The sequence below is a fragment of the Marmota flaviventris genome, chromosome 3 (genome assembly GCF_047511675.1).
Source record: "Marmota flaviventris isolate mMarFla1 chromosome 3, mMarFla1.hap1, whole genome shotgun sequence".
NCBI classification, from domain to species: domain Eukaryota; kingdom Metazoa; phylum Chordata; class Mammalia; order Rodentia; family Sciuridae; genus Marmota; species Marmota flaviventris.
Window position 1 is genome coordinate 159,198,851 of NC_092500.1, and position 288,358 is coordinate 159,487,208.

Consider the following 288,358-nt stretch of genomic DNA (forward strand, 5'->3'; position numbering starts at 1 on the left):
TAGATGAACTAAATTAATTTACTTAGTGCTTAAAATTTTGAAACAACTATAAATCACTTACAACTGAAATCTGTCATAACCTCATGTTGCAGAATGAGACCCGCTGTGGATTAAAACCAGGTTTCTAACCACTTGAGAAAAGATATATACCAAACTCATTTGAAAAACACATGGAAATATAATGTTGAGCTGCATGTATAATAACTTTTCATGTAGATTTATGAGCCAGCTAGCAGATGGGAATAATAACATTTCAAGTATCATCCTTGAGAGTATTCAGTTGTCCCACCCATTGATACAGTAGCAAATAATATATATGTACAATGTAGTCTATATTGTAAAACAACTCCAAACTAATTATTTAAAACTTTGAACACTCAACAAAATTAATTTTAACATGTAAGCATTTAAAACCATGTGTAACTTTATGCCAATTTAATATTCTCCAGCAATGTCAGAGAGAAATCCTTATGACTCTGGCCCTGCCTGTCATCCGCTGCTTCAGAGAAGTCTTCCAACCCACTCAATTTCCCTATTTTCCTTAATATCTTTCTTTACTGCCTCTTCTTGAATAATAGCCTAGTACCTAACCTCAGCTCTTGAACCGCAATGTTCTGTCTTTTTGGAATGCCTCACTTGCTTCTACTTAGGAAGCTATTCAGGTCCTTTTTAAAATATAAAACTTACTCAAAATTCCATGACCACCCAAGGCTGAGAAAATCATTTCTTTCTCTTCAGTCCCATCTCATTTATTATCCTTGTACCAGATAGGAAGAGCAGACCTACACTACCTGTTGTTTATTCCCCATTTTTGTATAGAATAAATTCATTCCTCATCTTTTATTTTTAAGTTCCTTGAGCATAAGCTTCATGTCTTTAACTTCACTCAGTTCTCTGTGTTACATTGCTGTTTCATATTAAATATATTGGTTTTATATGAGTAACAATACATCTCTAATAAAATTTGGAACCTGGTGCTTTTGTACAGAAATTGAAGCAAAACTACATTTTTGACAAAAATGTCAATAAATCTGTTTTGTTAGTACATCATTGCTTCTGTGAGACCAGCAAAATAATGTGACATAAGGCTCTATTTGTTTGATATACTATGTCTTTGAAGAAAGTATCAAATAGGTGTGCCTCATGTTGGGACAATCTTTTGGAAAATGACACTAAGAAAACCTCTAAATGAATTGGAGAAGGATTGTAGTACAATGTTAGACCTCACACACTGCTGGGCACACAACTAAAGAGAAAAGTCTTTTAAAAGAAAAGGAAAATTCATTTCTCTACTTGTTTATTTTCCCATTCCCCTCACAACCTCTTATATGTAATTTTGTATAACAATGAGGGTCTCCCTCCATTACCATGCAATTTCCCTTTTCTCTCCCTTTCCATCCCAGTTACTAATATGGCATTATGTAAAAATGTGGATGTGTAACGGATGTGACTCTGCAATCTGTATTTGGGGTAAAATTGGGAGTTCATAACCAACTTGAATCTAATGTATGAAATATGATATGTCAAGAGCTTTATAATGTTTTTAACAACCAATAAAAAAAAATAAATAAATAAATAAAAAAGAAAAAAAAAAAAAAAAGAAAAGGAAAAATCTCAAAAAATAATTAATGCCAAATTTCATTATAGTACAAGAAAAGTATTTTTAATTTCTTAGAAGACTGAAAGTAACAAAAATTAGTAACCAAGATATATCTATGGAAGACAGTAAAATATACAATTTACACAATTTTAAATCTGAAAATTGTTCTTGATGGACAAGAAAAAGCAAGTACACAATTCTACTACAAGACAATTTTGAGGCAACATTGTACAGGAAAGGGGAAATCTACTATCTGTATTGGTAACCAATATGGTTTATATTTATATATAAATAAGAAGAAAGGAACTAATGTAGCTATTTTCCTCGTCTTTATTAATGTGAATACTTATATTACTGAAGTTGTAGTATATCCAAAATACTTTGCCTCAGATTTCATGCAGATTATCTCATTTTGTTTTTCCTAAAATTTGTGGGAAATATTACAATCATTTGTCCTATTTATACATAGCAAAACCAAAACCCAAATAGTGGAGCTGGATTAAATTGCACTTTGCACTACAACACTCATGTCCAACCACCAAGCTTTAGGCAAGAATGACATTTTTTTTAACTAAGAGTTAAAAATGGATGATTCTGATTATAAAACAACATTATTCAGGAGCTGAGATTATCATTGAATGTATCAGTATCATAATGCACTTTTTATCAATTTAACTGCTTAGTATATTTTCATCCAAATAAAACAGTTCTATATTTACTTTCAGCAGCTTACGGAATGAGATAGCGTGTAACAGTAATGGAGTGTTTCATTTATAAAATTAATACTTAGTGGAGTCATTTGGGTTTTGATTTGGCCAAGAAACATTTTATTTTATTGATGATGCATGATCAGTAACCACCTGTTCTCAGAGGAGTTTTATATTAATAGCTGCTTACAGACAGGAAAAGTGGGGGAAAGGAACTTAGTGCTACATCCTAAGAGTGGAAAAGATGAGCTACAAGCTTCAAGCTGTTGTTGAGATGGTAGAAAGATAGAGGCTCTGAAAGGGAGATGGAAACACAAATCCATATAGAGACCACATTAGATTTTTTCCTGTATAAAAATCCACAGGAATTGATTCCTCAATTAAAAAAAAAACTAGATAAATGCAATGACAAGTTTTATTATTCCTTTAACTTTCAGGAATTCACTGTCATAGAAAAGAAAATATATTGAAATATTTTGAAGTAAACATCATTGACAAACATCAATTTTTTAACAATGCTGATCATTACATTGTGTCAGACTTCTCTTGCTCACAGGAGAGACCTTAACAAACTTTAGCCCAATAAGTGAAAAGTTGTAATAAATTTCTTTAAACTCCATCAAAATGATAGCTTTGTCTGACATTTCCTAAGTTACATATTTCCTTATCAGCATCTTAGTCTATTACTTCTCGTTACATATTAATGGGCCAAGAAGCTTATGTTTTGTAAAATGTCAAGGAGATGCTCTCATCACAATGTTAACATCAGCCAAAATTTTGTAAATGGAACACATATCTTCTTTTCTTTCCTGTTAGCCACAATACATTTTAAGTGAGTGGTACAGGAAATGCGAGTACCAAATTAAGGCCAATTTCAGGAAAAGGAATTGTGTAAACAGGGTCATGATGATAACTCCTAAAATTTGGCAGAGTGTTCAGAAGACTTTGAACAGTTCACACTTTGTTTTTCATTCAAGGGTACTTAATTATGATTCGCACACCCAGACTCCTAGAAAGTTGAAGTCACTGTATATTTTGATATTGAAAATAAACAAATTGACTTGCCTCACTTGAAAATACTTTGAAAAGACTGAAATATTATATGCTGCAAAACTTTAATTTTTAAGAAGAAAAATAAAGCAAAGACCTGAAATAGCAGAATAGGAAGAATTTTATATTGAAAGCTGTGGGACTTCCAGGACTTGCTTAGAGATGTGTATTATCTCACTCTTTCTCTAAAATGTGTATTGTGTACACTCTTTCTGGGTGTAGTGGCACATACCTGTAATCCCAGCAATTTGCAGGGCTGAGGCAGGAGAATATCAAGTTCAAGGCCAGCCTCAGCAACTTAGTGAGACCCTAAGCAATTTAAGTGATACTATCTCAAAATACAAAATAAAATTTGATAAAAGGATTGGGGATGTAGCTCAGAGGTAAAGCACCCCTGGTTTCAATCCTCAGTACCTAAATAAATGAATATTAAAAAAAGTTGAATGAAATTAAATGATTGAACTGTTATCTGTGAATTACCTTCAACATCTAAAATGACATAATTATAAGAAAATGATTTTTGATATAAGTACCTTTGCAGAAAGAGGATTTATCTTATAAATTTGAGAGGTGACAGATAGAAATAGTAGGGAAATTACATTCTAGATAGGGGAAATATTCATTTAAATATGAACACAGTAGATAGAAACAACCAAATAAATATTGAAATTTTTAAAATGATCCTTAACACCATTTTAGTAATTATCTTTTCCAATAAAAATATTTTGTTGCATATTACTAAAGTAACTACAACAAAATATTATTTGTTCAACAAATATTTAACAAACTCCTACTTTGCTGCAAAGTTGGTGCTAGGCTATTATTGTAGCTCCTGGAGACATAGTCGTAAAATCATGAACGTCCCTGTCATCATGAACCTCAGATTCTAACCCACATACACATTCCAGCTACAGCATGGTTAACTTTCAGAAAGATAAGTGCATTCAACCAAAGAATTAACTAATACTGAGCAATACTTCTAGATTCACATAATCCTTCATGAAAAATCCCTTTTCCTCTTCTTTCCAATTTCTTGAACATCAAGACTCTTCTTCTTATTCTATAAACATTTCATTCTTAATTCTATATTTCAACTCATCCCATTTTCCAGAACAGATGAATTTTTATTTGTTCCTTCCCTTTGTCCTATTTTCAGATCTTCTTTTGGAATAATGAATGTATTATTTTTGTCAAAGTGATGCAATATCACATCTTCCATCTCAAGCTTCTTATTTTGATTCAACTATTGCATAACTGGACTTTTCCCAAAATTATTTATTAGAGATATATTTCTTGAGTTGTTTCACATTTCAGAATGTGCCTTGATATTTGAGCCAGAAGCTAATTGCCTCCAATATTCCATAGTGATACATTTTTCCCACGATATTTTATTGTCATTCATTTAACAAGTATTTATGGAGCATGTTTTATGTGTTATGAACTACTGCGGGTGCTGTATATACAGCAGTGAAGAAGTCAGATTTGAGGTTAAACTTATCTAATTCCTCCTCTCATGGATCTGACCTTACTGATCTGTATACACCTTCTCTTTTGGCATTGATGGTTATTTTGAAGATATCTGAGATAAAGTAAAATTTTCCTTTTTCAAGGCTCTTGCCTTATTCAAACTGATTGCCTGAATAATTACATTTTCATTCTTCAACAATTACATAGCTTTACTGAGATAATTTCAGTGTGTTCCCCTTCAATTTGCAGAATGTGTCATCTCTTCTTTTTCAGGGAAATTTTTCTGTGCTGTATCATTTTGTATTTTCCCCCTTTATGTGGGTTATCTATTTCAGAAACGCTAATTCTTTTTATGTCAGATTATCTCATCTGTCTTCCCTATTATAGTCTCCTTGGGTTTTAATCTTTTTATGTTTTCCCTCTCCTTTTGCTCTGATTATTTCACTCTTTTCTTCCATTTCAACAATTTAATGTTCAGCTTGACCTCCTCTCTTCTTTGCAATTTCATAATATCTGTAGGCTGCTGTTTTGGCAGTGTGATATTTTGTCTGATCATTTCTTGTTACATTGCTACTTTCTAACTTGGGAAGTTTTGTCTAAAAACTTTAATTGTTGTTATAGGCTGAGGCAGAATTTTATATCTTATGAGACTCCATTTCCAGATACTCTAACAACTGTTAGTCTCCTCTAGCTGCAACAGTTTTAAGAAAAAGTATCAGGTTATATGTATTGGAAGACAAAAGGGAGAGTCAAAGTAAAGCTCTTTAATAACTGTTAGCATTTGGGGACTCAGCTCCCCAGCTCTCCTACTAAACAATACATCCAGGAGAGATGCATTCTATTCCCAGGATGGAATATATCCTTGCAATTTGTGGGGCTCCTCTCTTGCATCTCTGAAGCAAGCATTTCTATATAAAAGTAATCTCTACTTCTATATAAAAAGACAGTCCCACTTTTACATATTTTCATATCCCCTACCACTACAAACTAATATTTTTACTAACAGATGAGGTATTAGATAAGTACAAATCTCAAAACTGCTTCTGTCTGAGTGAGAACAGTTATTGACAATGCTTTTATCAAGTTATCACAACTGCCTGGCTCAGAAGTGATAATGAGGTGAGAAAATATTCAAATTTCCTGCAACTATCTATCTTGCTTTGTCAATGCTATAGATCATGGATTAACGCCTTTATCTAAATTGGGACCCTTAGCAATGAGACCAGGAATGTTCAAACAGAATAAAAAAAAATGTAGAACATAAATTAAAACTTACCTACAATGTATTTCTTCCTACCTACCAAGTTATGATTTGAAGATGCATAGGATAGCAACTTCACGGAGTATGAAACGTGATTCTGAGCTGCAAATCAGTACATCTGGCATCTGTGTTGTATTTCAAGTGTCAACCACAACAATGACAAAAAAAAAAAAACCTCTAGAAGATATACAGATGCAGTACATAGGGTTTTGTTTGAATGCCACCTGGAAGCCCACCATACTTTTACCATATTCTGTGAGTTACTTAAAGACAAAGAAACTGCTAATGAATGTGAGACACACAAGACCAACTCAAGGGAAAGCAGCTACTGGGAATTATCATAACTGATAGTAAGGAAAGTCATTGAGAGTTGCTGGCTTTCTTCAGTAGACTTTGGAGCTGGAGGAAAAGCAACAGCCAATATTTGAAACAGTACACATTGCTGACTTAAAACAAAAATACTTCTTATTCCAAAGAGACAAAAAAAAAAAAAAGAAAGAAAGAAAGGGAAAAAAAAAAAAAAACTTATTCTAAAGAGCTTCTAGGACCGCTGGTATTTTCAGGACTTTGGAACTCTGGGTCTGGTCTCAGCCCAACTGTAGAGATTTTGATTTTTAACTCATCCACTATATCTATATTATGGAACATCCACTAGAAAAATAAAGCGACTTTGAAATAAAGGACCCCATGAACTAAATTTGCAAACAGTCCATCTTGTGTCAATGTGAGATAGACATTGGAAGCAAATGCACCTCAATCCCCTTGGTTTTCAAAACAAGACGTCATGTCTGTCTCAAGTTCATCTAGAATTTAAATCCTGTGGGTACTTCCCCAATCTCCAGGGGTAGAAGAGCTGCACTGCAGGCTCTTGAAAGAACATTCAACCACCATGAGTAAATGGAGATGCAGGACTTGCCCCAGGCTTACTTAAGAAGGCTGATATATGACAGGTGCAATCTAAGAACATGTTAACTCTTTACTCCTCAAACTTCTCCAAACTCCTCCTCCGTGTTAAGTAAAATGTCAGGTTATAGAAGGAAAGAAGATCTGGATCAGATTCCCTGTAATTCTTATAGAAACAATAGAGTGAGCTCTCTTACTCAGAACATAATTTAAGGAACCTCAATATGAAGAAGAATTAATCTTTATTTCATAAGGCTGAATTGAAGATGCAAGATCACTTTCATTAAAATAGTTACATTATTCTTACAATCCAAGGTCAACAAAATATTTGTTGCTCTAGATTAGGTTCAATATTGCTGAGTGTAATATTCAGTGGCTCCACAGACCAGATTCAAATTTCAGGTCTTCTACTTAGTGGTTGTGTGATATTAACCATGTGACCTTACAAGTGAGACCAGGAAAATCATTGTACTAGCTTACTAGAGGAAGGGTTAAATAAGGTAATCTTCATAAATATCTCAGATAATGGTCACATTATTGAGTTTTTGCAAATTATCAAATAAGAGATGACTGTAGCAAAAGACGTAGGGATAAGTGGACAGATTCGAAAAACTTAGAAGGTGATAGTGATAGAACTTGGTAATGAGTTGTGCATGGAATGTAAAGAGGAAGAGGATTTCTCATATGGTACTTAGATTCAGCTTACACATGTAGAAGAGAGGTGACATACATAATTGGTGAAGACAACATACTTTAAAGGAGAACCACATTTACAGGGCAAGATACTGATTTCCATTTAGACTGATTGAATTGGATATGACTTTGAAATAGCTACTTAGTTGCTTGATATCAGATCTGGAACATCATAAGGTAATCTGAGCTGGCTGTGTTAATGTGGAAGTTGACTGTTCCAGTTAAGGATGGAAAACTAGCGAGGTGGTCTCAGATGAAAATGAATTTAGGACTGAGAACCAAGGAATTCCCAAGAGCATTATAACATTATCATACTAATTCATATTTTAATGAAAATGAATATACCCGTCTAATATTTAAGTCAATTCAAAAATTCATGTTAATAGAAACTAAGAATGATGAACATAGATAACCAAAACTAAAAGAAACAAGGAAAACTGTTTCAAAAGCTGTTATCAAATAGCTTTAACATAACATTTTAAAATAATTTCATACTCTATTGAGAAATTAAATTTACTTGATGGTTAACTTTTGTAATATTAAGGATATTACTGACATTCTCCCATATTCTAAGTGATTTCACAATTTGACGTGTCTGTAATGACAGAATAATCTACCTATTCCAGTTGATCTAGACTTTGTTAATTATATCCAAATACAAAATTTTAATATAAATTTGACTTTATTAATACTTTTCTCAAGCTTACTTTATATACACATGTTCACTAATCTTTAATTGGCTAATGACCATTATATTCACACAGATATGGCTCTTCAGTGCATGAAAGTCCTCAACAACAACAACAAAATGATTCTATATTAAATGAACATCATAGGTAGAAAAGCTACATTATATTCTGTGAAAGGTTGTTGAATACAGAATGATAGTGGTGGACTGTACTTTTTTTTTCAGATGTACCAGTTTTTCATTTTCATAAATGCAGAATAGAATAGTATTTATCTTTTGGTATTATTCTGAGGATTAAAAGACTTAGTGTAACTGAAGATCTTAAAATAGTCTGGAACATGGGAAAAGTTTAATCAATATTGTATGAAATTATATAATGGAGGATTTTGGTTCACTTTTCACTAAACTAATGAGTACTTTTAAGGAAATAATATTTTAAAAAATTTTATTCACTTAGAAATTAATTTTAAAAAGAAGAAATAGTCAAGAAAAAAATCGATTCCAATACACTATTAGTTAGACATAGACCTGATCTTTTCTAAATTATTAAATTAAAAGTAAATTATCATGAGAAATTTACACAAAATTTAAAATGTTTGGACAATTCAAAGTAATGCGTGATCATTATTTACATGATAATTGCTTGATAAAGAAAATAGCTGTAACAGCTGCTTTGTAGGGATAACTTATCTTTTATATATACATCAATGATTGATTGATAGAAACATACATAGATAGATATAGTGAGATTTCCCTAAAGACAACCAGCTATTGTTTGTATATACCACAGTTTCTTTATCCATTCATCTATTGAAGGGCATTGAGGTTGCTTCCACAGTTTAGCTATTGTGAATTGAGCTGCAATAAATCCACTAATTTGCAGTCCCACCAGCAATGAATGAGTGTGCCTTTCCCCTACATCCTCACCAACACTTCTTGTTGTTTGTATTCTTGATAATTGCCATTCTGACCAGTGTAAGATGAATCCTTAGAGTAGGGGTACAGGGGCAGGAAAGATGGTGGAATGAGATGGACATCATTACCCTAGGTACCTGTATGACTGCATATATGGTGTGATGCTATGTCGTGTATAATCAGAGAAGTGAAAAGTTGTGCTGCAATTGTGTACAATGAATCAAAATGCATTCTGCTGTCATATAAACCTAATTAAAATAATTTTTTAAGAAAAGATAACAGCTATTTTCCTAAGGATGACTGGAGAAACTTGAACAATGACTATATAAGATCATTGTATCAATATTAGATTTTCTGAATGATATAATTGTGCTTGATCTTTGTGTTAGAAGGCCTTTTCTATCAGGAGATAAATGCTAAGTTAATAAGAAATAAAGTACCATAATAGGTGTAACTCACTAGGGAATTCCTCATACACATGTGCAAAGACAGAGAAATTGAATGTGGTAAAATATTAATATTAAATGAATCTAAAAATAAAGCAAAATAAGACTTAATACAAAGAATAGCACAATTAAGTTCCCAAAACTATATCAACATTACTTATTATGCCCATTACTTATTTGTATTAAAACTTCTAAAATATTTTTTCCATGACCATATCTTAGTGTTTAGAATGTAAAATTTTTCTGTGCATACATTACAATACAAACAATACATCTTAAGAAATAATAGTTTTTGTTATTTACCATTTACTGTATCAGTAACTATTTGAAAGAGATTGGTTTAGGATTTCATCAGTGACACAAAAATCTAGATTATGTCAATGTACACAGCTGATGTTTTGCCCAAATACCCTTGAATTTATTTTAACCACTTTGTTAGCCCTTCTTATTGCTTCTGTGAGCCTTTATTTCCAGAATCCCAGACCTGCAACTGTCTTCTAAGGACTGGCCTGGGGCTGTGGACCTGTTTTTCTCACAAGTAATTTAGAAAATCCAGAACCAGAGTGCTTAGAGTAAACCCTCAACACTACCACCCTCAGATGGCTCCTCAGTTAATGACTAAGCAATGAACCTGAGAACATCCAAATCCCTTGACTCAGCGCAAACCACTGTGAAATATAATTTATTTTCCACATTTTGCCTGAAAACTTACCTACTGACTGATTTCTACCCATTTCTTGTTCAACCTCTCCTGCTGTTTCCCAGGCTTTTCCTGGGGACACTTTGTTAATACCACACTTGTATCCAAACATTTCTCTAAAGTTCTGCTTTAATCTAAGATAAATATTTCCTTTCAGAATTTAACTTTTGGTACTTTAGTACTAAAACGATCATTTTACCTATTCCCTAAATTGACTGTAAGTTAGTATTTTTCCCAAGATGACAATTTTTTCAAAAGAGAGTGTATGTGTGCATATGTATGTATGTGTGTATATATATATATATATATATATATATATATATATACATACATACATATACATATAGATACATATGTATATGTTTATAAATAAAAGAATTTGTATATGTATTATATATGCATCTATATAGATGCATATATTCACACAAACATATATATATATATATATATATATATATATATATATATATACTTGGACCTCTATTCTTCCATCTTAAATTACATTTAACAAAATATTGCTTTCTAAGGAAACATATTTCATTCAATTCAAAATCCTTAGGTTCAAAAAAGTTCCTGAAAGGGCAGATAGCCTACTATGGTGGTGCATTCCTGTAATCCCAACAACTCTGGAGCTGAGGTGGGAAGATCACAACTTCAAGGCTCAGCAACTTAGTGAGAAACTGTCTCAAAATAAAAAAAATAAAAGAAAAGGTCTGGGGACATAGCACATGGTAGAGCACCCCTGTATCCCCAGTATCATAGAAACAAGCAACAACAAAGATGGAAATTAATGAACTTACAATAAAACATATAGTAAAAGTTTAAGTAGGTTTTATTTACCTACAAATTTTACAGATTTCATATCTCAGAGAAATACTTTTGCTCTCAATACTCTATTCTATCCTTGCCACAACAAGACCATTATCCCCTGGCTACACTGTATTAACTCTCCCCTCAACCCACTCCTCCTCTCTTCCCAGCTTAGATATTTTGTATTACTGCATATACATGTACCCACATGCACCCAGATACTTTATACACATTTATATGTTATATATTCATATTCCTTTTATTATAATTTATTTGTACTGATTTTAATGAAGCATTTGCTTAGCTTTAATAGCATACTACATATTTATAGTCTAGCATTATATTTTTGTCCCAAAAATTTGAAGCCACTTATACTAAGAAAAGATATAACTATTTTTCTGTCTCTAAGATATTGATTTTTATTATACTTAATTCAAAAAATAGCTGCTTACAGATATAGAATAAAGAAAAATAAAAGAGCAATTGAGCAAAAGAAAATGGAATAAAGAGGAAGAAATATAAAATGGAGAGGAAATAATTTTATTATAGAGAAAGAACAAATGCATCTTGAGCACCAGGGTGAAAACTATTGTGAAACACATAATTTCTCCTGTGACATAAGTTTTAAAAGATTGTTTATCTAATAATAAATATGTATGTACTAATACCTATTAATAAATAATATTATCATTTTCTATTAATTAAATTGGCATGACTCAAGAAAAGAGACTGTGGCAGTTATCAAGAATACAGACAACAATAAATGTTGGTGAGAATGTGGGGGGAAAGGCACACTCATTTATTGCTGGTGGGACTGCAAATTGGTATAACCAATCTGGAAAGCAGTATGGAGATTCCTCAGAAAACTTTGAGTGGAACCAACAGTTGACCCAGCTATGCCACTCCTTGATCTATATCCAAAGGACTTAAAATCAGCATACTATAGTAATTCAGCCACATCAATGTTTATTGCAACTCAATTCACAATAGCTAAACTGTGGAAGCAACCTAGATGCCCTTCAATAGATGAATGGATAAAGAAACTGTGGTATACATACACAATGGAATACTATTCAGCACTAAAAGAGAATAAAATTATGATATTTGCAGGTAAATGGATGGAGTTGGAGAATAACATGGTAAGTGAAGTAAGCCAATCCCCAAAACACAAAGGCCAAATGTTCTGATAAGTGGACGCTGATCCGTAATTGGGGGGGGACAAGGGAAAAATGGAGGAACTTTGATGGGACAAAGGGGAGGGAGGGTGGGGATGGGGAATGAGGGCAGGAAAGATGGTGGGATGAGATGGACATCATTACCCTAGGTACATGTGTGAGTGCACATATGGTGTGGTGCTACATCATGTACAACCAGAGAAGTAAAAATTTGTACTGCATTTGTGTATAATGAATAAAATGCATTCTGCTGTCATATATACCTAATTAAAATAAAATTTAAAAAACAAAGAAAGAAAAGAGACTGTGGAATGGAATAAGAGCTTTTAGAAATCATACTGATAAGCAAGTTGCCATCTCACACCTAAGACTGAAAAACATCTGTCTCTTAACCCAGCGAGGTAAAAGTTGTAGATTGTCTAAAATGAATTTAACCACTTTTAAGTAAACACGAGGCCATAATATCCTACCGTAAAAGAACATAGTATTTGAACAAAAGTATTTGTCACAATAATTTTATAAATTATTCTAAATATTTTTAAATTATTTGAAAAAGAAAATTTGACTTAAAGTTGATTTAAACAGATTTTCCTATTTACTCCATTTCAAGAATTAAATGGAGTAAAAAAAAAAAAATCATCAGTAGAAGATTGCAGAAATGTGAGGCAACTGGGAAGTGGAGAAGAAGAAATCTCCTGAAAAGGGATCCCAGTCTGTGTCCTCTCTTCTCTTCCTCTTGCCCTCAGCTGTTTTAGTCTTGGCTCTGATACTTTTCAAGGTTAAGTTGCTTCCTTGCTATAGTAATTTCCAGGTTTTTTTAAAAAGCTTTTTGCAATATTAAAAACAGCTGGACTGAAATTGTCTTATAACCAGAAACAGCACATCGCTGCAAATTGTGTGATAACAAATGCAGTGTTTCTCTTTCTTTGGCTCAGAAACATTATAAGAAGCATAAGAAAAGGTGGAAGGAAGCTAGAAAACACAAAAAACTTGGCCTTAGCCCTATTCTAGATGGCAACAACATGTGTTTACTACAAGAAACTCTCTTTTTTTTATGAACTCTGAGACTCAAATAGAAGGGAAATTAAAACCCTTTCTTTTGACATTTTCCAGGTTCAATATGTCGTAAACATCTATAATCAGTAGACTGGCTAAAGCTATGCTTTCGAATCTTTTAAAAACTTTCTTTCCATGATTTTTGTTTTTCCTGAAATTGTATCAGAAAATGTGCTACCATCAGGTAAATTTCAGTTGAAATACAATTAATGCCCCAGTTGAAATTGAAAGACATATGTCAATTACTGAAAGTAAACCATTTTAAATTTAAGTTTTTTTTAATTTTGAAGGTACTTTTAAAAATTCAAGGTGAAATTGAATTATGCAAAGTCACAATTTAAAAACAAATATTTTACTAATTTTACAAAACATGTAACAAACACTTTAATTTATGCATGTTGTTTGCAAATTCTTTGAAAATCTTTTCTTAAACGATTTTAAAAAGAAAAAATGAGGCTAAATTGAAAAGGAGGATAAGAGCAATATTTAGTAAGAGAAATACAGTTAAAGTAGAGGGTTATATAATGTTTATAAATATCATTTTTCCTTTAATATATTATTACATGTATATAAATATATATTTAAAATAGGTAAATCATTATTGACAAGTTTTTTCATAGAGGAGAAAATAATTTGGGGGAACATACTATTTATGTCCTAAGTGCTTTTGATTAATGTGTAAAATGGTTAGCATAGCAAATTGAAAATAATAACAGAAAACCACTAATTTCATGTTGTTCTTTCCTATGAAAATAAAAAACACATGACAAAGAAAATTAAGTGGAGAACAGGACCACATGAATTCAAGATGTTAGATGCTATGGTAGGCAGCATCCAAGGTAACTTAAATGATTCCTGTTTGGTGCAAAACTTTCCTGACTGTGGGCTGGACCTAGCAATTAAACTTCTAGAGAACAGAATATGGCAAGTGATAAAAGGTTGCTTCTGAGGTTAGGTTATTAAAAGGCTCTATTACATACCTTGATGGTACTCTCAGTCTCTTCGGACGCTGGCCAATAGACGGCCAACAACACCAGAATGCTGCCAAAGCCCATAAATAAATGAGTCTGGAAGTGATCTCTCTCACAGTCAAGCTTTCAGGTGAGATCACAACCCCAGTGGACATCTTGATTGAAGCTTTGCGAGAGACCTTGAGGCAGAGGCATGCAGATGGTTTTGCCTGACTTCTGATCCATGTCAATTATTAGAAAATTAATATTTGTCGTTTCAAGCTGATTCACTTTAAGGTAGCTTGTTACATGGCAATCGATAACTAATACTTGCCAACTACAAATGTCCTGAATATGGTGCATAATAATTGGTGATCATCTATTCCCATTTATCTTCACAAACTTGTATACTGCTGGGAATGCAAAATTAAAAACTACATTTCCTAAGATGCTTTGCAAGTTTTTTTTTTTTTTTAAATTACATACTGCTAATTAGAAACAATTGTGTGAATTGGGGAGTGCAAAAAGGAGGTAGAAGCCACTTTCCTGCTACTGTTTTACACCAGTAGCTTGGTCATGATTGTATCATGACTTTTTGCAACAGTACATCATTGGCTCTCCAGGTTCAAAAGGGTCAAGTGGCACTAATGGCCATGGGAGTCCCTTTGTATCTGCAATGGTCAAGTGTTTTTGAACTGGAACATCAATGGGTAGACTTCTGGTTTCCCAAATTGCAGACTATGGCACAGGTAGTGGTTTTCTTATGAGGTCAAGTTTTTTTTTTTTTTTTTTTTTTTTTTTTATCCCAGGGAAATTATACCAACAGAACAGTTAGGAGCCAAGCCTTCTTTCCTCTCAAAATCACATCAATTAGTGCTCTTTCTGCTTAACATATGCAACATGTTTCCAGTTCCTGAACTGAATGCAGATGAATGCTTAATCACACTAGCTGCTTTACTTCTTCTTCTTTTTGTTCAACAGCTATGTGTTGCTTCACAGTTTATTTGAGTTTATCAGAATGATACACGAATCAGGCAGCATTCAGAACCAGAAGAGGCTCAGAGAGTCCTGTCCAGCAAAATGAACAGTGAGCTTTCAAAAGTGATATGAGAAAAAAGTAGAGAAATCATCGTATTGGTGACATCAGTTTGAACCATTTTTAGATTTTTAATTATAAATTGACAAATTATAGTCATATTCATTTAGGGAATATTATGGTTTGTGTCTGCAATGTTTACCAAAATCTTATATGTTAGCTAATGTAGCAATGTTCAGAGGCGAAATGATTGGATTCTGAGAGCTCTGACATGTTAGTAGATTAATCATTTGATGGATGAATAATTTGAATGGACTTAGAGGGAGGTGATGAAAATTATAAACAGCTTGGGTGTAGCTGAAAAAAGCAGGGCACTGGGAGCATGACCTTGCGTACAATGTCTGTCCCTGGCCTCTTACTCACTCTGCTTCCTCACTGGCAGAAGGTGAGCTGCTTTTCGTGACCCTGCCCTTCTACCATGAGGTCTCTGCCTTTGAGGCATGCTAACCATGAATTTAAGACCAAAGACCAAACCTCTGAAGCTGTGAGCAAAATAAATCTTTCATCTTCAAAGTTGTTCTTATCAGATATTTTGGTCACAGTGACAAAAAGCTGACTAATACATGGGGTAAAATATGATGTTATGATTTATGAATACAATGTGAAATAATCAAATTGAACTAATTAACATACTCTAAGACATTATTGTCTAAGCTCTAAGTCATCATTTTTGTGATTGGAACATTTGAAATTTACTCTCTTAGCAATTGTAAAATGTAAATTAGTAATTACATGCACAGTATGCAATGTATCTCAAAAAGAAACCATATTTTTCCTGGATAATTGAGTCTTAAGCCATTTAATCATGATCTCCCATTTGGCCCACATCCTAGCTTCCAATAGTTAAATTGTTTTAGATTCCGTGTAAAAGTGAGAACATATAGTATTTGTCTCCCTGTGTCTGCCTTATTTCACTTAGCATAATGGTCTCCCATTCCACTTATGTTGTCACAAATAACACTTTTTTCTTTTTAAAATCTGAATAATATTCCATTGTATATATGGTAGTTTCTATTTCTATTCATCTGTTGATAGATACTTGGAGGTTGATTCTACAGCACGGTTCTTATAAATAATGTTGCAATGAATGTGGACATACAGACATCTCTTCAGCATACTATCTTCAAATATTTGGGGTAAATACTCAGTAATGGGATTGCTGAATTATATGGCAGCTCTATTTTTAATTTTGAGGACCTTGAAATATTTTTTCCCATAATGCCTAATTTACATTCCCACTAATGGTGCACAAACGTTCCCTTTTCTCCACATCTTTTATCAATTGTTATCTATTCTCTTTGTCATAATTTTCATTCTGACAGGAAAGAGGTAATATCTCATTGTGGTTTTAAATTGTATTTCTCTAATCATGTATCTCAAATTAGGCATAAAAGTAATATATCTCAACATAGTGAAATTTACATATAAAAAGCCACAGTTAACAATATACTCATATGTGAAAAATAGAAGCCCTTTCCTCTGAGATTTGGAATAAGACAAGGATGTCCACTCTCACCACTTTTATTCAACATGAATGTTCTTGCCAGTGCAATTGTCAAGAAAAAGAAACAAAAGGCATTCAAGTAGAGAAGGAGGAAGTAAAGTAGTTGCTATTTGCTGATGACATGATCTTATATAGAGAAAACTTTAAAGATTCCCCCAAAGAATCTGTTAGAACTAATAAATATAGTAAAGTTTCAGGATACAAAATTAGCATACAACAATCAGTATCATTTCTATAGCAACAAAAACTTTCAAAAAAAATTGAAAATAGTCATATTTACAGTCACAAAACAGTAAAGCACGTGGAAATAAATATAACCAAGGAGATGAAAACCTGCACACTGAAAACTATAAAACATTAATAAAAGAAATTGAAGAAGACACAATAAATGGAAAGATATCACATATTCATGAGTTAGAAAAAATATTATTGTTAAAATATCATATATTTGAGATAATCTATGGATTCAATGAAACTTGAATGTATGAAAATCCAATGTTACTTTTTGGAGAGACAGAAAAAAATCCTAAAATTCACATGAAGCACACAAAAAAACTCAAATATTGAAATCAATCATGAATAAAAGGAACAAAACTGGAAGCATCACACACAAGTTGTCATGGTACTGATAGAAAAATAGAGTCATTGATCAATGGAATAGAAATAAAAGCTCAGAAATGAGCTCATACATACATAATCAATTGACTTTTAACAAAGTGGCCAATAATATACAATGGGAAAAGGAGTCTCTGACAAACGATGCTGGGAAAATTTCCTAAGGAAAAACATGAAATTGGACCCCTTTTTGACACCATACACACAAATCAACACAAAATGGATTAAAAACTTAAGCATAAGACCTGAAACTATAAAACTACTAAAATAAACAACAAGGTGAAGTCTATATGAGATTGTTCTGGTAATCAATGATGTTTTAGATTTGACTCCAAAAATGCAGGCAACAGAAGTACAAATAGACAAATAGGATTACATCAAAATAAAAGGCACCTACCTGTAAAAAAAGGAAAAAAAAATGTCGGATATGTGAGAATATGTAGACTGTGAGAAAATATTTCGGCATCCTATATCTGATAGGGAAAGATCAATATATGAAATATATAAAGAAAGCAAACAACATTATATAAAGAAAAATAATCTTATTTAAAACTGGGCAAGAGATCTGAATGGACACATCTTAGAAGAAGACATATGGAACTATTTAATTGTTTTGTGGTAGATTTATGCATAGTCACCTCAGTAGGATATCCTAAAATGATTAATTTGGCTAAATAAATGATATTTGTTTGCTGCCAAAGTTGTATCAATTGCTTCTTTTTATCACTGAGATGTTTTGGTCCTAGTTTTCTATCACCGGACAATATTTTAATTCTTAGTCTTCCCTTCATTTTAGGAAAAAAACTGATAATTTTGCTATGATTCAGTGCAGATAAACAGATGTTCTAAAATCTATGACAAATTAACTTCAGGCTTGCTGAAAGTTAAGTTAAAGTAATAATGAGTTTTCTCTTTGATTCAGACTTCCTATCACTTCACATTTACATTGAGATCCTGATCTATTTCCTCCAGGAGGTTTAAAAGAACAAAACAGATCTTATTTGGGGAAAAAATAAGTATTAAATGAAGCAAAATGTGAATAAATTTAACATCTTTATTAAAAAATATTCTTGCATTCAATTATAGGTTCCTAATTTAGATATTTTTTAAGGAATTAAAAATACTACCTTTTCATACATACAGTTTAAGACAGTTAAGAAGAATGCTTGCTTAAAATTAAAATATAGATTTTTTGTTATCAATGAAAACCAAATTTATTAGATCTTCTACAGAATTATCTTAGGTTCTTATCCCAATTTTGTTCTTTTTTGACTTAAATATTGGCAAACAGAAAAGACGAGAGCTAAGATTTTTCCATTTTATTTATTTATTTATTTACTTCTTTATTTATTCATTAATTTGTTTTTTGTAGTATTGGGGATTGAAATCAAGAGCTCTCCATCCAATCTCCTCCTCCTCTTCCTCCTGTCTTCCTCCTTGTCCTCCTCCTTCTTCTGTCAGGGTCTTGCTAAGTTGCTCAGGCTGAACTTAAAAATTTATAATCTCTCTGCCTTAATATACGGAATTGCCGGGATAACAGGCATGTACTATCAGGCCCTGTCAAAACTCCCTTTATTATTTTCAAAACAGTTATTTCACAATTCTGTAATGGATCTAAGCTAAACATGATTGTGAGGATAAAAGGACAATGCATTCCATCTTGATTATCATAAATGCCAAGTCCTTTTCTGTATTAGTTATAATGATTGTTAATTTCATGTCACTGTTACCCAGAAAATATTCCAGATCTCCAGGTGACAAGTACTAAATAGATGGCAGTTTCTGAAAAGACAATTTTTAGTTCAAGGAATACTTTAATTTAGTATGATTTAACCTCATTGCAATTCAATTTAATATAGCCAGTATATGTTGGAGGGATTTTATTGTACAGTTCCTTATAAGTACAAGGCAAAATGAATGAAATCCCTGCTTCTAAGAATCTCAAAACTTTTTACAGGAAAAAGTCAGTATAATAATAAATACAATCATCATTTCATTTGGTGGCATGCAGAGAAGTAAACTCAGTATAATTTTCAAAATCTCAACTATAGTGCTTTTAAAAGGATATTATCTTATAATAAAATCTATATGTTTGAAACATAATACAGTTCTAAATTGATTCATTTTGCCTGCACAAAGTTACTTGAAGGAAACTGTAGCACAAAATGTTCATTATCTTTATATACTTCACAGATAATATTCTAACAGAAATCATTCATAATTTGGGATACTTGAAACATCTTTTACATAATTTTCTAAAGTATAACTATATTTTATTAAAAACATACAGGCAGAAAAATACATTGAGGAAAATATGATCAATAAAATTACCAATTTTATAATGCTATTTCCTTGAAGCCAGGTCAATCCTTTGTGAAGAGCTAAAACTAGAATAATTGAGGATTTCTATGTGGATTTTCAGCATCTGGGATATAATGCTACTAAAACAGAGTTGTTAACTCTATTTATTCTCAATCATCTTACACTGGCAATCAGGTTTTTTCTAAAATTTATTCATATTTTGTTTCTGAATGACTACACTGTTATCAGTTTTTCTTGAATATGTGATATTCCCTTTTAGGGTTTTCTAATATTTTTCTCCAAAAAATGATTGCTTTTTCAAAAATTTTTATTTCCCCATACTCACTGTTATATGTTATAAAATTAGGCATTTAAATGAGTTCTTGATTCAACATTTTCACTCAAGTACAGTTCAGCAAAGATTAAAAGTTAAGCTCTGCACATAGCTTCTTGCCCGGTATCAAGGACAAGTTAATAGCTAGAAAGAAAGAGTGGGGCATAGAATGTTGTTTTAAATTTGAAAGTTTTTTTTCTATAAGTGCATTTGACTCCTCAAGTCCTGGCTCCTCTGAAAGTTTTCAGACACTTTCAAAATTCAATTATTTTAATGCCATTCTACTTCTCTGTTTGATTTTGATGAAGTATACTAGTTTTTAGCAAGGTAGTCAATCATAACTCCAAAGAGAAATTAACAAAACATAATCACAGACTACAGAACTCCATACTTCATAGGAAAGTCAGTGGCTTTTTCTTGTTTTTAAAGGAGACTTGGTTTGACTATATTATCATTCAAAATTACAATATAAACAGCAAAATGTAAATCCAAATTAATTTTTTCTTTGTAAATTTAAAAATGAAGCTATGTATACACTCTTCTTTAGACAGAATCTCTTTATCAAAACAAATTTTGTGTTTTAAATTTTCTGGATGTGGCCTTGGAAAAGTTACTTATATTCAACATCCCCATAATGATACTTGTCTCATAGACTATTGCACATATAAATACTGGATCTGAATTTTAAAAATATATATATAATTTATGATATCCAATTTAAGAATCTCTTCAAGCTGTAATCAGTGCACACTTATACCTAGCTGCTGGGAGCCATTAGCCAAGTAGGTATGACAATTTCCTTGCCAGCTTACCCCATGTTGCTGACATGTTGCAGTGACATTGAATGTAGGTGACCTTGCTCAAGGACCAGGGCGGATCCGGGATTAGGGTGTTCCTGGTTTAAGATAATCGTGTTTAGGGCGTTCCCAGTTTAGGTTCCAGGTTTAAGGTTTAAGATTATTCCTCCTGGGAATAGGGCGTATCCTGCTGCCTGAGTTCCCCTTGAGTTCTCACGGGATTCAGACAGTATATTTTGGGAGACAGAAGCCCAGTGGGCGTGAATTTGGGCAGAGAACGTGGATTTCCCCAGAACATGTTTGTAGACGGCTGGTGTGAGTTCGGGAATAAAGAGTTGCTGTTTGAATCTACAAGCTGTGTGGTGGCTCGTGATTGTGTGCCCAGCCAGACTGCGGCATTTGTGCCCAGCCAGACTGTGGCATTTGGCGTCCCGTGCGGGGAACTTCTGAAGCTTGGAGGTAAGTGAAATTTCTCGCTCTTGAGGAAGAGAGAAAAAATGGGTGAACATTTCAAAAAACAATGTGTTACTGTTTTGATTTATTTTGTTTTTATTTCAAGTTGCCTGTTCCTAGAACTTTCTCAGGCAAACGGGGGAAAATGGTTGACTCAAGGTTTGAAGTTGTTCGCCTCCGAGCAAGAGAAATTGTTAGAGGAAGGAGGCACCCCAGTGAGACCAAGAACAATTAGGGCATATGTTGATACAATACAAAAATGTAGCCCATGGCTTTTTAAAGACGAGTTATTAAGTATATCAATGGGACCATCATGGTATCCTGTAGAAGGATTTTTCTTCAAGAAAGAGATGGCTAGTTCTGTTTACTACATTTGTCTAAGATCTTGGTTTTTACAGACATCTAATTAATTTACAAAGCTAAAGTGTTAAAATATCAACCACTAAATATAAGATCAAGTACTCTTTACTTATTAAGTTCCATAAGGTAATATATTTAAACATTATGTGTGTTTTCATAAATTGGTAAATGGAAAAAGGTTTAATATTGCTTTGGTCTGTGTCTTTGCTGAAACAAGGTTACTAAGAGTTAAGATTCTATCATGTGTAATTTATATACAAAGAGTAGAAAAAATTTCATTTGGGTTTCAATTATAGTATTATAGTATCATAAAAAACATGAAAGTCTTTCATCTTATTAAAGTGGAGTAATTTGTCTAAATCAGAAATTTTATAAGAGTTGTCTCAAAATGTGAATTTATAAAAAGGGTTAACGGTTAAAAAAGAGATAGAAAAAGATTCAAGATGTGGAAATATATTTTAATATAAAAGGTTAAAGGAGAAAGAAATGTTTCTAGATGAGATAATCTCTGTGTGGTAAAGTAAAAAGTTGTAAAATGTCATTTAAAAAGATTTTGAGGAAACTAGACTTACTTTAAAAGCTTGAGAAAGGAAGAAAGAAGAAAAAGGTATTTGTACATGGCAGATTGAGACAAAGCTTCTCAATGGAGTTAAAAAAAAAAAAGCCTTTGGTTGAAGGGCAGCCATGTAAACTAACATTGAAGCGATTTAAACAGAATCTAAGCCTCGTTTAAAAGAGTGAAGTTGTAGGTGGTGAAAAAGTACATTTAAAAGTACAGTATAGATGATAATTAAAAGGCTTTAAAAGGTTAAATTGAAGGTGGTCGAGATACCTTCATGGCGGTAAAAAGATTGCTTTATTGCGTCATTCGAAGCCTAGTTAATCTTAAAAGCATTACTTAAAAAAAATAAACATGAAAATGGGAAGATAATAGGATAAAAGATATTTAGATAAAAAAGATTAAAAATTTGAAGTGAAAAACTTTAAAAACAGAAGTACAGAAAGGTAAAAAAAAAAAAAAGAGAGAAGATGTAGAAAGATAAAAAAGATAGGAAGATAAAAAAAAATGTAGGAAGACAACAATTTTAAACCCACAAAATAGGAAAAAAAAAACTAGGAGGAAAATAAGCAACTAAGGGTAAATATAAAAACCTTAGGGAAAAAAAAAACTAGAAGATAGAAATAAGATAGAAAATGGTTGAAAATGTCAAGTAAAGGTATTTCAGATAGAAAATACAAAAGGCTAAGACAACTATTAGATACAGACATATACTTATTAAAACAAAAAGAGGGAATTGGAAAGGGGTATATATCCCCCAAAGATAAACTTAAAATAACCCTTTTTACCCTAAACTTTTAAAATTTGGATTCATAAGGACTTAGTGCTGCGGAAAGACACATGTATCCAAAAAATGTACATAAGCCTAAAGTACTTTGGAAAGATATTCTAACAGGACAATGAAAAGGTCCTGACCCAGTGATTGTCTGGAGTCGGGGGTCTGTTTGTGTTTTTCCACAGGGAGAACAGCAGCCGATTTGGATTCCAGAAAGATTAACTAAAACAATTTCTACAGATGGAAAAGAAGATGTTTTGACTCAAATCCATAACAGCTGATATCCAGAGCTCCAGCTTGGCCATTCTTACATCTGCGACAGTGATTAACCAGTGATGCAATTTTTATTTCCTTGCCAGCGCACCCCATGTTAATTGTGGTAGTGCTGACATATCTTTGCTGATGGTGTCACCAGTGATGCAATTTTTCCCAAGGAGCCGTCAATTGGCTTGGTGTCGTTGCATTTCTGTATCCTCCTCCCTTCTGCTAGTGATGGTCTAAAATTTGGGGGCCAATGGCTTATGCTGGACCGGTAGTCAGTGACGGGTATGATCCAATTGCAGTGGTATCAACCTAAGACAGGAGGCTGACGCCTAAAGGTCAGTTTTCCGATGACGGGTAAGAACCATATGTTGAATTGGACAACCTACCAGGCACGGTCCTTAAGCCACATTAACCTCACTCCCCGACTGGCACCAAGGCCAAATTTGGGGGCCAACAGAGGTGAGGCAAAGAACCTCACCCCCCCCACTGGTGCATAGACCTATCCACAAGTATGGCTGTATGCTGGACCGGTAGTCAGTGACGGGTATGATTCAATTGCAGTGGTATCAACCTAAGACAGGAGGCTGACGCCTAAAGGTCAGTTTTCCGATGACGGGTAAGAACCATATGTTGAATTGGACAACCTACCAGGCACGGTCCTTAAGCCACATTGCTTGTTGTTTAATTAATCAGAAAGGGGGAGATGCTGGGAGCCATTAGCCAAGTAGGTATGACAATTTCCTTGCCAGCGTACCCCATGTTGCTGACATGTTGCAGTGACATTGAATGTAGGTGACCTTGCTCAAGGACCAGGGCGGATCCGGGATTAGGGTGTTCCTGGTTTAAGATAATCGTGTTTAGGGCGTTCCCAGTTTAGGTTCCAGGTTTAAGGTTTAAGATTATTCCTCCTGGGAATAGGGCGTATCCTGCTGCCTGAGTTCCCCTTGAGTTCTCACAGGATTCAGACAGTATATTTTGGGAGACAGAAGCCCAGTGGGTGTGAATTTGGGCAGAGAACGTGGATTTGGGCAGAGCACGTGGATTTCCCCAGAACGTGTTTGTAGACGGCTGGTGTGAGTTCGGGAATAAAGAGTTGCTGTTTGAATCTACAAGCTGTGTGGTGGCTCGTGATTGTGTGCCCAGCCAGACTGCGGCATTTGTGCCCAGCCAGACTGTGGCACCTAGCTATTTCGGAGGCCAAAGCAGGAGGATCATGAGTTCAAGTCCAGCCTGAGAAACTTAGTGAGACCCTGTCTCCAAAAAACAAACATTAGAAAAAAATCTATTGAAAGCCTGTTTGTTTGTTTGATTGTTTGTATTTTAAATAATTAGTTGAGAATAAACTACAGGGGAAAAGAAAACAAAAAAAAAAGGTGAAGAAGATTATCTCTTTAGCTGAGAGTTTTAGCTTTTCATAATTCATGGTATATATAGAGTTTCATTTTTATAAGTGGTCCAATATTTAATTCTTGATTGTGGATTTATTGAGATGGAAATTTAAAGGTCATAAAACATGTTATACAAATACAAATTTCTAGTTCTCATACTATTTATAATATGTACCAGTTATCTATTTATTGTCTCTTAAGTTCCATTGTTTTTCATTGCCTGCTGTTGCTAACGGAGCTGGTCCTTCTATAGATTTGCTCTTCACCCTCCTGATGTGAAGCTCCATTAATGCAGAGCACTGGAGGCTGCTGTTTGAGGAAAAGATCCTCCTTTCAGATTCTATTGTGCTGCTTGACAGGCTCCTGCAGCCTGCACAACTTCATGGAGCCCACAGCAGGCAGTTCAGGTGGTTTCTTTAAAAATAAGTAAGTGTGCAAAAGTTTTATCATACCAAGGAATGACATTTACAGTCAGTGGAAAAGAACATCATTAAGTACTACATATGATCAAGCAGTCACCCATAGTATCTGCAGTGTAACATTCTTGACAGCAGTATGCAAGCGTTCCTAATGCTATCCATCCTTGCCAACATTTGATAAAGGCTAATTTTTATAGATTAATGAATATGGAGTTTTTTAGTTTTTTAAATTTAAATTTTCTAAATGCCAGCAATATCAAGCGTGGTTTTTACCTGTTCATTGACCATTCTGATCCCCTTCTTTCTACCTGGACATATTCTTTTCTGCCTAGACATATTCTGTGCACATTTATCTATTATTTGGGTTAGTTTTCTTCTTCTGTAAAGGGTCATATAGTTATTTTAGGATTTATGTGCCGCCAGGCAATGTCTTTAACTCTTGAACTCTTTGTACCAAAAGACCAATAAACCTTTTTTTATATATCATTTTTGGCTCTGGACTATACAGGAAGAGACTGTGAATTGAATTTGGCTCACTGGGTGTAATTTTTGAACTCTAGATCTATTGGGTAATCTGTATCTTATTGGATTTGAAGCTTCCTTGATATAATCTGGGTTCTGGCCCTTTGACAGATATATATATATATATATATATTTCAATACATTAAAACTTATTATCTGCTACTATCTTTGCTTATTATCATGGGTTGCTTTTATGATTTTATAATCTTATATATTTCAAGGCTTTGTTTTTTACATTCATTCAAATTTTGTGTTTTAAATTTTCTGGATGTATTATTTCTTTTATCATTGTAGGTCACTTATTTATCTCAAGTGATCTTTTACAAGTTAAAATTTTCTTTAATATTAACATAGAAAACCCAGCTCTATTTACCTTTCAAATTTGACACACATGATTTGATTCACTTTCAGCTTTTCTGGTATGGCATTTTATAACCATCTCTTCTAAAATGTTTTGAATAAATTTGTAATTGAACTTGAATATATCTTTCCTTAAATTAGACATTCTAGAGGACTTTCATTTATTGAGATTACCAGTATATCTGATTTATTTCCTTGCTCATAAGATGGAGACAATAAAATCTAATTCATGTATCTGTGCGAATTTAATAAATTAGTATGTTAGGCATTTAGAAAAATGCCCAACAAGTATGTTTCAAATTCAAAATATTACACATTACTGCTTATCTCATCGTATTATAGGGTTTCCATTTCCCTTGCTTTTTCTACTATTTTTTCTCTTTATGCGATCTTTAATATTTATTTTTTTAATCTTTATTCTGTATTCTAAACTCTACTAGTTTAGAAGCTATAAATCCTACTTCTATTTTTGTGATACCCATATGATTTTCCCCTGTATGTTTAAAATAAAAAAGTTAATCCTCTTAAAAACTATGAGTACCTTAGAACTATTCGTCTTCTATTAACCATCTAGTTGTACATGTAATTATTATTTTATGTTTTGTCTCACATTCTTTACAAATTAGTCATTAATATTATTCTATAGTAGTAATATCTTCTACATTGACGCATAATCACTAATTCTTTGATTACTAGCCCCTCTTGTAGGTTATTTATTCTTATTTCAATTTTTCTTTCAGAAAAAAATTCCTTCGTTGTTTTTCCAGTGATGAGGTGTTAGTAGTAAACTCTTAGTTTATAGTTATCTGAAATTGGTATTACTTAGTTCCTATTTGTAAGCAGTAGTTTCATAGGGTGTAAATTTTGTGTTGACAATTATTTCACATTAGTATCTTGAATACTTAGTTTTTAGTTTCACTATTTTCTGTCTTCTAATGTTAGAAAATCTGATATCTTTCTAAAAATTTTTCCTCCTAAGCAATCATTTCCTGATTAAGATTTTTCTTAACTTTGTGTTAATTTTCTTAACTTTGTGTTAATTTTTCTTAACTTTGTGTTAATTTTTCTTAACTGTGTGTTAAGCAATTTTAGTATTGTATGTCTGGGTTTGTCTTTACTTTTATTTACTTTGGGGAAACACTTATTGTGTTTCCTTAATGTAAGGATACATGTCTTTCAAAAGTTCCAGGACATATCAGATATTTATATTGAATATTTTATTTTCCTCCATTCTCTACATTCTCCTATAACTACTAATAACATATATTGAACATTCACATTCTCTTCCTCATCTCTTCAAATATCTATTTTATCTTTTTGACATTTTCTCTGCTGTGTTTTGTGATTCTTACAGTTCATAAATTATATCACCAACTGTATCTAATCTGAATTTTTATTTCAATTTCTGCTTTTTTCATTTTATTAATTCAATTTATTTTTTCAAATACTCTTCTCAGGATTTAGAGAGTGTCTATACCTTTTCTGCATATTTTCTCTTCCCTCTTGTTAATCACTTCAATATGCTTTCTTTTTACTCAACATGATTATTATATTATTCAAAGTTTTAAAAATCTAATGCTGTTACTTTTTTGGATTTCTCTTATCTGAATGTTTTGTAATTTTTTAGTGTAATATCATAGTCTCTAAAATATTACCTACGGATGTAATGCTACCTAGATTGCAGGTATGTTGTGCTTCCAGAGGGCTATTTCATGCTTCTGAGAGAGCTGGGCATCCCAGGGTCTTTACTAACACTTAAAAATTATTCAAGACTTGGGATATAGCTCAGTGGTAAAGGCTTGGGTTTGATCTCCAGCACTGCAAAAATTAAATAAAAAATAAAAATAAATTTTATTTTTTTCTTGAAAGATAAGCAAATGGTGAGATAAGAAAGAATTTCATCATCTTGCTATTAAAAATTTCACTTTCCTCCATCTGAATTGATTAGACAAATGAGTCTTGAGTGTTTCAACTTGCATCTTAAGAGGATATTAAGAAGAACTGCATATTATCAAGAACTACTGGAGCTGGTATTAGGTGTGTTATTGAAAAATTATCTTATTTGCAAAAGCCCCTTTTGCCCATCATGAGAAGGATTTATAGGTTAAAAGTGCAAGTAATGAATGCAAAATAAAGTTAATTTTACATGACAACTGAATTATTAAAGATGCAAAGTTAAGATTATGGAAAGAAGACCTAGTTTAATGCTTATCTCAAAATACAAACCACAATATATATTTAAGTCCCAAACATGATAATAAAATACATATATAGTTTTATTATTTCAGTTTTGACTTTTGGAGATGTTTTTCAATGCTTATCTGTCCAACTAGAATTTAAGATCTATAAAAGCAAAGATCGTGACTTTTCTTTTTTATCTTAACTCATACAGTACTTCATATATTAATATTAGTAGGCATTATGCAAATATATTTTCAATGAATAAACAGATTAAAATAAATGAGTAAACAAAATACGTTGGGTGTACTATTCCTTTTGTTTTGAAAATAACAAAACTTATGGGAACTTTTGAATACTAAGAAATTAAAACAATAGATACACAATGCTATGAAATGACTTTTGATACATGCATTAGATCCCTGTGGAAAGCTTTTCTGCAATTTACTTTGAGTTTTAGTCATCTAGGGTACACCACTAAATTTTTTGGGGTAGTTTTATATACTTAAGCTTATTATCTATGATCCTCTCACTTTATTTGTACTTTCTGGATGATCTTCCTATTTAAATAATCTTAATGGCATTCTTTGAAATAAACCCCTTACATACCTTAAATTTTTCAACACTTACTGTTGTTTGTATTCATAATAGCTGCCATTCTGACTGGAATGAGATGAAATCTTACAGTAGTTTTGATTGGAAATGCAAATCAAAACTAATCTAAGATTTCATCTCACTCCAATCAGAATGGCAGCTATTATGAATACAAACAACAATAAGTGTTGTTGAGGATGTGGGGAAAAAGGTACACTCATACTGCTGGTGGGACTGCAAATTGGTGCAGCCAATACGGGAAGCAATATGGAGATTTCTTGGAAAATTGGGAATGGAACCACCATTTGACCCAGCTATCCCTCTCCTGGGTCTATACCCAAAGGATTTAAAAAGAGCATACTACAGGGACACTGCCACATCAATGTTTATAGCAGCACAATTCACAATAGCTAAACTGTGGAACCAACCTAGGTGCCCTTCAATAGATTAATGGATTAAAAAATGTGGCATATTTACACAATGGAATATTACTCAGCAATCAAAGAGAGTAAAATCATGACATTCGCAGGTAAATGGATGGAGTTAGAGAAGATAATGCTAAGTTAAGTTAGCCAATCCCAAAAATCCAAATGCCGAATGTTTTCTCTGATATAAGGAGGCTGATGATTCATAGTGGGGTAGGCAGTGGGAGCATGGGAGGAATAGACAAACTCTAGATAGGGCAGAGGGGTGGAAGGGGAAGGGAGAGGACATGGGTTAGAAATGATGGTGGGATGTGATGGACATTATTATCCAAAGTATATGTATGAAGACACTTATTGTTGTGAATATGCTTTGTATACAACCAGATATATGAAAAATTGTGCTCTATATGTGTAATAAGAATTGTAATGCATTCTGTCGTATTATACAAAAATTTTAAAAAAATTTCAACACTATTTTGTCAGTGTCACTAATATTTTTGAGATGAACTGATTCTACCATAAAAATGTCATGAGGGAATAGAGTTTCATTTTTATATTTTGATTGAAATTATTGTCATTAACTAAATTTCAACACTTGCTTTTCAGGAAAATACACTAACAGAGCTTTGGACACATATGGAAAGCATATTTGTATGGGAATACACATATGGAAAGACTATTTGTAATAGTCATTTATCTATTATAATCATCCTACAAGGTTTATATATTTCCAATTATATTTTCACTTGCAAGTCTTTAAAAGTGATGCTTTTTGTATTCATTTTTTTTTAAATTGAATGAGAGAGAGGTTATATATAGTGAGATGTGCTTAGGGCTCTACAGCTGCTTAGAATTCTTCCTGTGTTGGTCCCTGAAGTATGATGTCAAGGTTGCACCTAAGTCAGACAATCAGCATGAATTCAGGCTCAGTAAGTAAGAGACTGGCAAGTTAAAAGATGGACAATGAGAAAAGTATATGTCAAAAGAACTTTTGGAAACAAGAATGCTACTTCATACTGTATTAAAGTTGGCTTTGCCATCACTTGCTTCCTAAGCTAATGACAACATTTCTAAATTTTATAACAATATCACTAAAAGACCAAAAGGTAAATAGTCATTGGAAACCATTTGCTTTGAATTAAAGCATTAAAAAGTTTCATTTACAGATTGCATTTTTCTTGTTGATATGTTCATGTTACATGTCTGTTCTTGTAAAATGGAAAGCATTAAAATTCAAATTTTATAAAGCTTTTGAATGTAATTATTATCCCTGTTTTCAACCTCCCATGATAGATTTAACAAGTGATATCAAAGATTTTCCAAAAGTCAAATCTTATTCCCATAACACTAAATAAGTCTCCAAATATTTTGGTAATTGCTTTAAAAGTAAGTTACTTTTAATGTCACACATGGTTGTTGTACTAAATATAAATATGGATGAAATTTAATGATTTTTTAAAAAAATACCTTTTAACCCATTAAAAAATAAAATTACTTTTGATGCTTTGGGGGATTTTCCTTATACTGAACAAAATTTGATATTTGAAGTTTACCATCAAAAATGTAGCAATAATAGAAACCAAGTAAGAGAGTCTAGGATATTCAACAACAAAATTGAACAAGCTTTAAATTTGATATTGTGACACATTAAAATTAGCTCAAGATAGCAAAAAGTCAACCAAGGAAGACATGGGATATTTGGGGACTTTGGAAATACAACTACTATTTCTCATCCATTGCCTTTCAAAAGTTGTTTTGTGCAATTGTTTTATTATGATCACCTTAAAAGTAATATTTATTTTTGAAATTAACTTTTAAAAATAACTTAATAAAATCATATTGAGCAGAATTTTTGTTGTTTTTGTTCTGTGTATAGTCCTGAGGATTGCACAGGAGTTAGAACTTTTGCAAATATAAAGCAAAACCAATATGCTGATTAGAGATTCATAATAATTTACAATATTAATTTAATAAAATGCCTAGAACAATGTCTAACAATTATTAACAATGAAGCTGTCTGCACTTAACAACACACGTAAGGCAAATGTTGAATTAAGGTAAAAATTATATGCAGTAAACTCATATCTGACATAATATACAATAAAATTAATATCCACACTGAAGGTCTAAAGTTATGACAATATGCTTCCTACAAACCTTCTATAATTTCCCAATTGGGTTGAGCACAGCTCATTGTGGCCTAATGTCAATTGGAATATTCAGACTATTTCTTAAAATAGAATGCTATAATTTCCCTACCATGCCATGTAAAATAATTTAATATATTCATTTTAACAAAAGGTTCAAACTACAGTGTGTTTGTTTTAAATTTTTAGTATCAACTCTGGTTCTTAACGATATCTACAGTTAACATTCTACTTTTCATGCTGTTCCTAAAAGGAACAATATCTTTACCCTGAAAGTGTTACTCTAATTCACCCCTAAAATTTACTTTATGTGAAAAAGTTTCACCATTCAAAAACCCTACTATTTGTATATATTGAGATTGATTCAACTACATTGGGTACAGATGTTGATATCAGACAAGCTGGGTTTCTACATCTAACTTTACACTGTGACCCTGGGAAGTGGCATAATGTATTGGTGCCTCAGGTCCTGACTACAAAATGAGAATGTTTCCAGAGTCCTCAACAGGAAGCATGAAGTTTAGAAGGAGCTAGTGTATGTGCCTAGCACAGGCTCAGAGTAGTGCAGAACTCTCCTGCTGTGAATGCCTTCTTCTCTCTTCTCCATTCCTGGCGTATCTTAGCTAATTGGAGATCAGTGAAAAAACAGTGGAAGTTACTGGAATAAATCAGCTCCACGCAGAGGCGCATCTACATTGCAGGCAATAGTTACACATTTCTAAAGTAACAGTCATTGAGATCAAAACGACGTTTAAAAAAAAAATGTATTTACACTTTACAATTTCTGTGTAGGGGAACGTCTTTTCAGGACAACAATGAGAGAAAGAACAAATTAGCTACGTCTGTGTGTATAGTTTAATTCTGTAAAAATAAAGAAATATACCCAATTTTATTAAACACTGAACATTCATGGACAGGTAACAGAAACAAAGTTATTTCATAGAGCAATCTACATCAACATCCCAAAACATCAAAATAGAGTTCTCTAAAGGAAAGAGTCTTTCTTTAATGGGGTTGATAATAATTAGAAGTTCCCATTATTTGTCCATGAATCCTAAGAACGGTGCTACTTCAAACAGGATTCTAGCAGAACTTGGCACAATAAATTTAACTTTTCAACCATCCCATTACTTTTTCACCATCTTGTGGCTTCACTCACTCAGACAGTCTCACATATACGTACATTAATATTAAAAACACACATGGCTGTAAAGCAGAAAACTCATTCTAAAATTACATTTTCTACAACAAAAGCAGGTCACCATATTTATGTCCGATGTCTCAATCACAGAAATGGATTTTCCTCACGGAGCTACTGATTCACATACACTATCAGGTTCAACATTTCAGAGTTGTGTTTCTAGGAGGATCTGTTTGATCATGTGCAAGAATTCTAAGGCATTATAAGAAGTTGTTCCACAGGACAAGGGCTGCCCAGGCAATGATATACTCTTGGTATATTTAACAAGTCTTTAGTCTTCAAATGCTAACAGCCAGACACAGGGAGACATTCATAGTCTACAGGTGGTTGGCTCAAAGGTCAAAATGTGTTTTAAAAAAATGTTTATGCAATAGCACCATAGGAAATCTTTCAGTAATGAATTCATTTTTTTCCCCAACATTGCATTTTTAAACTGAATTTCAGGAAGAGAGAGGGAGAGAGACAGAGAGAAAAAAAATAGAGTTTTCAATTCTCACAAGGCCTATTTCCACTTCATCTATTTTTTTTAAATACACTAACCATGACAATATCAACAATAATAACTACAACAATAATAGGTCAACAATGAAAAACAGACAATAGCAGCAGTAGTAACTTGAGTGTGGTCCATCCAGGCAGGCATCTAGAGGAATCCTGTGCACACCCCGGGGGAAGTTTTCTCATAAGGTTCGTAAGACATCACAGGCTTCTTGGATTTGGTGTGAAAAGGCAGCACTTACACAGAAGGAACTGAATTCACCAATTAACTGGGCATTTCCAGTAATTAAATAAATGATGATCAGCATTGGCTTTAATTGACACTACTTGACCTCTTACACTAGTCAAAATGTAAGAAAATGAAGTGGTCTCAAGATCATTTGTGTTTCAAAGAGGTTAAGCTGGCCTGCAAGTGAAAATAATGAAGCTGAAATATTCCAGTTTCCAAACATCAGACAGACGCACACACATACACACACACACATACACACTTAAAGTACAAACCACCCTCAAAGACTCCCATTTCACATCAGCTCATATGGATCTGGTTTACATTGTATCCGTGATACAAAGTCAAAGCAATTATGCTAAGAAGAGGTTTTTCCAGTTTATGACCTGCAAGATCAGTCCCAAATCTTGAAAAATGGTCAAAAAGAACATTTGCACAGTCACAGCCCCTGAATTGAACTGTCTGAATTGCGAGGCATCTGTTTCAAGCTGTGAACAGAAGCTTGTAGAGTCTCCCTTGAAGCACAAGATGCCCCTCAACCAGCTTTAACAGCACATCAAGCACGGAGTTCAAATATCCTCCTGTTGCTAAACAGGATTGGCTGGAAGCTTGTCTTCTAGTACAGAGATCATTCTGACCTTATAGTTTTCTTTTGTTCAAACTCATTATATAAAAACATTTGTGCTAATATCATCAGTTTTTTTAAAAAATATATGTCTATGTCTTCTCTCCATCGTGCACAATCCTTTATGTTCTGACAGAGGTTTTGGTGTTATTTTTTGGTATGTGTGGTTTCTGGATATCTTATGCTTTTGTATCTTACATAAAATCCTTTCTTGTTGATTGTGTCATCCGTGTGAAAATGAATTAAAATGGCATCCCCAATTGAATAGATTTCTTCTGGTGGCTGAAAGAAAACAAAACAACAACAGAATGAGTTGCTTTTTCTTCATGGCAGTGCATGTTTGAGCATGTTTTTCTTTGGCATATAATTCCACCCTCCCAACAACCTTGACAAATCAATATGATTGACTGCTTCCTTTTACAGATGAGGAAACTTGAGACTGAGAAAAGACAATGTTATGCTAGACATCAAAAGGCTAGTCAATGCTATAGCTGGGCTTCAAACCTGCATGAGCCTGTTTCTACTTTCCTTTCTAGATTTGTATTTCTCCCCCAAACCCTTAAGGCAAGTTTTTTTTAAAATTTATATATATAAAAGAGAGGTCAGAAAAGGTAAAGGGATGTTAAATTTGTTTCACAAATTACTGAGGCAAAGCCACTCTACAATTGAAATCTTCAATTAATTTTTGCTTTAATAATTTAAGTAGCAAGAAATTTCTTTTTTCTTTATTTCAGTTGTTATTTGGGCAAAAGTTCAACAGTATTATTTAGGCAATACATACTGGCAGACATTCAAAAAATTGGGACTAATATCTTCACAACAGAATATGTATTCAGAAGACTATTCAATATTAATTCAGTGCATCCCAGGAAAGAAGCATTGAGAAAACCTTAATCTTTATTTTTTTGGTTCTCATTTCTCATGGTGACCTTTTCTAGCCTGTTTCTGGCACTCTGCACTTGTACATGAGACACTGTGAAAAGAACAATATTCCTATAGCATAGACTGAGCCAACATACCAGCAGCTGACCCTGCCACTCCCACCAAGAATATCAGCTGAAAAGGGAATGTCAATTAGAATGATGTGCATATTCTTTCTGTTAATGCTTTAATTGAGGAAGGTGATGAAATCAAGTTTATGTATTTAAGCTTACTGCATTTAGATTATTATTTAAATGCTTATTGTCCAATAAAAAGCTAGAACATGCTTTGAGATTATTGAGTATTTAAATACTTATTGTACAATAAAAAGTTAGAACATGGAAGTAACCAGAAAGTATAACTACTAAATTCATCTGCTTGGCTAATATAATCAGGCAAATTCATCAGGAGTGGAAAAGTGGGAGGGTGGAAGAGGCACATTCATTATATTTCTTCAAGCCATTAATAATATAAAATTTTGCACAAATATTGCAAATTGTAAATATTACACACAGCAATCATCAATTAATAGGCTTTTTTAGTTTTGTCTACAGTATCCCCTTGGTGGTGTACTTACCCCAGATCCACAGAATCGACCAAGTCCCACTGCTGTGGAATCGAGACCATCAAAGAGCTCAACATAGTCATAGCCACAGTCAGCTTCTTCTTCCACTTCAAAGGTCTGGAAGGACAATTCAAGTCGAGAGCCTCGTTCTGACACTAACAACCACTCACAGTCCACCTGTCCTGGGTAGTTGTTATCTCCAAACTGTGCGTGTGAGTATAGCTCTCTGGGTTTGGGTTCTGCTTTCAATCGTCCACCACACTCTACCAGGAAAGAAAAAGGGATTAGAAAAATGAGCTTCAACAGGTCCAATTTCAACTTCAGTGTATTCTGACATTCTCCAACTTCTGTTTCCATTTCCAGGATCAGATGTAATTTCCACAACCCAAGAGCCTAAGTACAAAGACGGGGGCACAGGCTGCCTAAGTTGGAATGTCAGCTCCAACACCTACAAAGTCTGTGACCTGGTCAGTTTTGTCCCTTCTCTGAGACACTGTTTTCTCAAGGGTAAAATACAGATGATAATAAAGGCACCAATGTTAATGTGTTTTTAGGATTTATACATAAAATCTTTTCAAAGACTACCTGTCACATAATAACTCTCAATAATTCTGTTGTTGTTATTACACCTAATAGTTTTTAGTCTCAAGTAACTCTTTTTATGGTTAAAACAAACAAACAAACAAACAGGGTCTTAACCTGAATTTAACCTTAATAATGTCAGAACCCAGAATCTAAAATAAGAAATAACCTAAAATTCAACAGAATATATAAAATTCGTGTGTGTGTGCGCGCATTAATAAAAATTCTACACAACATATATAGCACCATATTATTTTACTGTTAGAAATATTTATCTAACTTGATCCAGAAAAACACAGGCATAATTAATTATACTTATCTTTGAAATTCCAGAACCAATTCAGTTACAGTTGGTTTGCTTGCTATAATGAAATATTTTAAATGCTCCTTTTGGCTTCTTTTTTAGAGAGATATTAATAAGCATATGATTTTCCAGTTATTAACTTTGACACAAGAGGAAAATACATCAAAGAAATAAGTCAGTGAACATACAAACTTTTAGCTTGTTTTAGAAGGTAAGAGGTTTATAAAAATGTTCTCAGTAATCTTTAGTAGTTAGAAGCCCAAACTTTATAACTAGAGATTAAGCAGAGGCCATGGGAGGCCACAGTGCCCACCGACACATACCAACCTGAAAGGGAAGGGAGGAAAAAAACGGGCTCAGAAAAATGTCAGAAGAAAGACCTTCTGTCTGTTCCTGTTTCCAAAGACTAAAAGGGTTGTTCCTGGGAAGTAGGAATTTCAGTAATAAAACTAGGGAAGACCCAGGAAATATCCCATATGGGAGGATCTGGAGAAGCTAAACCACAGGGTACCAGAACACATAGTTGGGCCAGATAGTCCTTAGTGAAGATGGATCGGGCAGATGAATTCTTACTTGGATTTTCCATTTTTATATATGTATGGTTACCTATATAGTGCTTTGGTGATTTTAAATAACAATATATTTTTGAATTCTAAGGCATGAATACCCAGTCAGCCAGGTTTACATGCACTGAAGGGCATTGTCACAGACAACTGCTCCTTCAGGGACCTTCTTGTGAATAAATTCTGAAACAACTTCCAACTGGGTTTCTAATCACAAGCATGCCTGTCGGGGAAGGTGGCTACAGTCAGTCTAACTGTGCCTCTGTCTTGCAAATGATAAGTGGCCCATCTTGCACTATCTATTGACATAGTGCTATTGTTACAAATGTATACACTCGAAGAAAGGCATCTTTGAAACTACTCCTGAAGGTTGGAATTCTGATCACTTTGGGGATTTCATGTCCCCTGTCTCGCAAACTGGAAGCCAAGAATCCTCCCTTTTCCAACACAATGTTTTTCTTATCCCAGGAACTCCATAAATAATTATTCTCTTCCTGTGACAGACTTCCACAGTCAAACTGCCCAGATACAAATCCACACTTGGCCTACTTTGTCCCACAACTTCATTTGTAATTTTATTCTTTGTTTTGAAATATGGTTAGCACTGGGATTCAAATCCAGGGCCTTGCACATGCTAAGCGTGTGTCCTACTATTGAGCTAGCTCTATCCTCTCACAACTTCACTTTTAAAATGGAGATCATACATAGTACACACATGTATGCGTGGATTTATATTTGTAAATGCTTGGATGGTGTCTGGCACACAGTTAAAAGTAATTGATATTTTAAGCTATCATCATCATCATTATTTTTTTTTTGGTAAGAACATTTAAATGCTATCATCTGTAAACTGAGATCGATTCAGGTATGAAATGAAAAGTCACAAATATTGACCAACAATTCAAAACACGATTAATCTGCTATCAGAAAAGAAAAATTATATTTTTGCAGGCCAGTAAAACCATTTGTGAAAAATATTTCTGAATTCAATACGAAAATACGTCAACCCGCTTGTAATCTCATTTGTAGGTTTTCAAAAAATTTTCTACCTATTCTCCAAGTTCAGTATAATTGACAGGTCTCTTTTGTCTTGCAGGGTTAGCATTTGCACTGCTTTCACTAAACTGCCCAGGAAGAACTGAAGGGAGCACCAGGAGATGTGGAGGAGGCCCTTGCTTGTGTGTGCCTGCTTCCTAGAAACAAGGTAGGGAAACAAAAGCATCCAAAAGAGGCAGTCCTCTGCCAGCCCCAGCCTGGAACAGAACTCAAGAAGGAAGCAAGCAGTGGAGCAAAACGGGGAAAGAGGTTTCCCCAAGTCTTCATGAACCTAAAAATCACAGGAAGGTGTCATTACTCCATTTGACTGAAAACTGGCCTGCCTTGGGGGAAATAAAAAAATAAAAATGCTTTAAACTACACTTAAGGATATTTTTAAATGCTGCACTAAGTTCCCTTTTCATCTGTTTCAGTGCTCAATACCACAGATCACTGCTATACTAATAAATCTGAAAATAATGTTCTTACCATAAAAAGAGAGAGAGAATTTAGCCTAGATGATGAACATTTGAAGGATGAATATGTGAACATTATGTGCGCAAGATGTGTGATTTTAATACGTCCTGAGAGAAAGTCTATGATAGGCAGCCTGAGGGCAACTGCTTGAGTGTTTTATTTATTATTTTTTTAAGAGTCCCCATGGCTATTCAAACTCTGGTCAACAGCATTTAACAGGTCCCTTGAAAAGATGATTTTTAAATAGAGTCAACAAATTTTTGGCGAATTTCCCTATTCATTTATCAAGTCAGAAAAACCTAAAACCAGTTGTTCAGTATGTCAGCAATATTTTTTTTTTAATCAATACTTTGAAAGTACTTTACGAGCTGCCAGAGAGAGAGTCTTTCACAAAGTTCTGGGAAATGGAATTGGAGCTGAATAAGAAAGATAACTGGAAGAGAAGCCAAGGGGTGGGCTTCGTTTTAATTTGGAAAGATGTGTTTATTTCCTGGTAAAGTATTACATTAAAGAAGAGGTGCTGTAATTTGACCTACAAATGCTTTTAGTGAGCATTCTAATTGAATTGATTTTGATCAAAATAACTTCCAAGGAGCATAATCATACATTATTGGATTTTTAAATGTCATTGACAAATAATATGATGCTTTATACTACAAAAACTACATTTTCTCTCCAAGTTTCTCCCCTCTGAGAGAAGAGTATTTCTTACTTCAAAATTTGTTTCTTTCAGTTAGTTTGATTTAGGCTGGAATAATACCAGTCGTTACCTGATTAAAACAAACTTGGACTGAAAATCTGAACCAACTGTCAGAGGAAACAACAACTCTCACCAATAAAGTTCATTTTTCATGGACTTGGGTAGTATAACTTATGAAAAAGTAGCCACAAAGCTATGTTAGAGCAATATTTCTAATCGCCTGGTTTTAAAAGTTACAGTATTAGAAGTTTTTATTGCAGATCAAATTGAAATTGTACACAGAAGTTTAAGTAAATTAAAGTGTATACTTGAGGACTTGTCTATAGCAGTTACATGTATTCTAGAAGGCAGGACATAATGCAAAAATGCTTTACACATGAAGCAAAAGTTGACAGATATGGTACTGGACTGGGCTGTCTTGTCAGCAAAAACTTAAACAGAAACCCAGAAACTCAATTTAGACTACAAGCTGTCCACAGAAAGGAATTTCTTATATTGTCCTTACCACAGATTTCTGATTTTTTCCTATAAAATATGAACATGGCACATTGTCTAGTCAAAGCAAAGGCCAAAAAAAAATAAAAAAACATTGTTGAAAGATTACAAAATAAGTAAACTTGGAAGATGTAAGCATCAGACAGTATAATCAGAATATTTGGCATGTATACAGCACCCAGAAAATTCTAAGATAGCTAGCTAAATGAGAAGAAAACTTAAAAAATAACAAAATATAATTAATCATGCAACTTTTGAGTTTCTTCATAGAAAAATAATAATAGTCATGGAATTTTACAGCTGTAAAAAATCTTTAGATTATTATTTCACAGATGATGAAACTGAGATTCAAAGAAATGACCTTTTCCAAAGTTCCCTGCCAGGTAAGTCATACTTTGACCAGGACCCAAAGGTATCAACACACTGGAACATAATTTAAGGTCAATCCTCCCAATTTATAAAGGATAAAAGGAAAAACTGTAAAAGTAAGATTTTATAAAATTGAAAAAAGAAATGTTTATAAACAGGCAATTTTGAATTTCTTTATCATTAGTTATTTCAATAATTTTTGACAGCATATTTTATACTATATTCATAGAAACTGATGGGCAGGATTTTTTTTAAAATGGCATGAACTTTATGTTTTCAAAAATACTGATGAGCCAAGCACAGAGGCACATGCCTTTAATCCCAGCTACTCAGATAGTGAGTTCAAAGCCAGCCTCATTAAAAGCCAAAAGCGAGGTATTAAGCCACTCAGTGAGATCCTGTCTCTAAATAAAATATAAAATAGGGTTGGGGATGTGGCTCAGTGGTCGAGTGCCCCTGAGTTCAATCCCCAGTACGCCCCCTCCAATATTGATAAAATAATAGGATTCAAACCTTTTAAAAACTATGCTTGTTAACGAGTATTAAATAAGTCATCAGAAATATGTTTAAACAAAAATGTCAAATAGATGGAAAATCCTTAATATGAAATTGCCACAGTTCATAAGAGATTTTTCTCAAACCATATTTATATTAATACATGAGAAATAATTAATTTGTATTATTTGTAGAGGTCCAATAATATCAGCATAAATGATATTTACTTTCTCATAGACTTCAACATAAATGTAGTGCTCACAATAAAATAGACTAAAACAGACAATAATATCAGACAATGAAAACAAATCTCTAAATCAAAGAGAAACAAAGAAAATAGAAAATAATTTCATTGAAATTATTTCACAGCATATTATTATTTTATATTATTAATATTTGTATATTATTAATTGTTTTATACAAAGTCTCTTCTGGAAATGTGTCAATTGTTTGTGCATTGTCAATGCCACTAGGTGTCACTATAAGCTAAATGACTTCAGGAAATAGCTACAATTTTTAAAAAAATCTTTTTGTCAAACTGAATGAAAATAAAGGATATTCCCTAGACAACTTCTGAAACATATAATTAAATTGTATTCATACCACAAGCAATTTTATTATAAACTTTTGCCTCAAATTTCTATTTTTCTCTTAAGAAAAATATAGTTGAAATTCAATCTCTGAAACTCAAATTATGAGTTTAGAATTAGGGAGGAAATCATGTTGTGTAACAAATAAAAGAAAAAAATGGACTTCATTAAACATAGATAATCCCATACTTATTTACAAAAACATATTAATACAAAAGTAGCTAAACTGGTGTGTTATTAGACACTGTATGAGTTTTCAATACCAAGCTACAGATTTCTGTTAGCAGTAACACATAAGTCAAATTACTAAATTTAACATGAAGTTCATTATACAAATATTTAGAGTTAGTTCTACTTTACTGTACTATATTAATCAAAAATCAAACTAAACATTTTTTTCTTCTAAGATATTTAAGTAGGGTACTGAGTGATTCTTGCAAAAAAATTCACATAGTACTTTGAGATTTTTCTGTGCTCTGCTTGGAGATTCATTTACAGTCCTATTAATGAAATACACATATTCACCAGAAAAGAAACCTGGGTCTTTGTCAGACAAGAGAAGCACAACCCTAATTTGCTGACCTGTAGAATGTGTTGCTTGAAAGCCTTTTCTTTGAACAGATGCATCAGAAATAAACCGAACAAACATTTTATTTCCAGTAGCCACAAGGGGATCTGGTATCTTGTTGCCACATAGTCGTCCAAGAATTGGGGACTTTTCTGTTTCTCCATCAAATACTTCTAAGTGATCATAAGCACATTCTTGATGCTGTTCAATCTCAAACTCACTAAAGGCCTATTTAAAAAAGAAAGAAAAAAAAATTATAAAACCACAAATCACTCAAACTGAGTTCTTGTCTTTGGAACTAAAATACATATGAATAAAATATGTTCAGGGCATACAAATGAGTCAATCCATAAAGCATATTATTCAAAGGACTATGAAATCAATAGAATATGTAATCTCTAGGAAAGAGTATAATGAGTCCAATAATATAACTGTGTATGAGAGTTTGGATCTTGAATGTTCAAAGGAACAACCATGTATTAAAGGTTTAGCCCTTAGTGTAGCACTATTGGGAACTATTGGAACCTTTAGAGACTGGGCCTTGTGGGAGGTGTTAGGTTCACTTGGAGACCTTCCCTAAGAGTAGATTGTAGGAACTTAGCCTCCTCTCACTCTTATTAGTTGGCTATGGGGTGATTGGTTTTACTCTACTGTCTACTGCTGCCCATGGTGTGTCACCTTACCATATGCACAAAAGCAACAGAGACTCTAAAATTGACCAGAGACTCTAAAACTGAGTTTAAATAAGCATTGTTTCTTTACAGGTTGACTCTCTTGATCATTTTTATAGTAATGGAAAGCTGAATAATACAATGTGAAATTCTATTTTGCAAGTATTGCAAATAATTCTACAATTATAAATAAATCTTCATCTACACAGAATTGAAACAGTTTATAATAACAAAGTGGTATTTTATGCTAAATTTAATCCAAAGGATACATCAGAAAATTTTATGCAATTGTGTTAAAACATTGATCACTTCTGGTTTTGATGATTGTAAGCTTGTGAACATTATCCTACCTTTGGACATGTAAGCCCATAAGAAAGTCCCATAACTGTTACCTTTTCACAAAATTTTAATGCAATAAATCTTGATAGAATAACTAAAACAAAGGGAATTTTTACTATATATTTCTTATTTAGATCTTACAAACCATAGTATTAAAAAACACTAATGTTTCTATAAGGCTAGAATAAATTTAATTCACTTTTCAGGTAGATGGCATATTTATTTTATTATCTGGTATGCTAGAAAGTTTGGTATGCTTTGCTATTACTTGTATGATTTACAAATTCTTATTTTTCCATGCAGTGATATTTATGTGTGAGTTTTAGCAAATTTAAAATTAAAATTCACTAAATACATATATACAATACATTAGAAATCGTCAAGCAAAGTTTACTTGAGATGGATTAAAAATAAAATTGCCCAAGCTATTCATTTAACTTCAGGAATTACAGGTTATTTACTGATGCCAATTAAGGCTTGTTTCTTTCCCTGGCGAAAAAACATCATATAGTGAATAAGTAAACCATCATTCTTGCTTAAGTCTATAAAGCAAAGCTAAAAAATATGAAGAAAATAAAACAAAGAAATACAAAATATGCTTCTAACTTTATTAATTTTGCTATAATTACCAAATACAATATTCGAACAACAAACTTTTGAAATATGTTTTACTTAATGAAATTTTGTGTAGTGGTCCTATTTTAAGTCTAATGGATGATAGTCAAAACAATTGGCTCTCAGCGTTGATTTATTTCACATCACATCATACCACCTGTCACATCTGACTTTGGAGGAGTAAGGGAAGTAATGAAAGAAGCATTTGGTGTTAACTAGGGAGTAGGAGAAAGTAATGAGGTTGCTTAAAGAAGCGAGCAAAGGAAAGGAAGAGGACTGATCTCTTTTATGAATTCAACTTGAAAAGTATAAATAAACCTGTGGTAGCCAATAAACATTAGAAGTCATTATTAGATGTAATTTATTATGGGCAAAAAGGAATGCTCAGTTCATTTCACCAAAAGGACTGGAGAGAGCAAAAAAAGATTGAATGTAACACAAAGATTCTCACTGGAAACAAAAAACTAACAAGTAAAACAGTAAGTAAGAAAACTGCAGCAGTGTTCATTACCCTGAAGCACAATATGCAAAGCAGGTGATCCCTGAAGGAGTTCATTTTATTAATTTATTAATAATCTTCAATTTCTGTAATCTCCAATTTCTCCAGTCTGTTAGACTGGAGTTTATTAATGAATTAATAATCTCCAATTCCTGTAATCTCCAATTTCTTCAATCTGTTAGACTGGAGTACAGTAGACACTGGACAGGGGCTGCAGAAGATCATGAATGGATGTCTGGATGTCTCGAGCAGTATGTCAGTCAATTACTTCTCCACCCATCTTATGTTTATAGAAAACTTTGTAGGAAAATGTTGTAGACGTGGCCAACCAAACTTTCTGGTTTTCTGTTTCTCATAAGAGGGTACTCAATCAGTTCCAGTTACCACATTTTTAAAAATATACTAAAGAATAAAGCTAGGGGCCATATCCCCAGCTTTTTTTTTTCTTTTTATTCTGAAACAGGGTCTTGTAAAATTGCTGAGAATGGCCTCAAACTTGGGGTCCTCCTGCCTTAGCCTCGTGAATCATTGGGATTACAGGCATGCACTAATACACCTGGCTTACCAGAATGTGGTGTCAATTTAAAAGTAGTAAGAAACCACTTTGAGAAAATTGACTCAACTGCACCCATTTAATTCTTTATTACATATGAAACCAAGTCTCTGAATTAAAAGAATAATGTCATTTAAGAGGATAAAACATTGTTTCAGGAAAACAACAGTATCTGAAAATCATTGCATGTTGAGTAATCATCTCTTTTGATTGTTGTATTGTTTTGATTTATTTAATGAAATTTTGTGTTGTGGTCCTATTTTCAGTCTATTGAAGACAGTCATAACAATTGACTCTCAGTGCTGATTTATGCCACATCACATCATACCACCTACTGTCCCATCTGACTTTAGAGGAGTAGGGGAAGTAATGAAAGAAGCATGTAATATTAACTAGGGAGTAGGAGAAAATAATGAGTCCACAATAATAATGTATGATACATGATTTCTTAACCTTATTTAGTGATAGAAAAGAACATGTTATAGAAAGAACATGGCAACCTACTATACAGACAAGAACATTCTAAGAAGGATGGGGATAATGCTGTTCTAAAGTATAATCCCATAAATAGTTTACTAAATGTGCCTCTGCATTTGCAGACCACACATGTTCAACCCATTCGCTGGGCCATTGGAAACTAAGTGAATGAGATGAATAAGCAACTATTTCACTCTCTAATGAAATGCAGGATGTCTGGAGTAAATAACAACATCTGTTTAAAATAATGGAGCAACACCACACAAGGTGGCATTGAGATGGGCTGTGGGCCATACTGACACCTGGTCTGGAGCCAAATGGCTGCAGCTTCCTATCAAATTACTAATGGAATCAGATTGAGTCTACAAGAGTTAAATTAGCCAAAGATTCCATAGCTGACATATGCTCAAGTGATACAAACAATGCTTATTCATTAACGTATTAGTGAATTTTCCTCTTGGGATAGGTAGCAGCTTGTTCTGTCAAGTGCAAAGATTTGTGTGCTCCTTTTCCAGAAGTCAGCCTGACCTAAAATGCCACCACACACAATCAGAGGCTTGCCTAACTCACATGCTGATGTCTCATAAATCTGGTCCTATGCCACAGAAACACCCACATACAGAGTCCTCCATATATAATGACTTCACCTTAATTAAAAAAATACCTCTAGGCCACAGAAAAGTATTTTCAGGAGCCCTTGGGAAACTGTATTATTTTGGAGTCCACAATGATAATGTTTGACACACAGTTTATTAACCTTATTTTGTGACACATGATGAACTATGAATCTCTAAATGTTATAGAATTTGAAATTTTCCAGCTACCAGGAGGAGACCTAGTTCAGAAGACACTCAGATTCCCAAAAGGTCCTTCAGGTAACAATGGGGACAGTATAGCCCACAAGGTTGAATGTATATAGCTGTAAGGAATTCTGACTTCTGACAAAACATCTCCTCCCTGCCATTATTTACTTAAGTATTCTATTCTTAAGCATTCAAATTAAGACTTCATAAGCATTTTGGCATCAAAATTTTAAAGCACATGCATTCCATCATTATATTTCCATGATTTTAGGGTTACTAATTAGGGTTTCAGGGTTAAACACAGCAGATAATGATGAGCTCTAGTCAGAAATTCTAATGTATTTCCCATAAGGCAAACTAAGAGGTTAAGAGTCCAATTCAAAAATAAAATAAAATCCAACTTTTATTATAGGCTATGGAAATAATAACTCTCTTTCTGGAACACCCATGCATGCCTAATCTACCTGGATGGCCACTGGTCAAGCTTCCATATGCTCTCTGGTCATATGAGCATCTGTAAAGATTCTTTTATTGAAAATCCAGGCATTAGTTAAAGGAAGAGGCCATGAAGAATAATTAATATATTCACAAAGGTAGAGATAATAAAATGATTGCATATAATGCAGAAATAAAATTTACCTAGATTGAACATTTAAACTCAGAGAATTAAAGATATGATGCAATTTGAGCAGTGGCGAGATAAGCTCTAGAGCTCTTAGTACCAGACATCTTTCACCTTTTCCTGTTTTTCGGTAAGAACTGTCATTTGGTTTCCCACAAGATATTTGAAGGATTAGAGGCCACTGGAAAAAACAGCAGACTGGAATATAAACCCCAATCTTCTGATTCAAAAAGCCCCCGTTATTTTCCACAAATCTTCTATAACTATGATTAAATATACTTCTTATGGATTTATAGTAGAGAGTTATATGAGAGTTGTAGATGTCTTGCTTTTTAAATATTCCATATATGAAACTGTACATTGCAAGTGTATGTTACTTAGCAAAACTCTAAGATATGATAAATCACATAAAACTACACAAGCACATTAGTCTATTGCCAGATGATCCTAGCCTAAAACTTTGTTTTTGTTTTCATTTTTAATGAAGATTAGTTTAAAATATTAAAAAAGTTGCCAAAAACTTAAAAGATTGTTTGAATCTCTCAAAAATCAAGATAGGATAAATCCAGGAATATATAGATTGTTGTTCTTATTCATTCAGAACTTTATTTCTTTTATAGTAGGAAGAATTTTTTTCAGCCATCTTTTGATTAACTACTTTTGATCGTACTGAAAAATTATCATGTAGTTATCATTTTATGACTGAATACATAAACACACGCATTACATTCAGGATTATTATATATATTTCCTGTCACTGCTGCAGTCAATTACCACAAACTTAATGACTTAGAATGGCATAGATATATTCTCCTACTATCTTGGAGGTCAGTAGTCTAAAATGGGTAGAAAGGCCTTTCTTTCTAGAAATCCTGGGTGACAATTAGTTTCCCCCAATTTTTCAGCCTTTAGAGAGGTCTGTCTTTCTTAGCTCATACCCCCTTGCTCCAGCTTCAAAATCTGTAATGTAGCATCTTCTCTACTCTCTGATATCCAACCTCCTTCTTATAAAGACCCTGTATCCAGATGACCTCCCCATTTGAGATCCTTAACTTCATCACATCTACAAAGTCCCATTTGCCATGAAAGGTTCTGGGAATTAGAACATGGACATCTTTGGGGAGTCATTATTCTGCCTTCCACAGAGCATAAAGACTAAATGTTTTTATCCTCCCAGTTCATGTAATTTTTTTTTCAGAGAAAGTTAACACAAACACTTATCAGTCTGATTACAAATTCTTTTTCCTGACTTTCTTTAATTCTTAACTCTGGGGAACACAAGCTATATCCCTATGGAACAAATCTGACCTACAGTCTGTTTTAAGATAATCTTTATTGGTAAACAAGAGAATACATTCTTTATATATTTTCCGTGGTTGTTTTCACACTAAAACATCAATATTAAGTTGTTGCAACACAGATTGTATAGTCTACAAATGTTGTTACATTTTTCTACATGACCCTCTAAATAAGAATCTTTCTGAAAAGGGAGCATTAGCAACATTTTCATTTGTTAAGACTGAATTTCATATTCATAAGGCTATGCAAAAGGCTAATAATCCTGATAAACATAGATGTTAAGAATTCTCAATAAAATACTAGTAATATAATTCAACAAATTAAAAAGATCATTGACCATGATCAAGTAGAATTCATCCCCCAATAATGCAGGGATACTGCAATATATGCATATAATAGTTGTCATACATCACATTAACATAATAAAGGACAAAAACCAGATGATTATTTCAATAGATACATAGAAAACATTTAACAAAATTTCACAGTTTTCGTAATGAAACTCAACAAAATATTACAGAAGAAATCTATATCAATAAATAAAAGTCATATATGATAAACCCATAGCCAGCATAATACTCAGGAGAAAAAAATTAGAAACTTTTCCTGTAAGATCTGAGATAAGACGCAGATGCCACTTTTGCCACCTCTTCTCACTATAATACTGGAGGCCCTAGCCAGAGTGATAAAATATGAGAAAGAAATAAAAGGCATACATATAACAAAGAAAGAAGTGAAACTGTCCCTGTTTGCAGATGATGTGGTCTTATATTAAAACAAAACAAAACAAAAATAAACAAAGAAAACTCTAAAGACTCAAACTGTTAGGCTAATTAATTCTCTGGAATTTTAGTGTACAAAAATCAATATATAAGTATCAAGAGCATTTTTATACATACTAACAGGAAATTATCTTATTTACAATAGCTACAAATACAACACTTGGGAATAAATTTAACCAAGAAGGTGAAAGATGTCTATACTGAAAATTATAAAACACTGCTGAAAGAAATTGAAGAAGATACCAATAAATGAAAAGATATCCCATGTTCATGGAATGAAAGTTAATATTGTTAAAATATCCATGTTAGCCAAAGCAATCTACATATTCAAAAAATTCTCTCTATCAAATAACAATCTTCACACAAATTAGAGAAAACAATTCTAAAAATTGTATGGAATCAGAAGAGACCCCAAATACCCAAAGCAATTTGAGTAAGAACAACAAAGTTGGAGACATTGCACTACTTGGCTTCAACACACACCCCAAAGCTGTAGCATTCAGAATAGCATGGTATTGGCACAAAAACAGACACAAGGATCAATGGAACAGAATTGGGAGCTCAGAAATAAATCCACTAATTTACAGCAAACTGAGCTTTGATGCAGGTGCTGCAGACACAAAATGGGGAAAGTATGATCTCGTCAATAAATGTTGTTGGGGAAACCAGATATCCACATGCAGGGGAATGAAAGTGGACCCTTCTCTCATGCCAAATACTAAAATCAACTCAAAATAAAAATGAATTAAAGACAAATGTAAGACCTACAACTGTGAAACTGATAGATAAAAACAAGGGGAAAACTCGATGGCAGATAATCTCTTCTCTGAAATTAAAACAGTGTTCACCAATCATACAAAGAACATTTTGCTAAAATATTTTATTTCTTGGATTGACTGTATTTGTGACTATACATAGAGCTAAGACTTGTAGGGAGGTAATTTAGGTTAAATTAATTTGAAGGAGTAGAGCTTTAATCCTATAGAGCTGGTGTCCTCATAAGAAGAGTAAGAAAAACTACAATCCTTTCCTTACACATGCATAAAGAGAAAAGGGGAACAGGAAAAAAGAAGCGCCCCCCCAAACACCAACCCTATAGGCAATTTCTGATCTCCAGAACTGTGAGAAAATAAGTTTCTGTCATTTAAGCCACTCTGTCTACTGTAGCCCAAATTGACCAACACGGATGGAACCTATAACAGTGAATTAAATGGGAATACCAGAAAGATGAATAAAAACAAGCTAAAAGAGAGTGCTTTTAAAAAGTTTCATAGAGATTCAAGATAGCTGAAGAAACAATCACTGAACTTGAAGAAACATCAATTGGAATTACTGAAACTTAAAACAAGTGACAAAAATTAATACAATATGCAAGTGTTGTTGGAAGATATCAAACATTTACTTTGTATCTGGAAGAAGAGACACAATGGTGCAGAAGAATGCTGTAAAACTTTTGAAAATAATGACAGACACCACAGGAATTTCAAGAATGCAGAAATTGTAGAGAATTTTGAGAAGGTGACTTTTAGAAAATTACTAAACAGACACATATCTACAAACACACCATAAACACACATAGACACATTATATTCAAACTTCTAATAAAAAGAAAAAATTGAAGGTATCCATAGACAAAATTATTCTTTACACAGAATAAAGATAAAATTTACAAATTATTGGAAACTTTGAAAGCCTGAAAATCCCATTGGAGTAAAGTGTTTGAAGTGCAAAAATAAAAATAAAATAGTCATCCTAGAATTCTACACTCAATGAAATATCTTCCAAAAGTGATACTGTATATCTTCTCCATACAACATAAGAGGAAATTCTTCAGAATGCTCTGAAAAAATTATGATCTACATAAATCCATGCGATCAGGAAAATCCATTTTTCCAAACTGAATTAGCTGGCTGCATTGCTGAATACATGCAGCCTCCACATTTCAGCCCATAAGGTTCAGAGAATTGTCCTCTCAATCAGGACCTTGGACAGGACTAGAAAGCAATGGAGTTCCTACAGCGCTATCATCTCAGCATTTAGCTGAGAGGAATGGAGTTCCCTCCATTTGCTGTATTTGTGAGTGATTTTTCAGAGACACTAGTTCATTTCAGTCACAAATACAGCAAATGGATGGATGGAAATCCATACTAGGGATATGAATGTCTTGTTGCTGTCTCTGATTTTATCATAATGCCACATTTGAATAAAGCCTCTTTTATTAGCTAATAAAATAAAATGAAATGAAATAAATTCACTGAATGGGAAGATCCAAACAGGGAAATTACAAATTAACCTTATGGCTCCAATGGTCCAGGGAACTACTTTGGATTGGTAGCCTCTTTCCTAAAATATTTTTTGTTCATTACAATAGTGCTTCCTACATTATGTCCTGATCCTGGCTAGCTAGCACATTCCTTGGCTTCCAAAAACAGCATCTTGTTGGAAATCGTTTAATTTTCTATATTTCCATTATTTTATTTCTTTAAAGTACATAATTTATAGATTCTGTAATCTATAATGAAATATTTAGTATCAGACAACCAGATTAGAATGCAACGTTTAAAAGATGCAGAAGGGAAGACAAATTTTTTGTTCATATTTAAATGACTCACATAGAATAACATGTGAGAAAAATATAAGAATACCAGTGTCTTATTAGAGGACAATAGATTATACAAAAATGATACTTTACACACCATAAGATAATATCCATCCTATTGTAAGAAAACATACTTTTTTGCATAGGAAGCATATAGAATTGACATAATTAGTAGAATATATTAAGTTGTATAACTTGTGTTTAAGTAAATGATTATTCTGTTTTTTTAATGAATTTCCTTTTCTTTATTTCTTTTTTTTGGTTCCTTCATTTATTCTCCCCTTTGAAAACATCATTACCAGTAACATTAGGTAAAGTATAAAGTAAAAGAATCCCTAGAGGAGAACAACATAGCTGTCACCTTGATCTAGGAAACCAAGAAATGGTTAGTGTAAGTAAGCATGAGAAGAAAAATCTTTTCCAGCTATCTACTGATTCAATTCAGTTGAATAAACAACCCCACCACCACCACCACCATGTGCTAGCTGCAAAAGACATGGGTCTACAGCTCAATAGAAAGAAAATGGGTTCACTTACCAATTTGATCCGGTGGCCGGGGGTGGAGCTGATTTCCCATGTGCACTCCTTCCTGCTTGGATACTTGTCTGGCCAGTTGGGACTGGTGATGAGGCCACTTGGGCTGTGGATCTTCTGTTCACACTCAGCTGTGCCAATAATGATAATATCAGTCAGTGTGGAATCTAGCCCAGGATTGGGCCAGAAAACAAGCAACCTATTTGCCCACTGCTCTGTTGAAAGATCTTTCTGAATACTAGCTAATCATCACTCTGGTCTCTGTTATCATATTCATCTGCTTTGGCAAATAAGTTGCTGAGCATAATCATGCAATGTTTGTTGTCTTACTCACTGGAAATTAAGTGTTTGCCACAAATCAGATAAATGCCTAAAATAAAAGTAACTCCTATTTTAAACTGCTGGATCCATAAACTCAGACTTTAATAGAGCAACATATATTGACAATCAAGAATATCAACGCTGGGTTTTGCAAAATATGTAATGCATTGCTACAAACAAAAATCAATGAACTATGCCATTTTAAAATCTTTTTTATTTCCCCATTAACAGAACATCACTTTCATCTAATTAATATCATTAAAGCATTTTAGAAATTATATATTTATATTTTCTATCTCCCTTAGTGAAGTGTACACTTAAAAACCTAAGTCACAGTTTTAGTTGCCAAGTAAATTAACCTCAATTTCATTAAAGCAAAATGAAGCATTAGGGATTAAAAAAATAGCTCCTTAGCCTTGGAGACAGCTTTTAAACTAACTAGAAAGAATATCTCATTCCATTAGCATAAAATTTCTTATGTTTCTATCAGTTCAGACGAGACCATTCCACACTTAGTATCAAGTTTCAAAGTATTTAACGTCATCAGGCTGTGTTCACTGTATATAACTTGTGAAGCTATACCCTTGGGATTCTGGTTTAGGCTGGAATTATTTGTTACATATTGTGTATCCCATTGTAAACTATAAATGATTTTCTAAAATTTTCCAAGGAATCTATTTGGGGAAATTATTTACTATATAAACAATATATCAGCATACTGCAGGGCCACACAACAAGGGTCCATGCTCAATACAAATTCATGCAATTGATGTTATCATTGCTGCCACTATTGCATTCCTTAATCTACACCTTCATCTTAACCACACTAGTTCTCCATAGGAAGATTTGGATTTACAATGTGGAGGAATATCAAGAAGATACAGGTGACATTCAGCTTCTGGCAAACAAATGAGGATTATGTAGCAAGACAAGAGCAGGCTCTGGGTTCCATCCCAACCCTGGGGGTGGGAAAGAAAAATAAAAAGAAAGAAAGAAAAATTCTGGATCCTATCATGAAAAGAGTTTCTTAAATTCCATCATCCCAGTTTTTGCCTTGCCACATGAAATATGGAGTCTACCTGATTTACAATAGCCTGCAACAAAGCAAACAGGCTTACTGCTAAACTATATAAGGTGCATATACTACAGCAAAGGTAAAAGAAAATTCAACCTTTTTCCTGGCAATAAAAAATAATTTTATTAAAGGGTACTTGGACATCATTCTATCTAAATGGAAGTTTTCTATAAAATTACTTCTGGAAATATTAGCTACTTAAAATATTAGGAAGATATTTGTTATCTCTGAGACATGGGTTACATGCACATTCTGCAAAAGCTGCTTCATGCTTTCTCTGAATTACCTTCCATTTCTGAAGGAAAAAAAAAAATTCTGGGCCTGTTGCCCAGACTGTTGATTTAATAGCATATACTACCAAGTTACAAATATGCTCATACAGGAAAGCAGAGAGAAAAAAAAATTCCTGGTTGCATATGATCCTGTACAATGCCATTTTCTTCAAAAAAGAAAAAAAAAAGAAAGAAAGAAAACTTGCCAACTTACAATTCTAAGGTATATACAAGAAGTCCATTATCTAACTGGGATTTTAGTCAGGTCCTTCCAATGTACATACACAGAATGATGAGTAGTTATAAAAAAACTTACTTAATAATTTTCTTTTTGAAATAGGCATAAATCCAATTTAAGTAGAAAATTCCAGAGTAGACTCTCAAAGGAAGAAATAAGACCTGAATAATTATCTCCTGTTTCCATATAACTCACAGTAGCTGAGGGGAATAAAATTATTGTTTTGAAAAATCTTGGAATTTTTTTAAGACTTTGGAAACAAAATCTGGCAGGCTAGTATTGTGCTCCTAGTATGCTTGCTTTTTATTTTCTGGCCAAATCCTGACTTAAAACTTTAAATGGCATGTACCATTTTCAAATGTCTTTCCCTTGGTAGACATTTGAGCTTGATATGTCTGATATTTAAGGCACATCACTCATGAAGCTCATGTATGAGAAATTTGGGGGAGGGCTATAACACCAAATGTAAAACATTTTTCAGAAGTTCAGTTTATATATGGATAGTGTTGTAAGGTCTATTCTATAAAGACCTGAGGATAACATGTTGATTTTTGGCTACCAGATGGCTTCATAACAGCTTATGTATCTCATATACAAGTTACTCTAATGCTGCCCACATGTAACATGTAAAACCTTTTGGTAATATAATGAGGTTTCCAGTTATATTATATGGGATCTATAAACATTTCACAAAAATTTTTTAATTTTTATTTTTCAACTCATTGATATGATTAACTCTCCTTAGAAGCAGAACTTTGTTCAAATCACATGAAATTTGAGATGTTGTCAAGAAGAGGACATTTCTTTCCATACCTTCCTTGCAATCGTGTTTATTCTCATGCAGCACAAATCCGTTACGGCACTGACACATGTAGCTTCCCACTGTGTTGACGCATTCCTGCTGACACCCACCATTATCCTTAGAACATTCATCTTTGTCTAGCAAGGAAATAAACCCCATAGTTTAGTAAGTAGATTTAAAAAAAAAATGCTCTTAAAGGACAGTCACTTATTGAGGCGAGCAATGGCCAAGGGTAAACTAAGTCACAACTTTCCCTGTGTTCAACATGAAAAAAAAAATAGAAATTTAAGGTGTCTTAGTTTTACCCTTTTCTTGTTTAGCTAGGAGCCTTGTACCATGGAATGAGTTTCTGAGAATACTTGTGCTAGGATAACAACTTACAATATTCTTTCACTTCGATACTGGAGTAAAAGTTTTGAGTAGGGAAACAAAAAACAGTCAACATATCTTTTCCCAATTAATCTACACAGTGATTGTGAATTTTTAGAAATGAATTTAAAATCACTAGTAGCTTTAATGAAGGCAAGAAACAGCAGCATTTACGTAGTGGTCAAATCCTTCATTATATTAACCATGGTGTACAGACAGAGGCTAAACAAGTTTCCAAGATTTGTATATAATTGCTTTAAAAAAAAATCACTCAGTATAACTACTGTAGTTGATTTTTTTTCATTAACTTTGCAGATATGCTTGGCATTAATGAATCTGGACATTTCAAAACATTCCAAGACAGAAAAGACATCGTTAGACCATCTTAAAGATGAAAGTTAATTTATATTTTAAACAAATCTACTCTGGCAGACTAGTTTATTAATAAGTCATCCTCTAAAAAGGCTTTTAGTGTGCTAGAAGTAAAGGTTAAGATAGGAAATATGAGCTTTAGGAAATAGTCAATATATTCACTACAGGGAGAAAGCCAAACTAGATTAACAGGCAGTCGATTCAGTGACAGGCATCAGCTGTCACACTACGTTACTCAGCTGTCATCCCATGGCTGGCATGTCCCTTTAAGCCAAACTGGCAGGTTGCTCCTGACACACATATATGGTGGCATATCACTCAGAAGTTCATCACTCCCACACACAGAGAACAAAAAGGACACAGTACAGTCATGTCAGAGGTGAGATGAATTCAAATTTTTCACTGTCAGCTGATTTTGCTGGTGAGAAATAGTGAGTTCACATGCCAAACAGTTTGCTATTTTGGCTTTTATATATTTTTGTTTATTTTTTTTTAAATAATCTGCTAGCAATTTTGAAAGATGCATCTACTTTTTCCACTTTTAAAGATTGACTGCATGACAAGCACACACAGGTTACAGGATATATTCATACACTGGCAGAATATTTCAAATACATACAGGTATTCTCCAGTCTTTAAAGAATATGTAAGAATCAGTAAATTTGTGATTTATGTTTTCTCTGCCTATCCTTGCCATTTTCATGATTCTTTTAATGCTTATTATGGGAACTAAGCAAGAAAAAAATTAAATAAAGATAATTAATCTCTAAAAGAGTAACAAACACCAAACTGCATAAGAAAGCATAAATTAATAGAGAATTAACATCATAAAGTTAATTTTAGATCAATTTATCATATCTTAAACCCCATTCCCTTAACTCTAACACTGAAGATTATTGGTTATGAATTATGAATGATAAAAACAGAACGGATGGGTGGTAAATTATATTTACTATTGCTATCTTGTCACTTGGTTGCATTTCCTAATTCACATAGTTCAGCAGTAAGTTTTTAAAATATATTATTTTATCATAAGAAGCTTTAGAAAAAGCCTTCCTCATGAGTGAATATAGATAAAAATCCTCTTCATTAAATGAAAAAGGACTATTTAAAATTTTTTTTCTGGTGCTACAATTACTCTGAAATAGAAACACACTTCTTATGAAAATGTTTATATAATGATGATTTGTTGTATTTAAAATAAGACCCAATAGAATGAACTTCAGAATGTATTATGGTCAACTAGACTTTCGAGAATGGTATGAAAACCTAACAATTGTAAGCAAAGTAGCTTAGAGAACATTTGTTCCCTTTTGTAACTGACTGGTAAACAAATGGACTGCTCAAGGACCCACCCTATGGGGTGAAGTTGCCTGATTCCTCCTTTCATTGGTACCTGTCTGGATGGCCATGCATGGGAAGCACCAAAATGTTAAAAGAACACATGTATTATTACAGAATAATAATACATGTGTTCTTTTAACACACTCATGGTATAGTCAAAATAATTCCAACACATCAAACTTCATTCTAGTAGAAATATCATCTCACTAGCTAATCTTTTCAAGTGTGATTAGTTTCAGGACCTCATAGGGCATAGCTGAGCTGTAGTAGTGGTAACTGAAAGAATTCCAAGTAAAACCAATCATATTTTAATAGTTTTTTTTCAACCAATTATTCTTATTTCTGTTGTGCTGAAAAAAATAACTTTTCAAATAATATTTGGAAGAGGAGGAGGAGAAGAAAAACAGGATAAATTGAAGAACTAGAAGATGAAGCATTATTATTATATTATTATTTATGTAGTCATTATTTTCTAAGTATCCATTATTTTTTACTTTTCCAGTTTGTCTGTGTTTCCTGCCTCCCTCCATTCCCACATAGCTTGTTTCTTATTTTAGTCAAGGTCCCATGAAAGTTAAAAGTCATCAATTAGGCTGCTAGAATATATTTATGGGTTAATCTATGCTTTAGCCAAGATGCAAAACTGGACTAATCAAAATTGTAACTAAAAGCAGCAGAGGGAAGTTATCATGTCCAGAAAGGTAGCATCTAAAACTGAGCTCCTTGTGTCAAATGGTCATATGAAAAGAAAATTTCATTAAATCATTGGAATACTTAAAATGAGCCAGATGTTTTACATCATGCAGACAAAAAAAAAAAAAAAGCCCATATTTTTTTTAACTTAATAGTTTGTCTAGAAAATAGTGAATACATTGGGGTCGTTTGAAGATATTTTTAATAGAGATAATTAATTAACTATTCTAATTAAAGTAAATTCAGTTTTGGATTTTCTTTGTGAGAAACAGCAATATCATAAAAGAAAAATTCCACCAATATGTTCTGTATTTCTTACTTATGAAAGGCCATCAAACTAGCAGGGTATGGGGGAGAAACCTTAACAAGCATGATTGACTAATGTTGTCCCTTTTTCCCTCTCAGGATCTAACCTCACAGACTTTTCACAGAATGAAGAATTCAAGAAAAAGGGAAAGGGAGGAGGATGCAGAGTATTCAGCATTTCTTAAAATGTCTGCATAATCAATTAAATAATTGAGAATTCAATCAATTATTCATTTGAAATTTTCTGGCATTTTCATAGAGTAGACACACAATGAAGAAAAATTAATAGTTTTTATTAGTAGAAGAAACAAATATTTTATGAAGAGAAAAAAAAAAACACATTTATCTTCTGTAGATGGAAACGAGCCCCAGTCTTGGGAATGGACATGTCTGTTTTCCATTCTGTGTTAGATGAAGAAAAGTTCTATTATTAGGAGAAGGGAGGTGGTATTTTCCCATCAGAGCCTGTAGCATACCTCTGAGACTATCAGAGGTCATCAGTCTATGAATAATACATACTGGTTGGAACTGAAGTGGCAACCTGTAACAAGTTCTTGCAAGATTCAAAAATAAAAATTTTCTCTTTGCAGAAAGCTTCCTTATCTGTAGGAAAAAGAAGTAAACATTCCATGCAACAGAACAGCAACATATAGGAAAGCAAATATTCTCAAACCAAATCCTCAGGACTGAAATTAAGAGATACATACAGTACTCATGCACACACACAAACACAGCACACACAACATAAAACTATTCAATAAATTATCACCTTTAGAGAGCAAAGATAAAATCTGAGAGCTACAACACTGACTATAGCTCTTTCCATAAATATGCAAATATTAAATCTTACTAATATTGAAAACTTAGAAGCAGGATTCAAAACTGTATAGGAATATTGTAGTTACATTATTACTGATAATTAATCACACCAATATTTATACATTTGTTAGGGTGATATTAGATTGAATGTTATCTACAAATATCAACAACCATTCCATGAGAAAAATTGTGTAAAGAAAACAATGTTCATGAAGAAGTATGTGTGAGAGAAGATGAGTGTGTCAGTCAAAATCACTTGTAATTAGAAATATTGAAATAAAATTATTTTATCTTACTCTGCATTTTTATAGACCAAAATGAACTGGGAGAAGGCAAACTTCAGTTTCATTCTATTTTTGTCACTAAGAAAGTCACTAGGTCTATCAATAATAGTTAGATCACATTCCCATTAAATTATCCCTGAGGGAGATTGCTATTGAAAGTTTTCTTTTTCAAATTCGGTGTTCTGATTATCATAGAAGTCATTACTGAGTCTTTTCATTGTACAGGGTTGCCTAACAAAGGTGCACCCCATGCTCAATGCCCATTGCCTAAAGTTATTTCCAAATTGTGAAAGTTATAGAGAATTTTTAAAAATCCTGTCAAGTTCTCCAAATGATGCTGTTTTGCATGCACAAATTTCTACTAATACTTCTTTGGGCTCAACCTATTCTAAGAAAAATAACTTTGTTCTGAGAGGTATATAGCTAACTTTGCCTTATCACTTAAACTAGATAAACTGTATTGTGTATACCTATGCAGGCTTATACCCCTGTGTTCAAAAACGATATCACGTAAAATTGAGTTTCATTTTATCAGCATATAAAAGAAATCATTATTATTAATCTAATAACAAATCTCCTTTAGCAATTCTTGGATTAGATATCTTCTAGAAAATGCCCATGTTACTATATTCTGAATTATCTAAAAAATGAATAGACTTATAATTATAGTTAATATCCCAATAGCCTTATTTTGATATTCCTAATTTCTTTATTTTCCTAAATATCAGTTCCTTCATTTGTTTTGAAATATATATTCTGGAATCATTACAGTGCATCAAACTTTGATTTTTGTAAAGCAGGTTAAAAGCTTTTCTGCTATAAAATCCATTAACTTCCCACATTTCAAGCTATGGCATTTTCATAACTAATTTATGAAGCTTAATTAGAATTGATATATAAGGATTTCTTAGTTTCATGAACATGGAAGTGACAGAAATCATTGATGTTAATTATTCTGCTAATTAGTTCTTGGAAACATCCTTTTGATTCCATTTCTTAAATCTAAAAAATACTTATTTAAAAATCTGGGGTTATGTGTAAAAATAGATACAATCTACATGGTTATTTTATTTGATAATGGTATGTTAGAAACAGCACTATAAGTACTTTATTTCATTGCATACATTAAAATTTAAATATAGCTCTTCCTCTCTTTTGTTATGTATGACTTCAAGGAAGTTTAAATTTATTTTCAAATTGCTTTCCTTTCCAAATACTGTGGGATAACTTATCACCAAATACTGTGTTTTTTATTGTTATTGAATCCCTTTGTAATTGTTATTAGGAAAAGAATAAGAAGAAAATAATTGAACACGTTATGTTATACCCCTTGTTAAGATTATGTAAAGCCATAACTACTTTTGAAATTTTAAAACACTGGCTATAAATGTTACTATTTAAGACTAAGTTCCCATAAAATATCTTTTGATTCTTATTTTATTGTCTGTAATAAGATAATTACAAATTAACTTGTTTTGATTCACTTCTATTGATTTTTTCTTATATTAATATTGAATAACAATAAATATAAAAACTCAAAATTTTCTTCACTTACAAAAGATCAAAGTCCATCAGGCAATGTTTTGCAAATCTAGAAATATTTTTTAAGAAACAGATAGTTGAAAATATTATTTAAGGATTTTTCTTCAAAGTTACTTTATATTTAAATCAGAGAAATGCTCTGAGATAAATTGGAGTTTACTATAAGGCACGGTCTTCCCACTTTAGCAGAAGTATTTTAGTGTTTTTAAATGGTTAACTTTCAGGTTTGTATCCAGTCACATGATTAGTTATAAGCACAGTGCGTAGTTTTATACCTAGATTTCTATTAATATTTTATCATCTACAACTTTTTGCACCGTGAAGTCATTAAACTATATTTATGGTACAAGAGTCTATTTGCTGTAACTTGCTATTTTTTTTAATTGTCACACTATTTTGTCCAAATTTCTATCATTATCTCATTATATTTAAATCTTTCTTGATGTGGGGATATTTATGAGAGTCTCCCAAAAGAATGGGATTTCTTAGACAAACAGGACAGTCATGTTAATGACTCTTGATCTCTATGCCTGATTGTTTTCTAAAGAATCTGTGACAATAAAACTAATAATGCACTTTAAAAATCCCCCAATAATGGATTTTAACATTAAAAAAATCCTTCAATTTTGTTGTGAAGTATAGTATGACCGTGGTTTACATAGTTACTTTCTAATAAATGTAGTTACAATAAAATATATGATTTTTGACAAATTATTTTATGACACTTAAAGCATTATTAGAACTATTAAATAATATTTTCAATGTGAATAAACCTATTTATTAAAATGATGAACTTTTGTAGGTTATAATTTTGTAAGATTATCAGTCTAAGATCATTTAGTTATCTAAATCCTTATTTACATCCATCTCTTTAGGGTACCACAATGGTAATTTACTACAAATAGAATGTTTTTACCTTCTGTTTTCTTGAGCACACACATTCCCCACTGACAGAAACTCCCAGGAAATAAGCTGTGCAATAGGTATCATCCAGAACCATAATATTTTAAATATAAATATGGCAAAATACAAGGTCTTTTCAGTGCATCAAAAGGAACATTGAAAATTTATACTTAATGATGATTATTTCACACTTTACAAAAAAGTAATCTAATAAAGAAATGAAAAGCATATCTATTGTTTTTCAGGTCATAAGGATGTTGAATGGCACACATTCATTATTAATGCCCCTTGCAAAGGTCATAATCTGCTTTTATGGTTAAGAGAATTGTCTGTGAACCAAGACAGAATAGGGTTTAAATGCTTTGTGACCCTGAGCAATGTATTAAATCCTCAGCAGCTCATCTTTCAAATAAACATAGAAATGAACATACCAATATAATATGAATGTCCAGAGTTTAGTTTCCTCCTGAACTTCATTGTTCATTTTATTTAACTACCTTCATTCCATCAGTATAAGCTAGATTCTTCTAAAATAAAATAAATACTGCATGTAGCATGTGTGTGTGTGTTTAAATACTAAAAACAGATAGTTTTTTAAATGATTGTATTAGTGAACATGACTTATAGCAAATAAGTTGCTTAGTATTACTGAGATACTCAGCTAATATTGCAAAGCATCACTACACAGAGAAAACAATAAAACCTATTATCTTCTCAAGTGATAAAAGTACCATCTGCATTCATGTTTGTATTCTAAGAATTTTAAAAGCACATTTATATTGCACTAGTAGTGTTCTAAAGATTCAGATAAATAATCTGGCTTTTTATTTGGAAAATTTTGTCTGACCAAAAATAACAGAAAGTGATTTTAATTGTTGTGAGAATTGTTAAATTTAATCATAATTTGAATTCAGTATGTATAGTATGTATTTTTAAAGAATCTTGAAGTATGTGACCAAGGTAATGTGCAAAGGAATACTTTGAATTTTATGATAAAATTGCATTGCTTCATAATTTCACTTTTAAAAATAACTATTTAGATGGCTTGAGGTAAGTAGCTTTGTCTCTACCATGTCCATGATATTTATACAATAGTGAAGTCTAAGAAAGTCTCTTTTATTAAAATAAGATATTCACATTCTACTTTTAAGAATATAAATCTTAAATAAATGCCTAAGAAGAATTTTTAAAAGGTAATTAAATCTGTGAGAAGGCAAGCGAACAAGAGCAAGTAAGCTGAGACCCATTGTATTTTGAATGCACTTTTATGTCTGAATTGGAACTCAATGGAGCTTGTGAACCATTAACTTCAATTACCCCCCAAATCCAAAACAAACCCTGGACATTGTAAATCTCATTAATTTTAAACTCAGGGGGACTGGAGTAAATGGACTTCGAATTAACTCAATCCAAATTACCTAATATTAAAGCATAATTAGAATTTAGTTGCTTTAAATTATTTGCTAGCTTTGTGCAAAGGCAGAATAGATTCCTATACTGAGGTTTATTACAATATTATCTGTTCTTGAAGTTTTGAAATATTGTTTTTATAATGAATCATTCTGAGATTGAGAAACTAGGGAAATTTCATGTTTCTATATGTTTTTGTAAAATTGGGCAAGTTTTTATTTATTGTATTTTGAATTGGTTGCCAATTTCCAAACACAGAAGTATAAAACATTAAGTATACCCCATCCTATGTTATTTGTAATAAAATTATAGTTCCATATTTCTCAGCTACAATCATGCCTGTAGCAACAAGGCAAATATGATGTTGTTACTGGCCTAAAGATAAGAATGTAAATATAGCAATAACAAGAAGAAATATGCTGCAAAATGAAAGAGTCTAAAAATAAGAACACATTTTCCAAAAAAAAAAAAAAATGTTGAAAAATATTCCACTGTCTATTAGTCTGGTATCATTATTCCCATATATCTGTAACAACTAGTCACTGCTTGGAAGTATTATATCATTATTTTTGTGTTATTTGTACCAGACTTTATTTATACAAAATCTAATCATTTTGGGTCAACCTTTCATCAGTGCTCCTTTTATTAATATCTTATGCAAAAAATGTCAATAGTAGGATAAATCATCATTTATTCTTTGTGCTTCCAAGTTTATCAACAGTAAACTGTGAAGGAAAGATCATAAACTTAAGCCAATCCATGTTGATCAGTAACATACACATACAACATGTTAATACTTATACCTGAGAAAAAATGTGCTTTGAAGCCTTTCTTGGATACGGTATTGTCAGATTTGAACTCAATCCTCATGTTGTTGTACTGGGATGTGATCACTTCCGGCACTTCTGCGCCACAGAATTTACCATGCAGTTTAGAGTCAGAGGAAAGACCACTCCAGATCTCCACATAATCGTATTTGCATACCTTGAAAAAAAAAAAAACACAGTGGTCCTAGTCACTAGACCAATGGTACCAGATGATTGACATTTATTTGAGAAGTATATCATGTTTTTACCTGTTTACTCCCATGGTAGTCAAACTGGAAATGACAGGTTAAAGAAAATCAAGAACATGGTTCAACTCTGAGATAAAAAGTATGAAAGATAGAGAATAATTTTGTTGTGAATGTCTTCTAGATTGTATATACACTGACATGCTTGTTTCTTTCTGGCAAGTGACTATTTTTTCAAAAAAGACAAAATCATAAGGAGAATTCAGATGAATATTTGTTGAGATGATGGTGGTGATGGGCAGAAGAGCAGCAGTTTGTCACTTTTTCATTTTTTTAAAAAACTTTTTATTTATTTATTTATTTAATTTACCAAGGATTCGACTCAGGGACACTTGACCACTGAGCCACATCCCCAGCCCTATTTTGTATTTTATTTAGAGACAGGGTCTCACCGAGTTGCTTAGCCCCTCGCTGTTGCTGAGGCTGGCTTTGAACTTGCAATCCTCCTGCCTCAGCCCCCTGAGCTGCTGGGATTACAGGTGTGCACCACTACTCCTGGCTTCATTCTCTGATTTTTTTTAATTGCTTTAAATTTCAAAAGGAACTGCAAAGGTATTTATATAGTATTCTATTTTCTACAAAACATGGCAGGTCATGTGCATAATATTAGTATAATATTATATAATATAATATTAGATTGAGTCTATCAAACACTAGCAACAGAAATAATCCTTTTTCCATTGTAGAGATGAGAAAACTGAGGTTCAGAATATTTTTTAAATATAACTTGTCCAAAATATAGTTATCAAACATGGAGTATGGGGGTGGACAGAGTCTGGCTTAGTCCTGTTCTGTGTCATGGAAATATGACATTCTGATCATAACAACACCATTACTCACTTTCAAAGGGAAAGACAGACCCCCTTGGTATATAATTTAAAAAGTCAGTTTCCTTTCAAATTTATGAAAATTACTGTTTCTTAATTTTTCCAAGTTTGTAGGTATTTAGTATTTGTAGGTTTGCAGCTGGATCACAAACCAATAGCAATTCTGTTCAGTGGAATGGAGGCAGGAATATATACCAAATTGAGATCTACTCATTCTGATTTATATGTAATACACTAACAATACCCAAATGGAAGAAGGAAAGTGAGTGCCAGGTAGTCTTAAGCAATTTATGGCTCTCAAATGTTCCATGATACACTTTTCCAAAGTTCCAATAGGGCACATTCTAAAGAACACATCTTACATGAATGACCTTATTACATAAATGTGTAATTAGAAAGGTTTAACAGTGCACACGATTGAACCCTGGGGCATGATGTGTTCTTTGAACTATGTCAACTCAAATTACTGGTGATATTAATTAGGTGATAAATAAGCAAAATGATGCTAGGAAAAATGAGATAACTTTTCTACTTACTTTGTTAAAACTGAGGTTTTTGTTTAAAGATGTCTCCAGTATATTATAGGAGGATACTTATAGGGCTAAAGTTCTTTGCCATTGACTTTCCTTTGGTATCTCAGTATAAAGAAGAAAATAATTAAGGTTTAAACTTAACCCAATATTCTGAAATTCAAGTGTTTGCTCAGGCCTCTGATTATAACAGCATAGATATGCAGAAAACATGGAGAATTCTGTGATGGCTTCTCACAGGGTACCACCACTATAAACAGAGTTCTGGGATATGTTTAAATAAAGTTTGTAAAGGGTCCTTATGTGAACTATGACCATTATTATGAGAACAATGCTTTTAGAAGACAGTGCCCCATTTATGTAAATTACTGCCCTCCTTCATCCTGAATATAAATCTCTCACTAGTCTTCTCAGAAACATGTACCAATTAATGAATTCAAAATATCTCACTTGCTGCAACTAATAGCTTTAGGGAAAACTATGAGAGTAGAAGTCATTCAATACTCAGTTCATATCAAATCACAGGAATTGATAGAGAAATTCCATTTTCAAGAATTGTAACTCAATAAAAGCTTTTCCAAAAATACCATAAAAAATTTCTCTTCATTTTAACATTTCCCCAAATTTGAAGTAGTCATAAAAGGAAAAAGATGTTCCATGTGGATAAAATATATTAAAAGGATAAACTGCAGTGTATCCCATCATAAAACTCACACATAATGTTAAAAAATAATCTCAAAAGATACACTGAGTTTTAAGATTCTACAATTATCTAAAGTATATAAATTCAGACTTTAGTCTTCTTTAAAGGGGAACGAAAGTCATCTATCTATTGTCACAAAACCCTAGAAAGAGATTTTTAAAATGCACAGAAGTACTTTGGCTACTATAGACAGAAAACAGATTAAAAAGAAGGAACAAATAGGAGGTTAAAAAAAGAACAGGCAAAGATAAGTATATAAAAGCAAAGTTATATGTAAAGTCCACAAATGTTCCCAACAATGATTGTCCCAGATATATTTCTGTTCTTACACTTTGTGTTTTGACAGAAATATAACAAAGATAAAATAATTTTTATGAATGTTATCATGTTTAGAAGTGTTGAATCATGTTCATTGAAGAGTAAGCAAAACTGAAATGCAGAAAAAAAATAAGAACAGAAAGTAAGAATGATCAAACAAAACAAGTGTTTATCATGTTTTCTCTTGAATTAAATCAGCATTGACCAGGATATTTTTTTGAAATATTCTTATTTCCGAGTTTGGCAGCCCATTTGAATTTAGTGTGTGTTTAGTGTCTATTAGCACAAAGGATTTTTCAAATAAATGATCTCACTTATTTTAATGTGACCACCTGACAGAAAACTGTATCTTTGCAATGTATGCTATATTTTGTAAAGAAAAGATAGTGTCAACTAAGTACAAATGTTACTGAGGCTAAAAAACAAATATTCCTTTTCTTTTCTTTCGCAGTGCTGGGCAGTGAACTCAGCCAGTGAGCACAGTAGGTATGCAGCCTACCACTGAGCCACATCCCCAGCCCGTTCCCTTATCGATGAACCAGGAGCAAAATTCATAATGAAATGCCACACAGAGAAGAGAACAGAACTACAATGTATCACTGTCCCTGGGACAATGATTATTGGGACTATTTGTGGGCTTTATACATAATTTTGTTTATGCATATCAATATTTGCCTCTTCTTGTTTTTAACCTCCAATTTTTCCTTCTTTCTAATTATTATTTCTCTTAATTCTTCATTAATGGAATATATCCATTCCTACAAAATGTTCCACATTCTCCCATACTTATATTTTTGTGTGGATCCTGATGTTATTTTTTTTAAAGAAAGTCTATGTGGCATGAAGTTGACCTTAAATACTCTATAATTATTTAATAAATCAGGAAAATAGTGTGTATTAAATCTGCTGAATAAAAACTCCCTCTGGCTGATTTTCAATCTCCCAGAAATTGTCTAAAATATCATCCAACATCAACAACAATTATAATCAGTTGCAGAAATGAGCAACAGAACAAAGAAACATTACAACACCTACATCATTATGATAGATCCTTTTTTTCTTTTCCTTTTTCTTTTTTTAATCTTTGCCAGTTTGCCTTAGTAATTCCCAAAGTATGATTCAAATGCATGGTATGTATGGTTCACTTACTTCATTTCCTTCTAATTCAAAAAACTCAAACTTCATAGAAATTCTGTATTGAGTTGGTGCAACCACTTGCCACACACAGTTTTTGTTGGGAGGGTACTCTTTAGGCCAGCCGGGGGTAGTGATGGTGCCATTGAGCTTGGATAGAAGTCCTCCACAAGCAGCTAAAAAGAAGGAAAAGGTTTGCTTAATAACATCACCCTCTTATGACCCCCTTTTCCACTGGTATCTCAACATCCCAACGTTAAATTTCAACCATCTTCAGGATTTCAAAATTTAATAACTGCACTCTCTGCTCCTTAGCTTTTAATACAACTATTTTAATCATCAAATCCCATTTATAAATTGCTATCTTATAGCTTTAGAACAAAGTAGATTATGACTGTACTACCACATTTTAAATCACTTGAAAGTTGGTCAAGCAATATAAAATGGGTTTCTTAACTTTTAAATGAGTATAATGACTACCATAGTGTCTTGGCTACTATAGAATTAAGAAAAAAACATATTTTTTCAAGAATTGATAAGGCTGTTGTGGGAATTAAGAAATGTGCATCGATAGATAGATATCATAATACAGTTTCATGGCAATAAGACCAAAATCAATTATTTATTTTCTCAAACTATTTTTTTCCAAAACAAGTAATGCTATTATCTAAGCTAACAAGCAAGATAAATTGCGGTAAACAGAACATACTTGTTCCAAAAAAAAAAATCTACTTAACAACTGGTTTTCTTTCCTTTGGGATGATCTATTTATATTTCTTCTCTTTCCTATTGATACCAAAATTTGCAAAATCATGTTTTCCAAGAGCAAGTTGAGAGAAAAGGACATATATTGTACACAGTATAATTAATTAACTCCTAGGGAGTCCAGAGTTACATAAAGATAACTGGCCTCTTTCTTTGCCTTTGTGCACATATGCATGTGCATACATATTGCCATATTCATAAGTATGCAAAAATACTACCTGAACATTCACTTTTATCAGTTTTTGGCAAATGACCATGAAGTAAAATGTTTGTTTCTAGGACCCACATATAAATAATGGTCATGTTCTTTTATGATTGATATACATTGTTCTCTTCTGAAATAATACTGCATCTACTTTGTAACTATGTCATTTTCATTCTAGGAGAGGAGGATTAGTGGTTTAACAGGTAGGATGGAGACTTTTGAAAGCCAGACAAAGTTCAAACTCACAAGAAGAAATAGGGAGACTGATTTTTTTTTTTTTTTTAAGAAATAGGCCATCAAGGGTGTGACACTTATTCCTTAAGCAAATAGTTTTGCTGCTTTTGCCACTTTCATCCTGTTACAGACACAGTGGAGAACAAGGTGCTCACTTTCCAGAGACTTGCTTCTTGGTGAGCAAAACCAAAAATAAATTAGTACATGAATACAAATAATAGTAAATTGCTACAAGTTCTAGGTAGATAAATTTAACAGAATTTTTAAAGAGAGATAAAATAGAAATTGACCATAGGAAGGAAGAGCAGTCAATTTCTTCCGTCTGTTAATGAAGGTCTGTAAGAGGGTGGAGGAGAGAAGGTGAAAAAGAGGAAGCTTTAAATTCTTAGGAAAGGGATCTTAAGCCATGGGAATAAAACACTGTATGGCAAACCTCACGTTAGAGTGTGAAGGGAAAATGCAGAAAATCATGACAAGTGATGATTTAAGAAATCATATATTCATAAAATGTGCATTTAGCTTTATGCTAAATGCTTTGCTCTGACTGTGCTAGATGTTAAAGATACAAAGATGGTTCAGATTCTGGCTTGTCATCTTAATAAGGGAGACATTCATAGACTATGTTAAAAAAAAGATTAAAACAATGATGAATAGACCAATGGATAGATGCATGGAGGGATGGATACAAAACTAGATCTAGATAGAGATAGAAATCAATATGTATGTATGTATGTATCTATATCTATCCATCCATCCATCCATCCATCCATCTATCCATTATGGGTCTGGTGACCAAAGAAGAAAGGGACTGATCTCTAACAAGAATCCAGGCAAAGATTCACAGCAGCCCTGACTGTGAGTGGAGTGAACATGAAGGAAAGAGAGAGACAAGAGAATGAGAATACATGAAGGAAAGGGATGGGCAGGGGTCTCCAGGCAGGCAGCACTGTGGCAATCCAGCCCTACCCTCACAGCTTCTCCGGTCAGGCCCCAGTTCGTAGCCAGGCTCGCAGGCGCACTGGTAGCTGCCCAGAGTGTTCAGACAGCGCTGCTCACAGCCTCCTTGGTCAGGTTTGGCACACTCGTCCTCCTCTATAAAAATGGTGAGAGATACAGAACAAGTAGAGCGTTTTGTCTTTACATGGTAGGGTGCAAAAATTTTTGTAAATATGATGCTTAATGGCTCTAAATAAAACAAAGACGATTCATTTCTTTAGGAAAGGAGCAGGAACAATGTATAAGCCCTTGATGGATCACACAGAAGGCTCATGTTGCTGTAACCTCCTAAGAATTGTGGAAGAACCAAGAGGAAACTAGGACAGGGTCAATGGAACAGTACCTTCTCCAAGACACAGTGTGTGTGTTTGTGGGTTGTTTTTTTTTTTTCCCCTGAATTTCAGGTCAAATGAGACTGTCAAATCTTAGAGGTTGTTCAGAATGAAACAGAAAAACTTACTGAAAAAGCATAGTTTCCCTATTAATTTCATAGTATAATTTGCTAGATGAATCTCAAAAAATGATTCTAGGGGCTTCTGAAATATAGTTCAGTGATAGAGTACAAGCTTAGCATGTGTGAGACCAGCCGGGAGAAATCTTCAGCATCATACACACACACACATAAAATTATTCCTTCATACTGGAGATTGAACCCAGGGGTGCTCTGACACTGAGTTAAAACTCCATCTCTTTGTATTTTTTATTTTGAGACAGGGTCTCACTAAGTTGCAGAAGGTCTTGCTAAGTTGCTGAGTCTGGCCTCAAACTTGCCATTCTCCTGCTTTAGCCTCCCATTACAGGCATAAAAAGTTTTTTAAAAAAATATCATTATTAAGAAATATAATGTGGCAAATATATTATAAATTAATATTCTTACAAAAAAATAACTTAAAAGTTGACTGGATCTCTTTAAAGTGTTTACTATAAATACTTATATTCACTGTTTCTTATAAGGACATTTTGATGTATAACATAATAATTCAATATTTTCACAAATGCATATGCTACTTAAATTGTATATGAAAATGTCTGAAAAATAGATACTATTTTTAAAAATGTATATGACAGAATACTCCATATCTTGCTTTCCAGAAATAACTTAATGTGAATTAGGCAAATTGTAAATATCCTCTGGTGAAATTATCTGTCAGCAAAACACTAAGTATTTTTTGATAACCAAATACACATAAATATCACAGGAAAAATGTTTGGCAGCCCATTTTTTTTCTGTGAAATATAACACATACAGAAAAATTTTACACTTTGATGGATCCATATAGTTAGAGCATCAAGTTTTTCTGTATTTCAATTCATATGATGAATACTTAAGTAACTCTCAGGGAAAATTCATTTACTGTTGTTCTTGAAATAAGGAAAATATTTAGATGTCTATCAATAAAATTTGACATATACATATTGATTGCTTCATTTATCCTATAAAAAGCAGTGTAGAGATAATTGTTTGCTCCACCCATAGGAAATTTTATTCAACAATGACACACTTAATATAAATGTCTACGAATTTCCCGTAGCATATTTGATGTTTCTATTTACATAAAAGTAGTTTTCATTTTACCTTCATAAAATACATCAAATATGTGAGATAAAAATAAAAATGCAGTTATGCAATTCAAAATTAAAGCTGATCAGCAATAATTCTTTGTCATAAAGACATTTTAGGCATCAGAATAATTCGCTAAAGAAGATGTAAATTCTTTCCATTGTGGAAGAACACCATTCTGGAAGTGATTCTTTAGACATGCTGGCACTTGGAGATAAACTGATGTGTCAACTGATGTGTCAATAAATTCCCTTCTGGTTACGGATTTTTTTTTTATTACATGTACTCATGTACTGTAAATATTTTCTTCCTTTCTGTATATCCCTTTCTGGATTTTGTTATTTTGACTATTTCATAAAGAACATATGGTAGCCATCCTAACAGCGTCTCTGCCCTGTGCTATGAAGTTCCAAACTCCAGTATTTCACTAGTTACCTTTCTCATTAAAATTCACCAAATATCTTTATAAACAGTGCATACTTCAACTTTTAATACAACCACAGGCCAGTTTTCCCCCAACTTTAAGATCAATAATACAATTCTCCCTGAAAAAAAAAAATCTCATGTTTGCACATTACTGCAAATTACCTTTGAAAAAGTTAGCAGCAAACCCTGCCTTATTCACAGTCCCATCAGAAACGAATTTCATCCACAAGGTATTGGAGGTAGATCTTATGTCTTCAGGTTTATCATAACCACAGAAACGACCTATCACAGGGCTATTATCGCTGTTTCCATCTCGAACTTCTAGGTAGTCATAGGCACAGTTGTCATGTCTTTCGATCTACAACAGTAAAAATGTGTGAACATGACCTCATTAATACATAAAACAATTTTATAAGATTATTATGTACTCTCAGTGCCATAGAACTGATTTGTTAATACAAAAGTTACTTAAGTGAATGCAGTAAGTATTTCTCATAAGTGCACATGTTGCATTTGAATAAAGGACTTTTAAAATCATAAAATTGTATGGAAATATAACCATGTGGGTTAGGGTCAGTAGGAAAATCTGAATAAAAAATCTGATAACATGTGATGACAGTTCTTCCTTGTGTATAACATTCTTTATCCATAATCAGCATGGCTAGGTATAGAAAGACTTCTATCTTGTAGAATCAGCAGTGGTTTCTATTTAAAAAAAAAAAAAAAAAAGGTCTTACTAAATTGCTTAGGGCTTCACTTAGTTGCTGAGTCTGGCTTTGAACTTGTGATCCTCTGGCACAGCCTCCCAAATCTCTGGGATTACAGGCATGTGCCACCATATTTGGCTGGCTTTCTTTTTCTCAAGGTAACATGGTCTTGTCTGGATGAGCCCTTTTACATTGACACACTCTTTATAACCCCCATAATTTCCCTTTCCTTAATGACTAAATGCAAATATTAGATCAGAATGTCAGCCTGACTCTTGTTCATGAACCTGACACTTCATAGAGTACACTTGTTCATGAATAATCTGGCCCTTAGCTTCTAAAAACAACAGAACAAAAAATGTACAAATTACTATAAAAATAATAAGACAAATTCTGAATAAAATTTTTACTTTTAACATTTTTTTCATAAAAATCGGGTATTATCCTTGAAGTCTCAACTGTTTATTAGGTATTTGAAGTTGTAAAGGAAAGGCATCCATAATTTAAAAACCATTAACACTATTACATCTTGTCAACTACTATTCAACATATAATTCATTAGTTGATGGATTTCTCCCATTATAAAACTAATATCAGAAATTCTATTTATTCTGGAATTAGATTCATTCATAGAATTACAATCTGAATGCATGAAACTGCTGATATAGTTGGTTGAAAACTCCCTTTCCCAATCCATCAATGCATTACCAGTGATAGTCTTCAAAACAAGTAGCATAAAGACAACCAGGAAATAAATTTATTAGAAGCACAAATTTAGATGTAAGAGTATGTGCTATATTTGCCATTTTCTTTCCTGCAACCACAAAAGAGAATTCATTCATTTTTTCAACAAACATTCAGGACCTACTCTCAGCTAGGTACTCTTCAAAATTTGGTGTATACCATTTAGCAAAATATAAGAACTTTGCCCTTCTGTATCTTACATTCTTCTAGTGGGAAGATGGAAAAGCAATAAGAGTACGTAATCAAAAAATATCAGAATATATTAGAAAGTGCCAAGTTCCATGAAAAAATATGAAACAAGGTAAGGAGTATGAGAATTGGGAATGGGGTAGTGGTAGTAATTCTTAGTGATATTAAAGGGTAGGGGGTCACTGAGCATGTGAATCATAAATGCACACATTTTTCCTAAAAACAAAAGAAAAAAAATCAACACTAAACAGTAACAAGAATGCAGATGAAAAACCAACTATCTATCCTCAGCTGCTTAGAGCAACATAGAATAAACTGCCCCAATTCATAAATCATATTGGAAAAGGGTAGGAAAAGAACAAGACAAAAGAGGAAAGGAATTGAAAATGCACAAGAAAAAAACTCCTTGCAGGAGAAGGTCCTTTAATAAAAATTAAATCATATTCATATTAAAAGGCATGCTAGAATACAAATTAGTAAGCTAATTGCAAAGGTCTTACAATTAGTATTTTAAGACAACAGTTGCATTTAAAATTGTACTACTCACAGGGAAACAAAATAGACACTATTAAAAATGAAAAAAAAATTTTTCAATGATTAAAAAGAAATTGATATTTCCCTGTCCATCATACACTCAGTCCTTTTAATCAATAAACAATAGATCGCTTTAAATTTTAATTTCTAATATATTCACTGCTTAAACCTGAATATTTAAATATGTTATATACAAAGTGTAGATATTCAGATATTCCATGGTTAAATGTATAAAAATGTCTAACTTTAGGACTAATTATACTAGTACCTACTTATGGATTTCATTTTATTTATATACTAAATATTATGTACCTGGTATTAGGAGGTAACACAGGAGAAATATGGACTGCATACTCACATAACAGTGTTTTACTGATCGAGTTGTTTAGAAATGAAATGTGCCTTTTATCTATATGAACTTAACATATTTAGAAATGCATTATGCCTCACACCAACCCTAGATCTCCTCTCAAAGATTGGATGATGGTGTTTGTATACCTTTCCAGTTTAAACCTGTGTGGAAGGCAAGTACAATGAATGTGATTCACTGCTATTAATTATAATTATTCTTCGTCAAGTGCACCTACTTGACGAATGAAAGCATAAGTGAAATTGTGAGTCATTTTTATGTCATTTGTGCAATATTTTCTCCACCTGTGCCATATCACTTCATCAATGGATATATATAATAAATGTGCTGAAGATACAAAGTGAATTAAGTCCACTGATGTCATGCCAATAACACTAAGCTTCTTGAAAAAAGAAACAACAAAGTTGATGATATATAAAAGCAATAAATAAAAAAGAAAAAGCAGTTTCTCCTTGAATTAAAACATGGACACAGTTCAAAGAGCTGAGAGTCAGGTGCAATGTCATGCACAATCACACACATAAGAAATATGTTTTGTAATAATGATGCTGATTTATTACACACTTTAATGTAATCAGAGCATAATCTACAAATGAAAGTGGCAAGTTTATCACAAAGTGAACAGACCCAATATGTCATAAAGAATACAGTGAAAGTGATAGTAAGTTCTGAACATAAACGATACTTGAAATAGGTCCAAATACACAAAAAAGGAATAACACCACCAAAGGCCAGCCAGAGGGGTTAGTGTTACATTTCATTACTCAGTGGGGATCTCTACCTTTAATAGCCAGTTAGAGAACTAAGAAAAAAGTGAGTTTTACTGTTTAGCAAAAAGTAAAATGAATTAAATTGGGCTAAAAGTGGTCAACCTCTCATTTTAAAACCACCAATTTGTACAGAGCTTCTTGAGCTGTTCTTGCAAATGAACTCTAACACTGAAGGAAAGCCAGTCCAAGAGGAAGGGGCCAGACCCAGGCTTTGCATCCAACATACATTATACAAAATAGTGTATATAGAAATAAACATATGTAATTATACCTGTACTCAGAGCAATATGATTCACAGCTAAAAGATGGAAGTCCTTGTACAGGTTAATAAATATACATACAATCAATTGCTATTTAGCTTTATAAAGGAAGGAAATTTTGATATATGTTACATATATTTTGATATATTGTAATATGGATGAAACTTGACATTATGCTTAGTGAAATAAGCCGATTATGAAAATAATAAATTCTATATGTAAGTCTGCTTATATGAGATACCTAGACTCACACATAGAACAGAAATTTACAGAGAAAGAAGAAAATTATTCCTGCCAGGGACTGGGAGAGGAGAGAAGGGAGAAGGAAGATTGAAAGAACTATTGTTTAGTTGGTATAGAATTCAGTTTTGCAAGATGAAAAGAGTCCTAGAGATTGATTGTCCAATGTGAAATGTACTTAAAACTACTGAACATACACTTCAAAATGATTATGGTGGTAAATTTCACGTCACGTATATTTTACTTGTTACATAATGTTATAATGCAGCTTTAAAATCTAATCTAATTACACAATCAAATATAAGTAACATTTTGATCAAAATAATGCAACTTTTATACGTAATATAACTCATAATGATATATACTCAGAACAAAGTTAAGTTTGCTTTTTGGTCTTGAGGAAAACATTAAGGAAACTAATACAAGCAATACAAGTGAGCATTTATCATTAAATATTAAGTTAATTTTAATAGTGAGAAAAATCAAGTAAAATCCAGGAATTAATGCTATCAACAAACAGAATCCTGAACAAAAAGGGGAAAGGCTTAATATAAATAATTGTGTTTAATTTTGTTATTCTATAAAATTAATATTTATCAGTAGTTGCATTTGATATTGAGTTAATATTAATACATGATTATAGCTATAAAAGGGGGAAAATATACTCAAAATGTTAAAAGCAACATTCTGGGTCTTGGTTAAGTTTGTTTTCATGTGAATTCTTTATTTAAATGCCTCGACTTCCTTTTTTGTTTTCCTTCAAGACACAAGCATTTTACATTTACTCATGAATTTAATAGATTTACTAATAACTTCTATGCACAAATAGTATGTACTTGACAGTGTGTAACATCAATGAATGAAGTAGACGTGTCCCACACTGACTGACATGCAATACCATAGGCAATACCAGATACCAATACATATGAAGACATTTGGGAGGGAACAGCATTGGACACAAGGAAAGAATACTGAAGAATACTATGGTGGTTCTTGACTACCAGGACTCAGTGATAAATACACAGACTGGTAACTTTGTTTCAATCACAATGCTACCAATTTTGTGAACTTAGGCAAGTTTATTTAAAGTAACAAATGCAAACCTCTCAGAGTTAAATTGTAGCCTAAATTACAATTTCTGAAGAGCTTCTTAATTCTTCTCTTCTTCAGTCATTAACCAATACATAATCTTAGCTGCACACCCCCCAGAACACTGCATAGCAAGTAGAAGAACGTAACTAAGACATCCTTATCTTGGCTTCTTAGTTCATTTAAAAAGACCACTACTTATTTTAAGCTAATGCAAATATTTAAAGAAATTAAAAGAGTGTTTTTAGTTGGGCAATTTACCAAATAATAAGATAAAACCTGTTGTATGCAGAAACATTGAAGCTTATAGCAACGATGGTTAAGGCTGTTAAACATCTCTGGTTTTCATAAGGAAAGAATCATCAAATCAGAATGTGTAGTAATGTTGACAAGTACCTCAAACTTAATCCCACTTGAATTAATATATGTGAGGATTTCAGTTTAAACAAAAGTAAGCTCCAGGTTTATTTCACTTCTTTTCTATTTTATTGACATTTCTTTGAAGTTGTTCCTGTAAACATTCCCAGTCTCCAGAACTTTTTTCTCTTCTCTATTTCTGCATACTGAAAGTTCTCAAATAAAAGAGTACTTAAGGCTTCTAATTTTATAAGTAACACTTCTGCTGAACAGAGGATGAACTCTTTGAATTAATGTCAGAGATAATCTAAGTTTATATACAAATTTACTTCCATATATTAGTGTTAAAATACTGCATCCAGTAAGAAAAGAGAAAGTCTCCTATCTTACTCCACACTGGGGATGCTATAAGAAACTTCCATAGACAGAGTGGCTTATAAACATCAGAAATTTATTTCTGACAGCTTGGGAGGTGGGAAGTCCAAGATCAAGGCAATAGCAGATCAGTGTCTGGTTAGAGCCCTCTACAAGTTAGCACATTCTCACTATGTCCCCCTGTGGTAGAAGCTCTCTAGGCCTTCTTCACCAGTTCAGTAATCAGATTCATCGGGGCTCCACCCTTATGACCTAATCACATCCTGCTGTGGTTCTTGACTACACAGGAACCTAAGATACTAATCGCATCCTGATTACCCCCTCACCTCCTAATACCTTCACCTTGGGAGTTAGGATCGCAATGTGTAAATCTCGGGACATGCAAATATTCAGGACATGCAAAGCTCTTCTCAAATAGTATAAATATTTGGTCCCTCCCCCAAAAGGTCCTCTTCTCAAATATACCTGATAAGCATTAACAGAAGCACTTAGGCTTACATTCTTTACTTATATTAAAATCCAGGCCATACTGGGAAAGATGAAACTGTGGCATAAATTCCCAGAAAGGAGATCTAATAAGTTTGTTTTTACAGTAGCTCTCAACAGAATGATGAGTTTTATTTTAGTGGCCTTTTTAGAGTAACAGAGAATAAAGGAGAAAAGTAACACAGTTTTTGAAAAAAGTTTATGACTAAGTTAAGTGAATAAAAATTGTTTTGTTAGGCAAAATCAAGAAATATTGAGAATTTGGGATGACACTATCTTTGATTATGTATTTTCAATATAAAATACATAATATGCAAATTTAAAACATGATGTATAAACAAAAATAAGTATGTAAACAGATAACTGACTAAATAAACCATCTAAGGCATGGTACGACAATTAAGAAAATATATTCAACTGATTATTGATAACTACAGTGTGTCGTTAGTGTGTTCTATAAAGTTGCTGAGAACAGTGAATTAGCAGATTGATTCATTGCTCCCAGGAAATTATAGTGTTAGGTTTTTGTAAGATTCTAGTCATAAAATTTTTATCAACCAATCAGTACATAGCCTTGTTTTATGTGTGTTTCTATTTAAGGACACCTTAATATACTGGCAATTCATGAACACTAAACTCACAGCCAACAACGCTATGACTCATTCCTGAGTGAGGCTTATCTAACACACGTTTTACCAGTAAAGCACATCACAGCTGGTAATATCCATGTTAGGTGCTCTATGCGTGACTTAAAATGATCCAAAAAGCATGATGAATATTTATTTTTGGCTTGCACAAATTTTACTGAATAGGCAAATTTGCAAATAAAATCAAGTGTACATGAATTTTAGTGCTAGCTGGTGTGATACTTGGTCAATGGCCTAAGCTCAGTTTCTATATCTAGATTTAGGCAACTCTAAATCCTTATCAGTTTCAGATTTAGGGGGACTCAGGATCTCCAGCCTAAATTCAGTCACACAGCCTACCAGGTCCTCTAAATATAACTTATCTGTCTAGGATTGTATCCTTCTTCATAGAAACTTACATACTTTTGATACTGTAAGGAGATCTTAATTTCCATCCACGAGACTTCATTAATTTTCATTCAAACACCTACATCTATCTATTCATCTGTTCTGTTTCCAAATATTAATCTTGAAGTCATTAGTGCTGGAGATATTGGCATCAGCAACAGGTAAGATCCTTATCCTTTGGTGATCAATCATATTTTAGTGAGACCATCATTAATACCATCACCTTGGGAATTAGGATCTCAAAGTATAAATTTCAGGGCATGCAAACATTCAGGCCAAAGCACTTCTTAAATAGTATAAATATTTGTTCCCTCCAAAAAGGTCCTCTCTTCAAAGATGCCCGATATTTATTAACAGAGATACTTAGGCTTATGTTCTTTACTTATATTAAAATCCAGGTCATACTGGGAAAGATGAAACTGTGGCATAAATTCCCAGAAAGGTATGAATTAAGGAGAAAGATATTCATACCCAGAAAGGTATGAATCTAATGTCACCATTGAGATCCTAACTCCCAAGGTGATAGTATTAGGAGGTAGGGGTAATTTAGTTTTCTATTAAGCCAATATTGAAGTTCAGTTCCTGTAACTAATAATGAACATATAAACAGACATATAAACATGTAAACAAACAGATTCATGGCATAAATGTTGTTGTAAATATAACAAAATAAAATGAAAGAGTGCTGGTTTAAAAATTGTAGGATAAGAAAATATTTTAAAGCATTGTTGGGCAAGTATTTTTAAAGAAGGCAATACACCAGGCACGGTAGTGCAGGCCTGTAATCTCAGCAACTCAGGAGGCTGGAGGCAGAAGGATCCCAACTTCAAGACCAGCCTCAGCAACTCAGTGAGGCCCTAAGCAACTTGGTGAAACTCTCTCAAAAACAACAACAACAACAACAAAAAAAAAAATTAAAAGGGCTGGTTGTGAGGCTCAGTGGTAAAATGCTTCCATGTTCAATCCCTAGTATCAAAAAAAAAAAAAAAGCAATAAACAGAGATCTGAACGATGTGAGGAAGGAATAATAGCAAAGATCTAGAGGCAGGTAAATATCAGTGTCAAATGCCATGACATAGGAAGGTCCTGGATGCTGGCTGACATAGGAAGAGAAAGAAGGATGTTTAAGACTGCATTGCAGAGTATCTTGCTCCATAATTGAGTCTGGATTTTACTTTAGGTTTGATGTAAACCAGGAAGGTGATTGTAAGTAACGTCATCACCATCCACCTTAACTTGCAACAGCATCATTCTGGCCATTCTATAGAGAACAGGACAGGTAGGGAAAGAGTTGAGACCTGAAGTGCTCAGCAAGAGTTCCAAATGAAGAGGTGAGGACAAGGACAGAGTGGCAGCCAGAAATTGCTATGAAGTCATGATGTATGTGCATAATTTGAAGACAAAGCTAATGGAATATGCTCATAGTCTCACTAGGAGGCTTAAGGGGGAAAAAAGTAGAATTAAGGATATTCTGTAGATAAATGGTGACACCAAATGCTGAGGTAGAACTCAGCTGAGCTGAGGAAGAGTGGTTGTAAGGAGGATGATAAAAGAGTTTGGTGTGGTTATTCAGAGATGAGGGATCTATTACACATTGAAATATGCCTAGTATCTAAGTGAAATAGGCAGAAACATAAGGGTTATATGGCAAAATGAAGAAAGGACAGGAAACTGTAGAAAATAAAATGTATTATCAGTCCGACCATTACCTGACTTTTCTCAATCCCAAAGCATAGTAATCATGTATTCATTTAATTGGCCAACAAGTATTAAGTGACATGTCAGGCACAGCCTAGTTGCAAATACTTCCTATTTGTCCATAACCTATCCTGTTTTTGAAAAATATCACTGTTATTGCCTTGACACATAAAAAATAAAATAAAACAACAGACAGCCAAGCCAGTAATTTCATCTTTCCTTGTTCTTAGATGCATGGGATGAATGCCTTATCTGACATCATTTCTATAATGAGAGAATTCCATAATCGAATGAGTTATATTGAAAGACAGCTAATGTCTTAATTCTTGAAATATCCCAAAATATAGGTAATATGACCATTGGGTAGATCATTTTTCAATAATCAGTTCCAGTTTGAATTGCAGGAGAAACTCTTTCATTCAATTTTAGTTCCTTGTTAACTAGTCTATCTAAACAATATTTGCAGTCCTATGTGTCCATGAAATAACAAAATTCAAATGTGAGTCAGATAATTTCAGAACCAAGATTTCCAAAAATGGAAAGTAGTTTCGAGCATAAAATACAACATCCTGATCAAAGCAGAGACATTATTTTTTCATGTTGAGAAATATATCTAGGAAACTAAATGACACATGGAAGGGGAAGAAGATAGAGAAAAGTACAAAAGAAATACAGAACACCAGCTTACAGAGAGTGTGTGGAGATCTCTGGGCTTATGAAAATGTCTAGATTCCCCCGAGGCTCCTGTTATAAATCCAGAGACTGGACCCTGATCATTGCCCTCGGTGGCAAGAACAACCTAGCTGTTGAAGGACGGGGCCCTCTACTGTCTTTTGACAACTTACACTGTAAATCAAGCTTCTGATCAGCATAGAGAGACTCTCCAATCATGGCATATAGATCCAGCACCATCTCATTGTTGGTTTTCACTTCTTCACCTTGGCCTCTCTTTCTCAAGTGACTATTTGATTCAAACATGCTCTAGAGTCCCTGGAAAATTCCCCCATTTCTTATCTTCAAATCACTACTTCAGTTTCTCTTGTTCCACGAAACATTACACTTTAACCAGCTTGGGCCTAGTCATTTGAGACCCTGACTTTGATCCAGAATTCTGATTCACCTTTAGTTTATTCTACCCCTTAGAATCTAATAATAAAATGGTGCCTCTGATCTTCCTACAAATATTTTTTATGAAGTTGAAAACTCCTAAGAACAGTTGAATTTCTATATTTGATATAAACAATGATCTGTGTTAACAGGTAAAAAGCAAAAAAAAAAAAGGATTTTTCTCCCAACAACAACAAAAAAAAGATTGCCTACCTTTTAACCTCTTAGAAGAGAAATAAAAGTTCTATTACTTAATGGACCCTCCAAGTAGTCTTGTGAAATAAGCCCACACATTTGTCAAAAAAAAAAAAAACAAAAAAAACACCCTATTGTCAGCACTTCAAACATCCTAATTCAAATAGCACAGTTAATGTAAACTCGCTTTAATCTTCTTAAAAAAGTCTGTAGCAAGAGGAAAGGGAAAAAAAATTTTAAAAAACCTTTCGCTCTTGATGTTACATTTTATAGCTGATCCTTTGTTTCTTCCCTGATTAAAAGGCCGATTCTCTGTTTCTTTACTGGTTTAATGAGGATTCCCTTAAATGCCACTGTCATTTATGGAGAAGATGCCCCATGAAGGTCACCTAAAAGACTTTACCTCAAAGGCCTGAAAGGTCAGTCCGACATGGTAGCCCTCAGACACCGTGATTTTCCACACACACTCTTTCATCGGACGATAGTCATCAGGGTAATTAGGAGACTGAATCTGCCCTTCATTTCTGCGTATCTCACCTCCACAAATAGCTGAAGAAAGCAAAAATAAGTAAATAAATAGAACTAGACATGGCACTTCATTTTCATTTTCTATTAAGCCAATATTAAAGTTCAGTTCCTGTAACTAAGAACATAAAAACCAGATTATAAAAAAAAAAAAAAAAATCAGAGTTGGCTGGTTAAAGTGTTGTGCAGATTTAGAGGGTAAAACATGTAGTTCTCTTAACTATAAACAGTAGATCACTATCAGTCAAGGAATATATAATTGTTGATCACTCTTATGTCACATTTTCACCCCTGAAAAAATAAATATGTTTTAAACTTATATAAGCCTTTAGGAATTTTATAAATATATTCTATGTGAGTTTGTTCTATGATTCCCTGAACTGCTTTGACCGCAGGTAAAATAGCTCATCAGCAGACAAGCTTCACCCTGAACAGAACTGAATGGGCCTCTGGCAGTGAGCTAGCATCATGTGCTCAACATCTGTGGCTTCATCCAAATAATCCTCTTCACCACTGTGCAGTTAATCTTTAAAACAAAATGCTTCCATTCATTCAAAAGTTTAAGGGAAGCAAAAATCTCTGTCTTGGAAATTACCTAAACTCCTATACAAGCAAGGGTCTCTACTGTCTACCACATGGTGAGTAAGGGGCTGTTTTTAAAGCCAGGAAGCACAATGCTATCTTATTGTTTTAGAGAAGCATAGGACAAAGCATGCAATAAATTCTTCCTCAAATGCTGACTCTCTGATTTAGACAAAGCACGCTTTAGAAATGTGCACAATTACTTTCTGTGCAGTTTCCTATAATAGACTATTTCAGTAGTGCTGGGACCAAATACCTACAAAATCAGTACAAAGGAAAATAATGTCTTCATACTATTTTAACTGTATTGTGAAACAAATTTTAAGCACTTTGTGCCATTTGGGTTTTTTCTCCCACACCTCTCTGAGCACATCTTGTTGTTACTATATCATTGATACAAGAAAATTGGCTGTTTTTAACAGTTTTAATGTCTGGAGAATTTTTTTATAAAAATAATTTGTGAATATTGAAATGCATGTTCAGAAAATATTATAACTTAAAACTTTTAAATATGGTAACAAAATCATTCTAATGAAATTTGGGGGAAAAAGGACACTTAGCTGAGAGATTTAAAATACATTCATTTCTTAACTTCAATGTGACTTGCCTTCATAGACAGCTGCAAACCCCTTTCCTACCCAGTTACTGCTGCTACGGAACTCAATCCACATTCTGCTGTCTGTAGAGGTAAGAACTTCAGGCACCTTGTCCCCACAGAATCTACCTAAAAGAAATGAAAGAATAAAGAGCACCAAATAAATATGATTATGTGTTCTACTTGCTTTCTACATTAGCTACAAACTATACATATAAAACCTAGTTTGGCTAGTATCTCTATCCATAGTGATCAGAGTCAGAATAATGCCTTAATATTTATTTAATAAAGGTTAATAAAACATTCTCTTCATATATATTTATAAACTATCAGACAACTGATGTCAGTGTTATCATCACATGCAGTAAGAAGAGTTAATTCAAAAAGGACATTTACAGATGGACCCATGATACATCAAGGTGAAAAACAGAAAAGACACAAGTCCCTCAAGACACTGGTTCAAGTCTCCATCTGGTCAATAAGCAGGAGAGTGACTTGCTGATAAATGTGCTCCTGGTCCAAACAGAAGTTGGTTCTCTAGCCAGGGTCAATGAGAACCCATCAGGACAATGTCTGGGATATTCCAAGGAACTTATTGCATACACTATCTCATTTATAAAGCTGCAATTGTTGGAATTATAGGCAGAATAACCAACATTACTATAAGACTTCAGTCTGAGATGTGACATTTTCTAATTGCACATCCAGAGGTAAAAAAATAATGAAAAATAGATGCAATACTAACTATTGTTTCTTCCTTTCTTACACAACCCTTCCACAAAAATTCATTGCTTACTGTATGTCTACCTTGGGGTTCTAAGAACTCACATAATGGCAAATGGTTAAATGTGACAAAGCACATGAAATAATTCTATAAACACATGACATTTCTATCTACTTTTGTGTGCCTCTGAAAATGACATCATGCATAATTTTAATATGTGAAAACTGGTAGCCAATTTGAATAAAGCAAATTTATCAACAGTTAAAAGACAGAACAATATCTTCCCAATATTCAAAATGAATTAGAGGTACCTATAGTACATTTTAAGCTATAGTATGCATGAAAATTGCCAGGAAAATCTGTTAAAATGAATCTCTCACTCAGAGGATATGGACTTTTTTATAATTCCTGGGTTTTTATAATTCTTACACCTTTCCAGATGAATATAGGGCAAGCACTCTGAGGGCTAAAGTTTTACAAGAAATGGTGGAGAAATCTTTTCACATCAAGACCATATCACATTGAATTAGTCTGGTGGACATAACTCAAATTTTAGCTTCAGATTTGATGTGAGCTTAATGAAATGTTTCCTTTGGAATACACAAATGTGTATAACATATGGCTTCATCTAGGCTAAGAGACTAAACGTACAAGACAATGTTTTCTTCAACCTGACTGTTCACATTACTTCAATTCTTCATTACTTCCCTATTTTTAAACATTTCCACAGATCTCCAACTTACTCAGGCTGCTGTCACTTTTAATCTAAGAGTGTCCATTCAGCAGGTTTTGGATGTTAAGAAAAAAGAAATATGTCTAGCACTTCAACATGGCTAAACAAAGCTACTTCTAAAAATAAAAGAAGCCACAATCTTAAAAAAAAAAAAAGAAAAGAAAATATCCACATATTAGCACACACGCTCATGACAGCTCTCACCTCTAAGTTAAACAGGGCAACAGTAAACCACCTCATACAAGTTAATAGTGTGGTCTGTGGATAAGCACTGGTGGCAGATTTACATGGGGACCAAATCTGGCTACAGCTAATGACACAAACTACAAGTGTTTTTGTTTTCCCAGCCTCAGAAAAACTCTTGGAAGAAAAACTAGCAACGTCTTGGCACAGGAAGAATCTATCAAATACCTGACAGAACACACACTACTGCTTCAGCAAACACAGAACACCCACAGAATATATTCACACCTGATCTTGTTTTTGTTTCATCAAAATGTTTGATCCTCAGCACCACATAAAAATAAAATAAAAATAGTATTGTGTCCACATACAACTAAAAATAAATGTTTAAAAATTATGAATTAAAAAAATCACAATTATTAAGCTGAAAAAACAGGAACATACTGAAGAATTATCATTATAACCCTAATACATGAAAATCTATGCTCAAGTATTACGTTCAGATCCAAGTATCTACCTGTAGTTAAGTTAGTTTAAGTCAATTAATCAATGTATTCATTTCTCTGAGTATGTTTGGTATGGTTGGAAAAGGGTAGTCGGAATAAAAGCAATGTAGACTACATACATTTACACTCTAAGATGACGCTTGAGAGAACGGATGGTCTCTATACAGGACAGAATACTTGTGTAACCACATAGGAGATAAGCAAGCACTTACCAAGGAGAGGTGACTTCCTCCAGTACCCATCTCTTACTTCAATGTAGTCATACCAACACAAACTACTCTTGTATAGGTCCATTGTGGTAAAATTTAAGACAATCTGTAAGATGGAAGAAAACAACACACAAAGTAAAAATGATCGTAATTTGAATCCTGGAATGAAGGAACCCAAAACTACAGTGAAAAGGAACTTACAGCTATTTCTTTCTTTTTTCTATATTTTAATCACCCTAATATTTTTTTCTTAAATGCCTCCAAACCATGTTTTCTCATTTTCATTAATAATTCCAATAGAAGCACAATATTAATAACTAGAAGGAATTAAACATTTAGCAATTCACCCAACGTTCTGTAAAGTGAATTTGAACAATTGCACAAATAAAACAAATCTTCATTTGAATAGTTTATTATGAATGTTCTATGATAAACATGATTTAAACTATGAAGAATTCCAATTTTTTCATGAATATCTTCTTTTTAATAATTTATTTCAGAGACAGTCAGATATCTATAATTATGTTAAAAATAACCACCGGGTGCCATTTACCCAGAATGTAATGTCATTGTATATGTTGAAATGTTTAAATGCAGTCCTAGCATTTAAATGTATCCTTGAAACTATAATCAAACTCATATGTCACTACTCTTCTTTAGGTCCAAGAATACGTATTCAAAGCCTTTCAAGTTACATTTTGTACATGACCTTTATTCTGTACTTTGTTTTGGAATGATGCTTTTTGTAAAGATAATTCAAGAGCAATTCTAGGAAAGATAATTTTTTCATTGCTTCATAAAAGTTCTTTACTTTTCAAAGAATTAACTCTTTATTTACTTGATTACAACAAAAGTACAATCAATCTAATGTTAGAAATGTGCTCAAATTAAGTAAAATTCATTTGGAAATCATTTTGTGTGTTCAAAACTCATTCTAACTCGGTTCTGCTTAAATTATCTAAGATGCTTATGGCTCATAGTATACTGTTTTTTTTTTCCTGTTGAAATTGAAATGGACTTTGCCCAAATGCAACAAATTATGAATATTTGAAATGTTTTTATTATAATATAATAATTTATAACAATATTCAAAGAGCTGAAAGAAAATGCTGATTATAAAAAATCTAAAGGAATAATGAAAGAGATAAAATATATAATCAATAATTCTGAACCTATATTACAGAAAAATCCTACCAATACTGTGAAGAAAACATACTTCTTCCCTTTCTCAAACACAATATTTGACAAAAATTTAAGTACTAATTATGGCAAATCAATCCTAGCTTGCCAACTCCTTCCTAGTAATAAGACACAATATCACACAAAAAAATTTCTCTTAGCATCTTATATCTAGGTGCACAGCTTCAATTGTTCATATAGATTAACATCTACTTTTTAATTAATGTACTAAGAAACAAAATTCTACCAAGGATGAAAAAATAAGAGATACTTTTTAAAATACAATACAGCATGCATTATTATTTAATTAGTACTTATTCAGTTGTTATTATTAGTGTTTAGTTTTAATAGTTATTTTTATCATTCCATTTTGAAGCTTCTCTATTTTTCCTTCAATTTTTTAGTTTCAAATATTTTCAAAGACTATTTGCAAAAATTTCCCAAATAGGGGCTAGGGCTGTAACTCAGTGGCAGACTGCTTGCCTAGCACATATGAGGCACTGAATTCGATCCTTAGCACCACATAAAAGTAAACAAAATAAAGGCATTCTGTACATTTATAACTACAGGAATTTTTTTTAATTCCCTAAGTATCCAAGGGTAAAGTACTGATCATTTTTTCTTTCTTTTTCAAAATCCTCAACACTTGATTGTCAAAACGCTTTAGTTTCTAAATTATTTTTTTCCAAGTTACCCAAATATTTTCTTCTCCCATGCAACCTCAGATTATTCTCGGGATACAGTGGGAGAATAATTTCTGGCTTTTTCACTTAACTGTGTGTTTACTTTAAGTCTGCTACAAATAGGGAATACCACCACTGCCTGATATTAAGTTTCATTCTGCATTCATATTTTCCCTATAGCAACCACCAGAGTTTCAACTCCATATGATCTCATTTGTTATCATAGCAGAGACAGCAAAAGTAGAATACAGACACAATAAAAAGATAACCATGGATCATTTTGTGGCTCCTCTCTCTGCTTAAAGGGGAGTTTTTACAATGGTGTGGAAATAGTTTCAATTTCCTCCTGCATGAGAAAAAAAAAATCTATGAATTGGATGTATATCATCAAATTTCATCCCAAATTAAAAACGACACGGTTGGATTGCTAATAGTTAATATTCAAATACTTAGAATAAACGCACACAACACAACACACACACACACACACAAACATACACACACACACAGAGGAAAGGGGATAACTGAGCAGAAAAGTTTCCTATCTTGTTTTTAATCTTCTAGTTTAAACTCCAAGCACCGTGGAGGAACAAAACCGGCCTGACACTAATATAAAACACAGAGTCCTTTAGAAGTAGAAAATGTAATAAAGATAGGTTTTCTAAAATCAAATCTCCCAGGCTCTGACTATAGAAGTAAAATTCTGGCCTTTGACTAAAATTGCCAGCAGAATTCATACTTGCATTACAAATCAAAAGCACTTGGAAAATATTTCATTGTTTCATATCATGCTGTTTTATGCAAACATATTGCATCTTTCAAAGAAAGATAAAATGAATACTACATAGCGCAATTATACAAATATTTTATTTCAGATGGTAAATATAAGTATCAAGTTAAAATTAACCATCTTCTCTTGGAACATGAGATGGAGGAGATTCAAAGAACAGTTCTCATGTTTCCTGTGATCTGTTAGGAGTCTAGTTGCAACGTTAAAGTGATACAATTGCTGTTAAATTTGCTTATTAAAGACTTTGCTTCACAAAGCTGCAGAGTGAAGAATCTTGAAGAAAGACAGAGCAACAGCTCAAGAGACTGGATGTCTGCAAGTCTCCAGAGAAAAATGTAATCGACTAACTTTTGTCCGTGCAATTAAGACATTATCGATTACCTAAACAAAGTCCATGGGCACCATAAAATGGCCAATTACAATAACATTTACATCTTTAGAGCTGAGGAGAGGGAAGATGCAGACATTGCCAACCGGATTGATTATTAAATGGCTCTTTAAGAGAGAGAGAGATTAGATTCAAAAGCAACAAGATGAAATAGATTTTTAGGTTCCAGCCCAAAGAAACCTAAACAAGTCTAATAAACTTTCTGGATTGACTACAGCTTTTTCTCTCAGAAATAAGGCTCATGGGGAGTATATCAGAGATTGGAACAGGATCTGCCTGCAACCTACTTTTGTGAATAAAGTATTATTGCAACCATTCCTTTACTATATCAACCATGTCTGCTCTTGCACTACAATGCTAGAAATTAGTATTTGAACAAAGACTATCTACCCTCTAAAGGCAAAAATATTTACTCACCAGAAAAGTCTGTCAATACCTACAATAATTATTTGTTGTAATTAATTAATTAATAATTATCATGTATTAATTATACAATTAATCATAATGTATTATAACGTTTTAATTAATTAATAATTAATACATTAGATTTTTGTTCAGATCTGAAATTGTATTGTAGTAAAGGGAGAAATAATTAACATCTCTTCCTACAATTAAAGCTGTTCTGGAGTAGGAATCAAAAGACCTTGGGTTCAAGTTCGAGCTTTTCAGTTTGCTGATTTACTTAAACTTTATATCAAATGAATCTTCTTACCATCTCAGATATCATCCTATCACGTTTGTCCCACCAAAATTAAATCCAATCACATGTAGAAAAATACACAGAGAATCCTAAAGCATTAAGATGTTCATTTAATGGTAAATATTCAGGCATCCATCACAACATACATTTTGAAAAAAAAATATAAGAAATTTTCATCCAATTTCATGAAGTCAACTATTCTAGGAAACATAAAAATGTTACTTTAAAGTTTCACAGAAAAAAAAAATAGTGATATTAAAATAAGGGAATCTCAAAATTCATAGAATGTACAGAAGAACTTGGGGCTTTCCTTGAAGTTCCTGCCTTAGACAGATTATTTGCATAACCTCAAGTAGACCCTAGCCTAGTTGTGGAACCTTGGGTAGACCCAAATTTCAATCAGGAATTATTTATATCAGAGACAGAAACAAGAGCATGACTACGTTATTAAAACAATTTATTGCTTAAACTCATGTGATAATATTTTGATTTTGATTTTTGTCATTACCTACTAGTCACCAAAATAATTCCTTATACCTTTCCTTAATCCCCACTCCTACCACATATCTAGTTAGTTCCTAAATGCACACCCCTGCCTAGAAGCTTTTACATAGCCAATGATGTAATGGCTTCCAATGGTTTTTAGCTTCACTTGTCTCCAGCATGTTCTACACTTATAGTCACATGAATCTCAGTAAAGTCTAGATCCCATCAACGCCTGGTTATCAAAAACTCCTGAGTCCAAATCCATCTTTTCCACTTTCTCTTTCACAATCTCCAACACATAAGATTTATTCTACTCATTCCTAACTTCTTGCAGATGTGCCCTGAAAAAGCATCCCAGTTTTAACTTATGTTCCCCAAGGTGTGCTGAAGTCTACCTGCATTTCACATTCGCTTTCCCTGTACCTTGAAACTCTTTACAACCCCTCGTCTTCCAACTCTTCAGTCATGCTAGAATCTCCCAATAAGATCTGAGCTCTCTTCAGAACCCAAGTTGCATCTTGCTTTCTTCAGTAATTTTTCATCCTAGCAATTACATGACTATTATTAATTTGTGAGATTCTTGATAGCAAGGATTTATTTGGCACATCAGAAAAATACATCTTTTTAAAAAAAGAATCAAAATTTTTATGCATCAGAAAATATTTATCTATTTTATTAGAATCAAAAATGTATATGGTGATTGTTGGATTTACATGGTGCCTTTGGCAATATAAATTATTGTGAATTGGCCCCATAGATATAAAACATAGATGAGGGATCAAAAAGAAATGTTTGCAAAAAGAAAAGAGTCAAAGGACAGCCTTTAAATGAGTTGGACAGAAAATAGAGAATATATTAGTTCTATTCAAGATATAAGCAATCCGCTTTTGTTCAAAGATCAATCAGATCCAAGGGACAGAAGAATCAATACTGTGTGTTCCCATCAGCAAAATGCAGCTATATTCTTAGCTGTACATTCTTGATTTCAACCAGCATGAACTGTGCAACATCTAGCATAGGCTTAGATCAAACAAGAATCTTTATGCTTGGAGACTCAATCCTAGAAAGACATATATGTGAACTGACAACTTTATTTTTTAATTGTGGTAAAATATACATGACATCAAATATGTAATTTTAACATTTTTAAGTGTACAGTTCTGTAGCATTAAGTACATTCACATTGCTGTAAAAGACAGACCTAAAAAATAAATGCTTCATTGGCAAAATAAAGGAAAAAATAAAAATATCTATTCGTAAACTTACCAAGTAGAAATATGAATTAATCTGGTATATAATCTTCTATAATTTTACCTCTAATGTATGTAATTTATAAATTAAATATTTTCATTCCTATAACTTTGAGCCCATTTTTTAAAAAAATTTCATATTATAAATATTTTTTTCAAATCAATGTTTTCTTTTAGTTTTCAAAGTTGCTTTTGTTTCTGATTTTTCATTAATATAAATAACTATCTTTGAACACACTCAGATCATTGCTCTAGGATAAATTTCTGGGTGAATGCACAGGGTTTTTTTGTTGTTGTATGTTTTTTTTTTTTTTTTGTTAATGTGACACAGATTACCAAATGTTCTTCAGAAAGGTTATTTCAATTTCTACTTCCTGGAGTTTGGACCATCAAGGATCCCTTGGTATTATCACTCTATCTTTGCCAATTTATAACACATCATTGTTTGTTCCATCATTTCCTTGATAAAGAGAGGGTAAACAATTTTATATACTAAATGAGCATCTATTTACAATGATGCATCTGTTCTCTTAGTCATTTTCTACTGTGATGTGAATATTTACTTATTGGCTTATAGCAGAATAAGACCAACAAATAATACTAGTGTTCTCTTATCTTTATATGATATAAGTTCCATTCTGACTTGTGGTTTTTGTTTTTATAGAAAAAAGTTTATGTAAATAAACAAAATAAATTGTTATATATTTTCTTATTTTCAATTCATGAAAGTAAGGTATCTTCCCCAGAATATGAAAAAGTTTCTAATGTTTTGTTCAGAAAGAATTTGAAATATGAGTAAAAGTTTAATTTTTTCAAATCCTTATAAATAACTTTAGTACTATTTATTGAAAAAAATCCATTTTTTCAAATTCACTTGAAAACTGATCTCTTTAAATAAGCAAATAAGTCTTCTATTCTCACAGACATAATTCTGCCATTTTTAGCTTATTCATTGATGCAGAATCCCCTTTGACATTACAGCTGAATATGAATCACTGAAGCTTCATGACATTTTTCTACCATCATATATAGTGCAGACCACTTCACCTCATTAACATTGTTTTCAAATTTGCTTCAGTTATTCCAACTCTTCTATTTTTTAATAAACTCTAGAAAAATTTGGTTCAAGTATGAAACAAAAAGCTAATGGAAATTTGTTGGTATTATATTAAAACTATACATTAATTTGGGAAAAATTGAAAATTTGACTATACCATAACTTTACATCTTGGGACATGATATGTCATTCTGTTTATTTTAGTCCCACAGCAATATCTTCAGTTTTCTAAAATAAATTTCATTTTAATGTATTTCTTCTTGTTCGAACACCTCTAGTCCTGCTTATATTTTTAGCTGATCACTTTGACGTTTTGAGAAAAGAAAATGATTTCTATATAACTAAAAAAAGAAAAAGTTCCAAATGGCTACCCACAGATGATGGTAAAACAAAATGCAGTATATACATACAATGGAATATTATTCAGTCTTTAAAAGGAAAGAAATCCTGTCATTTTCCAACATGGATAGACCTTGAAGAAATAATGCTTCGCAAAATAAATCAGTTGCAAAAGGAGACATATTATATGCTTCTAATTATATGAGATATCTCAAGGTTTCTAAGTAGTCAAGTTTACAAAAACATTGTATAGTGGTGGTTGCCAGGTGCTGGCAGGAGTTGAAAAAAGGGAATTTCTTATTTAATGAGTTCAGAATTTGATCTGCAAGATGAAGACATTTTGGAGATTTATCTCATTATAATGTGAGTACATATACTAAACATTACCGAACTGTAAATTTAAAGAGGATCAAGATGGTTAATCTTATATGCTTTTATACACAATTTAAAAGTTGGTAAAATATTTGCACATTGTAAAAGAAACTGGGGCTGGGGTTGTGGCTCAGTGATAGAGTGCTTGCCTGGCAAGTGTGAATCGCTGGGTTTGACCCTTAGCACCACATAAAAAATAAACAAATAGAATAAAGGTATTGTATCCATTTACAACTAAAAAAATATTTTAAAAAAGAAATATTCACTGCAAAAAGACAATAATGCCTCTTTCATATGAAGAAAAAACAGGCATGAACAAAACATGAACATATTGAAGACAATCTGAATTAAAGGATCCTTTTATGTTTTGAGAAGAAGGTAAATACACTAAATAAATATAACTGTTAAATAAGCAAGCTGGTAGAAAGAGGTATCGTTGTATAATAAAATATATATTTAAAAGTTTCAAACTGATAGAAAGAAAAATTTAACCAGATAAAAATATAATTCAATACATAAGAGAGCATAAAAGAAAGAACGAACAAAAGGGAAGGACATATAATGTGCAAATAAGAAATGATAATACATTATTAATCACTTAAAGGTAACTGTGAATTATCCCTGGAGTTAAGGACACAACTTGTCATCATGTATGAAATAAAAAATAAGACCAGACTGTTTGCTGTCTAAAAGAGACACCTCTGAAACAAGGGTCACAAAGTGAAAAAAAATCTTTAAAGCAGGACAGAGATTCACCAGGCAAATATATTAATCAAAATAAAGTGTAGCTTTATTGATATCAGAAAAAATAGAGTTAAACTAAGCCATGACTAGAGATAAAGAGATTCACCCTGTAATAAAAACAATCTAAGAGGAAGATATAATATTCTAAATAAAGTAATACTCTAAATTTATATATATGTATATGTATAAATATAGATAGATATCGAATAAAATGTATAAAACAGATGTGAAAAACTGTAAACAGCAATTAAGAAATCTACCAAGTAGTGACAAATATTGCCACACCTTTCTAATTATTTGATAGATCAAGCAGACAAAAACAATAATATTGAGACTATTTCACTTATACAATTAGAAAAACTAAACTAAAATATATATAAATATATAAAATTTTGCACCCAACCATTGCACAAAATATATTCTTAAAGCACAGATTATTTCATGGATATTGGTCACTTCCAAGGTCATATCAGCCTGAAGCTATTTCAATGACTGAAGCATATCGACTGTAGTCCCTCATCCAAAGATGAATAAAAGAGAAATTATTAATAAGCAAACTGGAAAAAACATATTTGAAATTTTTAAAAAATGTTACTAAAAATATGTGTGTTGAAGAAAAATAATAGAACACATAAAATATCTAGAATTTTAAAATAACAAAAATACTATAGGTCAAACTGGTGGAATTCCAATTAAGTAGTACTTAGAGGTAAATTATAACTCCTATACTATTTATGCTGGAAAAGAAAAGATGCTTGAAATTAATAATTTAGACTTCCAATTTAAGTTAAAAAAAAGAATAAACTTGGGCTGGGGTTCTGGCTCAGTGGCAGAGTGCTTGTCTCATATGTGTGAGGCACTGGGTTCAATTCTCAGCACTGCATATAAATAAAAAAATAAAGGCCTATTGACAACTAAAAAATATTTTAAAAAGAATAAACTCAAATTTTGGAAAAATAAAACAAAAATACAAGGTATAAATATGAATTACTATTGTTCATTGACCACTTTTAACAACCAATTTATTCAGTATTTGGCATAAATAATATCAAGAAAAATAAGAGAAAGAATGACAGATTTGTTGTTTGTATTCCTATTTACAACATTATGGAAAATATAATTTTCCTGGTAATCATACAAACAAGAAAAAATAAATTACTCTTGAATGCTAATGGTATGGGTATTTCCAATTGCCTAAGAGAAACACTAATTCCCAAATATTAATTTGTTGTTGTGAACTGATTTAATTTGATTAATCTTGATCCCAAATTTTTCAGATTCTACAAGGTTTTTCTTTTAAAAAAATTAGTTTTAAACTTCCTCTCAAAATTTACCATCATTTAAAATTTGCTCTTTAGTTCCTTTTTAAAAATAATTTTCATAATATATTTTCAAGAAATTACTGAAAGAACATATATAGCAACTGGTCCACACTTATAAGTACATTAAAACAGAGACATAATTACAATTCTTAAATTAAAAACAATTAAATAAAGATCTATGCTTGTACTCATGGATTTCAAGTTATATGTAATGTTTTGTGCATAAAATTTATGTTATTGAGGTATTTTATTCAAAGAACTTATATGTGAATAACACAAAACCCTGGAGACATGATATTCTTCAACTATATTCAATTATCACAGGAATATTGAATATTTTTAACTGTAATGAAAATGTAGTTTCATTTCACTGAAACTAATGAATATATTTAAGACTTTCCAGATTAATTAAAGGATCAAAGTCATGTAATAACTAGTAGAAAATAAAGATTAATCTCAATACGCATTTGTTAATATTAAATAAATATGAGTATCAATATAAACCAGAGGTGAGCTTTCAAAATAGAATTCAGAAATTAATGGATTAATTTTTTAAATTAAGGTACATATAAGCACAATGCTACTTCTGGTTGGCAATTTTCAAATTTCTAGCAGTTTCAAATTTTATACCAACAAACTAAATATGATAAAGAAAATTTTGCCTTCCTTTGCAATTCTTGTGTGTTTAACTCCACTTTCTTGTCTTCATGATGTGTTACTTCCAACAAAATATTGAAAAAGAAATGGTGGTAGTAGATATTCTTATTTTTTAACCTACCTCAAAGGAAACAGTTTTCCTAATAAAAATGATTTTGTGATAATTTTTGTTGATTCTGTAAAATTAAGAAAGTATCCTACTCTTTTAGTTTGCTTGGGGTATGCTACTATTGTTATTAAATCATTAGAATTTTTCTCTTGGTTTTAGATAATCATCTAATGTTTATACACACATTTACTTTACTGATACATCATAGACGCATGAACACATATGCATACAAGCATATATATCAACACTTGATTTGGTAGTTTTGATAGAATTATATCCATATTCACATGTGAATCTGGGATATAAATTTCCTTTCTTATACTGTCCCCATCAGGATTGGTATTAAGGTTTTATAACATAAATAAGAGTACATCTTGCTAGATATGTTGAATATTTTTTCATATATTTGTTAATTGATTGTATATCATCTTATGAGAAGTGTCTGTTCCATTTATTGATTGGATTATTTGTTTGTGTGCTTGAGATTTTTGAGTTCTTTATGCATCCTAGCTATTAGTGCTCTATCAGATGTGCATGTAGTAAAAATTTGCTCCCATTCTGTAGGCTCTCTATTCACCTCACTGATTGTTTCTTTTGCTGAGAAGAAGCTTTTTAGTTTGAATCTATCCCACTTTTTGTTTTTAAGAGAAAAAGAGAAAGAGAGAGAGAGAGAAAGAGAGAGAGAGAGAGAGAGAGAGAGAGAGAGAATTTTTTAATATTTATTTTTTAGTTCTCAGCGTACACAACATCTTTGTTTGTATGTGGTGTTGAGGATCGAACCCAGGCCGCACGCATGCCAGGCAAGTGTGCTACCACTTGAACCACATCCCCAGCCCCCACTTATTGATTCTTGATTTTAATTCTTGTGCTATAGGAGTCTTATTAAGGAAGTTGGGGCCTAATCCAACATGATAGAGATTAGGGCCTACTTTTTCTTCTATTAGTTGAAGGGTCTCTGGTTTAATTCCTGGGTCCTTGATCCACTTTGAGTTGAGTTTTGTGCATGGTGAGAGATAGGGGCTTAATTTCATTTTGTTTCATATGGATTTCCAGTCTCTAGCAATTAGAGAAATGCAAATCAAAACTACTCTAAGATTTCATCTCACTCCAATCAGAATGGCAGATATTAAGATTACAAACAACAATAAGTGTTGGTGAGGATGTGGGGGGAAAGGCACACTTATACATTGCTGGTGGGATTGCTAATTGGTGTAACCAATATGGAAAGTAGTATGGAGATTCCTTGGAAAACTTGGAATGGAACCAACATTTGACCCAGCTATCCCTCTCCTTTGTCTATACTCAAAGGATTCAAAAACAGCATACTACAGGGACACAGCCACATCAATGTTTATAGCAGCACAATTCACAATAGCTAAACTGTGGAGCCAACCTAGATGCCCTTCAATGGATGAATGGATTAAAAAATGTGGCATATATACATAATGGAATATTACTCAGCAATAAGAGAGAATAAAATCATGGCATTTCATAGGTAAATGGATGGAGTTGGAGAATAACATGCTAAGTGAAGTAAACCAATCCCAAAGACCAATGCCGAAAGTCTTCTCTGACATAAGGGTGCTGATTTATAATGGGGGTGAGGGGTGGGCGTCGGGGGAATAGACTAACTTTATTTTATTTTATTTTTAATTTTTTTATTGTTGGTTGTTCAAAACATTACATAGTTCTTGATATATCATATTGCACACTTTGATTCAAGTGGGTTATGAACTCCCATTTTTACCCCCTATACAAATTGCAGAATCACATCAGTTACACATCCATTGATTTACATATTGCCATACTAGTGTCTGTTGTATTCTGCTGCCTTTCCTATCCTCTACTATCCCCCCTCCCCTCCCCTCCCCTCCCCTCTTCTCTCTCTACCCCCTCTACTGTCATTCATTTCTCCCCCTTATATTATTTTCCCCTTTCCCCTCACTTCCTCTTGTATGAAATTTTGTATAACCCTGAGGGTCTCCTTCCATTTCCATGCAATTTCCCTTCTCTCTCCCTTTCCCTCCCACCTCTCATCCCAGTTTAATGTTAATCTTCTTCTCATGCTCTTCATCCCTACTCTGTTCTTAGTAATTCTCCTTATATCAAAGAAGACATTTGGCATTTGTTTTTTAGGGATTGGCTAGCTTCACTTAGCATAATCTGCTCTAATGCCATCCATTTCCCTGCAAATTCTATGATTTTGTCATTTTTTAATGCAGAGTAATACTCCATTGTGTATAAATGCCACATTTTTTTTTTATCCATTCGTCTATTGAAGGGCATCTAGGTTGGTTCCACAGTCTTGCTATTGTGAATTGTGCTGCTATGCACATCGATGTAGCAGTGTCCCTGTAGCATGCTCTTTTTAGGTCTTTAGGGAATAGACCGAGAAGGGGAATAGCTGGGTCAAATGGTGGTTCCATTCCCAGCTTTCCAAGAAATCTCCATACTGCTTTCCAAATTGGCTGCACCAATTTGCAGTCCCACCAGCAATGTACAAGTGTACCCTTTTCCCCACATCCTCGCCAGCACTTGTTGTTTGACTTCATAATGGCTGCCAATCTTACTGGAGTGAGATGGTATCTTAGGGTGGTTTTGATTTGCATTTCTCTGACTGCTAGAGATGGTGAGCATTTTTTCATGTACTTGTTGATTGATTGTATGTCCTCCTCTGAGAAGTGTCTGTTCAGGTCCTTGGCCCATTTGTTGATTGGGTTATTTGTTATCTTATTGTCTAATTTTTTGAGTTCTTTGTATACTCTAGATATTAGGGCTCTATCTGAAGTGTGAGGAGTAAAGATTTGTTCCCAGGATGTAGGCTCCCTATTTACCTCTCTTATTGTTTCTTTTGCTGAGAAAAAACTTTTTAGTTTGAGTAAGTCCCATTTGTTGATTCTAGTTATTAACTTTTGTGCTATGGGTGTCCTATTGAGGAATTTGGAGCCCAACCCCACAGTAAGAAGAAAAAGTTGGCTACGATCTACAATCAGATGGCGTGTCTCTGATTTGATATCAAGCTCCTTGATCCATTTTGAGTTAACTTTTGTGCATGGCGAGAGAAAGGGATTCAGTTTCATTTTGTTGCATATGGATTTCCAGTTTTCCCAGCACCATTTGTTGAAGATGCTATCCTTCCTCCATTGCATGCTTTTAGCCCCTTTATCAAATATAAGATAGTTGTAGTTTTGTGGATTGGTTTCTGTGTCCTCTATTCTGTACCATTGGTCCACCCGCCTGTTTTGGTACCAGTACCATGCTGTTTTTGTTACTATTGCTCTGTAGTATAGTTTGAAGTCTGGTATCGCTATACCGCCTGATTCACACTTCCTGCTTAGCATTGTTTTTGCTATTCTGGGTCTTTTATTTTTCCATATGAATTTCATGATTGCTTTCTCTATTTCTACAAGAAATGCCGTTGGGATTTTGATTGGCATTGCATTAAACCTATAGAGAACTTTTGGTAATATCGCCATTTTGATGATGTTAGTTCTGCCTATCCATGAACAGGGTATATTTTTCCATCTTCTAAGATCTTCTTCTATTTCTCTCTGAATAGACTAACTTTAGATAGGGAAAAGTGGTGGAAGGAGAAGGGAGGAGACAAGGGGTAGGAAAGACAGTGGAATGAGACAGACATTATTACCCTAAGTACAAGTTTGAAAACACTAATGAACTTTGTGTTCAACCAAAGACATAAAAAATTGTGCTCCAGTTGTGTAATATGAATTGAATCACATTCTGCTCTCATATATAACAAATTAGAATGAATAAAATTTTAAAAATTTAAAAAAGAGTACATCTTTATCTCCTGGAAGAATTTATATATATATAAGATTATGTTTATTTCTTCCTTCTGTGTTGGGTTTATTTTACTAATGAAGCACTTTGAACATGACTTTTCTTTGCTGAAAAAAAAAAAAAAAACCTAATAATTGAGATAACTAGTAATTCAATTTCTTTAATGGTTACAGAATTATTTGTTGCTTTTAATTCTTTTGAGTAAAATTTTGTAGGAATTTGCCCACATCCAACAACTTTTAAATTATTGGCATAATGTTCAAAATATTTTTATTTTCATTTTGGTGTCTAAAGCATCTATTGTATAATAATCTCTCAAAATATTAAATAATTGTGCTTTCTGTAATTCTTCTTGATCTCTTGCCATTTATTTCCGTTTTCAAAATCAATTCAAACTAGCAACTTTGTTCATATTTTTTACCACTTTATTTTCATAACATTAGTTTATCTTTTATTATTTCCCTCCTTAATAGCTTTCCTTTAATTTTACTGCTCTTTCTTCTAGTCCTTTTATGTAGATATCTTGCTCATTGATTTTGGGTCTTATCCTTTTCTAATGTAAAAATTTAAGCCTATGAATTTTCTTCAAAGTACTGCTTTAGTTGCATGTTACAGGTTTGGTATTCAGTGATTTTTTTTTATAATAGTTGAAAATAGTTTTTAAGTTTTATTATAATTGCCTTAATTGAACATGTAGGTGTTTCTTTCTTAATATTTTCATAGTTATCTCTCTAATGCTGCTTTTGAAATTAATTTCATGTCTGAGAATACAATTTTACTATATCAACCCTTTTATAGCATTTAAAAATTTTTAAATTATATCTTCCAAAAATTCCCAGAGTTTGAGCAATATCCATTATTATTTTTTTGAATACCTGAATGAAAGAAGAACAAAAGATAAAGCAAATTATATTGGAAAATGATGAACCTTTTCAGTATATGAGACTAAATAGAACTACCTTTTCCCCTGGGGTGACAGAAACTCTCCAGATGCAGTGTGTGTAAGAAGGGTAGCCATTTGGAAATCCTGGAGAGGAAAGGTTGCCATTGGATTCTTGGAGGGTTTCTCCACATGCTGAAAGGAAAGAATACATAAGATTATTCTTTAATTTTTATGAAGAATGTAGATATCACTAACAATGTCTTAGATAAGACTATGTATTTTCATTTTATAAAAGACTTTTCCTAAGTTCTTTTAAAATATCTTTTACCAGAATTTTGGTATACTTAATCTCATCACTAGAGTTAACTATAAAATAGAATTATGAAATAAATAACTGACATTTATAAAGTTCTCCCTCATAGGACATTTTCTCATTCTTTCTCAAGAAGCCAGTAGCCAATCTCTACTAGATGAGGCTAGTAGAGACCAAGTTGATGCTGCTCTGGGACCACACGGAACAGTCTATTAGTATATTCTAGTGAATTGAGGTTAACAGTAAATACCATTCAAGGTTGAAAACATTGTAAATGATAACTAATAAATCTTCAGTAAAGGTGATATCAAAATGTCAAGTTCAATGTTCCAAAATAAAAAAAAATTTTGAAAGATTAAAAATATTATGGAAAATTCAAGTTTTCCAAAATATCTAAACATTTTACTTTGTCTTTCTGTGATCATAAGTAGAAAATTGCTATAAAAACAATTTATATTTTCTCCTACTAAGCTCGTCTTGTTATTTGAAAATAATTATCAGTCATTGGAAATAAAAACTGATCAACTATACATAATCAAGACCTGTATTTGGCAAAGTTGGTGATCTGCACCATTTTATTGTGGGTATTGCTAGTGCTTTTTCGAGACATGGTATAAAGCACACGACCTAGGCTGTTTCAAGGATCCCTAATTCAAGAATGATCTCTTTGGTGCAGCCTGTCATCTTTATAACCTTCACTCAACAATCTGAAATAACAGTTCCTTCCTTCTGAAGGAGACTGCAATCAGAACTGAGATATTACCATATTACAGAGTTAGAGCTACCAGCAGGTGAACTCTTGTCTCATCAAATCCTCAATAAATTATAAATGGTCCTGGAAATCTTGTGTTAAATAAAGAAAGATAATGACTCTGAAAACATAAAACAGAGCTGTAAAAATAGGTTGTTACAATATAAATATTCAGAAAAGATATATTATGTTTGCACAACAAAATAAATTTCAAGAAGCAGTACGCAATGTTTATTTCGATGAACAGGCAGATAAAAGTAACTTTAGTACAAAATGAAAATACTCAAGGTCAAAATACATAATTTAACACTGTTCTATGAATCATCTAGGGCACTTGACAATTGCCATAATGTAAGAAGGTTTTGGAAAAACGAAAATGTGTTAAGATTCTATCAGGTGCCACATAATTTGTGAGTAGAATGTTTCAGTGAAAAAACTTAAAGTTCTCAGCAGTTTAAAACTAAATTCTGTAATGATTTAAAGCCCCTTAAGCCACAGAGAATGCTTAGACAGTATTTCCTAAAGTGAAATTAAAACAATTTTATATACATATTTGTATATGTATACACATGCATATATGTTTATAATATGTAAACATACATATAATTAACAAATTTATACAGTAATGTCCTGAATGAAAAGAGACTGTCTTAAAAACAAAACAAATTATAACATTCGATTTAAAAATTAAGTGTTTATGACATAGTGTCTGCTTATAATTCAAGAAGTACGGAGCCAGGCTGAGGAGGCTGAGGCAGGAGAATCACAAGTTCAAAGCCAGCCTCAGCAAAAGCAAGGTGCTAAGTAACTCAGTGAGACCCTGTCTCTAAATAAAATACAAAATAGGGCTGGGATGTGGCTCAGTCCTTAACTGCCTCTGAATTCAATCCCTAGTACAAAGGGAAAAAAAGTACAAACATCTATTATTAAAGTTTCTAAACATTCCTCAATAAATGTGATTGTTCCAAGTTAAAGATCCCCTACTACACATGACATTTTAGCCATTAATTGAGTTATGTTCAGTTATAAAAAAAAATCTTTACTATTCAAGTAATTTTAAAAATTAACAAAGAATAGTTGGCACCATTCAATTCTATCACTCAGTCTACACATTGACAACAAGGTTTGTGGATGAGAAGACAAATGTAAGTACTGACATTGTCACTTCCTAATTACATCATCACACTCAAAGTTCAAAAGCCTTAGATCCAGTTTTCTCTTGCATCTATTTTGTTCACATAGACTTCATAAGGTTGTTTTGTAGGGGTCAAATGTTACTATGCCCTGAATCATCTTAGCACTTCTACCACTGGCAGAAAGACTAGAACTGTATGGTAAAAATGTGTCTTTAAACTACAACTAAGAATTTCTGAGTATATTTGGAAAAATAAAAGCGTTCAAAAATATAAAGAGGTAAATTATTATGATGAGCATTCTAAATCAACATTACTTTAAAACACAATTTGGAAGTTAAATATAAAAGTCTATCATATGACTTACCTTACATTTCAATTAAATAACCTATACATATCTTCCTTCTTCTAACAGAAAATTTTGGTATAAGCACCATTTAGATTGTGCATTATTGATAAATAATTACAGATTCTCATCTTTTAATAACATGATCAAACAAAGGACTGCACATCCATCTACAAATATATTTCCTGTCAAATGTCCATAGCATCCAACAAATACCAAATTTTAAAATCATCTTCTTTTCCATATCCTGTATTTTACTAAAGCTAATGAAAACAGACAACTACAAAATAATTTGAATTAACCAGTCTCTAAAAAATTGATAAATTCTAGCTTAAAAGAAGTAATAAACACATCTGATTAATTTAGTAGTACCTAATGTTTTTAAATCATACATAAATTCTGGGCTCCTTAAAATTTTTAAAACATCATAAATAAAATTTTGGTTCAAAATGATTTTCATAAAAGGAAATAGAAAAAAAAGAATCCTAAGTAATCATCTGAGAAATTATAGTAGGATAAGTTGTTGAAAATTTTTAAAATATATTTTGTAGGAACTGCACAGCCAAGCCTAAAATCACTTCAAGTCAGGGCACAATTATCAGCTCCTGGAAGCCTTTCTCATCCAATACACAGCAGATCAATTACTCCTAACTCTAGCATCCTTTATGGATTAGATTTACTTCTTCACCATGCTCTACTGCCCTCCTCTGAAGTCCCTCCCTTGCTATCTGTATATAAATTCTGTGTTCCCTTCCATGTCTGTAACATCCAGTGCAGTTCCCATCACATATGAAAGCTGTTTCATTCATTCATTCATTCAAGTTTCTTGAGCTCCTAACTTATATTGGATTCCAGATACCAGGAAGAAAAGCCCAACTCTGATGCTTGAAGAGCTTACAGTTGAGTGTGGGAAATAACAAGTAAACTGATAATTATGAGAGTAAGATACAAAGACAAGGATCAAATAACTCATTTACCACTGCAGGAGTCCTGGAAGACCAGGGCATTTTTAAGTAACAGGATTTCAACAGATGGCAGTTATGGGTGGTTCTGTCTGACAGAAGAGATGCAAAGCAAGGGATACCACAGAGGCTAATGGACATAAGGGTGAGAAACTAAATTCTAGTGAAATCAGTACCTAGACATGGAGGAGGAGGGAAGAGATGTGGGACAAACTTTGAAAGAAGCGTGGAGAAGGAATTTAACCTTTAATCCGAAGATGCATGTGAAAAGACTTGCATTTTGAAATGCCACTTGGACAGCAGCATGGCCAGAAAACTGAAAGGATAGATGAGTAAAGGCAAGAGATAAACAGGAGGCATGCCAGCAATCAGACAAGAGGGGATGGTACCCAAAATATTCACTGTAGGAATTTGAGATTCTAGAGAGTGGAAATAAAAGGGTGGAGATTGAGTAGGCATGGGAAGAGAGGCAGACAAAAGAATGGAGTGAGGATGATCCCACTGTCTGACTTGGGCTACTGGGGATCCTGTGCTACCATCCACTGAAAAGGGAAGGTTTGCTGATAGATGAATAGATATATCCACGAATAAATAGAGAAAGATGACTAAGTGAATTTTTTTTAGTGTTGACAGTATATTTTAGCCAAAAATCATACATCTAAAAGCAATTATAGAAGAATTTTTTTATCTGCATTCTTAGAGAATCACAGAATTATAGTACTTAAATAACTATAGTTTAGGTAACTAAAAAAGACACCGATATCAACTTTAGAAATAAATGAAATGAGTGCTAAAACACTTTGAAAGTTCCTCCTAATCAAACCAATGCATGTTGAAACTGACCTTCCATTCCTTCAGCCTGCACATAAATGTACATACATCTATACATATATACATTCTGTATATGTGTTGTTTGCATATCAAAAGTGAATTTGTGGACACGGGTTATTTGTGTTGATGTGTGAATATACATACATGTCTATATTACAAGAGAGATTCTAATCTTCAAAAGCTTATTGTTACATATGAATTTATTTTATCTTTTTTTTCTTAATTTTACTATGCTGCTTGATGCTGCAGTGTGGATCTTTAGTGTTTTTCAAAGGCCCTTGTGGTAAAGGATTGGTCCCCAACATGGTGCTATTTGAGAAGAGAGGGACCTTTAAGATGTGGGGCTTAGTGGAAGGTCTTCAGGTCATTGAAAGTGTGCCCTTGAAAGTGATAGTGGGACTACAGTCCTTTCTTCTTCCTTCTTTTTCACTTCCTGGTCATGAGGTGAGCAGCTTTGTTCCACCACACATCCCTGCCATAATGTGCTACCTCACCACAAGTCCAAAATCTAAGAGGCCAATAAATCGTAGACTGAAACCTCTAAAACTATAAGCCAAAAGTAAACCTTTTCTCTTTATAAAATAATCACCTCAAGCATTTGTTAAAGTAATGGAAAACTGGCTAACATGCTTGACAGACTTAGCTATGAAAGACTATGGAGAAAATATTACCATTTATAGTTGGTCCAAGTACCAAGTAATTACAAGCAAAAAGGTTATGGGATTACAGAAAAAAAAAAACTGAATGAAGAAAAAAATGCTGATTAATACCGGTGATTGTAGGAGAAGAGTAAAACTTTTTAAAGATGAAAAGGAAAGTAATGTAAATATTAGAGCAAAGTAGAGAATACCCCTAGAAAATGAGAATCTCAAGGAAAAATAAGAAAGAGGCCCCAAAAGAGAATAAGAGAACAAATTAATCATTGACAAGAGCAGATATGCTATAACTCATATATCCCAGAAAGGATCACCTTCACAAGCAAACTGCTAATTGATAGGATAAAGGAGAGTTTAACAATGACCTAGTCTCTACCCCCACTGGATGTTTCTTGTTCGAATGGCATACAGTATACAAAGTACTATGATAGCAGGCAAGTAGCTTTGGTGGGTGTCCTTTAAGATGTCTTACTGCTTGAAAGGCTTGGTAGTCATCAGGACACAGGATTGAGCGTCTGGCAGCAGAATCCAGGAATCTATCTTATCCCAATGCTGAGCATCTCCACCTTCCCTTCCCATACCCCTTCTGGGACCATGTGATCCAGCATGTCTCCTACATCAGTACCAGGGCTATAAGGGATCATCTTTTTTCTTTACACAGTAATTCATAAGAAGACTTTCTTGTCTATCTATAGAACTAAGAGAAAGAAATCACAATGAAAACAATTCTAAACTATAATTTACCCCCGGAGCATCGCCTTAAAATTCTAGTTTTAGTCTTATTTTGAGCTTTTTCATGGTAAGTATGTATTGATAATAAAATCAAGGTTTCATACATCCATTTAATTTATACTTTGAGCATATATAAATATAATAATGGATTACAAGGTTTATGTCACCTATATATTCCCATAAATGTAACTGTTACTGTTTTAATTAAAAATATATACTGTTCATTATCTGATAAAAATTTTAAACCATTCTCTATATTATTTAAGAAGGAGCAACAGTATTTGCAGGCAGTCATATCACTTACCACTTATCACAGACCCTAAAAGCCACAACCATGTAAATCTAACTCTATACCAGGTCAGTGTTTCTTTCAAGATTAAACTCTAAGAAATAGCTCTATAAAATGTACTTCTACTAGAGTTTTGAGTATAACCAGATGAGAAGCAATGTTGGCAAGAAAAGTAGTCAAATATATTTTATGAACTCTGCTGACGAGCAATTTCTAACAGAAGAGTAAGAATAAGGCAAACTCCAAAGGAGCATGCAGTGTAACATTTATCTTTTAGTTCTCCCTTGTTCTGTGAAATTCATAAGCTGTAATACAGCAACTTGCTTTGTGTACTGCATTAGAAATACAAATTGTCTTTCTCATAGATTATAGTGCTTTTATGAGTGTGGATATACTATATTAAACAAAAGAGTGTGTATGTTAATTATGGCCCACTGATGCATTTTACACAATTAAAATCTCAAGTGAAAACTGTAATGATAGTTCTGTTAATAACTGAAATATGAAGATCCATAGGCTGAAAATTAAATTATGGTGCCATAATTTATGGTGCCAATTATTTTTGTATTCTCATTGACTTTCTAAGTCAATGTGCAAATGTATCTCACAGAGCTTTTTATATATATGCACATACACAAACACACACACACACACACACACACACACACACACATTTAAAGAGACAACCAAATGAGATTATTTTCAAGGAATTCATTTATGTAGTTATGACTAATCACATCATCTTTCTCTTTTTAAAAGTACAAAAGCATATGTCCAATGTTGCTAGAAATTAGTAAAGAATCACCATATCCTTTTTCCAACTGGTAACTGTCTTATAAATTTATCTTTCCTATCATAAACTGTAGTAAAAAAAAAAAAAAAAATAAAACAGCACCACACAGATGTGTGTATTTTACATATCTACATAAATATTTTAAAAGGCATTATTCAAATATGAATTTAACCTAAACATGAAGTAAATGAATTAATTAACATTAAGTAGAAATATCTGTAGATATGATACAGAAATGTTTATGTGCAATAGAAAAATTTTGAAGTTTTCAATATTGAATCATTAAGATACAAAAGTTTTTATGTACTCACTTAAATTTCAAAGACCTCAACTTTACTCTGAAAATTTAATGGACCTAAATTTTTTTAAACTAATAAAAATAAAATTGGGAAAAAATAGTTTCTCACAATTTTCCTTAGCAAATGTGATTTAAATGGAGAGGAAACTCCTTTTAGCAGAAATATCAGTACAATAATGCCATTGCCCATACTGAAATCATGAACGTCTAGCTATCATTTCATACACTTACTCAGTAATTCACTAGCAACATGCTTAGAAATTATTGTTTTTGGAAAAAGAATAAATTCCTACTGATAAAACTTTAGTTTATACACCATCAATAATGCTCCTGGCAAGGAAAGATCCTCCAGGATCTCATTCTGAAAAGATAATCTTTTTCTGTGAGCAAGAAATAGCACTTAGCTACAAAATCATGATACTACTTAACAGTGATCAGATGATCATTCTATTTGACTCTTACTCATAAAGCTAAAAGAAATAAAACATACCATTTGATTTCAAGCAACCTGTTTCTATTTATATCTGTGAACACTCCAGAGTTCTGTTCTATCTCATTTTGGATCACTTGAACTATATACACCTTTTGCCAGCACAGAGAAGGACAAGAGTTAAATTCTGGCTTATGCATCTGGAAGAGCATAGTGAAGCCCAGGCATGCCTCTGTGTTTGTTTTGTGCAATACCTGGACATCTATACAGCTTTCTTGCCTGTGCAATATCTCCTTTGCTTAATCGGGTTCGCTGACCAATTGCCGGACGTATGCCATTATCATCACGGTTGGGGAGAATGGTATCCAGGAACATCCCCCTGGAAAAAAAAAAAAAAAAACAGAAGCAAACCACACCTACGTCACCAAATTAAAACTCCTAACAAACACCAGGCTGTTTTTCCCCCCCACACTCAATTTTAATCATAGGGGAGATACACCAGTTTGAATTTTATGCAGTGTGAGGCTTTCAAAGTACTTTCATCAAGGTAGGACAAAAAGGTTCATGTTAAATGTGTGTGCCTCACGTTCAATGATGACATCCACTTTTTTCTTAGAAATGTACATCATATGTTTGTAATAATATGAAATACTTTTTAGTCTCCAACTAGACTTTTATTTGGGTCTCCCACACAGATTACCAGGTTGGAAAACAATTCTTCCTCATTAAATAAGAAAAATAGCAACCTCAAAAAAAAAAAATTGAAGCTACTGAAATTGTAAGAGTTAAATGAAAACTTAATTTCCTTTTAGTTAAACTAATTTAACCTAAAGAACTGAGAAGTTCAGTATTATTATAACATATGTTACAAGAACAAGGAAAAACAGAGTGCTGCGATTTAGATAAGACCATGCAAAGCAAAAATATTGTAATTTTGCATATGTAAATATACATATATACACACACACATATATATATATATATAATATAAATTTTTTCACTATGAAATAAATAAGCAAAAATAGCTTGATCAATGTCCTAATAAGGCTAAACTACAGATAATGAGTTATTTTGGATTCAAGGTTGTGGTAGGAGAATTGCTATTTTTCTTAATATGCATCATTTAATATTCTGGCTACACTGCACTAAAGTTGCATTCTAATTTTGCAATATATATCAAACATTTATAACTCAAAAAGAAGTAGTAAGCTTAAAAGTCAAAATAGACTGAGAGATTATTCCAAAGAGTTGAGAAGTATGGAGTCTGTTTATATGGATTAAAAAAAAAAAGTGGAAGAACTGTACATAAATTTAAGAAATAGAATCATAAGATATCTTTCAAATTAGGATAACCAATAGGACGTTCCTTTAACAGAACAACATTTTCAGGTCTATTTAATTCTCCCATTAGGAGATATTTACTAAGCACTGTTTTAGGTCTGGATTTATACATCAAATAAAACAGACAAAAAGTCACACCTTCATGATTCTAACAGACTAATGTCAGGAGAAAGGCATTAAACAAGATATTCATAATTGAGGTAGTGATAGTGCTAGAGAGAAAATATAAAGGTAAAATTTTGGATATTGATTGTGCAGTTATGATAGCTGGCTTTTCAAGAGGATGATTGAAAAAAAAAAACTTACTTGGGATTTGACATTTTAACCAAACATACAAGAAGTGAAGGTCAGAGCTATATGTGTAACTGAGAGTAGAGTGTTCCCCAAGAGAAAGAACAAGAAACACAATAGCTCGGAGATGAGAGGATCTTGAAAGTTTGAGCACCAGCCAGAGAATTTAACTCTTACCTGGAGGACAACTGTTAATCTATAGAAAGTTGTAGAAAGTAGGTAAACAGAAGAGTAATATGATCTCTGAGTATTTTAAGACTAACTTCTCTAGTTTTTAATAAAAGAAAGAGTGATGAACATTAGATTTAACTTGAATAACTCAAATAAGGACAGTGGAACTCTTTAAAACCAGATCCAAGCATCTACAAAATCCGATGTGTATACCACCTGAGATGTGGGTGAAGATTAATGATTTGTGGGAACTGATCATTAAAAGTGAGAGTTTGCACATAGTTGTAAGATTCTCCCCTGGATAGGACACTGCAACGGAAATGAAAGACTAAATTACCAGGTAGTGTTAAGAAAAGCTATTTCTAAATTAATAAAGTGCTACAATTTATGAAATACTTCCATACTAATGTCACTATTTTCTATTTCAAAAATAAATTAATAATATTTGAAAACTTTTAATATTTTCCAGCTTTCAAAAACATGATTCCATTTTAAATGGTCAATGATATTTTGGAGGTGAAAATATTTCATCTCATATCTTTGTAATATTTTTATGAAATCTTTTATTGAAAAATAAGAGTTTTTCAGTGTGAAAACATGTATATTACAAAATATCCATGGACATTAAAGCCTCATTCTGCCTAAAGAAGTAATTATTCAAAAAGAGGTTAAGTGATTTATTCTTGTGTTCTTTCTTTGTCATGATAAAGAAGTTAAAAATTCTCTTCCCTACATCCTGGCCATTGAGCAAGACAGACTTTTAATGGATCTTCTCAGTGAAATCCTATGAACAGGCCTGAGTCACATCCAGTTGGGGGTATACTAACTAGGATCCATTATTCATTCACTTTAGCTACAATTAAAGAGAAAAATAGCCATGTTTTTAAATAAAATTTTGCAAAATATTACAACTCTCTTTTTAGTAAAAAATTAGAATTTTCCAGTGTGCAAACATCTACATTACAAAATATCCATGAACCATTAAAACCTCATGGGTCCAGCCCTGTTTCTCCCAGATCTGCTATTGATCTACACTCTTGAAAACAATTGAAACTTTTATTGACTCTTTTCAGAATCTACAAGCGTTATGAACAGAAGAAATTATAAAACTTTATATGTTTGCATCTGCAGAATGAAGAACAAAAATTCTGTGATCATCTCAGTTGATATAAAAACAAAAAAAGCATTTGTGAAGATTCTACATGACAAAGTATTTCTCATGACGAGATTGTTTTCATGATACTCAATAAACTAAAAATAGAAGGAATTTATCTCAACATAATACAAGTCACATGAGAAAAGCCTAGAGCTAATATCATATTCAATGGTGGAAAACAAGCTCTTCCACTAAGATCAGGAACAAGGCAAGGATACCTATCGTCTGTCACCTCTTCTGTTCAACACAGTACTCGAAGTCTTAGCCAGAGAAAGAAGAAAACGAAAGAGAAAAAAAAAACAAAAAACAGAGAGAGGTAAGGAGGAGGATGAAAGGAAGAAAGGAAGGAAGGAAAGAAAGAGAAAGGGAAGGAGAAAAGAATAAATAGCATGCATGCCAAATTGGAAAGGTAAAAATTATCTGTTTACAGATGCCATGTTCTTATGTGTAAAACCATAAATACTCTACAAAAACTGTTAAAACTAATAATGAAACAAAGATACAAAATCAATATACAAAAGTCATTTCTGTGGAGTAACACAGAAAAATCGCAAAAGAAATTAAGTGGAAAAGTTCTGCTTATGATAGCATAAAAAAATGGCTGAGAAATAAAACTAACCAAAGAAATGAAAGCTAAAAAAAACAATGTGGTAAGAAATTAAAGAAGAGGGGCTGGGGATGTGGCTCAAGTGTTAGAGTGCTCGCCTAACATGCGTGAGGTTCAATTCTCGGTACCACATAAAAATAAAATAAAGATATTGTGTCCACCTAAAAATTAAAAAATAAATATTTTTAAAAAGAAATTAAAGAAGACACATAAAATAGAAATATTCTTTGTTCACATATCATATTACCCAGTCTACAATCCCTATCAAAATCCCAAAGAGATTTTTTTGCAGAATTTAAAAAAAAACACTTTAGAAATTATGTATAACCTCAATAGAAAATGAAAAGCTCAAATAATTTTAAGAAAAGAAATAAACTTGAAGAACTCATACTTTGACTTTTGAGGAATGATTTCAAAACATATTATAAAGCTATAGCAACCGAAATATGTGGTACTGGCATAATTGCAGAGCTACCGACCAATGAAATAACAGGGGCCAGAAATAAACTTCATATATAAAGTCAAATTATCTTTAACATGAGTGCCATAACCATACTCATTTGGGCAAAGATAGTTTTTTTAAACAAATGGTGTCACAAATCTGAATATCCACAAGAATGAAGTTTTGAAACAGAATCATAGGTCAAAGCTAGTTGTCATACCATACAAAGATAGGTTGGTGGTGATTGACAGCAGGCAGCAAGAACATTGTAGTTTTGGGGGGAAAAATGCAATGTAATATCAAAGTAGTACAGACTAAGAGAATATGCTAATATGCTATATATGGTAATCCTTAGTGAAGATTCATCCTATGAAGGACAGAGGAGATAAATTTCTTTCACCTCCTCTTCTCTAAAGCATTAAACCTCAGGTTAATTCTAAATAATCTAATTCAACAGCATGAGAACGGTGTCTTGGATGAACTGGGATGCAACGATCAACTTCTTACATATTTACATGTAAAAATGAATTTCAAGCATTGACCTAAAAATAAAATTTTAGGGTTAATTTCAGGCCAAATTTCTGGGTACATATCTACAAAAACTTAAATTCAAATCCAGGAATGAACAGTTAGTATCTGGATAGTTATCACATTTGCACAAAAATAAATATTATATATCTTCAGAAGGTAATGACTTTTAAATCTATGAATGTTAAATATAGTCAACACTCAAATTTTTGACATTCAGACTTTTTTAAAAGATTTATTTTTTCTTTTTTTGGTACTGAGGATTGAACCCAGGGGCACTTAACTACTGAGTGACATCTCCAGCACTTTTTATATTTTATTTAGAGCATTCAGCATTCAGGGCATCATTAAGTTCCTGAGCTGGCTTTGAACTCATGATCCTCCTGCATCAGTCTTTCAAGTTGCTAGGATTATAGGAATGTGCCACCTTGCCCAGATAAAGATAATTTTAAAATGTTTTCATGTATTAAGGGGTCATTAACATGTATTTTACTTTTTACCAAGAAATTTGTTTTTAGAGCATAGGAATACATTTGAATATTTTTCTCTTTTTCCTAATCTGGTTTTTAAAAATAGATGTTAATGAAATGTGACATGGACATAAGTGGGCAAGAAGAATGAATGGAAATGGGCAGGAAGGTTAGTGTAAAATTGGTGTCAATGGAAAAAAGGGATGAAGGAAGACAGTGCTTAAATTCTTCCAGATCCTTACCTGGGAACTATTTGCTTGATGGCATCATCTTTAGAGTAAAGTAGATCAAAACCCAAATTTATTACCTCTTTAAAAACAGCATTCAGTTACTAATGGAATAAATTTAAGGTTAGCAATAGATGAACTGTAGTTCTCAACTACGTGGAAGTAAAATATCTTCTTAACCTTCTTCTTTGAGAATCCATCTAGTAATATCAATTTTTGACCATAAATGGCACTTGAGTACTAAAACTGAAAATCCACATTACAAAACACTCTTTGTAGAGAATGTAATCCAAACTCAACAATAAAGTAACCTGTTGCTTTAGGAATGCCTGAATTTCATTAAGCAATGCTTTGCCAATTTAATGTGATGACTAGTTTGGTAATGGTTTTAATTGCACTTTCTTTTACAATTTATGAATATAAAATTGTTTAAATCATTTTAAAATGATCACTTTAAATTTATACATTGGATAGGTAATGTAAAATGTCTTTTAAATGAATGCCTGCTATTAGCTATGAATGTTAACCGTTATTTTTCTACTTTCTTTTTGACAGGAGGCAGCAATATTGGAAGATGGTCTGGTTCTAATATCAAACATAGCTTTGTGAGAGGCCACATGGAGAAAGGGATTAAAAGTCAAAAGGTATAACCTGAGACTCCAACCTTGAGAAGGTGTTCCTGGCATAGTGCATGATACTGTCAAAATCGTATCTTTCGCCAAGGGAGTTTACTTCTCCAGGCTCCATCTTCAGAAAATTGTACTCTTGACCTATGAATCAGGGATAAACAAAAGCACAGAAGCCTTTTAACTAAAAGAACATAAGAGCACTTCCTAGACCTGCATCTGCTTTTGACTAAATGACTGATCTTTTTGCTGATTGTATTTACATACCAATTCCCAGGTGTGTGCAAAAATCATTTGCACTCCGATATCATATTAAAAGAGCAAGTTGCAAAAGAATTGAATTTGAACAATGAGTTCAGTTCTGCAGCAAGGAAATTACCAGAAGCATATTTTGGGTTTGTTTTCTGTGTATACTTGTTAACACCACATAATATTTGTTTCTTTAAAATCATACTGCTTCTCTGGGTACAGTAGAAGTGATTGTAAAGTTATGCTTTTATTTAATGCCTTTCCCATCTTTTTCTCATGACTACATTTGCCAGGACCCACAAAAATTATCTATTTGCTTTAGATCCTTTCTAAGAAACGCTGTGGGAAGATACAAAAACAATATTAGTATAAACACAACTCTGAGGTTATAGCTACATGACTTCATCATTGGTGATAAAACAATAGCAAATCTACTTTCATTCAAAAATAAAACAAGGTTCCCCTTGAGAAAAAGAAGTTTCTACTTTGACAGCTTTTGAATCAAGAATAATATGCTTCAGAACTTTTTTTTTTCCTTTGCACATCTGCTATCTTAACTTTAGGACATCTTCAATTTTAAGAGATTTTCGACTGCCTGTGTGTACCTTTTTAGGCAACATTTTTTCCTGAAATTTGGAAAAAAAAAAAAAAAAAAGAGTTAAATACATGGGTCTACATCAATAATTCCCAAACCAAAGAATTTCTTTCAAGAGAGTTACATTTCAATGATTCTCTTTTCACTATTAAATCAGTCGAAGATGATACAAGTCATGTTATTTATGTAATTTACAAAGCTTTGAAACATTTTATTTAAAGGTAAAGTACTGGAATTCCAAATTCATATAGGGCTGGGAATGAAACTATTATACCATTATTATAACTAGGTTTTTAGTCCCATGCCATATTTCTATTAAACATAAAAATATTAAATAAAAAATTTTCCAAAAGGCAGTAAAGAAATCTAGTGATTTCACAATATAACATCTCTCTTACATGATGGTGAAACCAATACTCATTTGAGCATTAGGGATGAAGGAAACAACTTGGATCCATAGAACCCATGTTCTAGGCTAACGTGTTTTAGTCCATCTTTGAATGAATTCACACCATAAATAATTTTAAATTAATTATCTAACCTATATATTGAAATATATATTCCACAAATCTATGATATGTCTATGTGTGTTAGCAAACATTCTTAAAAATTATCCTAAATTTTCATTCAAATTCTTGTTTTCCTAAGGAATTTTCAGCATATTATAGCATATCCCATTCTAGAGGGAATTTTCAAAAAGCTATAGACCAAATTTTGTGACCATCAACACGATTTCAATTTAGAAAACAATATGAGAATAGATTCTCTAGCTAGAGCAGAATTTCATAAATTTTCTGAAAGTGAAACATAACCAACTTCAGAAATGCATTTCCCTGAATATAACTTATCACTTAAACATGTGTAACAGAGGAGTTTGCTAGTTAAAAAGAACATAGCCTCATACAATCCAAACAAAAGAAAATTAGACTTGCTTCTTGCAAGAAGGGGAGAATCGGTGATAGAAACAGAGTGACTCACACTTAACAATTAAAATAAATGGTAGCTTCTTTCTTGAAGGTATCTTCTAATATAAATTTGATCCTCATAACAATTTACCTCTTAATCATAGTCACCAATTTTGCATGTAAATATGAAACCAGCATTTGTTTTTATTACCCATAGCTCTTGAGAAATACCTGATCTTAAGTCTCTGAGTTAGGGAAACTCATAATTTGTTGATAACTAATCTCTAACATGAATGCTTTCAGACTGGTACAGTAGTTCTGATACAGTAGTTCCAATTACTTAAGAAATCTCTGGAAATATCTTTTATTTTCAATTGACCTGAATGTTTAGTCAAAAAAGTATTTGATCAAAATTTTCCTACTACTATGTCAGGTGTTAAGGTATCATAATCTATTTCTTAATAATACCTATACATTTTTCCTTGTTTTAGGTAATATTTATGTTGAATCAGAAACCTTCTTAATGGTAAAATCATTTTTGAAAGTTATGGACTTTATAAGAGTATTTGGAGGAGTCCACATAATATTTGGCAAATAGAAGAAAATAGCTGTGGTTAATAGCAAGCTTCTCATTTATTTGATAGTTGAATGAATTTTCAGAAATATTGTTTCCTCTAAGTTTTTCTCTCAATGATATAAAACATAAAGATGAACTTTGATGGATGGTTCAGGCCAGGGCTTCTATTTGGGGGAGTATAAATTTTCTTTGCTTGTCTTTAGTATCCAGCTCTACAGATCACTTTGTCATTCTTGAATTGATTTCCTCACTTGGCTTCTGGAACATCACATTACACTGATTTTTTTCTTTTACCTCTTAGAGGACACCTTTGGCCTTCTGGTGGACACTCTTCTAAAGGTTGCTCAAATCTTATTGCTTTCCATTTTCTATGCTCCACTTTTCTCCTCTTCTCCCTCAGTTTTTCCCTAGACGGTCAAATCCACTACAAAATGTTTATCTCCAGATACATACTAAAGTCCAAACTCACCTTTCCTTTGTCTAGTAAAGGAGGATCATACAAAGGGTCTTTGAATTGAGGGATGTGTTGAATGGAATCAGTATTTTTTATTTCTTTTTCTCAAAACCAATCCTCTTCACCAGTGTTTCTTTTTTCAGTTGATGATACCACAATTCATCGTGTTGTCTGAAGATAAAGCTTTTGCAGATCTTTCTTTATGTTCCTCTTAAAACATTTTAAGACTCTCTTCTTCCTCTTGCCTGTCCTACCCTAATTGAGAACACAGCCACCTCTCAAAAACTACTATTTTGACTAATAGGTTTCCCTGACTTTAGGCTCATCTTCCCCCACCCCCAATTAATGTTTATTACAGCTTACAGAATTCCTCTTTTAAAAATCTTGGGGTATAATTTCTCATTTTTCTAATTGTACAGATTGCAGAATCACACTGGTCATAGAGTGTGTTTCTACCCCAATGATTCAAATGTATGAATTGCCAAGATCATTGTAATGTCATGTGTAGCTAATAAAAAAAATAAAATAAAATAAAAAAATCTTAACTTTCTCTGTTTATAATCCTTCACTTATTCCCCAGTAGCTACAGGTTACAATCTAAATTTCTTAGATTCACAGAAAAGATTCTCCACCCTCCCCAGGTAGTTGTCAACTAACTCTTACTCATAGTTCAACGTGCCACCACAACAGTTAAGTGAAAAGGATCATGTATTTTCAGCCTAGAAATTTGACCACTTTTCTGGTCCACCTGCAATAAATATTTCTACTTTATTTCTAAATTTCAGTTTTTTGTGTGACATCTCTCTGGATTTGCCAAGGTACGCTTGTTACAACTTTGCTTCTTTTCTGCAGTATTCTCAATGTGACAGGTACTTTTCTTACTCACTTGAACTCATTTGTATAGATAAAAAGTTTTGTGTTTTCCATGACAGTAACTTTCAATGTCTAATAGTGCCTCAGCATTAATTGGTACCAAATATATAATGAGCAAATAAAGAAAGCAACTCTGAATTATAGAAAATGATAAGAATTTCAACATTGATAATTTAAAATTGCCCATGAAAAATAAAGTAAGATCACATTTTTATTTTACTTTTGCTAAAAGTGCATACTACCTTATAAAAAATTCCAAACAACAGATTTTTTTTTGGGGGGGGGGGTAGAGATGGAAATGTACTTACTGATCTTTGCAAATGTGAAAGTTAAGTAAAAAGTTTTATAATGATGCAACTATTATATACCAATTCTTAAAAGAAAATTAAAATTTAATTATAAATTATATTTCAACTACTAAAAATATTCTTAATAGTCTGTCTTTGGTAAAGTCAAGTTTAAGAGAAAAATCTCAAAGAAACTATGTAGACTATCCTGGAAATGACTCATTTCACTGGAATTTTCTTCAGAAATTATACATGATAAATGTAGATTCCTGTGGTTACCGTGCATGTCATGGCAAACCCTGGGCTCTTTCTAAGTCTTAAAAAATAAATTATAGATCTAAAGCACAAAAACAGTTCACATAAAATAATCATTTAATGATATTAGTATATTGTTCATAGCTCACACCCATTCTTGAAAAAGTACAGACGTTTAGAAAGAAAACAGCTAAGACCTTAAGAAACAAACAAAGCCTAGAAAATGCAGGAAATTTCAGTCTCTAAGAAGAAATTAAAAATATAAAACCTCCAAGAGTGATTTTTAATCAAATAACATATTGAATCTGCCACATATTGTACACTGTTTACAAAACATAATAATTTTACACACCCTAAAATCTCTCTCACCTGGCTGAATGTTTTCTCTTATGATGGTTACGTGGTTGTCTCGATCTGGTCGTGTGTGCTCATGCCAAAAGCCGATCACATGGCCCAGTTCATGAACAACGATCCCAAACTTATCACAGTTCTTTCCAATAGAGATTGCCTGGGGTCCATTTCCCCTCCGACCTACGTAGGAGCAGCATCTATAATAAAGTAGAAAGTGGAGATGTTGGTGGAAGAGAAAAATGGATAAATTACAATATGGTGGACTTTTGTGAAGAGTTATGTTGAACCATAGCACAGTGGTACATGCCTGTGATCCCAGTGATTCTGGAGGCTGAGGCAGGAGAATCGCAGGCCAGCCTCAGCAATAACCAGGCTGTTTCTCAAAATAAAAAATAAAAATCATTGGAGATGTGACTCAGCATTTGAGCACCCCTGGGTTCAATCTCCAGTACAAATAAATAAATAAATAACATAAGGAACCAGGACGTGGTCTCTCTTTTGACACTCTATCTGCAGTGCCCAGGCTCAAAACTGAAATTTAAATTTTTGTTCATTATAAGTCACCAAGCCTATAGTGTTCTCTTATAGCATCCTGAATTGTCTGCAAAACCTGATGGAAAAAAAAAAAAAAAAACACTGACAATAGTTAATAGTTCAAAGAAGTATTAGATTTCTGTGATTTCTGTCTATTGTTCAGACTAACATTTGAGTGTGATTTTTTTTAATCTCACCGTCTAAAAGAATCTCCTGGATTATCAGAAAAAAAAATGTGAAACACCCAGGAATACCTTCCTGCAAATCATCACTGAATTATTGATATTTATATATTTATAAATGTATATACATAGAATATTTTTCTATCCAAAATAGAAGTTCTATTTATTCATTTACATGTGTGTGTACACATGTATGTATGAATGCATAACAGTCTGGAAGTCTCTTATCCACACACTCTATAAATAATAAATACATTGGACACTCTTTAAAATGAATTTTAGGTTATTAACAATAGTAGCTATAGTTACAAATGCAAATAAAATCATATCTAAAACTTTGATAATCAGGTTTGAATTGAAATAGCTCGTCTATAGGATGTTCCTCCTAAACAGCATTAGAGAGCACTAAATAATTGGTCTTAAGTAGTTGGGAACTGCAGTGCACTAGACATTGTCAAACATCTCTCTGATTAATTAAATTAAAAGAAAAATTGTCAAAAATTAATTGCTCAAAAGATTAAAAAGAATTTTACAATTTTAATTTCCAGGGTAAGTACATTAGATGGTGCTTTTGATTTTGCACAAATATAAATTCCTGTGTCAGTCTCTTTCTTCCCCAAATTATTTCTGTAGGTTTTTAACTTATTTATTCATTTACTTATTTATTTGTTCATTCATTCTAATTAGGTTTTAAGTGTCTACATATTTTAACTGAGTTAGATGAACTCATTAGTACTCATTATGTGTAAATCTAGTATAGCAGTAAATTAAGCCTAATAAATCAGTAAGTAATAGAAAAGAGAAAATTGGTGGGGAAGGTGAAAATCTGAATTGTCTTTTTGCCTTGAGAATTTTCTTTAATATTTTAATCCATATATACTTATTACATACTCAAATATTTATTACATACCTAATAATAGATATAGAGAAACAATTTTTGTGCAAATATTAGAGAGATTGAAACTGAAATATTTGATACCTTAAGGCAGTAGTATTGAAACTGAAATATCTGATGATTATATAACCACTAAATTACTCACATTGAGTCATTTCTGCTGGTTATAGTCAGAGAAGACAGCACTTTGCAAAACAAATTCTGGGAGACAGTAAAGAAACGTGGTCAATTTATTTAATCCTAAAACACCCTTTTAGCATAATTTTACCAATAGCAATTTCCTATAATAAGATGGGATTTCGTAATGGAAAGGAAAAATAGATTTCACACTGCCTTATTCATGAGTTATTATTTTACAGTGGTCCTGTGAAACAAGAAAAATGTGGTGCTTTGATCCCTGACTAACTAGAGCTCTTAGGGACAAAGAATTCTACATTCAGATTAACTAAATAACTAAATATGTACTTAGACAAATATTAGGCATGGAATGATAGGGTAACATGCAATTTAGAAAAATGTGATTTAATCATACCCAAACATTATCTTAGTTTCTAATGTAATCCAGGTTTGAAGGCATTTTCTTCAATATGGCTCTCAAATTTTTACTTCTAATTTGTGTGCCACTTTTACAACTTGACCATTCTGTGATCTATCTGGTACCTCAAGAAATGCTTTCAACACCCATAGGAAACTCACCTCTCTCTAATCATAGGGAATAATCCAAGTATACTATTCCCTATTTTCACCTTGGTTTGGTAGACCAAAACACTTTCCTTTAAGATAATCCTTTGGGACATTCCAACATTAAAAGGTTGGAATGCCTTCTACCTTTTCATCAGCTATATTTCCAATTATTTTTAGTTTAATCATTACATTTTTTTAATAACTCCTTTCTTCATCCTTCCTTCCTCTCTTTTATTCTTGTTTTCTATGATAAACTCCTATAAAAGGCCACTAAAGTTTAAGTGCCCACCATTAGAATGGGGTAGTCATCAGGACAAGAACCTTCATCTCTTTGCTTCACTGATTTAGCACAAGGATTTAAAGCAGGGCTAGTCCAGAGATAGCACTATTTGTCGAATATCAGGCTCAAATAGTCACCCAACTTTCTTAATGTCTGCATTTGTACAATAATAAATGTTTCAATTTATCGTGTTCCCAGTTTTCCTCTCCAAGAAACCTGATCTACCTTCTCACCTACCCATCTCTGTTAAAGGGAACTCCAACTTTCCAGACTCTCAGGCTGCGTAATGCCAGGATTCCTGAATCCTCCCTTTGTCCTCCAACAGTCAATCCTGTTGGCTCTACCTTCAGCCTATATCCAGAATCAATCATCTTGTCATTGTCTCCCTTGTTAACACCCCAGTCCAACCATGAAATCTCACATGGAGTGTTGAAATCATTTACTAACTGATGATTCTCTCTGTTCTAGCCTTCCTGCAGCAGTTTTCTTAGCACCAAGATGCTTCTAAAACATCAAATCAGATTATACTATTCTGCAATAGCTCTGTGGTAAATTGTGTCAATGGTTTAAAATATCCATTACCCTTCTCTAACAGATGATTATATTTCCCTACCCCACTAATGCTGGGTTTGGTCATGTGGTTTGCTCTGGACAATGTCACAGAAGCCCAAATTGTTTGTGTCATTTCTGGGGGGAGTCTTATAAGAGCCAACACATGGTTGACCATATTGTCTCTATTGCATCTGCTGGAGGGAGAACAATGTGCAGAGAGACTGGATGCAAGAGTAACACCGCTGTAATGCAGCCACAGCTAAGCCATCGTGGGCAAAGAAATAAAAGTCTATTGGTCTAGGCCTCTGAGATTGAGGGATCCTTGTTTACCATAGTATAAATTTGCTAATCTGACTAAAACAGGTTCTTTTAAGTCTTTACAAAATACAAGAAGATCCCAAACAATTTCCACACACAAATCTCTTACCATACAGAGCTCATCTCTTACAACCAGCCTTCCTGTCACTCCATCGACTCCAGTCATGCTTACTTCCTTACTCTGCCTTGAAAATGCAGACAAGCTCTTGCTTGTCTTCCTCAAGAATTCAGTTCTCCCAGATACCCAGTTGCCTCTTTACCCTAAGATTTTCAAGTCTTTTGACAAATGACACCTCCACCCCACTTTTTTTTCTCTTTAACCTGTAGTTAATGGTATGTTTTATATTTCACTTATTTCACTCCTTCATTTCTGCATCTCCACCCTAGAATGTAAGCTCTATGGGCACATAGGACTCTCCGTCTGACACTCCTGTTATCTCCAGCCCCTAGAACACAGCCTGGCATATGGTAGAACACAGTAGATATTTCTTTAAAGAACAGATCTCAGATGTGCAGGAGGGAGCTAAGATTCCAGATTCATCCCACAGCCTCTTTCTCCAATTTTCCATTCATGTGATTCTAATTATTACCTAATAACCTTCTGAGACATTCTTCTTCCTGCTTCAGTTAGCTCATCTCCGGTGTTTGCAAATAAGAATCTTGCTATCACACCCCCCAATCTGCCTATCTACGTCCTCCTCAGAGAGAATGCCTTATGTTCAATGTTAACATCCCAACACATACTATGGAGGTAACACAACATGGGAATTCAATATGTATATCATAAATTAACTTATTCTAATCTGAATAACCAAATACCACAGCATTTGTTTATTTAGTGCCACAGCTTTGACGACATAAAAGACCCAATATGAAATCCAATGAGAGCGTTAAGTGTTTGACATACACATATCTTATTCTCATTGGCCCTAAACACTTTGTACAACACCAACTTCCAAACTCCTTAATAATTGAAATGATTTTTTATGAGATTTAAAGGTAGCAACACCATTTCAAAAGAATGATAAAACCACCAGTCATGGTGGCCCACACTGTAATCCCAGTAGCATGGCTCAGGAGGCTGAGGCGGGAGGATCATGAGTTCAAAGTTAGCCTCAGCAACTTAATGAGCTGGGTGGGTGGCACATGCCTATAATCCTTAGTGGCTCAGGAGGCTGAGGCAGGAGGATCACAAGTTCAAAACCAGCCTTATCAACGTAGGCCCTAAGAAACTCAGAAAGACCTTGTCTCTAAGATTTTATATATATTATAGCTAGGGATGTGGCTCAGTGGTTAAATGCCCCTGGATTCAATCCCTGGTACCAAAATAATAATAATAATAATAAATAATACTGAGGTTCATTGCCACACTGCTGTAAAAATATCTATTAAAATACAGCACAGCATTTTCACAATTTACAGAAGCCTTTTTGAGGTTTGTTTTATTAATGCATTATAGTTATACATGATATTAGAGTTCATTTTAATTAATTATATAAGCATGGGACATATTATTTTTGAGAAAGTAGTTGTTATCCTGCAAGAAGCAAATCTGGAAAACACTACTATGGGAGGGAATATCTAAGACACTCAGAAAATGTAGAACCTTGCTCTGACCAATACGTTTAGAAAATAATTCTAGTTTGGCAGCAAACTGATGAGCAAGACAGAAGAATAGCCCAGGCATGGGATGCTGAAGATGTAAGCAAACCAGAGCACTAACGTGGGACGAGGTGAAAACACAGATTTCAGAGGAAGCACACCAGAAGCACAAATATGCTCAAGTTCTGAACTTGGGTGAGTGGATATCAGCAATGCCACTGTTAGAAAGTGGTGTGGTGGAGGGAGGAAACCACTTGCCCTACAGGCACAAAATTCTGTGGTCCTAGAATATATTCATCTAATATATAATATTTTCTTATGTAAAAACTCAGACTTTCTCATGGCCAAAGTTCTATGCAAATATTAATAAACAAATCCTATTTGTGGAGTTTAATTTTTTTTTTTCCATCTGAACTTCAATCATCTCCGGGTTCTACTTACCCACAAGGCCTATAGGTGAATACAATGTAACTCTCTTCATCACCTCTTTCAATGAATGTCACGCAGGTGTGCTTTTCCCAGTGCCTCATGGCCTGCTTGAACATGGCTCTCTGGCTGCCTGGAAAAAAATGGCACGACTTTAATACAATGGTGTCCACTCCAGGGAGGAGTGCTTTGTGCTGGCTCCCCCATCCTGAGCTAGGCGGGCAATTCAGAATGCCATTGTTATCACTAAACAAAGAGTACTAGCTTATAGCACCCCAGATGAGTCATTATTAAGAATCAACACTCACTTTATAATCAGAAGGTCAAGGCTCTCTATCTCTACAAATATGTGTGTACAAGGCTCTATAGATGGTGTATACATTCTTCCTGTCAGTTGAAGAGAGATCAGCTTCCAGATTTAATAGGCGCATTTGAAGCTCAGTTTAAAAACCACAACATTTCTTAGACTCTTAGGGTAAAGATATTCTTTTCCAAGTTTCAAAGATATTCTAAGCTAGTAACCTAGGTTAAGGGAGTGTTTTTCCAAGTTTGATTGAATACTATGGTTGCTATATTCCTATTCTATAAAAACGCACACTTAATCTGCATGGTAATTGTGTTTCTTTATCAAAACAGACACTCTGGGAATATCTTACCAGTAAAGTTGCCTCCTATAACATAAGGAATAACACCTCCAGGCCATATTCTTTCAGTTCTTGATGTAGCAGCTCTGGGAACTCGATTTTTCTCATTTTGCCCTGAGAATTTTAGAGGTACTTTTCCCTTAACTGTGGTGTTTTGCTCCAAGCCTGCAGTGACATTTAAAACATTCTGTGAAACAGAAGTCCTCTGTCAGGGAATCATTTACCTCTTAAAGGACAAAAGTTGAAATGTCTTATTTACATATTTGAATAAATATGCCTGAAGTCAAAATTCATTTTTAAAAAACTTTAGTTATATTACATAGCTTATAAAAGCACTAAAATATTTAAGTATTTCATATCCAAATACCATTTCTTAATGCTCTATAAATGAATTTTGAAGAATTTTCATACATCAGTACACAGCAGGTAGAATTCACACAGGCATATAAGCCAGAAAAAAAATGGTTTTATATTTTCTATTTTACTAACTCACTACCAATTCTCCCCCGCAAAAATAAAATAGATGTTGTTTAATAAAGTCATGTGGTACTCAAGACTCTTCTTATTCTGGCTAAATCCCTCATACTTTAAATCAAAATTAATATTCTATAATATGGTCTAAAATTATGAATATTACATTATATTGATAATCAACAAAATAACATAAAAACAGATGTGCTCTTGACTCCTGTGGACACTCAGCCATCTCCATTCCAGTTTCCCCTGAATTCTTCACCACGTATCAGCATGACTCAGAGGTAGGTACCTCAAGAGCAGGCTCATATAAAATGCATTCTCTCTGGAGCAGCTTCCAAGTCTAGTCTTTGACTTTTCTTGGTGGTCTTTCATAATAGTTTCAGTTACTGTTTTGTTTTTCATAAATTTACATGATTTTTTTTATATTCATCTATCATTGTTGATACAAATGCTTTTTCACTAGAATATGTTTTGACATAACAAGTATTAAATGCGTGCTCCCTGTACCTATGTCTGTCCTGGGGCAAAGCATCTTTGCTTAGGAAAATTATTACTTGAAAGCACTTCGAAAATTTAATTATTAATCCATCAATTTAAGAGATGTTAGAATATAAGCATGAATAAAGGACTTTAAAAAACTAAAATCCAAAAACAGAATTTAATAACTTCATTAAATATTTACTAATTATAAAACCAGAAAGTAGTTTATTTGAATGTCTTAAATGTATGCTTCATGGTCAAAAACACATTACCTTTTCAATGTAAGAAATTAGTTTGTCAATTTAAGTGACTTATTTAAAAAGAAATAGTTATGATATTTTTCCATTTGATTAAAATTGATATAGCTTCTTGATTTATTAAAATATCTTGCTGTGATACTCAATTGACTGGAAATAAGTATAAACAAAATAAATACCTAATACATTTGAAATAGAAACTTAAAATAAGTTAAAAGAACATTTCAAATTTTTCAAATTAAGTTCTACAATCCTTATATCATATATTGGCTAACAAAACTAAATAAAGAAAGGACTCTTTCTCAGCATATATTCTTTACAAACTTCATATCATAATGGCACACTGATTTTAATTAACCAAACTTCTATGAGTATAATATTTACTGTACATCAAGTCAAGCGTCTGCAACTTTAAACATTGATATACCAGAGCCAATTCTTCTTATCCTGTCTATGAGTTGATAGAGGGCCCCACGTTTCTTTGACATACCATGGTCACCAAGTCCACCTTAAAGAATACAAGAAAACACTTGAGTTACACTCAATGTATTTTCAAGTTCTCACAAATAAACAATAGTAATATGCTATACTGGTTTCCTCTGGACATCCTTTCTTTGATCTTAACGTGTTAGAGTTATGGATATCCATGACTCCTTGTGTAAGGTAAAAAATCTACAGCAACAAATGTTGCTAACTAAAAATAAGGATGTGTGGGGCATTCAGAGAGCAATCTGAATCATGACTTTATTTGGACATCATGGCAATTCATTCATCTATTGATAATTTGAAGAATTTTCTTCACTGTGACCATGACATCACATAATGTTATATGTAATAACAGCAAGTTGTTCTGCTCTACTGATTGTATTTCAGCTATTTCCTCTATGCAAACTGGATATTTTTATATCCCAGTAGCACAAGTTTTGCTCCAAAGTATTGATAATTTTTGAAAACTTTTTAATACATTTTATAATATATTCAATTACATTTTTTAAAAATGTCGTTTTAAAAAAATCAAGTTTCTCCAATTAATTTTATTTTGGAATAAATTTGGAATTAGAAGAAAATCACAAGAACCTAAATGGTGTTCAATTGAAAATGCATCCCATTACATTATGTAATTTATAAAATTTATGAAAACAGATCTAAAGAATATTAAAGTTCAAAAGGAAGAGGAGAGAAGAGAACTAAGAAAATATGTCTTTAATAAAAATTACTGACAAAGACTTTAAAAGATAGGTTTCTGTCCTAAATCAGAAAGCAGAGCTTTTGAGAAAAATCTCATTCCAGGGCTTTTAGAAAATGCAGCTCTCAATTTTGTCCTCTATATCCCCTAATCTCCTTGAATTTTAACAGATAAATAAAAAAGAGGTATCACTGAGCAAACAATCAATACAACAACTATCAACATCAGAACATATTCAGATGAATTTGGACCACTGAGCATCTATGGTTCATAAAGGCTGAAATTGAAAGACAGGCTGAAATTCATGAAGTCAACAAACTATGCTAAGACTTTGGACAATTTCCTTCCAATATCAATTTCCCTTCAAAATTAGTTAATATTAAATATAATAGCCTAGGTTAAAGCTAAAAATACTATAATAAAATTTACTATCGTATAAAAAGGAAAAATCAAATAAGTCCTTATATGGCAAATAAGTTATAGGGCTTGTTCACTGAGAAATAATCTGCCTAATTATTTGCATGACATGGTCACATTTTTGCTGTGCATCTTGAGAAAAATTTTTGAAATTTTTTCACTGAACATTTTAAAAAGATGAGGTCATACTGAAATGTATTCATTCCTAAGCAGTTACGAGAAACATTTTTAAAGTATGTCATCTATGTGTTTAAAATGACCCTTAGGTAGCAACTGTATTTATATTACACAGACCTAAAATACCTGTAAATAAACATAGAAGGGACTTTGTGAGAAAAAAGAAATGTCTTTTTTAATATGAAGATAATTATAATGACTAGAGTTGTTATAAAATTGGAAAAACAGCATTTCAAGACAAAGGCAATAATGTCTTGAATAATATTTTAAGTCATTTTTAATAATTTTATAGCTGTTGAAATAAAATTCTGCAGAGGAAATTTATTGAAATAGAAAAGGGGAAATGGTTATTTCTCCACATATTCAAAAATAATGAAAATATGCAAGTTAAATATTTATGGGAAAAATTCAAAGTTTAAAATTAGGAGAAGAGAAATATAGTTAGCACAAATTATTTAACAAGAAAGAAAAAGAGAATAAAAATAAGATATAGGATATCTCACATTTTTAAAACTTCCTCTAAGTAGTGCAAGCTACCACTAAATTTTCAAATGTGTGTACCTTTCATACATACATTTACAATAAATATTTCCATTATTAACAGAGTAAGTTTTAGTCTGCATATTTAATATAGTGTTATTATCTTTTATAACTATACTACCTCAGAATTTAACTCTAAATTAAATAACAAAATTAAATCATTGTATTAGAAAATTTTAAATCACATAGAATTAATGGCTACAAAATAATGAAGGAAGAGAGTTAAAAAAATGACCTAAATAAATCTTAAAGCAAATGAAAATTTTAATATTAGCCGAAAATACAACTTCCAATAAAACTAGGATTTTGCTATGTGATAATATTTCTCTACTCTTCAGAATAAAATGCCTCCATGGCAATGTTAAATGGGATACAGCAGCTGGAAAATCTGCCAGTGGACACGTTGAACAGGAATGTTCTATCTATGATTCCACTGTAAAGCAAGATTCCATTCCCCCAACATTGGTGCATATTTCAGAAAACATGGTTGCTATATATAAAACAAAGGCCATGCCTACTATTCTTAAATAGTATGTACTATTATTTTCAATAAATTCCTTAGGGTTTATCATATAGATTTCTTGTTTTAAATAATTTTCTTAAATGTGATAATGCTATTTTCACTACATAGGACAAAGTCCTTATTCTTAGAAAATGTATACTAATCACCCTGTATTAAGTGTTTTATATATTCTGCCATTAATTTCAAAATGTTTTGTACACATTTGTACATGTATGTGCACACACAGAGCAAATGTAGTAAACTGTTAACAATTGTTGAATCTAAGACATACCATGCTGATGTTTCTACTTGCACTATCCTATGGACTTTTTCGTGTTTGAAATTTGCCACAATAAAAAAGTTGCAAAAGCAGTAAATTGGGCAAAGTGATATTGATTTACAGTAACATCTTTTTAGGTCTAATATATATATTTGTCTAATAGATATCAGACAGGAACTATGTATTTGATTTCCATGGAAAAGAAAAAATACAAAATTAATAAAGGGGATGGTAATGCAATGACAAATGACATCAAATACATTTTTTAGCTATAACTACAAAAAGATATTCTATTCTTTTAGCCTTAAAATTCTTCTCCAAAATAGAACACATATTAAAAATCATAACATGAAAATATAACTAATTTTTAAATTTTAATAAAAATATTTTAATATGAGTATTTAAATAATATTTAATAGAGTTCAATTCTTATATGGTCATAATTCAAATTTTAAGAACAACTAAAATGAAATCCTCTCTTGGGGTTTTCAAAAAAGTTATATAAAAATTTCACATATCCATACCAGTAGATACATAGATTCTTCTAAATAAGCTCCTATATAATTATTTAAAGAATAATTTACATTTTGAAACTGTATATCAAGTGGAAAGCAATAGAAGACTATGAAATTTGTCCTACAAGAATTGAATTCTGTTCCTGACCTAGCCACTTATTTGTCACAATAAGAAAGCTATACATCCTTCTAAACTTCAGTCTCCTCATCTGTTAATTGTAATCACTTTAGTACCAACCTTCAGAGGTTTGTTATGAGATTCAAGAGTTAATATCTGCAAATCACTTAAACTATGCCTGGTACGTAGTAAAACACTAAAATAAGTTTAATAAAATGAAAACTATAAGTAAAATGTCTAGATATATGAATTTCTGTGCAAGAAATCAAAGTTGTTCCATGGGACATTAAATATGATCAAAAAAATATTCATTGCATGCCAGGAGTATGTATTCTTCAAAATGAACAAAAAATTACTCAAATAGCCATACCTGTGGTATGTCCAAGTTTTCCAAAGGGGTTCTGTGTCAGGTCAATTGTCCTATCTATTTGAAAGATATTTAAGTCTTCATCATCTAAGGCAATATCGCCCCAAAATACAGCTAAAAAAGAAAAGTTGAATTAAAATGTAAAATATTTCATGGTGAAATCAATGTAAACAAAACTAATTAGAAAAACATTGCTGAAGTAATATTAACTGAACATATTGGACTTGTTACAGTATAATATGAGTCACATATTACAAAGAGATGAGCCCATTTTTTTTGTTTGTTTACTTTGCTGTTTGTGATGAGAGAAGGAAAGACTTCCTTGATTAAGATGGTCACTGATTTATGGGGAGTCCTAAGGAAAGCAAAATTAACAATCATGAGCTAATCTGAAAATGTGAAAACTAAGAACATCCACATCTTCTGTGGATATCTGTAGCCAGCTTCAGTTCTTCAATAACAGGTAAAAAGAGTAGTAACAACTAAACCATGTGCTATGAAAATTTCATAAAACAAGGTACGATCGAGACAAAAGAATATTGTGCTTTTATAGCAACTCATTCATCACATTTCATAGATTTATGATGCATTTTTCTAAAGATGGTATTGCCTTTGAGTCTCTGTAAAATGATGCATTACTATCAAAAATAATACTTACGTCAATATTAATTTAGGCAACAAGTAGGTACCAGGGCTTGATTTTTACAGAGAAATATAACATAATTCATATTTTCAGGAGCCTCAAAATCATTACTACAACCTGGAAAAAAAGACTATAAAATGCTTCATTCTACTGTATAAAACAAATCACTATACCATGATAATATAATGGAGAGTTGTTTATAACTAAAATAAAAATTTATCTTTCAAGGTCAGAAATATATACTAAAATAATGAGACAGCCTCCTTTTTAAGTTTAAACTAACCCAACTGATCCCTTAGTACTGCCAGAAGTCACAATAGAATAACTTTAGGGAGCACCACAAACTTAAGAGAAAATATAAATTGAACATGACACAGTAAGGAGATTGAAGATGGCAGATTAGAGGAAGGCTGCATTTCTAGATGCTCTTTGGCTCAGGAATCAAGCACCAGGAGTACTGCTTCTTAGAGACATAGGTGAAAGGGGAAATTCACTAAAAACTTCATATCAGATAGAGTCTGTCTGAGACTCAGAAATCCAGGTACACTGAACAATGAAAAAGAAAAGATACATTGGATCCAAGATAGTTGTGGCAGCAGAAATGGCAAAAGAACTGGTTCTCCCAGAAGGGAGAGAAACACAAAAGACAAATTTGGCATGGCGAAACCTGTAGATCACAGAAGCAGTCTGAGTGTGGCTGAGAGACTTCACAATGAACTGGTGTTTTAAAAGTGCTCTGTGTCTCCACTGGCCAGCAGAAAGCTGAGACAGGGAGCTTCAGGAGATCATAGCAAATGTTGCCATACTGTCCCGGAAAGCATCTACATGTGAACGAGGGTGTACCTGGCAGAATGTGAGTGAAATAGGCACAGAGAAGATTGTACCCAGAAAAATTCAAGTCAGTAATACAGAGGGGAATGCAAATTGCTTTCACTTTGAGTCTGACAGTTCATGTAACTAGCTGAAGATGGTTGGGAAACTAAACAGGTAAGCATGGATACATTCAGAGTCTAAGCCTGGGCAGACAGTGTATTTGGGCACTGGAGTGTGAGATCCATGGAGGCTTGGTTCCTGTGAGTAAGTTCTTGGGAGACTTCTGGAATCTAGACTCAACAGAGATTCACATCTTCCCAGTCTTAGGAGCGTGTTGATCTAATCTCTCCAGAGCAAATACCACCAACAAAGCTCCTAAGGACGTATTAGTGATCATCTCCAGCCAACAGAACATCCCACTTGGAACTCTGCTGTAGTCCCCCACTGGGAGTGCCTGCATCTCGTTTCTCTGCACAAAACTCCAAATGACAATACTTCCCATTCCATACTACCTTTAACTGCTGAAAAGGGAAGCTGAGAACTATTTCAACCAGCTTCAATTTTAGGCCACTCCAACTGGCAGCTTTATGAGCAACACAGAAAGAAGGAGGGGTTATAACAACACCCAGACCTTGGTGTTCTCTCTCTCCCCCTCCTTCTCTCTCCCCCTCTCCATCGCCCCCCTCCTGAAACATAGCCGCCCCCCCCCAAAAAAAAAAATGGAAAGGATAATAGGCCAGAGTCAGTGACCATCCATCCCCATAAACAGATTTGATTACCTCGGTGGAGACAATTCTTTCATTTTTTATTAACACTCTTTCTTTCTTTCTTTCTTTCTTCCCTCCTCCATCTCCCCTCTTGTTGTGCTGCTGGTTGGTTTGTGGATATATATATCATATATACACATATTTGTTTCTTTTTTCTTATTTTTTAGCACTTTTTATGATAGTTATTTTTCCTTGTGTTTTGAGGGTTAGAATTTTTGTTTATTTGTTTTGGCTTTATTTTTACTCTTGTTTCTCTTTCTCTCCTTTCTTCTCCCAGTTAGAAAAATTCTCTTGTTCTCATTCTCTTCCCTTTACTTTTTTTTCTGTTGTTTTTGTCTTTTGTGCTTCTTTAAATCCATTACTTGTTACATCTCTTCTGTGTTCTTTCTGCTCACATTTTGACCGTTATAAACACTGTTAGTTCCCCATCACATTTTTCTTTTGCTTGAATGAATGTACTTTTACAATCCTTTAGAACTATTTGGTTTATATAACACTTACCCCACTATTAATATTACTGCAATTATTAGTACTGTGGATGGCATACTTGACATCTAGTGTTTACTTCAATATCAGATCTAGTTCATGGTTATTCATTATTTTAGCTGTTGGCAATTGCTGACCTTACCATTCCTGATGTTTGTGGTAATTAGTGCTTTAGATGTGATAGTAGTTATTCATTTGCTCAAGTTGTCCCCTTTTCCGTAAGGTGCTGGCACCTGTAAGCACTACATGTTCACAGGGTAGAGACTCTGCTGCTGAACCAAACCCAACCAGGAAAGAGCTCTCCTTGATCCACACAGAAATTAACCACACTCAAACTTCAAGGATATCTCGTTACAAAGTATAAAAGAGACAAAACCCACAAATCAATGACTAGGTCCCAAGCAGGAATGGATAGGTGGTTCTTCAGGCCTCATTCATAGATATCTACTTCTATAGGAAAAAAAAGAAAAAAAAAAACCAGAAAGAATTAACAAAAAAGTTGTGAATACCACACCTATGAGTGGCCTCAATATATATTACTACATCACTTCACAAGAGGACTGAACCTTAAAAGAACCATGTGTAAGAATGGAAGAGAAATCCATACTACCAGATGCAGAAAACCTAAAACACAAACAAAAGAAATATGAAAAAAAAGGTAATACAAAATGCCATAAAGTTTATAATTCACCAGCAACTGACTTCAAAGTTATTAAAGTGGATAAAATATCAGATAAAAAATCTGATAATAAATAAATCAGGATTTATCCAAGATGGTAGAATAGGAGGTGGTCACGTTCCTAGCTGTTCCATGGAGTGAAACCAAGAAAGCAGATAGGCAGCTTCTCCACAAAGTGGGTGAGCAAAAAAAGTAGGAGATAGACTTTACTGGGACTTGAAACTGGACATTCAAACCAGACCAGGGACACATGAGGTTGGATATGATGAAATAAGGAAAAAAATCAGCAGCCCCACAACCACTGCCACAGCTGGGCCAGAAGCACCAGCCCAAACTATCTCTTCTTGAGCATAGTGGAGGGCTGAGGGAATTAAGGAAACCCACATTTTTGGGAAGCCCAAGGCATGTTTCAGTACAGAGTGTTTAGAGACCAAGGACATTGCCAAACAAACCTGAAAGATGCTCTGCAGGTTAATTCATGATATTACCTCTCTCACTCCAGCAATCCAGAGGGTGGAGCATCACTCTCCAGACCCCCTACCTAAAACTGCCGACAAGAGAAGCTGAGCATATTTTTAATGCAAATGGAATAAATTCTTCAACTTTTCATCAAGATTTTTAATTTTTTTAATTTACTTTTTTTCTCTGATTAATTGTGACCTTGATGGTACATGGACATTTATAAAATTTCATTTTTTTTCTAATTTCTAGAATTTCTGGAGACATTTATTTTTCATGGATCAGTTTGTTATGAACTAGGATATTTGATTAGTATATTTTAGTTTTGTTTTGTATTCTTTTATTTTTAACTTTTTAAAATTTTATATATATATTTTGTCCTACCTATGTTTCCCTTGATTCTCTTTTCTTCTGCTAATAGCCAATCTCTATTTTTCTCTTTCACTCTTCCTTTAATATTTTACTTCTGGTTTCTCTCCTCCTCCCTAAAAATCATCACATCCTATGTCACTTCTGTTCTCTCAATGTCCATTATTTGAAAGTGTAAACCCTTTTGCAAACTTGCTGTTTTTATTATAGGCAATAACTGATCATATCACTTCTGTTTATTGTGATAATTAACATTGTAAAAGTCATAGTAGGAACTATTTGGTTTAATGCTGTATATTGCTTGCATTGGTTGTTATTATTTGTCTCCTCCAAAACAGTGAGGTACTGGAAATGTTCAGGGACACTATAAATCTACAGGGTAGAAACTGTACTGCCTCAGATCCATACTGTTTTAGGGGAAAACAAACAACATAAAAAAGCAAGAGAATAAATTGCCCCAAACAAACTAACATACTCTAATAATAGAATCCATCAACACCAACTGGAAAAAATGTAAGAGGAGTATAGAATGTACATTGTTAAACTAATTTGTGAAGTAAAGGATAGTATAATGAATGAAATGGAAGTGAAAGATCATTTTAATAAAGAGTCAGAGATTCTTAAAAAAAGCTGAAATACTCAAAATTAATGAAATGATTTTTAAAAATTCAATAGAAAGCATCACCAACAGATGATATCACTTGGAAGACAGAACCTCAGGCAATGGAGACAAATTATGTAATTTTGAAAATAGAGTCGACCATGGAGAGAAGATGATAACAAACCATGAAAAGAAATATGGGATAACATGAAAAGACCAAATTTAAGATTTATTGGGATATTTTTAATGAAATAATATCAGCCAATTTCCCAAATCAAAAGAATGAAAAGGAAAATCAAACACAAGAAGCTTATAGGATATCCAAATGTACAAAATTAAAACAGACACATACCAATGCACATTATAATGAAAATGTCTAGCATCCAGAATAAGGATAGCATTTTAAAGGCTGTGAGAAAAAAATATATATAAGATTACTTATGGGGGAAACCAATTAAATCTCAGCTGATTTCTCAATCTAGACCCTGAAAGCTGGGAGGTCCTGGAATAACATATACCAAGGTCTGAGAAAATGGAAGCCAATCAAGAATTCTATAAGCAGCAAAATTAAGCTTCAGATTTGCTAAGGAATTAAAAAACTTCCATGATAAGCAAAAGTTAGAATAATTCACAACTAGAAACCCTGCACTAAAGAATATTCTCAAAATATTCCACAAAGATGAAATTTTTAAAAAGTTAAAAACAACAAAGGGAGGAACTACACAAAAGGAATAGTCAATCAAAGGAGAAACTAATTCAAATTAAAAACTATAAATAAACCAAAATTACCAGGAATACAAATCATATATCAACAATAATCATGAACATTAATGGCCTAAACTCATCAAAAGCAAAGAGTGGCAGATTAAATTAAAAAACAATACCCAACCACATGCTATCTCCAAGAGACACCTCATAGACAAAGACATCCACAAACTGAAGGTAAAAGGATGGAAAAAATATATCACTCACATGAACAGGGTTTCAGTCCTCACATCAGATAAATTGGAATTCAAGTCAAAGTTATGCAGAAGGAGAAAAGAAGGATATTTAATACTGCTCAAGGAAATTATACCTCAACAAGACATAACGATAATAGATATTTATTCCCCAAACAATGGAGCACCTATGTACATCAAACAAATTCTTCACAATTTCAAGAATCAATAGACTGGGCTGGGGATGTGGCTCAAGCGGTAGCGCTCTCACCTGGCATGCGTGCGGCCCGGGGTTCGATCCCTAGCACCACATACAAACAAAGATGTTGTGTCCGCTGAAAACTAAAAAATAAATATTGAAAAATTCTCTCTCTCTCTCTCTCTCTCTCTCTCTCTCTCTCTCTCTTAAAAAAAAAAATCAATAGACTACCACACAATAATACTGGGTAACTTTAACACACCTCTCTCACTATTGGATAGATCCTCCAAACAAAAACTAAACAAAGAAACTATAGAACCCAGTAATATAATCAATAATTTAGACTCAACACACATAGAATACTCCTTCCATCAAAGTATGAATACACTTTCTTAGAAGCACACAGATCCTTCTCTAATGTAGACCATATCTTGTGCCACAAAGCAACTCTTAGTAAATATAAAAAATTAGACATAATACCCTATATTCTGTCACTGGAATGAAATATTGGAATGAAGTTAGCAATCAATGATAGAATAAAAAGTAGAAGCTACTCTAACACCTGGAGACTAAATAATACGCTATTGAAGAGCTAATGGATAGCAGAAGAAATCGTGGATGAAATAAAAAAAATACTTAGAGGGAAACATGAAGAGTGATACAACATATCAAAATCTCCTGGACACTATGAAGGCAGTGCTAAGAGGAAAGTTCATTGCATTGAGCTCATTCATTAAGAGAATAGAAAGTCAACAAATAAATGACCTAACATGACATCTCAAAGCCCTAGAAAGAGAAGAACAAATCAACAAAACAAGAAGTAGAAAACAAGATATAATTAAAATCAGAGGTGAGATCAAAGAAATTAAAACAAAACAACCAATTGAAAAAAAATGACAAAACAAAAATTTGGTTCTTTGAAAAAATAAATAAAATTGATAAACCTTTAGCCACACTAGTGAACAGAAAGAGAGAAAGAAAAAACTTAAGTTAAATTTCAGGATGAAAAAGAAAATATTACAATGGACATTACTGAAATACAGAAGACAATCAAACTATTTTGAAAATTTATCCTCCAATTAAATAGAAAATCTTGAAGACACTGACAAATTTCTAGAGACATATGACCTACCAAAACTGAATCAGGAGAACATACACAATTTTAAAAGATCCATCTCAAGCAATAAAATAGAAGATGCCATCAAAAGCCTACCAACTAAGGAAATCCCAGAATTAGATGGATTCTCAGCCAAGTTCTACAAGAATGTCAAAGAAGAATTAAAACCAATACTTCTCAAATTATACCATGAAATTGAAAAGGAGGGAACCCTTTCAAACTCATTCTATGAAACTAGAGTATCATTCTGATACCAAAAGCAAACAAAAACATATCAAGGAAAAAAAGCTTCAGAACAGAGATGAACAGAGATGCAAAAATTCTCAACAAAATTCTGGCAAATTGCATACAAAAACATTAAAAAGATAGTGCACCACGATCAAGTGGGGTTCATGCCAGAGATGTAAAGTTGGTTCAACATACATAAGTATGTAATTAAATGTAATTAATCAGATAAATAGACTTACAGATAAGACTCATATGATCATTTCAATAGATAAGGAAGAGGCATTTGACAAAATACAGCACCCATTCAGAACACTAGGAAAAATAAGAAATAGTAGGAACATACCTCAATATTGTAAAAGCTATATATGATAAACCAAAGCCAACATCATTCTAAATGAAGAAAAATTGAAAGCTTTTCTAAGAACTGGAACAAAACAAGGATACCCTCCTTCACCATTTTTATTCAGCATTGTCCTTGAAAATCTAGCCAGAACAATTATACAGAAGAAAGAAATTGAACGGATACAAATAGGAAAAGAAAAACTCATACTATCATTATTTGCTAATAACAAAATTCTATTTTTAGAAGATCCAAAAAATTCCACGAGAATACTTGTAGAACTAATAAATACATTTAGCAAAGTAACAGAATATAAGATTAAATCAAATGTGTTCCTATACATCAGTGATAAATCCACTAAAAGAGAAATTAGGAAAACTACCCCATCCACAATAGCTACCCCATCCACAAAATAAAATAAAATATTTGAGATTAAATCTAGTAAAAGAGGTAGAAGTCCTCTATAATGAAAAATACAGAACATTAAAGAAAGAAACTGAAGAAGACCTTAGAAGATGGAAAGGTTTCTCATGCCCTTGGAAGTCAAAATGTCAAAATGGCTATACTACCAAAAGCATTATATATATTTAATGCAATTCCTATTAAAATCCCAGTGACATTCTTCATAGAACTAGAAAAAACATTTATGAAATACATTTGGAAAAATAAGAGACCCGAATAGCTAATGAATCCTTAGCAAGAAGAGTAGAGCAGGAGGCATCACAATACCAGACCTGAAATTATACTACAGAGCCATAGTAACAAAAATGGCAGGGTATTGACATCAAAACAGATATGTAGACCAATGGTAGAGAATAGAAGACCCAGAGACAAAACCACATATCTACAGTTTTTATCTCATACTAGACAAAGGTGCCAAAAACATACACTGGAAAAAAGACAGCCTCTTCAACAAGTATTGCTGGGAAAACTGGAAATCCTTACGTAGCAAAATGAAATTAAACCACTATCTCTCACCCTGCATAAAATTCAACTCAGAGTAGATCAAGGACTTAGGAACTAGAACAGAGACTCTATGCCTAATAGAAGAAAAAGTAGGCACAAATCTCCACCATGACAGCTTAGGAAATAACTTCCTTAATAAGACTTCTAAAGCACAAGAAATGAAATCAAGAATCAATAAATGGGATGAGGTGGTGCACGCCTATAATCCTAGCAGCTGAGGAGGCTGAGGCAGGAAAATCGTGAGTTCAAAGCCAACCTCAGCAATTTAGCGAGGTGCTAAGCAACTCAGTGATACCCAGTCTCAAAATAAAATACAAAAAGCCTGGGTATGTGGCTCAGTTATTAAGTGCCCCTGTGTTAAATGCCCAGTACCCGCCCCCCCCAAAAAAAATTGTGATGGAATCAAACTAAAAAGTTTCTTCACAGCAAGGGAAACAATAGCATGAAGAGAGAACTTACAGAATGGGAGGAAATCTTTACCACACACACCTCAGATAGAGCACTAATCTCCAGGATATATATATGACCTCAAAAAACTCAACAACAAAAAATAAATAAATAACCCACTCAATAAATGGGCAAAGGAATAGAACAGGCACTTCACAGAATAAAGATAACCAATCAACAAATATGTGAAAAATGTTCAACATCTCTAGCAATTAGAGAAATACAAGTCAAAACTACACTGAGATTCCATGTCACTCTAGTCAGAATGGCAATTATCAAGAATACAAGCAAAAATAAATGTTGGTGAGGATGTGGGGGGAAAGGTACACTTATATATTGCCAGTTGGACTGAAAATTGGTGTGAATACTATGGAATGCAGTATGGAGATTACTCAGAAAACTAGGAATGGAACCACCATTTGACCTAGTCATCAGTCCACTCTAGGTTTGTACCCAAAGGACTTAAAATTAGCATATTACAGTGCTATAGCCACATCAATGTTTATAGCCATTCAATTCAAAATAGCTAAACTATGAAACCAACCTAGATTCCCTTTAACAGATGAATGTATAAAAAAATTGTGGTGTATATATATACAATGTAATATTACTTAGCCTTAATGAAGAATGAAATTGTGGAATTTGCTGGTAAATGCATTGACTTGGAGAATATTATGCTAAGCAAAATAAGCCAATCTCAAAGAATGAAAGGCTGAATATTTTATCTGATATGTGGATGCTAATTCACAATAAAGGGGGTAGGGGAAATAGAGGTACTATGGGATAGACAGAGGGCAGTGAAGGGAGAGGAGTAGGTGTGGGGTAGGCATGATAATAGAATTCATCAGACATTACCACCCTATGTGCATATATGATTACACGACCTGTATGACTCTACATCATGTACAACCAGAATAATACTCCATATATGTATGATATGTCAAAATGCATTCTACTGTCATGCATAACTAATCAGAACAAATCTTAAAAATGAAAACTTTACCTTATGAATTTTGAAGAACTATTTCTTTACCCTATTGATCTTTATTATATTTTTGTTTCACATTTAATTTGTATTTTCGTTTTTATTATCTCCTCACTTCTACTTGGTTTGTATTTATTCTTATTTTTATTATTCTTTATAATTTTTGGTTTTTATTAATTTTTTATTTGTTTTAATTAGTTATACATGTCAGTAGAATGCATTTATGCACTTTTATATATTATACATAGATGGGATATGATTTCTCATTTTTCTGAGTGTACATGTTTTAGAATCATATTGGTAATGCAGTCACATATATACATGAAGTAATAATGTCTGTTTCATTCTACTATCTTAAATATAATACTTACATAGTGTCAATATTTTTCTTTACCAATATAAGCCCTAATAGCTATATATTTGCCTCTATTGTTTTAGTGCATGTTCCATCAGGCATGTATTATTTCCATTATAATTATTTTTTTCATTAAAGAGAGACAGAGAGAGAGAGAGAGAATTTTAATATTTATTTTTTAGTTTTCGGCGGACACAACATCTTTGTTTGTATGTGGTGCTGAGGATAGAACCCGGGCCGCACGCATGTCAGGCGAGCACGCTACCGCTTGAGCCACATCCCCAGCCCTTATTTCCATTATTACTGATTTCAAATCATTTTATAAATTCAACTAAGAATTTTTTGATTCGTGGACATCTTATAAATGTGTATTTTTAAATTTTCAAACTTAACAGAGTTTTCTAATTATTTCATGGTATTCCTTTTGGCTAAATTTATGTGTAAGAATAAAATCTCATAACCTCTGAAAAAATAAATCAAACAATATATAGTATAAAAAATAAATAAAATAATATATAGTATAAATAAAATAATATATAGTATTGATATAAAAATGAGTTCCAAGAGAACACATAAAAGCAACTGAATAAATTAAGGAAGTCAATACAGGATATGAATGAGAAATTCAATAAAGAGAAAGACACTGAAAAAGAACCAGACAGAAATCTTGAAAATGAAGCAAAAAAATATGATCAGTTGAAAGTTTCTAATAGAGTAGACCATGGTGAAATCAGAATCTCAGAGCTGGAAGACAAAGTGGCTCACCCTTGAACATTTAGATGATATCAAAGAAAAGAAGTAACCATAAACAGAATATAAAAGTATTCTTGGACAACATAATAAATAACAAATTTAAGAATCATTGGAATTAAAGAGTATTGTGTGATAGAGGCTAATGGCAAGGATACCCTCTTTAGGGAAATAATAACAAAACTTTCTAAACCTTGAGAGTGAGATGTCCATCCATATACAGAAGACATCCATAATCCCAAATAGTCAAAATCAAAAAAGAAGCTCCATATATTATAATTAAAACATATCATATGTAAGGATAGAATTTTAAAAGCCTTGTTTGGATTTAGATATGAGCTGTCCCCTCCCTGCCAAAAGCTCATGTGTGAGATAATTCAAAAAGCTTAGAGGTGAGATTACTGTATTATGAGAACCTTAATCTAATCAGTGCAATAATTCCCTAATAGGGATTGACTGAGTGGTGACTGAAGGCATGTAGGGTGTGACTAGAGAAGATGTATCCCTGTGGTTGTGATTTTTAGGGTATATATTTTATCCTTGTTGAGCATAGCTATTTCTCTCCTTCCTGGTGCCATGTCCCCAGCTGCTTTTCTCTGCCACACACTTCCACCATGCTGTTCTACCTCACTTCAGGCCCAGAGATATGGAGTCACCATCTCTGGACTGAGGACCTCTGAAACCATGAACTGCCAAATAAACTTTTCTTTCTGTATGTTGTTCTTGTCAAGTCTTTTGGTCACAGTAGTGAAAAAATCTGACCAAAACAAGCCTCCAGAAAAAAAAAAATGTCAGTTCACATTTAGAGGCAAATCAAATCAGAATTACTCCTGATTTCTTAGCACAAACTTTAAACTCCAGGAGGTCTTAGAATGATGTGTTACAAGACCTAAAAGAAAATGAATGTCAACAAAAATTGCTATAGCCATCAAAGCTATATTTTAGAATTTAATAAGAAGTAAAAACTCTCCAAGATAGGCAGAAAATAAAAGAATCTGTGACTACTAAGCCAGTACTACAGAAAATATTTAAAGAAATACTCATACAGAATTAAAAGAAAATGGACAAATCTTCTTGAAAAAGTAGCTAAGCAAAGGAAAAACAGGACAAAATTGAACCTTACAAACAATTCAATATGGCAGGAATTAATAAATATCTCTCTGTAATAGCATTAAAATATAAATAATCTCAACTTTTCAGTTAAAGGACATAGGCTGGCAGAATGTATTAAAAAACAAGATCCAACAATATATTGTTTGCAAGAGACTCACCTTCAGGCAAAGAAAGCCACAAGCTGTGAAAAGATAAGTAAAAGGATAAAAATTGATATAGCATGCAAATGAAGCCTGAAAACAAGTAGCAGCTAATCTCATATCTGATAAAGCAGACTTCAACTTTAAACAGAAGAGACAAAGGTCACTTAGTACTGGTAAAGTGGACAATCAAAAAGAAGATATAATACTAAATATGTATGGTATACCTGATTAATTTAGGTATTATCTGTTTTATGTAAAGTCTCAAATAGACCCCAGTATAATAACACTGGGTGATTTCAACACACCTCTCTCACCAATAGATAGTTATCTAGAAGTAAGCTCAGGAAAAACTCTTTAGATATAAAAAGGTATTCTAAATCACATGGAATTAACAGACATCTGCACAACGTTTTATTTAACAACAGCAGAATATACTTTCTGTTGAACTACTCATGGAACCTTTTCCAAAATAAGACCATATTTTAGGTGACAAAGCAATTCTTAACAAAATTTTTTAAAAGTTGATATAATTTCTTGTATTTTATTGGATTATAATGGAAAGGATTTATAAATCAATGTCAAAAAACCCTACAGAAACCATATAAACCATGGAAATTGAACAATACACTTTCAAATGATGAATGGGTGATAGGAGAAATCAGGGAAGAAAATAGAAAATTTGTTAGGATCAAATAAGAATAGTGATACAACATACCAGAACATCCGAGACACTATGAAGGTGGTTCTAAGAGGAAAGTTGATAAATACAAGTGCCTACTTAACAAAATGAGGAAGATTCCCCCCCCCCCCCGAAAAAAAACAACCCAATGATGATCTCATGGCCCTTGAAAGATAGGGAAAAACCAATTCCAAAACCAGTAGAAGAGAGTAAATAATTTAAGATCAGAGCCAAAAATCAGTGAAATTAAAAAGAGTTGGTTCTTTGAAAAGATAAAAAAATATTGATAAGCCCTTAGCCAAACTAACTGAAAGAAGAAAGAAAGAGAAGATCCAAATTACTAAAATTAGAGATGAAAAGAAGAAATAACCATAGATTTGACAGGAATCCACAGGATCATTAGGGACTATTTAGAAAACTTTAATAGATCAAAAAACCTAGAAGAAATGGATATGTTTGTAGATACCATATAGGACCTGCCAAAATTGAATCAAGAAGAATTATAAAACCTGAACAGACCAAAAATAACTAGCAATGAGAAGGAGCAATAATAAAAAGTCCTTCAACAAAGAAAACCCCAGTACCAGATGGGTTCTCACTGTATCATTCCAAATCTTTAAAGAGAAAAAAGCCAATGTTCCTTAAATTATAGCATGAAATAGAATGGGATGAGATACTCCCAAATTTATTCTATGAATCCAGTGTCAACCTCATACAAAAACCAAATAAGGACACACCAAAGAAAGGAAAACTACATATCAATATTCCTTATGAACAAAATTATTTCGAAAATCTTATTATATCATATTCAATAACATATTATGAAGATCGTACATCATGATCAAGTTGGTTTTATCCCAGGAATGCATCATGGTACAACATATGCAAATCAATAAATGTAAATCACCACATAAATACAATTAAAGACAAAAATAACATATCCATTTCAGTAGATGCAAAGAAGGTCTTTGATAAAATTTAGACTTCATTCATCTTAAAAACACTGCATAAATGATGGAAAGAAACTACCTCTAAATCATAAAGGCTCTATATGATAAACCCAAAGTGAACATCACAGTGAATATGGAAAAACTGAAAACATTTCCTTTAAAATCTGGAACAAAAGAATGATGTTCACTCGCATTACTCCCATTCAATATGGAACTAGAAATTGTGTCCAGAATAATTAGTAAAAAGAAGGAAATAGATGGGATAAAAATAGGAAAGGAAGAAGTCAAATTATTACTGTTTGAAGATGATATCTTCACTTGGAACATTAAAAAAAAAAAAAGCCTTCACCAGAAGACTTCTAGAGCTAATACACACATTCAGCAAAGTAGCAGTTTATAAAATCGACATATAAAATTCAAAAGCTTTCCTATATGCCCAAAACTAATCTGCTGAGAAAGAAATCAGTAAAACAACTCCATTCACAATAGCCTCAAAAATAAAATAAAATACCTTGGAATAAATCTAACCAAGGAAGTGAAAGACTTCTACAATGAAATCATTGAAGAAAGAAAACTGGAGAAGACCCAAGATGCCAAAGACCTCCCAGTAATATTAACAGTAATATCTCTGAAATGGCTATACCACTCAAAGCAATGCACATATTCAGTGCAATCTTCATCAAAACATCAGTGACATTCTTCACAGAACTAGAAAAAACAATCCTAAACTCCATTTGGAAGAGCAATAAACCCAGAATAGCCAACGTAATTATAAACCAAAAAAGTAATGCTGGAGGCATCACAATACCTGACTTCAAATTATACTACAGAACTGTAGTAACAAAAACTGCATGGTACCAGAAAAATACAGACACATAGACCAATGGTCCAGAATACAAGAAAGAGACAAACCCATACAGCTACAGTCATCTGACAAAGATGACAAAAACATACACTGGAGAAAAGACAGCCTTTTTAACAAATGGTGCTGGTAAATGATGCTGGAGATATAGAAGAATGAGACTAGATCCTCAACTCTCACCTCACACAAAAATCAACTCAAAATGGATCAAAGAACTAGGAATTAGACCAGTAACTATACAACTATTAGAATAAAATTTAGGATCAACAATCAAACATATAGGCACAGGAAATGATTTCTCAATAGGACTCCTGAAGCTCAGGAAATAAATAATGCCAAGAGTTAATAAAATACAATGGCATCATATTCAAAAGCTTCTGCACATCAACGGAAACAATTGACAATGTGAAGACAGACCCAAGGAATGGGAGAAAATCTTTGCTAGCTACTCTTCTGACAGAGAATTAATTTCCAGATTATACAAAGAACTCTAAAAACTTAACACTGAAAATCAAATAGCTCAATTAACAAATGGGCAAATGAACCTTACGGACACTTCTCAAAAGAAATACAAATGGCCAACAAATACACACACACAAAAAATGTTCAACATCATTAGCAATTAGGTAAATGCAAATCAAACCTACACTAAGATTTAATCTCACTCCAGTCAGAATGGCAGTCATCAATAATACAAATAATAATAAATGCTTCAGAGGATGTGGAGAAAAGAAACACTGTTACATCGTGAATTAATACAACACTATGTAAATCAGTATGGGGGTTCTTCAAAAATCTAGGATGACTATATGACCCAGCTATACCATTCCTTGGTATTTATGCTGAGAAATTAAAATCAGCAAACTATAGGTATACATGCATACCTGTGTTTATAGCAGCACATTTAACAATAGCCAAACTGTGGAACCAGCCTAGATGTCTGTCTGTGGAGGAATAGATAAATAACACGTGGTATAGATGCACAGTGAAGTTTTATTCAACTATAAAGAAGAATGAAATTGTGTAATTTGCAGGAAAATTGATGGAACTTCAGAATATTATGTTAAGCAGAATTAACTATCAAAAAGTCAAGAGTCATATGTTTTATATGTTGGAGCTAAGGAGGAAAAAGGAAAAGAAAGGAGTGTGAGAGTGTGTGTGAGTGTGTGTGAGTGTGTGTGTGTGTGTGTGTGTGTGTGTGTAGGAATCTCATGAAAATCAAAGGGAGGTCAGTAAAGTAGGGAAAAGGACCGATGGGAAGGAAGAGGGGAGGGAAAATGGAAACACTGTTGGATGATATTGGCTAAATACAGTGTTACATTATACGCATAGAAGGATATGTAAGAATGAATCCCACCATTATATACAACTATAATGCACCAGTAAAAATATGTGGACAAAGTTAATTTGACACAGTAAAACTTTGAAAAAGCCTAGAAATCCTGGAATAATTCATTTGTTTTGTTTTCTAATCCTGGTCCACAAATTTTCTTTTTAAACCTTAAATTTTTCTCTGAAAAACCAGAAGGGAAAGGAGGACAGTAAACTGAAATTTAGGAAGCGACAAAGTCCATGTTTTTCAAATCAATGGCTTTTACTGAATTCAATATGTACAACAAGTAATTAATATTTACTTATGATTTTTTATCACTGTAAAGAATGAACTAATAAAAGTAGCTAACTTGTGGAATTTAAACTTTAATCTTAAAAGTTATGTAATGTTTTAGGTTTTGATCAAAGGTTTATCATATAAAATGATAAATTAATTGAATTAACCAAACACCCAGTTTAGTTCCCTTACACAGATATGACATGAGATAAGAAGGACTTAGATTTATGTGTAAATTTAGAAAGGAAGAGAATTTGGTTCACTAGCAGGAAAAAAAAATCTTTCTTAAACTTGAACTCTTAATTCTCTCTTCAACCACTCTCTTCTGCCCTATTGCCAATGGTCTGACCTAGTGCCAGTGGAATGACAAGCTATAATTGATATACAAGAGGTGTTTTACTATCTTTTTCTGTCATAGAAACAAAGCCATGAAGAGTCTATAGAACAGTTTATTATACTAAGAGGTTGGTCTCCTTGCCTAAAATTGAATCCAGATTTCAAAATTAAGTTCCACTTTATACACATGCAGCAGAAAAGATCAAGCTTCAATGTTCCTAAAGCCAGACATCCAAAGAAACAGATAACCTACCTAAATTTAAATATTTTTCCAATTATAACATAGGGCTTGTTGACTTGCTTGTTGATTTCATTACTTTTTGGAAATAAAACATATTTACTTCTTTTTTCACTGTTTTAAGGTAAATCCTAGTTTGCTAGTTATTTAGAACTTCCATCCTTTGTATTACTGTGGAAATAGTTGTGGGCACTGACTGGCAGAGACTCAGCCCATCTCTTCCTCTTAATGCTGAAGCAACTAGAGACACTGAAACTATTCTTCTCTAACTTTCTTTGCATAAGAATCACAGCAAATCTGGCTAAAATGAAAACTGATATGGAGTCTGGAGAAGAGCCTCGGATTCTTTACATTTTTAACAAGCTCCCAATCACAACAAATAATTATCCTTGTCATCATCTTTGTTAGCACTATTTTTTTTTTTTACTCATCAGGAATAAACTTCTACTCTTCTCCAAGTCAGCTGGATGGTATGAAAACCAAAGCCCTCAACCAAGTGTAGGTTTTTCCATACTAGAGACATATTTTACATAACAAACGTAGTACCAGTAACATACATTTCAAATGTGTTTTAGATTTTTATTGTTTCCTAGTGACTTTTCATATGCATTCAGATTCACACCCTGATGGATTTTATCAAACACAGATCAGCAATCCAAGGCTAATTCACTTCACAGAAGCATAAACATGACTTCTGGAGCAAGAAAAAGGCACAAGGCCAGATGATAAAAGAAGAAAAAACAGTTCTGGAGTACAGAAACCCATTTTATTTATCGTTACTGTTTCTAAACCAATCGCTTCGGAATAGCTTGGCAGTTCTGATTACACCATAAATTGCTTCAAGAGAAAACCAATTGCCATGATAAAGCCCTTTAAACCTTGATATTATCAACAGAAAAATACACGTTAGAATTTTTCACCTATCCCATTGTTTAAAATGCATATTTTCTTCTTTATGTTACACACATTTGAAGGTTTCCATAATTCACCTCTAATTAAATCTAAGTGTTCTATTTCTATGTGCACCAATATTTTACTTATGCACTAGAATAGCTTGCTGGAACATGGCAATTTATATTATATTGCATTTAGAATTCACATTATAATATAATATAGATTTGATATTTAAATGCAAAGAGATATTTGAAATACACATTCCACTTTGGAATTTTTTCCTTTATATCTGGTATTTTCTATGTATTTTACATCAAAAAAAAATTACAGAGAAAATGTTTTGAAAGTATGAGCCATCATTTATTTGGCCCTTTTAATACAGTGATTTGAGGTTAGTGAGATCAGAACTAAGAGCAATATGGGAAACCAGTTATATGGTACAATACTAGGGAAATATTCAAGAGCAATTAGAATATTTACTATCTGGAATTCTTCTTGGATTCCTATGGTCAAAAGGGGGGTTGGAACTAACCAATAGGCCAAAATTAAATGTCAGGAAGAACAATTTTCAAACTTCATGGAAAACCACAGACTTTCCCCCCCCCCTTTCTCCTAAAGGTCATTTGCCTTCAATGTACTATAAAAATTTCAAGAGTCCAAGACCAAGAGAGAGAGTGTGCTTTTGTTGTAGAATACACTTTATAGAATAATATATGGTGAGAAAAAGCAATCTAAGCTTGTGACTTCCTATACCTCGTTTTAAAAGATGTCTATTGCAACCATTTCCTGATTACCCAGTGATTATTAGCCATTCAATCCTGAAGTTGGGGTCCAGGGATCAGTTTTAAGGAGGTTTCAAGTTTATGGTTTTTGAGAAACTGAATGCCAAAATATGTATAAGTTTGTAAATAGTGGGATCACATGTTTTTCTGGGGAGAGATTTACAGTAGATTGTCCAATAGAATCACATAAAGTAAAGACTATTGTCTTTTAAAAAGGTAAAGTCTTTTAGTACACTGCAGGGAAAATACTTGCAAACTTATATTTTCAAGAGAATTAATATACTTACTTGAATTAACACTAAAATATCTGATAGATAGTTATTACTTGCAAGTATTACATAAAAGACAAGACAGGATCTCCTCAGGTACTACCTACAGAGAACTTCCCAGAAAACCCTCTTCCCCAGTCCACCGAGTTAGGCATCTCCACTGCTCCTGTCCTGATGGTACTTTGGTCAATAACAGGCCAACTCACCAGATTTCATGATTATGTTTTCATTCTATGATTCCTCAATCTTATTTTGAAAATGCTAATCACAGCACAAAGTGTGTATTTCTCACTTTGATTTCTTTTTCTAATAAGCTAAACTTATATTAGCCAATACATAAAAGCATGGTTCATATTAACTGAGTAGCCGTCGATATTTTGATATATGTATACATTGTATAATGTTTAAATCAGACTAAACATCTCTATCTTCCCATTGTGATTCTTTGATGGTAAATACTTTCAAAATCTTTTCTTCTAGCCTTTTCAAATGTACAGTATACTATCATCATCTATAGTCACCCTATTGTGCAATAGCACCTTAAATCCCTCAATGCCAGAGTACCTAAAAATAAATAGATTTTCAATATATATTTTGGGTTAAACAGTGTGGAATGGAAATATACCATGGATCAGGGTACAAGTTGAGACTTGGTGTACTACATATTTGACAAATTTGCCTTAAACCAAAATAATAGACATTTAACCATTTTAAAGAATGGTTACTTCAAAGCTCTTCTATCCAAAATGAATTAATGCTATAGTTTAAAAAAAAAAATTTAAAGCAGCTTTCCTTATTTTTTTTCATTCTAGTAATACGTATTATTAAGTGTAGCAATGAGAAATGTGTTCCTTTTTCTCTAAACACCACACTTCGAAGATCAAGAAATATATAACTGAGCTAGAAAACCAGTTATCTTAAGATTTGTGGGATTTGGAAAGATAGCTCAAAGACTCAACAATCACCCAAAGCACTTGCTCCTCACATGTTCCCATCTTCTGTTTAAACTTTCAGCTTTTATTGATATTGGATTGAGGGAAGAAGACTGGTGTCATGTGAAGGTCTGATAAGATTGCCTTGACTCACAAGGAAAGCATAAAGAAAATTTTCTCAAAGGCAACAGTGAAGGCTCAAAAGCCAACTATTTTTGCATGATTGACAACCACTAAGCAAACTCCCTAGGAAAGTAAGATTTGGCAAAATTTCTAATGTATACATTTTAGAGATGTTACACCAGTTAAAAGAGAAAATAATTTCCTGTTGGCATTTCATATGCACAGAATAAGTTTTCCCCCAAAAATGATCACATGGAAATGAATATAAATTCCAAGTTTGAGAAACAATTATTGAAAATTTTAAAAGCTCTTGATATAATACATAAATATATTAAAATGTATTTTATATAACTCTCAGAAATTCTCCTAAGGATAAGAACATTGTCACGTAGCATATAGGTTTCTTAAATTTATATTAATAAAAAGGAAACTACATTCCTATTATTTTAGTGGTTATTCATGAAACATTCCATGGAATGTTTTATTGAAAATATTTTATAGATTTTTGTTCAAAAATCTACATTTCAACTTTTACTATACACTACCATATACATGCATCAAAATTATCTAATCTACATTTTTTTTAAAAGAGTGCTTATAGTGAAATACTGACACTGAGCTAAATAAAATTGTTTCCCTATGTTTTATAAACTGGATTTTAGAAGGTGCATCTAGGATCATGACTTACCTGGACATTTCAAAACAAGATATTTTTATCTACCAGTTATAGGTATTTTGGAGCATTGTGGAGGTACAATATAAAAGAGCTAGACTGGATCATTGATTATGGAAGAAAAATAAAAGAAACTATCCAAATATACTCCAATTTCAAAAGTGGCTTTAAAGAACACAAAACTGCTGCTCTAGTTAAATGGGATTCTTCAATTATTTATTAACTCAGGATATAATACTACTCAACATAAAATCAGATGTTCAGTCTGAAATGAAAAAAAAAAAAAATATATATATATATATATATATACATATATATATATATATATATACATATATATATATATACATATATATATATATATATATATATATATATATATATATATATATATTATATGCATATGCACACACACCCTGTTAGCAAGGATTATCCTCCAGAATGTGGGGACATTTGACATTAAAGTCATTTTTTAGTCTATTTCTTTGTTTCAAGATAAAGTTAGATTCAGCCTTCTATTCTGGACATAGAACACAAAGCTGCAAGTTGTCTTTTCCAAATTTGCTTCTTCTGTTTTAATATCAGTTTACATTGTACACTATAGATATGATTAAACGCTACATTTTCAAATAAACATATCTTTCCTAAGTCAGAAAACAAAATTTTTTCCCATAACAAAAGATCCATTGAAACATCATATCAATCTGCATTTATTGCCCACAATGCCTGTGGATAGGATTTCTCAGGACATTTTTAAAATATCACCCATACCACAAATATTCATTTGGAACGCTTTGTCTCAAAAGAGAAAACATTAACCAAAAGTACTTTGATCAAGAAACATAAAAATAAATATTGAAACTTCTCTGTGTGTATGGTCTAATATTTTCTCTCATGTACTTTAAGAAAATAAATTATTGTGGTTCACAAGTTTTTAGAAATTGCCATTCTTACATGACTCAAATATTGAGTGTATAACCAACCACTAGGAAGATTTGGTTTATTTAGATTTCCCACCTCAGACATCTTGTAAGGACAGAGCAAACACTTGTTTTTTAAATTCCCTTAGGTCCATAATTGTTTATACATTCGTGGCCAGAGCAGGAGTCAACTCTGATACTTCTTTTTTAATTAAGTTTGTTTATTTTCTAAATATTGACACTGGCTCTTGGAGTAAATCTTGATCTCTTCCTGTAAGTATGACTGTTTATGCAAATTGACTATTTGCTATATTCTAGCTTTGTTTTACCCTCTGGTTGGTCACCTCTTCACACAAGCCAAAGAATCTACTTTCCCACTTTTCTCCCTTTTCAATTAGCCTAGTTTTATGTTATGATAGGTTGAGAGAAACAGTTACATTCCAACCTTTCTGGTTATTATTACCTTGTAAAAGAGTTCCTTTGGGCACAAGTAAAATGCTGGTTTTTCTTTGGTTAATATCTCACATTGCACAGTCAGGAAGCTACATGTGCTCAGGGAAAGAAACTTTCTGAAATTTAAAATCTCATTGACATCCTGAAAACTTGACTCCACACACTAATTTCTATTTGTTTTCTTTGTACTATTAAGACACTTTAAACAATTATAAGGTAACTAAAGGATCTTTTATCTTCATTGAAACAAGCAAAAAACAAAGAAAGAAAGAAAAGATGTCTTTCTAGATATTTTCCCAATAAAGTAAAGCTTTACTTTAAATGTTCCATAAAGGGCTATTAATTCGTTACTATTCAATGTATGGTGTTTCATAAGTACCCTCATCCTGACATTTGTGACCTTTGAATCTTAGAATATTCTATGATGTCCAGTAATTAGATTAATAACTGCTGATAGAATTTACTTTTTAAAACACCCCATTCTCTTATTGCCTATCATATGACTCTGTCTACCCTTTACTTCATATAGAAATTTGTTATCACAAGGGATGGGTCATTTCTTAGGGTTACATGATTCAGACTGGGGTACATCAAGTCAAAGTTTCCATTTGAGGTCATATTGATTATACATCTCAACTAAAACAGAATCTCAGATGAGAAACGAAGAACTGGGCTGCCACTACTTTTTCATAGTTGCAAAATAACCTTACCTGCATTGACATTGGTGATAATATACGTTCTTGAAAAGTACAAATGATGTACAGAGGAAGTGTTTGTTAAAAGAAAACAGAACTCATCATAATTTGCATGCTGGTAGAGATAAAACTATGCAGAACTATGTTCTGGACTTTTAAAGTTGTTAATCTGTTGTGCTATGTCAAGACTTGTCTGAGATAAGATAAGAAAGTAGATATTGAGATCCAAAGATATTCATTCACATTAACTGAATAAAATCTTCATAAATGCCACAAATCATAGCCCTTAATGTGATATTTTAAAATTTAAAAAATAGAATGAGAATTGTACATTTTTTGTAGAAGATGTTAAATTGGAAATCTGGCTCATCCAACTCTCTTATCTCCCTGCAGTATTACTAATTAATTGTTAAATTCACATTTTGACTCTAAGCTTTTCAGCTCTTTGAATCTTTGTATTTGAGGTAGAACTATACTTCTCTTAAATTATTCACAGCAAAAACTTGTCAAAGGAATATTTTTATAATTTTTTTAAAAACAAAACCTTCAGATTTGTATGTATTTTATTTGCTAGTTAAAATATAATATCATAATATTCAAAAAATTTCAAATAATTACTATATTTTGGATAGTGAAAGCCACAAACTATATAAATATCTGGTTAACTGAAAGATAATCGTTTTAATAAAACTAGATGCATAAAAAATTCCTATAGCTAATGAAGGCGACTATCATTTACTTCTGTAATTAACTTCCAGATAATTATAATTATTGCTGTCTCATTTGAAGAATTTTAGACATAGTATTTTTTCTAATCAGGGCTAAAATTTTGTAAAAGTTCCATTTGTATTGATTCCCTTTAACAATTAATGAAATCAATTAATCAGAAAAATTGGAGGGCTTATAAAACAAGTTTTTTTTTTAAAGTATCACAAATAAAAGAGACACCCCCCAAAAATAATAGCTTTAAAAATGCTGAAAATCTGTTTTTCTTATTTTGAAAAATTAAGAGACCTATTATCATAATTTATCAAACTTATATTTTGTGCCTCATATTCTGCTAGCAACTGGGAATTCAAAAGTAAATGAAAAAAAGTCCCTTTCTTTGAGGATTAGTGATTTAGCACATCAAGTAGATTCTATTAAAAGTCATTCAAAGTCAATTTTAAATTGGCCATTTAGTCTTCTCCTTACTATTCAAAAAAATCACAGTAGGCTTAGGTACTTGAATCAATGCAAGGAATATTAAAAATAGATTTCACTGCAAGAATTAGTCATACTGCCTTAGCAACTGCTCCCAGGGTGTCTGGTTTTACCAGTTCTGTACCTTTGGTGCTAATTACACATAATCCTGAATGTCTTTGAATGACAGTCCATCACTACAATCTGCTGCACACTTGAATGACTTTTTCTCTGTGACTGTGGCTGTAACAACCTTTGACTTACGACTTCACAAGAAAGCCCTTATAAAACTCAAAAAGAATGTACCATAGAACAGAAGGATGTTTCCAGGAAGAAGCCTCAAACATAGTATCTAACTTCAATAACTTTGCTCAAATTAAGATTTGGCTATATATAGCCTGGCTGAATCAAAAATTCTATCTCACAAGTCCCCCAGAATCCATTATACTGGGAAATGCAGACATCCCTGAGAAAGTTCACAAGACATTGCTGTCAAAATAATCAAAATGTCTGTTCATATTAAGAAACATAATTATGAAGAGGATTGAACAATCAGGGTGTCTGCCCAATATACTCCCAACATAGATAAATACATGTGAAGAAAAAAAAAAACATACTCATAAGAGTACCTATTGAGTGTGGGATCAAAACAAGGAAGTTTACTTATATTATTTCAATGCTTCCTGGCATCTATACTTACATGATTTCAATGTTTAATGGTTTCAGACCATTAGATCTTTGAACAGAACTCCCTCCTACATGAACAGAGTTTGGACTGGCCCTGTTAACACTGGCCTTTGGAACTATATTTTTTCCTGGCTTTTATGTCTAACATAAACCTTCTGTGATCAGACATCCTTTTATTATCCACATAAATATATTCAACCAACCAGACTGGTCTAACTTCTGTATTTAAAAATCATGCAATATTTCAACTCTAGAGAAAAGCATACTCACCATTTTGCAAAATTTTGAAATTTTTGCCTGAGATCTTATTAGAAAAAATTTACATAATCCATGTACCCCTTCTAGTTCCTAGAATCCCATTTTCTCTCCATAATAATAAGCACCATAAATATAATATTAATCACTCCCATCCATGTTTCTGCTCTCCCCCATCTCTTATATCCATCAGCAGAAATGTATACAGTCTCTTCTCTGTGATTTTAAATTTTAAACTAATATCAGCAAACTCTGTTTTTTTCAATTATTGTACTTTGACAAATATTGAATATACTATGCTTGTTCGTGATATATATTTAACTGTAGACTCTTAAAATTTCTAGGTTATTCTTTTACATGAATATAAAATTTTTGTATTTTTTTTTCTATCATAGAAATTTATATAGTCACAAAATTTTCCCTAATACAATTTCTGGAAAATACAATTTCTGGAAAATACTATGTGTAGTACAAGGATTTATCCAGAAAACATACCTAGGATTTCAGTCGATTGGGTCATAGATATGCATGAATAAACTTTCTGTTAGGCAAACCTAGATTTTGAATATAGGTAGCAAAGGCAACAGCAACATAATAATAGAATATTCTCTAATTGTTGGCTGTGACCCACACACCTGACAAGAATGACCTAGGAGACAAAATATTTATTCTGGCTTATCGTTTCAGAGATTTAAGTCCATGGTCAGCTGGCTTCTTTGCTATAAGTCTCAGGTGACACAACGTCATGGTACAAAGAAGGGTATGGCAGAGGAAAGCTGCCCAGCTCATGACTGCAGGAAAGCGGAGAGGAAGAGAAAGAGATGGAAGGAAGGAGTCAGAGATGAAACATAGTCCCTGTGGGCGTGTCCCCAGTGACTTACTTCCTCCAACTATGTCCACCTGCCTAAGTTTTCCACCGTTTCCCAGTATCCATTCAGCTGCCAATGGATTTATCCAAAGATGAAGTCAGAGCCCTCATGATCCAATTACTTCCCCCAAAGCTCCACTTTTGAAGATGGCTACATTGGTGACCAAACCTTTAACACAGGAGCTTTTAGGGGACATTCCAAATCCAAACCATAACACTAATCCTGACGTAAATCCACCAACACAAAACCAAGACACACAATACACAGCATGTAAATAGATTGTGAGATATTTGCAAAAGGCCCCAAATGAAAATGGATGGGAATAAACCATTTACAACTCTGCTGACCCCATACCAGCTACAAGAACCACACAGTATCAACGCATGAGCAAGTCAACAAAGAAGTAAGGCCACTGGATCCTGATAGGCAAACAAATAAGAAAATGTCAAAAATACTAAGAGATAATCATTGGGAAGCATAGCAGACCAATCTGAGAATAGTTATACTTTGGGGAGAGTTCTGCAGAATTCCATTTACAATCTAACACAAAGAAACAAATGAAACTATCATGTATCTGGCAGCATAACCAAACAGAGAAATTAATTCCAAATTATTTGAGAAAAAAACAATAATTTGACAATATATCTTCCTTGAGATAAACCCTAAAAACAGGAGAATGTTTTTTAAAAATAAACTGTTTCCAATAATCATATTGTTACTGGTGACTGATGATGCTGAAATTGCAATTCTGAGATGGGAATGTATTATAAGATAAAATATAAAGAGAAAATCTATAGTATTTGATAACCTGGATTTTCACTATGAGAAGGGGGAAGTGAAGTAAAATTAGAATGGGAATTACCAGTACAAAGTTTTGAGGCATTTCAGAACTAAAAATTACATATACATGCATTTCCTAGTTCTAACTAATAAAAAAATAAAAGACTAAAAACAATAAATGGCCAATATGATCAATGGTAGTAAACACTACTAGTACCCAGAAAACTTCCCCATAAAGAAGTCAGAGTTCTTGCTGGACCCAGTGGTAGACACCTGTAATCCCAGTGGCTCAGAAGAAGGAGGCAGAAGGAGGCAGAAGGATCATGAGTTCAAAGCCAACCTCAGCAATAGTGACCTAGTAAGCAACTCAGTGAGACCCTGTCTCTAAATAAAACACACAAAAAAGGGTGGGGATGTGTGTGGCTCAGTGATCAAGTGCCCCTGAGTTCAATCCCAGATAGATAGATAAATGTGTGTGTGTGTGTGTGTGTGTGTGTGTATATATATATATAATGTCAGAGTTCTTTTAAAAATAATAATAATAACTGATTCCAGGCCTGTGGCAGAAAATGAGTAAGAGAAGCCTGGGGTACATTATAATACCAGAAAGCTATGAAGCTACCAAAGATCAAAGTGTTATGCTAAAGAATTCAGGGAAAACTGAAGAAGCTCCCACTGGCCAAAATTAGGACAATTTGCATATTAACAAAAATAACAAGTGATTGGATTGAAACATTATCAAATATGTTTAAATCTATGATTTATAATCATAATAATAATGCACCTTTGGAGGATGCTAGGAAATCAGCTCATTTCTTTTGCAAATATATGTATAAAGATAAATAGATTTTAGATATTTCTGATTAAACATTGTCTAGTAATGTGTGATATTTGTATAGGTTTTAGAATTCTTCCTCATTGGGGAATGGTAAGTTTCCATTCTTTAGAATGTTTTTCTTTGGCAAGTTTATCTTATGCTGGACTGTAGGCACTTCTTGTATACTCTGGATATTAATTTTCTCTCATCATGGTAGCCTTCCTCAATGTAGACTCTAGTTTATAATAAAATTTATTAATATATTTAACTTAAATAAATGTATTTAATATTCACACAATAAATTTGTAATCATTTGCTTTCTCGTATTTTGTGCTTTTGAGTCATTTTTTTTAAGTTTTTTTAAAGAGAATTTTTTTTAATATTAATTTTTTAGTTTTCGGCGGACACAACATCTTTGTTTGTATGTGGTGCTGAGGATCGAACCCAGCGCCGCATGCATGCCAGGCGAGCGCGCTACCGCTTGAGCCACATCCCCAGCCCCTTAAGTCATATTTAAGCAGCACGTTTTTCTGAGATAGGTTTTAGAATTTTTAGGAGATATGGGAATCTATCTTTCACATGGGATGTATTATTCCACGTTGTTTTTTTACTTATACAAAATATAAAATAGCTCAAACTTCTCCTCTTCTGCATAGATAACTAAGTCTCCCAGCCTTGCAAAAGAATGTCTAGCCCTTTTCCAAATATTTGCAATACCATCTCTGTCACATACATGTTGTGACATGTTTGCATCATTGTGACAAAAAACTAAGATAAGCAGAAGGAGAAGAGATTTATTTTGGCTCATGGTTTCAGAAGCTTCAGTCCAGGTTGTTTGGCCCCATCGTTCTGTGGCCTAGGGCAGCACCATATATCATGGTGGACACTCATGTCAGAGGAGGCCTGCTCACCTCATGGCAGCCAGGAAGTAAATAGAGGGGAAGGGGCCACGGTCCCAACATCTCCCTCAGGGGCATGACCCCAGTGGCCTAACTTCCTCCCCTTTGGCCCCAATTCCTAAAGGTGTCACCACCTCCCAGTGGAGCCACAGGCTGGCAACCAATCCTTTAGCACATAAGCCTTTGAGAGACAGTTGGATCCAAATTATAGTACATGTCATACATCTAAGCCTTCTATTCTGTTTCTTTGGCACATTAGCCTTTAATTCCATGCTATAAGATAATAATTACTTTTTAGAAATCTTTATATCTAATAGGATTAGCCCCTTACCCCCCCACACACACACCCATGTTTTTAGAATTTTACAGTTACTCTTTGCAATATAATTTTTCCTTTTGAATTTGAAAAGCATATAGTCAAGCTACAAGACAAATCCTTTTGGGGTATTGATTAGAACTGCATTGACTCTGTAAATTAATGTAGAAATAATTATTAATTTAAAGACATTTAGTTTTCATACCTTTGATCATATTCAACTTATTTTGGTTTTATTTACATTTTCTCATAAAGGCTTAACTTTTACTCCCTGCAGATCTTATGTATTGCTAAACCTTCAGATTTTGTTACTGTATTAAATGCTAGCATTTGAGTTAGAAAAAAGCGTTATTCATATATAAAATGCTATGTTTTGGGTTGGGGTTGTGGCTCAGTGATAGAGCATTTGCCTAGTATGTGTGAGGCATTGGATTTGATTCTCAGCACCACATATAAATAAATGAATAAAATAAAAGTTCATCAACATCAAAAAAAGAATTTAAAAAAATGCTATGTTAGGATCTTTTATTCATCAGATATGAATGTTTCCATTAACTCTAATAGACCTCTTACATTTCATATGAAGACAGTTTTATCATCCAAAAGTAGTGTTGTGTTCACCAATTTCAGTTCCAGTATGTGTGAGTATGAGTGTGTGCTTGTGCAAACTAATTTACATAATTCTTAAAACCTTAATACTGAATATAATAGTAGTAATATTTGTCTTACAACTTTTAAAAAGAAAACTTCTAATATTTTATTACTGAGTATGCTTTTAGTTAAAAGTTTAGCAGATCATTCACCAGGTCAAAGAAGCCCCTTATGCTCCTTTTTTTTGCATTATATTTATAAAAGAAATTGACCCATAATATGTTTTCTCTTCATTTCATTGTATAGGCTGGAATCAAAGTTATACTAACCTCATAAAATGATCTGAGAGAATTTTTTTCTGGTCACTCAGATGATTATAAAAGTACAAATTTTTTTTCTTAAAAAGTAGGCAGAAAATGCTTGTAAATGTGTCTCGGCATGATATTATATGGAAGAAAAGATTTCTTTATCTCCCCGTTCACAAACCTACATATTTTCTGTCTCTAGTGCCCTTATAAAGATGGTGAGGAAGAGGGAAGAGTACTACTATTAGTCTTTTCCACGGTGTTTTTTAGAGGATGCTTTGATGGGCTGCCCAGATTTAACCTCAAGAGGGAAAAATTCATACCCCAATACTGGAAAGTTGTTGACTAAAAAATTTCAACTGTCAGCCTCTTGGCTGAAATGCTGCCTCCTCTATAGCCAAAGCCACTTCCTGTAGGTAGCCAGCATCCAATGACTGATCAAGGAGTGTATATAAGAGTATATCTCCCTCTACCCAACTTGGGATATCTCTAATGGATCATCTAGCATTGGAACTCCAAATTTGTCTGAAACCATCACTGAGATTACATTATAGCCAAATATCTCATTCCAATCTTGCTTCCTTCCCCTCCCTTCACATTTATAAATAGTGACCCCAAGAACTCTTCCCTTCATCATAGTCTGCTTTCTGAGCATCCCAACCTGTGACCGTGGTAGCAATATTGGCACACATAAGCAGGCATTATAAGATTTTGACAATGAAGATTTCGAACTGGGCATGAGAACGTCATCTTGGATTATAGGCACAGCACAAACGGCATCCTGCATATAATAACAGTGTAATTGTTAAATATTCATCCTATAATAATGAAAGACTGGAAAAAGCAATGCTTTGGGGAGGTGTTATCAGGTACATGCGCAATAGAGAGGAAATAGTAACTCTAAGGACAATAATAAAAGACAGAGAAGTATGTTTCAATGGAAAGACATCATTCAGTTAGAAAAGACATTGGATGACTATGCTACATAGTAAAGTTCTGAAGATAAACCAGTTACCAATGAGGAATGTACTAGTGAAAGAAGAACTAATATCATCGAGAAGTTCAAAGTCACACCTTTGAAGGTGAAGACTGATAATATAATACGATGTTGCAAAATAATGCAAATGACAGAATCCAGAAAAAATAAAGGTTGTAGAGTAATCTTCAATTATCATAAGCCAGGTGAAGACAATTATCATAAGGCATGGCAAGGTAGGCACACAAGATACCCTCATTCTCACACAGTGATGATATAGTTAATAGAAACCAATATCTAAGGAGCATAACAGATAGATATTCAACCAAGGGTATGTTGCAATGTATATAATCAAAAAAATCTGAAGACAGGATGATCAGAAAATTGAGAATGATTACTCTCCAACCCCACAAAAAATACCTCCTCCAGCTGCAGGATATGAGCCAGGTTTCACACCTGGAACTCATATGCCCAAGGAGGGACAACCCTTTAATACACATGATAATTATTCTTCAGTCCTTCCACAAAGGGAGTAAGAGTCCTTGACAATAATACTTGGAGACCCAAAGAGCCAACTTGGGCCTCCTAGTAGAGTGGACCATATGGGAACCAATAAATAGAGTCTCAGCCCAGATTTAACTCATGGTCTGTCTTCTGGGTTTGTAACCCACCTATTGGTTATTTTTTAGGTAACTAATTATATAAGTGGGATTAACGTAAATAGATGGAACAACTTCCAAATCGGTTCCTTAGCTCGCACAATCTATTACAGAAAGGAAACCTCTTAAATTTAAATCTGCATCTCCCCACAAAATGCAAGATATCAAATCAAAACCAGTTATTTATATAGTTTTACTTTTGTATAGGATGCTAAAAGCTAAAAGAGAATGTTGTTCCCACCCTAACCACAATTTAAAAACACTGATATTTGACAAAAACTATAGTTTTTCTTGAACCCAGATGTTAACTTGGCATCTCAAAGTGAACTGAATTCCATGCAGTGATCCCTACCAAACAGGGATAGGGCAAACACTATCACACCTCTGGTAGAACATGAGGGGAATATGCAGTCCCTTAAAAGTGGGTAAGAAGGAAATACCTACAATCTTAGCAAAGATCTAATGGCTGAGTGTGGGTTAGCATCACATTATAAATCCATGAGGAAGAGACTCACTGGGAAATCTCAGCTTCTCCTCTCCCATTGCTTTGGACTCTTAGCATTCAGAGGTCCTGTAACTCCCCAAAGAGTTTTTCTATTAGAAGTTATGGCAATACCACCGAACTTTAAGCTCTGGTTACTGCCTGGGTACTTTGGGCTCTCTGTACCAAGGAACTAGAGTGAGTCACAATTCTGATAGGATATCTTGACTGGATCATTAGAGGATGATCCAAAGTTTGGCTTCATGTATTTCCCTTGGGTACCTAATGGTAATTGACCAATTTTGATTGTAAATGCAGCCTGAAAAGGGCATGATAAATAGTTGCTTAGACTTCTCAAGGATGTGGGTGTGGATGTCACCACTAGTCAAGCCACCTAGACCAGCCAAAGAAAATCTAATGCCGTCAACCAAAGAGTAAGACCTTAGGGGAACAAAAGTCTCATGAATTCCTTTGGAGCATGATAGATATGAGATCACCATTGAACCAATTTCACATTAGATATACTATGTATTCTTCAAAAGAGAGTAATTATACAATCATTAAAATAATGTGTTGATTACATTATTAGGAGTGTACTCTACAACAGGAAATTTGAATAGCTAAAATGGAAAAGGTAAATATTCTTGGATTGCAGTCATATATGACCATTATAATGTCTACTTTAAATTATAGCATTCTGGTGCCTCCTCTAAAACAAAAAAGATTTAAACTCAACCTCCGCCTGTAGCTTTCACTTGCCAGGAAAGAATAAGTATTGAATATGGAAAGTAATATTCTCTAAAATAGTTTAAATATACTTTAAATATCTCAAAGAATTTCCTGCTCAGGAATATTATATTTGGTCATATTTCAGTTAAATACTGTAGAAGACTCCCCTTGGATCATTTTGAAAACCACTGTGAATATATATCTGTATTCCTTTTAGCACAGTTAGAAATCAAAGAGAGGAAGGTGTCTTAAGGAGACAGCAGTAGTTACAAAATTTTAAATTCTGCTTCTTCTAAAATAGAGCATCTTTAAGCACAAAAATAAATACTGTTACCTGATAACTATCAATATTAGTAGGCAAAAGCAAAGAGTGAAATATTCTAAGATGTTTAATTCAAAATGGTCTGAGAGCACTCATTAAAAGCTCAGTGTGTACTTCTTATAAAGTCACGAGACATCCAGAATCCTTCTTAGTTTGCATATTTAATGTTAGTAAATTCCCCTTATAACGGTTTCACAGGATGAAAATCTGTGCAGAGACTATAGATTTCTGTAAAATTATGTACAACTTCACACAAAGTAACACTCTAGCTGAGAATAACAACTTTTTAACACAATAAGAATGTGTTCTAGTGATAATATAATACACAAATAAGATTCTTCAAAGGATCAGCTAATGTTTTTCAAAATTTCAACATGAACTTTTTATTCTATTCAATTACAGTGCTAAATAATTCTGAAGTTGTTTTCTTGTTTATTTTCAGGACATCAAAACTACCCTCAAAGGGAGACAAAAATTTTCTCAGGCAGACTCTGAGTAAATTCTGTGAGGTCATCCTTTATAATAATAACAACAATGAAAAAAATAACACATACAACTAGTTTATGACACTCTCTGCTGTCATAACTTGTATTCATTTTATGGAAAGACAAACTGTTTCCTATTTTTTTCTCAGAACTTGATTCAGAGCTAGGACTGTTGACCCTGGAGTCTGTTTAAACATATGCAACATGTACGAAGCACTTTTTAAAATGTTTGTGCAAATTAATTCTTCTGATGTTATGCACTCAACTATACCAAATAAAAAATACAGAAAAGCCTGATATTTAACGGATTAGGATCATGGACTTAGGGTCGTTTGTAAGAAAATGTCCACTGAAACATGTTAAGGTTAAACTGCATATATAATGATAAGATAGACTAATTAAGCATTTCAATATAATTAAATACAACTACTAGGAATGACTGAAGCTGCCTGGCTAACCATCAAGGCACATATTCAAAAATTTAAACTGAACCCAGAATTTCTGGACTAGGATACTATTTAACATTGGCAAGAAAAAAAAATTAGGTTCAAAGTAAAAGGTCCATGACTATGAGAACTCTCATAAAATATCAGAATTGAATAAGAAATAACAATAATATGACATAAAATACCCAGAGGTATAAACTTAAGGAAGAAGGCAGTTTTCAAAATATGTTTTGAGTTTTGCTAAATGCAAAATATTGCAATGTGAATTTTTTTTTTCCAAAGCTCAAAACACTTCCAGGGTCTCCAAGGCTTAACACATACACATTTATATTCTCCCTTTTCACCACCCAGGCAGCAATGAAAGTAGCTTTCCAAAACCGCAAAGGGTATTTCTGTGACCCAAAGTATGGAAGTTCTCTATGAAGGTCATTGTTAACTATTGCTACAATCACATGGAGAAAGAAATTCTGACTTTTAATTCAAAAGATGAACTATGATTATGGTTTTGAAATCAAAGATTGACATGACATTTTAGTAGGAAGCATTAGGATTTAAATATTTTTCCTTAAAAGAAATTAAAAAGACAAAACTCTTCATCTTTGAATATGGCTCAATTTACTTCATTTTCTTTGGCAGAGAGCCAATACCTCACGTTCATTTTAATATTTCTATGTCTGATAAAACTATTTTTTTTGCAAAAATGCTCCTTAGTCCAAAAAGTAGGACTGAACCTGAAACGGAAAACCTTTCTCTACAGAGCAGTGAAAAAGCACTTTTTTTTTTTTTTCCGTATATTTTCTCATCAGTCACTAGCTTGGGTTCCCATGTGGACAACTGATGAATTAAGCAATCAAGGGTATGAATTACAAAGCAGAACTGAGCACAGAAAAGTGTACTGTGAAACTCTCTAGTCTAGAAGGAGTTTGTGTACTATGAGAAGAATTCCAGTCCTTTAGGTATAGAGTATGATGGTTACTAACATAGCATTGCCTCAAAAATAGTCAAAACAACCCTCAGAAACTTCGATCTATGCTTAGAGTCTATAAATTCTGTCTTGTGAAAGAAAAATCACGCAAAAACAAACTAAAATCTTTTTTTTTTCTACCAACAGAATTCTGGGACCAAAGACAATGAAAGCATGCATAAAGAGAAAGAGCTTTCGGGTGATGTTCACAATTTCTAGAAGAGATGCCAAAAGTGCTCTCTGTGCCCACAGCCGCTCTATGAGATTGGTCCACCCCATTTACAGATAAGAGAGCTCAAGTTCAGTGACATAAAGAAACTTGTCTAAGTTGGGATGAGGTGTAATTCAAATCCAGGTCTTTATTGACTCCTGAGTAAACGTAAATAGAAATCAATCTAATTACAACCAGATAAAGGATAATCCAAAATAAACTCATTTGTTGCCTTTTAAACTTATGTTCCAGAGATATCTTAGTTTGTTAGCTTTGTCATTTCTTTATCCCTCTCTGCTCTACCATATATAGAGTGAATCTTTCTGTTGACTGCCCTCTCCATACCCCTAGTACCTTCTGTCTCTTTTCTAATGCTCCTGTCAGTGTGTCTTGCCAGGACTCCAACACCTCCTAGATGAATTAATTAGTAGTCTTCATATTGACCTCTGGCATGACACTCCAACAGATTTATCCTTCTGGAATACATCTAATATCACTCTGCACAAAATCCTCAACAAAGATCTCCATTTACCTAGGTGTTCTTTCTCAAAGTATGAACCTGGGATCACATGCATTCGAATTAATTAGAGAGTTAGGGAAAAAAAAATGTCACTACCTGATCCTAGCCTCCAATTTATGAGAACACACTCTGTAAAGAGAGAACTCACAGATCAGCACTTTAACTAGCCTTGCCAAAGTAGAGAGCACCTCCTGCTCCTCAATCTGGATTTATCCTTTGCCTCAGTCTTGTGGGCCTTCTCTTGTCCAGGACCATGGGCTTTGCAGATGCTCTCCTCTCATCCCCAAACTTTCTAAGTTCAAATCCCCATCCTCCCTGCTGCCCCTGTAAAGGCTGAGATTTTACTTAATATTCTGGGTATGTGGACATGCTACATCAAATTCTTAGACAGCGAACAGTGAATTACAACACAGCACTCATACGCCTGTGATCGTGAAGAGTAGACAGTTAACATTCTTCTGCAGTGATTCCTAGTAGGCAATATGAGCACAGATTATTGAAAACCACAAGAACACATATCCCTGTTGACATGAAGGTCACTGTCTCCCGCTGACTATGTGAGTCATTTCTCGAGCTATCAGTACTTACCTACAAACAATTTACTAAGTTCTAAAAAGAACTTAGTAAATTGTTTGTAGGTAAGTACTGATAGCTCAGATTCAATGTGATGTGGGTCAGCAAAGCTAATAAGTAACTTTATTAAAAATAGTATACTAAGAAAGAATCAATAGGGGTCTGGTAGAAATTCCAAAAATAAAGTGCCTAGCTGAGAATGGGGTTTTGTGACATGGATTTGTGTTTGATTTTTGTGTCCCTATTTACTGCAAGATTCAACCCTGCTCTGTTCTATAAGGTTGAAATAGTTCTATAAGGTTGAAATAGTTCTAACTCTGACTTCATGGTAAAGGGATATTGGTAGATATATTTTGTAAACAGTCGACATGTAGGGTTCTTTAAAAAATAAGTAAATGCAATCTCATCAAAAATCATCTGAATATTTCTGTAAAGAAATACATTGTCTTCCTGGAATTACATACAATTCCAAAATGATAGAACTATATTCAGATTTTGATTATTCTAACCTATAGGAACAAAGTCATGGACAGAGTAAAAATAAAATTTTGGAAACCCGAATAACCTGAGTATAACAACCAGATAATATCAAACATAATTTCATATATTAAAAATGAAAAACATACAGGTTGAAAATTATGCAAGGATAATTGAGATGGACGGAATTGTTTATTTTTTATTGCAATTTTAGGGAGTCTCTTTGCTATCCACACCATAACCTCTGAAGGTAAGATTTACAACATTTGAGGTACTGAAAAACAGGAGAAATTTAGTGACTCATTAGAATCACAACTCATAAGCATCTAGGTGGGAACTAGAGCTTTGATCTGTGTGATAATTTAAATCAGAGCTCTTCTGCACATTGTGAATGTGTACACACACAGACACACAGGTTTTGAGGTTTTGATGCACTCTTGCCTGTATATCAAAATGTTGTTCTCATAACATTATCCTCACAACTAATTTACTGTGTGTAACAAGTGCCAAAGTTAGTGTGGTGCAAGGATTTTCACACAACAGTCCAATAAGTCAAGTCATTCCCCCCACATTTTGAAAAAAATGAAGAAATTGAGCCTCACAGAAATTTAACCACTAAACGCAACACAAATTCAAACCCAGATGGTCTGATTCCATAGCCTAAAAGTTTAGCCATAATTTCTTTTCTAATATCTTCACTTTAGAGCACTTAGTTTGTTTTAATGTATATGCTAAGATGTGCCTCCCGCTAGCTGGTAAAACCTTAATGGGGCTCTGCCACTATTAGCTTCAAATCTTGGCTGAATATGGCACATGCAAGATTCTCCGTAGACATACATGACCACACAACCCGGAGCACAGGTAAGTTTTTATATGACGCATTTTTTGCAATGACTGATGATATTTTTAATACTGTGCCGCTGCACTGGTATCTCCATGTCTTCCCCTCAGTTTCTCCCCAGCCACATTTTTGCATGTCATCAGGTTCATTCTAAAACCAAGCACAGCTGCTGGACTCTGTAAACCTGAGGCGTCACCATGGAGACAATGTTCTCCTTCCAAGGCCGGATAGGATGTCTTATCTATTGAGCACTCACCCCTGCTCCTCACAGTTCATGATGAATTATAGTCTCTGGAAGACCTTTCAGTTTTCCGATGATATCGTGCGCTTCTCTGCTTCACGTGGATTATCTTTTCTTGTTAATTTATTATTCTTCAATCCTTACTATAAAATTTTGAAATTACTCTATCCAACTTCAATCTTCCTTGAGTTTGGCAAAGAATACAATTTCCCCCACTTTCCCTGATTAAACTAAGCAAACATGATATACAAACACAAAATAGTGCAAAGGCCATCTTGAGAAGAAACTGTTGGGTTCCTTGCACAATCGTGGTCTAGAATTTTTTATCTTAAGAACAGTCTCAACAGTCTTCTTCCTATTTTGACTGTCACACCTCCAATACTCTGCTTAGTTCGTTGTTTTCTCACTCCCAGATTTATTATTAAACTCATGGTCACAATTGTTTTTCATTTTATCTTTTTATGAATTCATTAATATTTTCCAGAATCTTAGAGTATCTTCTTTTGCTCCATCCAACTGTACTTATCCTTTCTACTCATCTCAAATGTATTCAGAGTATTTCAGCCAAATCATTATGGTGAATCTTACGCATAAATTTACACTTACACATTAACATTCCTAAAGCCCTTCTCTCCCCATATCTTTCAGCATCCCCCATCCTTAGTGGGTAATGTGGTGTGGTTCTCTGCAGCATTATCATACAGACCCAGTAAGTGAATATTGGAAAGAAGTCAACCATTATTTGAAGATTTAAAGATCTCAAATAAGATTTAATAAAAATAAGTATTGAATTTAAAAGTCAAACCAATAAGATGGTGTCCAAATTAAGGTTCTCAGGCACCCAAATAAAGTTTAAAATAGATAAATTAAGTGAACACCAGTGTTTGATAACAAAGATCATTTCAAGGAAAGTAAAAATTCAAGGAAATATTTTAACCCTTTATTCCAAGAGACTTTGCCTTAGGATCTCAGCCTTATCCCTGTGACTTTACAAGAAACCTCCAATGGAATTAATTTCAATCATAAAATTCTAGCATGCATACGAGAATTTCAGAAATAGTTCCTCCTTCATAAAAGTTGAAAAAAAAAAAGATTTAAGGGAAATTATGTTCTGCTGTTAAATATAAAGAAGTGTGTAAGTGGCATTGTGTCCTTGGCTAGATGGAGCGAAATTCACTCTCATTTGTACCAAAAAAAAAAAAAGCATGACAGAGAACAAATAGATGACCTATCTCAAAGGTTCGTTTTTTGTTTTTTGTTTTTTTTCTTAAATGAAGAATAAATACCACTGCAGTTAACATCTTTGCAAAAGGAAAACAAAAACAACATAACCATCTGGGTGCTGCAGCATGAGGCGATATATAAATAGATGCTCCATTGAGAGAGCACAGCCGTGGAGGCAGGTAGAAGTTAGCTCCTGGTGCTGCAGTGTGCTGGCAAAGTTAACCAGACTCCAGATGGAGAAGGGAGGCATGGGGGGAGCCAAACTAAGTGAGAAGCACAGGCTGTCCATCTGGCCGGACCTCATGGTTCCTAAAAACTGCAGGTTGGGTGAGAACCTGAACAATGACAATAAAAATCAGAGGTTGAATCTGATGCACACTCACTTGGACCTGCCTCCCACACTTGACCCTCTAAAGCCTGAAGTCAAGGTTTAGTGTCAGCATGTAGAAGTCACTTATCCTTGACACTGGTAGTACAATATCAAACCTAATACTTTTACAACTATGACTTCACAAAAAGAAAAAAAAAAAAGGATTAACATCTTATTCAGATTTTCATTTTGACTTTACCTCTTTAGACATGTTATACCTGTTTCAAAGATTCTCAAAAAATGCTACCAGTATAATAATTAATATAAATAAGGAAAGTTGAAGTTAAAACAAAAACATAAGCAATGAAAGCTAGATAACATCTCAAATTTTCTTTCAACTCATTCTTGCTCTTTATTGGGGCATGTTCTGTCTATTATAATTTGGAAAAAAAAAAACAGTAACTTTTTCCCTTTCAATTGTTAGCTCTTTTGGCCTTTTAAAAATATCTATTTTCCCCCTAATGATATAAATTCAGAGGCACTAACATAGGTACTTTGGTTGAGTCAACTCTATTTATTGTATCTTCTATTGACTATTAATATATTAAAGTCATGAAAATAGTAACCATATGTTCTCAGTAGGCACAAAGTGCAGGGACTATAACCCTTCATTTCTTGTTTTATTTTCAAACCCTATAATCCACACATTCTCAATGTTTATAAGAAAAATGTGGTTTAACTCCATGTCTCAGGTGATTGGCTCCACAAAAAGGTCAAGGCTGACCAAGCTTCTCTCAGCAACTCAGAATACAAATTTTCCTCCAACATTATTGACTATTCTTCCTCAGTCTATGTGCTGGCTCCACAAAACTGTTTCCTAATCGTAAAATTTCTCAAACTTCTTGCCTGAACTTGAACTTCCCAGACGACTACACTCAATTCTGTGTATTAGAGCATAGATAGCGAAGATTGCCATGTTTCCTCACTTAAATACACTTTTCTGAGTTCCCAACTTACATCTTCTGCCTAATTGACATCTGTTTGGATGTCTCAGACATCCTCCACACAGCATGTCCCAAATCTTTTGATGTCCACCCCAAACACATTAAACCGATGTCAGAATTATACCTCCACAGAAACCACACCATCACCTTCTCTCTCTACCTTCTTTTTATCCCACTGACTGCCACCATTAGAATCCAAATCACTGTCTTCTTCCCAGAGGCTGCACAAATTTCTTAATGAGTTTTTCATAGTTTTACTTTTGCCCACTTCAAATCCAGTCTCCGATTTTTAACTTTAAAATTCAGACCTTGGATTCTCCTGTTTAAAACTCTATAAAGGGGCTGGGGATGTGGCTCAAGTAGTAGCGCATTTGCCTGGCATGCATGAGGCGCTGGGTTCGATCCTCAGCACCACATAAAAATAAAATAAAGATGTTGTGTCCACTGAAAACTAAAAAATAAATATTAAAAAATTCTCTCTCTCTTTAAAAAAAAATTTAAAAAACTATAATGATCTCTCTTATACGTGGAAGGAATCCCATATTTTCTTAAATGTGGCCTTCTATATCTGGCTATTGTCTGTGACCTATCTCATGCCACTATCTTGCTGCTTACGATGCTCCAGCCACACTGGTCTCCTTTCAGTTTCAGGAAGGCATCAAGCTCCTCCTGCCTCAGGAACTTTGCACAAACTATTCTTAATATGTGAAAAGACTCTTCATCATCCATTCTTTTCCTTATATTGTTTATTTATCAGATGCTAATCACTGTGTAAGATGCAAAGGCTGCTATTAAAAAAAAAAAAAAAACAGATAAATTCCAGGTCTTTATGGTCTACCATTTGAAGTAGAAAGTGCAAGCAACTTTAAAAATGATCATAATCAACATATAAATAAATATATTTTCATGTGCCATTTTATATATGTATAATCAAGTAAATAGTCTATGTGCTGGCTCTACAAAATTCTGTTTCCTAATTGGTAAGATTGCTCAAACTTCTTGCCTGGACTTGAACTTCCCAGACGACTACACTCAGTTCTGTGTTTTCAGTCGGGGGAAGGAATTATTTTAGATTGTTGGAGAAGGCCTCTCAGAGAAAGTAATACTTAAATCGAGACCTGAATCATGAGAATGGATTAATTAAGTAAATGAACCAAGATTGATCAAAGCAAGGAGAAGAGCATGTTCAAAGATCCTGGGTTCAGAGAGTGTCCCATGCTACAAGAATTGAAATACATCGTGGAGACTTAAGCATTTTGAGTCACACAAGAAGGGCATGTGGCTTAGAAAGACTATAGGAAACAATTTCCAAATTACCATAGCTAGAAGTCAGATTTACGATGAAGTTAGAATAAGCCCAGTCATCATAAGCCTTGAGAGACCCCATGAGGAGTTGGGATATTATTGTAAGTACATTGGACAGCCTTTAGAGTTTCTAAACAATAGCGTGATAAAATCATGTACAAAAATAACTTTAAGGCAATATATTTTTAAAAATTGCTCTATATTTCATAGCCTAAAATCAACTTCTGAGATCAAATAAAGAGCATCTCCAAAGACTACATATGCCTCCAAATGCTTATTTAATTTTTATTATAAAAATATACCAGAAGACAGGTTAATCCCAAATAGCTGCTGAGTCCATGAAGCCTGAAACAACTTAAGTGAAACTACTAAAAGCACACATGCACAAGCACAAAGGGGCTCAATCCCCAAAGGAAGGTGGAATAGCTACACTCAGTAACATCACAATGGGCAGATGCTGACACACATTGGGCATGCGCAATTCCCAAGAAAATACACAGGAAACAAGTCAGAAATAAAAAATGACTCCAATCGACAATCGCAGCTTTACTTACATGATGTATGCATTTTTTCCATGGCTGTATATGATGACATCAATAATAAGTATTTTGCTTCACATTTTCCGAAAAGTGCATGTGGCTTAGAAAGACGATAGGAAACAATTTCCAAATTACCATAGCTAGAAGTCAGATTTATGGTTTACTTAATACTTCCTGACACAGGTGTTTTCAAGGTTCAATTTTTAAAGAGATAAGCAGTTTCATTTTAAAGAAGCATTCTCTATTACAGGCATTTAATCTATCCTTAAGAAAAGTCATAACAGGAGTATCAAAAATAAACAAAAAAATGGAAAATACTATCAAGAGAGGAGAAATTGGGATCTTATAAAATTTGAAACTCCCAACTTCTCTATGAAGATGCTAAAAGCATAAGAAAACTAACATTACCGTTTATACAACCAATAACACAATTTTTTCTTTTATATCAAGAAGATGACTTCTGAGAGAATTTAACATTTTCATTTTTTTGCATGAAAGCTTAACTCTTCTTGTTTTGAATATAGGTTTTCAAGTTGTTAAATAAACAGGTTGTGAAGAATAAAAACTCAGTTAAGCAATTATTCTATTTGCATGAGCAAGCAGATTCTTTCTTATATGCTGAGTTCACTAAATGAATAATGGAGCCAATCCTGCAGTGCAATTAATTTTGATCTCAGGTACCCAGATAAATATTGCAAATATTTGCAAAGAATGAAGGGATGTTCTATTGGATGTCCCTCCTCACCTTTCTTAATTGGAGACATTTTTCCTACTTTTTCCAACCTTTAAGTAAGATTACTCTCTCAGCAAAAGTATCTTTCTGATATGAAATTAAATGGTGCTCAAGGAGATCCAGTGCCAATAATAAACTACACATCTTGGTTTCCTGATAAAAATATCTATATTTGAATAATCAAAGATACTAGTGAAACACAAAAACACAACTCTCTTATTGAGTAAACTTCCTATGGTATAAACATATATAACTTATATTATTCCAATTCTCACAATTTCTCTATGAGGATGAAAATCACATAGAACCCAGCTTTATAATGGAAGAAGCAATCACATTTAAATTTTCAAGGTATATAGTCCATAATTATACATATATTCCCAGTTACTAGTCTACTATCTTGAACAGGAAGGTATTCAGCTAAGTTATGTTCTGATGAACAAAGAGAGTCTAACTTTTGTCTCAACCCAATAATGGAAACAGACAAGTGATAACTGTAATATCATAAAGTGAGAGATAAATCATAAAGCAAGTCATGGAAGCCCAGCATCATTATCTTTTAATTCAGCCTCAGATGGACAAAGAAGGGAGTCTTTCTGCTGTAAGTGACGATAGTGTTCAAAGGGAGTCTTAGAGAAAGATAAAGAGTTAGCCAGGAAAAGAAGTGAGGAGGATAGAAAAGAAGAATGTGTAATGAAGCCACAAAGAGGTAAAGTGGTCAGATCTCTTTCATAAACTGTAAATGCTAATGTTGTTGGGAGATTAAGGCTTTTGCAAAGTAATGGCCAAAAATGAAGCTGAAAAGGAGGGTATCAGCAGTTGTCTCTGATACAGAAACTGTGACCTACTCTTTCTCTGAGCTCCCATCTCCATCTTAATGAATCAATAATACCTACACAACTTTGAGGGAAAAATGAGTTAAAAAGCAAAAATTGAAAGAAAATAGTGACTAGTCATATTCAGTTATTTGAATTATTTCTATTAGGAACTGACAGAAGAAAAATAACTGGGTCCAGATTATAGCTAGTCAATATCCTAGCCAGGAACTAGATTTAAAATGAAGATCCCTAAAAGCATAAATTCTAATATCATTTAAATAATCATGTTTTGTAATTCAGAAAAATAAAAGCTATTAAACATTTACCTATTTTAATAATATTTACTCCTTGTTTTAGGAGTGGTTTGTTTGGACAATTCCTCTTTTTGGATTACTTCTAAGCACTTTTAAAATCCCAATAATTTGTTAAGGGACAATGCTAAATTAGATTAACTACTAAATCTCAGCAATAATAAATTGTTAAATATGCCTTATCCTTATTGCTCATTAAACAATCTTATGTTTCCTGCTCATAATTTTTAAACCTTGCTACAATTGCTTGCAGTTGTGCTTCATCCATTCATGGTATATGTTCTCTTCATATTTTCAAATGACATTTGCCCTCAGTTTAGCTCTACTCTCCTAAACTGGAATACTTTACTCATCATTAGAACAAACTATTTCTCCTATAGGACATCAGAACACTGACCTCTTCTCAAAGCCTGTCTTGTAGATGGGGAATAATCTGCCTCTGCTTTACAAAATAGCAAAGTCCCATTCAGCACATGTTGTGTGTTCAGAAGTAAGACAGTAGACCAGGAGTCAGAACCAAATTATGTCTTGCAAACTGAAGTGGCAAGAAAGTATCGATTTTAAGTTTGAAATAACCTTGGCTGAATTATAAATAACTGAATATACAGAAAGTACACACAAAATATATATTCTTCTCTGATAGCTAAATGATGTAAAATGATCATGAAACGCTGAGACAGCAAAATCATTAAATGCTGAGTTGTAATCTACATAGAATTAATAAAATGAACAATTCTAAGAAATGGGATTGGATAAATATATGAAATTTTTGGTTAAATGATAGGATGTAAGATACCAGAAGGATAACTCCCCAAATGGTAAATATTCACAGAATACAAGACTGACCCTGTCCAACACAGAACTAGGTAAAGAGATTGACCATGTGCATTCTGCTCTTAATAAAATAGAATGTGTAAGATAACTAAAAGCTCACATATCCACATCATGCCTTTCCTAATAACAACACAGTAGCAGAAAAAAAAAATCACATGGAATTTTGCTTGGAACAATATACTTTTATAAGGGCATATTAACAAGAAATTTTATTTTCTGGAACAAATTAAGAAATTGATTTATCCTATTACAACAAATTCCACCATCATAAATGTATCAATTTCTCTAACAGTTTCTACTTCTAGTGAGTGTATATATGCATGTGTGTATATATACATATATATAAATTCCTAAGACACATACATATGCAATTATCTATAATTACATATCTGTAATTGCATATATTTAATCATATATTTTATTACATAAAGATATTTTATATATTTTTTACATCTTTTTGAATTTCAGACTATTTTATTTTATTTGGTACTGGGGATTGAATCTAGAGGCACTTTACCACCTAGTTATGTCTTCAGTCCTTTCTTATTTTTTTATTTTGAGATAGTGTCTCACTAAGTTGCTGAAGCTGACCTCAAAATTGCAACTCTCCTGCCTCAGTCTCCTGAGTTGCTGGGATTAAAAGCATGGGCAACAGTGCCCAGCTTCAGACTATGTTAGTATACAAATGTTTGTTACATCTATCTTTTTAAAATAAAGAGGGAAAAATTGCTCAAGTTGGATTTAAGCAGCAGTGAGGGAAAGAAAACATTGAGTGCAGTCACATACAATTTTCAAGAAAGAACCAAATGGAATAATGTAATTGCCAATTAAATGTGTAGGCTATAGGTAAAGATACCTCAAGAAATATTAAGCATGATTGCACAGGAAAATTGTGGTGTCATGGAAAGAGTACAGCAAAGAAGAGAAGCTGATCTAGTAAGGAAGATAATTTTGCTTTTATTTTGTGTGTTGTATGTAAATGAGTAGACAAGCAGGTGAAAATGAAAATCCAATAATAAGAGATGAATACACAGACCTGCAGTTTGCTCAGAATTGGATGTTACAGTAAGAATGACCATGGATAGAAAGATGGGAGTCAAATAATGATAAACATCTGAATTACATCCATGTGTATGAAGTAGTATGGATGAGCCAGGTGTAGTGGTGCATTCCTATAATCCCAGTGGATTAGAACACTAAGGCAGGAGGACAATGAGCTCAAAGCCAGCCTCAGAAGCTTAGCAAGGCTCTAAGCACATTAGTGAGACTCCTGTCTCAAATACAAAATTAAAAGAACTGGTGATGTAGCTCTGTGGCAAAATATCCCTAAAATCAATCCCCAGTAGCAATATATATTTTAACCCCATGAGAAAACACAAAAGAAGAAGTAAATTTTAAGAGAATAAGAGCAATGAGGATGATGAAAGTTAAAAGAAAAAAATTCTAGCAAGACTAATACATTAATACATTTACTCTCTCCAATGCTGCAAAAGACTGTGGTCTACAAGTTGAGGCACTATACAAGAAAGTAGAACAAAAAGTCAGAGATTTTAAGGGAGGACTCTTGGAACAGAAATCAGAGTAGTGTTTATCAGGAGCCAAGGGTAGGAAAAGGACAGACTGCAAAGGAGCCCAGGAAGCCTTTGCAAAGATCTCAGGGCAGGTGCGTGATTGTTTACCTTTGTCAGCACATCACACTGTATGCTTCAGAAAGGTGACTTTCATTATATGTAAATTATACCCTCTAAAGACAAAGGTATGGAAAGTAGAAAAATGAAGATAAGCATAATTATAAAATTCATACATAAAGCCATGTATTAAACTAACATCAGGTGTAAAATGAGAGAATTAAGAAAAGGAGGTGAAAATTTGAAGAAATAATGTGAGTAAATTTCTGCAAACTAAAGAAGCATACTCTCTGGATGAAAATGGTTGGTTCATCTAGCCAACTATACGAAGTAAACTTACAATAAGGCACATGTTCAAGAAATTTCAGAACTATGGGTGTAAAATCGAAATCCAAAAAGTTCACTGAAGAGTCACAAAAAAACAAAATAGTAGATTGAATTGAGCATTATTACCCCATGTGCAATATATGACTATACAACAGGTGTAATTTGACATCATGTACAACCAGAAGAATGAAAAATTATACTCCATTTATGTATGATGTGTCAAAATGCATTCTACTGTCATGTATTATTAATTAGAATAAAAATTTTTAATGAACTAAACATACAATAAAACAGGAATTAGAATGACTCTGTATTTTATATAACATTAGCTGCTAAAAAAAAAGTGGGACAATATTTCAAAATGAAGAAAAATATAGCCACTCTTATTAAATCAGTTCATGGAGGTAATACAACAAATACTAAAAATTGTAATACAAAATAAATTTTTCTAAACTAAAATACCTGAAATTAGGCATACAAAGAGTATACACTGTACCTAAAAAGTATCAACCTATAATTCCATTGTCAAAACATTATCTAGTAAAATTCTGGATTTGAAAAAAAAAATACCATGGCATCTAGATAAAAAGAATATATGACATATAAGGGAAAGAAAATAATTTCCCTTGAGAGCAATGCCATATTTTAGAAAAAAAAATGGAAAGTATAATTAAGATACCCCCCAAAATGAAAATGTTAGCTAAATTTTATACCCAGTGAAACTTGCCTTAGATATAAAAGATACAAATTGCAATCAATATTAAAGAACTCATAGAATATAATTACTATTAGCTGTTCTTGAAAAATCTACTAGGGAACAAACTTCAAGCAACCAAAATAATTCGAACATCAACTGAAGAAAGTGTGTGGAACATTTGTAGAACAAAAAGAAATGAGGGTTGGAAGGAAGAAAAGATTATATGTGACGGCTACAAATGTGGGCAGTTAAAAAAGAATTATAGATGTAGCACATACAAAGACATTTCATGTTACTGTTTTCAGTAATCAGAATTAGTAACCTAGCATTATTATTCTGAGGATGTTGTGTGTGAAATATGGGATAGAATAATTACGGAATATTCTGATTCTAACATTCCCTGTGTTCTTGAGAACCAAAGTAAAATAAAGGGATTAAGTAAAAATCCAGTGATCCAAAATTTGAGTTGGAAGGATTAAATGAACACACCAAGAATGTTATCATTAAAAATAAACAGATGTGGGTTGGGATGTAGCTCAGTGGCAGAGCAATTGCCTAGCATGAGCAATGTCCTAGGTTCAATCCACAGTGCCTCAAAAAAAAAAAAATTTTTTTTTAAAGAAAACTATACAAAGCGACAAATCAAACACTATAAATAAAGCAATACAGATTTTTAATCATTTTAACTGCCAGAATCTAAAGCACATCAAATTTTTAAAACTAATTAATTCATAAATGATATTAATAACATTAATTGGTCACTTTTAGAGGATGACAGAGAATGAAATTTGTTGCCTTTAAAAATCAAGTGAAGGGAAAAGATCATTTATCCTGCCTTTGCTACATGAAGTATTTCTCTGGGTAACTAAAGAAGAGAACAGGGGAAATATCTGTTTATGAAATTGTAATACATATTAGAAAGAATGATAGAACATCATCATTTTTCAAAGCTTAATTAATTAATCATTGTAAGCATTAAGTACCAATAGTGATAACAACAACAATAAAAAAGTTAGCTGGGTGTGGTGGCACACTCCTATAATCCCAGTGACTGGAAAGGATGAGGCAGGAGGATTGAAAGTTTAAGGCCAGCCTCAGCAACTTAGTGAGACCCTGTCTCAAAATTAAAAAAAAAAAAAAAAGTTAAAACTAGACACTATATATGTCCTGATAAAAGTATACACATCTCCACCCAAAAGAATAATTTGAGTCTGATTACACACCTACATGCGGTTGTCAACTGCTGGAAATTTAGAAGGCAGAGGAACACATTAAATGCAAATCATCAAAATCTAGATTATGGTAAACTATACCAGTTTATAAAGAGTACTAGTTCTTCCTCAGATGATATAAAGAAAGACATTGAGGAGGAAGCTGCAGACGAAGAGACTTGAAAGACATTGAATTTTAAAATGAGCCAGACTAAACTATAGTGTCTAGGATGCTCTTTTGATGATAAAGCCATAGCAAAACTGGTTATTATAAAAATAAAGTCAGTGGTTATTCTGAAGAATGAGAGAGGCTGATGACCCGGGTGAGACATGTGAACAGCTGCTGGGGCCAGTAGAAATGTTCTATTTCTTGACTTGGGTGGTAGGTACGGGGTATTCAGCTTCTAATTCACTAAGCTGTATGTTTGTTTTGTCTGGTTTTCTGCCTCTGAGCTTTATTATATAATGCTATGGTTTAAAAAGGTTAAGCATAGATCATATGCTAAATTAGTGTGATGTTAAATTTATATACTGCTAGAGCAAGAGAGACTGAGGCCAGACAGGTAATATTTACTCCTTCACTATAACTTCCCTAGTGTGTTCCTAAGGTAACTAAGCATTACACCTTTTTTATTTATTGTAAGGTTTTCTGTCACAGAGAAATTCCTAACATGATCTATTTACTGAAGCTCAGTAAACTGAAAAGGCATGAATGTTGACTCAGACAGACCCAGATTTTTATCCCAACTTTACCTCTTTTTTTGTTTTGTGACTTCAACTTTCTGATTCTCAGTTTCCATATCTGCAAAGTGGAATGACTACTGGATACTATTGTTTTTAAAACTGGAAATATTTTACATAAAGTTCAGGCACTCAAGAAACATTATCTGCTATTTTGATTACGGAAATTCCTTTTTTAATTCCAACATTCACTCTAACAAAATAAACTCCCAGATACTGCCTCTTCCCAGCAGTATTCTATAACAAAGGAAACACGGATCAGATCTTGCGCTGAGATTAATTAATCTTAATAATTTTACTCCGTTTCCCCCACTGTTGGCTTAACAGATATTTGGAACCAATAAGAAGTATTAGGGTTATCTCTTTATTGTGGGATCCTGTGGTCATTGTGCCAAACATGTTAAAATGTGTTAAATTCCTGGAGACCCTAACAAAAGGACGAAGCTACCAGGAACCAGCAAGAGGTGATCCCAGGAAAAAGCTGTTGGATAAAACCCACCAAGGTGTTAAAACGCGTGGTACAGAACAGAGAAAATATCTGTGTCTGTACCTCTGGCTTTTTTCTTTTTAAGTGAAGGTCATCTTCACTGCCTTTAGCTCCCTGGGACATTCTCCAAAGGCCAGATGTAAGGTCTTTGTGTCTGATTAATAAGTACCACTTTCTGGGATTTTTTAAAAGACATTTGAATCTCAACTTGACAAAGGACTCATCCTCTTGCTTCTAGTTGCCAGGATGAATGCACTGAGTTTAAATCACGTATTGGAGGTTACAGAATGATTTTTGAAAACATTGTATTTAAAAAATTTTTTTTCCATGTTTCCCAGCAGGTGTTTGCACTTCAAAAGGGGGAGGATGAATGCCACCTTGAGAAGGAGGTGGCTGAGAGCAAGAGAAATTTCCAGTAAAACATAAAGGAGGAAAAAAAAAAGTTTAGAGCAATTTGAAGGATAAGAAGAACAGCAGGGAAAACCAGGCAGGGCAGCTCCCACACCATGTGTTGAAAAGCAAAGAGATCAGGGCAGGGAGCAACTCACACGTGCTGAACAGAAAAAGCAGAACGCAGAGAGCAATTGTAAGTCTGGGAGGGAAAGACTTGCTTTCAAGTGGGCCTGCTCCAATGGGGCACAGCTGTGTCAGAATAAAATGCCAGTGCCACCATTCTAGGTAGAAAGGAATCCAAGTTGGCACTTCCAAGTATTCCTCAACCCATGAGCCAGGGAAGGCATTCAGAAGACTTCTCCACATCCTGTGCAGGAGACACAAAAGAGCTGAGTGGGCTGCATATGACTTCCAGGTGAGTCTCCAAAACAAGGTCAAAGTAGTTCTGAAATTAAAGCTGAATGACAGACAGTTAGGATAGAATGGACTGCAGACCTCCGGATTTGCAAGGCCAGTGACAGTCCCTGGGATCTGCCTCAGCCAGGCATATCGTTTCTGGTTTCCAAAATAGACCATCAGTACCCAAATCTAAACTCTTATTTTTCATATATACCTTATGCACATAGCCTAAAGGTACTTTCACACAATATTTATTTATTTATAATAAATAAAAAGTCCGTTGTTTCTGATTTCCAAAATGGACATCAGCTAAGGAAACAGCAGTGGCACAAGACCAACATCGTCACCCTTCAGCGGGAGCCCGTGAAAACTGGGAGACAATACCTACACCTGGGGCTACTCCTCCCTACCCTTTGTATCCTGGATAACATCTCAGGAAAAATGTGGTAGTAAAAACTGAACAGACACAAGTGAACTTACTGAACAATTAATGCAAAATGAGCCCAGGAATTACCCAGCACCACAATCAACACTGCTACCAGCATGCAAAAAAAGCTTAAAAATATAAAGACATGCTAGGGTGTTTGTTTTGCACATATAGTTCAGCATAAAGGTGTGATGTCTCATACAAGAATATTTTTGAGCAAATGGAACCTATATTTTGTCATGATTCACAGTTAAAGATTTTAAGCACGTGAGTAATGATTTGTGCTGTATAAAGGTGGTTCTAAAGTGTGGGCAAATGAGTCACTGGATGTAGGCAAGAATAGAATCACAGGGAATGGGTGAGGTTGTACACTATTGTGAGGAGAAATTAAGAGGGACAAACCATGGCACTGGCAGCAGAATGGGGAGAACAGGCTGAATTTGGATGGTATTATCATATTGTAGATTACATTAATAGTCTCAATTTTCCACTTCCACAAAATAGTATTACATGAATAAACTCATCCTGTAGCAGCACAGGATCCCACATTCTGTTGGGCAGCTTGTGTTGCCCTGCCCTTTGATACTAGGCTTGGTCATGTGACTTGTTTGGCTAATAGAATATTAATGCAAGTGCTATGAACAGAGCCTTGGCATGTACATGTGCTGTTTGGCTTGGCTTTCTTGGGTTTCTGTGATTCCATGAGAACTACTTTTCAGGCCATGGCTGTCCCTTTGGTCTTGACCTCAGAATGAACACATGTGCAATAGACCTGGCCCAACCTTCAGATTCACGACCTAAAAGAATTATCCAAAAACATCAGACCCGTGACTATGAGAATAAATGTTTATTGTTGGATGCCAAAAGAGAAAGGAAGAGAGAGAGAAGGAGAGAATTTTCAACAAGATCCTATACTTAAAGCTGCTCTCAAATTCTAATAAGAAATGATAAGCTCTTATGTGTAGGTTAAACATGCCTACTCTGAAAATCCAAAATTCAAGATGCTCCCACAAAACTTTTTATCATTTTAATTCATGCATTAAATGAGCCTAGGAATTATAGGTCTGGAGAGTGATGCTCAGTGGTGGAGAACTTGCCTGGTATGTGTGAAGCCCTGGGATCCATCAATAGTGCTGCAATCATCAATCAATTGATAGATTATAGATAATAAAATATTGTATAAAATTACCTTCAGGCTATGTGCATAAGATATATAAAACATACATGAATTTAGTGTTTAGATTTGGATCCCATTCTATATATCTCATTATAGATAAGCAAATGTTCCAAAATTAAAAAAATAATAATTCAAGATCAGAAACACTGCCACCCAAGCATTTCAGATAAGAGAGATTCAACCTGCATATGTATATTGAATAATGGCATTATATCTGATTAGCATCTACACTGCAGCCTTAATAGCTCTTTTCCATATATCAAAATTTTCAATATTAAAATTTATTCCACATTCAGAAAAGCTTATTTTCTTAGAAAAATTTAAATCATCAAATCAACGCACACAAAGGAAGGTCTTCTTCACAGAATCAAAAGGAACATATAGCACATTACTGGTTTTAAGTGTTTTAAAATTTTTTTTTTCTGACTCGTGATTCTAAATCTCTTCAGTAACAGTAGATTAAAAACAAATTCTAACACAGGAAGTAAATCTGAAGTTTAAGTGCCAGATCAACCTATTCAAAAGTAGTACTAACTTTCTATTCCCATTCTTTATTTCTGGCTTCACGGCTAAATTCTATCTTCAGTGTTAGGAGTGGTTACTGCAGATGTTGATTGGCATCCCCAATAAAGGACTGTAATTCATCTTTATTTATTAACCTTCCCTTTTGCTTTAGTGTAAGCAGTTGCTCAGACAGAACTTTGTAAATTATGGTATTAATCAGGGATGAGCAATTCTTTCTCTTAGGAATACTCACTTTCTACTCACAAAATTTTTATACTGAGAATCTCTCAATATAAAGAATCCATGGTGGTATGAAGAACAGTTAAACAACATTTTCATAGATAAAAGTGTAAGTAACGTGCCAAAGAGCTGAAACAGCAGTGCTATAGGTTCACAAAATAGGGTGGGGAGGATTCCATGGGTGCTAACTGGGGGAATTTCTGACGTCGTCTGTCTGATGATGGGTTTCTTGCCTTTGCTTCTCAGCTCATGTTTTTGTGTATTCCTGAGCTTGCCCGAGAAAGCTTCTGGAGTAGGCAGAGATAAGTGGTGCAACATACTATTCCCATAACACCCAGCCATTATCTATCTGCTTTTCATGCAAAGTCCCCACTGGTGCTTCGACTCACAGCTGAAATCTACCAGTCAACGGAAATTCTTGCTGATCTGCTTGGCAACCCTTCCACTTCACTACTGATGTCATCCAGGTCTGCTTAGCAGACATCTGGGCTGGATGTCTGCTAAGAGCTCATCTTTTCCTCAGGTCACACTCTCACTTCGTGTTAAGTGTGATACTTCAATGAGCTACTGGATAGAGAACCACCCTGGGCAGAATATGAAGTCAAAGATTGCAATACTCAATCACATTCAAATTTTTTAACTTTAAAGGAGGAGGAACGGAAACCCCAAAGAAATCTAACTACATAAAAAATTAAATTAAGTACAGAAGAAGCTTAAGAAAATTAAATTAAATTCAGAACTGAAAACTATTAAATTACTATTCAAAACAACTCTCCTATGGTATTAAAACTGTTCTCTATGTTTTCAAGATTTTAGTCATGGAATAGAGTCAATGTCTTGGCTTTATGATCTCAAGAAAAGTAACTAATACTTTGTAATCCATAACCCATGAAATAAATCAAAAATTACATTTTTAGTTGTTTTTCTTGTAAATTAAATTGTTCAACTGTATTTACAAACAACAGAAAGTCACCTACAAAACAGAGAAAATAATTATCTTACTTCACAGAATTTCTGGGAATGAAATGTAAAAGTACTTAGAATAGTGCCTAAAACCCAATGAACATTTTATAAGAATTTGCTTTTATTATTGTCATTCATTTACTAATATAAGTAACAAATTATTCAAGATCACTTTACAGTTACTATTCTATTATATGCATATTTTTCTCAGATCATAAGAAACATTATTTTTATCTCAACACCTGCATTTTATGAGAATTTCTCAATTATTCCAAAGAAAATAAGATGAAAGGAAAGTATTTGTGATTCTTTTATGCAGAGAACAGCATTTTAGTCAGCCTTCCATCACTGTAACCAAAATACCCAACAAGAATAACTTAGAGGAGAAAAAGGTTACAGTTGAATCACGGTTTCAGAGGTCTCAGTCCACAGTTGGCTGACTCTATTGCTTTGGTCCTTTCAAATTATTAATCCAACAAGTGAATGAATCCACCCATTAGAATACAGCTCTCATAATTTAATCATCTCTCCTCCTCATTAACACAGGAGCTTCTGGGGGGTAACCTCACATTCAAACCATAACAAACAGTAAAACTTTTGTACAAAAAAAGCCTGATTATAAATATTTTATTTTAGTCTTTGTGTATCCATAAATTCTCCTTTGTACTACTGAAGTCTGCCATGGTAGCACAAAAATGAGTCACAGACCATATGTAAATGAATGAGTGTAGATATACTTCAGTAAACTCCTTGTTTTAGTCAGCTTTTTTGCTACTGTGTCTAAAGGATCCAACCAGCTCAACTGTAGAAGAGGAAAAGTTTACCTGAGGGCTCATGGTTTCAGAGGTCTTAGTCCATAGAAGGCCCCGTTCCTCGGGGCTTGAGGTGGGGCCGAACATCATGGCAGAAGAGTGTGGCAGAGGGAAGCAGCTCACATCATGAGGATCAGAGAGCAGAGAGAGAGTCTCCACTCTCCAGTTACAATATACCCCATAGCCACGCCTCCAATGAACCACTTCCACCAGCCACACACCACCTGCCTCCAGTTACCACTCAATGAATCCCATCAGCTATTAATTCACTAATTAAGCTAAGGCTTTAACCCAATCATTTCTCCTCTCAACCTTCTTGCATTATCTCTCATGTGAGCTTTTGGGGGAAACCTCACATCCAAACCATAACACTTCTGCTTTAAAGTATGGAGTAAATGTTTTTTTCCTTTAAAAGGCAAAACCAAATAGACCATGAAAGGATGTAAGTTCATCACCTATTAAGTAAAGAACTGCCTTTAAGAGGTCACTATTTTAAATTCTCATGTGTCATACTGAAGATTGCTTATCTACCTATTCTTCATCATAGTCCCCCTACTACTATACTGCTGGTACAAAGCAAGGGGGAAGGTGTTGGCCTTGAATGCAATTATTTATGCTTCCTCTACCTCTCACCAAGCTGATAGAAGGAGCTGATGTCCAGGGGTTTCTGGGAGAATGCACCCATGCCCTGATTTCTGAACATTCCCCCTTAGCTCAACCCAGATTAAAAAGCATTGACTTATTTTAGTAGCCAAATTAGTAAAGCTGTACCGATTTAACTCTAGCCAAGTCTGCTCTTTTCTGGGATATTTATTAGGTTAAACGAGATTGTGACAAATTCATACTGAATAGTTAATCATGATTTTTTACCTTCTGATGCGGGGGGCAGGAGGAGAAATTGCCAAATGTCAGACTACTTAGAAATAACATAAACAGAGAACAAAGTGATATTAATGGGTGGAAAAAATGCTCTTTCTATGCTATAAAACCTTTTTCTTCTCATACACTCTGCAGACATTACTTCATAAGTCCTAAGCGAGGAACAGCAGGTATCATTAGATTTATTTCTAGAAGGAGTTCAGACATCAAGAAGTAAAATATCACAGAAAGTCATTTGCTTGGCTGGAAAAGACAGATTTCCTGAACTTACATCAAGTCCCTGTGATACCTACTACATAATTTCCCTTTATATCTGGAGATGTCCGAAGGAAAACTAGAGAAAGTTATTCCACTTAAGCTCCCTTCCTTAGGAGAAATGTCAGACACGCTAGGGAAAACTTGTGTAAAATTCTTCCACCTCTTTACAGACAATAGAAAGACCATTTTCCCTCAGTGTCCTGTTTCTGACTTTCTACAAAAGAAAACTGAGTGTAATGGTGGCTAAGGTCATGCAGAGAACCTCTTGTTCAGCAAGCTCAGGCAACATATTTTACCCTAAGCCAAAAACAGGTGCTGCCCATGGTCAGTTTTCTGCTATCACACTCTCTACTTACTTTAGAAGGACTAAATGGGATGGTGCTACACTTGGTTCACCTGAGTTAGTGAATTAAGTCAGCAATTTTAATTACCCAAATCCACTGCATTGAAAGGGGTTATTAAAATTCAGTCACTTCAAGGGAACTTGATGGGGGAAAATATCAGGCTCTCTCTCTTTTTCTTTTAATTGGATCTGTTACACCTGACTTTTCTACAACATGAGTCCTAGTATTAGCTATGAAGCAGCGACTCAAGCTCAAGTTAAGACAAGTTAAGTAGCAGAGACAGAGCCCCAAGGAATCCCCAGCCTGCAATTGAAGCTGTCTGTGCTTGTGATGCACACATTAGAAGTGAATGAATGGCCACAGTGTGAGACCCAGTGTAGGTGGAAACACTGATTTTTCATAGCTTTAAGATTCACTTGGAACACTTTTATAGATGAAGGCAATATAAGAGTATTTTTATTCAGTGACTTTCATGTCCCAGACACGCTGAAACTTTTCAACATTACTCCACATACCAGGGTTTGTTTTGGTTTGCTTTTTTTGTAATCCTAAGCCTTTGTTTCTGCTGTTCCTTCCATGGGGAAATCCCTTTCCCTAGAGTTTCTCCTCCTCTCCAAGAGCCAGGTCAGAGCTTCTCTTGCAGCATTTACTCCACCCTCCTTATCACTGACAGCAGCTCCCCTCCTTACTATGGTCCTGTGATCACACTTTAATAGGACTCTTATCATGGTGCAGGATCCCTTTTGTGGAGCTGCTGAACTCCTCAACTAAGCCACAGGCATTCAAAAGTCAGAACTAGAGCTTTTGTGTTGTTTCATTCTTAGCACATCGTCTGACACAGCGGACGTTCAAGTCAGGTGGAATCAATGACTTGGCAAGTTACTCTGATTTTGCTGGGCTAAAAGAAACCATTAATCTTGTTTAACTCTGAGTTTTAGAGAAAAAGAAATGAGAGACTAACTGACATGTCCAAGGTCATACAACTGCAGCATGCGTCCCTTTGCATTCTGGACAACACTGCACCCTGAGAACTGATACAGCAAAGATCCCATGCAGCACAAAACAGCCATTTATTCTTCGCCACACCAAGTGACACATAGCTAATAAACAGGGATGAAGAAGGAGGAGGAAATGGAAGAAGAAAGAAATAAAAAGTCAAATTGTACATATTCCTACATCAGGGTTTCCCAACTTTAGCACAACTGACATCTGGGATCGGATTATTCTCTTTGTCGTGGAGAGCTTTCCTGGGCATTGTAGGATGTTTAGTACCAACTCTGGTCTCTGCTCACTAGATGCCAGTAGCAACCACTCCGCCCTCAGTTTTGACAATCAAAAATGTCTCCAAACACTGACCTATGTTTCCTGGGAGCAAAATTGCTCCTGCTTGAGAAAGACTGCCCCAGTTGAGCATCTCAGAGGAGGTAATCTTCCATATTACTTCAAAGTACCAATCAATTAGCATGTATAGTATACTGGCTTCAAACCAATATTCTCTGATTAACTATAGAAGCCAGACCTGAAATGCTTAATCCTCTTACATTTTTATTAATCCTTTTGATTAAAAACAATGATGTTGTCACTTGACCTATGGCTGGTAATGCCACAGCCAGAGGGGGGAAAAAAGAAAAGGAAAAAAAAACAGCTAAAACTTTCAGTTCTAAAAGAAATTAAGCACACTTAACAAGTCTTAGAGGTAATCTTTAAAATGTTTACTTGAGCTCTACTTTAAACTTGCTTAAAGTTCCTTGATCAAACATAAGAATAGTAAGTTCAACTTTTCTACGTAATAAGTCTAAAGAAATAAAAATTAGTGAAAGAATAAATATCCTCTGCAGACTTCTTCTATGGCATGCAAAGTTCTAATTGAAATTTTAACATACTTCTCTGTTTTAAGAATTTGAGGTGTTTTTATTTTCCCACACTCCTCAATGCTGATTTCGTTTTTTAGTTCTTTTTAGTTGTTGCTGCTATTATTTTTTTTCTGTTTTCCCCCTTTCTATTATCTTTTTCTTTTGTAATTCTTAAAGTTCCCTCTAGAGTTCTGCTCTAATTTCTAAATATGCAGCTTAATATCAAACTTACTTCGAAACTGTACTAACATGAAAAGTCCATGGCAGAGCTATTGTTTTTTTGTTTGTTTTTGATAAAGGAGTTGTGGTGGATTAAAACAGAGAGAGAGAGAGAGAGAGAGGGAGAGAAATGTGGACCTAGTATGTGCCATTCAGCTAGTGCAATAAAACTTTATCAAGACTTAGTAAGTAGAGTTCAAAATCACAGTTGCTCAATAGCTCAAGCCATGCTGTCCCATTATTGTAAAGTTAATGAAGAACAGAGAAGGCCAGGAAAGCTGGCTGACTGAGAGTTCTTGGAGTCCTGCTTTCAGCTCCTGGCTTTGGGGACACCCTGGGTGGCAGCTGTCCACCCCAGATTAAGTATCAGTGAAGATAATGCATGGCACTAATGCCAGCTACAAGGGCCAGGGCAATGGCAGGGATCCCTGAAACACAGGTAACTTTACCCCAAAGTCGTGCAAATTAGACCCCAAAGATACTAAAGCCTCACACCTCTGCTGTCTGCTTCCTGACAGAGTCGCCTCCCATTTCCTACACTGCATCAGCCTCCCCTGTGGTCTCTCTCCAGAAAATAAAAAACATTAACCATGTTATCAGAGCACATTGCAGGTCGTGTTATATATTCAAGTCCATTTTTCATGGGGATTTTAATTCACTCATGCTTTCCAATGCATTGAAGGTGAATATCACAACTTTAAATGTGAAAATTTTTTAATCAGAAATCTTCCCCCTTCTGTTCCTTACCTCTTCATAAGATCTATAAAACCTAAACTTGTGTATTAAAAAGAGAGACAGAAGGGGGGTGGGGGGGGAGAGAGAGAAAGAGAGACACAGACAGACAAAGGAAGGTAGGCACATAGGTTTGGTATCTTAATTCTACAGCACAGATTCTGAAGTTGTCTGTGAATCAGGGATGGCACCAAGGTTGGCACCAAACTTAATGCCACCATCTCATTGACCCACAATAGCATGCAAAATGTTAATCTTTCATTTAAATTGTATTGTTTTCTTATCCCCAAACTTCACTAAATTAGCATAGAAACAATACTGATATTTCAGTCACTTTTCTAATAATTAATATTATATGACTAGAATATTACTTAACTTAGAACTTTGAAAAGGTGACAGGTAAAAGGTTGAGACTCTCCTAATTCCAAAAGTCAATGATTTCTGTTTATTGATTAAAACTGACAGGAAAAAAAAACTTTTACTGTATTTGGGAGGCCAGGTATTTTTAAAAGTATCATCATATTTTAGGGTAAAATTCACATTTTTCTCAGGGGCTACTGCATATGTTTGAATTATGTATTCATGTGAAAAATTTCCCTGGTGGCAAATAGAATTCTAAATTCTACCCAATTTCAATATCAAGCCAAACCTGAAAGGAAAAGTGCCTTATTATAATCCTGTGGCTCAGAGGGTGCATTGTTTTTCTTTTTTTTTTTTTTTTTTGGGGGGGGGTGTTATTTTGTTTTGTTTTGTTGTGTGTGTGTGTGTGTGTGTGTGAATTGAACACAACAAGGGTGCTTTACCATTGAGCTACATTTCCTCCTTTCTATTTTTTGAGACTGGGTCTTGATAAATTGTTGAGGCTGTCCTCAAACTTGCGATCCTCTTGCCTCACCCTCCCCAGTCACTGGGATTACAGGTGTGCGTCACCATGCCTGGCCAGGGGGGCATTTTCAAAAAATGTATCTAAAGACGAGCTTATATCCCTATTGGAGAGAAACAGCTCACTACAGCAGCTCAACTATCACTCAACTGTGGAAGACCAGGCAAAGGAAAAAATCTCAAGTGAACAGAGACGCTGATCTTCTCAGATCCTGTGCTGACTACCAGATCCTAACCCTCAGAAAAGATTAAATCCATCTAAATACCATCTTCCCAAAGTTCCAGTATTTAAATACATAGAAATTCTAAAAATCACAGGATGATGCTCACAAATAACCCAAATTATCAAAAACTCTGTTTTTAACTTTTATATCTTTATCACACCAGACCTTTTGCAATTAGGGACAACTAGAGAACTCATTCTGGCACATGAATTTCCTATTTCCAAGCATGATTGATAGGTTTGAGGAAAAATATTTCAAAGATACTACATTGTGATGTTAGGAATTGTAAGTCTAAGGAAATCATTCTAAATAGTGGGGTGGGTGAATGGGAAACAAGGAAGGAAAGGAAGAAGAAAGACAGACACATGGGAAGAAAATGAGGGAATGGAAAGGATGATTATAATAAAGAAATGAGGGAAGAGAACACTGGACAAAAAGCAGCCTCAATTTTCTGCCTTAGGGCAATCACAGAATGGTAAACAATGGTCACACAAATACGGAGATTTCTAAACCAATCGTTCAGCTTCAAGTTTCAGAAACAACCAATAATGAAGAATCATAGCAAGTATTTATTTGGTGCTAATAAGTTTAAATAGTTTCAAGACAAATATTCCTTATAAGTTTATCATGTTTAAACTAGGAATGCCAAGATAAATGAGTTTTTGACCTCCTGTGTTCATCCGCTGTTGGCTTTTGCTCCCTTCCCATGGGTGTTGGCACAGGTCACCCGGTGTGCACTTTTTTCCCTGGGAATCAAGAGCTCCAGCCAACTTTTCTGCAGTCAGTCCTGACCAGCTAGAGCAACGCTGCTTAAAGGAGGTTTCTTTGTCTTTCTTTCTCACCCAACAGCCTTCCTCTCATTTAAAAGCTTACCTTTGACTGCTATCCCCTTTATGCTTTCCAATTTCTATGTGTTTTTGCTCAAATCTTGTCTACTTTCTTTATTATTCGTTGCTTTTCTGTTTCTACCCTTGTCTGAGCCACTTCATGCTAAACATGTGGTGGTATGGTTTAAAAAAAAAAAAAGAGTTAATTGTAAATGGTATGACAGAGACAGCTAAAGGGACTCAAACCACAGAACAGCCTCAACTGAAGTGTGACGATACACACCTGTCAGCACTACCTGTGGTGTTATTACTCACTGGGGACCAAAGAACACTCTCCTTTTTCTGGTCCAGCAACTTAGAACTTCACCTTGTCTAACTATAAAACATCAAGGGGAAAATGTCAAAAATTCTTTATATAAAATCTGCCAAGAGAATATTGAAGTAATGTAATACCAATAAAGAAGGATCCATAGGGTATACAACTTAAGGTCAAAGACAAACAGAAAAATCCTAACCACCTTGGAAAGCAGGATGGAAGGAATAGGGTTGAAGAAAGAGAAAGGAGTAGGAGTTAGAAAGGGGAGGAGGGAAGGAGGTCTAACAAACAATTTGATTCAGGACATTCCATGGTAACAAATGCTGATTTTCATAAGTATTTTGATGCTACTCCTGCGTTTTAGCCCACTATATATGGATCATTTTGTTTCTTGTTTATTAAAAAAAATAAAACTAGATAATGAAGTTGTTGGCTATAATACCCATATTATTTTAAATGTTTTGTTCTAAATGTCACATTTAAAAGATTAACAAATTTTGTATAGCACGTTACAGTAAAAGTACTTTCACAGATGTAATCTCATTTGGTTTCCACAACAACCCAGTAGGGTAGACAAAATAGGTAATTAGATATGATGCTGAGAAAACTTAAAAGATCCCCCAGGAAGCAGAGGAACATGAATCTAAAGTATACCTGGCTTTTTACCACATGTTTTATGCTTTTTCCAGTTCTTGTTATTTTTATGTGCTATAGGATGGATTCAATTAAGGAGAGTAGACATACGTAAAACACTCATTTGTTTGACATTAGTCGCTCAAATTTGTTTACTGAAGTTAGAGCCAAGCCATTAGACAGACATAAAGAAGTTAATTTCAATCTTTACTTACTATAGAATTTTTTGCTTTCTATATAATCAAAGCATTCTATTACATAAAAATTCTAAAGAGTCTAATTGTATAAGAGAAATTATCTTCAACTGGACTTCAAACACCATTACCATATAATTTATAACAGTTACAAAAGTATTTGAAAGGAGTCTTAGATCCTCAGGACTTGGTGAAAATAAAACTCGATAGTATTATAATATTTTCTATTATTTCATTACTTTCTTCTCTTTGTTTTCAATGAAAATTCTATCTTCATAAAAGTATCACGTCTTCATTATTTTTCCTTAAAGGAAAAACTCAAACCCAGTTACCGGGCAAATTATCAAAAATGAACATTATTTCCACTATTTCTACATCCATTGGTTCAAACATCAAACACTTCCTGATACAATTTACCAAACTGCGTATTACCTTTGAGATCATTGAGAATTCGTACATGATTGGGAATTCATGAATCAACATCACTGAAAGGAAAGGATGCTGTTCCGAGTACCAGTGCTTAGTAACAATTCTTTAACTATTGCAAAATTAACACTATTCTCAAAGATATGACTTTTTCACATCTGCCTTTATGCCTAGAAAACAAAGCTCTACTCAGCTACATCCAAGAAAAAAATTGTTATTGTACTAGACTGCGTTTTCTCTTAATTGATGCTAAGTTTCAAAGTAACACCAATTTCCTCAAAGGAATGTTTTCATGGGATTGAAAATATTGATGGGTAAAAAAAGATATTGAGTGCATTGTATCTTTGAACAATGTGTTTTACCAGAGACACACACAGAGCTCATTACTTGCAAAAAGCCTTTCTAAAGTTTTATTTTAGGTCAATGGCAATATTTTGGAGTAAGGTGATGACCTAAAACACACTGTGAATAACCATTTATAATGCTAACTGCATACAGATCTAAATGCTGAAGGGATTTAGCCCCCCAAATTAGGAAGTCACTTACATTGACTCTGACCTCCCATCATGAGAAGTCCAGGTGCTGCTCCTTGAACTTCAAGGGCTTGGGCGACCCAGGCATTGCCCCAACACTGCTTAGAGCAGGGGTCAGTCTGGAAGTAAAGAAGCACAGTAGTATCCCAGAGTGAGTGTTTTAAACAAGGCCTTCCAGAGGCATGAGAAATGCATCTGTGTCTGGCCACATCCCACCACAGCAAGAAAAGGTGATGAATGTTTAGCATAAATTGCAATTGTCCAAAGGATGTGTCACACATGGATTAGAAACACATTCTCCTCTATTGCCAATCACTTGAAAGTTACCCTAATGGCATGATATGGTATTATAATAACTCTGCATTAAAAATGATTTTATAACATACAAAAATTCAATTAATTATATGTAATATATATGAGTTTTGTTGTCTATGAATAAGACCACAATTATAAAAATAAAATAAGCAAATTATTTTAAATGAGCTTCAATTAGAATATATTGATTTTTGTTTGTTTTACCATTTCTTAAAAAGCCCAATATATGTCCACAACAAATTGTTTAATAAAAATAGGTTATTTTATTACTGAATAAAATGAAATGTAATTTAATCAATATGTAGTGCCTAAAACTTGGAATGACCAACTAGAAGTACCATGTGCTTATTTCAGGCCACAAAAGAACTCTATTTATGGACTGTTTGACTCCTAGGCTCACCCACGAAAATAAGGCTTGACTACTAATGATACTACTACTAATGGTGTTGGGAACCCACAGGAACCCATAAGAATAACAACAAACTGAAGAAATCAAAAGAAAGCAGGATAAGAAGGGGCAAAACCCACTGGTTTAAGATAAGGCCAAGATTCTGTTTGTAAGCTGAAGGTAAATAGTTATGATGCCACCAAAATCCAAAGCAATTCTCTGGTTCCTCTTGAAATGCTGGCCCAAACCCCCAGATGAATGGTTCTTATAAGTGACATTAGAGTAGAATCACTAGGAGAGGATTTTAAAACTAGGAATGCGAAGGCCCTATTTGGGTTCCAGTTTATTTCATTTCAGTACAACCTAAGTATTAGGATTTTTTTAACTCCCCCAAATTATTTTAATGTGCAGTAAGTAATAAAAACCAAAAATCCAAAATTCCAGATGATCTCAAAGCTTCTTCTCAACTCTTTAAAATTTTCGATGGCATACCATAAGCTCACTTTGTCATTCTTAGAAATTATATCACATTTTTAATAAAGGATTTCAAATGGTAACCAAAGTATTATACAACTATTGAACTATAGTAATTATAACCTTGACGTTTTCCTTAAAATTATATACTATTATCTTATGTGTATTTACTTATTATAGCATTATATCATATGTATAAATATGCTGAAATGTATAAAATATATTTATTGAATAATTATCAAGATAACAATTTCATTAGTCTGAAAGTATATTTTTAGTTAATAAATATCTTTATTTCCTCAATTTGAAAAAATAGCATCTTTATACTGTAATTTTTAAAAGTTACACTAATGATAAAAATTTTAGTTATTCACTCCTTTGGAATTCTATATTTCTTACAGTTTGATTTACATCAATCTACAATTTTGCAAAACTCACATTTTAGAATTCTAGGGAGGAAACTATTATGTAATTTAATTAATATGTAGTTGATTACTAAAAAGCAGTAACGAACACTAAAAGTTGAGAAAGCAGAAAGAATTTTTTAAAAGACAACAGAATTAGGAAATAAATAAACTCACTGAAATGTGCTTTTTAGATGACTTGTACTTTTGAGTAAAATAACTGTAAAAGTTATACTGTGGATGTTTTATTGATAGGAAAAGGCAAACATAAATCCTGTTAATATTCAGAAGCACATTCAGTTGTGAAAGTTATTGTCAACTATAAATTAAAATTAAATTAAATTAAAAAGTAGAAATACAAAGTGATACAATTACAAAGATAGGTCATTCACTAGTAAATACAAAGGTTACCACTAATAAGAGGATTCTGAATGGTATTCATTAAACACCACGAGCCATAGGGCAGTTATTATCCACCTTTAAACCCATGGAAAAAGCCACAGAGAATTTGAGTAACTCCCACAAATTCTCACACCTACAAATACCACAACCAGAATTAAAATGTATGTCAGTCTTAACTCTATAGATCTTTAAATGTTCTAGTAGAGTATCAGAAAAAAGAAGAAATCCTTTTCAGACAGTCGTTCATGGTGACTTATGCCAAAAACTAGAAGCAAAGCCTTTTTGGTTGTTTTCATTTCAAAACATGAAATATATACAAAGAGAATATATACAAAGTTTATGGACCTTTTCTACAAAACTTGCCTGCATATCTGTACCATATGCATTTATGTATATGTAAATAGAAATCAATAAAGATTGGGCCCTTAAATATCATAGAATATATAAATTCACAATCAGCTCTAATGTATTAAACTACAAGAAGTCCCCAAATCTCCTCGATGCTACCAAAATGAAAAATAATGGAAGTGGGGATGGGTGAGCCTCAATGAAAAGAGGAGTTTCAATAACCCTGTAGAATGCCTTTTTTTGCTTTTTAATAGTATTCACGGTCTTTTTGACATTGATATAAAAATACCTTCGTCGAATGCTCAAGTGTGAATGTGAAGATAAGCAGTGGAACAAGTTCTTCAAAGATATTTTTGGTTCTAGTGCTCACTTCCAATGGTTTTTCCTTATTTTCCCTGAGCCTCATTTTTCTTAACTACAGAAAGACGGGACTGAACTATATTGGTAAGTTTTTCCCAATACAATGTATCAAATATTTTCTGAACATGTAACACAGTTGAAATAATTGTATAGAAAACCCCATAGGCCCTCCATACATTCTACCATAATATGTTACTATGCTTGCTCCTTGTGTATCCATCCTAAATCCTCCCATCAATCTACCTTATTTTTGGTGCATTTCATAGTAAATCACAAGCATCAGGCACCTCCTCCTAAATATTTTAGCATGCTATCATCAAGGACAATAGTGTTTATGGTGATACATAAACCTCAAATGTATAAAACATACAAATCATAAATGTGCATCCCCTTAGTCTTAATAAATGCATGTGACTAAACGCCTATAGAATATTATGTGGTTAAGTTTTGAAACTTTTTTTCTAAATCACAGAAGCCAGATGTAAGACAGGTGAAAGCAGAATGTCTTTATAATAAATGAGGATGGAGATTGTACCTCACGGGTTCCACGAGCTTGCAGTTTCTAAGGAGAAAATCATCCCAGTGGACGCTCTCCAAGATTCCTTTCAGCTCAATATGGCCAAAGCCTCCAACTGTAGATGAAAGTAGTTAAATCTCTCTGCCTTTCACCAAACATGAAACAAGGCCAATTTCTCAAAACTTGAAAGTTTCGCTGGGCAAATGATTATTGGCTTAATTGTTTATTGCACTCAAGGAAACCCTGTACTTGTATCTCAGCTAGTCATCTTTTTAAGTGATTTTGAATGGCAATTAATATTTTACTAGACTAAGGCCAAGCTCTACTCACAAACCAGAATGAGGCTTCATACCTTCTGGACAGTTCCCAAGTGCAATATTAATTTGTGTGGGTATTTACAGTGACAAGTGGAGTTTTATATACAGAGAAGAATCGTAATTCCTGCTGAGATCAGTCTTGTGAGCTCTCTGGTGCTCACTCTCTCTTTTGAGGGAGATGCAAGGGATTAGCTCTTCATGTGTAACCCTAGGCAAGTCTCCCAGGTTCCCTGGGCATTAATTTTCTAGTTGGTAACATTGAAGGCAGATGAGTAAATAATCCTCAGCATTAATAACTTCAATCATATGAACAGTTGATGCAAAATTCACTTCAAAAAAGCCATCTTCCTGGCAGGCAGTTAAATACCTGGCAAAGAAAGACATAAACCTGTAGTTCATCAGATCATTCAATCATCATAACCCTTCAATCCTAACCACAGTATGTAACTCTGCAGAAAGAAACTTAATCCTGTTCTCAGTACTTACATAGTCCTTTAGAGCTGGTCCGTGTTTCTCTGGCACTTTTTCTTTCTTTTGTCTTGGACCATATTTGTTAAAAGACAGTCACAGTGGAGTAGAGGCAGGGGACCAAGGAGGAGGGAGGAGGAATGGAAAAGTCCTGGGGACTTAAGTGAAGCAAACTTCATTATAAACATTTATGACTACGTCAAAAAGACCCCCACTAATATGTGTAACTATTATGCACTAATAAAATCATTTTTAAAAAGACAATTCCAGTCCAGACCATTATAGGTTGGCCTTCCCTAATCTAAAAAACCCAAATCATACATGCTCTAAAATCTGAAATTTCTGAATACTGATGTGACACCCTAAGTGGAAAATTCTGTACCTGACCTCACATGGCAGACACAAGTCAAAACATGGGAGCACTAAAAGTATTATATAAAATTACCTTCAGGCTGACTGTATTAAGTGTACATGAAACATAAATGAATTTTGTATTTAGACTGGGTCTTATCCGAAGATATCTCGTTTATGTGTGGCAAATACACCAAATCCCAAATCTGAACTTCTGGCCTCATTTGGATAAGGGATACCCAGCTTGTATTAATCAACATGTTTCCAAGAACTTCACAAAGGCTGATGTACTCAGGTTATAGTATATGTGTGTGAATGGGGCCTGATCTATGGTGAACTACTCTCGGGACTTCTAGTTACTTATGTTTTAGCCAGAAAGTCGGTCATCAATATCACCTATGATAAGAATGATACAAACAGATGCAATTAGGTACAAATAGTTTTAACAATCAACATATTCATCACTTGGGCCTATTGAGAGATGATTCTCCAAGGTTCTGCTGGGTTTCTGCCCATCTAAGCAAAAGTATTGGTGTCCTTTGTCCTAGGTCTTTTGTTCAAGAGTTTTCTATAGACAACAGCCTACCCAGATATGACAGTGGACAAATTTGTTTGATCAGTGTAACATCTCTCTCTCTCTCTCTCTCTCTCTCTTTGTGTGTCTCTCTGTCTGGGACAAAGTTTGTACAGGTTTATTTGGAACCTATTATAAGAGTTCCCTAAACTTTGGGTCTTCGGTGGTCATAAAAATCCTCTTCATTCATGAGATCTGTCTGGCCCATTCCTATCACACCCAAAGGACAGAGGGTACAAAACAAAGGCACACAAACATCAAGCTCACACTTTTTGCTATGCTGCACATAATGAAGTTCTTTGTCTCTGAAAAAGAGACTTTCTGCCAGCATTTATGAAATGATGGCAGGCTGACTCACTAGTCTGCAAAGAGGGCAAAATCTCTGGCTTTCTACAGTCGTTCACAAGGACACTGTCCTTATCCACACCCTGCATCCTGGTGCATCCGTCCTTCTGTTCATCAAAGCCATCACCCAGTTTCTCTCAGGTAACAATGAACTAGATTAACCATCATGCCCTCACAAATTGTCTAAAGTGAGAGTATCCTATGCATTTGAATACCAGTGTGAATTATACTTGATACAATCAAATTATTGCTCAGTTCTTATCATTCTTCTAAATGCTTTCGATTTGCTGCAGATATTCCAATCTACTACATCAATAAGCAGTATTGATATTCTGAATCTGTAAACAGATTTATCTTCTCACATGCTTATTTTTAATTTAAAACGACTTCAGAAAAATTGAGGTTCTGATTATTATATGTATTTGTCTAAAAACCAAAGAAAGCTATTTATAAAATTTTAAGAAACATTTTACTTAGAAAAAAATCTGGAAAAAAATAACATGGTGTCTCCAAATTTGCATAAATATAACATTTTTAGTAGAACCTTTTGTTTTCTGAAGTAATAACAGAAAAACAAATCCTATGAATCTTTTACACATAACAATAGATAAAAAGTAAAACAAACTACTATTTAGTGAAAGTAATTAATACCAAAAAGTAAGTAAACATTCCTGAAGAGTCTAAATATCATTTCCTGTTGGCAATAGAACCAATTAAGGTAAAAAATCAGAGAATGCAGCTGGGAGCAGTGGCCCATACCTGAAATCCCAGCAGCTCAGGGAGGCTGAGGCAGGAGCATCATGAGTTCAAAGCCAGCCTCAGCAACAGCAAAACGCTAAGCAACTCAGTGAGACCCAGTCTCTAAATAAAATACAAAATAGGGCTGGAGATGTGGCTCAGTGGTTGAGTGCCCCTGAGTTCAATCCCCGGTACCAAAAAAAAAAAAAAGAATCAGAGAATGAAAGGGATTTACCATACCAACTGTCTTGTAGTTTTAACTTCCCCAGTGGATGCTATAAATTGATTACAAACTAAAGTATAAATGTTTTATATAGCACCTCATTTTAAAATGGTTATTATGAGACAGCTGTTATTTTTCATGGCTACAAATTAAAGGTAAGATACAGAAAGCAAAGGCTCAATCATATGAGATTCTTTCCCGGAACACAGTATTAACGTATTTTCAACTAGACTTTCATACCTAAGCAGGATCAGCTTTGCCCTGAATTTCTCAGATGAATAAATTACATATCATTTTATGTGCTTTAAGGAGTTCTCTGTAATTAAACCATAGTTCAAAAAGTGATCTACATGGGCAGTCGGTCTCTGGAAGAAAAGTAGTGTGAAGTATTTTACAGGAATAGTCAGCTCTAAAATGGCTCTTTCACCCACAATAAAAATAGGCAGTAGTCAAGAACATGAAGACAATCTGCGCTTCTCTTTAGCACCTAATAAGACTCTTAACAGTATAGACACTAACTGTTCACTAAGTCAATTAACATAAATAACTTTATTTTCATTAAGTATTTTTAATCATAACAATCTCATTGTATACTAAAGAAGATTTTTAAAAATGATTTGGATTTGTTATTTAAATAAGATAAGTATCCACTGGAAAATTGGCTGAAATCACTTATTTCAAAAACTGCTTGGAATAAACATGTAATTCCAATTCATGTGACACAATGACAATTTAAAAATTAAGAAAAAACTTGCTTGTGGACTCCAAAGCACAATTAAAGTAGTTTACATTTGATTAAAGAAGGAAAGAGAAAAATAACTCAACCCCAAAATTTTTTATTCACTATATGGTAAAATGAGCATCTCTGTGGGAAATAGAATTCTAAATGTAATTTACTCTGATGTGCTTACACAACTGTAAGTATAAACAGATATATTTTCTGGCATTTAAACTCTATTCTTATTATAATTCCCTCTCAATGATACAGCTTTTAATCAAGGTGCCACGACAGAATGATACCTAAACCCCTAATTTCTCAAATTCAGAGAAAAATCTACTTGAGAACCTGCTTTTGGTAAAGACATCACCTAGGCCAAGAGTTCTAATCAGAATGTGCAGGAAAGCACTCTTTCCAAAATAGATTGCCAGATCCTGGTTCTCGCATCCAGTTTTTCACTTCTGATCTGTACTTCAAAATCTGTAATTTTAAAATTTTCTCCAAGTAATTCTTACACCCCGAGGCAGTTAGAGCTATTCACATGGGTCACAGAAACTGAGTTGGTAATCAAAGCAGTAAGCAAACCAGATCAAGTTTTGGAATGAGAAGTCCACAGCAACAAAGGAGAGGGTCAGACCTGGGAGAGCTCCATGAGTGGTAATTAGAACAGAAATGGAAGTCGGGGACTCCAGCCAGAGGTCTGAATAGTGTGCTGGGACTAGAAAGACATCAGGAAACTAGATATAGGGGATCCCAGATTGTTAACCACTGCAACAGTGCTTCCAACAGAAAGTCTGTGGTGAGTTTCTGGACATAGAGACAATATCATTTTTAAGGATACTCTGACTTGAAGTCTTCTGGGAGCAAAAAGAAATGCTGTCACATTCACGAGTCCCATGAATTGCAAGACATTTGTGTTCCAGAAACATTAAATCTGGGATAACTCATTGTATTCTGAAGAATATGAGGGTAGGCTATGTCACATAAGGCACAGGAAAGATGCTGAGTAGTGAACATAGTTAACTTGAAAAAAAGAAGTGGGGTTTGGAAATGAGAAAACTTGACAAAAACCAAGGATGGTGTGCGCATATATATATATATATATATATATATATATATATATATATATATACCGCAGAAGATGAATTTAGTGATTAAGATTTTAAATCAGGGTCTCTCAAGCTTGGGTTTCAAATACTTAGTGGCCACATGATCATAAGCATGTCACTTAATTTCAGTAAACCCTCAATATCCTCATAAGTCAAAGTAAACACTAACCTATAATAACAGTAACTACTTCAAGTGATTGGTATCATTATTTGAAGTAATGCATCATTTGATTAAATTATGTATTGCTGATCTGAATTATAATTCCACTTCACTGCGTATCACATCATAGTTACACAATTTTCTTAAAAACCTTGATACGAAAATGTGCTTGTATACAGGTAGGTATAAAAGGGCCCCACATCTTGAAATGTGTGACTCAACATAGGATCACAAGATGCTAATGTCAGACTTGGTTTTAGGGGCTCTTGTTAAACTCCCTAATTTTATAGAAGGAGAAACTAAGATTTAGAAAGCAAATGGGTAAATGCTACATCTTTCTACTGGTGTTAAGAAATTACTCAATTGAATTTTGTCTTACAGTTTTTCCCATTTTTATTTTTTTATGAAACTAAGGGAAGTAATATATATTCATTATAAACAATACTGAAAGAAGAAAGGAAAAGATCTGCCCTTGTTACCTCTCTGAGCCTAACTTGGTCTCTGAAATGTTCCTAGATCTGTGTACTCTCGGATATTTATCATGAGCTTGCAAATTTTTCCCTAAATGAAAGCCCCATGCTCTCAGAAACATTCTTAGTCTGAGAAACTGATATCAAGGCTTTCAGAAGGTCCAGCAACCAGAACTGCAATCCAAGTCTGCTGACCCTCAGTTAATACTTCTTCCACCATAGATCATGCCACTGTTTGTGTTCTATTATATTCCTCTGGTATTTTCCTTAACATCAGTTACTTTTCTCTACTTTATTCTGGCCTCCAGTTGTTTCCTGGCTATAAAATAAATATATCACTCTACAAATCTATCAAAAAGATTTTTGTTAGCAGAGACTAGAAAAAAAAAAAAAAACCTGTGGTGGTATTAACTTGTAAAGCCACTTGCAACCCTCTCACCTTCTCTGGTCTCAGTTTCTTGACATGAAAATGAGGATAGTGACTCTTACTTTCTTCTCACTGTTATTATGACAGATGTATAAAACATTGCTTCACTCCATCTGATAAAAATATTTAATCACTAAAGTGTTTTACAATGGACTTTTCTTGGACAGCTCAGTGCTTCTTACACCATGAGGCTCACAGCACAGTTGCTATGGTTTGGACATGTGGTTTCCCCAAAAGCTCATGTGTGAGACAATGCAAAAATGATAAGTATGAGATGATTAGATTATGAGATACTCGACCTATTCAGTGCATTAATCCTCTGATATGGATGGACTGGGTGGTAACTAGAGACAGACTGGGTGAGGCTGGAGGAGACATGTCACTGGGAGCATGCCTTTGGAATATGTATTTTGTCCCTGATGAGCAGAGCTCTCTCTCTACATCCTGGTTGTCATGGCCTGAGTGGCCTTTCTCCACCAAGCCCGTCTGCCATGATGTTCTGTCTCACTCAGTTCCTGAGCTATGGAGTCAGCCAACTATGGACTGAACCTCTGAAACCATGAACCAAAATAAAATTTTCATCCTCTGAATTGTTCTCGTTAGGTCTTTTGGTTACAGTGACAAAAAGCTAATTAAAGCAACAGTCAAGGGAAAAGCTGTAGCTAGGTTGCTTTGAAGTCATGTTTCAACACACAGCTTGAAGTCATGTTTCAACAAGCAGCTTCCCTTACATTCAGTAACCTCATGTCAGCTAAGCAATTTCATTAACATCAGGCTCCTTATTGGTTCCTCCTCATTTTCAAGATTCAAAATACTGGTGTGTTCCAGAACTAAAAACTTGGACCTTTTCTCTTCTTAACCAGCACACATTACACTGATGATGACACCCAATCTCATCACTGTGAATGTCACCTACATTTTAATGACTTCCAAGTTCACATCTATAGCCCAGAATTTCCTGTGAACTCTGCACTCATGTGTCCAACTGCCTACTTAACAACACAATTTGTATGTCTAATTGACACCTCAGCCTCTCATGTTTAAAACCCCAAAGCTGACCGGTTCCTCTCTCACTGACCCCATCTCGTTAAATCATGATTTTATTCTTCCAGTTGCTGAAATTTTAAATTTTGGAGCAATTCTTAACTCTCCTTCTTAAAACTCTGCAATGGGCTAATCAACATATTCAGTTGGTTCTACCTTTAAAATGCATCCAGAATCTAAATAGTTCCCTTCAACTACATTACTAATGCCCTGTTCTGTGCCACATCCATGTCTGGCCTAGATTATCGCCACATTCTGTCCTTCCTCAGCCCTTGTCCCATGGCACCTCAAGTATATTTTCAGGCATTTATAGAACTTGAGAATCTAATCCCTCTCTGCCATGCAGTCTTTTCTAGCTTCCTATACCTGAGTTCCATGCAGACTGACATTAGTTTAGGGCTTTCTGCTGTTCTATTTAAGAGATGCTATAATACAAATCTTAGATATTTCAGAATTGGAAGATGTGGGTATAAACAGTACCTTCACCACTTGCCAGTTGGGTACCAAAGCCATTCACTTCCACTAAACCTCAGATTATTTTTAAAATGGGCATAACAATAGTACATGACCTATAGATTGTTGTAAAATCATATAGATATAAGAAAGTTGTTTGGAAAAAAACAAGTGCTTAAAGATATTTAATATTAATTATATTCTAATTCTTTCTATCTACTCAAACCTATTTGTGAAGTATTTCCAGGGTAAACTAGTAAAGATTATTCTTCCTTTTCTAGCTCAATAGCAGAGTTTGTTGAAAAGGTATACTTGGTATCGACCTATATAATTGTCCTGAACAATACCTAATTACTGTTATGCTGCTTAATTTACCAGAATTTTATAAATGAATTATGTGAAACTGATCTTATGCTACATTTTTTATTATAAGCATTTGCATACTTGTTCTATTACCCCTGATCATGCTTAATCTCTTTGCAGGACAAGACAGTGCAAAATACTCTTTAATTCCTCAGATAGTCCATAGATACTTAGCAAATTTATGAGAAAATTTGACTGTAATGAATAAGGATTGCTTTCACATATCATGATGAACAAAGTTTATGTTTCCCATATTGAAAGAAGTATCTATTTTGGGCCTCAAAAGAAAAAATACTATGAATCAAATCCAAAAATAAATAAAATTGTGGTTTTATAAAATACTACCTTTCAATAGTAGTTTATGCAAACCTTTGATCATGAGTGAAATCTTCATAAGAAGAAACAGTTACCAAATTGTATATTCACAATTTCAAACTTCTTTAAGACAACTAATATGTGTCAAAAAGCTTTCCCCACATTTTATCCAAACTGAAATCATTTCAAGAAAAATAAGCAAGCTGTCAGAATTTCTTGAACCTGTTTTGTTTCACATGTTTTAGTTGCAAACAATTACTGAAATAAATGTTTACTGATTTCTCTGCTACAATTATGCAGAAAATAGAAAACAGCTTTAAGGGAAACTCCAAGTTATGAAACTGAAATTCTGGAAATGGTTCTAATTCCTTGGTGGAATAGTTTCATGGATATAACACTGAACCAAAAAAAAAAAAAATAGAGAAAAACAGAGAAGCTGACAAAACAATCCTCAATCTGCAGTCTACACCCTTATAAAAATCAATATTCTGGGATATGGACCTAACTTAAAGAGACAGTTTGTTAAATGGAAAAATGATTTTTTTTTTTCAAACTATCTAGTAACAATTCTCTCATGGAGAAATTTGAAGAAACTATAATAATTCATGTAAAACTAATTAAATATGCTTCATTTTTTTCTTGTAATTTAATTAATTCTCAGCTTTTCTCAATTAGTTGGTTGTCCACCACAAATGCACCATACATTATATGTGCTGAATTTTAATAAATATTATGCACTTCTTCTATTTCTTCAGTTGGAGCAGTGGTATGAGACAATGTTAAAAGCCTTCATTTATGGAGTCCAGCCACCTTTGTTTAAATCCTATCCCTATTGCTTTTTAGCTTTAAAACTTAGGACAAATTGCTTAAACTCTCTGTTTCTTGGTTACATCATCTGTTCTGTAGGCACTGTAACACTGTCTGCCTCATAAGCCTATTATGAGTACTAGAATTCACGTTTTTACCTAAAATGTTTTTACTATTTTTACCTAAAATAGTAAAGCAGCCTGGCACATACGTACTGTGTTTGCTATCATCAACTTTAATTAACCACAGGGGTTAGCAAGAGTTTTCTTACAAGGCCAGAAAATAATTATTTTAGTTTTTCAAGAGGTCCATACTATTTTTAGTGGCTGCAGCTACTCAACTCTGCCATGGTCACAGGAAGTTGCCTTAAAAAGATATATAAAAGAATGATTGTGGCTATGTTCCAATAAAACTTCATTGATAAAACCTTTATTTACAAAAAAAGGCATTGGGTCTTAGTTTGCTGACTCCTGAACTATAATGTGTATAAAGCTACTTTTGTTCTGGAATTTAACAGTGACACTATTACTCTAAAAAGACAAGAAGAATCATTCCTAGAATATACTGAGGGTATCTGCCTCCCTGAATTTTGGGGTGTCTAAGTGAGTGACTAGAGGGTCAGAAAACCAACTGATAATGCTTTTCAAAAACAGATACTGAATCACGTTTAACACTCAGATACTCTGTCTTCACATCAGTACCTAATCCTAACCATTTCCAATATTTATAACTCTTGATTATTGTATGCCTACTTCAAAGCTGAATTTGATGCTAAGTTTAACAAACTCTCACCTCTATAGAAGTTGAGGGTGGATATTTAAGTCTGGAGAGGATCTCACGCAGGACATACCAGTACTGAGAGACAATGAGGGGACATTCACAAGGTAAATATATCCCAGAAAATAAGAACTAAATGGGAATACAGAGAGTTATAATAAATAGTGAGAATTTAAACATCAAACCCTTTGTGAAATGAGACATATGGGACCAGGTCAAAGGAAAGTAAAGAATATATATATTTAATATGAAGAAGACAACAGTTCAATTTTCATTCAATTAAAATCCAGGAAAAATCAAACTTTAACTTTTAACAGCTTTATTTGGTAAAATCAATGGATAATAAACTGAACTATTTTCAAAGTATACAGTTCAGTCAGTTTATTATAGGTCATGAACCATATCAACATCAACCTGATGAACACCATTTTTTTTAAAGAGAGAGAGAGAAAGAGAATTTTTTAATATTTATATTTTAGTTTTCAGTGCACACAACATCTTTTTTATTTTTATGTGGTGCTGAGGATCGAACCCAGGGCCCCACACATGCCAGGAGAGCAGGCTACCACTTGAGCCACATCCCCAGCCCAAAGAACACCATTTTTAAAAGTATTTTTCATGGACTTGTGCAACCCCTTACTATAAATAACCCACCTCTGTACCCACATCCCCAAAAACTACTAATGGGCAGATGTCTGACTTTTTCACCAGCATTATTGTTCTGAGTTTCATCTATGCTGTACAGGTGTTAGCAGTCCTCTCCTTTTCATTGCTGAGTATTACTTTATTGAACAGTCTTCCCACAATGTGTATATCCCATCCACTTATAGATGAAGATTTTGGTTATTTTCAATCTAGAAGTATTACAAATAAAATTTCTATGAACATTCACATAAAAGGTTTGTAAAGACATATGCTTTCATTGGAATAGAAGAACTGTCACATTGTAGGTACAGTATATGTTTGAATTCTGTAGGAATTGCTACATAGTTTCTCAAAGATGTTGTACTGTTTTATGTTTCCACAGTACTATATGACCATTCCAGTTACTACACCAACTCCTGGTTTTATTCGATATTTTGAAGACTAATGATCAGGTAGTTTGTAGATTGTCTTTCAGTTTGCCAGGTGATCTATTCAATTTTGGATATTTTAACAGATGTGTAGTGATATCACATTGTGCCTTTAATTTGCATTTTCCTAATGGCAAATGATGTTGAGTTTATTTTCATGTGCTTATTTGCCATCCATTTTTGTCTTTGTAAAGTGGCTGTTCAAATATTCTGCTCCTTTTTAATTGGATTGTTTATTTTTTCTATTATTAAATTTTCAAGAATGTTTTACAGATTGAAGATACAAGTCCTTATCATTGACATAAATTGAAAGGATTTTCTCCAAATTGGTAGATTCTTTTTAAAATTTCTTTGAAACATTGTTTGAGTAAAAAATACTCCTTATTAAAAAGTAACCCCCAACATGGAACTTTTATAAATTAAATGATTGATTTGATGATAGATAAATCTACATAGAAAAATCGTTTATAAATTGCAGTTTATCATTGAATTATCTGAGGGCTCAATTTTCAATCTGTCCTCACAGAACTGAGAACAAATGAAAGAGAGCTAGCGTATTACCCAGACCAAATTAACCAAGTAAAGAGGGACTAAATTCCAAACCAAGAGACCTTTATACAGATAGGAACAGAAAAATGATAAAAAATGGCATTTTCAGAAGTTGTGGGATAACCCTTTAGGAAAGAGGCTGAGTGATCAATATAAAATTATATTCAAAGGCAAGGTCTTTCAAAACTTCAAAGAAAAATATTTCCTTGAAACACTGGATTTTAACTACACTAGACTATAGGTCATAGATAATGGAGGAAAACTTAAGTATAATATTAATACAGACTTTTAAAAGAAAGAAGCCATTAAAAAGTCACAGATGAATAGAAAATACATACAAACTCTAAACAACATATTAGAAAAAACTATCTAGTGTTTGATACAAATGCATCACCAAATGAGATTTTCCCCAGAACACAATAATAGTAAATGTATTTTATTTTTTATATAAAAATCTATATGTATTTAATGCATACTACTTAATGAGTTTGGAGATAGATTTACACTATGAACACCTAAGCCATAAATCTGTGCCATAACCTTCACCGTCATTTTTGAAAGCTTCCTCTCTTATTATTGTTGTTGTTGTTCTTGTTGTCATTATTCATATGTGTGTAATGAGGATATTTAACAACTATTCCAAGTCATTGGGATCAATTCTGTTATTATCTTTCTTTTTTAGCTTTATTAGGTGGAATTAGAGCACTGCTTAGTCTGTGGCTAATTTTCTCCATTCTTGTGCCAAAATTCTTCTCAGTTTTCTACCCGATGACCAGTGAAGTAGGATGTTTTTCAACTGCTAAATGAGAATAGCACTAAATACTTGCTCAGTGTAAACCTCACGAACTTTTTTTCTTATCTCTTTGGGCGGTGCATGCACTAATCAGCGGTCAGTTGAATGTTCAGGATGAACACTGTGCTGAATACAACCTGGAGATTCTCTACAGGTCTCCAGAGTTCTCCTCTCTGCTATTTGCACTCAGATTCTAGCTGCTTTGGGCTCCTTGACACCCAACTCCATCTCCAGGACACAGGGAGACATCTGATCTCTTCCTGTTCTGGGGCACCTATCCTGTGGGCTCTTCTCACTTACTTCCCATCTCCCAGCACTGTCCTCTGACACCTGGTGCTCAATGTTTTGGAAACTATTTTTGATATACTGTGTCCATTTTCTCAGTTGTTTTATTTATTTATTTTTATTGGTTGTTCAAAACATTACAAAGCTCATGACATATCATCTTTCATACATTTGACTCAAGTGGGTTATGAACTCCCATTTTTACCCCAAATACAAATTGCAGAATCACATCGGTTACACATTCACATTTTTACAAAATGGCATATTAGTGACTGTTGTATTCTGCTACCTTTCCTATCCCCTACTATCCCCCTTCCCCTCCCCTCCCATCTTCCCTCTCTACCTCATCTGCTGTTGTTCAATTCTCTCCCTTGTTTTCCCGCCCCTTCCCCGCACAACCTCTTATATGATATTTTGTGTAACATTGAGGGTCTCCTACCATTTCCATACGATTTCCCTTCTCTCTCCCTTTCACTCCCCCCACTCGTCTCTGTTTAATGTTAATTTTTTCCTCATGCTCTTCCTACCTGTTCTGTTCTTAGTTGCTCTCTTTATATCAAGGAAGACATTTGGCATTTGTTTTTTAAGGATTGGCTAGCTTCGCTTAGCATAATCTGCTCTAATGCCATCCATTTCCCTGCAAATTCCATGATTTTGTCATTTTTTAGTGCTGCGTAATACTTCATTGTGTATAAATGCCACATTTTTTTTTATCAATTCATCTATTGAAGGGCATCTAGGTTGGTTCCACAGTCTAGCTATTGTGAATTGTGCTACTATGATCATTGATGTGGCAGTATCCCTATAGTACGCTCATTTAAGATCCTCAGGGAATAGTCCGAGAAGGGCGATAGCTGGGTCAAATGGTGGATCCATTCCCAGCTTTCCCAGGAATCTCCATACTGCTTTCCAAATTGGCCTCACCAATTTGCAGTCCCACCAGCAGTGTACAAGTGTACCCTTTTCCCCACATCCTCGCCAGCACTTGTTGTTGTTTGACTTCATAATGGCTGCCAATCTTACTGGAGTAAGATGGTATCTTAGGGTGGTTTTGATTTGCATTTCTCTGACTGCTAGAGATGGTGAGCATTTTTTCATGTACTTGTTCATTGATTGTATGTCCTCCTCTGAGAAGTGTCTGTTCAGGTCCTTGGCCCATTTGTTGATTGGGTTATTTGTTATCTTATTGTTTAATTTTTTGAGTTCTTTGTATACTCTGGATATTAGGGCTCTATCTGAAGTGTGAGGGGTAAAAATTTGTTCCCAGGATGTAGGCTCTCTATTTACCTCTCTTATTGTTTCTCTTGCTCAGAAAAAACTTTTTAGTTTAAGTAAGTCCCATTTGTTTATTCTTGTTATTAACTCTTGGGCTATGGGTGTCCTATTAAGGAATTTGGAGCCCGACCCCACAATATGTAGATCGGAGCCAACTTTTTCTTCTATAAGGTGCAGAGTCTCTGATTTGATATCAAGCTCTTTGATCCATTTTGAGTTAACTTTTGTGCACAGCGAGAGAAAGGGGTTCAGCTTCATTTTGTTGCATATGGATTTCCAGTTTTCGCAGCACCATTTGTTGAAGATGCTATCCTTCCTCCATTGCATGCTTTTAGCCCCTTTATCAAATATAAGGTAGTTGTAATTTTGTGGATTGGTCTCTGTGTCCTCTATTCTGTACCATTGGTCCACCCGCCTGTTTTGGTACCAGTACCATGCTGTTTTTGTTACTATTGCTCTGTAGTACAGTTTGAAATCTGGTATGGCTATACCTCCAGATTCACACTTCCTGCTTAGCATTGTTTTTGCTATTCTGGGTCTTTTGTTTTTCCATATGAATTTCATGATTGCTTTATCTATTTCTACAAGAAATGCCATTGGGATTTTGATTGGCATCACATTAAACCTGTATAGAACTTTGGGTAATATCGCCATTTTGATGATGTTAGTTCTGCCTATCCATGAACAGGGTATATTTTTCCATCTTCTAAGATCTTCTTCTATCTCTCTCTTTAGGGTTCTGTAGTTTTCATTGTATAAATCTTTCACCTCTTTTGTTAGGTTGATTCCCAAGTATCTTATTTTCTTTGAGGATATTGTGAATGGAGTGGTTTTCCTCATTTCCATTTCAGAAGTTTTGTTGCTGATATACAGGAATGCCTTTGATTTATGCGTGTTGATTTTATATCCTGCCACTTTGCTGAATTCATTTATTAACTCTAGCAGTTTCTTTGTAGACTCTTTTGGGTCTGTTAGATATATTATCATATCATCCGCAAATAGTGATAATTTAAGTTCTTCTTTTCCTATTTTTATGCCTTTAATTTCTTTTGTCTAATTGCTCTGTCTAGTATTTCAAGAACTAAATTGAATAGAAGTGGTGATAGAGGGCATCCCTGTCTTGTTCCAGATTTTAGAGGGAATGCCTTCAGTTTATCTCCATTTAGGATGATGCTAGACTGAGGTTTAGCATATATAGCTTTTACAATGTTGAGGTAAGTTCCTGTTATCCCTAGTTTTTCTAGTGTTTTGAACATAAAGGGATGCTGTACTTTGTTGAATGCTTTTTCTGCATCTATCGAGATGATCATGTGGTACTTATCTTTAAGTCTACGGATGTGGTGAATAGCATTTATTGATTTCCGTATATTGAACCAACCTTGCATCCCAGGGATGAATCCTACTTGATCATGGTGCACAATTTTTTTTATATGCTTTTGTATTCGATTCGTCAGGATTTTATTGAGAATTTTTGCATCCAAGTTCATTAGAGATATTGGTCTGTAGTTTTCTTTCTTTGAAGTGTCTTTGTCTGGTTTCGGGATCAGGGTGATGTTGGCCTCATAGAATGAATTTGGAAGAGCTCCTTCTTTTTCTATTTCTTGAAATAGCTTGAAAAGTATTGGTATTAATTCTTCTTTGAATGTTTTGTAAAACTCCGCTGTATACCCATCCAGTCCAGGGCTTTTCTTGGTTGGTAGTCTTTTGATGGCTTCTTCTATTTCTTCCTTTGTTATTTGTCTGTTTAAATTGTGTGTGTCTTCCTGACTCAATCTGGGCAGATTGTATGACTTAAGAAATTTATCAATATCTTCACTATCTTCCATTTTATTTGAATATAGGGTTTCAAAATACTTTCTAATTATCTTCTGTATTTCTGTAGTGTCTGTTGTGATATTGCCTTTTTCATCCCGTATGTTAGTAATTTGAGTTCTCTCTCTTCTCTCCGTTAGCATGGCTAAGGGCCTGTCAATCTTATTTATTTTTTTCAAAGAACCAACTTTTAGTTTTATCAATTTTTTCAATGGTTTTTTTGTTTGAATTTTGTTGATTTCTGCTCTGATTTTAATTATTTCTTGTCTTCTACTACATTTGCTGTTGTTTTGCTCTTCCTTTTCTAGGGTTTTGAGGTGTAGTGTGAGTTCATTTATTTGTTGTTTTTTTCTTTTTTTGAGGAAAGAACTCCAGGAAATGAATTTCCCTCTTTAAACTGCGTTCATTGTATCCCATACATTCCGGTATGTTGTGTCTGTATTGTCATTTATCTCTAAGATTTTTTTTATTTTCTCCTTTATGTCTTCTGTAACCCATTCATCATTCAGTAACATATTGTTCATTTTCCTGTTGATGCAGGATTTTTCCTTCCTTCTTTTATCATTGATTTCCAGTTACATTCCATTATGATCAGATATGGTGCATGGTATTATCTCCACACCTTTATATTTACTAAGAGTTGCCCTATGGCATAATATATGGTCTATCTTTGAGTAGGATCCATGTGCTGCTGAGAAGAACGTGTATCCACTTGATGATGGTTGATATATTCTATATATGTCGGTTAAGTCTAGGTTATTGATTGTGTTATTGAGTTCTATAGTTTCTTTATTCAGCTTTTGTCTGGAGGATCTGTCCAATGGAGAGAGCAGTGTGTTGAAGTCACCCATAATTATTGTGTTGTGGTCTATTTGACTCTTGAACTTGAGGAGAGTTTGTTTTCTGAATGTTGCAGCACCATTGTTTGGTGCATACAAATTGATAATTGTTATGTCTTGTTGGTGGATGGTTCTTTTTAACAGTATATAGTGTCCTTCTTTATCCCTTTTGATTAACTTAGGTTTGAAGTTGATTTTATTCGATATGAGTATGGCCACTCCTGCTTGCTTCCGAGGGCCATGTGAGTGGTATGATTTTTCCCACCCTTTCACCTTCAGCCTGTGTATGCCTTTTCCTATCATATGCATCTCCTGAAGGCAGCATATTGTTGGATTTGTTTTTTCAATCCAGGTTACTAGCCTATGTCTCTTGATTGGTGAATTTAGGCCATTAACATTTAAGGTTACAATTGAAATATGGTTTGTACTTCCAGTCATGTTTATTTATTTATTTATTTTAGTTTGGCTAGTTTTTCTTCTTTGGTTATTTTTCTCCCCCTTTACTGAGATACCTCCCACTGTTAGTTTTGGGCGCTATTTTTCAATTCCTCTTTTGTAGTATTTTGCTCAAAATGCTTTGCAGTGCTGGTTTTCTGGCTGCGAATTCTTTTAGCTTTTGTTTATCGTGAAAGATTTTAATTTCATTGTCAAATCTGAAGCTTAATTTTGCTGGATACAGTATTCTTGGTTGGAATCCATTATTTTTCAGCATTTGAAATACATTGTTCCAGGATCTTCTCGCTTTCAAAGTCTGTGATGAAAAATCAGTCGTTAACCTAATTGGTGTACCCCTGAATGTAATCTACCTGCTTTCTCTCGTAGCTTTTAATATTCTCTCCTTGTTCTGTATGTTGGCTGTCTTCATAATTATGTGTCTTGGAGTTGGTCTATTACAGTTTTGAATGTTTGGTGTCCTGTAAGCTTCCAGGATTTGGCAATCCATTCCATCTTTCATCTCTGGGAAGTTTTCTAGAATTATTTCATTTAATAGGTTGTCCATTCCTTTGGTTTGAACCTCTGTACCTTCTTCTATCCCGATGACTCTCAAGTTTGTTTTTTTTTATGACATCCCATATCTCTTGAATAGATTGCTCGTGAGATTTAAGCATCCTTTCTGTGTTGACTATATTCTTTTCAAATTGATAAACTTTGTCTTCATTATCTGATGCTCTGACTTCTACTTGATCTAGTCTATTTGTAATATTCTTGTTTGAGTTTTTAATTTGGTTTATAGTTTCCTGCATTTCTAGGATTACTGTTTGATTTTTTTTTTTAAATCTCTATCTCCTGGTAAAGCTCATTCTTTGCCATTTGAATTTTTTTGTTTAATTCGTTTTCAAAATATACTTTCATTGCTTGGACTTGCTGTCTCATGTCTTCTCTAATATTCCGTTCCATCTGAGTTAGGTATGCCTTGAGTTCTTTCCCTATCCATGTTTCTGATGCTTCTAGGTCCTCCTGTAGACTTAAGTTGTCCTGCATTGTTTGTAATCCTTTTTTCCCTTGTTTTTTCATGTTGTTCATGTTACTTTCCTGCTCTGTTTGATTGCTGTGTTTCTGCTCTCTCCTGCTAAAGTGGATTCCGCTGGGAAGGAATTCCGTCGGCCGAACTCTGGTGACGTCACCTCTCTGCTATGGCGGGCCCCAGGCTCCTTACCGGTGTGCCTGAAGGGAGGGGTGGGACTGGTCTGTCTCTGGATGGTTTCAGCTCCCGGTTGCCTACTTCATGAAGGCCTGGATATAGACCTCTTCCTAGAGTCTCTGCGCCGTACCTGCTGGGCCGCACCTCGGGGTCTAGCCGCCCGGTCGCCGGCAGGTTGGCGGTCAGTCTCCAGCCGCCCGGTCTCCAGCCGCCCAGCGGGCGGGCGGTCTCTAGCTGCCCAGGCGCAAGGGCCTGGCCTCTAGTCCCCTGGCTTCTCCTGCTAGCCCGGCCTTCCCCTGTGTGATGCCTCTCGGCAGTTCAAACTGTACTCTGGGCCTGCAGTTTGCTGGGTGTGGAGGGTGGCTATTGGGAATCGGCACCCTATTGTTTTGATTTTTTCTGCTTGCCCCTCCCCCAGAGCTGGCAGGACAGGTTTCGTTTTCGCCGCTGATGGGAGGGGGAGTTGGAGGTCAGGTGTCTCTACCTTTCCCCACGTCTCTATGCAAGCTCGTTCTGATAATCCCTCCCCCGGGAAGCCTGGGAGAGATTTTATGCGAATTCCCCGCTGTATGGGAGATGGGCTGAGTAACACACACCTGTTTTATTGTTGCAATCTGTCGTAAACTGGCGGTTGTGACGTCAGCTCTCCAAGATGATGGCCGCTGGCTTCCTTGGTGGACTTTCCGTTGTGGGGGATAGAACTGGACCACTTCCTTCCCTGTCTCAAACCCCAAACTCAGCCCGGAGCTCAGTGAGGGCACAGCCGGCAGGACTCCACAGAATCCGTAGCAACGTTTCTCTGCTTGCTGGTCGCTTCTCGGCGGCGCCCCGCCGTCTGTGGCCGCAGGGCGGGCTGCGTGGCGAGCGGCGGATCAGTCAGCCTGGATCTCCAGTCACACAGTTGGCTCGCGTTTGAGATTCAATAACCGGTCCTTGGTGATGGAAATCCTTCCTCTAGGTTTCGGTGCACCCCAATTTTGCTGTAAATTCCTGACAAGATAGCTTTTTGTCATTCTAACTTGTTATTCACCTGCGCAGTGACGCGGTACACGGGGTGTGATGCACTCTATTTGCGGCCATCTTGGAATCCTGAGTCTATTGACTTAATAAACAAGGAATTTATTGCCTCATGTAAATGAAAGTCCAGGAGTAGCTCTGGCCACAGGTATAGCTGGATTCAGTACCCACATGAGATCGTTAGAACTTGGTTTCTCTCTTCTCTGCCTCTTGCTGTCTTGGCTTTGGTTTTTGGGTGCCTCCTGCGATGGCCCTTTGCAGCCCCAGTCTCTCTCCTCTAGTTCTCAGTTGTTTTAAACACAAGGATAAATGTGGCCTGAGATGCTCCATCCTCTCCAGAAGCAGAAGTTCATAAAATTTGAATATTAAGATTTTATTCAGCTCCACATCAAGAAATGTAATAAGTGAATTTGGATCAAATTTCTTTAGGTAGTAAACACTCCATTAGGAAATTTAGTAAAGAAATAGTTACATCATGTACATCCAGAGACACTAATGATTTAAATAAAAGTAAACAGCAGAAAAATCAGTAGAGTAGAGGGAAGGAAACAGGGGGAGGGAGAAGGGAAGGGGAAAAACAAATGCTGGAGATTGAATTAGGGCAAATTATATTCCATACTTTCATAATTATGTCAGAAAGAATCCTAACATTATGTATAACTAAAAAAAAACTAATTAAATATATGTTGTAGATTTAAAAAGAGATACTATTCTCCATGAGTTTACCAAACTATTGAGTGATAGTGTCACTCAAAAGCCCAGCATTAGCTTACATGCTAAGGACCCAAAACATCAAGCATAATTTGCAGTTATGGCAAGGAATAGAGTGGCAAGGGAAATACCGTTTTGAAAATGGAATTTCCTAATGTAATATCAGAATTTCTTCAGAGAAAAGAATAATACCTATAACTATAACCCAAATCAACGTTAACAATGAATGACTGAGTAGAATGCAGAGACATGAATTTAAGGAACTCTAGAGTTTAAAGGGCAAGAGAATCACCACTGGTTAACACAGACCATGAGCTTCTAAAAAACATAACAGACTAGGGTTACCCTCAGAACAGCATTCTCAATTTCCTTGTTTCTATGTTTCTAGTACATTTATGAACAGACCTGAACTTTCCTGTTAATGGTTTTCATGTAAATGATTTACTATTCATCTAGCAAAGAGTTCTATGTCTTAAAAAACATAGAACAATGCCTAACTCAAAGGAATCATTCATGGAATATTCTTAAAAAACATTAATTAAGCAGTGAAGAACACACTGTGGGTAGTGAATGACTGTTAAAGTTTAGATATTAGGTGTCCCCCATGTGTGAGAAAACCTGAGAACCATTCAGAGGTGTAATGAATGGGATATGAGAGGCTTAATCCAATAAATGAATTAATCACCTGATGAGGATTAACTAAGTGGTAACTGAAGGCAGGTAGGGTATGGCTGGAGAAGGTGGGCATTGGTGGTGTGCCTTTGTGGTACACATTTTGTACCTGGCGAGTGGAGTTGCTCTCTGCTTCTTGGTGGTTTTGTTCTAACCTACTTTATTCAACCACACCCTTCCAGCATAATGTTCAGCCTCCCCTTGCTCCCAGAAGAATGGAGTCTGCTGTCTATGGACTGAGACCTGAAATCGTGAGCCTTCAAATAAATATTTCCTCCTCTAAAAGTGTTCTTGTCATGCCTTTTAGTCACAGGAGTGACAAAGCTAGCTAAAACCATAATGGTTCAGGTTAATTTCCTTTCATATGCACAAGTCACCACTAGAAACTACACCTATTTGCATAACCTGTTTGAAATAGGTTGAATATGATAATTGGGTTAGTTTAGGACATCAGAATAGCATTGAGAGTATCTCTAATATGTGGAGTTTGGGATGATAATCCCTCAAAGTACATTCAGAGCTACATTTCCACAAATTAAACAATGAGAGTTCCTTAGGGGGCATGGAATTGAAAGGTAACTTTGGAAATTTTGGTTGAATGTACAAGTTCCCTGAAGTTAAAGTAGTATATTGAAAGTTTCAAATATCATAAGGAAAAGTTTTTTTTAAAATCAGCATATATCATATAAATAAAAGAAAAAATAAAAACTTAATGATTTTCAAAAAGTTGAAGAGATTGTTTTGATGAATTACTTTTTGATTTTTAATATCAATAATACAGAATGCCTTAAACATCAAAAGACATAGAAGACATATTTACAAACTAAACCCCTGACAAGTTTCAGAAAAGCCTAGTTAAATTCTTTCTACAAAGTTATAAAGAATTCAGATCTGCCTGAGGTAGCAAGTCAGTACAGGTGACTGGCAATACCACTTCCTTTAAAGAGTACCGTTGCAAATCACAATGGATAGCTTGACTTATCTGTGGATGTTCTCACACAGGATGTGAACTGAATCCATTCAAGTAAAGTGCACAAAAGATTTAGCTTTATAATAAAGCCTTTACACATAATTCAATAAATTCCTTCGTATATCATTATATACAATAGGACTGATGAATATTCTGAAAAATCACCTAAAACAAATGGTGGTTTTATCATTGTGAAATTCCTATCTTAGAGTTGTTGAACATTTTTTTCATATATATGTTGATTGATTGTATATCATGTTCTGAGACGTGTCTGTTCAGTTCCTTGACCCATTTATTGATTGGGTTATTTTGGTTTTTCTTTTTCTTTTTTCTTTTTTTTTTTTTTGGAGTTTAGCTTTTGAGTTCTTTATATACCATAGAGATTAGTGCTCTATCTGACGTGCAAGTGGTAAAAATTTGCTCCCAAGCTGCAGTCTCTCTATTCACCTCACTGATTGTTTCTTTTGCTGAGAAGAAGCTTTTCAGTTTGAATCCATCCCATTTATTAATTCTTGATTTTATTTATTGCACTACAGGATTCTTGTTAAGAAAGTAGGGGCCTAATCCGATATGATGGAGATTTGGGCCTACTTTTTCTTCTATTAGGTGCAGGGTCTCTGGTTTAATTCCTAGGTCCTTGATCCACTTTGAGTTGAGTTTTTGTCCATAGTGGGATATAGGGGTTAAATTTCATTTTGTTGAGTATAGATTTCCAGTTTTCTCAGCATCATATGTTGAAGAGGCTACCTTTTCTCTAATGTATGTTTTTGCCACCTTTGTCTAATATAACTGTATTTATATGGGTTAGTCTCTGCATCCTATATTCTGTACCATTTGTCTACCAGTCTATTCGGTGCCAATACCATACTGTTTTTGTTAATATTGCTCTGTAGTATAGTTTAATGTCTTTTATACTGATGCCACCTGCTTTACTCTTCTTGCTAAGGATTGCTTTAGCAATTAATGAAATGCAATCAAAACTACCCTAAGATTTCATCTCACTCCAGTCAGAATGGCAGCTATTAAGAAAACAAACAACAAATAAGTGTTGGTGAGGATGTGGGGGAAAAGGAATACTCATATATTGCTTGTGAGACTGCAAAATGGTGAAGCCAATATGGAAAGCAGTATGTAGATTCCTTGGAAAAGTGGGAATGTGTGGATAGCTTGTGTGGCCCAGCTATCCCACTCCTTGGTTTATACCCAAAGGAGTCTAAAAACAGCATACTACAGGGACACAGCCATATCAATGTTTATAGCAGCACAATTCACAGTAGCTAAACTGTGGAACCAACCTAGATGCCCTTCAGTAGATGAACAGATAAACAAAATGTGGTATATATACACAATGGAATATTACTCAGCAATGAAAGAGAACAAAATCATTCTCAGGTTAATGGATGGAGTTGTAGAATATAATGCTAAGTGAAGTAAGCCAATCCCAAAAAACCAAATGCCGAATGTTTTCTCTGATATAAGGAGGCTGATTCATAGTAGGGTTGAGAGGGGGAGCATGGGAAGATTAGACAAAATGTAGATAGGGCAAAGGGGAGGGAGGGAGCAAGGGAGTAAAAAAAGATGGTGGAATGCAATGGACATTCCTACCCTAAGTACATGTATGAAGAAGACACGAATGGTGTGACTATAATTTGTATACAAGCAGAAAGATGAAAAATTGTGCTCTATATATGTAATATGAAGTGTAATGCATTCTGCTGTCATATATAAAAAATTAGAATAAAAAACTTAAAAAAGAAATTCCTATGTTAACCAAATTAGACATATTATATAGTCTCATAGAAGATCTTTTGGTTATATTCAATATGTAATGATAAAGAGGTTTCAAATAAATCCATTTAATCATCACATATTTTAAGTTCTGTAAGGAAATGTCCTGATGATGTTTAACATTTAGTAGTTCTTTATAAGATTGCTGCCTCTGCCACAATGACAGACAAGGTACTGGGGCTGATCTTCCTGAATCACTAAAAATGCTACAGAAGATATACTTTAAAACTCCATGAATGCATCAACAAATGAAAGAAGTCTCAAAAATAATATGTATGGCTGAGAAAATGGGAGGATCCAGAGAGATGAACAGAAGGCCAAAGTCAGCTTTCAAATAAGGACCTCTGTCCAACCTACTTTGCAGGACTATTGGATTCCATTGTCCTATAGGTCTCAAAGGACAGAAGACACAGTCTAAGGTATGCCAAAGCTGGGAAGTCCAATATAATAACTCCTCAGAAAACTGGGACTCCAATGTATAAGAAAAAATGAAAAACTCACACCACTTTTTCCTGGACAAAAAGTAAAATGGAAGCTTGAAGCTTAGTAGACAGAAGAAAAGCAAATATTTTCTGAGACCTCATCAGCAAAAGTCATTCTCCAAGTAGATTTGTGTTCTGCATTGATGTTATTATGACAGCCAAATATATTCAAGCAGGGAATTTAGTTTAAAATGGTCCTAAGCTCTTTGTAACCTAACAGAAGGGAAGAAAATCCTCTCAAATTCTTTAAGAAAACAATTAATTCCAACCATCAACAAATTATTCCCAAGTATATATGAGGCTAACATAACTCTGATACTGAAACATAACCAAAAGAGTAAAAGAATGGAAATTTTGAGTCAATTTAACTGATGGTGAACATAAAAACAAAAATCCCAAAGTATCAATAAATAGAATTTAGCAATACAAAAAAATAGATTATGTTCATCCCAGGAATACAAAATGGGTTAATATTAGTAAATAAATTATTGCAACTCGCCACATTAAAAGGTTATAAAAGGATGATTATATCATCTTATTTAATGTGGAGTTATTTAATCTGAAAAAAAGCTATCTATATTTTCATGACATCAAATTTATCATAACTGATAAATAACTGAAAGCATACTTTTTCAAATTGGGAACAGAGCAAACTAAGCTTCAACTATCATCACTTTTATGCAACACTGGAAGATTCTCAATAAAGAAAGAAAAGTACAATTTTAAATTAATTAAAAGCAGAGGGATTGAAAAAGAAGAAATAAAACTATATATTTATTTGCAGATGACCTGGCTGCCTATGTGAAGAATATATAAATTATTAAGATTAATAAGGGATTTTCAAAGATTCAAATAAAAGGTAAAAATATCAAAATCAAATGAATTTGTTCATAATATCAATAAAGGCTTAAAAGGAAAGACTTTAAAGGGTGTATTATGTCATCAAAAAATACAAATAAATTAATAAAACTATCAAAACGTGTCAAAAAATTTCCAGATAGAAATATTCAAAATTTATTGAACAGTTTTAAAGAAGCCCTAAACAAATGTAGATGTATACCATATTCATGGATTAGAAGGTTAAATATCATAAATATATTTCAAAAGTAATCCACATATTCAGTGTGATTCCAATCAATATCTAAATGGAATAGTGATACCTAGTTTATAAAACATGTAAGAATTAAAAGCACAAGGTTTGATGAACTGATATAAATGAATATAAACAATATTTTGCACCTCTCAAACTGTGTTCAAAGTCAATATGGAACCAAAGTCCAAATATAACCAATACACTGCTGAAAAACAACATGATGGGACATTATGAACATCAATAATGAACATCAATATGTTCATTATTATGTTCATCAATATGTTTATCATATGAACATCAATGTGTTCATATGATGTTCATCAATATTATGAACATCAATAATTACGTGCAAACCAGTGAGATCTGAAAACCAATTTCATTTGCTTCACAAAAACACAAACTTGGTTTTTTATTCCATGTTTCTAACCTTGCTCATTTGGATCACTTTCTATGCAATTACTAAAGTATGGACTCACTAAGAAGTTCTCTTTGACTCCTCCTTTGCTTTTATTCTCTTAACCATCCCCAGTGTCCATTCAGGTAGTCTCTGGTTTCTTTTTTTTTTTTTTTTTTATTGGTTGTTCAAAACATTACAAAACTCTTGACATATCATATTTCAAACATTAGATTCAAGTGGGTTATGAACTCCCATTTTTACCCCAAATACAGATTGCAGAATCACATCGGTTACACATCCATATTTTTACATAATGCCATATTAATCTAAATGCAAGCACTCACAGGTGCTTGCCTCTGCCTTACTGTAAACTAACAGAACCCCTGTTCCCACTTGCTCATCACTTCCTTCACCACCTACTCCAAAGCATCCTCCACATCCTCATGTCTTTATAAAATAAGACTCATTGAACCAATGGTGTGTTTTGAAATTTTGATAAACCCTCTTCTCACTGCCACAGGATCAAGTTCATAACCTGGACATTAAAGATTCTTTACACAGTCTTTTCCGGAATCACTTCTTGCCAAAACATAAACTTTTACACATCCTCTGTTCTGTCCACATTAAACTAATTACCACTTCCTGCACTTTCATAAAAGTCATGAACTTTCACAGCTTTAACTTTTATCTTAGTTACTAGACTCTAAAGTTTTAGCCCATCTTTACAGCAGTAAAAACATTTACAGAACTTCAAAATCCAATTCAATCATCTCCTTCTGTAAGGTGCTTTCTCTATTCCAAATATAATTAATGCTATCATAATATTTTGCTTATGAACTTTCATATTGATAGTTAAAGTATTTGCTGCTTTTTTTTTCCTTGTAGATATTGAAATCCTTACAGAAAAGGGCACACCTCATGTGTATCCTTTAAGTATATTCTTGAAATATATCAGGTACAAAATATTGTTTATATTCATTTATATCAGTTCATCAAACCTTGTGCTTTTAATTCTTACATGTTTTATAAACTAGATATCATATTCCTATGTTACAAATGAAAGGATTTATGTTCAAAAGTGATACAGGTATATTGAGTCAATATAATTAAAGACCAAGAGCCAAGAGCATATCTAGGTCTCCTACACAATATTCAGGGCCCAAGTTAAATTGTACCACCTAGATTCATGCTACTCATTTCAACTAAACTTTATTCTTTACACTAAAAAAAACAACAACTCAGGAATAAAACTTCCTTTGGCAATACTTTATTTGAGAATTTGACCCTTCATTTAAATGGCATATTATACACAAAATAAGTAAACATGACAAAAATAATAATTCCTTACTAGATAATTCAGATATACTGGAGGTTTATGGAGATAATTAAACATATACACTTGTGTTAAGTGGAAGAATGTTTTCAATGTTATATACAAATAACTAGCTGGAAAAGAATATATTTTAATGTGTCATAAATCTGGTAAAATGTTTTAAGCCAGAAAAAAATTTCCTTACAATTTCTCTGCCTATAGCTCTTATTCTTTCCATTATGAACACTGACCTCAACCTGGAGAAAACTGGATTTTTCCCATCACTATGTCCTGCTAACCTAGCATACAAATCATCTTCCCTGTGAAACAAATCCAATTGAGCAAACTTCAACCCTGATGGTAATATGATACTAACATGCTCTGGTATAGGTTATACCCACATCCCTTAGCACTGTGGGCAGATTTTTTTTTTTTTTAACTGCTCAATTGAGGTGGGAAAAGAAAAATAGGAAATTAGCCATAAGTAGTTTTTAAGGCTAATTTTGACAAAGAGAAGTCAGGGAACTACAGGGTCTTTTGCAGTTCCAGCTTAGTGGCTGCCATGATTTGCTTAGAACATTGGGACCTGAGAGCTTAGGAAGAGTGACTTCAGGAGAGGGGTTGACACCTTCCCTCTCCTCTCAGCAAAGGTGTAGCCCATTGGTCCTGCAACATCCTGATATACTACTTTAGGGAAGCTGTGCTTCAGAGAAGCTATGCTTGCAATGTCAGAGACACCAGCAGTTTAGAAAGCTTTAGGACTTTTGAATAGCCTTAGAGATTTCCACTGCCCAGCAAAACTAAGACGTATCCCCAGGGTTACACACAAATACAGCATCAGAGCCAGTACTGGAATTTATATTTCTTGACTACCAGTCCAGTTTGTTTTCCAGTTGCCATATCACCACCCAAATGGGTTTATTTAAAGAAAGTAAAACTTATATTTACTTTTCAAAGCCACAGTACAACAATGCAAATAAAAAGAACAGTCTTTCATTTAATTTATCATTTATTGCTGCTCTTCCTGTCCATAACTATAGAGAACCACAAATCTTTAACCATATTTAAGGACAAGGATACAGTGTGGAGAAGAGAAATGTACTCTTAGTAGATAATATGAAAAAATATGGCAATTTTAAATTTCAAAATCAAGCTATTTGAGAAAAAATAAGTGGAAATCATAATTGCTGATCCAGAGTACTTCCAAATAATTGCATAAGTAATTATTGGTAACATCCCATCCCAGGCTACTGCCAAATATCAAAATCCACAAAATGCTTACTTAAAAGTTGTTATGCTTCCTACAAAGTTTTATTCTTCATAAATCTTGAGTAAAGAAAGTCTCAAGAAAAATTTATAAGAACACATAATCTAGTTATCATAATTTATTACAGTATTGATTTTCAAATATTAAATTTGAATAACTTCAGCATACAACTTTGTGATTAGTATATAAACAACCATTATACAAAAGTCATTATCTACTAGCAAAAGGTAAGGTAAAGACTACAATATTGAATCTTATTTCATGCTTATGAAACCCCAAAGATTAATCTGTTTTGTTCATAGTAAGTGTTCCATAAATGTTTAATGAATTAATGAATATTTGCAGCTTAGAGCCATGTGCTCAAACTTAGCTCTCTGTAAACATGGATTGTGAGTATGTAAGCTCTTTGTGTGAATCCAGATGGCAGATGAAATCTGAACATTTCAAATTGTGAACATTTCAGAAATTACTGAAAGACTATATAGCTAAGATTCTATTCACACTTTAGTCAATGTGAACAGAAAATTGTCAATATATTTTATATAAGCTGTATGAGCTTATAGTCAAGAATAACACATAAAAATGTTTTCATGGGTTACCTCTGATATCTTTCCAAACAAAAGGCCTAATTCAGGGGTTTAATTCTTTCACAATTGCAAGTTTTTAGAGTACTTGAGAATGAATGTGTTTTTATACATGGCAAGAAAAAAAGACCTTTATCCCATAAATGTTCTTATAAAGATCATCTTCCCACAAATAAGCAATTGTGATTTTGAAAAATCCTCTACATCCTATGTATTTATGCTACTCTAAAACAAAAATAAAAGTGTTTGCTAAGTTCCAGACAAAGTGATGTGTACTTTACATTCATTTAAATCTTAATATTACATCCTAAAGGTTATAATATTAGCTCCATTTTATAGATCAGAAAACTGAGCATGAAAGGGTTAAATAACTCACCCAAGTAACAGTTATTCTGTGGAGGAGGGAGGTTGTTCAGTACTAGTTTGGTATTAGAGTTCACATCCATCTCACTCCAAAGCCCAAGTTCTTCATAAATCATTATTCTGTGTCTCTGAAACACTAAAATAATTTTTGAAGCCAACTCCAATTTGCCAAAGTGTATCCATATGAAAAAAGGAAGAAAGGAAAGGAACTGGCAGACTGTGGCAGCACCTGGAATCCAAAATTGTGGATTCAAATTCTGATCTATCGGGGTGACATAAGGGAAATGATCTAAAAACACTTAGCTACAAGTGTCTTTCAATACAAAAATAAGATGTACTGTAGGATGCTTGCTTTTGAAGTATACAGTTTTACATATGAAGCCCCACTCCATGTCTGAGTTCCATGATGTGTGCTAAATATCATTCCCATGACAAATATTTGAATCCTAAAGTACACTGGAGGTATTTCCTTTGGTCAATATCTTATTTCTGTGTGTTAATTCTTGGTCACTAGTTTACCAAGCAAACTGCTCTGAAATCTCTTTCTAAACAGAAACATAAGGTAACACGAGGCCCCTGATTTAGGTCATTCCATCCGTTACCCATTCCAGATGGCAAATCCCAATTATTCCAACCTTGGTGACTGATAGCTTGCCAGCCACACTCCACTCAGGTCTGGATATGTACTACTTGTTCTTCTGAAACGGGGGAAAAAATAAAATGAAAAATTTCCCTGGTTGTTAGATTTAGAAAAGGGACAAGAAAGAAAAGACTTGTTTTACCAGATTTTGGTCTTATCCACTTGTTAGAGAACAAGTATAAGCAGGAATTCTTCCTCCTAGAAAGCATGGTGATTTGCTAAAAGCAATATATTTTCTTCAAAGAAATTATAATATAGTCAGCATTACATATAGTATGTATTTTGAATATGCCAGACTGCCTACTCTTAGGAAATCATACTAGAGTTCCAAGAAGTTTACTTGACCCATTATCCCTAAAAGTTTTCAAGCATTTGCTCTTAGGACTTTTAGGTAAGGCAGACTTTTAGATAAGATTTACAAAGACGAAGTTGTTTAAGAACCTTTGCACAGCATATTTGTTTTCTAAAAGGCATTCACACATCATTTACATACATAATGTACACTGTAAACCATGTTCCTGAATCGCCTGCAGTTGAAAAAATGTTCTTCACACTCTTCATGGGCTCATAATCACGAATTCAATGAACATTCATAGAGCAAATCTAAAGTGTGAAACAACTTCACACTTTACCATGCAAAACGTCAGAGCCTGTGCCAGCAACACACCAATAACCGAAACCCACTGCAATCCAATTAAATCACTGCCTTAATGGACGTGGAAAGCCTGCTGTCACAGTTTATATACTAGGAGCAACACGTAGCACTGTCTCCTCCACATTATTGAGCGCTCAAATATTTTTACGTCTATTAGAACTAGCCATGTGTATTTTTATTTGTTTCATACGTAACTAGAGTATTTCATTTATAATTCTCTACACTTAAAGAATACTCTCTTAAAGAGAGGAGGGTCCATCTATAATTTACTCCATGCAATTGAAAAGTACTAGTCTTATTCTGACAACACAGTATATGGCTTATAAAATACAAAGGTGTTGATGGTAAGATATATTCTCTCTAAAGAAAATCACAATGGATGGGTTCCTATGGCACCAACACCATCACTTCAACTGACAGTCTTACTATATACATGTTGGCTGAAGAATGAGCGTATGGGATCTAACAGAGGAAGGCATCTGGAACATAGAAACCTATGTTCAAGTTCTCACCACCTTCCAGCTGTGATAACAGCCCTGCCACTGGGCTCTTCTGAGTCCCAATTTCTGTTCATGCCCAAAAGAGATGATAATATTACTTGAAGGGGATACAGTGAAGGTAGGAGACTCTAGATTTTCCTTAATTTTAAAATGTTACCCACATTAATATGACATGAATCTTGAAGATGATTTCTAGATAATGTGAGGTACATGGAATTTCAGGACACATTATCTTGGTGTTACCCCCTTTCTATATTCTAGTGATTCAGGGTGTCCCTCCGGGGGTATATTAAAGGTTTTAGCTTCTGTGCCATAAGGTGCAATCATGTGTCACTTAAAACTGGGAATATGGTTTGGATAAATGAGTCACCATGTGATTTTGTTGTGCAGACATCATGAAGGGTACTTATGCAAATGATATAGCTACTACACCTTATTATAAGAGATATAGATTATAGAGAATGTAATCTATGGGACCTCTGTCATATATGTGGTCCATCACTGACTGAAATGTTACACTTATATATGCATACATTCATTATGCTCATGTAATTATATATGACCACATATTCTTCATTGTCTTAAAATGCAATAATTTGAGTACAAAACACAAAATAACCATAAACCCTCAACTATTAGGCATTTGTGGTAAAAAAAAAAAAAAAAAAAAAAAAAAAAACAGGGGAAAGGAACAGAGTTCTATCTTTCCAGGGTGGTCAATCAACTGCTGTACTGACATGGAGGTTTCTAACACTGCATGAGAACCTGAGATTATCCTATTGAAACTACTCATGGCCAAAGAAAGAACTCAGAAGACACTGATACCAGCAGCCAGGCCAGGAGCCAGTAGAGGTGACTCTGTGGTACACAACCCACGTGTTGACAGTTCAACACGGATGAGAAATGTAAGGAATGAGCAAACTATTCCACTCTGTTACCCCTCCATCTCGGCTCCCCCATCACACCAATTAAGTGGTATCGGGAGGAAACTCAACAAGATGGAAGACATCAATGCTGATAGTAAATATATGGTTTTTATCTCAGTATCCATAATGAATCCTCTCACCAGTAAAATGACACAGAGTGTTTTAAACTGTTGGAATCTTTTTTAAACACTGAGTTGAAGGTTTTGCACAGCATAGTAACACATAAAGTTAGATTTGGTGGGGGGATAATATATTTGGAGGTACTTCTGACCTACTTAATGTATGGTTTTGCTTTTTTATAACTATCATTTTAAAATTTTAAAAATATGATTGATAGCAAATACTTTATAAATGTAAGTTATAAATGTAAATTGCAAGAGAAGAGCTGATTAAGATAAACACCTCCTTGGTTCACTTTCTAGATTTCAATTAACACCTAATTTACAATACTTAGTACAAATATGTAGTTGAGCTCTTTAGAACAGCCCGACAGGATAAGCATACATTTTGTAAAGAGCTGAAAAAAGAAGCAGGCCATTAGCCACAATGCCTCAAAATCCAATAGTCAATATCCCATCTTCAGGGCTCAAAATGGCAAGAACTAAATAAATAAACAAGGGATTCCCTCCTCCTGCTTTCTGGGAAAGAACACATTCTATACAATTCATTCCCTAGCTCTGTGGCTAGAAAGAATTTTTTTGAATTTTTCCTCCCTAAGCGTTATCGTTCAATAAACAACTAAAGGAAATAAACCACCCCAAACCACAGTGCTAAATCATTCTGCTGGATCCAAGGTTGGGGATAAGACTCTCCACTCCTTAATTTAGGAAGGATCATTCCACAATTAAATTCCAGATCTTAGAATATGAAAGAACTGTAACAAACATCACCAATATCCCAGAAGATTAGCTCCTACATCCCTAGGAATCTTGCCAGGCACAAAAGCCTGGCCATCCTCAGCCTACCTCTGAGCTCAAGATGTTGCAAAGTGTGCATGTATAGCGTAGGGGAGCAAGAGAACCCCACTACCACCACCACCTCCCCAGGTGGTCCCAGGGATGTGCGATGCCTCATTTAAATGGATTATTTTCCTTTGTCCATTCTACACATTCTTAGAAAAATTTACAGAGGGTCCCAGTTCTAAAAATTCTAAGCCAATGAGTCTGAGGCACTTTGAAACAATAGACAACATTCTAAAATGAAGGATGGTTCATTCAATACTATCTACCATCTACCTGGTTCCAAAAGAATTTAAAGCCTCTTTCCAATAAATTACTATTTCAGTACCATAAAGACTGAGGGGACTACAGGATTATTAATGTAACTACAGGAAGTGAGTTTCAAGTTTACATCAGGAAATATTGCTAAGGGATTCAAAAATAGGATTAATATATACACCATGGGGAAAAGGATATGGTTTTTGATGGTTTCTGTGGAAGAAATCATATATATGTGAGTGTGTGTGTATGTGTGTGTGTGTGTGTGTGTGTGTGAGAGAGAGAGAGAGAGAGAGAGAGAGAGAGAGAGAGAGAGAAAGAGAGAATTTATATTAGACTTTTATGAGATTTTCATAGAAAAGCAAGCTATCATAGGGAGAAGAGTAAAACATATTTAATTTTATGTCAACTATTTGAAATAGTTACATGTCAGCTCTTTCAAAAAGTTTTGCATATTTTTCATTGTTTCACTGTGGACTCAGGAAGCCTAAACAGAGAAGGTAGGTTTAAATAGGCATGTAATTTAACAGGAACCACAAAGATTCCATGCACTATTACATGAAGTAGCTAAGAGGAGGAATGAAAGATCTCTACAATAAACTGCAGTAAAACACTGATGAGAGAAATTGAAGAGGACACAAATAAATGGAAAGACATTCATGTTCATGATTGAAACAATTAATAGTTACAATGTTCATACTACCCAAAGCAATCTACACATTTAATGAAATCTCTATCAAAACACCAATGAATGTTTCTCTGAAACAGAAAAAAAAAATCCTAAAATTTGTATGAAACTATAAAATACCCAGAATAAGAACAAAGCTAAAGGCATCACAGTATCACACTTGAATATACTAAAAAGCTCAAGAAACAAAAATAGCATGCATAAAATTAGACACACTGGCCAATAACACAGAGAACTTCATAATAAAACCACACAGAGAGAGAGAGAGAGAGAGAGAGTCAAATGATTGACAACAAAAACTTCAAGAACAAACATTTGGGTAAGAACATGCTCAACAAATGGCACTGAGAAAACTGGAAGTCTGCATGTGGAAAATGAGACTAGACCCCTCTCTATCAGCATACAGAATCCACTCAAAATGGATGAAAGACATAAATGTAAAACCCAAAGCTATACAACTACTAGAAGAAGCTGAGTGTGGTGGATCATGCCTGTAATCCTAGCTACACAGTAGGCTGAGGCAGGAGGATCTCAAGCTCAAGGCCAGCATGAGCATCTTAGCAAGACTGTTTCAAAATTAAAAAAAAAAAAAACGGGCTGGGTATGTGTAGTGTAGCTCAGAGTACTTGCCTAGCATGTGTGAAGCCTTGGGTCCAATCCCCAGTACTACAAAAAAATAAAAGAACGACTAGAGAAAAACATAGTGGAAACATATAGATGACATTGATCTAAGCAAGGATTTTTTTGAATCAAAAGCACAGATAACAAAGAAAAAAATAAACATAATAACCAACTAAATAGCTTCTACACAGCAAAGAAAATAATCAACCGAGTGAAGATATAACCTTGAGAATGGGAAAAAATACTCATAGACTCTACATCTGATAAGTGGTGAATATCTAGAACGTATAAAGAATGTAAACAACTCAACAGAATATATATATATATGTGTGTGTGTGTGTGTATATATATATATATATATATATAACAATCCAGTTACGTGTTGAATTATTAGCAAATCACACAGTCCTCTTCAGAGACAAAAAGTGAGAACAGATCAGGAGTCTATGTTATGGAGAGGAGAGGAGAGGAGAGGAGAGGAGGCAGGGGAGAGGAGGGGAAGAAATGGGAGGGGAGGGGAGGGGAGGAGAGGAGACTTTAGTACTGGCCTATCTTGAGGGAATATATTTTTAAAAATTATTTATCTTTTCCATACCTATAACAGTAACTGTCATTGGCGAACAGAAACATCCCTCAAGACTAGGGCTACAGAATTATTACTGGCAAGTGAAGAACAGAGTTCAAGTATACAGAATATAATGCCTTATCCATCCCTTTTGCAAAAACTATATTTTGGCCACTTCTGAGTTGGCACCAAAGGCAGAAAGAAAAAAAAAATATTCAAGATCTGAGGAATGAAAACTTAAACAGAAGAGACTGGTTAGGAGTAGCAGCTCTATGAAATGCATTTTTTAAATGAGAGCTTGGCAGTCTGAAGAGGCGCCGATGGAGGAATAAATGTTTGGATACTTAAAATCATGATGGCATAAAGTAGACAGGGAGTTGAGCATCAAGTTCTGAAATGTCATATCCAAGAGGTTGCCAGCCCAGCCAGAAAGTACAACATACAGGACCAAAAGGACAAACCATCCTACCTAGAAACTATAAACATAGCAAAATTATCCCAGATCTAGCATAGTAGGGTGCTAGGACACTGGTTGAAACAAAAGCAGAAAGAATCGCTAGGATGCCAAGAGCCTATTGGGCAAATTGAACCTTGCATTTACTGACCCTTAATCAAGCTTGGATTTTTTTTCCAAGAGGAAAAAAGAAATCATTTAACCTGAAGCTTCAAAGTGAAAAGTCCTTTTTTCAGGGTACTCACATATGTCTATGAGGAGGAGGGGGAAGAATTGGGGGAGGGGAGGAGGAGGAGGAGGAAAAGGAGGAAGAAGAGAGGGGGTGGGGAGGGGAGGAGGAGGAAGAGGAGAAAAAAGAGGGGAGGGGAGGGGGGAGAGAGGAGGGGAGGAGTGGGGGAGGGAGGAGGGGAGGAGTGGGGGAGGGAGGGTGGAAGGACCCCCCTTTCTGGTCAAACATTCCACTTCATCTATTATCTAAACTTCTAAGCTTTCAAACCACAATTTAATCAATCTCCACTACTAGATATTATATTTCAAATGCCTGAGATTTCCTAATATCACCTTGACTCCAAAAAGGAAAGAGAGAAAGAAGGAAGAAAGAGAGGAAATGTATTCATGCAGAGTTCAGTTCATCAGGCCTCTGTTTTTTTAGGTAATCTCTACACAGATTTGGCAGAAGACTAACTTGTAAACTAAATTTACCCAGACTCTTCACAGATATTAATCCTCAGATTAACATTTATTGCTGTAGTACAGCAATGAAACAAACCACCTCAATCCCTGCTCTAAAATGAAATTCTGCAGCATCAGCTTCTTAATGGCCCTTGGGACCCTTCTAAACCTGAGAGAAAAAGAGAATTTGATTGCATATTCAGATGACCCTGTACTGCACTGAAGAAAGTCTGCCAGACTCTCCTTAGAAGTATTTCCGTCTTTGTGTCTAGATACTTATATACAATGAAGTACCTATGTTCTGTACCAATGGATTTGGTTATATTTGTATATCTGAAGTTATGGCATACTTTAACTTATACCAAAAATAACTAAATTAAAGCTCATTCAAGTTAATACAAGGCTAACTTTCTGTTCTATAGCTTTATGGACTTAAACTCAGAATTCTGATAGGTATATAATTTCATTCTACTTCACAAATATATTAAGGATGGCACAATTTTTGACAAATTATAATTAGCCATACTTCTTTCTGGATAATGTGTATTTGATCTTGTTTGGAATAGGAGGTTTTGGATGGGACTTTTAACAGTTTATAGATAATGAGAAGGTTTTAAAAACATACTAGATTCCTAAAAGTGGTAATAGAGAAGGGCAGCAGAATATACAATATACACTAGTAAAAACGTGGATGTATAACCAATGTGATTCTGCAATCTTATACAGGGTAAAAATGGGAGTTCATAAACCTCTTGAATCAAATGTATGAAATGTGATATGTCAAGAGCTTTGTAATGTTTTGAACAACTAATAATAAAAAATAAATAAATTAGTAACCACAACTAATTTGATCACCAAGAAAACAATTATTAAAAATGTAATGAACTTATTGTACTCTCAAAAAATAAATAAATAAAAGTGGTAGTAGAGTAATCTGTCCCTCTGACAAACATGAAAAACTTGTTATGATCTCTGTCCTCAAAGATTTAGGTTTGGAAAATATTTTAAACTATGTTCTTAAGTTACTTCGCTCATACCAGATATGAAAGTAACTGCAGTCTATTAGGACTCCAGGAAAACCTGGACAAATTTCTACTTTTACATCTCAAGGAAGGCCTACAAAAATCCAGATACGAATGCAATTCTGAATGTTAAATGCAGTCAGACTGTGCTGTCAAGAATTAAATTCTGAATAATTTTAACAAAGGCCTTCACCCTCACACATAATCTATGGTTCTATCTGTATAATGGGAAGATTGATAAACTCAACCATACTGGGCTTCTGTGAACTCCAGCTGAAACAGTGTACCCAGAAGTACTTTGAAACCATAAAGCTATTTTTGACAGGATGACAGCACACCACTGTGTAGTTTAAGGAATATTGGTGTCCCCTATTAGAGAAATTCAGAAAGGGCCCTGTATTGCATGAGTCATGCCCTGGAATTTGCTATATGACCCAAGGCAGACCCAAGGTGCCCCAATCACCTAGAAAGTACCTCTCTTTTGCTTTAGCATCACTACCTTTCAGACACCCATCCCCACCTTGCTGATTTCAGTGAACTTCTTTTGACTCTTGTTTGGGATTTCAATGTACTAATATTATTCCTATTATTACAACTTTGATTTTATACAGTACCAAAAGTGAAGCACTGAGATTTTGCCATTCTTCAGCCAACATAGTAAATTAAAGCCTTTCATTTCATTAAATTTAAATACAAGGTAGATCACCTTTAAAGGGATCTCAGATTCTGCATATATTTTTTAGCCTTCCACTTGGGCCATTTTATTTTCTCTCTCACCACCCACACAAATAGAACACACATACACTCATAGGTATACCTCTAACCAAAAGATAGGGAAGAAGAATAATTATCTACTCAAAGTTGTTGGTTTTGTTGCTTTGATTTCAATAGCTATATTCAAAATAAACTTGTACCTAAAGTAAATAAAAAGTAAATGCTTTGAAAGTTCTTTTTCCTTGCCTTAGATGTTTATTTGCTGAGGATATAAATATCTATGCTTGAGGTATGTTTAAATATACTTGGTGCAGGATAGGGATGTACCTCAATGGTTATTCACTTGTCTAGCATTCAAGATGTCCTGGGTTCCATCTCCAGTAAACACACACACACACACACACACACACACACCATATGTATATATGATATATATGAGCTCCTATTGAGAGCGGGTTGAATCTTTCACACAACAGAGCATCAAAAAAGCTGTCTTCCTAGACAATCTCATATATACTTCATTTATACATTAACACAAACAAGAAATGCACAATTTCCATCAAGTTGCATACATTATGCAAAATGTATTTCCTACCAAAAGGTATATTTAGGGAGTTGCTGGGTCATTAATCACCATCATAGCAGAACAGTGACTCCTTGTACAAACAATCAGAGAAGACCCAAGAAATTTGGGGTGAGAAAACAGACTGTTAGAGGTGATAGAAGGGAATTTATAAGTAACATTGAATTAAATTAGAATTCTGAGTTCTGATTTAATTCAATTCTGACCAATTTCCCTAAACTACTCTGAATTTTGAATAAGTATCTTCACTAAGGCTGCACAAAGAAATGTCTGACAACACGAACACAACACACGTCCCCTTGCACCCTCCTTGTCAGAGCAATATATCATCAAAGGTAAAAATTAACCAGGGAATTTCCAGCATTTTCCTTCACTTGTGAACTTCCTTCCTTCAGGCCCAAGAGAGACTGGATAAGGTTTACCTACCTATGTAAAGGAAGAAACTCCAATCACACCTACAAACCCCCCGCATAGAATCTGGAGGGACATAGTAGAAATCAGATATGGTTGATACTTAGCTCACTCTCTTCCTCTACCCTTCACCACAGCCCACACCTCTTGCTTGCTATGGGGACAGAAAGCTCATTCAGCTTACAAATGACGCTACCAAGTCTGCCTCAAACAACCCCTGTGACCTTCTTTCCAAAGTTAGTTATCAGTTCACACTGAGCTGGGGTCACCCCAACCACAACGCAGCCGGGAAACCCCAATCCCTGACCGATGCTGTGCCCAGCCCCAGGCGCCCTGGGCACTGCGCTGGAGCCAATTGCGGCGGGCGGGGCTTCAACCTCAGGAGGCGGGTGGGAAGCGCGCCCGGTGCGGAGGAGGTACACGCAGCGGCGCCGGTCGCGTGCATGGGAGGGGAAAGACCGCGGCGTTCGGGGACCCCGAGAGGCGCGAAGCTTGCAGTCAGGCAGAGTGGTCCAACTGCAGTACCCCGGGGATGTGCTCAGGAAGGAACACACAAGTTTGAGTGGGGTAGTAACTTGGAAAAATATTTGTTGAGGTTTATTTTAAATGGGCAAATGCATTGGAACCCTATCTAGAAGGGAATTGTTCCAGGATTGTCACAATCCCCTTCTAGCCTGGAACACACACTTGAAATTCTTGGCAAAAGAAGACGCTGCGAAGGTATTCCGAGGTAGCGATGCCATCTCCACCCACCTTTTTTTTGGAAACTCTGCCTACTTGATCTGCGAACGCAGGGCAACCGCGCCCTGGAACAGAGGAGGTTTTGTCCCCTCTGGATGCATACAGCCGGCTGAATGCTGATATTTTAAACCAACAGCAGCCGGTTGTTTCGTTTTGCTGTTTCGAGAGCGGGGTGGGGTGAGGGGATCAGAAACTCCAGGATGTCTTACTCAAAACTAGAGGATGAGCGCTGGGCATTTGATCCCACTAGCACAGAACTCCAGTCAACTCGGGCCGTTCTGCTGCCACTTGGGGGTGGGGAGAAGAAGGGAAAGGAGGGGGAGAGAAGGAGTGGCGGCAGAGGGGCTGGCGAAGGAGGGAAGGAAACAGGTGAGCTCCCACCGCCACCCATCAGGAATTGCAGCTTGGCGGGCCCTGGCGCGCCACCGTCCCAACCTGGAGAGAGGCACTTACCGGCTTTACACGGGTCCTTGTAATCTATAGTCTCCGTTTTATCTTCTTCGTTCCCATCAAAAGTGTAATCGTAATCGAGGCCAGCGCAGACCCAAAACTCCCCGTGGAAAAGAATCCCCGAGGCCACTAGCCACACAAGCATCCTCGGGGAAAGCGTTTCCAACCCCATCCTCCTCCCCCAGAGGAAAAGGAGGGGACGCGACCGGGAGGGTAGGCGCTGCGGTCCGCGTTGATGTGCGGGGCCAGGGGGACCGGTGCTCTTCTCCCCACTGGGAGGTTCCTCGCCGGACCAGGGTGTTCAGGTGTCCGGAGACATGCGGATGCCGTCGGGACAGTAAAGAGGGCAAGCGCTGCCTGTGACCCCCAGTTGCAGGGGGGAAGTTGGCTGAGGGCCCGCGGGTGGGCGGAGGGCAGGTAAGGAGGCTCGGCTCCGGGAAGCGGGCAGGGGCAGCGGCGGACCAACTCAGCTCCGGCGGCGCGGGCGCTCGCAGCCTGCCAGGTCCTCCTTCTGATGGCAGAACTTCTCGCGGCCGCGGCTCGCCGAGCGGCGCCCCGCGGGCTCAGCTGCCACCCGAGCTCGGGCTCCGGCGCCGCGCCCCCGCCGCTGTCAGGACCCCGGGGCCGAACGCGAGCTACCGCCTTCTGCGCCCGCTGCCGCCGCCGCTCCGGGAAGATGAATCCGGTCTGCACATCAGCACATCTGAACTGAAAGGGGAGACCAAGGAAGGGGGTGGGGGGCAGGCATTTCTACGCCGCGAGACCTTAAAAGCCTGCAGAAGCCAGCAAAGCAACTGGCTGCAAGGAGAGCAAAAGTGTGGGGATTTGGGGATGCACTGTTTGCCTTTTCCCCCCAGGCTGTCTTTTTACCCTCTTCCTAACTTGAAAAAAAAAAAAAAAAAAAAAAAAAAAATCTTCGCAGCATCTAACCCAATCACTTGCATCCTGCTTACTTATTCATACAATCAGGGTCAGGATCCGGGCCACAGCCTCCTCTCTGACTTCTTTTGATAGCCTTATACAAACAAACAGACGCTAGTGCGCTGACAATTCCATTTATATTTTACCAAAGATAAAAATGAATATATTATGCGTCTGCGTCCGCGAACAGCAATTAATAGATGATATACGTGTCAGTTGAGAGTGCCAGACCGGGGGTGGCGCGAGAGATCGTGACAACTTAGCCGTGAATCTGTTTCCCCTCCCCCCAAATAAACAGCGAGTGTGTGTTTCTTTCCTTTGCTGCTGTTTAACCTTCGTGCAGCCCAGAAGGGAGGAAAAGTGTCTGACCCATCGCGATTTAGGTAGGAAAACATATTCCTGTAAGTCTTCTAACCAACAAAGTTTTGCTAAGAACTAAGATCCTCAGAACAGCAATTAAAAAAAAAAAAAAATCCAAAATCGAGTTTTGGATTGCAGCAGCAGGAAACGCTGAGACCTTGCTGATGGGCTGGCGCTAGGGCTCACGTGGGCACAGGAAGGGAAGTTGGATGGAATACTCGGGAAGCAAATTTTCTGTGACAGTTCTGGCGCCCATGCCTAGAGTTGCTCAGTATCTAAAGGCTTCACTCGCTTTACTTCTTCGGAGGAGACTGTGTAAAACCAGGCTGCCGAATCAGCGAGGTAAACCACATGTCAGCCTGAGCAGACTGAAGACAAACACAGGTTGTGGGAAATTGAGAAGGAAAAAAAAAAAAAAAAAAAACAGAGGAAATCTCTGCAAAACCCCTGGTGTGAGCAATTCCGAGGTTTCCCCACATCTGCAAGTAGTTTCCAAAATAGGTGAGATGACTTCTCCCCCCAAGCTTCCAAGGCACTGGTGATTGGGAGTTTTCCTTTTCCAACTAAATCTTTTAACTGCCGCTTTAGCAGGGACTTGTAAAAAGTTTTCTGTTGCCTTTTACATCTTTATTTGACAAACGCTGCCCTGTATCCAAGTGATGATCAACCTACAAAGTCGAGAGAGCAGCACACACCTTTGACAGAGTTGGTCATTGGGTTGGAGATTGGAACAGATTTTATGTTTGTTAAAGAAAAGCAAGAGGCTGGTCTTAAAGAATCAGCTATTTCCAATGTAAACTAAAAGAACAGGAGGACTAGTTGGAATTGAACTGACTTCATATTCTTTGGGAAACAGGGGTTTTCTCTGAGACCACTGCAATCATGATCTCCTTTCTGTAGATCTTAAACTTTTAACCCCAGGATACAGAGCAGACAGCAAATTTAAAAAAAAAAAAAAAAAAAAGTTCAATAAGCAGGTGGAGGCATTGGATTTGAAATCTCTTGCTGAGTCATTCTCAGATTCTTTTACCCATCCAAAAAAATGTTTGCATAATTAATAATAGTGTTGCTCTGGTGCAGGGCTAAACAAGAATGTGTCCTGCTCAGCCCACTGAGAGCTCAGAAATTGAAAATTTCCTTTAGAGGAGCTCTGCTCTTGAGCTGCTGACAGTATCTCCACTTGCTACCCCAGACCCTAAAAGGGTCACTTATTAATTTAAAATGTTTGTGAATATCTCCTTAGAGTCTTTTATCATATGTAACTCTCCAAATATTTGTACCTGGAGTTTGCATAAATATCACTTACTTTGTCAGGAATGAATACGTTTTATTCATTTATTCTGAGGAAAATGGTACCATATAGGAACATCTGCTTTATTATATAATGATATCTATTATGTTTTTCTTACAGATTTATCATTGCTTAACTATACAACTTATAAATTTGCAATCCAAAAAGTTAGAATGATTTACCTATTAGAACTTCAGATCAAAATATAGAACTGTTTCTTTATGACTAAAATGCTTACAGAGAATATTTATTTATCATCACAATATCCTAGGCCTCAACCCCTGATTTATTTTTAATTTTTAATATTAAATCTAAGTCTGTTTATAATAATAAAATTATATACATTTGAAATTCATTGGTTTCCTTAGATGCTATGATTACAAATTAAAACTAGATTTTTCCCTGTTCATAACAAAACAAATTTTCAAGAATATGCCTATGATTAGGAAGTTGAGTGTTCTATCAGAGTGTAGCCACTGACATAAGCAGTATATGAATCCAATCTCCTCATGAAAATGAAAATGAGAAATTCATTTCCTCAGTAAGATGTACTGATGTCACCTTGTCTTTAGGTGGGAACTACCCTTGCCCACCCTGGCACATGCCACAGGAACTCATCAGCTTCCAGCAAGAGTAAGGAATAAAGTCACCCAACATTGCCAGAGCAAGAGGCAAACTTTATGCCAATGGGTATATCCTGTTTGTTATCATAATAATTAAAATAAAGTTGACTTTTAGATATAGGTAATGGGAAATGTCTATTTTATTTTGCGGGGGAAGCAGGCATTACTGGGTATTGAATCCAGGAGTGATTTGCCACTGACTTACATGCCCAGTTCTTTTCTTTTTTCTTTTTTGCTCTGAGATAGGGTCTTACTGAGGGTCTCCCTAAATTACTGAGGCTGGCCTCCAAGTTTCAAACCTCCTGCTCTAGCCTCCCAAATTGCTGGGAGTACAGGCATATGCCACCTCACTATGCAGAAATGTCTATTTTCTAATCTAGTCAATTTGTGAAAAGCTAGATATGACTGTTAATGATACCAAGAAATGCATGAATATATTCCCTTCATGTCCCTTATAAATAAGAATTACTCAGGAAAATAATAACTTCATTCAGAGTTAATGAATGAAGAATATTCATTCCTGCAAAGCAAATGATGTCTAGGCAAACTCAAAGTACAAACTCTTCCAAACTTTCATATGGAATCAAATGTGAGTTTCCCTCCCTCACCTGGATCTCACATTTTCCTCTAAACTAAAAACTGTTAACCAAGTAGTATGTATATAGATTGACTCCTATGAAATCATCTAACCGATGGATCAAACACAGCAAATATTGACAATTTCACATTACTTTAAAGCTTTTAAAAATCTTGTTTTGTACTAATGCTATTGTTCTTCTGAATGCAATTAGGTACATCTGGTTCACATACTCTTACAAGAAGGAATGATTCTCTGAGGCTCCATGAACTTTGACTTCTACATTTTCTTCTTTTTGAATTTTATACTATGGCTTTTTGATTGGCACATTATTTTATGTATCACCGCTGCAGGATACTTCCATATCTTGCTAATTAGTATGACCCTATATTCAAAATCTGTCCTTATCACTATTTCTTAAGTAACAAATAGAGTGTCACTTATGAATAAAATGAGCAGATGGCAATGTTTGCTTCACCACAAAGATTTAAAAGAAAGTTTTTGTTTGCATGTTAAAGAAGAAACAGAAATGCCTCCCGGGATGGAAATAAGAGCCACGGAAAAAAATCTAGATTTTTTTTTTGAGTGGGGGCCACTAATGGAAGTGTCTGCTAAATCAACTTCACTGCCATGCCCTCACTATGGGGGACAGAGATGCCCACTTTCTTATGGCTTCATTTCATTCTGGCTTCATGGATTAAAAAAAAAAATTAGACACTAAAACCTTCAATAAACATACCATGCAATGAGAATAACTGAATTTTTTAAATATTACAAAAAGTAGTATCAACTTCTTATGAGAAAGGAAGACCCAACTCCACAAGACCAATTCTGAAGACCAATCACTTGCCAAAGTTTTTATTATTTTGTGCTCTGCTAAAGATGGAGAATACATGTTAAAATGAGTAAGCTATTCATGAACACAGTACTATCACCTCATAATATATAACCTTCTACTGACTCTTTCAGTTGCCCACTGATTGAGAGGACTGCACTTCTGTTCATATTGCTGACAAGTTTTGATCAGTAGAGAACTCTGTATATGATAGTGGCCGATAGCCTTTAGTTCAAACCATTCTTCCTTCAAACCTCAGTGCATCATATCCTTCCTGACTCCATGGATTTTATTCTAGTCAAAAGTCCCTCTATTCTGCCTTGAATTTAAATCATTTATCTCAGGGAGGATAAGAGCTATATATTTTCCATTAATGAATTTTTAAAAATTTTACAAAATACTTTGCACATACTGGATAAATTTGGTTTTATTAACAAAAATAAATCGAGTTCCATTTCAATAATCTAAGAGTATATTCTAATATTCTATGCACTGGAAATATTCAATGTTAGAATATGAGTGAAAATTAATTTAAAAAATCTATACATTGAGTATAAAAGCAAGGTCTGAAATCAGAAAGCTTGCTTACGTCCTTGTTATTCTTCTCGTAAGATGGGTTTGGACATGTAGTTTTTCTTAGTTAGATTGTCCTCACTTTTAAAGTAAAATGTTTACTTCATGTGTTAGTGTTTCATTACTACAACAAACTCCTGAACTAATCAACTTATACAGAAAAAAAGGTTTACTTTGGTTCATGGTTTCAAAGGTTTCAGTTCCTGATTGATGGCTCTGTTGCTTTGAGGCCTGTGTCAAGGCAGGTACATCATGGTAGGGAATATCAGTCAGCTTTTCCGTCACTGTGACCAAAATACCCGGCCAACAACTTCAGAGGTTTAGTCCACGGTTGGGTGACTCCATTGGTGGGGGACCACACCAGGTGAGGCAGATCATCATGGAAGGGTGTGGCAGAGGAAAGCTGCTCAGGTCAGGGCAGCCTGGAGGCAGAGACAGCAAGCAAGGAACCAGGGACTAAATTCAAACCAAAAAAGGCATACACACACACACACACACACACACACACACACACACACACGTAATCTTTTTTCAGCCACAACTGCATGCCAACAGTTACCACCCAGTACTATAGTCCTTTCAACTTATTAATCCATCCAATGGATGAATCCACTGACTAGATTATAGCTTCCATAATCTAATTTCACCTGCAAACATTGCTACATTGCCTAACATAAGCTCTTTGGGGGGACATCTCATACCCAAATCATAACATTGGGAGTCTGTGGAAGAGCAAAACCACTCACCTCATGACAAGGAATGTAAAAGAGAGAAAGAGGGAGGCCTGGGCTTCCACCCTCCCCTTGAAGGAGGTGACCTGGGGACCTCCCAGAAGGTGACCTGGGGACCTCCCAGAAGGTCCCTCTCTTAAAGTCCATCACCTCTTAATAATGTCACACTAGGGTTGAAGTGTGGACCTTTGGGGAACACTTAATATCAGTGACAACACCTAATATGGTTATTGTGTAGTATGAGCATACCAAGAATTTGAATCACCCAGCATGGAGCCTGGTTCATGACAAGAGATCACTCTTTTATGAAGTCCTGGCCTATGGCCTACAAATGGTGCCTATCCATGAGAACAGAAACAACCAAATCTAACTCTGAAAGAAAATTGCAATGAGTGCTTATGAAATGACTGGGAAAATAAGATTTTTTTTCTTCACAAGTAGAAAGAAAAAGTGAAGAATGAAAAAGGAGAATTCCTCGATTCCTAACAGGACTCACAAAAAAGATTTCATCTCTCCATTCCCTACCCGCAAACAACAAAATGTCCAAATAATAGTAATACCCCAAGCTAATTTTATCCATTTACTTTTGCAAAATAAGTTTCTGAAAGCACAGACTTATCAGAGCAAGCATTTTTTCAATGATCGATAATAAAAACACAACATACTGAAATGAGTTCCATGGAAAAAGCTGACATTGTTCACTAACCTCTCGAAAGAGTTCTTGGGTAATTGGTTTGTGTATATTTAAAACTTGGGTGACTTCATTTTTTATGATGCATTGTAAAATCACCAAGTTATTTTATAACTTATTTAACTCTATTCATAATATGCAGCTGCACTAGAACACTAGTTTTCCTGTATTTCTAAACTCTCCATTATGCTCTGTGCCTAGTTCCGGGACCAGGCCAGATTTATTTTGTAAGCTACACTGGGCTTTTAGGTGGCAATAATTAATGACCTTGACCTTAATCTTCAGGTATTGTAACTCACTCTGGGTGGCTTTTCCAACCACTGAAGCAATAGTTTTGCACTATAAAACCAACCTCCAATCAATAGGAAACATCTGAAGTGTGTTTATTTATATATTTATTGCTGTTCATCTTCAAAGCACTTTAAGGACATTAACTAATGTTCCCTAAAATGGGTGAATATGATTTGTTCTCAGCTAGCTACACCAGCTCTGAAAACCTGAGACACTGAAGTGGTCACAACTCAGAGGGGACAATGTCCTTCATGTTTTCCTTCGTCTCTACCTTCCAGGGAAAGACTTCATTCAGCTTTACTCTATGTTTAAGAACCAAAAAAAAAGAAAATTGTGTCAACTGAGCCAAGCACTGCTAGGCCAGGGAGGACAAGCACTGTCTTCACAGCAGATTCTAATTAACTTCCGGGTCAGCAGAGCACTAGCATATCCACTTTGCCTTGCCAGGGTACACAGAAGAGCTGGGTTATCAAGAGCTAATTACTCAGACAAGGTTTTGATCCTCAATTATCTAGCTATTTCAGATGGGTGTGGTGTTTTAATTTTTTTTTTTTTTTTTTTTTTTTGCTAGCGGGAAAGTGCTGACATTTCTGGATGATTTCCTTGGTTTTCTATTTTAGTTTGTATTCAATAGAAGGTTAGTCCCAGTGCTTTCTACATTATCATCAATCCTCTAAAAACACCACCACTTATGAGTTGAGGTCACAGTTGATTTGTGAGGCTGAGCTACTCTCTTAACTCCTCAGCATTAAGAATTCTGGTTGTTAACAGTGGGTTGCTCATTCTCATTCTCTCTCTCTCTCTCTCTCTCTCTCTCTCTCTCTCCTCTCTCTCTCTCCTCTCACTCTCTTCCCTTTAGAAAGATTTGAAAAAGTCCACTCATTTATTTGGGTTCCAACATCAACATAAAAAGTAATTAAACTCTGTTGCTAGAATAATTTCTAAGTACAGCACCCTTTTAAAATAAAACACGAATGATTTTGAGGAGGAATTGCAAAATATTTAAATATTTCTAGAAAACCTATAAAATCAGTTGATTCTCTTTTGTTTTCTTGCTCTATAGTAACCATTGCTATGTGAAATGGAAACTGTCATGTGCTTGGCTTTAAAATCAGTGCAAAGTTTATGGCGTACTCTTTTAAAACCATCAGACCACATGCAGAGAACCTGAAGCTGTGTGCTCTTAATTACTAGTAAAACAGGAAAGCAATTAATAAAGCAATTAATTCAATATGTAGAGGGACATTTTATTGGCTATTTTCTTCTAATAATCCAGTATTAAATGCTTCAGTTCACAGGACATGCCCCCGCCAAGGATAAATAAAATTATCATGGAACAAGAAGTTCATAAAAACAGAGGGCATACATGCCTGGTAATGACCTTAACTGTACAAAAAGCACAACGGAGTAGACCAGTTTCTAAATTGTGTTCCTCCTCCCACCTCCCAAATTACCTTGCTCCTGTCTAATTCAATATTTAGTGTTTTGACCTCAGTCCCTGAGTTATTTCTAATAAATAATTTCTCCAAATAATAAGCATAAAAATGAGAAATGTGATCATTTTTAAGTTAGCAAATCAGAAACTATTTTATTGCAAAATTGATTGTATTTTCTTTCCAGGATCAATAACTATAGGCTAAAATGATGACTATGTTTTAGATTCATAAGATTACTTGTATTCATTTAAATTTCTATCAGAGATGAAAATCTACCTCCCCCAGTTTGCATAACATACTTTTCCATAAGATTAATCCTTTCATCACATTCCTTATGTCAGGGTAAATTTTCAGAATGACGTCTATATTTAAAAGTTCTAAGAATTTATAATTGCTACTTTTGTACCACAAGTATAAGAGATTTTTGTATGTGTTTTTAGCATTGTTTTGTTGTATTGGTCGTCTAGATAATATGATGGGCAAAGATTTATGAGTGTTTGAATATTGAGAACACTATATGAAGTACTGTTTCAAGATGAGACTTGAAAATTGAGATTAGCAAAGAAACTAATATGTACCTATGAAAACTACTAAAGTATCATAAAGATAGAATAATACTACCTTTTTTTCTATATTTTAGCAAAATGAGTAAAAGTCTTTAAAAATACTAATTTTGTAAGTGTTGAGCCTATAACATTGTGATGCTAATGAAATGTCTCTAACACATCATAAAAGGGAGAAAATATGATAATAATCTAAGCCTTCAGATAACCTCAACTATATGGAAACATTTGCTCTGGAGAATGTTAAATCAGTCCTTCGGAGGATCCTGTTTTGCTGCTAGGCCTTCAAAGGCCACCTAGCCCTGAAGCTCTTAATTTCAAAGACAGATAGGGTGTAGGAGTCAAGTCACTAATTGGCTGTAATGTGTTGTAGGGTATGGTGTTCTATGTGGCCTGATGTTTGAGTCACTTTCCAGACTGTGCAAAGAGTATGGTATGCGTTATGCAGACAGACCTTGGCAGCTGTGTCCTTGTTGGCTGATCAGTTTTTTGACATCCTGCGACCCCTAGTGAGAACCAGAAGTTGTCAGCCAACATAAATTTCCTTGTCCAGTCTGAGTGTCTATAGGAACTGCAGAGAAAGACAAAGACAGACAGACAGACAGACAGACACACACACACACACACACACACACACACAAAACCAACCTCAGCCATGCTCATAGAAAATGTCCTCAATTCAATTTTGAAATTAGATCACAACATAAATTCAAGTCTGAGAGGGTGAAAATATGTTTTAAATACTACTCAAAAATTTTTCTTCAAATTTTCTAGAAATTTCATTAGCCATTACAGTACCTTCCATAACTACACTGGAGAGAATAAAAATGAACGGAAAAAAAAATGCTGAAAAGCCCCCAAATGGCAATATGAAAAGAGTTTCAGTTCTATTAGAAATTAGTAAAAGCAAACAGGGATTTGACATGTTTTGCACTCAACATTTTTGCAAATTATATGGTCAAATTTTAGAATGGTTCAATTATACTGTATTTACAAAGCTTAATATTATTCTCTCAAATTAAAGATATTAAATATTTAAGTGCATTTCAATGTAAAATATAAATGCAAAAATAAGCTCGTAAGAGCTATCTAGCATGACTTTAATTCTCACCTGGTATACTGCTCACACTGAAAAATTTACTTCTAATAACCATAATTTTTATAATGATGCCTGCCTGCTTAAGGTCAATGTATATCTGTTAACAGTTAAATACAGGCACAGAAAGAAATGTGATGCCTGGTTTTCACCCAGATTGACCATACAAAGGAATACAATGGGCAACAGGTCTATCCCAATAGAAGGTGATACTTCACATGGGGAACAAATAAAAAATTACACATGTTCTATGAAAAATGATTGCTTCCACTTTAGGAAATGAAGGAAGAATTGTTATAGAAGGTGTTACATGACTTGGACCTAAATAGAGACTCTGAGGAGGAATGAGCATGCTTCTGCTTCCTGTGCTGCTTTGTCAACTCTGTCCCCCTTCTTCAGCCTTATGGAAAATGTTCTCTCTTTAGATTCTTACTCTGGGTACCAATCTTTTATTCCCCCCCCTATTTTGCCTATATGTTATATCTTTCACATTTTAATCCTTCCAAGGTTAATCAGTGAATATGTTAATACATTGTGTGCACCAGAGCATTTGGTATAAATAATACTTTACATGGATTGTACACTTCAACATTTATAAATAGTTCTTTCAATATATCAGAACTACTGTTGCTATGGAAATTATAAAATTGATCCCTATTTTAAAAATCTGGAACACTCCATACCTACTCTTTAGTACTGTAATATTTCACCATGTTCCAAAAAAACCTGAGTTTAGTAAAAAAATTCTTCTGAAAGAAAGAAAAGGTAAGTTTCCCTAATCAAATAAATCCTGTTTGGATAATATATGTATTATATTGTATCATATTATAACTTGTTATATTATGTGTAATATATTGTATTGTATTCATATAATCATATTAATATATTATATATAAGATAAATATATATGTGTGTGTGTGTGTGTGAATCTATTTTTATTCCAAAGTAAATTTTTTTAATTGAATTTAATTTCAAACTTTTTGACAATCTCTTAAAACTTTTATTCTAGGGATTGGATTTTTTTATTTTTGGTACCAGAGATTGAACCCAGAGACACTTAACCACTGAGCCACTTTCCCAGCCCTTTTTATATTTTATTTAGAGATAGGGTCTTGCTATGTTGGTTAGGGCCTCACTAAGTTGCTGAGATTGACTTTGAACTCATGATTCTTCTGCCTCAGCCTCCCAAACCAAATCCTCTGGGATTACAGGCATGCACCCCACTGCGCCCTGAGAAATTGTTTTGTTTTTTTGAAACCGATTATAGACATTTATACACAACAATATTTTATACTCACATACACATGACATAACATTGACATAACATATATAATGTATGATGAGTATGTGAGTTAAATTAGACTTGTATAGGTATATAGTTATTATTACAAAATAATTTTTCTCAAATTAGAGCATGAAGGTAATTTTGCTATGTCCTAAGGATTTCATGGGCTAAACTGCCCATATAATGACAAAATATTTTATTATTTAATCAATGAAAAGAGCACAAAGTTTTTTGATTAAATTTAGCCCTATGGTGATTTTCTTGCATTGATTATCTTTTTCCTTCCCTCCCTTTCTCTTCCTTTTTTATTTTCTTCTTTCCTCTCTCCCTCCCTCTCTCCCTCTCTCCCTGTTTTCCTATCTTTTTTCTTTCCACTTTGAGTTTATTAGATTTATTAGGTATGGAGTGTATAAATAGTTCTGGAATTATGCTTATAGGTCTGGCTTCCTAAAGTTTTTTAAAGTAGTTTTTTAAATATTTTTTAGTTCTTGATGTACCTTTATTTTTTATTCATTTATATGTGGTGCTGAGGATGGAACCCAGTGCCTCACATATGCTAGGCAAGTGCTCTGCCCCTGAGCAGCCCCCAAAGTTGGTTTTTAAACTGAACAGAGGTATTATAAGAAAGCAGGGATTTATATGATTGTTAACCTCCATCATATTTGATGGTGCTGGGCCCACTTCCAATTTTGTAATTAGTGATTTTAAAAATCAATCATAATCAACAAAATACAATTCAACTAAACATAATGTATACAATTGGAATACATAATCACTAACTTTATATTAATTTTTAAAACACATTATTTGAATATTTTAATGATACTTTTTTTGGCATCAATTATTAGAATCATAGCAATTAAAATGGTCTCTGTCATTTTCATCTCATAGGCCTCGGCTGCCTGACACAACAGCCACCAGCCACGTGTGGTTTCTGAGTATTGTAAGTGTTACCAATCCAAAAGGAGTTTTCTTTCTTCCTTCCTTTCTTTCTTTCTTTCTTTCTCACTAATTTACTGTTAATTTTTATTTCATTTTTTTTATGGACTGATCAAATGAAGGTAGTCTTACACATTTTTTTTTCTGGTTGAAATGTATTAAGACTTTTTTTTTCACCAAAAAGCCCCAAAGGCATGGGAAAGAAGCAGATTTTTTCTGCTGCAGTATAAGAAACTTAATTTGTATGTGTTAATGTCTCTATTTATATTAGCCAAACTGTCACTACTCTTGGTTTTGTCTTGTTTTTCTTGTCGTTATTTTACTTTACTTTTTTTGGCATGACAAATCTGTCAATTACAGATAAGTGAAGAATACTCTAACTTTGTTAAAAATAACTTATTAAGTTAAGCTATAGAGTAAAACATTAAATAAGTATGCAAGATATAGGCTGGTATGGGTAAGTGTAATCTCAAAGTTAAAGTAGGAGTCATAAAAGTTCACTATTAAGAGGATATTTCCTCTATGGGGACTAGAAAAAGACACCATATAGGACATGATGTTTTATGTGTTTCTTAAAATATGTGTAGGATTTTGGGTCATAGAAGAAGAAGAGTGATAGTCCAAGGGAACAAATAAGCCATGGATGAGCCTTTGATGATACAGGGAGCATTTGCTGAAGCCAATAACACAGATTTCCTAAACTATGGGTCACAATAGGAAGAAGAGTGAGGTTGAACACTTTTTTCTTTTATTTGTAAAACATTTGCTAATTGCTCTTGGAGGAATTATCTTTTATAATCTTTGCATAGTTTTCAACTGGACTTTTTCTTTTCCTCTAAGGATTTGTGTTTTTTTTCATAATAATTCCAAATATTTTCCCTAAGTCTGTTATTTTCTTTTCAATTTGTACAATATATTGTGATATAGGACATTTCTATCTTTATATTCTTTAATTCACTTTTTACTTTGTGATCTTATTTTTCTTTGTAATGTGTTTATATCTAAAGATCAGATGACATATGAGGTTTACTTTCTGCATTTTCTATGGTATTTTTTCCTGATTTAGTAAATTGGGAAATCAATTTTATTAATATCATTATATTTAATATTCTTGCTTTCACAATACTTTGTGGGTCTATTTCTAAATTATAGACATTGTTCTTTGGGAGTATCTGTCTATATAATGCTAGATCTACATTTTTCTAATTGTTTTGGCTTCACATTATATATGTTTAATATGGCATATAGTCTATACTATCTAATATATATCTTATTAAGCATATAATTATTTGCCAACACTCTTCTCTTGTTAGTAAATCTTGTTATAAATGCACTTACCTGTTATGCCCATGAACTCTAAAAAGTGTAAGGATATAAAACTATCATGAAGATTTTTTAGAATTCCTTTTTGGAAATTGTATAAAATCTACAAAATAATTAGGAGGTAATTGTCAACTCTACCCTAATCTTTTTATTCAGGAGCATATCTCTTGTATTCATTAAGTCAATTCATTACCTCTCAGTTAAGTTTTGTACTTTTTCTCCATAAAGCTACTGAATTATCATTATCAAAGTTATTAATACATATTTTAATGCAAATAAGTGGAATATTTTCTAACAGAATTGCTGGTAATATATTCAGCTTCAAATTACAACCAGTTAATGGACTCTGAATTGTCTTCATTGTCGGAGACTTCACATGATGACTTGCAAGAGCTAAATTTTTGGTAAATACAAGATATGAATTTTGCCTTTTTATATTAATGCTCATTAGGAGAGTAGTGAGTTTTACTTACCTAAAAAGTATTCATTGGATTACATTTACATTGTACCTTAATTTTTCAAGACTAGTTCTTCTACCACATGGAGCTGAAGAGGCAACAGAGATAATACTGGGCAAGGATAGTTTGTCCTTTTCTCTGTCCCCCACCAATGGGATTGCTAAGGTAGGTTCTCCCCTTAACTATTAAAATATCAACAATTAAATAATAATGTCACAACAGTGAAGTTTATTGGAAGAACAAAAGCTGTGCATTTTGATTATAAACCAAATTCCCTTTTTAAATGCAGCACATTAAACTTACTTTTTGTTTATCAAGGTAATTTAAAGTATTAGCACCTATCAGTAAGATCAGTAAAATATATGCCAATTAACTTGGATATTTGCGTACATTCTCTGTAGGTGTCAGCATTGCTTTGTAATAGTCATGAGCACAGAGCTATGTTCTCATCATGTCTTAGGATGTTACTTTCATGCTAAATTCTTACTTGAAAATCAGAAAGGTTTCTGCAATATTGAGAATGTCATGGATTATTCTTTATCTGTTAATGGTAAGTTACATCTTTATGATTAAATCTCAATTTGGAATAACATGGAAGTTTATGCTTCTTCTTTAGATATGGATTAGTACTTTCAAGGTTTTGCACAGCATTTTCTGTATTTAAAAACAAGATGCTTTGAAAATGTGTACACAACACCCAAAGAACGTAATTGGAGTTGGGATACGTAGAATGGCATTCCATTATTTGTTGTTGGGGGAAGAGTTAACTTAGCACTCTAGAGTGGCCATTGCATCCCTGTGCACACAGTTCAAACTAATTATTTTTATGAAATAGTATTAGTATTCCATCCAGGGAGCGCTATTTTAAAAAGAGAGACAGGTAAAATTTATGTTCATACTAAGGAGGCATCTATTCTTGGAGCAATTTTCTAATTCAGAGATTGAGATGAGTAAATAGAATCTGAAGCAATAGAATCTGATTTAATAAATGTTTGTGCATCTGAACTTGCACCTGCAAGTAGGTCTTCTATGGGAAGTCACTGTGATGAGGCACATTTCTGTGCCTGCATGGCTTCATTGTCTCCAGAACAGTGGATAATAGGAGCAAGCTGGAATTTCTATGAAGGCCCAATACTTACAAGAGACCCAAATCAAAAACCTAACATGCATCTGTAATTGTAAATGATTGCAAATTATAAATTGTAAATAACTACTATAATTATGGATGTAATAGAGAAAAATCAGGGTCTTAGAAAGCACATAGCCAGGTGTATCTATTCATTGTAGAAGTCATTTTAGACAAATAAAGGGATACAATGAACCTTTCTGTTCACTTGATTGCTTTAAATGGTGCTCTAGTAACTAGCGAACTTCTTAGCTTCCTTCTTTTAGATATAATGGTGTGATAAAATGTTAGTAAATACTACCCATTTTTCCTCAGCAAATGATGCCAAAATAATTTTATAATCTATTTTGCAGCTCCTTTTTAGGTAGGCATTCTTTGGAACATCTGAAATTGGGTAGTTCCAAGAGCTGTTTCTCTTTAAATACCATACAACATATGGAATCTCACTTGTAGCTGGCAGAGAGGCTTTGAAAGAAAAAAAAAAAAAACCAGAAATTTACTAGAAATTTCTTCAGAAAATAAACCCTTCCAAGCCAAGTTTGAATATTTTCTCATCTGAAAAATAAGTAAAAATGCAGCATACTAACACTCCACTTAGAGAATCCACTATGTGCAGTCAATAGCCAACACAAAGCTATTTAGAGAACTATTAAAGAGGCATGTTCTTTATAGATTATAAATTCATGCCAAAATGTACTTTTGAAGTACTATTTATTACTAATTGACAAATAATAACTATATATGTAAAGCACAAATATGGTGTTTCAATACATGTAGACCTTGCAGAATGAGCAAGATCAGGCTAATCAGTACATCTATCCAGAAATTAATCAATTTTGTGGAAAGAACATTTAAAATTCTTTCCTTTTGCTATTTTAAAATGTACATTATTATTAACACCACCTCACTGTTCAATACAACAGCAGAATTTATTTCTTCCACCTACCTGTAAATTTTCACCTTTTAACAAATACCTCTTCTTTCCCCATCCTCACCCCACCCTCCTCTGGTTACCAGTGTTCTACTCAACTTCTATGAGTTCACCTTTTTTGAGATTTCACATATGAGTGGGATCAAACACAAATCAAAGCTTTTTCTTCCAGTATTCACTTAAAGATAGTTAGTTTTTGATGCATTTCAATGAAAGCCATTCTCTGATACTTACAAGGTCAATAGGATAATCTTCTAGAGATTAATGGCCAGATGACAACAAAATGATTTTGGTGTTTTGAATCACTGGAATAGCAGAGAATTTCAGAGCTGGAAGCCCATAAGGTAATAATGGAATCCAGTTCTTTTATTTGTATAGAATGGAAAATTAAAATCCAGAGAGGCTTAACTACTCTCTCATATAGCACAGGACCAGTTCTGGTTATTTCAGTATACGTCTCATTAACCCACGAAATTACAGAAAAACTGTGGACTTGGAATATCTAAGAAGGGTCAGATTATACCCCTGCACACAACTGGTTCTGCTTTTTGCCAATTTAAACAAAGCACAAAGTAAATTATACATTTACTGGTTGTCCTTCAAATCAAATAAATTAACTTGAGATATTTTATTTTTCAGTGAAATGCCACAGTTTCACATAAAACAACCTTAAATGTTAAGGAAGGAAATTGGGGGAATAACTAAATTTGTGCACACATATATACTTTAATATGATGTCGACAGAAATTTCTTTTTTTTCTGAATAATTTCTCAACATTATTAAGACTATGCTATTCTCTAGACTAGATAAAAGAACTGTTGATGAACTAGATGAAAAATGTTAAGTATATTATCCTCCTCTAAACAGAAACAAAATGGAATTCTGTGTGAAGATTCATGTATATATTTTTATTCAAATTCCCATGATGAGCGTAGGTCTATAAAACGAACGCTTCATAGTGGAAGCATTCTATTGATAGACCTGTATTTACCTCAATGTTTTATAACATATTTCCATAGTTATACATGAGACTCCATTTGTGATATTTACTACATACTCACTTGCGGGAGGCCGCCCTGCCCATGAGCTGAAAATCCTCTCTCTGCCCTGAGTAAGGGCAGGTATTTGGTCTGGAACCACACGCCTTGGTCTATGCAAAGAAAGCAGCCTCTAACTTTGCTCAGCAAAGAAGTTTGCCCTAGCCCTGGACTTGGGTGTTACCCAATGGGATTGGACAACCCCACCCCGCTTGAAACCTTATCCCTCGCCTTATTTGGTGAAGAATATTCCATCAAAGCTCCTTTGTGTGTCCCCCACCCCCATAAAAATAAAGAGATTCCGGGTGCACTCTCTCTTGCCTTCTAGTGGAAAAGGACCCTTGAGGTTGCAGAGCAGTCCCACCCTTCATCTGAGAAACTCATGTTTGTGTGTATTTCATGATTTCTTTGCCTTTTTCTTAGTTTAATGTTGCAGCCAGATCCCTTGAACCCAGTTCATCTCTTCAGTGCAGATCAATGGCGAGATTTACTGTTTGTGATAGATACTAGATATTTCAGCATTACAACTGAAACTTGGGTGAAACTGATTCACTTTTTCTTCCTGACAACAAACCTTGAAGCTGATCAAATTCACCAGTTGAATTGGTTTATTTTTAGATTTTTCCGGTAATCAATGGAAACAGTTGTTGTGATTCTGCAGGGTGGATAGTGGCATTTATTCTATGATAAAATATTTTTTCCATCACTAATATATTCTTAGAGTGGCCCTGTATCCTCATTTCCTCTAGTCAGTCTTGAATAATTTCTGCTGCTTCTGAATAATAATAGTACCCTTGACACTCTCAAAAGTATCTATTTATTGGGACTCAGTGGCACATGCCTGTAATCCCAGAGACTCAGGAGGCTGTGAAGATTGTGGAGGAGGATTGTGAGTTCAAAGCCACCCTCAGCAATTTAGCAAGTTCCTAAGCAACTTAATGAGACCCTGTCTCAAAATAAAAAGGGCTGGGGATGTGGTGTCCCTGGGTTCAAGTCCCAGTACAAAAAAAAAAAAGAAAAAAAAGCATCTGTTTAGATCATCGTTTATATGATTAAAACAGAGATATGCGAATGAGAAAAACACAGTATGTACAATCATACTTTGCAAAAAAAAAAAAAAAAAGACAAACCATTCTGCTTAGAGTTTATTGTCTGGTTCTGATGTTGCCGCTATAATTTAAAATTAAATCCCTTTTCACCTCTGTGTAAGTGGTTCATTATTGTTCTTTGTCATGACGTTATGTAGGGGTCAACATGTTATTTGTTCCATGAAGTCTTGAGTCTAGCATTAAAAACAGTCATAGTGGATCACAGGGTCGATGTCCCTAAATAATCTTTATCTTTTCTCTCTACAAAGTATTGCTCTTTTTTGAAAGTTGGCTGTGGTTTCTGACCCTCTTTCATTACCACACACACAAAGCTGTTCAGCTTTCTCCTTTCTTCCTTATCATAAAAGAACATCTGAGGGAGTTCTGAGTTAAAAGAGCTTTCAAACGTTGGCCAGGGTCTTCAGACACTACAGTTGGCAGAAAAATGCATAAAATTAGCTTGTTTGTATCAACCTCTCTTTCAAGGAATACTTAAAATGTAGTAAATATTAATTTTTAAAAATATCATGTTACTTGAGCTTATAATCTTAAATTATTTAATTTGAGGTTTGGAGATAATCAAAGTTGATAATGAACAATTCTCAGAATCATATATAATTACATACTGTTTTACTGGCACTAGGATATCTCCATTGCTGCTGGATGTTGTATGGCTACTGATAAATAATAATAATTTGCAAATTTGAGCTCTGACAATTTCTTTCATGCAATTGTGTTGCACATTATGTGGTCACAGAAGCCCTTATATGAAAGGTAGTGAACAGAGTGTTCATTTTTCTCTGGGCAGTGCAAATGTTCTTACACCTAGGATTCCTCTGTCATTACAATAGATAAGTAGTGGTTTTTAATGTGGTGTGTGTGTGTGTGTGTCTGTCTGTCTGTCTGTCTGTCTGTCTGTCTAGGTATGGCTATGTGCGTGTGGAAAAGAGAAAGAAAAATCACATTCCCATCCCCTCTTGCCAACCCAAGCACCATGGCAGCTCACAGGAAAAGAAATGATTTAAGAGGAAAAAAATAATTTCCCCTCTACACTGGAAGAAACAAAGTTTGTGACAGAGAATGTTGACACTGTTAAAATGCTAGCGTACAACAATATTCTTGGCATAGTATGTTCTTAGATAAGAATAAAAGGAATCAACATGTACTTTTTCATATTGTTTAAAAAATTAATGATAAAACATTTCATTCGACTGGTGCCATATTAATCTAACACAAAAGACTCCAAAGAGGCCCGTGTGATTTTTCAGAGTTCAGTTGGGAAACTTGGGGGAAAAAGTGAATTTCTTACAATTAATACCATATTGTATACAAAATATTGACTCTATCAAGTTATTATAATATAAACAAGTCAAACTCACATGAGTAAGGGAAATTTAGGGATGATATCAGGAAACAGACTTGTAGGACTTCACATCTCAAAGAAATAATGTTGATATGCAGTCTACCTGCATGTAGAGGAGAGAAATAACAAAGTCAAAAACAGCAAACAAAAGTATGTTATAGAATAGTCTGTGACACTGCCTCATTTTCTGGCCCAGAAATTATGGCATCAAATGATTTGGCCCTTGTAAGTGTGTTCTTTTTTGATTGTTGCCCAATATTGGGCCTGCAGCACTTTCATTATTCTTGAACCCTGGTCAAATATTTTAAACTGTAAGCTGATCTACAAAAAAGAACACTAATATTAAAGAAGAAACTAATCTGCTGAAGTGTTCAGATTAGATAGGGCCAAAAAAACTAAGATGATATTTTCATAGTGATATCTAAGGGAATATCGAGTAAGAGTTACTCAATAATGTTGATGACTTTATTAAAATGATAATTATCTATAATGTATTTTTTAAAAAACACACATATTCACATTTGGTCTTCCCCTTAAGCTCCTGCTGGTCATCTTGGTTGCTGAGGAATCCTGACACTCTTGCATGCAGCCAACATCAGCCTTCACATTAATTTCCTGAGATTCACAAGGACATACCTTCTCTCATGATCCACCTCTTTTTGGCTGGATTCTGAACTTCCCAACACTGGGCCCAAGGTTCTCACCAAGGCCACAGTGAGAAGGCCTGGCCACATTCTTTCCTCACTGTGGACCACTCACATTTTCTATCATATCCTAATTATCCTGAGACTCTGAAGACATGCCACTGCTTAGCTCAGGAGAACTAAATAACATGTACTTGGGGACTGAGAATTTGGTTGTCTTATGCTTAAATTTTCTATACAATTTGATAATAATTTTGCATGTATTTATAATCTAGCCTAAGGAAAGAAATTTTGTTATAATTTGTAATTAATTTTTTTAATATGAAAAAAAAAAAAAACTCTTCTCTATAAGGTACAATACCAAATTAAGATTTTCAACAAGGTAGCTGCTGTTTTTCTCTCTGGTTTTAAGTGCTGTTAAATTCACTTTGGAAAGGTGGAAACTTTTCAAATTAGTAAAATTAGCTTCCATAAATATAGCTAAATTCTCATTAAGGAAAAAGAATTCTAGGACTAATTAATAAGAATAATAGCAAATATCAATCCATCTTAATAGTTTATGAAATTGCTAAGATTATGGTGGGAATATATTACTTTTTTGGTCATCAAAACTGACTAGTTATGTGTTGCAAGAATGATACAAATGACTGAGGGCAATCTGCTGCTCAGCTCTGGAGAGGTAGATAATATGGACCTTGGGAAGGTGCCACTTTAGGCTTAAATTTTCTAGACAATATGTAAAGTAGGCAAACTCAGGATTTTTTAACAAGTTTTCTCAAGAGGGTCATCATTAACTAGGTATTTTTATATGACTATTATTTTATTTTTGTTTTTATTAAGCTTTTAAATATCTTCTTTAGATATTTAAAGAGCCACATCCCCAGCCCTAATCAAGATTATTATATGATGATAAAGTAATTTATAACAATGCTACATATTCAATGGGCATTCAGTAAATACTAATGATTGTCAATCCACATTATACGATTTCCAGGTTTCAGCACCTCATATGAACTTGGTTGAACTGCTGAAAGAATTTCAAATACACCTTTCTTGTTTTGTCCCCTTTTATAACATGTAATTTACAGGAATTTTAAGGAATAATAGCAAGGCTTTCTTTTCCACGTATGGAAGCAGATTTTTCTTTGCATGTGATCCACAGATCATACAAACAGATTGACATGGCTATCATCCCCATAGCTTTGAGAGTGTGTGTGCTCCTGTGTGTATGCATTTGAACTGCAAAAAGAAAACTATTGTTAAAAAAAGAAAAGAAAAACAAAAGCATATTATTCTCATGAATAAGCCAGACAGTTATTCTTCAGGCAGTTTTCACTAGCTTTCCTTTACTCCTCTAGAGTTTTCAAGAGGATGTTGTTGTTCTGAGATCAATGATTACATTTTGGTCTGAGAAGATTTAATAACAAAACATACATCCCTTAAACATATTTTGCAAGGCATACTGAATTTCTTCCTTTCCTTTCCTTTTCTTCCTTCCTGACTTCCTTTCATTATGAAAACCCACAGATGATTAAATCCGAGTGCATATTTGGCCCAGGTGACTTGAAAATCCCGAATTAATCCTATGAAGACATTCCCTGATAACTAACTGTTCACAAAGGAGACCTATGTCAGGCCTGAGAAAAGGCAAACAAGAATCCCAGACTTTGATACTTGAAAGACCTTAAATACCAGTTATATCCACTCCTCCCCACCTCCACATACAAACACTTTTAAAAAATCGGACTTCATCTATTATTGTTGAAGGCCAATTAGTATTGTATCAGGAAAACTGACATTTTTTTTCCAGATACGATAGAAGGCTTAGGGTCCAGATGCAAATGGAGATGACCCTACAGAATTCAAGGTCCTGTTGCCATTGCAAAGAAAAACAATTTACTTGAAAGTATTTTTTATCTTAGGATCTATGGCAAAATGTCAAGTTTTATCAAACATTAAATGTCATTTCTTTAATCCCATAGTTTTGAGTTGTTACTGTTTTATTAAAGGTTTCAGTCTGACCTAGATTAGTGATATGAGTTAATTAATGTTATTTCACATTATGATTTGGCAACAATTTCCATGTCTTATTGCTTAAGAAAAACAAAAGTTGTTTAAATAACTTTTTTGTTGGAATAAAAATATGTGAACTAATAATGACAGTAATTCATGCAGAGTATATTTTATTCAACAACAACAGGTTTTTAGGGAAAAAATTTAAATACAAACTATTTACTTTAGGTTGAACTTTTGTAAAATATAAAACCTAATGCTGCATTTTGGTTTTTTTTATTGCTTTTTGTAAATTATCATCCCTGAGTTAATACATTACACACTGATGTGTTATTTAGTATAGATACATTATTTAGTAAAAATATGTAATACATATTTCAGGCCAAATACACACCAGGATTTCATTTGTGGGTTTTAACTGCTTGAAGACAGAAAGAAAGAAAATGTGTTTTGCAAAACATTTTTTAAAGGATGTGCATTCATTTGGATGGTGTTTTGTTATTAAATATTCTTGGACCAAAAAGCAATCATTGATCTCAGGAAAAAAAGCATGCTCTGGAATTTCTAGAGGAATAGATAGTTAGATAGATTGATAGATAGGACTTTTCCAAAGAGATTAAATTAATTAGATAGAATTTGGAGTTCCTAGCAGTTCACAAATTTGAATACAATTTTTAATGTATTTCTCCACTTGATTGTATTTAAGTTAGAGATCTCTGGCTAACAGGTAAGGATGCAAGACATAAAAGAAGCATATTATCAAAAAAATCTGTTGCTCAGGGCTTCTAAATATATAAATTCTTTCTGTGTTTCTTCGAGCTTATACATTGAAACCTCAATTCTTCTCAAATTATTTTTAAAAATTGAAGAGGAGATTTTTCCAAATTTATTGTATGAGGCCAACAATACCCTGAAACCAAAACCAGATGAGGACACAACAACAGCAAAAAAGAAATTTACAGGCCAGTATCCCTGAGGAACATAGAAATTTTCAGCAAAATATTAGCAAACCAAGTCTAACAGCATATTTAAAAGACTATTTTCACCATTATCAAGTGGAGTTTACACCAGAGATACAAGGATGGTTCTGTATGTGCAAATCCATAAATGTGAGTCACCACATCAAAAGAACAAAGGGCAAAAAACCGCATGATCATTTCAATAGATGTAGAAAAACCATTTGATAAAATTCAACATATTTTCATATTAAAAACACTGAACAAATTAAGCATAGGAGGAAAATACATGAACATAATAAAGAACATATCTAACAAGTTAATAGCTAGTATCACACTAAATGAGGAAACGCTACACGTTTTCTCTCTAAATCTGGAAAAAGATTAAAAAAAATGTCTGCTTTTACTAGTTTTATTCATATAGTACCAGAAGTCTTAGCCAGAGTAATCATGCTAGAGAGAGAAATAAAGAATATCCAAATTAGGAAAGAAGAAGTCATATGATTGTTTGTAGCTGATATGATTTTATACATTGAAAATCCTAAAGACACTACTAAAAAATTAAAAACTAATAAATAAACTCAACAAAGTTGTGAGATACAAAATCCACATACAAAAATCAGTTGTGTTTCTATACATTAATGGCAAATTATCTGAAACAAAACTCAAGAAAGTAAAATTCCATTTTATAATAGCTTACAAAAATAATGAACTATCTAGGAATAAATTTAACCAAGAAGATGAAAGATCTCTAGAGTGAAAACTATACAACATCAATGAAATAAATTGAAGAGAACACCAAAACATAGAAAGATATTCCATGTTCATGGATGAGAAAAATAAATATTATTAAAATTTCCATCCTATCCAAAGTAATCTACAGATTCAATGCAATATCTTTCAAAATACTAAAGACATCATTCAAAGAAACAGAAAAGGCAATCCTAAAACTCATAAAAAACATGCATAAAAACTCTGAATTGCCAGGCACTTAAGAGGCTGAGGCAGGAGGATCACAAGTTCAAAGCCAGCCTTAGCAAAAGAAAGGTGCTAATCAACTCAGTGAGACCCTGTCTCTAAATAAAATACAAAATACACTTGGAATGTGGCTCAGGGGTCAAATACCCCTGAGTTCAATCCTTGGTACTCCTTCCCCTAAAACAAACTCTGAATTGCCAAAGCAATCCAGCAAAAAGAAAAAAGTAAGAGACATTATATTATCTGATTTCATAATATTACAGAGTTAGAGTAATCAAAATGGCATAGTATTGTCATGAAAATAGACACATAAATCAATGGAACAGAATAAAGGGTCTAGGAGTAAACCCATACATCTACAGTTAATTGATCTTTGACATTGATGCTAAGAATATGCATTAGGGGAAAGGTCAGTCTCTTCAATAAATAGTGAAAACTGAATGTCCATATGCCAAAAAAAAAAAAAAAAGGAACTGCAACCCATCTCTCATCATATACAAAAATTGAATAAAAATATGTAAAATACATTAATGTAACACCTGAAGCTATAAAAATACTAGAAGAAAATACAGAAGAAATGCTTCAGGACATTGGATTGGGCAAGGATTTACCCAAATCAACAGCAAACAAGTATACAAAAAATCAAATGGGATCATATCAAATAAAAATCTTCTGCACAGCAAAAGAAACAACAAAGTAAAGAGAAAATGTATGGAATAGGAGAAAATATGTTTAAACTATGTATCTTAGAAGGGGTAAATATCTAGAATATAGATAGCAAAAAATCTCAATAGCAAAAAAATCTGATTTTAAAATGTGTTCTCTCTATATATATAAAGAGGACATGCAAATGGCCAAACAGGTATAAGAAAAAAGGCTCAGTGGTCTTAACTAATCATCAGGGAAATACAAATTAAAAGCAAAATGAAATATCATCTCACTACATTTAGAATTGATATTAGGATATGAAGGGAAGTGAACTCTTATGCAGTGCTGTTGGGAATATAAATTATATGTAAATATAGCCATCAAGGAAAATAATATAGAGATTTTTCTAAAAAAATTAAATCAAAGCTGCCATTCCACTCTGAATGATTCAGCAATCTTATTCCTGAGTATATATCATAGGAAATAAAATTACTATTTCAAAGAGACATCCACACTTCCATGTATTTTGCAGCACTATTCACAGTAGCCAAGAAACGAAATCAACCTGTCTCCACCAACCGATGATGAATGAATTTAAAAATGTGATACATGTGCACCATGGATAATATTAAGCCACAGAAGAATTAAATCTTAATATTTACAACAACGTGGATAGAACTGGAGGGTATTATGTTAAATGAAGTAAGTCAGGCACATAAAGACAAATTCTGAATGATCTCATTCGTTGAATCTAAAAAAAGTTGATCTCATAGACATTGAAAGCAGCATGATAGTTAACAAAAACTGGGAGAAGTAAGGGGGGAAAAGAGATGGAGAAAGATTGGTTAATGAATGTTGCTACAATTAGTTAGGATACATTAGTTCTGGTGTTCTATTGCACTGTAGGAAGACTATGGATAAGGATAACAGATTGCATATTGCAGAAAACCTAGAGACAGGATTTTGAATGTTCTCACTACAAAGAAACAAATGTTTGAGGGGCTAGATATGCTGCCCTGATTTAAGAGTTATATATATAATTATATATATTATATATATAAAATATCACATGGTACCTCATAAATATGTACAATTACTAGGTGTAAATTTAAAAAATAAATAAATCTTCAAAATTTACAGTCAGGTTATTCTCTTTTTTGCCCTATTGTGAGTGTTTGTTTTAAATAGAATGACATTTTAAAAATTGTATTATAAACAGTTGCTCTATTTTTGATATTCTATAACCCTAAATATGACCCTCGAGAAACAGAAACATTTTTGTGTACCTGGTAAGAATAAAGGAGGAAGAATAACTCTCAGATCTTTGCTTTCCAAAGAAATCAATTTAAGGAACATTCAAATCTATTTGATCATGTTTTGAGAAGCCCCTGGGAAAGGCCCATCATTATGACAGTGTATCGCAGAAGTTTCCATATAAATTTTGATGCTTTTGCCTATTGGTATAATGTTTCAATTTCAGACTATTATGCACAAGACTATTTTGAAGTCCTGAAAGCCACATTCTTTGTCACTGTGTCTGAAAACACATCACCTTAATTCACTGTCTTTGAAGACTTTCACAGCTGCATGTTTGCTTATACATTTGTGCATGTTGCTACAGAAACATTGTTCCATGAGATTATCTAACATATTCCCCCCAAGGATATATATCATCTTTGATTTTTATTTACAGTAATATATCTAAAAATTCTATATTTAGTTATACTATTTCTAATAGCTTTTTATGATGATGAGAGAGAAAACATTTTTTATAAGATAATCTAAAAATATTCATGTTCTGGGACAGAACATAGTCATCTCCTAACTTAAAAAAAAAAATTTAAAAAGCATCCAGACTATGGTTGTCTGCAGAGAGATATTAAGCTGTGATCTTGTGCACTGTAAAGCCTGGGTAGAATTTCCTTAGCTGCTATAAATATTTCAGAGATCTTCAGAGCTAAAATATCTGAAAGTCAGATGGGACCAACAATTAGTTTTAGCCAGGTTAAACAGTATACACCTGATTATAGCCCTTGTCCTCGTCATGGAGATAAGCCTAACAATTTGAACAGTAATAATAGAAATAATGTCAAGCACCATTTAATGAGTGCTTAGACTGTGTGCTAAATCTCATTTACTCTATGCCATAGCGCCATGAGGTAGACACTAAAGTTTTTTAAGTTTACAGAGGTTGAGTAACAAACAGCCCTTGTCTTGCAGCTATGGAGTGAAGGCATGAAACAGTCTTGCCCAGTGCAGACCCCTGCATCCTTCTGAACACACTATAAATGTAAGAAGGTGAAATTAATTTACATTTAAAATTATTAAAATACAAGCATCTGAGTAAGTAAGAGGAAATGCATTCAGCAATGTCAGTGTCTCCTGTGATTGGACGTGAACTCAGGAGCAAGTTTTTATGCCTAAAAATAATTCAAAGTAGAGCTTTTGGACAGGAGGATAGAAGAAATTACTATTTGCAATGAAGCTGTCACCAGAATTACCACCTTAAATCCCCTTTGCTGATGGGGTGTGTGTGTGTGTGTGTGTGTGTGTGTGTGTGTTTAGGCTACTCAGTGAGCAACCAACTTTAGAAATTTGGCCCTGATCCATCCTAGGCTGCCAATAGAGACCTGGCCTGAAAATGAACTCCATTAATTAGACTACAGAGTCAAACATGGTTTTATTCATAGGGCCAGACACAAGAAGAAAACAGGCACGATATCTTTCACATTACAGAAAAAGGACTCCCAGAAGTTAAAATGTGCCCTTTAGACATTTTTTTATATTTATTTAAAAATGTTCCCAAAAAAGTCTATATATGAATAAAAGTGCTATTCAAGCAATATTTGTATAAAATACAAATAATTTCTTATTTTCAAATTGTGTTTAATCTAGTGTAAATTTTTTAAAAAGGCATTATCGCAAGGCAAGAGGATGTATAGGAAGGGATACCAGAGGACAGGGCTATCTGAATAGAACTTGAGAGTGAAGTGAGAAAGTTAAGAGCTTCTTTAACATGTGAGGGCAGGGGTAAGGCTGGAGGGAGTCTGGAAATATTAAATATTAATTCTAACTCAAAAACTAATTTTAAGGGCTGGGGTTGTGGCTCAGTGGTACAGTGCTCGCCTAGCATGCATGAGGCACTGGGTTCTATCCTCAGCACCACATAAATGTAAGATAAAGATATTGTGTCCACCTAAAACTAAAAAATAAATATTTTTAAAAACCTAATTTTAAACATATCCAGCAAAGTTTTTTTTCAAAAAATAAAATAAAATAATTGACTTACTAAATAACAATATCAAGTGAAAAACCAACGAAACCCAGGCTTTGCTACTGCCCATGGCATGGCACAGTCTGTTTGGTATATATTCCAGGATGGTGCAGCACTTGGTAAGGGAGCTTAAAGGACAGGATATGCTGGAGGACCACGGCATGAGTCAGTGGCACAGACATCATGTTAACCCATAGTGGGACTTTCCCATAAGAGGGATGCTGCTTCTGGGCGGAAAAGTGATGTGGATTCTGTGGTTCTGAGAGGGTATTATCTTAAAAAAAAATTCATTTGACTCATGATATGTCAAACTTGAAAAAAATAGAGGAAAAATAATGTGAGATTATTTTAATTAGCATTTTAATATGAATGTGGTTACTATAGTTGATTTTTCAGCTAATAGAAATATTGTTATCATAATTTATTTTTAATTAGAAATATTTATATGAATCTTTATACAAAGAGAGGTTTGAATTCTATAGGGAAACTTGATCTGATGGGCATACAGGGTATTAGGAGTTTAGTTCCTCTTAGAGTGTAACTAACCAGAAACTCTACAAGATTATCAATGAACCACCTAGCATTTATGTTCTGCTGCAGTGAGAAATCAGACACCCTTTTCCTGTTCTAGAGACAACTGGGTTTAGAATAAAATCAGATCAAGATAACAAAAATGTCACTCTCTGTGGAGGACATTTATTCTTCCTTGACAGTGATGGAAATGTATTCAGAGATCTACATTGTCCTTGAGTGACATTAACCTATTGATGATCCATTTAGTTCACCCAAGCTGAATCAATAGTGAGAAGTGAAATAAATCTCAGATAATTGTTAGCAAAGTAGGCTTTCTTTTCCTTTTGAATGTTTTGGGGGGAAGGAACAGTAAGGATGGGGAGGAGTTAAAATTTTGTGAAATTTTATGTCTATTTAATAAAAAATTTATAAAAAGAATGTGAATTTTCAGTATTTAATGCTTATGATTTTAGAAAATGATCAATAAGCCAGTGCATGATTTTATAGTTAGATTCTATTTTGTTTAGAAAGGGAAGTAAAGTAGGCTATTAGGTTATCATGTATTTGCCTTTTCTACATATGTTTGTTTTATACTCTCCTTTCTTACTCCTTATACCAACCAAATACATTAATCCAGGGACAAAACTCCTCATTCACCAAGAGAACAGAATTTAGTGCCCAGTGATTCCAGAATTATCCAGGAAATAAGCTGAGCATTTATCAGTTCAAATCTATTTGAATGTTTTGCATTATTTTTTTAAATATTAAAGATAAATATCCTTAAAAATTGAAGTTACCTGGCTGGGGTTGTAGCTCAGTGGTAAAGTGCTTGCCCAGCACCCATGAGTCACTGAGTTCGATCTTCAACACCACATAAAAATAAATACATAAAATAAAAATAAATATTAAAAAAAATTAAAGTTATATCTCCAGCCCAATTTGACTAGGTAACCCAGATTCCTGAGGTTTTTGAGTTTTCTTTTTCTGTCAGTTTAAAAAAACAAAAAATGAATATCCATTTTTACATGAAGTCAGGAGAAAAAAAGACAGTTTATACCTGAACACATCCTATGTGCACCAAGCACTGAGCTAGATATTTTCCAGAACTTATTTTATTCAATATCACAAAAAAAGAGATCTGTAAACATTTTAATCTCCATTTTGCTGATTAAATAAACTAAGACTTAGAAGGTTAAGTCTTAGTTTTACACAGGGTCACCCTGTTTTAAATTCAAAGAGCTTCTTGGAGAATTCATTGTGATTGATTTCCAAAAGCATCTCTGTCACGTCACATTGTACAATTGCCCTTCACCCAGTGTTCAACAGAACAAGCCATGAGTACAGGATACTGAGGTTTTCTGCATGCTAACCCTAGATGTGAACTAACTTTGCTATTTAAAGTGATATCGTGTCTTTGGCTAAATGGGAACTTTAATGATACTAATTTTATTATACTATTATTCTGGCATTTTAGAATGTTATTAGATTTATAAGCAAAACTGAATTGGCCTTGCAATATTAGTATTTTTTGGTCATTGTTCATTTCTGCCATTGGCTTTATCATATAAATTCAACTGAATTTCTCTGAAAGGGTTTTTCTTTTTGGCTTATATTTTTAAAGGCAGTGTAATTATATATGCTTTTTAACACACTGTTATACCAGATCCTTCTAGAACCTAGCCTCAATTTGACTATCATCTCACTGTTAAATGACCCATTAAAATATTTCATAATACACAGATGTACTCACAAACCAAACTATTTTCTCACTAAGGGTGATTCTGTCACTAATTGTGGAAATGCCTGCTTTGTCTCTCTGACCTATTCCAGATTTTTCTTTTCTCTTCTCTTCTCTTCTCTTCTCTTCTCTTCTCTTCTCTTCTCTTCTCTTCTCTCTCTCTCTCTCTCTCTCTCTCTCTCTCTCTCTCTCTCTCTATTCCTCTTCCCCCTCCTCCCCTCTTCTCTCTCTGTCTCCTCCCCTCTTTCTCCTACATATCCCCCCCACACACATTTAATTCTCTCCATCTTTCTTCCCTCTTTCTTCTTCTAGTGGAGTAGGTTTTTATAACTCTGCCTTTTTCCACTTAACACCCACGTGGGTCAGGCATTGTCCTACACCTGAGCACATAAAACATTCTGTTCATATTTCTCCTCTTACTCCTTCTAGAAATCTTCCTCTCCTCTTGAATTCTGAGTTAAAAAAGAAAAAAAAAAAAAACTCTCCCTGAGAGCTTCCCCCATTTCCTCCATATGGAAATAATCCCTCTTTACTACTGTTGAGGGAGTATAATGATAGTATTTAAATTATAATGAAATAATGTTGGTATAAACGAAGTTGGAGGTGGCACGGTTTGCACTCCATCATGGAGAAGTTTGGCACAGGACTAAAATTCTGTGGTAGAAAAATTTATAAATGGGTTACATTAAATGTGAATAAGCAAAAACTAACAATGATCAAATGCACAACTACTCACATTCCCTATTACTGACCATGAAGAGCAATATTTAGGCATGTAAAATATGAGAAAGATGTTAAAGCACCCAGAGACCTTGGTCCAGGTCTTGGTTGTGACCTTTACTATTTAATGCCAGGCTATGGATTTAATACCCTTGGTAATGAATTTCTGTACATCTGTATTCCGAATGTTCATAGACTCAAAAAATTGTCTATGAATTAGACAAATACTAGTGTCCTTTTTCACTTAAAAATTTTATGATTTAAGGAATTTTATAGACCCTCAAGGGAGTAAATCTTGGAGGTTTATCACTCCCATATCATTAATCACTTTTTCTCCAAATGCTACCAATGATTAAGCACACCTGATTTAGTAAAGTTATTTTTCTCTTAGACTTAGGAGCTGCCTGACTGTGGTAGGTAAGGTTTTTGTTTTGCTTGGGTCTTATTCCTGTTGTCTCATACTGTGCCTTGAAAACAATACAGTAGTTTGAATGAAGTGAGATGAGGATAAATATTGTCCTCACAGTGATGGTAGCCAAAGTTCAGCAAGTAGAGAGTGGGATAATGGCCCATTTCCTCTTCTATGTAAGCATGGGTGGCAGCCAAAGGTACTCTGTTGAATTTTGCTTCCTGTATACACTCTGTATCATTGTGTGTGCTACTCAGGATGAATTTTAGAAAGCATGCCAAGTGGAATTTCACACCAGGTTTGGAGGAAGGGAGAGACAACAAAGTGAACTTTCCCTCCCTTCACCCTATTCCCACCCTTTACCAAACAATTTGTTATATTCACATATGACAAACATTTTCAATGGAATACAACTCTAGTTTGCCACCAAGGCAAATCAAATATCAACAATTATTGTTTCTGCCTTGTGTCCCAGCAAGAACTCCAGGCAGTTACAATCAACAGGACTGAGGGAGTACAATTTCCTGTCCTCCCCTGTCAGAAGCATTAGGACTAATTTCCCAGCTTCCAGTTATCTGGCCATCTAATAACACACCTGTCAACAGGGCCCTGTGTACTCCCAGACTTACTGTTGACTCCCACATAATCCCTAGGGATTGGTGAGGTGAAAAAGAACTCATAACTAGATTGGAAAGAGGACTGGGAAGGAACTAAGTATAACTACAGAATCACATCAGGGAAAATCAGTGCAGGAAAACGATAGAGAGGAGCCAGCAAAGAGCTCCAGACAACTGCAGGGGTTGAGAATCATTGTTTAAAAAGAAAGCTTTGGCATCCATCAGCCAACGAATAGGAGAACTGGAGAGCCACTAAACACATGGGGCAGATCATTCACTGTGCCTTGATTTTCTCCTCTTTAAAATGGAACTTATGCCAAGGGTGTTGTTAGGAAGATTGAACGACATAACACACAGTACTTAGCGTTACACGTGTTCTGGATTCCAAAAGTATAAATTACTCTGATTAATGTGATCATAAAAGTGGATGATCATTTCGTGAACCATTTAAGAAAAAACACGGTCATTTGGCTCTAGAAAAGTGAAAGTCCAAATGAAAAAGTGTAATCATCTCAAGCTACAGAAGGAAGAATAGAGATGCACCCCAGGTTGAGATTGTTAAAAATATAAAAGATCTTATATAGTGCTGTATAATTTTGTTTTATCTTGACATACGTAAGTGGATAAAATGGGAATTAGACATAAGTCAAACAATGTACTATTTTTAAATCGAGGATTTAAAAAATATATTTAAAAAGAAATCTTCAGCAGGTAACAATACAACTGAAGAAAAATAGATATGGAAGCAGATGCCAAACTCAGGAGAACAGGGAAATCCTGGAGACATCCATTAGCCTTCCTGACTTCCTTCCCAATTATACTCATGGAAGATATATTAGTAGAACAATTTGTAAACAGCTTGATAGATTTCTAAATGTGACCAATCACTGCTAGCCTTTTCTTGAGGTTACGCCGTGATTACTCTCACCAAAGATTCTAATATCGCCATGTAAGAGGTTTCCAATGACTATGGAGACAATCAGCTGGCTGCCTTCCATGGTAGTAAATTGTCTCCAGACTCACTACAGCGATTGCCTCATTTAAATGAACTAAAAGTGTGTTTTATTATTTGATGGATCTCTAGTGTGAAGAACATAGTGATTTGTTAAGTCAGACTTTAATTTTCATGAAAGTTTCAGATGTCTACTTAAAAATGGACAAGAAATATTTACACAAAAATTTTATAAACTATGTGTGTGTCTCTGTGTGTTTGTGTATACTCATACACATGCATATATTCATATTATGATACTAGTTAACCTAGTTGTTTTCACTGCTATTAAAAAGTAAAGTGGAATGTTGGAAAGAAGGTTATGAATACATTGTGGAAATGAAGACATTGGGAACCTGTGCTTTTCCATGTATGCAAATATAAATAATTATGAGACACAAACTGATTAAGAAGTTCATTTAACCTGGTATGTTTGAAATGCAACTTATAGATGAGACTAACTAGGAAGTGAGCTATGCTGTATATCTTTGTGAAGTCAGGGTATGCTGAAAGACCCTGGTTGACATCTAGAATGTAATTTTTTGAAGTATGTATTTACTAGATAGATATGGTTATTGAATTTGCAGGCATTGATGTTTAGTTAATGGCTTATTAAATTCTAGGTTCTTGATTTCTGAGAGTCCTCAAATTTTTGAGGAAGATTGTTGTGTTCCTATGTAGAAATTAGTATTTATTACTCATATAAAATGCTGTCATTTGTGTATTTATGAAAACCATTTTTGTATAATGAATAAGAAGGGCTTTCATGGGTTCTCCATGCAGTTTAGCAATTACAATACAAAAAAAAAGAAATCATATTCATTTAGGAATGATAGAAAAGTGTCATTTGCATATTTATAACATATATTTGAATAGATAAAAAGAATTAACCTACAAAATATACAAAATATTGTCCATCCAGTCCTGGATATGTATGAAAGGCAAAGGAATGCTTTAATTTATTAATATGCCCATTACCAATCTTTGTATTTACCCAAAGAAAACATATTGCAGCTAAGTATTAGTGTTTATCACAGAATCCAACTAGAAAACCTCAGTCCAGCTCTATAAAGAGATTGACTACATATCTTGAGACATTAAGATAGGTGAACTACATAAACTCAAGAAAGGAATAGTTGTAACTGTAAGGTTCTCACCTCATTCCCATACCCACTATGCACATTCCCACATAAAAGGAAAAGAAAATTTAGCCGTTTACAAAATTTAAAGTACTTTGATAAATAAAATAATCACTTTACTGAAAAAACATTCCATAGTATAACTTCCCTGCTCTGGTGTTATACACACACACAAAAAAAAAATATTTAAAATATTTCTACCAAGTGTCTGTTACTTTTTGTTTGTTGTTTGTTTGTTTTAGCATTAATTTCTACTGTGGACAAAGAGTCATAAAATTCATCTGGAAATATAAGAGGCTCAGAATAGCCAAAGCAATGGTGTGGACAGAATTCAAATAAGTGGCACATGCATTAACAAAATGGTAGACTGGAGACTGGCAAATGTAACTAAAGATTAATTATTTGAAATGGAACTTAATGAAAAGATTTTAAAAACTTGAAAAAAATGAAGACATAGTTTCTAGACCATCAATGATAGATAAAAGCAGACTGAAGAACTTAATGGTTGATAATGATAAATGAAGGGATGAATAGGTGCTACCAAAGAGATGAGAATAGCCTTATTTTAATTAACTAAAAAGGTATGTGGCATATTAATTAAATTCACAAATAATGCTAAATTAAGTGTTTGACAATTTTAAAAGTTTGCAACTTGCTTTCCTCTTCAACTAATATCATAGACAATTAAAAGGGCTATATTAATAATGCCTATCTAATTTTGAAAAAATTAGGAACATTCTCTGAGCATAGTCTCAATTCTCTATGATTCTTCTATGTTTAATATACTTCAGGGATTTGTCTGTAATTATGCAGAAATAGCCAAACCAGACTTGGGGGAAGCACCTTGGAAGAGCAAACTCAAATCTAAAATAACAGAAATGACAAAAATACTTAAATGTAAGCCAGATACAAAAAAATTTTGTTTCAGAGACATGAAAATTAAATTTGAATGCAGCTGTAATATCAATAAAGTATAAACATCTGTAGAGTAAAGGAACTTTACCAGTGACTTATTAGCCTAAGCTTGAGTTCACATAAGACATTAAGGAACTAGTCAACACCATCTACAACACAAAAACATTCAGTTAATGCAGATTACCCCAAAGACCACTCAGGCAGACTAATTGTGTGTTTAGATAGGTGCAGCTGGATGTTTATTCCCAGAGTTAGCTTTACCACATTCCCAAATGCAGAAGAAACTGCTTGTCATCAGAGACTTGAAATTACATCTCTCATTTCATAAGGAAATTTCATTAGAAATTTGTCTTTTTCTCAAATCTAAGAGAGCATCATAGTGAAGTCAGTATTAATTCAACCCAAATTATTCCTGATGAATTTTAAATATCCTCTAAGCTTGTCAAATCTGATGGTGCTGATTATATAAAATCAACATACTGAATATAGAATTTGAATCCCAAATAACTATTGAAAAAAAATATTTTTTTTTCAAAATAAAAGAATTTTGTTGTTTCCTCAATGTTCACAGCAAGTACAGCATTTTGATTATTGTTAATATGTTCACTTCCTGGGAGTAAGCTTTGTGACAGAAATCAAAAAGTAAAAGTTAAGGCTAAAATATCTAAATATCTTTATTCTGTTTACCATCATCCAAATCATTTCCAGGCGTAAGGACTAATAATACCTTCTCTTCATCTCATCTTGGGCTTGTAGGAAATGTTCTTAGATTATGAATTAAATTAATATCTACCAAAATTTACAAACTATAGTATAAATGGGTTTTACCACGAAGGACTAGAGAAAGCTATTTTTTAAATTTGTCAGCAGATCCAGTCATTGCTGATTCCAGGAAAGAGTTTGACTTCTATCTCCACCTGTAGGCAGCTTCATGCAAAGTCCTCTTCGTTCAAATTGTCCCTGGCTCCTAGTTTTTAGACCTTTTCTGATCACAATGTCCTATTTGGAATTAACCAAACTTGTCTCTCCTTTCTCTATGGACATTTTCTGGACTCTTCCAGGTGATAATTCAATAAGCAAATCTCTACTGAACAGATACCTTTATCTATAAACAGTGGCTTTGGTAAACAATGTTTTGTGCATCAAAAGAAGAAGGGTACAATGAAGCCAGGTTGTGAGCTGATCTCTCAGGGCTTTCCAAATTTTAATGTCTAATCTTGTCAATTAAGGGTCACCACTCTTTGAAATGAGTCTCAGCAGCATACCCTAGAGCAAAAAAAAAAAGGAAATATAAGGTGGTAAGTTTTGTTCTTACTACATGCACTAACAGAATCACTACCCTACCCTATTAGGGATCCAGGTGGATTTCACATGACATACACCTAGGCAGGAAGTTATTTCACTGGATACTATTTTAAAGAATAGTCCTGTTGAAGAATTGAATCATCACTGCTTTTGTAACATGGGACATATTTGTTCTCTCCCTCTCTTTCTGCCAGAATTGGCACCCTGACTGTTCTCATACTGTTCTATGTAATTGCTCTCTGAGTAGATGAAGCTGCCACCTGTTCACAGATACAACACATCACTCCCCTTTGAGAGTATGATTTAAATGAATCATGATGGGATAATGAGCTGGGACAGCAGTTTCACATCTGTATAAACAGACGCACCTCCTTCACTCAGACTGATCATTTTCTCAGAATAGAAGAAGGGTTATATTTAAATGCTAACCATATAATTATTAATCTTGATCTTATTTTGATCTTAAGAAATTCTTCCCCATTGCCTTCTCTGCTTTTCTTCTTTACCTCACTTCCACAGAGAACATGCAAGGTCCAGATGGTTTAATCAAAAGCCAACATAGCTCTACCCCAAAATATCCCCCAAAACAGGATCAAATAATTAGGAGGTCACATTTCTGGATCTGCATTATTCCCTTTTCTTAGCTCAAAAGAATACAGAGCTCACAACAATTTTTTCTTCATTTTTAATATGTTGAAGTCATCTAGAGGTTTTTAAGCAATGGGGATAATCCATGTTAGTACACAGCTGGAAATGCACTGTCTTTTCACTTTTTAAAAAATTAAATCTATTTTAACAGATATATAAAAATACGAAATTGTTCATGTTAATGTTGTAGCATGTGATTTTTTTCAATGCATTTATATTTTGTAGAATGTTTAAATTAGGTTACACATATTTATCTCCTCAAATATTTATCATTCCTTTTTTAATAAAATCATTCAAAACCTTTTCTTCTACATTTTGAAATACATATTACATTATGGCTATCTATGGTTGCCCTACTGTGCAGTAACACAAGAACTTACTCCTAACTACAACTTAGTACCCACCAATCAACCTCTCCCTATCCCTTCCTCCTCCCAACTCTCCCCAATCTTTGGCAACCACCATTCTATTCTCAACTTCTATGAGATCAACTCATATCTACCTATAAGTGAGATTGTGCAGCATGTGTCTTTTAGAGCCTGACTTATTTAATTTAACAGAATGTCCTCCAAGTTTATCTGTATCATCACAAATGAAACGATTTCAATTTTTATGGCTAAGTAGTATTCCATACCACATTGTCTTCATCCATTCACTACTTTAGTTGTTTACATTTCTTGGATATTATGAATAGTACTGCAATAAACATGGGAGTGCAGATGTATCTTTGATATACTGATTTCATTTTTCAGATATATACCCAGTAGTTGGATTGTTGGACCTTATGGTGGCTCTATTTCTAATCTTGGGAGGAATCACTATTCTATTTTTCATAATGACTATACTAATTTACATTCCCACCAACAGTGTGCAAAGGCCTCCTTTTCATTTTAAAGTACTTCAAAAGATTTAAAATGATAAAATGTCATTATCTTACTCAATAAGATTAATTGCCTAATGAAAATCTCATAGCTATAGAGATATTTTTAACCATATTTCTTGGTAGTAGATACTGTTTTTATAAGAGTGTTGAGGAAATTTTTAAAAATTGGTGCCATGTATAATTTCTACTGCAAATAAGTGATTTAAAAACAAAGTTAAACAGATTCCACGTATTACTTTATTTTCTCTTGGAAACATTCCCAATGCTCTTTATCAAATACAGTAACCTCCTGCTTATCTGTGGGCATCTATCCTAAGTCTCCCAGTATTTGTCTAACACTACAGATAGTACCAAATCTACTATCTACTATGAGTTTTCCCAATTTTTTTTTCTTATTATAGCTCTTAACAGTGTTACAGAGCTTGGGTCTTCTGAGAAACTGAGGCGGCATGAGTACCCCCTCTTCAAACCCCAATTCTTGTGACCAAGTCAGAAAGTTTTCAGATAAATCACTTAGAGTAATAGGAATGAGTTTATTGAAGGGATAGGAAAAGAGAAAGGGATGCTCTCAAGGGAGGAAATGGGTCCTCTCAGAGAGGAGAGGGACAGTGTGCCTCTCTTGCACTTCAGTTTTATTGGGGATCCTAGAGAAGTTTCCAGAGATTCCTACTCCAAGTCCATCTCTTGACTGAGAGAAAGGTGACATCATATTTTCAAGTCCCCACTGTCATGGCAACTCTAGGTCACCTTGGCCCATACTGACTGGTTCTAAATGAATTCTTTAAAAAAAAAATATTTTTAGTTATAGATGGACAAAGTACCTTTATTTTATTTATTTATTTTTATGTGGTGCTGAGCATCGAACCCAGTGCCTCACACATGCTAGGCGAGTGCTCTACCACTGAGCTACAGCCCCAGCCCTCTGATTGGATTCTTAACCATATATTCTTACAGATTTTTTGGTTAGGAAGAACTTGCCTTATCTCCCAGAGTTTCAGGATATGGTCACAAAAGTCTCCTGAGTTTCTCCCATCGACATTATCTTGGGCCTGCATTTCTCCCGTAGTTAACAGTTTGCTAAGGAATGTGACGTGTCCTGTCCACTTAGACCAAGGCTGCAGGTAAATTTCTTCTTGGAAAAGAAAACATGAGGGGGTCAGCACCGTGGCCCCGTTTTATAGAATTATTCTCTTAACCTCATGTTCCCACCATCCTCATCTGTCTGTTCCCTAACAATAGCATCAGCATAGAAAAATGTCCCCCTTTTCTTACTAAGTCAAGAACTTTCACCTCTTCACTTAAAGGAAACACTTTAGAACTTCTCTTTGACATACCCAAATTGCCAGCATCTCTACTCTCACTCTTTGGGGCTATAATTAAGTTCAAGCATTGTGTTCAAGGGTTTCTTGAACACAAACACTGAGATACTGGGATAGTCAACCTGGTAATTAAGAGGGCTGTGAAGCTGCTAACAGGACAGTAGCATATACCACATGAAAATGCTGGAAAGGGAATGGCCCACATGCTCAACAGGATGGAGCAGTATGACATGAGATTCCATCGTGCTGCTCAGAATGGCATGCAATTGTTTATTCTGGAATTTTCCATTTCATATTTCAAGACCACAGTTAACTACAAGTAACTGAAATCATAGATAAGGGTGACTATTGCACATATTAGAAAAAGGGGAACTTGAATATGATGGTGAAGCTAACATATACAAAGATTATAGACAACTGACAAAAACATGGATAATTTCAAATTTAATGATCTTACATCATTAAATTCTTAATTCCTTAAGGGAAGGACAATATTTTCATCCAAATTCTAAGTAAGATGGATCAAATGACTGATAATAGTTTTGACTACCATACTCCCCAGTAAGTGACAATTATTTTTCTACCAAAAGAATCCAGTTTCAGATCTGTCATGTTTTTATTACCCAGTACCTATGAGAAAAAACACATATATGTATTATATATAATGCATAGTACAGATATTTAACCTTAATATAGGTCTTTAATATTAGAACGTATGTCCTGCTTATGAGTCTTTTAAGTTGGAAAAAAACTCTGAGGTAATGTAATCTAAATATTGTATTTTACGTATAAAGAAACTGAAATCCCATAAACCCCATAAATCTGAGTAGTGATCTATGAAAGCAGTAACCACATCTATTTTGCTTCACAAAGTGGTGTGCAGGTATTCGATAATAATTGTTGGATGACTGCTCTATCTACTTATAGCACTAGATTCTTATCTGTTTACTTTAGCAAATTCAGTTAAATAATTATTGAGTCTTTCCTATCTATAAAGGAATAGACAAGTTAGTAAAAATGAAATCAATAAAATCCCTGCCTTAATATAATTGGTTATTGTATGGTTTTAAATCCTTGCAATAAGATAATTGCTAAAAGATAGTTACAAAATACTGAGAAGGGAGACATCATTTCTCACAAGTTGCATCTGGTTAAGTCTTCATTAGTGAAGTGGTATTTGGCTTAGATCTTAAACAACTGTTAGAATGTCAATTAACAAAACAGAAAGTTCCCAAGAATACTCTAGAAAGAACAAATTTGAACAAAATCACAAAAGAAGCAAGAGCCATGACTTGTTAAACCAAAAGAGGTTGGCAGGAGCATAGTCTATGAAAGTAGTGAGAAATAAGCCTAGCAGAGAGAATAAGGTCAGGTGATGAGGAGCTTTGGATGTTTTTCCTTAGCGTAGGCAACCAGAAGGAAGATTTGACATACCAATGAGCCATCAAGGTTGTTTTGACTGCAGTCCAGGAGAGGGGAGAATCAGACTCTTCCTTTAGGACTCTTAAGTAAGGAACTGAATTATGTATTCATTTGTACAGGCAATAAACATTTTCTTTGAAAGATCCAGCTTGGTTGTCTGGACACGATCATTTAATTTATTATGAAATCATACTTGTAGCATGGAGGTAGGAGAAAGAGATTAAGTTACAGGGGGTTAGATGTTGACAGTGAAAGGAAAGGAAACCAGAAGCAGGCTTTTGTATTTTGAGGTCATTTGTTTTGGGAAAGAAAATGTCATCTATAATTTCTGTAAATGCTTTTGTTATTGAAGAGTTTTTTTGAGACATAAATGCTTTCTGCTCTCCATCCCCAAAACCAGGAGAAATGATATGAAATAAAAATAGACATGATGCAAAGAACTTGATGTACATATAGAGATGCATGACCCCTCTTCTTGAGTACCTGTAATACTCACTGGGAGCCTTACCTTCAGCTGAAGTGTAGTCCAGTCTAGATTAGCACCAAATGCCAACATCTCTTAAGTGACTTCAAATTACATCCGAAACTATATTTAAATACTAAAGTGACTTCAACCTTATTGTGAATTCTTAATTTACTCCATTGCCAGGCATTAGGGAAAAATGTAGGATTACATTTGATGGAGTTTTAAATGTGATCAACCAACTTGAACAGTGTTTTAAAATCCCCAAAGCATTGATGGTTACACAAACTAACCAACTTTATAACTTTAGTATAAAAAGTTTTAGTTTATAAAAACTAAACTTATTATAATCAGTGATATTTCCTTTGTGTGTATACAGTATGTCCCAAACATCATAAGTGAAAATTGAAATATACAGGGTAAGTTGAAATCGATCTCCATTTATAATAATGGTTGACTTGCTCAATATTAGCTGGGTAGGGATATGCTATCTTGTCTTATAAAGCAATCTATGGAAGAATTCTTATTGCCTAAGCATAAAGAAGGCAAAGTTTACAGATTACCTTTCCTTTTCCCAGGCATCCTAAGTCGTCTCCCATTGAGATTTGAACTCAGGATCTCCAAAGAACAGATGGTAAAGAACTCAGCTTACTGATCACAGCATGGGGCAGCATGACTTGGTCTCATAACGCAGTCACTTGTCACACTAAGACAATGCTTCTGAGAGCCTTCCATTTTCCTCCATTTTTCAGATAAACGTTTTATTTTGATCATCAGTAAATATTTCATTTCTATTTGGCCCATTCCCACAAACCAACTTGGAGTAAACAACAGAAACAATTCGGTCTGTTAGACTTAGGTTTGGCTGGTAGTTTGTAATCAGTAGTCCAAATTTCCTCCTCCTGGTATTTATTGTCCAACAGATTTATTTCAAGTTGCATGTACAAGTTTTGCTAAGGACAGAGTAAACTGAATAAGTCCTTTGGAGAAGGAAGATGAATAAGGATAAGATAAATAATATAATCTAAATAGTTCCTTATTGTCAACAGAAATATAATGACCCTGATAAAACACTTGAATGGATTTTTTTCATCCTATTTTTTTCCCTAAGATATATAAAGTTGCTTCATGCTGATTTAGGTGAAAATATGGGAATTTAAATGGTTAACATTTCATTTTTTCTCAAGTATATATGTATCTACATACACATACACAAGTACATATGTTAAACTTTGCAACAGAAACTACTTACAAAAGGATGAGAATTTGAGAACACAATAGAAACAAATATAATGGCAATTATAAAATTAACTTATTAGGACTGAATATTATAATACTTGATTCAGTTTCAACCTGGTCATATTATGCTTTGGAGGAAGCCATGAAATATAAACAGATGAATAAAAAAATTTAAATTAAGTCTTTGGAACACTTCTTAATACTCATTTTTTCCACAGCTTTATTGAGATAAAATTAAAGTAAAATAAAATGCATAAATTGAAATATGCAATTTGATCAATTTTGACATTTGAGACATATGTAACCACTGCCATCAATATTAAAAGCATTTCCATTGCTTTGTTTTTAAATTTGAAATCATGCAGACTGTGTTTCCTGCATGATTTATTACATTAGAAATCAATCACCTTAAGGTATATAGAACCCCACCCACACATCTCAAATACTTCAAAATTAAGTGACACACTTATAAATATTTCACAGGTAAAAGAAGAAAGCACAAGAAAAGTAAATAAAAAGTACTTTGAACTAAGTGATAATAAAAGCTTAAAATATCAAAATCTCTGGGATAAACATTTATAACTTAAAGTTCTTGTATCAGAAAGAAGCTAGAATAACAAATTATTTTCAAATAAGGTAATAAGGTAATAAGAAGGAAAAATAAGAGTAGGAGAAAAATATATGAAATAGAAAAGAAATATTACAGCTAAAATTTGATAAAAATCAAACAAGTCTAATCAATAAAAAAGCAAGGACACAAAAATTAATATCAATGAAAAGGGAGCTACCAAAATAACCCTGCTAAAAATATACTAAGGTAATATTACAATTGTATGCCAACATATGTGATACCTTACATAACATGGTCTATATTAGAGAAGAATCTATGTGCTACTGAGAAGAAAGTGTATTCAGTCATTGATGGATAAAATAGTCTATATATGTGTGTTAAGTCTAAACTATCAGTTGTATATTTTAGTTCTATAACTTCTTTATTTAGTTTGTGTTTGAAGGATCTATCCACTAGTGACATAGGCATGTTAATGTTACCCAGTATTATTGTGTTTTGGTCTATTTAATTATTGAAATTGAGAAGGGTTTGTTTGATATGCATAGATGTGCCATTGTTTGGGGCATAAATGTTTATGATCATCATGAGTTGTTGATATAGCTCCATTAAGCACTGTGAAGTGGCTTTCTTTGTCCCTTCTGATTAACTTTGGCTTGAAGTCCATTTTATCTTATATGAGGATAGAAACCCCTGCTTGTTTGATATCCATGTGAATGATGTTTTTTGACTATCCTTTTACCTTCACTCTGTGGGTGTCTTTGCCTATAAGGTGAGTCTCTTGAAGACAGCATATTATTGGGTCTTGTTTTTTAATCCAATTTGCCATTCCATGTATTTTAATTGATGAGTTTAGGCCACTTACATTCAATGTTATTATTGAGAAATTGTTTTAATTCCCTGTCATTTTGATTTAGTTTTGGTTTTTACTTTGAATTAGTTTCTTCTTTGATTGACTATTCTTCTAGTGTAGTTCCTCCATTGGCTGGTTTTTACTTTTATTTTTCATTTATTTTTCATGAAATATTTTATTGAGAATGTTTTGTAGTGCAAGCTTTCTAGTTGTGAATTCTTTCAAATTTTCTTTATCTTGGAAGATTTTTATTTCATCGTTAATTCTGAGGCTTAATTTTGCTGGGTATAGTATTCTCGGCTGGCATCCATTTTCTTTCAGAGCTTGGTATACATTATTTCAGAACCTCCTCGCTCTGAGTCTGGGTTGAGAAATCAGCTGAGATCTGGCTTAGTTTCCCTCTCAATGTTCCCTGCTGTTTTTCTCTAGCAGCCTTTAAAAATCTATCCTTATTCTGTATGTTAGGGATTTCCACAATAATGTGCCTTGGTGTGGGTCTGTTGTAATTTTGTATATTTGAGGTCCTATAAGCCTCCTGTACTTGACTTTCTATTTCATTCTTTAGCTTTGGGAAATTTTCTGATAGATTATACTTATTAAAGAACATCAAACACATCATGTGAAAAAAACATAAATATACCAGAAATTACATTATTTTCATAGATGGCCTAGTGAAAAATATGTGTGAATTACCTATCAAAAACAAATTAAGAAGCAAATATAAAAATGAGCACTGAAATAATAATTCTCATGAAACAAGCTCAAAGACCAGAGGTATTTTTGAATATGTCAGAAAATGCTCAAGAACATGGCACCTGGTTAGACTTCTATCCTGAAGGATATTTTCACAGTAAGAGTCTAGGAAAGAGCTTAGCAGGCATATAATGAGAGGATTAAAAAATGGGAAGTACACAAATGACTTAGGAAACAAAACATTGCTTTTCTTTCTTTTGTAAATTTTATTATGTATCAATGAATTGTGACTTTTAACATCACAACAGATAAAAATCACTCTCTCAGTGATGTTGAAATGTAATTGTCCAACTATTAGTTATATTCAGCATGTTATGCAAAGGTAGGAAGCTTCAGATAGATAAGAGATGTAAATCTGAGGGTTTTTGGTTCAGGAGGGACTTTTGAGATCTGTTGCAAAATATTACACTCTTACAACATTTGAAGATGCTATCCAATAAAGCTCTTCCTAAAAGAAGACATTTAGGCAATACCTTGCAACTGATGGAAAAGAGAATCTGTTTGGAGTTACCTTTTTTTTTTTTTTTTGTACACTATCATGGTAGGTTCTTGTTAAGTATTCTTTGTGATACATTTCATGCTTGAAGTATTAAAAACAATTCAGAGACTCATGTCAAATAAAATGAATAGTAAGAGATAACTCTTTTCTAAAAATTCCACTTTTGATAATTAATATAAATAAATTTTACTTTACACATGTTTATTTAAAATGTCTCTTTGGTAAAAAAGCAGAAACTTTTCTAAATTAATAAAAACCCTTTTTATATGCCATCATATGCTAAGAATACTGTTTTTCACACTGACTTTATACAAGAAATAATGATGTTTATTAGTTTAAACAACTCATAATTGAAAATAATATTTAATACCTTAGATGAATGGGTAAAGAAAATGTAATACATATATACAATCAAGTATTAATCAAATATACTTGAGTGATATACAATTGTGTATTACTCAGACATAAAGAATGAAATTATGGCATTTTCTGGTAAATGAATAGAACTGGAAACTATCATGCTAAGTGACGTAAGTCAGACTCAGAAAGCAAAAGTTTGAATGTTTTCTCTGATATGTGGAAGCTAATCCAAAATGAGGGAGGGTAAAAGAGAGAAAGGGAAAAGGAGTGCAAATTCCACTGAAATAGAAGAAAGATAGGTAGACTATATGAAGGGTACAGAAAGCAGGAAGAAGGGACAGGATAAAGGAAGAACAGTGGGATGAATCTGACTTAATTTTCCTTTCCTATGTACATATATGAGTATACCACAGTGAATCTCACCATCATGTACATCCACAAGACACTCACTAAAAAAAAAAAAGCAAATAGCAGAAACAGCAATAAGCAATAGAGTAGAGGGAAAGGAATAGGGGAGAAAGGGAAGGAGAGGGCAATGGGAAGTACTGGAGACTGAATTAGAGCAAATTACATCCCATGCTTTTATAATGATGTCAAAAGAACTAATTTAAAAAAAAAAAAACTGTAGCAACTTTGAAAAGTTTTTATTTCTATGTTACTCCCAAAAGAATTCGATTTTCCTACACTGAAAATCTGGTTCATAATACTCAACTTTGCCTTATAATTTATAGGTCACATCAAAATATTGAGAAAAAAATTTTTTCTAGTTTTGAAAATAATATATTAAAATTACACAGGAATTTTAACTGAAGAAAAAGGTATAAATATAGATGCCATCAGGATAGGAAGCAACTGTGGGTGATTTTGTTCAAGAAGTACCTCAGGTCAGAATGATTTATACACTGAACGTAACTCCTGTATGAAACAAATGCCTGCTATTGTCACAGCCAGCAGAGTGACCTTTTCAACTTCTTAAGACACCACCTAGTGAGTTATTGGCAGTTTCCTCACCATTGGAAGGACAGGCTCTTCCTCAGCACCATGTTCCTTCTGCCTTTCTCTATCTGTGCACACCACAACTAGATAAAAACAAGGCTCTTGGCAGGTTGGATATTTTTGCAGTGCAAACAGCAGGTTTTGCTAGAACTCCTTTATAACTGGAATCTAGAGGCTCTGAGTGGCTATTAAAACATCAGAGGACAGGCAGAGAAATGCCCTGGAAATGTTCTTGTTCCATCCTGCTTATTAGAAGATCATGTTGGAGGATCCCTGGAGGAACGAAAAACAAAAGACATTAGAATAAAACTCTTCTGTTTTGGGGAATAAAGAGTAGTCATTACTTTATTTTTTTACTATTTTCAGCAATTAACTCTTAAGCTTATTCAGTCTAGTACCCCCAGTTTACAGGGAAGAACAAACAAAAAGGGGAGTGAAATTTGCAGCACTTGGTGCTACTGGTGAGGATCTGTGGGCCTGGCTGAGTTCCCAGTCACCCTAGTGTTAGCTGGATTCCTGGGGCACCTGCACTGGTTTAAATAGTCTCAAGGGACTTCATTTGCATTTCTAAAAGGGCTTTTGTTCTTTTTCCTGTTTCTGGACTGTTTTCCCTTTCCAAAGTGCTTTTAGTCTTATTATTTTATTTGCTCTGAAACAAATCTGTTCAAAATGAAAAAAAAGAAAAAAAAAGAAAGAAATTAAATTGACTTTAACTATTTTTCTGTGAGATCATAAAAAAGACCCATCTGGAATCCAGTCTCTGCTTCCTTGTCCACCATGATTGCCCTTAGACAGTTCTGAATTCTTGGAGTTCCCAACTGGTTTCAGGACATCCCTGTTTCTAATGGGAACCTCAGAAATACAACAAATCTTCTACAGATCTGGATTTACTCAGGGCTTCTCCAAGCCTGACAAATTGCCAAGTAATAGCAAAAAATTACCAGAATTGTTGGGTTAAATAATCCAAGTTGGCATTTTCTAGAATAATATCTCTATTATTTGCCAATTGGTAAGTTCCTTATAAATATAAGACAAGGCGTTTTCCAAAGTCATATTTTGGGGTTTCAACACTCTCCTTGGAGAGACTGAACATTCTTTGAGAAAAAACTTAGTGGGAACTTCTGATTCTAGGAATGAGAAAAACTACAGTTCCTGAAAATCTTGCTACCCAAACACCTAACATAGCTAGTTCGTACTTCTTTCTTTCTTTTTTTTTTTTAAATAATAAATGTTTATTGTATTGATTTATTTTTTTAATGTGGTGTTGAGGATTGAACCCAGTGCCTCATGCATGCCAGGCAAGCGCTCTGCCACAATCCCAGTCCAAGTTCATATTTCTAAGAAATTATTAAAAGTAAAGATTATTGTTATTAAGTACTATACATCTTATATAGAAATAGGAATGAGACAAGGAGAGAACATAAATTGTATAAATATCCCTTCTAGTTACAGTACAGATAATCACAACACCAAGATTAAAGGACATCACGGGAAACAAAAACAAGGACTGTGCTAGTATGTTAAAGCAGCATGCGTTCCTCTGACTGAATTATAGACATGAAAATAGACTTACTTTGAGATCTAGATGAGAGTAATTCCTGGAGCTAGAGGAGTGAGTGAGTGGTTGGGGGAAACGGGAAGGAACATTAAGATTAAATTACAATTATGGTCTGATGGCTTAAAACTCCCAAGTGACTAGTTTTCTCCTATTATTACCTCCCACCCAACACCCATTGCCCTTTCTCTACCGTGGCAGGTCTAATAGCAGAGAGGATGGCTAGGGTAGGGGAGAAGCTAGAGGGTATGTGGGCTTTGGCAACTTGCTCTCAGAAATATGCCTGAACCACAAGACAGAGGGCACTGATAGAAAACCTATAAGTGCTGTGGGTGAGGCAAAGAACAGAATACCAGGAAATGCAAGCCACTGCCAGCCTCATTAGGAATATTTGAGCGCTGTGAAATGAGACCAATTATAAAACAAATTACTTGATGTTACACAGATAAATGTATGGTGACATGAACAGAGTTTAAGGGAAACCCAAAATAAATAGTAAGAACAGAAATACATAGCAAGGAAGTATGCCTGTCTTTTCTCAGTAGAAGCAAAACCAAAATATCCTAATCATTAAAAACCATAAACTGGGCCTCGCAGTACTTTGTGGCCAGAATTCACAAGCACATCTCCCACGCTCCAAATTGGGAACTTCTTTTAAGTTGGTCCTCAAAGTGCTCTCAAAAATACAGTAAAATAAATACGATCTCCTCAAGAAAAACTTAAGTTTCAGCACCAGCTTTTCATCACTGTGACAAATACCTGAGAAATACAACACAGAAGAAGAAAGATTTATTTTGGTTCATGGTTTCAGTTCACAGTAACCTGGTTCCATTGTTCTTGGCCTGTGGGTGAGGCAGAACATTGTGGCAGAATGGTGAAGTAAAGGAAAGCTATTCATCTCATGGTGCCAGGAAGGGAGGGGACGGGAGGCGGGGAGGAGAGAGAGAATGGAGCCAGGGTCAAGAAACACTTTTCTAGGCATTTCACCAAGCAGGCCCTACCTCTTATATTTTCTATTGCCTATCAATAGTCTATTCAGCTGTTAATGGATTAATACATCAATGAGGTCAGAGCCTCATGATCCAATCACTTCCCTAAAGCTCTACCTCTGAACATGGCTGCCCAGGGGACTAAACCTTCAACACATGAGTCTGTAGGGTACACTTTATATTCAATCTATAACAGGTTTCAAACAATTTCCTTAGGTAATCTCTCACAACCCATGTGCATGTAATAAAAACACTACAAAACATGCAAAGAAGTACAGAAATAAGAGACTGAAGAGATGAATTTGAGAAAAATCCAGACAATAAAAAAATTAACAAATTAAATAATAATATCTACTCTAAACAAACTAAAGCAACTGAAAATATATGCATGCATAGAACCAGAAATTGCCAAAATGGAGCAAGAAGTTTTGGAAAAGAACTTACCAGAACTAAAAAAAAAAAAAACGTAAAATCATTTAAAAATTTTTAAAATTTTATTTACATTAAAGGTAGATTTTATAATAGTGGAAAGGGAATTCATGCATCAAAAGATAAGTCTAAAGAATCTAAGGAACTTGCTTAGAAAGTGGCAGGGAGAGAAAAAGAAACAAAATTATGAAATATAAATTTAAAAGATGTAGAGAAGAGAGTGGTGAGAGAAAAGAATGGAAGAAGACAATTTCGAAGACAACAGAGATGTTTCCCAAATTATTGAAAGACAGTGGTGCTCAGATTAAAAAAAAAAACAATGCGGTTAAAATAAGTCCATACCTAGATACATCAGGGTGAACTGCAAAACACCAAAGAAAAAGAAGGGATCTTAAGAGCTCCCAGAAGTTAAAAAAAAAAAGGCAAATAACCTACAAAGAAATGAGATTTACACTGACATCTGACTCCTCCACAACTATTAAAGCCAAAGGATCTTGTAATAATCTCAAGTGATTGAGAGAAATAAAATCAATCAATTGGTTGTTTTAGACAGCATTTTTGCTGCTGTGACCAAAAGACTTGACCAGAACAACATAGAGGGGCTGGGGTTGTGGCTCAGTGGTGGAGTGTTTGCCTGGCACATGTGAGGCACTGGGTTCCATCCTCAGCACCACATAAAAATAAATAAAGGTATTGTGTTCATCTATAACTTAAATATAAATAAAGAAAGAACAGCATAAAGGTTTATTTGGGCCTCATGGTTTCAGAGGTTTTGCGACACAGATGCATAGATGGCTGGCTTCATTGCTCCGGGCCCAAGGTGAGGCAGAATGTCACAGCAGATGATGTGGTAGAGGAAAGCAGTTCAGGATACAGCATCCAGAAGCAGAGAGAGCCTTCTCCTGTAACCAAGGACAAAACACATACCCCAAAGGTACACCCCAATGACCCACCTTCTCTGTCCACACACCACCTACCTAGAGTTACCACCCAGTTAATCCCTATTAGGGGATTAATGCACGGAATGAGTTAAAACTCTCAAAATCCAATCATTTCACCTCTAAACTTTCGTGCACTGCACACACATGAGCTTTTGGGGGACACCTAATATCTAAACCATAACAGCAGTGAAGCCACCTTCCAATACTAAAAGCATAATGAAACCATTTTCAGACAAATGGAGTCAATTAGCCACCAAGAGAATCTTACTAAAGGCATCTTGAAGGATGACTGCAGGAAAACAAGTGTTGACTCCAGAGAGAAGACCTGAAATAAGTGAGGGAATGATGACCAAAGAAGTGGGTAAACTTGTGGGTAAATAAACTTTGAATCTATAAAACTATGTAAGATCTAATAATAATACTTAATTTAAATTACTTAAAAACAATTAAAATAGAGATAAGCCTAGCATGTGAGATATGAGAGCATAATAAAAGTCAAAATCATGTTCAGGACTATGTAAAGTTATTAACATTAGGCTTTTTAAAGTACACATGGTAAATTGTACAATGTAACACTGGAGGGAGTAAAAGTGAATTATTAAAATTCCAAACTAATAAGGAAAGGAAAAGTAAGAAGGATCAAGTTAATTGTAGCAAGCAATCCATCCAAAAGAAGACTAATACGGAAAAAATAAAATGAGCATAGAAAATTAGGACAAATATAGAAATATCACATGAATGGTAGAAATAAATTTAATTGTGCCAGCAATCACAATCATTTTAATATTCTTTGCTCTCCCACTGAAATATTTCAAACTGGATTTAAAAAGCAAAAAGTAAATAAAAATCAAGAAAACTATAAGAATCATACATAAGTAATATATCTTTACCTATTCTACATTTTTATGTTTCAGATAGAATAAGAAAATACATAAAAAATATAACCAACCAAAAGAACTTTTGAAATGATATAATTCTAGAGAGATCAGAAGGAAAAAAGTCTTACTAGAAATAGAGTGTCAGATAAAATACTTAATTTATAATAAGATATTATCATTTTAGCCTTTTATGTACCCAATAATATAACACCAAATACTTAAAGCAGAAACTTAAAGAAGCAAAAGAGAAGTTTGACAAAACAACCATCATTTTGAATATTTAATATGCTTCTCTCAGGAACTGGTAGAGAAAGTCAGAAAAAAAAATAGTTTCTGAAGATATCTCAGAAAGATTTTTAAAGACAGAAAAAAACCACACAATTATTACTTGCAGGTGATGTGACTATTTACAAAGTACAACAAAGGAATCCTTAGAAAAATAATTGTATTCTTAACAAAATCTAGGCAAGTTTTTTGAGGAACATTTAGTGTGAAAAGTCAACTCTATTTTAATACATTAAGAAATATCAAAGATATAATTTATAAAAAGAAAGTACTTAAAACATAATGCATAAGGATAATGTCAATAAATATTATTCATAAACTTATTAAATACTTTTAACAAAGAAGTTGACTAAACAGAAATATTTAACATGGATGTGGATCAGATTAATCAATATTGCAAATTTCTTAATTCTTTTCAAATATAACTAAACCTTCAATGTAATTAAAACTATAATCAGACTTCTAAAATGTTATTTCTGAAAATGACTCTAAATTTTTTGTGGAAGAATTAAAGCTGAATAAACAAAAAAAAAAATGCTAAGTGTGAAGAACAAGGTGAAAATATTTGCCCTCCCGAAAATCAAAACATAACGTATTATAAATCTAACGTTAATTAAAAGTTTTGAATTGGCACAGCTCCACTCATATAAATTTAGCATAAGAAAAACTGTGATTGCAGGTCACTGGGGAAAGGGAACTTTTTAATAAACTGGTTTTCTTAGTGGGGAGAAACATCAGATCATTGCCTTTCATCACACACAAAAATCAATCTTAAATGGATTAGAGATTTAAATTAAAAATATAAATCTATGAAATTTTGGAAGTAATACAGGTGAATATCATAATCTTGGCATGAAGAGGGATTTTTTTTTTAACACAACAAAACACTATTTATAAAAAAGACACTAAAATGTAGGGAAAGTCAACCCACAAATGTGGAGAAGACAGTTCCAACATAAAGAACTAGAAATTTCCAGATTATGTAAAGAACTACAAATTATTTTTTTTTTTAGAAAAAGGGGAGGGGAAGGAAACATCATGAAAACGGACAAAGATCAAATTAGGGCAAGAAGCAAGCATAGAGAAAGCAAAAGTTACAGAGTGTCTTTCCCTTTCCCTGGGGCATCCTAAGTGGTCTCCCAATGAAGCAATCAAAAGCAGAGTCACCCATTGGTTCTCAAGATACCTTCTTTAGGGGAGGGACTCAGCAAAGCTCGTAATCCAGGGTGTCCAAGCCCATCTCCTTTGGGTATGTTTTCTGTCCACAAAACTTTACGTGACATACAGGAATACTTGACGTGGCTCCTGGAACAACCAAAGTAGCCAACATGATGGAAAGTAAGGCTTTTAAAAGGAGTCGTTCAAGAACCAGGCCCTGACCCTATTGTACACTTGACACTTTCCTTCAGGGTTTTACAAGAACATCATCTTGCTGAGTCCTCAACCGTGTTCTCCTTCCCTTGTTCAGTCTAATGGGAAAACTAGGATGTATCACATTTCCTATCACTAGACTCGGAGCATGAAAACCAAGGAGTTTTGGCATTTTCTTGGTCTGCTATCTTGCCCAGGCATTTTCAATTGGAGGGAGAATGAAAAAGAAAATAATATTTTAAAGGCCTAAAATAGATAGAATTCTGTACTTAAGCTTTTTTCTAGGAAGAGTGGCAAATATCCTGTTAGATTTTCGACTTAAGTACCAGAGGCAATACCTCCAAAACAGAAAATCACTGGGTTTTAATGAAGTTACAAGGTCATTTGTGAATAGTTAGGGCCACTTTAAAAATGTATGATAGAATGTTAATGGAACCACAAAATAAAAACTGCCTTTTAAACCACATCATAATTTTGAAGTTTGGGGGTTTGGGTTTTTTTTTTTTTTTTTTTTTAGTTGTTTGTTTCTTTTTCACTGTTGTCATAGCAAGTCTCACTGAAGAGGATGAAAAAGGATTAACTCAGATTCTTTACTCACTGAGAATGCTGCAGTTGCTATTGTCTCTAA

The 288,358-nt window shown here is 34.0% G+C and overlaps 1 protein-coding gene across 1 annotated transcript; it reads right to left on the minus strand.

Moving 5' to 3' along the window:
* Positions 1-32,128: 32,128 nt before the first annotated feature.
* On the minus strand, positions 32,129-235,052 carry Tll1 (tolloid like 1). The gene is made up of 21 exons (XM_027927052.2): positions 234,884-235,052; positions 129,391-129,501; positions 125,713-125,793; positions 124,084-124,236; positions 123,443-123,560; positions 117,973-118,151; positions 113,447-113,552; positions 107,804-107,928; positions 100,092-100,207; positions 85,259-85,361; positions 82,913-83,029; positions 81,602-81,747; positions 71,206-71,401; positions 69,027-69,152; positions 66,872-67,032; positions 63,076-63,256; positions 54,242-54,367; positions 51,526-51,653; positions 41,744-41,957; positions 35,564-35,814; positions 32,129-34,347 (listed from the first exon to the last, which is right to left on the minus strand). Exons 1-21 carry the CDS (start codon positions 235,050-235,052, stop codon positions 34,213-34,215), a joined length of 3,042 nt encoding a protein of 1,013 aa, XP_027782853.1. The 3' UTR covers positions 32,129-34,212.
* Between the last annotated feature and the right edge of the window lie 53,306 nt (positions 235,053-288,358).

What these genes read in the sequence shown, in the direction of transcription:
- Tll1 (XM_027927052.2), bottom strand. Translation starts at nt 235,052, where the DNA reads ATGGGGTTGGAAACGCTTTCCCCGAGGATGCTTGTGTGGCTAGTGGCC. An exon ending in GCCAGGAACACCTTCTCAAG is followed by an intron (nt 107,929 to 113,446) that starts GTTGGAGTCTCA and finishes TTTTTTTTCCAG; the next exon opens with GGGGATGTTCCTGGATACCA. An exon ending in CCGGCCACCGGATCAAATTG is followed by an intron (nt 41,958 to 51,525) that starts GTAAGTGAACCC and finishes TTTTTTAAATAG; the next exon opens with GCCTTTAGTGAGTTTGAGAT.